A 288,358-nucleotide genomic window follows, 5' to 3' on the forward strand; every position below is an offset into this window, starting at 1 on the left:
TGTTTGATGCTGTCAGAAAACTAGGTTCCTAAGAGGAGTCTCAAGCTGGCCGTTTCTAAGCTCAGTTTACCCCCTTGTGTTCAAAAAATGCTTGGGGCCAATAGAAATGACTGTGTTACCAAAATACAATAAATAAAAGAACCCAATGACAGTAAGCTTTTTGAACAAGAATAAAATATCCCCTCGAATGTGCACAAGCCAAGTGCTCCAGCCCTGGCCTACGGCAAACATGGGATGAAAATGACTGGCAATGAGCGCAAGATTTTAATGCTCTAGGTACTCTCACAAGAGGGTGTGTTTGTGTGTATGAAACTGATAATTAATACTGGAAGTGCCCTGTGTTGACACAATATATGACTGTGTTCAGAGTCTAGAGGGCCCCACAAAGCTGTTGTTAGGTGTTGTACATGGTTATTTTTGTCTACACTTGAAAAATTTTAGTAGCATAACTGTGTTTTATGTATTTTTTCATCTCAGGTTTATTGGATATATTAGCATCAAAACGTTTTACACCTGAATAGCTTAGCACTGGATCAGGAAAAAGCTATCGCATGCTTAGGACTTTTATTCCAGTGTAAATGCATCTACCTGAAGGGAGATTTTACCATTTTGTGATTGTATTATTAACAGCAGTGAAACCTTCCAAAGGGTGGACACCACCAATTCCAGCCCTCATCAAAAACAGCCTGCAAGCAAGAAACGGAAGTGGTACCTGGTTTTGGTGTCCAAACTTGAAGAAAGTGCAGAAAAGGCAAACTGATTATTAATGTGCTTTTGTCTAAACCTTGTGAACACCCCTGACATGGGAAGGTCGTATCCCCTCTGTATAGAAATACATTGAGCCCAGTTGCTGCTGTAGTCCAGCAAGAAAGGGAGGATGCTTCTCTCCTGCAGCTTCGTTTCTTGTTTGGCAGCAAGAGTATTGCCAGGTCTCACCATTTAATTGGGAGTTTTGAGACAGGCTGACTCCTTTTCCTTAAAGTTCAGCCTATTAGTGAGGGGAGTGTGGAGTGCCGGGGCCAAGCTGTACTGTGCTGGGGGCAGAGCACAAGGATGGGGAGGAACCAGACGGGCAGGGAAACAGACCTGCCTCAGCCACGGGCACAGCCTGGTCTGAGGACTGGGGCCACGCTACCAGGTGCCCCGTGAGGATGCTGTGGTTTTTGGCACACGCTACATCTGCCCTTTCCCTGCGGCTGCCAGTCCTCGTGCTGGGGCTCCTTCCCATTTACCCGTGTGCTGAGAGTGTGGGATGGGTTCTCTGAACTGCAACCAGGCAGGAAATTCCCTCTCGAGCTGCAGAGGATGTAACAGGAAGAGGAAAAACCTCTTAGTCAGCATCGGCTTAATTTCTGATGGATGCATCAATTTCCTCAGCCACAAGAAAACTTTCCACCCAAAGAAGACCCCAAGTGTGGAAAGCTGTTGTATCTCTGGATCCCCCGGGCATACAGCTGCATCCTATCTTTCTTGTCACCTTTGTGAGACTTGGGGCTGGTAGGAAGCGACTTCAGAGCAGAGGGCACTTCCCTACCACGGAGAAGCCAGGCACAGGCTGGCAGGGAGCTGCTCAGTCTTTGCACCAAGGAGGGTGGGTGAGGCTGTGTGGCAAGGTCTGTTTATAGTGCAATTCCCAAGTTAGGCACCTGGAAAGCAAGAGAGATACATTTAGTGGTGACTCCTAAAATTATGCGGGCCATTGTGCCGTTCCTCTGTGCGCCAGTTACTACTGTGCACTATGGGGGTTGAAATCACCCCCAAATCTTCCATAAAAGTGATTGCTACAGTGTTCATTGAGATGCTCTGCAGTTGCAAAGGAAGATGCCTGTCAAATGTGAGCCTTGCTTCAAAAAACTCCCCAAGAGCCAAATTACGCAGTAGCAGGACAGAGCCCTGAGCATGTGCAGCTCTGCATGGGTGAGCTCTCCTGGCTGGGACAGGTGTTCCTCTGCTGTTTGGCTTTAGGCAAGTCCCCTGTGCAAATAACTTCATCTCCTTCTGCCGCAGCTTGTCTGGCAGAACAGGATTTTTGTAAGTAGTTTCAGGACCCGTCTTCTTTAAGTTGTGCAGCCCCCAAATCACAGGATTTCTCATGCATGTAAAAGGCCCCTCCACCTGGCGTGAAGTATTCGTGGTGACGAAAAACACATTCCAGTATCATTGTAACTGTGGTTTTCACACTGAAGCACACAATGAAATAACTGTCAACCTTTCATCGTATGTATATATTAGACCTCATTTTCCATCCCGTTCCCTGACCCCTTAGTTAAAGGCCGGATCTGGACAGGTTGCTCAACTACCTCCTGATTTGGTTTGTACACCTGCAGTGTGGCACAAAAGGACCCTGTGCAATACAATCATCTCCTCAACTCGAATACATTTTCTTTCATTCTGGTACAAGCAAGGTTTTGGGACATAGCTGGCAGAGGGACATTGGATCCATGTGACAGCCTGGAAAAAAGGGGGAATATAATGTCATGCTACAGGGGGGTTCCCCATCAGCAGAGAAAGGACAGGGGGGGGATGGTCTGTGCAGCAGCCATCAGGGTTGGCTTGGACCTGTCCCCGATGGGTGACTGTAAGGGGTTGCTCTTTGTCTTAGGCTTTAGCTACCTTTGCCTGATTGGCCATGCCAGCGGTGCTGTACTGATCTCATTTAAGCGAGGACTGACAGCACCTCCTGCATGAGGGTGTGTGGTGCTGCCCCGAGGGTACCCTGGTGCCCCGGGGCTGCTGCCTTGCAGAGCGCCGGGCAGTGCGCCTGGATGCGTGGCTCGGGGCAGCCCGCGCTGCCTCAGCCAGCAGCCCCTCGCACAAGAGCCAGGTCAAGGGCAAAAAAAAAAGAGGGGGGGAGGTTTCAAAGAGGAAATGCACAATATTTGCATTCCTGTAAATGGAAGTTTCCAGAAGACTCCAGTTTCCTGTGAAACGGTTCTCCTGCTAAGTTGGCAGTGGCCTGCACGTGTACAGCTTGTCCAGGTGAAGGTTTGGGGTCACAAAAGAGGAAGTTGTTTTACTGCAGTGCCCTTACGGTGCAAAAAATAGCTTGCCGGGGTAGCAAGCAAATCTCGAGTCTGTTAGCAGTAATGTGTTAACCCCTGCAAATCCTGTGTCTTGCTCCAAACACTTGTCTTAGTCCTAGATACATCGCAGTTTTTGCTCTTTCCTCACGGAATCTGATAAATGCACTATATACTCAAAATGAGCAAAGCCTCTCTGTATAAGCAAAGCCACTCTGCATCTTCTCTGCCTCTCACATGGACACTGGTGTCCCGAGCGATTCCCCAACCACAGAGTAGGGGAGAAAGCTGCCACCCAGGTCAGCACCTACTGCCCCAATTCTGTTCGCTGGCGTGTCCACCAGCTTTTCCAGAGCAGAGAAGGCTCATATGCCAGGGGTGTTTTGGATCCTGGAGCACGTACATGGTCGCCGCTCCTCCCTGCTGTGAAAGAAGCCCGGGTGAGCCAGGTGGGAAGCAGCTGCCCCAGGGAGCCAGGGCCAGTGGCTTGCCAGGCACATCACTTCCTTGTGTGCATGATAGAAACACCTTTGGGCTCACAGAGTTGGGCTGAAGGGACCTTTGACTTCAAAAGTTGTTGCAACAAGTGCTTAAACTCAGGTCACTGCTCTCTAACTCTCCAGAGCCAGCACAGTCCCCCTTGCTTTCCTGTGGATTACCTGCTCTGAGGGTCCACACCTTCCCCAGCCAAGGGACAAGCTGGCATACCTCGTCAACACCTTCCAAAGGCAGGCCGAGCTGCACTGCACTGTGCTGGCTGCTTTCTGGGTTATGGCACAACCCAAACCCTGTTTTCCTCCTGTGATGCTGCAGGCTGGCCAGTGGCACATGGGCACAGAGGGGTCCCCATCAGGTCTTCCTCCCCTCAGCACACCTGCACCCTCTCCGCCAGTGGTTTTGGGTCGGGTGTCTAAGTCGGCGGGTGCTGGGGCTCATCCAGGAGAGAAGGGTGCCTGGCTCAGGATGGGATGGGCAGCAGAGCAGTGGTGGGCACCTTGGGGCCACACACCGGTGGGGCAGCTGGGCGTGAGTGGAGGAGTGGAGGGGAGAAATGCTGGGGAGCTGGTGAGGGGCAGGAAAAGCAGCAGAGGTGCTTGAGGAGCAGCAGCAACCCTTTGGGAAGGAAGGAAGGAAGGAAGGAAGGAAGGAAGGAAGGAAGGAAGGAAGGAAGGAAGGAAGGAAGGAAGGAAGGAAGGAAGGAAGGAAGGAAGGAAGGAAGGAAGGAAGGAAGGAAGGAAGGAAGGGCAGAGGCTGAGCCGGGTTGGGGAGAGAGGTGCCTTGTTTTTCTGCTGGGACCTTGGTGTCCTGGGCGTGCCAGGGGGCTGCTTCAGTGGTCTTGGCAAAGGGCAAGTCACAGCCAGGGGTGCTCTGCTCCTGGGCTCTGCCAGGGGACGTTGGCCTCCTCCAGGGGTGGGGGACAGAGCCCACTTCTGCTGCGCTGCCTTTATTTCTATGAGTCTTTAATTTATCTTCGTGATGGAGGGCAGCATCTCCTCCTGGTCAGCAGCCCTCAGCTCAGTCTCTCTGTGGGACAGTCCTGATAGGTGCTATGGGGTTACTGTGAGGAGCACTGGGGCACTTTCCCGTCCCAGTTTACCTACCGGCATCCCCCCATTTCATGCCAAACAGTGGGCAGCACCCCTCATCAGAGCCCTGCTGTCGCGGGAGCGACCTTGGTGCCAGCCTTGTCCTCCTCTCACCGCCTCACAGGTAACACCAGAACAGATGGATGGGGAGTTTTAGGGCATCACAGCCACAGGAGCAGAAGACGTGTGAAGGTGTCCGCCTTGAGGAGCTGCGCCTGCTGCCTGGCTCCTGGCCTCCCTGGGGGCTGTGGGCGTGTGCCTGGCAGTGAGCCTGGGCTCTGCCATCCATCCAGCTCACAGCATCCCCCAGAGCTTTGTCCCTGCTCCTGTAGGTCCTTTCACAAAGACCATCCCACAGGAGTGAGTGGCACTGTGTCCAACCTCACATCAGTGTGTGCACATGGTGTCCTGAAAATATGGCGATGGGGCAGGGTAAGGTGAGGGTCACGGCACTGCAGCATAACGCAGCAGGGCTGGGTACACGGCAGCAGGAGCTCTTCCCCTCTGCAAAGCCCTGGCCAAGCACACTGGAAGTGCTACATAGTTTCATGCTCTGCTTTGTCAAGAGGAGACTGGTAAAACTAGATGGGAATCTAGGGGACCGTGACAGAAAAGATCAGAGGGTGTGAGGGAAGGGTCGGGGCGTTTCCCACTGTGAAATCGGGTGAAAAGGTGATGAGGAGGAACTCAGAAGAGTGATGTTGTTGACCTGGGCCTTCCTTTCCACCCTCCAAGGTGTTTGCAGCCCCGCAAAGCTCCAGCCAGGCCTGGGCTTGGCCTGTTTCTCTATCCCCATCATGAGTCTGCCTGGTACAGAACAACGGGTACCCTCCACCGCCACTCGATCTGCTGCCGGGAGGCAGCCAGGCTGGGCAGGATCTGCCGGGCACACACCAACACCGTGTCCTGGGCCAGAGCTGGGGAGCGAGAGTATCCAGAGCATCCCTCAGCCTGTTTGTTTCTTTGCTTTTTATCTCTGGAGAATCCTGGCGGCTGTGAAAGTACTGCTTAAACCTTGCAATTAACAGGGCTGAGTGTCTGGCAACCTCTGCCTCATTTACTTTGTTGCAAATGCTGCATCCTTGTAAATGCTGCAATTGCTTTAGTTTGGAAATGCTCGCTCTCAGTTGAGAGCAATCTGTTTCAGTGGAGTGCAAGAGAAGAGTTAGATGTGACTTGCTAAATACATCACCAGAGTTTAAAGCAGTCTAAACAGAAATTAATGAGATCCTGGGCAATTTGCATTGCTTTCCCCTGAATATATGTGCACACATCAGTAGAACTAAATATTTTTCTTGTGTAGCAATTTAATTAGAACTGATTAGAGTAAACATGTCCTGAAGGTTTGAATATTATAGCGGCATTGCATTATAAATGTCATTTTGATTAAATAATGGCTTCTTTGCTTGAACAGGATAACTATCCACCCGAAACACAGAGGTGAAACTTTAGTTAATAATAAAACTCCTACCAGCTTCAATAGAGCTATATTTCACCTTAATTGTACTCATAATTATGCTTTCACAGTTTGATTACAGAATTGACTGTTTCCCGCTTGGAGGGGGTATACATTGTTGTCCACCTCCTACAAAAAAACTGGGAACCGAGGACTGTTGACATGCGGTACATGAGCCTGGGCTCAGGAATGAGGTGATTTGCCCCGTCCAGTGAAATGATGGAGCTCCCTTGTCCCTGGATGTGACAGGAGCACTGAAAGTTGCCACATGGGCTCTCACTAAAGAAGATACTGTAAGATTACCCTGGAGCACTGGGTGCCAGTTCCTGTGGATCTGGCTGCTCTGGTATTCGGGAGAAGTAGCTGAGGAAAGCAAGCAGACTGTGAGTAGGTTTAAATACGCTGCACGAGACCTAACCTCCACTGGAAAAGTATACAGGGGCTTCCCAGGCTGAAAAATGCTGAAAACAACTGTCCTTGATGAACAGATAGTGTTCCGTAGCCAAGGACCTCTCTGGATAACCCCAGGACATACTTTACAAATAGCATCTGTTTCTGCAAACCTGCTATTTAAAACATCTCTTGCTGAAGCCAAATCAGTGCTCTTTCATTTGTGTACAACCCAGTTCTTGGGTGTGTATTTCCTCTGGACATCCCGGAGGATATCTCTGGCTCCACTGTTTGTGAACTGAAGTGGGTAACGTGACTGTGGACCTTACGCCACGGTCTGCGTACATGACTGTGTGCAGCAGCAGGTGCGTGCTGCTGCTTGGCCCCACATCTGGCACCTCCTTCACACAGTGGAAAGGGCACAGGAGCTCAGATTTGACACCAGCATTGAGGTGCTCTGCCTCCTCAGCACATCAGTTCAGTGCTCTCTGCTTTTCGTCTCCGCACCTGAAAAAAGGAGGTAAAACCATTCTCCTTTGTAAAGCTGCCTGGGCATTAAAGCTGTAAGTCTGTATTAAACCATGTGTTCCTATGAGCAATAAGTGACCATGGCTGTCCAGAGTAACAAAAGCAAGCTCATCATGAAGAGACATTTTTTCCCCTCCAAACTAACCCCAAAGCAGGGCTCTTCTAGGTCTAGATAGGAAACAGCAGTGATATATTCATATCCCCTCTGTTCAGGTCTGATCTAAGCCCACGGGAGAAAATTAAATACTGCCAAGGACTTTCAGGGGTTGGGACTAGGACCTCTGTGACTTTTATCTTAGCAGTACTACTTGTGCTTTTATCTATAAAACTCTGCTTCTCTTTGTATGCTTGTTTACTGTGGGATGAATGGAGACAGTCTGCTGTTTTACTGCACACTTCCCCGCGCTTACTAATTTAAGACTGCTGTTCAGACTGAAATTTCCAGGTTGGCTCATGATGAATCCATAGTCTATATGCAGTGCTTGAGAGATATTTCCGTATCCTGAAATAACAGGAGGCTTGTGATACATCACTTCATGACTCTGCGGTGCTCCGCGACTCACAGGATGGAGGACAGATGTCACCAAACCGTTGTACACCAAAACAGTCACTGCGTAACGATCCTTCATTGAAAGCCAATACGATTGAACTGATACACAGGTTTCCATGCCGGTAAAAATAATGGGCATATGTATTTTTAGTGGATTTGTGTAAGGAGAGCTTTCTTTGGTGCCTTCCACACAGTTCTTGGCAGTGCTCTTAACAAAAAAAGAAGAGAGTAAGAGCAAATACTGACCTCCAGATGACCCAGCTTTGAATCTCTGTGATTTGCAGTCCGACAGCACAATTTGCTTGCTCCCGAGTTAGTTTTAATGTGAAGAAACAGGCAAAGACACAATAAAGTATTGTCCCAAGTTTGCAAACTGAATCAGTCAAGTTCCAGTCTGTCAAAATCAGCAGTAGGTGGGGGCCAGGCTTACCCTTGCCCCAATAACCTGTGCTCGTGCAGGCTGAGAAGGCAGCAGGAAACAAGGGAAGGGCTGCAAAGGGCTGCAGAGCAGATTTCAGGTAAGCTTGGCTGCCAGGGAGGCACTGAGCTAGAGTCTGATTTTTCAGCAAAGGCACCACATCTAACTGTTCCAGGGATATTTAAAGTCATGTTTTCAAAGCACACCATTACAGAGAGCCCTCTGGGAAGAGCTGGCTGCTCATTTTAGTGCCCAAAAATGCAGGCTAAGCTGTTCTGAAGATCTAGCTCTGTTTGTGGCTGCTGAACTGTTTTAAAAGCCAAACCCTTTTTTCATATAAACACCAAACTGCCTGATGTCAAGTCAGGTTTGCAAGATAAGATAAGAGTGCTTCAGTGAGGAATAAATGGAGGAGAGTTTATGGAAACTGAGTTATGGTAAATAGATAGCATCAAGAAGAAGGGGGTTTTATGTGGTGCTGTGCACAGCAGAGGTGGATAGAGAGTGTGTATATATTTTTCAGAGCTGTGGGAGACGAAGACGAGTGGGAGGCCAGGGGTTCCCCATCCCTGTCATTGCAGCAGCCAGGAACCCCATGCCACAGGTCTGAGCAAGGGGATCTGGAAGCCGGTGGGGTGCAGCAGCGTGGGCTCAGTGTTTCAGAGGCAAGCTCAGAGGGCGATGAGAGGAATGGAGGGAATGCGATAAGGCCAGGGGAGGATTCGGTGAGGGAAGGGGAAGGAATGAGCAGCGGAAAGGAGGGGGTGTAGGGAGGCCAGGAGTGCCACTTTCCACTGTCTCCCAGTTTCCCCATACTGGAGGGAGGTTTGGGTCCCTCAGCTGAAACACCAGGGAACTGCTGTACTGAGGGGTGTCCCCGTTCCTCTTATGGATGCCCCTACCTGACAGCAGGCACAGGGGACAGTGTGCTGCCAGCAGCCACTCATCCAGCAACCTCAGAAATAGCAAGCCTTTGTCATCATTGTCGTGTTTGTAAATGACTTGGCCCAAGCAAAGATGAAAGCCAGTGGAAATCCGTAAGTTGTTGTGGATGTTCCTGTGAAGACAGTACAGGCCCGCAGGGTCATACCTTAGAGATTTTTTTTTAATGGAGAGCTCTTGCTTTTTGAAAAGGTGGACCAGTGTAATTCCAGAACACAGAAAAAAGCTCAGGGGATCGCAAGTGGTTACGCCGCCAGCCTCCAGGAAGCTGCTGAGCTGTGCTGTGCTGTGCGGCTGGGGTGCTGCTGGATGCTGAAGGCAGAGCAGCCGCAGTGGTGCACCGCCACTCCCCGTCAGATCTGGTGTAATGTTTCTGGCTCCAGCACTAACCCAAGTGTCTGCACATTCTTATCAGCAAGCCTTGCAGGTAGCGTTACGTGTTTGTCCACTTGAAATAGAAATATTCCTTAACTCTGAACCTCCCTGGCCTCTCTCTTCATATGCTAGTCTCTCTTGGTGGCCAATAGATTGATATATTTATATTTAACCTTTCTGGCTATAGAAATTCATGCCTCCAATGGCTCACAACCATTAGAATTCAGAAAAAAGATAATCAGAGAAAATCGATCATGATGCAAATGTACAAGCGAGTCTGTAACTCACTTGCTATCCCCACACGTGAGCTAATGATCTGGCAGTTTTGAGGTATGGGCATGACCCAAGCCCTATATCTGAACACCTGGACCTTTACACAGATTTAACACAAATTTGGATTGGGTAGCTCACAAACACTTTGAGAAAGCTCTAGGAGATAAGAGGCGATCTTTAAAGCCATGGGTGGAGGAAGACAGTGGGATATAAGACAGACAAAGCTAGACAGGCTAGGCAGCTCTAGTTAGCACTTGACTGTGATTTTTTTTAGGGGATTCTTTGGCATAGATCCTAAACTTTTTGGATCACTGATCAGTTTTAACTCTCAGTTTCTTGCAAGCCATCATACGTTTAGCTGAAAGCACTAGAAGGATGGTGCTTTGCAGATTTCCTGGCCTCCCAGAGCAGACCAGACTTCTCTGCTGGCACAGAAAATACTATGTGGAAAGAATTGTGGTGAGGAAAAGATTTCACAACATCAGCAGTACCCAAAGAGAGGACGAGGTGGAGCTCTCGATGAGTAATGTGAGGTTTGGTACCAGCAGGTCTAAATATCTCAGATAAAAGTTGTGATTTCATCCTGGTATTTTGGTGAAGATCTGGCCTACCAAGTGTGCTGTGGCCACCCTGCTTTCCCCTCACAAAAAAGGAGTAGTCTTCCCCCCGCCTTGCTCTCGGGGTGCTGGCCTCCTGCACGGGAGAGCGTTACATCCCTGTTCTCACTCCATCCCAGCAGCCAGCCAGCAGACAGGCCGCCTGATCTTTCCAGTGTTTCTTCCCAGGTGACTTTCCCTATATTGAGTGGGCACATCTTGGGCAACCTCTACCTCTTCAAAACCGTCCTCCTTTTCCCCAAACCAGACGCTGTTTTCCCACCGTCACACACACTAGCCATGCGCTCTGCTGCAAAACACACTAACAAGGGTTTGAGTCAATGTCAGGTGGGTCCCCCAATGTCACACCTGTCTGAGAGGCAGGCAGCTGAATTCTGTTTGTGCTGCAGCAAAGGGCCATGCAGCTGGATCTCAGTGGGATATTTTGATCTTGTGGTCAGACGATGTGCCCGTGAAAAAGATGTGTGATTGGCGTGCTTTCATTTTGAGTTGGAGGAGAAAATGGCAAGAAGCCTGCATTCATTAGTATTAAACCACGCTTGGCAGACGCTGACTCCTCTGCAAAGTATCTGTTCCTAGAGGGCATGAAAATATACCTGTTGAGTTGGATGGGCGAGGTGCAGAGATAGTACCAGGAAGCAGGGTTTACACCGACACGGTGCAGAAACCAGTGTGATGTTCTTGGGTGAAAAATCACTGGAAAGCAAGTAGCGATGTCCATGAATTACATCTCCCTTTTCACCCTTTTCATTTGAGCACTGAAGTCAGCTGGTATTAAAGAGAAAATGGTTGGCCTCTTCTAGACAGAAAAATGCAACTGTGATTGCTGATGACTGTCTGAGAGCTCTGGGAAAAAATAACCCAGCATATGGAAGTGGCAATGTGTTTCTACTGGTGTTTCACCAGTAGATCTCAATGTGTTTTGCAGCAGAAGTCTCTACAGTTATTTCCACTTTTCTGTGGGGAATACAAAGTTCAGGTACCTGAGGCACAGGGAAGGGAGGGGAGTCAGGCATTGTAGGAAATCTGCATAAACTGTTACCCTCTTTAGGGACACATGATAATTAAAGCAAACATACAGAAAGCCTTTGGCTGGCATGAGGTCTCAATAAACTAAAACCAAGCTACCTGCAATTCATTGCCTCGATTTTGTGACAGTCATTTGAGTGTAAGAGCAAGCTCTGTATGGGAATGGGGATTTTTTTTCCTGTTTACCTCTTTCCAGCAGGTGAAAACTAGAGTTTCCAATAAAGTATGCAAGGTACCAGCATAGCTGGCAATGGCAATAACTCCCTGGGCTCTCAGGTTGGTCTTCATCTGCTAGGAACCTCTGCCTCAGTCAGTCTTGTGGGCATATTCAGTGTTCATATTCATGTTCTCACGGGTTTCGGGGGAAATGAAATGTCACTTCAGCTTCTTTCCCCACAAATCTTTGGTTTTCCCACCACCACCCTAACAAAACCCTCCAGCACTGAACACAATAGATCGTTAAACCTAAATTGACGCTTTCAGTATTACTGGAATACAAGTAAAGAAAATTTCAACACAGCATTAAAAATATGTCACCTTTGCTGTGGCATTGTACGGGAACTGACACAACTTCTTATTTTGTTTGCCCATGGAAGGGAACTGTCATTTTCATTGCTAAAATATTTGTCCATTGGATGGAAATAATTACAAATGGAACAAAACAAAATGTTTTGATTCAATACAGGGCTGGTCTTGTTTTTTCCAGTAAATGTTTGATGTTTTCAATTCTCTTCCCCCTCTCCTGGGGATAATATAATGGACAGTTATAGATCACCTTCCATGTCAGAAGATCCCAGATTGCATAGGGATCGCTTCCTTTGCCACTGAAATGTTGGTACCCATGGGGCAAACACCAGTGAACACTTTATTCCCATGGGGTACTGCAGTGAAGGTGAGTCATCTTCCGCAGAGCAGGGAGACAGACTCCAGTTCATAATTCGTGCCAAACCCAGAGGTTAACACTGAAGTGTCAGATCTGGCTACTCCATGGCTGAGGAATGAAAACCAGCAGCTGTCTGAATTCCAGGGATGGTGCTGGGAATAGCTGCGATGAAACGAAGTCCCACCAACTTTGATCTTGGATCTCCTGCACAGGATTAAAGGGGTAACTGAGTTTGGGCCTGAGGCACAGGCATTTGGGGAAGCAGAAGGGGGAATTTGCTAAGTTTTCATGGGAGTTTACTGAGCATATGATGATAAAGCGAAGATAACTCTCGTTTATCATCGTGATCCATTTCTTTTAACTGTGAGTGCTTCGAGGCCCCTGCAGGATCACAGTGAGGACATCAGCAGACTTGCGGTGCTCCCTGTGTGGTGCTGCTTTGTTCGGGTTGAAGAGGTGACGCTTTGTCCTGGATCAGCCTTGTAAATAAGAATGGAGCAAGAAGAGATTTGTTTGCGCAGATCCAAACACTTACCTCGTTCCTCCTGCTTTCTCCCAAGTTTGATGTGACCGGTTCATATACCTGCCACTTCCCTGGGATACGAGCAGCTGCCAGAACCCCCTCTGGCTGCTGTCAGTCTGGCTCAAGACACCTTTGCAGCAGTGGCTCCAAGAGAAGAGAGTGCTCTCCATACAGATACAGCACTCAATCTCCACTGTTGTCAGAGCGAGGAATCATATTTCCCCCACCCCTGCCCTCTGGGTAAGAAAAGGCAAACATATCATAAAGGTACCGTAATAAGTCTGCTAGAGATGTCTTTGCAGCCTCTTTCTCCTCCCCAAACTGGAATGTGTCTAAGCTCCTTCTGGTCTGCTTATTTCTTTTTTCTGGCAGCCCTTGGGGAAGGCACCTAATACCTTTTTGCAAACATTATTTATGGACTCAGAACGCCAGGAACGTGTCTTTACAAATAGTCTGTACAATATGTCCTGAGCCCTCCTGTCTGGCACCTAATTATGTCAGTCCACAACACTCAGATTTCTTTGGCTTTTTGCTGTAAGCCAGATTTACTGATCCTGGGTTGTTTCCACGTGAGCAGAGTACTGTAATGACCGATGAGCTGCACTCGTATGACTTGCATGACAGCGTCCCAATTGTTCACAGTTCCTGGTGATTTCTGCTTAGGTCCTAGGGCCAATGTTTAGTGTTTCAGGAAAAGAGAAAGGTCAGTGCTAGCCCCACAGTACCTGTGTTACATTGCACAGCACCCTAGGATGCTACAGGCTTGCCCCACAGAGGGTGAGCTCGCTTGATGTATAGTGCACCATCTCTTACCTAGCACCACTCCCTTCTGCAAGGTCTGTATTAATTAGATGCATCTATAGGTCCAAGTGGGAGCTCTACTTATGTACCCAGCACTAAGGTTAAAGAGCGGGTTCATACCAGAGAGGCAGCTGTAGATATGCTTTTTATCAAAACCACCTAAAAACCTTCCTTTGGATGAAAACCACTGGCTTTGTTAGTATTTCTGCCTTTTCAGGATCAAGACCACAGCATAAAATATTCTGAGAGAAGCTTGGTGGGTTTTGCCTCTTCTCTTACCTGAAAGAAAGAGGGAAAGGCTGCGCTTTCATACCTTTATAGCGCTTCCCATTCCCTGTGAATCTGGAATACTTTATAAATGAGGTAGATCTTGGTCTCCATGTAACAGCATTAAAGGAAATGCCTCACTCCCAGTCAAGAGTTTGAGACAAAATGGAAAACTGTGTATCCAGCTGAAACCATAGGGTAGGAACTGATCTGAGAGAGAATTTCGTCTGGGTGCAAACATTAACATCTCTATTATTCAGTGAATACTACATGACCCTTAATGACTGTAGTTGCATGAAAACTCCAGTTTTACATTTAAATACAAGTGCAATATCTTCACCAGCACAGGACCTGTAGCTCATCCTGTGTTGTTTCCACGTGTAGTCTGTAACATAACGCTTTCTGTGACTTGGGGGTTAAAAAAGAGAAGAGCATAACTAGGCTACCGCTTATCATGGCTTGTCTTCTGCTCATCCCTTATGTTGAGTCATTCATTCTTGGGCAGTGCAGTCTGATGGGATCATAGCAGAAGCTTTCATGAACAGCAGACTCTAGAGGTGCAGAAAATCTTGGGTGAAATCCTGGGAATTTTGACAGAAATTTGGCGAGGAGAGGATATGTGCTGACAAGGCAAAATACTCAGTGGGTTCACTGAGGCTGGGATTCCCTCCAGTTACCCCTGGATGTTTTGCTGACCATCTCAGCCCCTCTCCAAGGCCTCACCTACAGCTGCTCCTGAACCACTGCACCCCTTGGTTTGTCTTCAAGGAAGGTTCTGTCTTCTAGACCAGTGTTTTCTGAATGCTGGCAGAAAGGATGGGACTTGCTGACTTCAGACAAGATGCCAAAGCATGCAGAGGGGACTCTACCATAAACAATCTCTTAAAATTCATTTTACAAGGAGAAAGGGATGAGGGGAGGAAAACCAAAATACTCAGAGATGCTGACTTGCCATCTACAGTCATCCTCCCTCACTGGTGATTAATCATCTCCCCCTTTGAGCCCAACAGACCAGCTACACACATTCCTCATTCTCTTTATTGCTGGAAAGAAATTTGATTTTTGGCATGCCTTTTGTAGGATTCAAAATACCTTTGTGCTGTGGTGAGTGTGAGGGAAGGGAGTTTCACTTCTCAGCAGATACGCTAAAAGCATGTATTACGGGCTGGGCTCTCCACCCCACCCAGGTTGCAGGGAGCCATTTGTGGCTGCCTGATCCCACAGCTCTGGCACACGCTGGACTTACCAGGCTGGAGACTCTGGGTCTGTGTATGTTGCTGCCTGTTGCTGGAGATCAATATGCTTTTGCAGGGTGGAAGTCCCTTCTGAGTCATCAAAAAACTGAGTACGGAGGAATCAGAAGGAATGGGATTTCAAATGAGATAGTAACTTCCCTTTACTGTCTGCATGCTGTGAACTAAGTGAATTTTGGGTCCTATATTACAAAACATAAATAAATCACATTAGTAAGTACAATTGCAGGCAAACCATGCACAAAGTAGATTCCCCTGAAGATGATCTAAGCCTAGTAAAGAAGGTGTTGACTAAGCCCTGGGAAAAGGTTCTTAATGGCACTGACAGGTCCCTTTCCACCGTGGCTGTGGTTCAAGAGGCCTTCAAGAAGGCGATGTGAATGGGAATCTGGCCCTCCTTACTGCTGGGGTTAAAACATGGTCTTGCTAATGACCCAGCATTTCCTGATATTTGTAATGACAATTAAATGGGTAAAGAACATTTACCTGGTCATAAAGCTTGTAGCCAGCCCAGTTCTGAAGGAGTTACAAAAAGACTGATCATCTCATGCAAATCAGCTGTCATGCAATGCAGCTGAATCACAGTGATCAAAAGCCACAAAAGAAGGATTTGATTTACTGATTTACTACCCATGGACAGAGTTTCGTGAACATCATGGTGCTTGGACCACTCTCACGTGTCGTCAGTGCTGCGGTTTGCCTGTACATACGTGTCTCCCCGCTCTGTGCTCTCAACCTGTAGTAAGATCTCAACATGCATGTTTGGTACATTGAGCTCGCAGATGTTTGTGTTCCCCCTTTGCCTGCCAGCAAAAATTTCACAAGAGTTTTCCTTTAGTGTGACTGGGAGGTCATTGTCTCATGTGACACTCAAAAATGTAATCATTCCTGGTTGGAGTTGACTCTGACCGTGAGGAGAAGCAGGGAGCTGGCATGTTCAAACGTAGGCAAGGACTCTCTCTGAGCCTGCACCTCTGTGGGTTGCTGTGCAGCGCGCGCAAAGCTGCCCCCTGTGATCAGCTTTTCCAGATCCCTTAGAAACAGCCTGTGAACTCCCAGCGTCCAGCGGGTCACAGGCTGCAGTCAGTCGTGCTGTGACCCCCAGGCTTCACTGGCAGATTGGCAAGAGTGCTGGGCAGGTAGCAAGCTGCAGCACAGCAGGATTTCTGTGCTCTCACCCATAATATTTTCATTTCTTGCAGCCACAAGCAAAGAGGTGGTTTAGGGACCAGGAGCTTTGTCCAATGGGGCTGGATGCCTTCCAGCATTTGGAGCCACCTTGCCCACCTGGGGTGCCTGGAAATGAAGCCATAACCTCTCATCCTCATATGTATCCACGTCAAGTGAGAGCAGCCTGTAGTTCTGGAGCAGAAGGTTATCAGGATGAGTGCTGTTTCTCATCGTGCATGAAGTTGGTGCCTGTGTGAATGCACAGCCACAAATCATTGCAAAGAGCCAAACAGTTACGGGCAGAGAAACTAGGAGAGGATTTTGCTACAGTCACCCAAATGTAAGCCAGGAAACACACTGCTGACAGAACTTACACTTGAAAGATTTGGACCAGGTGATGAGCTGGATAAAACTGTAATTTCTTAGTATGTCGTATTCTCAGTTACAAGCAGAAGTGCTGTAACATCCAGACCTAATCATAGTGAAAAAAGACAAGCAATCTTTTAAGCAATGCATGAATAAAAGCTGTGTATTCAAATGCCAGGCTAAGAGCTCACTGTAACCATCAGATTAATGTGGTGATTTTTTTGTCACTTTTGCAGCAGCTTTTTAAGGAAGGATCCTGGCCCCCAGGAGAACTGCTTACCTGCTGAAGCATAACATCATGCTATCAATCCTTTTCCCTGACAACCCTAATCCTGCTCTGTCTTGTCTGGGCTGCATGCTGCAGCAGGAGCTAGAAAACTGAGAGCTGTATGACGAAAAACCTTGGGACGTTGATGTACAGAATGGTGGGTGGTGTTATTTAGATGTCTTTGTAAACAAACAAATACAGCTGATTAAAGCTGGATGACCATAGAGGTTTCTGCCTCCCTCTGCACACCCCACCCTTTTCTTGGCAGTTACGGGGATTTCAGGTTACTCAAAAGGCCAGGTTGGAAATGGGTGTCTCAGGAGCTGGTTCACATGTGCTTCAGCTCCTGCTGACAGAGACACAGCAAATCTGGAGGAAGGCTGCATCACTGTAGCATGACATTTTCGTTATTTGGTGGGACGTTTCAGTCCAGCCATCAGCAAATGCCATTCCTAGTACCCTGCAGCTCTGACTGCCAGCTCAGAGGAGAACTTGATTGCTTACTAACACAGAGGGGCTGGCACACAAACATGCTCCTACTTCACTAATCAACACATCTTACCTTATATATTTCAGGCCCACAAGCTACATAATTAAACCTGAAGGGAACAGCAGTTTCTTGGAGACTGTGCAGCCATCTAGCGTTATTGTATATACAGCACGCTGGTTGCCTGCTGAGACCCCAGATGGCTTCAGTGCTTTTTTCCTACACATCTCCCAGCAGGATGTTTAACTCTAAGTTACAGCAGATTAAGTTAAGCTTGCCAATCCACTGATCTTGATGATCTCTGAAATTTCTGACCACCTGAAGATTGTGCTTGTGGATGGAGAAGAGGATCCTGCTACAGTATTACTTTTAGCCATAGCAAGTATGGGTTGTTACTATCAAGAAGAGCAACCAGGGCGTCTGTGGCTGCTACTGCTGCGTTTTAGCACTCATTGATTCTGAAGCAAAAAAAAAAGGGAAAAAAGAAAAAACTAAATTTAAATTTGAAGATCAGTGAGCAAACTTCAGGGATGCCACTGCTATCTGCCACAGTGCTTTGGAGACTTTCTCATTTGCTCAGGAATAGGAAAGCCTTGTACATATATTGTGAACGAGTAAGACAAGGGCAAAATAGCCTGAATCTGTATGTCTCACTTTTCTCATCTACAGAAAGGCATCTTATTTCAAAGTCCCAGCTTCCTCTTTGGTCATTCAGCAGACAGGGCAATTAGTACACGGAACTACTTTTACAGTTTGTACTAAATTAGTTAGGCAACCTGTGCAGGCGAGGAGCATGATGAAACGACACGCATTCTTGTGTTGCATACCAGAGTGACAAGTAAATCTCAAAGGTGACAACCCAGGGTTACTGCGACTTAGCAGCAGCCACTTGGCCAACCTGAGAACAGAACCGTCTTTGTTTACAATCTGCATTTTTCTAACTCTTATCTGCTCTCTTGCACTGTAATTTCCCCCAGCCCCCTCTGTGCCACTAGGTTCATCTTTCTCTGCACCTCGCATTATACTGTATAAGTGTCCAGGTGTGTCATGAGGGACTTTCATCTTCTGTAACAAAAGGTGATGGACCGGTGACTTTCTGCACTGCAGTAACAACTTGCCGACTACTGAGGTAAAAGAATCGCTTCTGGATAGAAGTTACATGTTACAACCTCTTTGCTTGGGCTAAGCAGTGAGTGGAGATTTATGCCATGGAGACACATCATTTTCTGGATCCTGCTACACTTATGGAAGGTGCTACACGCTCTGCCCGTTTAACATCCTTTGCTGGTGGAAATAGCCCTATTCCCAACCCCTAAGAATCTACCCCATGAACAATTTACATGAACACTGCTTTATCCCCCTTGTTACCTCAGACCATTAATATCAAATAGTGAAGTCTCGGTCTCGAGAGCAGTTGGAGAGGAGCAGTGACAAGCAGCACTTACTTACTCATTCCACAGCAATAGCTGGATCTGGAGGAGGATGTTTGTCAGCATCACCTTACTCACGTGTGCTAAGCCAGAATAAGTGCCCTTGTCTGCAAGACTGGACGTGAATCTTTCGCACACTCCCCTTCTAAGTGTCTGTCTGTCTGTGGGATGTTAAAAACAGACCATGGTATGTGTCCAACAGGCTCCAGCCACTACTGACTGATCTGGTAGCATTTACCTGGAATATTTTTTTAAAAGGCGTGTTTTACAAAGTCTTTCACTGCATCAAGTTTTGTGGGTATTGGATATCTGACTGTCACCAAAGAGATGGCTAATTAATTACCATTCTGTCATTTATTTCTGATTACTTTTACCAATAAACAGGGAAAATAATATTCCAGCCCTAAATTATGACTAGTTGAACACAGAAACACCCTGCACACAAAGGCAAATACTCCCCTAGAAGCTAACAGAGCCACTCTCCTGTTGCAGGGCATAGCAGGGGGTCCTGGGCCAGAGGTGGATGCAGCCATGGCGGTGGTGGTGGGACGGAGGGTGAGGGTTGCTGCACAACAGCACGGTCTCTCCCTGCAAAAATGAATGGCAACGGTGATGCTGAGCCATCCACAGGGAGCCACAACTCCACTACCCACCAGCAAATCCCTTCCCACCCCAAACAGCTTACAGACAAGGGGTTGGGCAGAGCAGGAAATGGCTGAAACAAAATTGTCTGATTTAAGTGATAATTGGAGGTAAGGTGGTGTATGTCTCACTGTCTCACAATTCTAAAAATGGTTTTAATGATATTACAAAGCAACGTGTATGGATACAGGAGTGAGATGGAACATTTGTATTACGTATTTTACTGAGAGGCTTATTTTCTTTGGACAAGAGATATAAACTGTGCTCCTTACAATTTCTGGGCAGGACAGATCTTATGGTGTTTTTTAAAAGAAGTAGAGGTGTTAACATTTATATCCCAGCCAAAATCCTTGCAATTTCATTTTCCCAAGTGCTCCTGAAGTTCTAGTTACACCTTCATCCCCACTTCCTGCCTGCAACCGGTGTTGGGAGCCACCTAAGCCACCATCATATTCCAGCTTGGATGCATTTCAGTTGTCATCTAGGTGATTATTCTACTCTAACGGTATAGTTTGGAAAGCACTTTAGGTCTCATAGAATGAAAGGTGCCTTAGAAAATAAAGGTTTTCTTTGTTTATTCACTGTGATGTCTTGAGAATAGTTGCAAGTGAAACAGAAGCTTGAAAAAGGCTGCATTCAATTGCCACAATGCCAATAAAATAACTTTATTAAGAGATTAAGAACATTCCTCCCTGCTAACGTTCCCTCACATTGATGCAGAACCATCTTGAGTCAGCCTCCAAACTATGCCTTGCAAAACAGAATCACTTTTCCATAAATCACATTACAACATCCAGAATCAGCCTCCAAGGCTTTGGGAATGAGAAGAATGCCATCCACCTCAGTTATTACTAGACTTGTTTGTTCTTCTGCTGCTTCTTTCCTCCCCTCTCTCCCTTTCCAGGTCTCCTTTTAGAACCAGGAGCTCTGGTCCCCATGCGTGTGGAGCCAGTTTAAAATAGCAATCTATTTGACAGACAGGTGCAAGAAATTACTAGCACAGCTTTTTTTTTATGGATCTGAGGTGATAAGCCCGAAGTTATTTTGACAGCTTGTACTATTTAGGTGAAGCTAAAGTGTTTGTGTTCTGAACACTAGAAATGCTTACTTTAATGTAGACTATGTTTTGGGAAAGAGAGTTTTCCACCGGTTGAGGGACGTACAGCTCTCATTTGGGTTCTAAGCGTTCCTCTGCCCTCTCGTGGCACAAATCAGAAGTGTTCAAGTATTTAGGTCCTTGCACTAACGGAGATAATCAGCCCTTGCCATGTCCATACTCTCTAGGTGGAGACCCTGAGACGCGTACCGGTGCCGCTCCTGCAGGGAGAGGGAAGCAGGACGATGAAGCTCAGGCAGTTTCACTACGCTGTGCCTGGCCAGCGCCCGCTGACGGTACCGGCCTGCGGCGGCTCGTCGAGGCCCGGCTGTACACCACAGGGCCAGAAGCACGGGTTAACTGAAACAACGAGCGTCAGCGCGGCCGAGGCCCCGCAGGCCCAGGGCTCACTGCAGCGTGTAGAGCCCCCACGCTGGGCGGGCAGGCCCAAGAGCGCTTCAGCACTGGGGCCCGACGCGGGGCACCGGCGAGCAGGGGCGGGCCTGAGCAGCTGCCCGGGGTAACGGCGGCGCGGCGGGGAAGGCAGCGGAACGACGCCCGGATGTGTCCGTTGCCTGCCAGGAGTCGACATGGCTTCCGGGCGGGCCCGGGAGGGGGCGGAGCGAGCGGCCTCGCGAGAGCCCCGCCGCCTCTCGCGCGGCTTGGGCAGCGCGCGGTTTTTGGTCTCGCGAGGCGGGCGGGCGGGCGGCGCGCGGTGAGGCAGCGAGCGCGGGAGTTCGGCAGGGCGCGCCGGACGGTGGTGGCTGCGCGTGCCGCAACCGCCTCGCGCCCAACGGCCCCGGCGCGCGGCCATGCCGGCCCAGAACACGGCGAGCAGCGGCGGTGAGAGCCCGGGGCGGCGGGCGGGGGGCGGCGGCGGCGGCAGGCGGGCGGGCAGGCAGGCAGGCCCCCGTGGGTAACCGTGCGCTCGTTGCAGAACCGCTGGGAGCGGAGATGGGGGAGCAGGCGGAGGCGGCGGTGATCACGCCGGCCATGCTGAAGGAGGAGGAGCAGCTGGAGGCGGCGGGGCTGGAGAAGGAGCGGCAGATGCTGGAGAGGGTGAGGGGGCGGCGAGCTGGGGCTGCCCCGCGGAGGCGGCGGGGGCCGGGGGGGGTGGGGGGGCCGGGCGGCGGGGTTTGGCTGGGTCTGGCGGGGTCTGAGCGCCGTGCCCCCGCGCCGTTAGTCCGCTCGGCGGTGGCTTGTGGGCCGGGGCCGCGTGCCGTGCAGCTCCTTTGATTTCAAAACAAACAAACGTGAGAGGCTGTTAAAGTTCCGGGCGGTGGCTGTGATTCACAAGCGCCTTTGATCATCCGCGGAAGGCTTTTTTTTTTTTTTTTTTTTGAAGGCTGACGGTGGAATCTTGCAGTCAGCAAGAAACCTACTGCATTTTATATGTATTTAAGTTTGCAACGAGAAGATGACCTCTTTACTTTTGTCGTTCCGAGCCTAGAAATCTAAGATACCATGCCTTTAAAGTAAGCTGATTTCAGAAAGGGTAATAAGTTCACGTTCTTCTGAATTTCTATCTGAAATATTAAAGGCAAGATTTTTTTGTTTGCCTTTTCTGTATGTGTACATAATGCTGCTTTTCCTCTTTTTGGTCCTTATTTTCTTAAAAAAAAAAAAAGCCCCACCAAACAAACGATCTGATTAGAGCTCTGCAGGACACTTCTATAAATACCATTTATCCTTTCCAGAAATAAGCACGGTTATGCGTTTCTTTTGGTAGCAGGTATAGTTTAGGCAGCTGCTGTCACTGGTAGCTCGTTCTCTTTGCAGTGATGTTTGAAGGCCGCAACTGAACTGCATCAAGGAAGTAGCCTAGCCAAAAAGGATTGGGTTTATGCCAGTGGCTTTCCTGGTCTGCTCTCCTGCTTTTCCTTGCACGCAGTTGTGCAGGCACCCCTCAGTTGAGGGGAACATGAGCTGCTTGAGCTGGCATTGCTGCCAGGAGAAATGTACCTGTAATCATCCTGAGAGTTGATGTTTGGTTTGTATACTTCTGTTTGCTTATGTTGCAGGAGATGTAGACTGCTTCAAGGAAATGATACATCCCTAACACAAATGACATAATCATTACTACATTTCATTTCTCTCTTGCTGTGAATGTTTTCAAGTGTTGATATTAAGCATTGGTTGATATTAACCAATCTGTTTTGGAGAGAGAACATGAAAACATGATGCTTCTAGACCTGTGCTGATACAAATTATCAAGGTATCAGAATGCTATATAAGGTATTGTATTTCAGGCATAAGGAAATATAAGCTTGAAAGAACTCTTCTTTTAAATGCTCTTTTGGGAATTGTATTCTAAAGAACTAATGCTATTGCTCAAAATACTTCAGAAATCAGTGTTTGGGGTTTTTTCCCGTCTTTCAGAGTGCTCTCATTTTCCTATTTCCTGTTAATTACATAGCTTTATATTCAGCCCACAGGAGACTGATGCCTTAAAAATTGAAGCATTATTCTAAGGGCATGAAAAATACAATTTCTAAGACCTGGAACTAATTTTAATTACTCTTTTTCTTTTCACTAAGAAAAGTTGTGATTTATAAAGGTATGTTTTTAGGCTGCAGCATTTTGTGATACTGTAGTTAGAAAATAATACTTTATTCTCCCAGAAATCTCATAATCTTCTTTCTTGCAAACAATAAGTTATGATAGAGCCTGTCTGATCTTCTCTTCAGGTATTCCTTGATCAGACTTGGAACTAAAAATTTGGAGGCAATGCTTTTGGAGGGTAAGGAGGAAACCCCTGTAGAGCGAATTATCTTGTTGCACAGGAAGTATTGAGAAAAGCACTTAGAATTTAATTTCTTTCACAACCAACCACTTCTGTAACAATGCTATAATGTGATAGGGCTGGGTTTTTTGTGTTGTCTCAATTTCTTGAGCATCCACAGAGCTTCCCTCTAGGAAGGATATCACTTCCTTGTTCTGTGTGCTTCTATCATGCTTTCTCTGTGCAATCTGGGGCCAGTCAGACCAAGGGAAATTACTCATGTCATTAAACCCAGGCTTACTGGCATCTTGGGGGCAGCTGATGTTCTTGAAGCTTCTGGGGTTTTTATGCTTGTCACTTCGGCAAACCCCCTGCCAGGTGATTTGTACAGCAGTTCAGCAAAAGTCACTTGTTCTTTCTGTGGGCGGATGGCAAAATACCACTATGCAAATATATAAGAATGTAGAGTGATGAAAGAGTGGCAAATTTTTTACCTTTTCAGTCAAAAAGGGGAAAAAAACCCCACTTTGTTGAGGCTTGAAGATTGAGTCAAAGGACAAAGTGGAGAAATCATAAGAGTTCAATGCTGTTCATCATCTTTGAGTTTTCTTTTTTTCCCCTTGAAATTTTCGCAGTTGGTCAAGGGAACAGTCCTTCAGATTGACCAATTAATGGAAGGATGCTGTGTTCACTCCAATGAAAAGTGAGCAACAGCAATTTGCTGAATGAAGTAGTTTAGTTTTAATTATATTCTCTCTTGACATTGCCATCAAGGATTGATCTTTCTAAGCTCAGGTACTTTTCATTTGATGGAAAAAAACTGGATTGGGGAGAGCAGAAGCAAGTAAAAACTGTATGGAAAATCACGAGAAGGCAATCTCTTCCTCTCATAAAAGAATATGGTGATAGCTACCTGATAAGAATGACATGGAGTACTGTTTGTGGAAAATAAAGGTGTGATTTCTGGGGGAGAGAAACGTGCTCCCCCTTTTCTGTGTCACACAGTTTGTCCCATGATTCAGCTAATATCCTTTTTCCCTCTATTTAGTCTATGTAGTTTCAGAAGATTCCTTTGCATTTCTGTCTTAGCGTGCCCTTCCCCCGGTGTTTCGTCTTAGGGCAATGGCATAGATAAGCATCTTGTAAAGCTCTACATCTTGCCTTTCTGGGGTTTCTCTTGGAGATGCTAATTTATACCTTTTCACTTGTTGACATTGCCTGTTAGATTGAGATATCAGATGAATGCAGAGGGGTGAATGCTTTTTTACTTTTTGGAGGAGTCTTGATCTGAGTTTTAAAGAGTAATTTGCAAACTTCTAAATGCGAAGCCTTGACTAATTCAACAGAAGTTACTTTTAAAAGCATGTGTGGATTTTGTAAGCAAAGCAAGCAGAAGATACTGTTTTCACATTGGGAAATGACCTCTGTAAATTAGGCATGATGGTTTTGTAGCTGTCTGACTATCTTGTTCATAATGAAAAGCTGAACCTTTGTGCAAATGGCACATTAGTTGGGACTCCTCCATACTTGGGAAATTGTGCTGAATTTTGCCACGTAGGGTTTTTTTTTCCTTCCCAAATTTTGCAGGCTGCAAATAAACTTAAATTTCATTTTGCTCTAAATCTATAAATTGGAGTTGAGACACCTTTGAACCCTTGAATGCCTTGTGCTACTGCACTGGAAGCGTGTGTGTTGCAGAGCTCTGTTTACATATGCAAGTGAATGCAACCCTCAGTTACTTTCATCTTGCAGCATAGGTACATGTGAGTCCATACACTTGCAAATCATAGATGTATAATGACTGGAAGGCAAAGATTGTGTGTGTGTGAGACAACTGTAGTTATCGTGTAGAAGAAGCCTTCGTTATATTAAAAGCATTAACTCTGAAGCATCTATAAATACTTGACATCTCTTTGTGTTGGCCAGGCTCGCACTTCTTGGGACAGGGAGTCAAGTGAAATGCGTTATAAGAGGCTTCAACATTTGCTTGAAAAAAGCAACATCTATTCCAAATTCTTGCTAACCAAAATGGAACAGCAGCAACTAGAGGTAGGTGTATTCTTGTCTGCAGTGGTGATTCTTAAAATGGGCTGCCATCTGTTTGGGTTTTTTTTGCCATCCAGCTGTTTGAACTGAAGTAAAAATGCTGTTAAGATTGCAATAACAACGTGAAAATCTACTGGTAGTACTGCCCAGGAATGAAGTGGTGCTTTACATAATATTCAGAATTTGTTCTATAAATTAATAGATAAATCAGACTGGGAAGAGCATGAATTGCAATTTAAGATCACAGTGTGAAGGTAGCACTGATATTTTTACAATTCTTCTGTTGGCCTGAGTGCTAGGAAGAGAAAATAAATATTTAAAATTAGAAACAAAGTTTAAGGGAGCTAGAAAACCTGGAGGGAGGAGAGAAGATGCAAAGAATTGACAAATAGGAAGTTGTGCAGCCTATTTGTGTTAGTTGCTGAAGGCTGAAGATGAGGCATGTCTTCAGGATGCTAATGTAGGCCTCCCTCAAACGAATTTATAAATTACAGTGATCTGAGGCCATGCTGTTCCCAAAAAAGAGCTTCCATAAAATGATTTGATGTGTGGTTTTTAATCCATGGGCTGCTGAGTTCATATCTAGCTTTATCTTGACTTTCTTAACTGTACCTTTATGAACAAGCTTGTAGAAGTTCCTAAGATTCTCTCTCTCTCTCTCTCTCGCGTGAAAAGATTCAGGGCTACAACGTTCTCAGAAAAGTGACACTGATAGACCGCAGGAACCTCCTTTCTGAAATACTTCTCTAGTTTAACTGTCAGCTCGAATTCATGGTTACTGCATTGATAGAATGCATGTTGCAGTACTAAGTCTTGCTCCGTCTGATAAATACCAAGGTCTCTTTATCTCTTTTTCCAGGGTCCTTTTGCTTTCAGCAAGTAGAAATAGTAGATGGAATGAAAATCTTAAATTCTTCAAAACATGAAAGCACTTCTTCCTTAAAGGCATTGTAGGCTACTTACATTGCTTTCTGTTCCACAATGAACACAAGTGGTAATATGTAGAAGTTGAAGGGGAGCTGGATACGTGGAAAACTTACTGCAAGAGATGTGATCTCAAGGAGTTTGCAATTGGGAATATTTTTGTTGGAGTCTTTCTAAATTACTGTATTTAAGTGTTTAAAGTATTCACTGACAAGCAATTCAGAGCAGTTGCACTTTCTTGTCCAAGTTTTGCTTTATCATTTTAAACTATGTCAGAATAGAGCCTTTTAGTGAGACTGCAAAAACAAAGTCTGTAGAGTACACAGAACTCTACATTACCAATGTAATCTATGCCTGTTATCATTTTTATAATGGCTAGTTCTCTTGTGGGTGTTATTGGAAGATGAGAAATGTGTGTGATTTGGTTGGTTTGGTTTGGGTTTTTTTAGGAACAGAGGAGGAAAGAGAAGTTAGAAAAAAAGAGAGAGATGATGTTAAAATCTGCCAAGGTAAGATTAACTAGCTATTCTATGCAACTTTCTGAATAAAAGTCTGACAAATTACGATGTCAATTTTGATCAAGGTAGGTAAACTAAGTGAGTGAGATTAGCCAGTATTTGACTTGCAGGATCTATCTAGTATACCATATTTATTTTAACCATAATAAGACTGTTTAAAAGTGCTTAAAAATTGCATACCATGACAGTCATCTTAAGGAGATGTTTCTGACTAATTTATACTAAAGAAAATGGTTTGAATTTTTCTTGAGGTTTTTTGTTTTAGCAATGATTGTTTATTCAGCCAAGATCCTGAATAAGTAATAAAAAAGATAAGCAGGAACTTTTTTGGCTGTATTTTTAAAAACAGCTTAACAGTAAAAGTGTTTCAAGAAGCTTTCAAAGGCGACAGTTTGAGGCTGATTACATCTTTTTATCTGTGTCATGATAGTTAGAGATGCATAAGATGATGAACTTCTTCCTGTGTTTATTTTTAGGGCCAAAATCCAGTTGATGGCAAAGAGGAGAAATCAGGTAATGTATTAGGCTTTGCCTTTTGTCAGTACTGGTGTTTTTAGTTTCTTTAATGTTCGATAGTTTGTATAAACTCAAATGTTATCTTATAGGTGCAAAAAAGAAGAGGGGGAGAGAAGATGGGACGTACAACATCTCAGAAATTATGTCCAAAGAGGTAGGCCATAACTATAAATAGGCTTGTCTGGATTTTGGTAGCACAAATTTTAACTGGTGAGACAATTGCCATGTGACATCTGTATTTTAGAGCAACACATTCTCGTACATTGCCATCAGAGGTTATCAACCAACAGCCAACAGTAGTCTGTCTGTAATGTATGACTGTCTTCCAACAAAGATCTATGTAACGAGCAGTGTTGTCAGACCTGTAGAATTCAGATGCCTTTTTTTTTTTTTTTTAAGTCTTTGGGGAGGCAAGCTGTGAAGAGACTACATCGCCAGCTGAATTTTCGGTTACCCTTTGTAATTGGAATATATTCTCTGGTGTGTGGCCTTGTTTAGAGTCACTTGTATGATTAACGGTGTTGTATGGAAAGCTTTTTAAAGTATGTCCAGATTTTTCAATTAAAAGATCTCATGAAATACAAATTGTAGTAGCCTTTAAGGTTGAAAAGCGCATAAGCATAGTTTTTTCTTTGTTTCCAGGAAATATTATCAGTGGCAAAAAAAAGTAAAGTGGAAAATCAGGTATGTTGGCACATGTTATTTCAGTTTAAGTGTGTTAAGCCCAAAGGGAGGGAGGGCTTTTTATACTTTATAGCATATCTTTAAACTTTTACTGTAAATAAACATCTCTCTGCTAGATATTGAAGTCCTGAATTAGGAGTTTAAAAAAGTGGTGCAAGTGAATGCACTTAAATACTTATTTTCAGAAATCCAAGGTGAAAACTTCTGATTTATTTTTTTAAAACACTGAATTTGAACGTATTTATACTTTATAGAATGCCTGTAGTTTCAAAAATAAAGGAAATAGGAATTTACTAAGAAATATTTGTGCTGGTGTATAAGACCTTAAGACATAGTCATTTTTAAGCATTCAAGCATGGAGATAACAAGTGTGGTCTCTTTTGCTTCCGCTGTAGTTTAAAAGCTACATGCACAGTATGAATTTCTTTCCAACATTCTCTAGAATCCGCTTACAGAAGGGAAATAGCTGCATTAAATGCCAGCTGCTGTGAGGAAGGTTTTAAGTCTGCTTGCTTTTATGGGTAGAAAATTATAAGCCCCAATAGCTTCAGTAGCTATCACTGCTCTTCAATTCTAAAGGAGTAAAGAATGCATATAAGGCATTGAAATTTTGCATGTTGACATCTACCTACGTAGTAATAATAATCCTAAAAGTAAATTCTACTCTTGAGTTGACAGTTACTCAAAATAAGTCTTTGTGTCAGGGGCTGGCTTACTTCACTGCACATTAAGACTGGTGTAAATTGGGCAAAAGTATGTCTTAGCTGGGCTTTGATGTGCATTCCACTTGTCATGTGTTCCTTGAACTTCCCTCTATAGGATGAAAGCTCTTCTGACAACCTGTGTCCAGAAGACCTGCAGAAAAATGGAGACTCAAATAGCGTCATTAAGGATAGATTGTGTCAAGCTGTACGACACAGTGCCAAGCAATTCCTTGATCCAGTACGGAAATTTAATGGACAACCAGTGCCTTTTCAGCAGCCAAAGATTTTTACTGGCGGTGTAATGAGGTGGTACCAAGTGGAAGGCATGGAGTGGCTAAGGGTATGGAGCGATTGTTGATGAAATTGAATCTGTTGCTGACTGGAAACAGAGAAATGGAGAGGAAGAGACACTAGAAGTCTGTGATCATAGTTGGTACAGGGAAGGTGAAGAAGAGAGAGGCAGTTCTTTATTATTTCTCATGATACAAGAATCTGGTGTTATGAAAAAGTTATCAGGCAGCAGATATAATGTTTCAGCGTGGGGAGGATATTTGTGTTTGTGAATGTTTCTTAGACTTTCTCGTTGTTCTCCATCTTCCTTTTCTCCATCTATTTTTCTTATTCAACTCAACTGTCTCTTCAGTCTCTCCTTACAAATACTTCGTGAAAGCAGAAGGACTGTGCATACTACTAATGGACAGTCTTACTATTTTTCTCTCTCAAGGGCTTGAATACCTAGTCCATAGGTGTTTAAAGACCCCCTACCTTGCAGGCCTGACACGGATGAGTTTTCCATTCTCTGCATCTTGGAATCTAACTAGTAGTATTAACACAGTGTTTTAAAATGTTTTGTCTTTAGCCTTTGAAATAAAAAACTAAAGAGACTTGCCGTAAAAATTGCCCACATACGTATTTAACTTCTACCCATTTTTGCTTGCAAGCCAAATTAGGACAACTTTGCTTTTTAATTATCAGAGCCAGACAGAACTAATTTTCATTCTGCTACTGATCTCGTATTTCCCTTAGGTTTTTTTCTTTCTTTTTTTCTTCCCCACAGGTGTATGTATCCTGTTTTAACAGGCTTTGGCACTAACTTGTGAGATCAGCCTTTAAACTTGCTCACTGTCTTCTGTCACTGGGAAGTGCCTAGGGAAGACAGGCCTCTTCTGGGGGGGAAAACCAGCTTCGTTAGTTGGGCTCTCAGTTATAATAACCTTTTTTATGAATCTTTATGAATAGTAGATAGAGTAGCCGAAGAGCACTTCTGTGTCTTCCTTTCTGTTCTTTTGTGAGAGGTTGCTCTGTCACTTGTCAGAATAGGCAGTGTCTACACAAAGAACTTTGGCTGCAGCAGGTGGCTGTGTTGGTCAGAAATTGCACTTTTTTCCTATGGTGAAGTAGCTATGCCTACAGAAGCTACTTAAATAGCTAAAACTGAAACATCAGCACAATAACCTGGTCTTTTAGAGGGGGGAGCTAAGGGAATTCTTTGGAGCTGAGATGAGTAAGAATTTGGATAGTGTGAGCTGTACTTGCAGTTGAAGTGCCTTTTGATATAACACTAATTTACATCCTTTCCTTTGATACTGTTCTGTTTTTTTATGCCCTAATCAGGCACTTAACTGGCTAGAAACACATACACTTACGTATCAATGTCTGGGGTTTACAAGATGCTTGTATTTATTTTCATCATGGAGAAAATCATCCTCATCTGTAATATAAAATGTGCCTAGTAGAGAGTTTCCACAGGTGTTACATTCCTAAAGATGTCTATTGTTCGTAAGGTGTGTTGGTTATTTTGCATTTACATTTCTCTTTCTGTGTATGCAGATGCTTTGGGAAAATGGTATCAATGGCATTTTAGCTGATGAAATGGGGTTGGGGAAGACAATCCAGTGTATTGCAACAATAGCACTGATGGTGGAGCGAGGAGTCCCTGGTCCATTCTTAGTATGCGGTCCTTTGTCTACTCTTCCAAATTGGATGTCTGAATTCAAGAGATTTACTCCAGAGGTAAAAGAAATGAAAATTTTCCTTTTTCTTCCTTAGGTTTAAAAGAACAAATTATTTAATTCTTATTCTAAATCTTTGCCTTGAAACTTTCTCTATATAGAACATCAGTTTAATTGTAGTTGTTTATGCGGTTACTACACACTGTGCCATGACTTGCTATGTATTTACAGCCTTCTTGTAACAGAGCTAATTATCTCTACTATCTTCTGTTCAGGTTTAAATGAGCTTGGTTCACCTGACTTCTAAACATCTTTTTTTCAGATTCCATTAATGCTCTATCATGGAGCTCAACAGGAACGTCGTAAACTGGTTCGTAAAATTCACGGGCGACAAGGATCACTGCAAATCCATCCTGTGGTCATTACTTCCTTTGAAATAGCAATGCGAGACAGAAATGCCCTGCAGGTATGTAAGTTATCCTGAAAGCCCTAGGACGGGTGGAATGCCTCATCACTAATAGCAATGCTTTTGAATACAGTAAAAAAAAAAAAGCCACATGCTGCCTGTACGACGAGTGTTATACTGTAGCATTTATAATGGCATTCACTTCTGATTCCTTGGTAGCAGTGGCTCTGGAATTTTATGCTTAAGAAGTTCTTCAAACAGAACACTACCCAAAAAGTGAACTAAGCAGATAGTTACAGCATACCTGCTCTTTTTATTACCTCTCTGTAGGTGGTGGTGAGGGAGGCTTGGAGTAAAAGCTATATTTAGTGTATAAATATCATGGTTAACATCAGAATGGTTGTTTCAGTGAGATGAGTTTCTTGTAGAAGTTTTGTTGTAATCACCTAAGCTTTCTAAATGCAGTCACCACGAAGCACAGGTATGGCATTAACTGTTTGGACTCAGCTCTTCTAGTCTGGCAAAGTGAGAAACAACAGTAAATAGTATCTTTGTAATGGGCGGTATCAGACAGTCTTATTAGTGCTGCTTATCTCATCTGGCACATGTTTTGATGGAGTAAAGCTAAGATTTACTGAAATATCCTTTCTTTTTGTAGCACTGCTTCTGGAAATACCTGATAGTAGATGAAGGTCACAGGATTAAAAATATGAACTGCCGCCTTATCAGAGAATTGAAACGATTTAATGCGGACAATAAACTCCTGTTGACTGGTACTCCCCTGCAAAACAACTTGGCAGAGCTTTGGTCATTGCTTAATTTCCTGTTGCCAGATGTGTTTGATGATTTGAAAAGGTAGGTTGCGATCTGATGGTGGAAACTATTCCCCTTTGTTCTGTTTGGGCTCTGTGTTTTGTGACTCTTTAATAATTAAACTTGTATCAGCATGTGAAGAGCTGTTTTATGGTATGGTTGTAATTTGGTATGATTATTTGGTGGTAAAGGCTTTGAAATGTGTCTTGCCTTCACACTTACTTGTTTCAGAAAGGAAGGAAGTAATTGTCAGCTCTATGGATAGTGAAAGCTCAACTCTGAGCTAAGACATGAGCATTTGGGGGGAGAGATGTTTGTCTAATCAGAAGTGCCTGGTGCTGCTTGAGATTCTCTAAGGTACTGGAGAAAGCTGTGTGAGGCTGGCAGACATGGGACCCATGGAGACAGATACTTTTCTGAAGCAGTAGGGGGTGAGGTGGAAGAATGTTGCCAAAACAGTCTTTGCACTAATTAGGAAAAAAGATGTAGACTAGATTGAATATAATAGATCGTAGTGAATATTCCAACTAATACTAGTATTTTTACCAATCACTTAAAACCTCAAGCATCTGAATTGACAGGTATATTTCAGAAATACCTCCTGTTCACCCTCTGTTCGTGATGGATATTAGTGCTTTATTTTTCTTAAATTGCAGGATAAGAGAAGAATAATATACTTAAATAATGAAGAATAATAGCTATGAAGTAAGCTATTCCTTTTTTTCCCCTTTGTTTTTATAGCTTTGAATCCTGGTTTGATATTACCAGCATTACAGAAACTGCCGAAGATATTATTGCTAAAGAAAGGGAGCAAAACATCTTGCATATGCTGCATCAGGTTTTCATTTATTCTTTGTGTTGGTTTTTTTCATGGTTTATTTCTGACATTGACCATTATTATGAAGTGTGTCAAAATCTTGTTTGTGGAGCTGAATTCTGGGCCTGAGGCTTTTCTTGTGGCAGTTCTGGACTTCCTTAGACTTGTGGGTTTTTTCAATCTTTACAGCACTTATAAACGCTGAAAGAAACAATATACCTCTTTGATAATGACTCATTTTTATTCTTGGAACTGAACGGAGTTTAGTCAAACTTAATTGCGGTTGCTTGCTTCTGTTTGCCAAAAGATTTAATTGGTATATTTGTTTTGTTGAAAGATAACTTTGAGGGAATTTATGTAACTTTTAGGTGTTGAACAGTATACCTTTTGACAAACTAGTTGTATAATGTGCCTGTCTTCAAAACCAAACTAACACTCAAAACATTTTTTAAGCAGGGGTGTGGAAGTAAATGCTTACAGAACTATCATTTTCCCATCATAAGCTGATGGGGAGAGATATAAATTGTATCTTCTAGATATAATTGTCGATGACAACTTATTATTTATTTCAGTTAAAGGTTTGGGGCTTTCCTGGAATAACTTGATTTAAGAAATATAACAATCAAAATGAGCTGTTTCATAACAAAATTACTTTCAGTTAATGAAAATTATTTGAAAGGTCTGTAGGTAGTTACTACTGCACCCTTATTAAACACGTCTATTTTTTTCAAATGTCAGTGGATATGTTGTTTGAACACATGTATTGCCAGCATATGTGTACAAGTTTTGAAGTAGGCATCCATATTAAAAAATGAAATATGGAACTCTGCAAATTAGCTCCCTTGCTTTAAATTGTCAAAATAGCATTATATCAGTAGACCCATTTGTGTGTTGTGTTTTTGTTGTGTTTTTTTTTTTTTTTAAACTAGCCATGTTGAGAGCTTTGAGTAATTGTAACATTTCTGCGCAACATTTCAGATTCTGACACCTTTCTTACTGAGAAGACTGAAATCCGATGTTGCTCTTGAGGTTCCTCCTAAACGAGAAGTTGTGGTATATGCACCACTGGCAAAGAAGCAAGAAACTTTCTATACTGCCATTGTAAATCGCACCATTAGGAAACTGCTTGGAAATAATGAGGTATCTACTGATACAGATGTTAGAAATGTGCTTGCTATTAATGGTTTGTAGGCAAAAGCACATTGGTATTGCTTCATTACCATTGTAACTGAACGCACTTTTTGCTTAAATTTTTAGTCTGATCCTTTTGTTATCTATTTCAATGGCAGTTACTGTGACTGGCCTCAGTGAGCATAGAACTAATAGAATATGAGTGTAAATATGTTCTTGATTACTTGTAGCTTGGGGGAAAAAGAAGACAATTTTCATAGAGTTGACAGTTTCTGCTGTAAAATCAGTGAGGTACTAATGCAGCTTTTAAAAATCAAGTAGAAGCTTTCAAAATCTACAATTATAGACCTTTAAAATTTGGGCTGCGTTTTCTACTTAGCAAAACTTACAGCTGCTGAGTCTAAGTAAGTATTGCATGATGCATATCACTGAGACCTCTTTTCAGTATTGAGAATTCTTGGGTCAGCATAGGCCTTTGAATCTGAAGCTACCTGCTGTTGATGGCGACATTGTCATTTCCTACAGGAAGAAGTAGTTGAGTTGAGTCCTACAGGCAGACCAAAACGCCGTAGTCGAAAACTGGTTGATTATTGTGAAGAACATAATGGTTCACCTGATGACTTGGAAAAATTGATCAGCAAAATGCAAGAGGAAGTAGAAAAAGAGAGGTGCCTGCCCTGAAAGATTCTATTTTTTGTTATATTGAATATCTCCCTCTTAGTTTGCTTCCAGAGCTTTGCTTATTGAAATTGATCAAGAAGAATGGTATTTTGTAATTCACTATCCTTGTAGCTTTATGATTTGTTTCTTTGCTTTTACCTAATATTTGCTGGGCCATGATAGCAATGATTAGATTGTACCATCACTCACTGACTCATTATAGTTAACTACAAGACATTTACTTCTACACCTGTGGCCTTTGCAGGATCTAGCAATAAAATTGGTTCTTGAGTCCCTGTTTTCATTAGTCACAATCTTAGATAGGTCCTGTAATGATAGTGCTATTGGTAATCCATAAAAAGCTACAGTGTCCTGGTGTGAAATGTAATTCCTTTGGGCTATTAAAACACTTTGGTAGTGAAGAACTCTGGTTTCACCAAAGCTTCAAGGTCTAAGATGGTGTTGGGTACCAGCCAGGGAAGAACTGCTTCATCTTAGTTATTTGGTAGTTGAAATTTCATTGTAATAGCTTAGGTCCTGGCTACAGCTAGCAATGAGGACAAAGAGCTGAAGAGCTTGGCTTATTGCTAGGTTTTGCAGGCTTTGTAAGGTTCAGGTAAACCTTTTGTCTTCATGTCCAATTATGTTCACAGGTATATCTTTTATTGGCTCAAAGACAGGACAAGGGATAATGCTGGTGTGCTAACTACAGTTAACTCCTAGGTTTTTGCAGAATTACTCAGGAATACTGGAAGCAAAGTTCGGGCTCAAGACTGGAGAAAAGGGAGAAGTAATTTCCTTGCTAAATTTTGTAAAATACGTAGGCTTAAGCAGAGGCCTGGAACCCAAATGGCCAGCACGGTTATTGCTGTTTTGGTGACAGGTATTGATCACTTCCTGGTGATTAAGATCAGAGCTGAGGTTTAGGACTGAGGGAGCTGAGGAATCATGTTCATTCCTGAGTTTGGCAAGGCCTGTTAGTGGCTCTAAATTGGTTGGAAGTCCCTTGGGCATAAGGAAAACCAGGTTAATCTTCAGGGTTGAAATGTGTTTATTTTGCTAGATTTTTATTGTAGTTCAGTGTACTTTGCAAGAACAGACACGTAAATATATGTTTGTATTAGTTTTATGGTATGCATGGATCCCTTGTGTTGGAGACGGTGCTTAGATGTGGAAGAGCTAAATAGCTGTATTCGTTGGGAATCCTGCAATGTGTACGTGTCGTCAAAATGAGATAGGCAGAGAGCTGATTTTGGAATAGCTTATGTATTGTTCTGCAGGAGATCTGACCATTTGTTTTAGAGAGGGCTCGCTTCTGTTCCCCTTTCTGCTGGATGACTTGCACAAGTTGTTTTTTCTGCTCTTGATTGCTACTGACTGCCCTTTTGTATTTTAAACCAATAATGGCAAACCCTTGTGCCTTTGGAGCCAAGTGTGGCATTAAAAGAAGTTTCGTGTGGCAATAGCTTTACTAACTATGAGAGATTTTGAGGACATTTGACGCAGCATGTGAATACATTGCTTGATTTTGGTTTTATTATTATTTTTTTCTCTTCAGTATCTGTAGCATAATAAGGTGACACCTTCTGTACTAATAAGATGACGTATCTTTTCAAGGCCAGTGGTAGAAGTGAGCATTCCCATGGATTCAGAGGTGAACCTTAAACTGCAGAATATTATGATGTTACTGAGGAAATGTTGTAATCACCCCTATCTTATTGAATATCCATTGGACCCTGCTACACAACAATTCAAGGTACATATTTTAAAAGGATTACGAGAAAAATTATTCCAGGCATTAAAAAGCAATAGATGGTGAGCTCACAGCAGTAAAGAATGACCTTTTCAATGTATTTGGCATATGCCTTCCCATCGAATTCCAGCAGTGTACTGAATCGTTATTTGCAGCTTCCTGCAGCAGCAGTTGCAGAGACCAGTTCAGCCTCTGTGCCCATTTAGCCTTTGCATAGTGATGCTGTAGTGTTCTTCATTATGGCAGCACTCATCTGCTGAGAGCAAAGTTGTTGAATTCAAACAGTAGCTGGGTTCCATTGACTCAAGGTGTTTTAGGATCTGCCTGAAGCTCTCCTCACAAAGGTTAATTTTCAAAACAAAAAATTCTGACCTTGGTGAACTGTTCACAACATAAATTGCGCACACTGCAGGAGGTGCGGTGGTAACTTTTAAGTGTGAGGTGTTGAAGGGCTGAACCAAGTACAACAGAGTTGTCTGCTCAGAGAATACAGCATCCTTTCTCCTCCTCAAAAGGGAAAAAATCCAAATTCTATCACAAAGGCTAGCTGGTAGTTTAATCTGCACAAAGCAGTTGGCAATATAGGGAAGTATGAAGTAATTTGAATTGAAAGAATCTTGAACAACTGGAAGTTGCCTGCACATTCTAAATGTAGGTTTGTGGGCATGTGTAGTCATGTTTTCTGTTCAGTGAGTGATAACAGATCCAGCTGCACTCAGGAGCAAGCTGTTGAAGTTTATCAATGTAAAGTCAGTGCATAAAAAAACAGATAGCCCAGTCTGGGTGATGAGACGAGGGGAAATTAGTTAATGTGTAGAAAATGCAGACTGTTTGACAGTTGACACCACTTGCAGGAGCTAGTTCCTGCTCAGCAAAATGGATTAGGAATTATTGAGGTGGCTGCTGTATGGCTCAGACCTGAGAAGTTTCTATATCACTGCTCTTAGCCCATAGCAAGAATTAGATCTAACAAACTCTCTTGAGCAAAAGCAGGGTCTAAGGTAGCAGTGTGAAAACTTGTTCTGTGAACTTTTGTCACTTGGCTGATGTGTAGTAACTTGTTCAGCAGTGCTTCCTTATATCCAGTAGGTGGAAGCCTTGTGCATTAATTGCAAGCTGTGAAAGAAACAACAGCACTTTTCCATGTGGAAAAATTAAAATCGTCAGGGTTTCTCCTTCCAGAAATGGGATGAAAACTAATTAGTTTTTTTTTTTTAAATTATTTGGGCATATGAAATGGCGGGGTTTGGTTTAGTTTCATCATGATTTAACTGATTCAATACGGTTTGCTAAAATTAGTGTTGCTTCTAATCTTACGGCCTTTGGTTAAAAAGATGGTACAAGCTTGTTTCTGCGAGAAGCTTTCACGCAGCTTTTGTTGGTGCTTCTGAGTCAGGGAAACCTTTGGTATCCTTCCCTCTTAATATATGATCCCCTCTCCCCTGTTCCAAGGTTGATGAAGATCTAGTAAAGAATTCAGGCAAGTTTCTACTCTTGGACCGAATGCTTCCAGAACTGAAAAAGAGAGGACATAAGGTAAAGCTAATGATTTTGGGGTGGGGGGGCCATAGTTGTCTCCTTATGACCAAAAAATGGTATTAAGGAATCTTCCTGGTTTTGTAGGTCTTGTTGTTCTCGCAAATGACTATGATGCTTGACATTTTGATGGATTACTGCTATCTGAGAGACTTCAAATTTAGTCGATTGGATGGCTCTATGTCCTACTCGGAGAGAGAAGAAAATGTAAGTAGATCTACATGCCTTTTGAGCCAGTTAGCAAATTCTGCTTGTTCCTATGACACTGGAATATGATTCCGCACAGCATTTAGCCTTTAATAGGCAAAAGACATCTATGTTGAAAACTGACATCCTTGCTGCTGCTTAATATCTGCAGCTCAGAAATACTGAAGCAATGAAATGTGTTACTAACCAATATCTTGGGGTATGCCTAGAATGATGGGTGCTCATGTGCTCTGCCCAAATGTGAAGTATGTAATACATCTAGATTGTGGCAGATGCTAATCCTGGTTTTACCCCTGCACATATTGTTTCCTAGCATCCAGGATGTGATGCCGGCATCTATGGGAGCATACTGCAAGTCTAATGCCAAATAAAGTAGATGTCCAGGAAAAGAGTTTTTGTACCTAGTGGGACGCCTGGTAACTTCAGCCTGAAATTGCACGTGGATTTGTTCTAGCGCAATCCTTTTGTTCTTGCATACTTGTAATGGTTTCAAATAACCACAGAATGCCTTACTACTGAGGCATATATTTATCATGAAGAGCAGCCATGCAGGGTGGTTCTGGAAAACCACCTCTCTGAGGGTTTGCAGGGATGTAAAAGAGCAATGCGTATATGGTGGAAGTACACAGGATGTATCTAGGGGATGTGCTGTAATTGCCATCTGGTCTCCAAAGTATGCGCTAGTGTTTATGAAGATAAGGAAAAACAGTGGCAGATGACAGATCATCTAGCTCAAATTGTGCTTCCCTTTGCCCCATTTTTTTCTGTGCCACAGTGTGGCTGAGGAAAACCAAACCCCTAAACACTTAGGTTGCTACTGTTAGAGCTGGTTCTTAAAGAGGAAAGGCTAACTAGCAATGTGTCAGCAAGCTATAGTGACTTTTATTAAGCTGGTAAAATTTTATACTGCTGGCTTGTGGGGATTTTTAGGAGTTGATTGTGTACCTACCACAGTGTGCTATGGGTGCAGGATGAGAGAAATCTTCTAGGTCACCAGTGTAAGTTCAGCAAGGCTCTTCCCAGCTCCATGATTTGCTGCTGGCGCTGCAGATGCTGATGTCCAGGAGAGCCCAGAGGATATGGGGCTTTTAGAGAGCTTGGGTAGCTGCTTCCACCTGGCAGTGGGGTGATGGTTTCTTTTTCTCTGCTGTGATCAAAGTCCTGAAAATTACTATACATTTCCAGTTTTCTACCAGCATGTGGGTGGTCAGACTAAGTAGACTAGATTTTGACTGGTATTGCAGACCTGGTAGGAGCTGTGCTGACACTTGGAAACATCTTGCTGTGAAAGTAGGCTAGATGCTGAGTAGGAGGCCAGAAAGTTACTCTTAGTTTTGAAGTAAGAGGAGGAGGTATACAGGGTGGCTGGAAGTTACAGTCAAGTTGGCATCAGTATTTTAGATTGTTGCTTGTGTCAAGAAGTAGATAGGTTTTTAGGCTCTGCCAGTTTGGACTGTGCTCACCTTGCTCATCACTGGATGGTAGGTTATGTGGAGGTGAATGTGATTTGGACCATACCTCACTATAGTCATCTCCGCTCTGTGTTAGACAACTCATTGACTGGAATCATCAGATAAGAAAATACAATTGCTTCACTTCTTGGTCTTGTCCTGTCCCAAAAGCATGCAATGTTTTTTAAAGCCTTAGTTTGGCCTCTGTCAGCGTGTGCTGTATTTTATCTATGTTCATCTTTTTAAACACTGGTGTCTCAAAACATTAGCTATGTTGTGTTTGATCCATCTGCTGTTTTTTAATAGATGAATTCTCTTCCAGATGCATCAATTTAATACTGACCCTGAAGTCTTCCTGTTCTTAGTGAGTACAAGAGCTGGAGGCTTGGGCATTAACTTAACTGCGGCAGACACCGTTATCATATACGATAGTGACTGGGTATGTTGACAGACTGTTAACCTAGTGATATGTGTCATAAAATGCTTTCTCTATTGCTGCTTTTGATAATAATTTACTAACCCATTATGGTATAGACCATTTCTGTAACTTTAATGAAATGTTACATGAAGAAAATAGTAAGTAGCGTATGCAAACATGTTATATATGAAATATGCAGCCTTGTTTGAAAAGTCTTAGCTTGTCGAATACAACGTTAGGGTTGGTTTCCAAAACTAGCCTGTTTGCCCCTGAGTTACACCAAAAGCAGGAGGGGTTTTTCTGTTACTGTTGTGGATTCGTTTCCTTCTTTTGATTTATTATTTAAGTTTGAATGTAGCCGGACCTTCTACAGGTTCCCTGTGTCCAACAGCTGCCATGTTAGTACCAGCCCCTTGAATTTCCTGCTGTGACTTGCCATGTGTGTTTTAGCTAGCTAGGATTCTGCTGCTCCTGTGAGTCTGGAGGCTGGGAAGAAGAGAGGTATGGAAGGAAATGACTGAGGACCTCTGCATCTTCACTTTATTTTAATAGACAGCTCTACTGTTTGCATTACTGTTCAGCTTCAGGAGAGCTAAAGCAGCTTCAGAAATGGCTGAAACTTTTAAAATCCCTTTTCTTATCCTCCAACAAAAAACCCCACAAACCTACAACTAACACCCTCACCTAAATTTGTGATACAAAACATGTCCATCTGTTGAAAACTGCAGCACATAGTGCAGAAGCACTCCAAGCTAGTTGGGTTACTCTGGCTGTGCAGCTGCAGCAGCAGAGCTTGTCATGGATGAGTTTGAGTAAAGAGATGTAGAGTTCTATTATACCATGGCTGCCCTGCTTATTGCTTCCACGCTGACTCTGAGCTCACTATTGAAAATGCTGCCAGTGGTAAGTCTCTTAAAAAATGGTTAATGGTGTAGCTAACTTGTTTCTTTATCTGCTCAGAACCCTCAGTCGGACTTGCAGGCCCAAGACAGGTGTCACAGAATTGGCCAGACAAAGCCGGTGGTTGTTTATCGTCTTGTGACAGCAAATACTATTGACCAGAAGATTGTGGAGAGAGCTGCTGCCAAGAGGAAGTTGGAGAAGCTGATTATCCACAAAAGTTAGTATCTTTCTCTTAGGACTTTCTGTAAGCATGTGTTACTTCTTTAAATGTCAAGAGAGAACTCTGCTGTTTTGTGATTGCTTAGTATTTTTTCTTAAATGCAAAAAGCTTCATCCTCCCAAGTATAGTATTACTTTTCAAAATGCTTTTAGACACACTGCAGCAAATTGAAGGAAAGCACTTCTAGTATTTCTGGAATCACAGTGTTATGACTACTCCTTTACTAGTAGGTAAGGAAAAAAAGAGGGGTGATGGGACACTGAGCCTACCTGGAAGAAATATAGGTAAGACCAGGCAATAAGAGAGTAGAGCTCTGGGCTCGTTGGCAGCTTGTCAGCAAGATGATAGTTTGTTTGACCCAAATGTTTTTGGACTTTTAGCATCGAAAATGCTGGTGGTAGATGACAAGTTTGAGTTGATGATCTTTTTAAAATCAAATTAAATGAACCGGAATATAAATGGAAAAACAGACTAAAAAGTTCTTACTGCTTGCAGTTTAATTTATAACAATTCATTTGGAGCAATATGCCTACCTAATGACATCTAGAGCAGTGTTTCATGATGTGAAGTTTAGCAATAGATTTTTCCAGTTGCACTGGCAGAATTGCTTGAGTAGGGAGTATTCCTATTAAAATTGGTAAAATGAGTAGAGACTATAGAAAATTTGGTTTCTGGGGGGTTCCTACGAAACTTGGTTGAGATTGTAAATCCTAGAGCTGTAAAATCACTGTAAAAAAAATTCAGCATCCTGTTTGCATCTGTCCTTCTGAATTTAAGAACAGTATGTTATAACCACAGTAGAGTAGTCCTGTTTGAACAATTAACCAGTGCTGAATAGAACAATAGTCCTTGATTTTATGTGCAGAACAATGGTGATTCTTGTTGTGTATTTGATTATGTAGCTGGTCATACTCGAAAGTCTTTAGAAAGTGATTGGGTTGAAGTGTCTCTTTTGGGGGTAAATTCTTCTTGTTTGGGTCCTATAGGAATCCTGCTTTGCTTCCGTAGCTTATTCTGTTTGTGATATTTGGACAGTAGCTCCCTATAGCATTTTCCAAACACTAAGCTCACTTGAAAAATACAATTCTTGTAACTTGGTATGGGCTTCCGACAATAATTAGCCTTATATTAAACTTTAAAGGAGGTTAAGAACTTCTCATAGTGTATTAAGGGGGCGGGGGGGAGCATTTTCATGAGGGCATAAAGGGGCAGAAAGGCCACAGCTGTCGACTGCACAGTGCACTGCTTGCAAGCGTAAGCTGTGGTTTGCCTCTCGTTTTGGATGATGTTAGGTAATCTTTGTTAGATGCTTCATTTATCCTAGCTTTAGCCTTTTTCTTTGTAATCTGTTTGCCACTGCTGTCTTGGTGTGACTATCAGGACTGCCGTCTGACTCTTTGTAGGCATGTTAATGACAAATTTAAGTAAGAAAAATTTGTTTTTAATAATTTGATTATGGTCCAACCTGAAGTTAAAACCAAAGTGGCAAGATGAGCGCACAAAACAGAATGGGCTCTACTAGTAGATGACTGCCATATACTAAAGTAGCAATGGGAACTGGGACTAGTTGTACTGGAAGGAAGCTAAGTGTCAAGTTGGATCGTGCCTTCAGTTTTGCAATGAGTTGAATATTCATCTTGGTAACTATTGGTGAATCATATCTAAATCTTGCAGTTTAGGTAGGGGTGTCCCCTCCAGGAACCTTTGGATCCACTGTGTAAATGTAAAGGTGATGTAATGGATCCTGTCATTTTGAATATCTAAAAAGTATTGGAACTTTGGAGGAGTGAATGAGGAAAGCTTACTGAAGTCAGGCCTTTCAGTAGTGTCTAACTGTGTAGGGTGTGTACAGTACAAGTACTGCAGCTTAAGAACTGGAATTTGTTGCAAAACAGAATACTTTTTTGGCTTCAGCACCAGATTACTCTTTCCGTCTTGTGCTTCTATTTTATTGAAGAAAGTTGCCTAGGAAACTGTATAAGAACCAGCATGATTTTAGTTAAATTAGATGTCAGACTAAGAGGAAGTGATGGACATAAACTTCTATTTAAAGTGTTAAGTGCTTGATAGGATCTTCTGTATTTTTCTCTGTGTCACTATTATTGCAACTCAAGACATGTACAGCACTAATTCAATGCCATATAATTTGTGAAACTCTGAAAACTAAAAGGGAGAGACTGCATCACTAAATGCATGACAGGACCTGGATCCTGTGTGTCACAGCAGGAGATATTAATGGGGGAGAGAATCCTGTAGCTCACACCCCTCTGGAACTTGCTTCTGATTAGCATTTCACAGAGAAGCAGCCAGTCTTTGGAGGGAAATGGGAAAAGGTGTGGGGAGGACTTCTGAAACCAAGTTATAGGAAAGAACAGCAGTGAGTGTGGTGAAAGGGATCGATGAAGACTCATTAAGAAAATGGGTACATGTGTTGATAAAAACTGAGGAAACTTGGCACAGAACAGTAAGCCTTGCCTGTCTCCTTGAAATGTGCAAGGCTGAGCTTGACTTCATCCATGCTCAGCTTTAGTTAAGTAATAATCCTATATAATTTTTATGGATATTTGAGCTGACATCCAGATTTGTGTGTAGATAGGTGTTAGCATAGTCTCTTCAAGAAACCAGCCTGTGTCAGGTGTATTATTTTGTCATGTCTGTCTAGTCCATTAAACTGAGGGATGTTCTTTCTGCAAACCACGTATCTTTTACGCATTTCCTATGTTGTGGTTAATACTGCTTACTTTGTTTCAACCAGCTTACAATACAAAGGGAAAAAACTTCAGCATCCACCATCTAACTTTATTTACAATGTTTTTGCTGTAAGTAGAACTAATGGCTTTTCTGCTCTGTGTGTGCGTGTGTGCATGTTGAATTGGTGTTTCAATCAGTTCTTCTGCATACTACAGCTAGAAGGTGAAAGGCCTGCATGTAAACTCTTCACGTACCTCTGACTTTTTTCACCATTTAGGCTATTAGCGTAAGGTGTGTTTACCTGAGGGCTAAAACAATGAAACATAGCATTAGTTTTGATGTGCAAGAGTAATTTGTTCGAGATGTGCATCCAGCGTTGATTTAACAATTTACAGAATTTGTTCCTGTCTCTGTACTTTCTTAAAATTTCTCCTTTCTACAGATCAGTTTAAAGGTGGCAAATCTGGTCTAGCACAGTCAAAGAGCTGCCTGGACCCTCAGGAATTAATAGAATTACTGAAATCGAGAGACTATGAGAGGTATGCAGATTTCATATTTTTCTTGTACCCTGAGTTTGTAACTTGCAGCTTGCAAGCAGCTGTCAATAGCTCTCTTGTCTTATGAAGTGGTATGTGGATCTTCATAGTGGAAAGAATGTCCTAGGGATTCTGCTATGTGGGAAAACTGACTTTATGCAATACTAACTGTAACGTGCTTTTAGCTGTATTAAAAGAGATTATTTCTTCTTCAACAGGGAGGTTAAAGGATCTAAAGAAAAAGTAATCAGTGATAAAGATCTAGAGTTACTCTTGGATAGAAGTGATCTTATTGGTAAGTCAGAGTTTTCATCTGGTTTTTTTTCTGTTCAACAGTAAATTCATATTTTGTAAGAGTCTTTATATGTAGAAAGCTGCCATAGCTTCACTTCCCTACAGCCATGTTGTACATCTGAAGAAGGACCCTTTGGCCCTTTTGATGACATTTCCAATAGGATTTGCTGAAGAAGAAATACAGAACTTAAACAAAAGTATTCCAGAAAACCACATTCATGCACAGTGTGCCCCGAGCATACTGTGAATGAAAAGCATAGATTAGGAGGTGTTCTGCAAAGCAACTTTCCATGTAAGTTGCTGTAATTGATCAAAATAGAAATTATTCTCAGAAAAGATTTATTTCAGCAAACCTGTTTAAAAACCTGTTTTGATACTATCATAATTCAAAATATAGTGTAACATTTTGGGGGGGGGGGTGGAAATCGAGCTTTTCAGAGTTACCATGGCTTGTCAGTGGATCAAATATTTAAAAAAAAAAAAAATAAAATTTTTGAGGTTGTCTGCAAATTCTAGTGCTTCATCAGGCCAAGATATTATAAAAAACCTTAACTTTTCTGAGAAAGGAAAAAAATTCTTGTCCAATTTGTCTAAGCAGTAGATTTAGTATGCTTTGTTTCCTTCAGCATCTTTAGGAGAGATAAGCCTCAAAGCATAGATACAGAAAAAATCAGTCATTACATAATTTAGAAGTAAAAATGATAGCTAGCCTTAAATAAGTGATATGTATAGTTTGAGTAAAATAACTTTGCCTTAGGAGAACTGTTGCTATACTTAAATTTTTTTCCTAGATTATCTAAAGAAATTGTTCTATAAAACTTCTTTTTTCAGTTAACTGACTGCTAACATAGAAAATGATTCTTGATGCACTGATAATATGGTCTATCTCTATGTTTACAAGTTCAAGCTGTGAAACAATCTGATTTCTCCTTTCAAGTTGGAGAAGGTGCCATTTATTTTGTGTTATTAGTGTGCATCATATTTATAATGGTTGCTTATTCTTTTTCCTTGGCTATACTAAGCAAAATTAGTATATTAAAATTGTCAAAAAATGTTTATACAAAGATATTAGTCTAGCATTATGTACTGAATATTTACTACAGCTAACTGGAGTTAATGCTTTAGAAACTGAAATGCCACCTCCCACCCCGTAAGCCATAACTATGAAATTTGCTATAAAGACAGTACTTTTTCACTAGCTTTACATTCACTGGAAGGGCAACATAGTGATTGCAAGTGCTAGGAAAACAAGATGTAGGTCTTTTAACTTTAGAAAAGAATATTGCTTAGCAGAGCTGTAACTTTCTGTTTCTCCTCATAACTTCTCTAAATACGTGTACTGCATTCTGTTTTCTTCTGAGGAAAATGAGACTAGTTCAGACAGATTTTAAAACGGCTTATCTCCATTCAGATTTAGCCAGAGGTGTTGGAATTTTTTTTTCTTAAAATACACAACTGAAAAATATTTTCAAGCACAAACTTTTAGTAGCAAACTGTTGATGAAGCAGCAAAATTATTTTATCAACTTGCTTTCCAAATCCAAACAAAAATATATACGACTTTTATGTCTGCAATAGTAAGGTTGCAGACACTTCACCTATTATTGTTGATCTCTGCTTTGTTTTAATCCTAGATCAAATGAAGACCTCTGAAAAAATTAAAAAGGAAAAAATGGGTGTCTTCAAGGTCCTAGAAGAATCATCAGATTCCAATGCAGAATGTGTGTTTTAGTGTGCAAATGTGGCCTGTAGTCTTACAGGACAAACATATGACTGACATCAGATCTTCCAGAATGTCACTTAAGCATACTGATCCTTTATGCTGACTTTCTTTAAGGCCTTGTTCAAATCCCTCATGTTCTTTCAGTGAATTTTAACATGTTCTACAGTATAATGCAGGTGATAGTTTCTTGTTGTAGCTTTGGTAGGCTCTCATAAAGAATTAAGAAAATGAGCATGTTTCACATTTGCAGCTATCTCTTGTGATCAGTGGTAAAAACTGGCAAATTTGTGTTTAAAAAAAAAAATCTTCCTGTGGAAGTCCTAAAACACTTTTTTTTTTTTTTTTAACATGGTGTCAATTATGGTTTTATTTGGAAGGGAGAGAACATGTGCCTTTGTTACAGCCAACTGTGTAGCTTCTGGTTTTAACTTCTGCAAATTATTTTGATTAAATAAATGTCTGGTTTGTCCTAAAGGTGTAGGGTTTTTAGCGTAGCTTCTTAAGCTTTACTTATTTATGTTGTGTCCATTAATTCACTCTTTCGCTACTCATTTAGCACATTAGCCAATCTCTCACATTTAAAAAAAACCAACCCCCAAGACCCCAAAACAAACAAACAAAAACAAAACAAAAAAACCCAAAGTAAAAAACAGGCAGCTTGAATGAGCCCAAAAATCCCTAAATTTTTCCGGTGCAGACATTACTTCTGTATTGACTGGCTTGTCAGCTTGCACAGCTAAGGTGCCCGTTTGAAGCACGTGGAGGGAGCAAAGGGTACTGGAAGGGGAAAGTGCAGAATGTCTCTGCGGGTGTGTGGATGACCAAGGAGTACTTTCTGGGAAGGGAGGGGTTGAGACTACAGTGGGGCAGAAAAGACAGGCGAAGGATATTACTTGCATGTGAAGCCTCTAAGAGCCATCTGTAAGCAATGGTTTTCACCTTGGGCATCAGGTAGCTTTTAAACTTTCAATTCTGGTTTGTGAAAATGTCATCTAGGTGTAATTAGAAGCTGCAGCCATGGAATTGCAGCTGAAGCTGTCACAGTTGCGGTTGTGCTAGCTATGCCAAGGCATAGGTAACATGGAATAAAATAAAATCCTACCTAATCTATCAGACTTTGGAAACTAGTTTCCCATCACTTTATGATCATTCTTACTCTCCATAGAGAGTAATCTGTTAGCCTGATTTAGAGAAAGTTATTTTATATTAGTGAGAGATGTTTACCCTTACCTCTGTAAGGGAACAAATAAATCTGTTAAATGAGTAGGCTGGCTTTGACCTTTGCCTATTTAACGCCATGTCTTGTTTCTAATTGCTACAGACAAAAGTTTCTAAGTTTTCTGTTCAGTTACTTATTAGCCTGAGTAATGCAAAGTACAACATGTGCTGTCTTTACGTGTTACATTTGCTGAGCTACTATGCTAGTCTCCTTTATGCATTGTTTAATGCTAGCGAAGACCTACTACAAGATTTAAGAGTAAATTTAAGTAAATTTAGTACATTTAAGATGTATCTACAATAGTATCTAAATGGAATAATTGTAAAAGTTTTAATAACTGACATAACTGCTTCCACACAGGCTTATCTAACTTTTGAAGTCTGATTTACCCTGGTCAACCTGCACAGCTACCTCAATGTCACTGCAGGGCAATATGGTGGAAAATAAAAATGAACAAGAGTTTCTATCCCATAGCCAGCACAGCTAGGATTTACTAATAATTCCTGCCTTCCTAAAAATGCATAAACTAGTATTAATGCTAGTGGTGGCATTAGTGAAATGTAGTCACTGTTTAGTGATGTGTGGAGCTTGATGTTATTTGGAGAGACTTACTCTGCAGAGCTGTGGCTGCTTTTCTAGCACACCTTCAAAAAGCGAAAGCAATGCATATTTTTTGCTTGCTGCCATAGAGGAACCCATCTCTCCGTCCCCTTTTTTTTTGGCTCCCAAAGTACTGTGAATGTCATTGATCAGAGCAAGCACAGTACCTTCTTGGCATGACCTTCCATTTCTTTTTCCTGCAGTCAAGAGTCATGTTCACACTTGCTATAAAGGGGCAGTCCAGCATTTGTGCACTTAATGCCTACAGGCAAAGTCTGGGGCATGCTATGTGGGGTGCTGGTGTTTCAGAAAGCAGCCTTCCTTTGTATAGATGGGTGGAAATCCACAAGTAAAGGCAGTAATGACAAGGTGAGGATGCTTGGGGTGGGGTGGGGGGGTGACTGGTGCTAACAGTTTTAAATTGTTCTGGGTGAAATAATGTCCCCTTGATTGTCCATTAGAGGGAAAAAATATTTCAGCTGATACAAGACAAATGCACCCAGATATACTCAGCTGTTGTTGCTCCTGTTCAGGGTGTATGCAGATGTTTGAGTTGTTGAGACTGAGTGTATGGACAGAAAGATGGGGTCTAGGCTTGCTTGTGTTGCTACTGTGTGTCTATTTGCAGGTTTGTTTCTTTTTTTTTTTTTTTTTTTTTTTTTTCTTTTTTAAATCTGGTGAGCAGCTCATATTCTTAGCCAGAGAGGGCTGGGGACAGGCTGCTGATGGTTTTTCCAGGTGATGACAAGAAAATGTGTCGTAAACTCGTCTCACATGTTAGAATCTATTTAATGGCATTTTGTCAGCACTTGAATGCACTCTGCACATACCATCATTTGGGTATTTTTACTTACCTGCCTAGCAAAGATGATGTTTGAGCTGCCAAGACCCCACCTTGACAACAATCTGAGCTCACAGGGTTACCATTAGCAAATGAAACTTAAATGTGCAAGCTGGAGCAACTGGCCATGCTGCTCAGTGCTGTTTTGCTGGGGGGAGGGTGGTGCTGATGGTGTGGGGTGTGAGGAGGAGACAATGAGAGGTCTGTCTTGATTATGCTGTTAGGTTTTGGGTTTTTTTAACCCTTTGCTATCTGCTTTAGCTCCTGGGGGCCAGCTCTGTCCAGTCACTGCCAGCAGCAGGGTCTTTTTAACTGTGTAAACAGTTTTAAAAAAAATGTGATTCGTGTTCTGAGCTCAGAAGGCAGCCCTCTTCTCCAGGCTGCTGTGGCCCACAGCTCATGCTGTGCTCGCAGCTTTCCACGCTGCAGCTGAGCTTGGCACCCTGTGCTGTGCGGAGGGGGCTCCCACAAGCAAACCAGGACAGCGCACAACCGCCGTCTGCTGCACAGGGAGAAATGGGAGACGTGGCGGTGGGAGGGAGAGGCCGCAACCAGAAACCCAAGTAATCTGTGTTAAAAATGACAGATTGTGCTTTGTGCTGCGCTGCACACCTGCATGAGCCACTCCCTCTTTGGCAGGATGCTAGCTCACTTATAAACTGCCTGACACGCTTCAGCTAGGAACCTTTTATATATTTCTTACATTATTGTTAACTTCTGCAGCAGGCGGCTCAGTGTGGTTGGAGGCGTGACCCAATTTAACCTATTTTGTTATTGTTGACAAACTCCAGATGCCAACTGTTAAACTCTAGAGAAATTTGGACAGTCAGACTACAGTGAACACTGCAGTTGCCAAATATTTTGTCCTGCATCATAAAAAATAAATGCATTCCTTTTCTCAGTGAGCCACAGCAGAGAGTGATTGAAGTCCTCCCCAAGTAATGAATGTGAATTGCTTCAGCTAGCCTGTTCCCATAGTAATAAATTGGATCAACACTGGTATCTGCATTAGAAACCTACACCTCCAGAGCTACCCCACAAACCTTTTGTAGTTCCCGACTCCTGCGTCAAGCCCCGCACAATCAGTGTTTTCCCAGCAGTGCTGCCAGCCTTCGCTGCAGGAGCTTGGCCGAGGCGATAAAGCACACAGCCCTGGACAAAGCGGGGCTTGTCTGGTTGCAGCACGGGGCTGGGGTGGGGAGGGCAGGGGAAATGCCAGGCAGGGCTCAGGCTCTTCCGTCCTGACCCCCTGATGCAAGAGCAAGCTCGTGAGGTTATCTGGAACAAGCCCCGTTTTGCTGACGGATGTTTGTACAGTATGAAAACATTTGACTTTGCACATGCTGGAGGGCTCAGCCCATGCGCTGGTGTTGGGATACAGCACAGCAGAAGGCCCCAGCGGTCAGCATTTTCCTCCTGCAAGGCAAGCATGCAGCCATGCGTGGCGGGCAGCCAGAAGCCCCAGCCTCCCGAGAAAGTGGGGTAGCAAGGAGTGTGCAGTGCTGGGAGCAGCTGCAGTCCCACGCCACGGCAGGGCCTGAGCACTGATTCTGAGATGCAGTCAGGGCAATTTGTTGCTACAGGTTTACTCCTTCAGCTCTGCAGGTCTGTGCTCTCCACCGCTGCACTGGCTTTTTGTCCAGTCCAGCCTGCCTGCACCTGCCAGCGCTGCAGCATGTGAGCCTTTCCCTGGGGAAATGTGCTGCAGAAGGGAGAGAATTAACCCCCACTAGCAGCAGTGAGGGGGATGTCACCCCAGCAGGCCAAAAAAACCCCCACTCTCACCTTGAAAAATAAAGCTGCTTGTGTTACTATCTGGAGTTTGTGCAGGTATGTGTGCAGGCATGTGCCAGCGGCACGGATAAGCCAGGCTTTTCACAGGGATGAGCTGGACGAGGAGTTTGCTGGTTGAGCTATGCCATCCTCACTTGCTTGCCACTGCCCATAGAAGGAGCCTGAGGGGATGAGCTAAATTTAGCTGGGTTGGTGAATTAGTCCCCTCCTCAACCTGCCAAAAAGCTGTATAGTTGATCTGGACAGTGGGAGGCCTATAATCTTGGTGACAGGTCAGCTTTACCTCAGATGAGGATTGGTTTTTGGGTTGTGTTTTGGTTTTGGTTTGGGGTTTTTTTGCAAGGCAGCTGTGCTGTGGTGTGATTCATCGAGGAGGGAAAACACAGGGCGCAGCAGTAAAGCATTGCTGAAGATGGCCAGGACTTTCCAGGACAGGCACATGACCGCGTCTGGAGCTGTTGCAGATGCACTCACCAACCCCAGGGGTGGAGGCGGCCCTGTGCCTGCCAGAGAGGACCTGTATGCAGCTACAAACCCTTCTGTTTTCAACCTCTGGCAATTTGTTTTGAAGCAAAGATGACGCTACATCTTAGAAACCATTTATTTTTACACCAAAAGAACAGCCAGCATCTCATTCAGAGGTTTGAGCAGAGAAATAACTTCACTGCAGACCACCTCTTTGCTATACACAGGTGGAGGCGCTGCTGCTCGGGCACCATCAGCCCCTCATCCAGTGCACATGGGGCATGTGCCCCCCCCCTCCCCACATCAATCCCAAAGGCACCCTCTAGCAGCCATGCGCATCCGGCGGCAGGGGAGCAGGGCAATGCTTCTGGCAGCCACACGGGGCCTTGCACAGGGGACTGTCCCAAATGTCTGCAGACAGAAACCACCACAGCCATGGGGTCTGCCCTGGGTTGGACAAGGGGGTGTGTGGTGGCGGCGAGACCCACCCTCACCAGCCTGCACCCAGCCCCAAGCCTGCCGGGGTGGGAGGGAGGAGCCAGCATGGAATAGACAGGGACAGACGGAACAGGGACAGGGACTATGGCCACTCAAACCTTCCCCTCTTTGCTCCAGGACTCCCTAGTTTCCAGCAAGCATCAAGTGGACATTTTTTCTGAGAGCTCAGTTTGTGACTGCAGGGAATGGAGGGGCACCTGGGTGATGCGGTAATGGGAAGCATTGATGTGCCTGGTCCCAGCATCATGAAGCGGTGCTGGACGCAGAGGAGACAGCGCTTGGCTGCCTTGCACCAGGGACAGGCCACCAGTGCCAGCTATGGTCTGTGGCTTGGCTGTGCCCACCTGGCCCTTGCTGGGTGCCAGCAGGCAGCTGCTACCAGCAGCTGGGCAGCATGCGAGACCAGTGTGACTCAACTTTGTAATTCCCTCCCGCTGTTCTCCAGGGTAAACACAGCCATGCACTGGGCACCTCTTCTGCTGCCCCAGGAACCCCGGTCCGGTGCAGAGGGGTACCAGGAGAAAGCAGACACATCTGCCTTGTGGATTCACCCCATTTATTGAATGCAAACAGAAGGCAAATAACTGGAACACAGAAGAGTTGTAATCTGACTTTGGCCTCTGATTTTCCTGTGCAATTGCCAGCACAAAGGAGGGGGGGAAAAAAAATTCTGTGTATTAAAAAAAAACCAAACAGTGAAAGAGGAGACAAAAAGAATGTAGTGACATCTCATGTGAACAGATGGAGGATTAATAAAGGCAAGGAAATTCAAAGCCATGCCTAGCATTCCTTATTGCAAACAAGATTCGGCAGGGGGGCAGGGATGATGCTTTCCAAGGAAAAGCAGCAGAGGAGAAACCATCCACACTGGCTTTGTGAACAGCACGGTTTACTTTGGGAAGACGGTGACCACCTCGTAGCCCTCTGGGGGAATCACCCGCTCCCGGGCGTGCTTCTCGCAGTAGATTTGGTCTTCCACGAAGAAGTGTCCTTTCTGCTTGAGGTTGGTGCCGCAGTCGCTGCACACATAGCACTCGGGGTGACGCTGCTTGTCCCGGATCTTCACAAACACCCCTCTGGGAAAGGAACCAGCACTTCTCAGCGCCAGGCACCCACCACTGCCTCCCTCCTTCCCAGCCACCTCCCACCCAGCCCAGACCCACACCAGCGCTGAAGGTGGACAATTTTCTCCTGCTCCCGACAAGTCAAAGTATAGGCCCTACCTCTGGTCAGGCAGATGTTTACAGCATTTTTAGAGCCCAACATATGCCAGCATGGGAGCCCTCCTCTGGAAAGTGTTTCCTAGCCCTGGCCTCCCTAAGTTTCACAGGGACAGTCCTGTCACCTGTGGTGGCAAGAATCACTCTGATGGCATCTTTAGCTGATGGCTGGAGACAGCGCAACAGCCTTCAAATGCCCAGGATCAAATGACAGGCATCAGCTTGACCATCTGGGGGACCAAATCCAGGTCCAAACCAACGGACTGCAGAACAAATCCAGAGATGACTGCCACCACCAGCTGAGGGGGATGAAGGCTGCACAGCCAGCCACTGCCTTTTTGCTAGCGATGAACAAGCCAGGTATGTATGGGAGAAACACAGAGACCAGCTCCTGGCTCTGATCTCAGATGCTGCTGCTTGAGAGTGGCAGTGAACAGATCCAGCCAAACATGGGCCAGCTCTTAGTGGAAAACTTCACAGCTTAACCCAGCAGATGATGAGGAAAACTATATAGCAACTCATTAACTACCACCAGCAGCAACACAACAATTTGCCAGGAGTATAATTTTGTTCCAGCAGCCATCTATATTTTCCGTAATCCATTAGTTTTTAGTGCTATTCATAGCCTTGTGCTTGCTCTCCAGACCTACCCAGCTGGTAGAATAATTGTAGGGTTTGTCTCTGATTCATATTTTACAGACTATGGATTGCCTCTGTAACGACTCTGCCAGTCCTTGGTGCTCCAGGCATGCCAGGACCATGCAATCACAGTGTAGTGGATCTCAGCAACAATCTGATAGCTTGTGGTGGGCAGCATGGGAGAAATTTGAAGTCTTCCATGACGATGCAGGTGGGCTACCAGCACTTGACTGCTGGAGTCAACTGTTAAGCTAAGGGGGCTGTAGGGAAGAATTTGTGATTGAGAAACTGAACAGCGAATTGAAGACATGGGTTGGGTCCCTTGTGCTGTCACACTTATGGTACAGCAGCTCTGTATCAAACCCATGCCCCTGCAGGGCTGGAAGTCAGACATACCCACATGAAGACAACAAAAATTATGTCTGCATAGGCACAGCAGAGGTTCGCGGTCCTACAGCAGAGTGGGGAGCAGACCGTAGCTCTCCTGGTCCACACTGCCTCTGACCACCAAGGCAAGTCACCACGCCATGGCTGGGAGTGCCAAGACATGAAAAGCATTAAATACACAGGCCCTGAATGGAATGGTCATTTTGTTTCTGAGTGCCGTAAACAGATTTCAGGTAGGAAGCAAAACACTGCAGCAACAACTGTCTCAAGGTTTGTCCCATAGGGACTTGCTTTGGTTTCCATTGATACGGATCTGTAGAGGGAAACCTAACTCCTGCCTCACTGCGGGGAACTGCAAAGGTAGTGCTATCAAAGCTGGTGAGAATAAATGTGCCTTGAGCTGGCTCCTAGATGCACTGGATGTGGGTAGGTGAAGTGTTTCAGTTGCAGCGCCTCAGCTTCTTGCACAGGCATGGGATGCTTGGCCTGCAACCCCAGGGACAGGCTTACTTACACAATGCCAGATCCACACTTCTCGCACATGGGCAGCTTCTGGGCATTCCCAATCGATGAGGCCACCTTTGTGGTGGGGGCTTTGACGCTCCTAAATCCAGATGGTTTGGTAGGGTCTCCTGGGGGTGGAAGGAGAGTGCTTCAGAGCATGTGAGATGCGTGGCTCTAGGCTATTCCTCCCAAGCAGATGCTCTGCTAGTGAGGAGTGATGTTCTTTAACCCCAGCTCTGAGGCAGGGATTCATGCATGGAAAGCGGGCAGGGATTTAGGGGTGTGTGGCGAGGAGGGAGAGAAGGGACACAGCCGAACCTGGCCCTGGAAATCTGAGGGCCTGAGATTGTGGACAGTCAGATGAGAGTCTCTTCTCATCTTAAAAGCCCATCAGACTTCAGCTGATGTCTCTCACATGCACAGATGCACAAAGCAAAGCGAAGCCTCAGCCTCAGCCCCAGCCCCAGCCTTGGGCAGCACCAGAGTCTGCCTGCCACGTCCTGGTCACACACACAGGGTCAAGCTGATTGCCAGATTTGGGCTCAGAAAGAGGAGGTGGGTGTCCTGCAGACTAGGGAGGACTGTCAAAATCCTTTTCCAGTCTGCTGTCTGGTGTATGGTGGGGCTGGCTCCCCCAAGACTCCTGGAAGATTTGGTTAACGAACTCCTTGTTCTTGCAGGGCCTTGGGACACTGGGGATAAACTTGTGCTCTCCTGCTGCTGCATAAGCATGCTCCAGGTATCTCCCTAGTGCAGCCTCTCTGGGGCAGGGATGTCCTGCAGGTCCTTTGCAGGAGACGTCTGCTGACCTGGATGCCTGCAATGGCAGTGGATCCTAGATGCAGGATACAAGGCAAGCCTTTAAATATCTGCAGTGAAAAAGGAGCCTCTTACAAAATGACACCATTGATGTGACTAGTCTTATCTATATGACTTTTGCAAGAAGTTCAACACCAGGCAACAAGGGAAGAAGGGCTGCAGAGACTCCCATGGTGTTTCACCAGAAACAGAGGGGGTCAACGGGCACCTCAGACTGGGAGGGACACTGACAAACCCTTCTGACTAGTGTCAAACCAAGAGCACACTGCAATGATTGTTCCTGGTGTAAGGGGAGGAAAAACCCTCCAAAGGCACACCCTGGTGACCAGCAAGGTCAGGGACACGTCACAGCCTAGGGCAGCATCACTGAGAGAAGAGCTGAAGGAAAAAGGGGGGAACTGCCCACCGCACCTCCCTGTCACCATTGCTCACCCATGGGGCAGGTGACTCTGCGCTGCTTTGCCTCTGGGGCAGCCTTCAGCTCAGAGGTTTGCACCCAGCTCCATGCAAAGATGCCGGTCCAGAGGTGCAAGTTCCCTAATGGGGGCTGCAGCCCATGCACCCTCCAAACACAGCAGGAAGCACCTGGCCTCCGACAGTTACTGCAAGTGACCCTTGCTGGGAAGGAAGCAGCCGCAACCACATTTTCAGGCTCTTCCCTATCACCTCTGCTCACTCCCTCTGCCTCAAACAATACTTTGCTCATATCAACAACATTGACAGCATGTTTTTAAATCTCTCTAAAGGAATCAGCTTAATCAAATACCCACAGGAAACATAACTTGTTCCGCCCTGTGAAACACCCTCCACCTACGAGTGCAGGGTCAGCTCTAAACACAGCCCAGCCGTGGTGCTTGCACACACTAGTGCCCACACACAGCCCCCGTGTCCGGGGCCAGGCTCTCAGCTGGTCTAAGTCAGCGCAGACGATACAGTCAGCGATGCCCCGAGGGACTCGTCCCAGCTGGGGAGATAGCTCCCTGCTCACAAGCCATCGCCTGAAGACAGGCTGGAGACAGGCTGGGACAAGCAGCCAACCAGTGTGGTATTTATCACCGCGGACATGATCTGACTCAGCAGCAATGGTGTTTGAGCCTGGCGGAGCGGCACGGCAGGCAGGGGCACTGTCTCCTCGGGGACAGACATTCCTTTGGGGCTGCGTAACCTCCCTCCTGGCCCTGCTCCGCCTGGGTGACTATCAGCTCACAGTGGAGTAATGCCAAAGCCTATCCTGGCCTGTGATCGGGTAGGCAAACCTTATGCCAGAGAATCCCAATAATGCTGCAAATCTTCAAAGAAAGATAAAACAGAGAGGCTTTTCCTTCTTATCTTCTTCAGCACTACTAAGCACAGGGGAAGCTGTGTGAGAAGTCCCGGCTACTCCAGTCCCTTCCATGCAGGAGCTGAACCCTGAGGGCAAGTTGCAAACACTCAATATTTAAAAGATGCTTTCAGGTAGGTATTTTAACAGCATATTAAAGACTCCAAGATCCTGGTTTCTTTCTTCCTATTGTTTTCTTATTTCCTTCATTTTGCTGTTTCCTTACAGATCCCTCAGACCTACCAGCATTTAGCTGATCTGCTTCCCTTTGTGGTGAGTATCTCAGCACCAGGCTTTTGTTGGATGAAATTGAACATACCACTGCCAAGCTAATAACGCAAAAGACAAAGTCTCAACTGGCCTAAGGAAAAACAAGTCATTCTTGGAATTCTTTTCCTATTTATTTGTTTATTTTATTTTATTTAAGGGGAGAAGGGAATACGATTTGGCCCCCACCTAAGTTAATTGGCTTTTTTATCTTAAAGTCTATAGCCCTGAACTGCAGAAGTCCAGATGTCAGATCAAGAATGCCAAGCAGAGAGAAGTTTCAGAGGTTAAAAGCTATGAACTGCTCGCTGTAACCCAGGTTCCATATTTTTACATTCAGCTGCAGAAGTGGATGCTTTTTCTTCTGTAGAGGGATGGAGATCAGAAGCTTTAGGACTCACTGAAGAGCACTATCTTGTGGTACCTTTCAAAGTCTTGAATCTAAGATGGTCTTTAATCAGTGAATATTATCTTAAAGGGGCAAAACTTTAGCAAGTATAGAAGAGTTTTTGCAACTTTTTAAATTCCTTCTTGATAACTAAAGGTTGTAGGCGTTTATTTCTTGAGCACTCACTCAATGAGTAAGCAATGATATGGGCGCATAGACACTGAAAATAATCAACGAGAGAATATTTAGGAGTTAAGTTAGTGAAAGGGTCTGTAGGTTTCTGTCAAAATCACCTACACACACTACCTTGAACAATCAACAGCTAAGAAAGGAAAATAAAGTTTTAGATGTTACTTTTAAACACTGTACACAGCCCAAGGAATGGGAAGAGCACAAAAGGAAAGAGCACACTCAGATTAGGTGTGCAGTAAGTGCTCACCTTTCTCTTCTGACTCCAAAATCTCTTGCAACACGAGGAACGAAGCAGACTGTCTGGGTGGCTCATTTGACTCTTGATTCTCCTGGAGCATCTTGTAAACCTCAGATTCTCTGTCTATGACAATGCCACCTGGGGGCTGGTTATACTGATCTAAACTGAGGAAGGAACAGAGAATACGCTTGTTAAACAGCTGAAAACTAAAGCCAGTCCCTCTAGCAAAATTTTCACAATGCATCATATGACTGAAGAATGAATGCGCACAAAAAATGCATAACAGGACGCCATAAACACGGAGGTGCTGGATGTGCTCGCACAAGACAGCTGCAGTACGCTGGGCTATCCGTGGACACCACTGTAAACAGGTTCTCGCCAACTGCCCCCAGCCAGTCCCCACGTGTTCTCCCTGCTTCGCAATTACTATATACTCCAGAAACTAAAACTTTCTGCCCAGGAAATCGCTGCTCTCTTAAGAGGAAAATAAAGGACTCGTGCTGCAATGGGAATCCCACATGGTAGCTGTGCCATCTATGCATGTTCCTTGCATGCATAAACTACCTTAGACTGCTACCTTACACCACTGTCAATCTCACATTAAATTTATTCCATTAAAAAGAAATCTTTGCAAGTACACTATGAATTGGTCCTAAAGGCCACCTTCACAAGGTAACAGCTGTAGGATCTAACTGAAAGATCCTCTGATTGGCAATAATTTAATTTGGTTTTCAAGTGAGTGTTATTATTTCCATTTTATAGGTGGAGACTCTGAGCCACAGCCCATTTACAGCATTTAACTAAGGTTAATGAGCAGGTCAAGGGCAGAAGAGATTTCTGCCTGCTAAGACTAAGCCCTCCTTTCAGCTGCCTCCTGAGGCACTGCTGCTTCCACTCATGTCACGAGGGACTTGCACCCTCAGCCTAGAGCCCAAGGTGCTTCAGGGGCAGCTTTTCACACTGCAGGGTGGCTGAGAGGGTGGTCATTGTGCCACTGGAAGGGTCTTCAGGTAAAAAAACGAGGCTGGAGGCAGTAGCTAGGATGTTCTCCACATCCAGTGGGTACAGGATAAACTACAGGCTTAAAACTGCAGGAGGATATTCAGAATATCCCTTGGGAAAAGCTTTCCAACAGACACTGAAATACCAGACGAGATTGCCGTCGACAGGTGAGCAACCTCCATACTAAGAGTCTGGACAAATATCCGCTGGGAATTATTTAAATCAATGGTTTAAATTGACCAAATGCTGGATAGGCGATGGACTAAAGGACACAGGCAGTTCCTGCCTGCCTTGTATTCTGTGGCTGGAGTAAAACATCTCTGGAAAAATGAGACAACTGACAAGTCTCCTCTGACGGCTCAATTACATAATGCAGCCTTATAAATGTAAATGCTCTATTAGTTTTCAGTGTTCCTGCACCCTGTGATTGCCTGAAAAGTACATAAACATCCTGAAGTTCAGACTAAATTGCAGAGGGAAATCTTTTTCTTGAGGAGGCAACTGCATACTTTCCATGCCAATGTGCAATTGAGTCATTTGGGAGTTACTCTACGTAATAAACTCTTCAAGCATCAGAGGTAAAATCATCACAAGTGTTATAAAATGCTATTTCCATAAAAAGAATTTCATGAAATGTTTCCATCTTTAGTAATTTTCAGTGGAGTGGGAAGCATATTAGACTTGCAAGCAGCTGAACCCTTGAAGCCTGAATCTCATTTACTGAAGCCTCTCACCCAAAATAAAGTAACGATGTGCCTTCTACTACACAGAAAATTTCCTAGGTTATCCCATATGAATCCATGCTCCACATTACATTCATCTTATGTAAACTCATATACTCCCACCACTCTATCCACCCATAAAAACATCAGGCAAGAAGCCTTCCATTGCAATTTGCATACTAAGAATGTTTCACTAACATGCATTCAAAAAGCAAAGACTAAATCATCTTAAAGAGCACTAGAGTCAAACAAAGCCATCACATTTCAACCATGCATTGTGACAGTGTGCAAAACATACAGATCAGCTCTCCCAGGTATGCACCCTATAGATATACTTGCATATACAAGACTTCCGAAAGACTATAAAACCCCCCAAATCCTAGAATTTGTACCAGCAGAGTGAAATACCTCATCAGGGCAGAAGACTATGCTGCTCAAAGAAAAAAAAAACACCAAAAAGCACATGCATCTTTTGAATGGACAAGGCCACAGGCACAGGAATTGTGCCTGCAGGATAATGAGTCTCCATATGTCGGCTGATTTATGGCACCTCCTGTTACACAGGTAGTTTATCTGCAGCAATCACCAGCAACTGGTATCCTTTTCCATGCGCAGGAGTTCCCTGATGCAGAAACTTTGTAGGGGACAACTCCAACAACCTTTACTGGATTTCAGTCTCACACAACCGTTACTGGATCTCACTGCTTCTACCATGGGCAACGTGCAGCACTGATTGAATAACACTGGATCACTGAGCTTTGAAAATTGGCAAGAAGATGGTAATAAAAACTATAATAAAAACCATAAGGACACAGCCTTGCACAGCGTCTTCAGAAAAGCACGGCTTATTCTTTACTAATGTCATTTTACTATTTTATGCTAGCACATTTTGTAAAGTTTAGAAGGATCTCAAAGCTGGGCTACAGGAAGGCCCAGTACTTGGAGCACTTGCTTTTGCAACAAAACAATTGCTGATGCTTGGGGCTTCTTTGTGAGTGTTATCAGCTGTCCGGACCAGCACAGTCAGCCAGCGGACTGTGACCGCTCCTGGCGTGCACAGTATCGACTACAAGCCAGAGCAGTGAATTACAGAAAGTAATTGGACTGAGTAACAAGGCAGGAGTAAATCCACAGCCTCCCATTATCTCTTGGCTGCTGGCACACGGCAAAGCTTGGCTGTGTGGGTCCATGGGTGAGGACGCCAACTTTTCCTCTTTGAAGCACATGATGCGCAGCCCAGGAGGGGACTGTGAGCAGCCGAGGAGCTATGAGGTCTGTCCCATGGAGGCCATGGGACCGACCACCTTGCCTGTGACCATATGTCACACAGCTGCAAGCTGCTTGGTCACATAGCGGGGTAACTCTGCTGAAGGTTCACATCTCTGAAACAATTCAGCCTTGATTGGAGCCCTCCTGCAAGATGGCTAAACGTGCTTTCTGCCTCACCCGTCTCGATACTGAAGTCCTCCCTGTAAAACCCTGTGGGCTGTCATTTACAGCCATGGGCCAGCGGGTTCCCAACTGCCACAAAGCAAACACCCAGGCCTTGTGATGCTGAGGCTCTCCGCAGGTTCTGCAGAGCTCAGAGCATGTCGAGCAGCCTCCACTCCTATGGGTAGAGGCAGCCCCAAGAGCAGCCAAGTGGGCAGGGGTGGACACACAGACTGGGTCCTCCATGTGCCTGGTGCCTGCCCAGGCTGCTCCAAACTCATGAGTGTTGTCAGCCAAAGATGGAGACCCATGGCGATCTGCTTCAGCATGAAATGAAATATGCCCAGCGCATACCCATGGCCCAGCCCGCAGCCAGCGAAACAAAAGCACAAGGACACGTGCGGCAGCACCTTCCAGTTGCAAACAACAATAGTCATTTCAGTGCAGGAGAGACACCAGCTTTCAGGATAAAGCACCCTCCTGCCCCCAGCAAATCCATCTGCTGCAGGTGGCTCCTTCAGGAAAGCCACCAGCTGCTGTCAAGGCCCTGCTGCGCTGATGCGCAGGGGGCAACAGACACACTGACAGGCTAAAATCATGTTTTCATGCTTCCTGCGGTGTTGGACAGAGACACAATGCAGAGAAAGCTCCTGTGAAGAGTCATGCACTAATTTTGGAAAGGTGGAATGTAAATGCTGTTTTCTTGTGACCGGCCAACGCCGTGAGCCACAGACAGGGACGAGGCACTCATGGACACTGAGATGCAGATGAACGGATGCGCCGAGCCAGCCGCAGAGGCAGCGGGCAGGTTACCTGGGGAAATCGGGGCTAACCGAAGAGATCTGCCCCTGCAGGGAATCCATGATGTTGCTCTGCGAATAGAGCTGCAGGGGAGAATTGAACTGCACGTGCAGCACTTTGAGTCCCGGCACCTCCACTTCCACGGGGCTGTTGGGGCAGACCTGGGCCGCACGCTTCAGCTGCTCGGGCCCAACTCGGACTTGGCTGGGGATGGAGGAGGTGCTGTGCCTCCGCTGCGGCAGCTCCGAGGTCTGCGCCTGCAGAGGGTTATAGACGGAGGCGAAGGGAGCCTGCATCGCACTTGTTGGCAATGGGCGGCTATGGGCCCATGCATTCACACGGGCAGTTTGAGTTGTGTTTGTTTGGGGGTTCGTTTGGGTTTTACATTGTAGAATTGAGGGAAAAATGCAGAGGAGGAAGAAAGGAAAGAAGGAAGAAATTAATGAAGTACTAAACCAAATACCCCAAGCGATACAAGCAGTTGCAGAATACTGTCTGAGGGACATACCACTGAATACATGACTTTAAAGGCTTCTGGCTAATGCTGTGGCTCTGGTCTTGCACTCCAGGTGTGTCCACACAAAAACTAAAATGCAGTCGCTCTACTGATGAACAAATGCAGGGGTTGTAAAAGCAATGAAGACATGGCAGCAGGGGTTTCACTATGAACTAGCTACCTCAGCACACACTCATGGTCCCACTGTCCAGCCAAGGAATACCACCTTCACTGCTGCCCTTCCCAAAGCTAGCCTGGGTGCCCTACTGAGGGGCAATCTCACCTCCGATCCCAAAATAGATGTGCTCAGCAGTGGGGCTTCTCTCTGCCCTCCTGCCTGCTTTGCGACACCAAATCCAGTGGAGATGTTTGCTGGTGTTTCCTGTCTGTACCACAGCCCTGCATTTACATCACACACCCTCTAAGGATGGACCATGGACCAGGTCCCCGTGTCACGTCACCGTGTGATGACAGGATCAGGCTGCCAGGTTCAGATAGGCTGTGTGTCTGCTGGGTGGGGATGCAGATAAATGCCAGGTAAACCCGGAGCAAGGTCAGCCATGTACAAATAACTCAGCAAAACAGATGGGCAGGAATTTAAAGGCAGCTGGAATGCTGTGTGAAGGGAGATCCTGTGCTTGTGCACTGGCGAGACCACAGTGGGTTTTTAATGGCAAGGTGATGCCCCTGGCTCTCACTGAAAACCAGCAGCAATTCATTTGCTTTTGATAACTCTGTAAACAAAAGTGTATTAGCATCGAAGGTCTCATCCACAGTCCCCCCAGCATTCCTTTGCAACTTGCTGTGTTTCAGCAAGGGAAAGATGAAAGAGATGCCATGTACCCCACACGCAGCAGGGCTGGCAACAGACCTTCCTGCTAGGAGCACAGTGAGCCAAGCACTACAGGAAACCCACCTCTTTGCTGATCCCTGCAAGAAAAAGGGATCACCCACAAGTTTCCAGCAAAATATACCTGGCTCCCAGGGAGTGCTCTCACCTCGAGGGGACTCCAGACTAGACCAGAGGTGGTATGTGACTGCCAAATGGTCCCATCAGGTTAACGCAAAGTCTGATTTCCCTTGTCCTTGCTCTGCTTTTGCTCAGCCCCTGAATGAGGCTGCTGAGGTCTACCAGAAGCAAATGAGGAACAAACATCTGTCACCTCGTCTGCCAGCTGTGGCACTGTAACTCTGCCTAGAAGGGCCCATGCTGCAGACGGGGCTGCCAGTGCGAGAAGCTGGCTTCAGTCAGGGGCAAGTTTTCAGGCTTGTGATAAACCACAATCTCAGGTCTTTGTGCCCTGCAAAAGCAGAGGCTGAAGTTACTTTTGTCTCCCCATTCACAAGTCAGGAATTTAGTCGAGTATCACCTAAAGCAGTGGTCTTGCAGCTTTTGTGGTAAAAGTGGTCAAAGTCTTCCAGGCGGTTTGGTACTGCTATACAGAGACTTAGGGCAGCTAAGCAACTTGACCAACACAGCCAGAAAGATTTCAGAAAGCTCCTGGTTTATTGCTTCCAATGAAAAAAGAGGAACTTGGGACTTCTGGGATAAAGTAATGTCTTTGGTGAAGCTCAGACGCAACCACAAAAATCAATCGGCCCTTTTAAGGTTGGGACCCTTTCCAATCCCATATATAAAACCGCTCACACAAGTATGAAAGATCCAAACTTAGGCAGAGCCTGTCTATGAATCCCAGGCCAGCCAGGAACGGGGACGCACGTGCTTCCTGCGCTAGCTGGTACCCTTCCTGCCCAGCATCACCCGCAAAGCCAGCACAAAACACTAACTTTACAAAGTGCTCGTAACAAGCTATCAGGCACCTGTTCAGACCAGCAGGCTGGTATGTCATGCTGAACGCACGCGGAAACTGCGTCGGTCTCTGCTAAACAAAGAAACACAACAGCATTAATTTCATTTCTGCATCTCATGACATGTTCCCCGCTCCTCTGAGCCCTGCCCCTGGGAACCACATCCATGCTTGTGCCTCTGCTCCTTCCCTTGTCCTGAAAGAGAGCTTTTCTGCATTAACAAATTGGTACCCTCGCAGCAAACTCACATCTCCTGGAGCCTTCCCCTGAGGGCCCGGGCAGGGAGGGGAGGTGAGGAAGATACTTACGGCTTGGTAGGCTCCAGGGCCCCAGGTGATGTCTTTGACTCCACCGCACTGTTGAAGGTCTGGATGTTCTCTGAGGAGTAGAGCCCTGCTGGGCTGTTGTACTGAGCAGTGATCACTCTGGGGGCAGAAGCCGTGGCAGCAGTGAAGGGCACCGCGCTCCGGTTGTGTGCACTTCCTATGTGCCTTATTTCCTGCATGCAAAGGAGCAGAGGCAAAAATCAGAGGTGCTCAGGCGTGCAGGTGGGATGTGACGGGGCAGCCCAGAGCCAGGAGCCACTGCAATGGTGGCCTTTGCGTGCGGTGTCGGCTGAGGAGCACACAACCACGACCACGACCACCAAAGCAGGTGAGCGTCCTCCACATGTCACAAGGACCCCTGGCCCCATCCTGGATGGCTTCAGGCTGACCTTCAGGACATTTCAGAGTTGACATGCCAGGAACATAAGTGCTCAGAAACACTGCCAGAGCTATTAGATCGAGGTGCCACACACCTGGGAGCTCCTGCAAGCCTACGGTAAACCACGTGACCTACCTTCTCATGCAAGGCTACAGATTTTAAGCATTCGTTGCAATTCCTGAAAGCAGGGCTGATTTATATGGAAAAGTGAAGATGAGAGGCAGAAAGAGGAGCACTCTTCAATGACATCTGAAAGTTTGGCTTTCCTTAGATAAGGGCAGCCCAAAAAGAAGGGATTTGTCATTACTACAAGTGCTCTGGAGCATGTCTGTTCCTTCAGCTAAGACTGGGGTTCACAGCTGCCTTTCATTAACAACTTTGGACTTTCTGGACAAGAAATTCCCACAATAAAGGTGGGAAGATGACCATTGTTAATACAAAAGACTGTCCACAGGCAGTGACAGCTAACTGCCAGGGACTTCTTCAGTGTCAGAAGTATGAGATATCACCCAGACGTTCTGGGTTTGCTGCGAACTGGAGGCTTCCAGCAATATTAGTGGATACTTAGAAACGCTGGTTACAATTTAATGAGAAAGGGGCCAAATCCAAGTTAAATAAGACATGAGGTAAGACTCTTCTGAATCACAGGCAGCGCTAACAAAAATGGGGAAATTTCTAAGCCCCTTCACCAGTTCAGCAGGCTGGGAATTAGCAGCCTTGGGGCAGAGATAGCAACATCCAGGGCTTATTTATCCCCAGGGAAGACACTTGACCAAAGCAAGGAAAAAGTACCACGGGGCCTCACTGCAGCAGGCATAAGAAAGGACTAACATTCACAGAGGCCGCTGAAATATCCAGGGCTAAAAGATGGCACCAAAATGTGCGTTTTGAAATGTTTCAGCCAGCTGTAGAGATTGGGCACGGCTTCAATACAGGGCTAACGTCTAATGGCACAGGATGAAACGGGGCCCTTCTTAACATGCTGGGCCCATGGTTCCCAGCTCTAATTAACACAACCGGTTCCCCCTCCCACTCCATACAGGCGCTGACTTCTACAGCAACAAGTGAGCCTTCGCCGCCCTTTGAACACCTCACAGCGTTTGTTGATAGAGCTATAGTTACAGGATAAATACTCACTAGAAACAAGTATGACTAAATTCCCCTACAGATTTTTCTTTAAATCACTTTTATGTCCCCAGATTTCCTTAGGCAGCTGGCTAGCATTCCCAGACTGACAGATAGGAGTCATCTCACTTCATGGCACTCAAATGCTATTTATGGCATCAAGCACAGCATAGGATCCCTCAGAGAAGAGCGGCATGGATCCAAATGCACTCATGAGTTACAAGTCATTTGAAATCAGTGGGGTAGCTCAAGATGTTCAGGTGTAGGGTGGCGGGACTGCTCTCCCACGGCTTTCTGGCTGATGCATATGGACGTCAGCCATGAAGCTTTCCCACACACCAAATGAAGAAAGACCCTGGAGTAATTAGCTAATCTCCCTTTGTTGCAATCTCATTCAAAGCACATAATAGCGCTCATAAAAATAGTCTTTCCCATGGCAGAAACTGTGGATTTTAGCAACAAAAAATTACTTCAGCCTGTATATCACACCATGGGGAAAAGTATCAGTGATCTTATATCAGCATTAAATACACATGCTAGCCCACCATTCGGAGGCCACAAGTAGGAGAGGGTTTCAGACATGTACATAAACAGTCGGTTTAATGAAAGACAGAGGCAGAAGTCTTAGGCTAAAGGGGTTATACTCTTAGGTCAAATAGGCTCAAAGTTGAAATCATGTCACAACGTGTATTGCGGAAACGTTTAAGTATTAACCGAGAATTAGAGAAAGGGAAGTAATTTAGAGTATTTTTTTAAAATTCTGGTTTCCTAAGGAAGTAAGGCATCTCAACTACATACTCCACATGCACGTGGGCACGTTCCCACCCCCACCAAGGACCTTTGAATCTGTCAGCCAAGCCCAAATCAGTTTGACAGTGACAGAGGCTTCAAGGATGTTTAAGTTCCTACAAGTGTTGAGAAAATAGACAGCCAGATGGAGGAGAGAGACTGAAATCACATTCGTGCCTTGACTCCAAGAAGAACTGCAACACGCGCTCTGGCACAGAACCCACACAGGAGATTTTGGCCTACTTTTGGCCACCAGGTAGGTTTTCTGCTGTGTAATAACATCCAAGACCATAAAGGAAACTTTCAAAAGTGTCAGAACACCTGTAGTAGTTCTCATGTGGATAAAGTCCACTGACTATAAGGGAGTTTATAACAGGTTAAATAGAGATATCGGTGCAGAAGGCGGGGTCTGAAGATTAGATTAGAAAAATCCTATCTGGAGAACAGCATAGAAGGTGTATAACCCGAGAGTCCATAGACAAGTATTACAAGAGCAGTAACATTATAAAGGGCATTTGGATAATCCAAATTCTCCAGCACTTGTTGTCACGCCGTGCTGCTCTTTCTGCTTGAGCTGTGGAAGGAATTTGCAAAGAACAAGTGCTTTCATGATCCCAAGATCAAAAGATAATGTGTTCTCACTGTCAAATGTATTTACCTAGGGATTTGCCAGAACTGCCAATCCAGGCCCTGTGCTGTGCAGCATTTTTGTTAAAGCCCCAGCTCCTGGAATCATGTGTTTATGTTAGAGTCTCTGACTTAATACTGGAAAAAAAATCAGAAATGTGACACTCCCAAAAATCTGTCCACCAGCAGGCAAGTGAAAAACGTTAGTACAAAAAACCTGCTATACTGTGTACATATGTGGGGGCAGCGCCTGCTTTATGCAGTTGAGATGCCTGAGGTTTGCAGCATCTCTAAGGCTGTGGCGTTCCCAGGACCAACGCAAGGAAAAGGGGGCAAGCAGCATTAAACAGCATCCCTGGCTGGGGCTCGGACTGCAAGAGCAGTAAGCAATGGTCTGTTTGCAAAGGAAGAACTGGCAGTCAGACACAAGGACATGCTCCTACCCAGTCATAGCATGACCGGCTCTTTCTTTGTCAGTAGTACAGAGGAGTGTGACTAATATTAGATCTTTTCGGAGACATCTTCAGTTGGCATCTGCAGGCAGATCTGGAAGCGCTTGCTTCACCCTTCCTGCAAGCCATGGCACTGCCTCAGTCCCCCAACGCCAGCCCTGTCTAGAGCAGGCTGCAGTCAGCAGCGAGCAGGGGTACTGGCAGCAGTTATTTTGGTCTAAAGCCAGGGTATGGACGATCCCAAACCTCCAGGTAGGATATTCAAGAGCAATATTTTACCACTATAAACTGATACCTTGATAGTTAAATCGCTTTGTCTGCACGGATACCAGCCTTGCTCCCCTCCTTCCTTTGCAGAGGTATGTCTCCAGAGGGGCTGGCAGAGCGGCTAGTCCAAGCTAAAATGGATTAGCAACTGCACAAACTTCTTTGTCAGGGTGCTGCTTCTGCACTCAGAGAGGTCTCATCTTGCTTCATTTTCAAAATGAAGCCATTCCTCCAACAGCCCCCTCCCTACCTGAAACTACCTCCTCTACACAAACAAGCTCCAAGCAGCTTTGGAGCACAATCCCATGTGCTCCCAAGTCCTTCAGGCACCAGTGCAAATCCCCCCATCCCAGAGAAAAAGCTATTTCCCAATCCCAAGGACAAACAAGGTTTGTAGGACCCCAGCTTCAGGTCAAATATGCAGGTCTCCTGCCCAATGAGTTTTCTGGGTGCCGGCTGTTAGTGGCAGCACCCCTCTTCAGGGGCAGATGGGGACACTGCTGTGCGTTACGGCACTGCGCCGTGGCCCTTCCAGCTGGGTGCCAAGGGGCTTCCCCCGCCACCGCGGCCCTCCCGGCAGGGAGCCGCCAGCTGCGGTGCCAGGCTGCGGGGAAGGGGAAAACGTCCCTGCGCCGGGGCAGGAAGCAGATCAGCATTTCCTACTGCACCGGCTGCAGGCTGCGTCATGGGGAATTATCTGGGAAAACAATGGCCCCTTCCTCCCTCTTGTCCAGCTCGTGCCAGGCCACGCTCAGCAACACTGAAGCCCAGCCTGTGAAATCCCCACAGCTACGTCAGCCATCACCTCCATGCCCGGGGCCGGCCAGCAGCTCGCAGCGTGCGCGGCTGCTTCCTCCTCTCCATGCACCAAAGGTGGACATGGCTACCACCATGGGACCCGCTTGTCCTGCGAATCAGGGCATGGGACTCCAGGGAAAGTCCCAGCTGTCAGCGAGGCAGATAGATGGACAGACAGCCGAGGATGAGCCACCTCCATCACCTGAGCTGGGGCACATCCCAGGCACCACGGGCATAAAGCTACCTGGACACCTCCATGGCCCCATGTGCCCTCTGGCAGGTTGGCAGCAGCCTGGGGTGAGGGCGGGCTCTTGGGTCCCATCTGCCGCACAGTGACGTGGCCGAGGCCATCCCGGCTGCACTGACCACCAGAAACAGGAAAAACCTGGAGGCTTTTTGTACTCACTAAATAAACTAAACTGAGACGTGAGGGGTTGGGCAGCCTCTCCCCACAGCACGGCCTGAAGGCAGCCAGCAGGGCTGGGGCCTCAGAGGTGCTGGCTACTGCCCCGCTGCCACCGCACCCACAGCACCCCTGCTCCCCTGCCTGCCCCCTGCCCCTTCCCAGGCAACCTCTCCGCAGCCCCCAGAGGAAAGGCAGGTCGAGTACAGAGCGGGGGACTGCCTGAAGCCACCAAAAACTAGTTTCAGATGTGGAGTCATGATTTAGAGACTGGCCAGCATAGTTATTTCCTGAAGCTCCAGCTCTTGGAGTCAGGGGCTTCACTCCAACCTCATATTACAAATTAAAAAAAAATTAGCACCCAGGCTCTGCAGTTGCAGGGAGAAGCAAAAGCCCCCACGGCCCCACAGGCCCCTGAAGTGGCCGAGCAAGCTGGCAAAACCCGCTGCCCCACTGGGCCCCAGAAACATGGGATGTTTTTGCATCCCAAGTCAGAGCCCGGAGGCTCAGTGCAGGCGATCCTGGATTGCACACCTCGAGAGCCACGCCAAGAGGAAACAAGATTAAACATTTCTCAGTATAAATGTTTACTCAGCTATAAGAAAACGGGCCCCTGACCAAACCTCAGCAAATGAGAGCACTCTGGTCCTGCGGGCGGGGAAGGAGAGCGGAGACTGGCAGCCAACCCCCCCGGCCCCATCCTCGCCCTTGCAAAGCCACCCGGAGAGCAAAGGCCATGCTTGTGCCCAGCCAGCACGCCGGGGGGGGAGGATGCTTGCGCCAAACATGCAGCAGCAGCTCAGAAGAGGACGTCTTCGTGGCAAACTCTACCCCATGCTATGTTCCATCAGCTGCAATCACAAGTATTAAGAAGTGCCTTTACTTTCACCTCTCCCTCTGTTATTGTTTGGGGTTTTTCAGCTATGGAAAGATCTTCTGCAATGCTTTGAAATCCGATTAGAAATTAGGAAGGGTTTGGGGTTTTGTTATTGTAGGGGGGTAAAACAACAAGGCTGGCTTCCCACATCCTCTCCCTCCACGTCCCTGACACATTCCACATTCATGCGGTAACGCCTTTTAACCAAAAACAGCAGGTCGCGATATGCCAGCACAATTCCCTCATCTGAAACGCAATGTTGTTACTTTACATACCTATTGCTTCATGCATTGCCCACACATGCATGGCCTTATCAAAGGCCAAGCCAGCCACACACTCACAGTTTCTATAGCCCCTGCCCTCTCTGTATCCAAGGAGATAAAATACACAAGACGGAAACAACAACATCACTCTGCGAGGACAAGGATGACAAGGATGAGGACGGGCCAGGCACTCTCAAGAAGCTTTAGGAAGACAGAAGTGGCTGCCTGTGTCTGTCATCCCACAAATACCCTGATTCACCTCCAGAGCTCCTCCAGCTGCATGTCTGGAGGTTCTCATTTAAAAAAACCCAAAACATCCTCACGTTTGAAAGCCTGTATCTTCTGTGGTTAAGAAGAGCTGATCTATCCATCTCAAACCAAGAGTTTTCACTGACATTCTTGAGGGGTGACGTTAATACTTGTGCCTCGCTGCAAATGGGTTATGTGGCCTTCAGGGAGCTGGACAAGCTTTTTTGGAGACAGTCCTGGTGTTGACTGCCCTCAAAGCTGGTCTCTCTCAGCTCATTCCCTACATGAGCTCACTCAGCTGAAACAGAGACTTAGGCCCCATTGACCTCAGTGTCCTACAAATACAGGGGGGGGGGGGAAAAAAAAAAAAAAAAAAAAAAAAGACAAACCTTATCCCACAGAGCCCAGGTCTGACAAGATACAGCACAGTCCAAGGGATGAAGAGTTTTATTGTTCGTTTTACCAAGGGGCAATACAGCCACACACACCAGCGCATGGGTCTGGAGCTTAATGCCTGGCCCAGGGTCACCAGAGAGCATGGCAGAGTCTGAAAGTTATGCTGGTCTCTGCTCAGTGTCATAAGCATTAAAATTACCTTAGTCACCAAGTAACTTGTTCTCTCTTGCTGTGATCACTTTTCTCAAGAAACGTTAAGCAGAAGGGAGAGGCAGACGTGTTATTTTAATCTTTCCCGCTGTGGTGAGGAAAAGCTCTTGATGGGAAAATGACACTGAGCAATTGCCCTTAGGATGTGGGTGAGAAGTGCAAGTGAAATAATTGAGTAAATACACTAAGACGACTGTCATTTCCTTCCCCTAATGTTGCCATGGTTGCACCCAAAACAAAGCTGGCTCAGCCACTGAGCCATCACAAGCTGCTGCACCTTTTGATGAAATGTGATTTTGTCATCGCTCTTGCCTCAGTTTAAATTAATTTAGAAGGATAAAGATAATGGTAATGAAATAATAATAAGACTGTAGCTCTTTCATGGGCAAAGGTCAGTTTAGACAATGAAGTCAGTCTTGGGATTCAGGACTTCAGGGAATGCATGGGAGGTTGCGGAATGCCTTTTTATTTTCCAAATATCTTGAACTTACATTCCAAGTAAGGGAAAATACTTCCACAGGACGATGCAGCATTTCACCAAGTATCAGCCTCGAAAAGGATTACAGAAGTAAACAAAAAGTCTATTTCAAACGGGGTAAAAAATGTGTAAGCAGTGATCTTAAAATATGTAGCTAGTCATACAGATCTTGAGACAAAGAGAAAGTTAATTTCTCTTGCAAGATCTTTTGCAAAGATCTCATTATTTAACTGCACCAATAAAATGGGAAGAGGAAAAGAAGGTGGACAAGTGTTGTGAGAAATTTCAGTTAAGATATTGAAGGTAGGAGAGACAACATTAAACTACCCCATTTTAAGAAAGGTGGAAACTTATTTGAATAATCGCAGTCCAATTTCTACAGCAAAGGTTTTAAAGCTTTTTTTTTTTTTGAGCCTGAAGTAAGTCTATTCACATGTATGATTATATTTCTGCATTCAAAGGGCTGTGCGCAAAACCAGTGAGAAACATCTTCAGAGGACCCTGGATCAGGACTTCAACGAACCACTTGGACTCAGTATGTCCTGTTTTCTTTGGTAAGTGAATTAATAAGCGTTCTGCACGAGACTGTTGCCAAGGAAAGCAAATATATTGTTTTCACTGGCGCGTGAGTTAAAAGAAACCTGAACAGCTCAGACAGCGCTGCCTTCGAAGACTGGGCTCTACTCACAACTTCTACCAATCCTGTCAGAAAAATAAGATCAGCATCTTTGTGGTAAAATTCATAGCGGTTTGCCATGCTAGTACATATATGCACAGCATCTTCTGCACTCTGCTGATGATGATTTGCAGCAGGCCTGGCTGAAATCTCTAGTGATGCTGCAAAGACACAGCCCCAGAGTGACTCGGCCAATGCTTGCCACAGCTCTGGCAGGAGTCGGCATGCTCCGCTGACATCATGCTCCAAGCAGACAGACCTCGCCACTAACCTCACTTGCTGCAGTCAGCTACTGAAAAAGGAAACGGGTGTGTATTTAAAAAAAAAAAAAACCACCCTTAAAATTTGACGGTGTTCATGACACTTTTCCTTGGCACAGCGGACTAGGATGTTCAGGCACTGTTAAGCAGGAAGGGTAAATGGGAGCTTGTGGTTTGGAAACACGAGACATACATCTTTCCTCACGCTGCTAAATTCCTCTGCTTGAATATGCAGCAGGCAAAGCCCTACGCTCTGAAAAACAGCAAGCACCACTCACATAGACCACTGCAAATGACTTAAGTGGCTTCGTTTTAAGGAAGAAGAGAGGCAAGACTGCTACGAGAGCTCGAATGTCCCTTTTACCCCAGGAAATAAAATTCTAGTATCAGCCATCACAAGGGGTCAAAGCCTAATTTTCAGGCAATAGTTGGTTCCTAGCGCAAGATGAAGACAAGGGTCACTGCTCAGAGATAAAGTTTGTAACAGGAATCTTTCTGCAGTCAGTTTCTCACCAAATTCTCCTGCTGAAGTCAGTTACAGGTTGGTATCAACAAATTCAGTTGTGCCACACTTATGAACTGGCAGCATCGGGGTATCTATATAATGGCCAGAGTTAGAACCAGGATTAGGACTAAGGTTAGGGTTTAGGAGGGGATGCGCTCCACCACCAGGATTATTGCCAAATCCTGCAAAGTCTGACCTTCGTGATGCCCTTTACTTAGATTTTAGAAAGCAGGGCATGACTTGTAAGTTAAAGACTAGAATTAAGGTTAGTCCCTCTCACCCACGTTTCTTACTGAGTTGCAGTAGGCTCCCTGAAACAGTCCCAGCCTGACTCACATACAAACACTCCACCCAGAGGGCAGCTGACTAAAGGAGAGCCATTGATTAGGGTTAAAACTCCCATAGCAAATGAGTTTAAGTAAGAGGTGGCATCAGTTAATTAAAATGTTTAGTACTTGACCAGACACTGGATGTCTATCCAGTGACCCAGGCTAGACTGGGGGAGAAAGTGTGGTGGTGGTGCAGCTAGTGACAGGGGGGCTGCAGCAGCAGGTTTCTTGCTGCAGTTAACTAAGCTTAGTGAGCTATGTTAAACTCCTGCCTGGCATGTGTAGTGCCCTATGTTTAATTCTGGGGCATTTAGCTAAATTCTGGTTAATGGCTGGGTTAGTGACTTGGTCTCCAGGATCGGGTCTCCTGCTGAATTAAACAATAGCACGCTGCAGCCTTGCAGCAAAGCCTCAGTGCAGACTCTGCCCCACTCCTTTGGCAAGAGATAGCCCCCAAGTCTCAAGGTTTGCAGCAGAACATCTCCAGATCTCAGCTCAACAGTGTCACAGGCAGGTGTCACCGCACAGCCCTGGCCCAACCTAAGTCCACATGGCTCAGTCTCATGCTGTGCCTTGGCTGAGTTATGAAATACCTGGAGAATGCCACACCATGCTCTAGAGCCAAGCAACACACAGCAGCTTGGCATGAGAGGGAGCATGGACAGATCCCAGGCCAAGGTCTGGGCACAGTGTTGCTGCACATGTGCTACTTTAGGTTCAGGTCCTTTCCAACCCAAACAGACATATTAGCACTTAATTAATTGCAGAGTCAAGCTAGTTTTATCTCTATTTATTTTGCTAGAAAGACTCACATGGGGTATGTGCTAGGGCCGGAATCCATGTCACTGCCCCAGTGAAAATCCAGATTGCCATTGATTTTAGTGCAGTTATCGTAGCTTTGTGCAGTGTAATCCTCTAAACCTGGCCCAGGCAATGCCCTTGCACAGGTCACTTATTACTACATTTACTTGACAGAGGCAGCAGACCGATGAAGCAAGGCTGCCAAAAGGTTACAAAACAAACCTCCTAGACAGAGGCCGCAAGATCTGCCCCACAGATAAAAATATAAAAGGCTGGCATGTTTCTCTTCCACTTTCTTCACTGCTAGACTGCTAGTAAGAATCTGCTAGTAAGAGGAAAAAACAAAACAACAAAAAAACCCCAACAGAAAACACTAAGAGTGAATCATTTTCCTCCCCTCTCAAGACCTTCCTTATCTATGAAAATGAACAGGCTTAGCAACACTAGCAATGATCTATCGAGCCACACCTCTACAGTGCCTTCTGTGCCCTATGGTAGGTGGGAGCATGCAGATGGCAAGAGACAATGCCTCTGATCCAAGCAGCTTACCCTGGCAAGGTATCCGACCAGCTCTCCACAGCAGCAGGCTTCTGACCACAGGGGAAGGAGTCTGTCTCTGAGGGTTTCCAAGGGCCACGTGATTTCTAGGAGGTATGGGGCATGGCGCTATCCCCAGTGCAACCAACGGAGTGACACATGCTCAGCTCCTTGGAGGATCCGGCCAGAAACTGCTCCAAAGTTGGACAGGAGTAAGTGGGAACAAGAGCATGCAGATACTCCATTACTTACCTGCGGCTGAGAGGCCAGATTCATCTTATAAGGATGCGTCTTTCCCTCCTCATTTACAAGTGGTGACCAGACTTTTGACTCCGTTCTGCAACACACAAATTTTGAATAGTTAATCTGTTTTCATCACTGATCATCATTATTGTTATTAAAAGACTTGAACTTCATCAATTTCCCAAACACTTCCCCAGTCTTTTGTATATAGCACTATCCATATCAGGAGGAATCTAGACAGCCTCATCTTAGGCATGTAACTTGGATGACTTAGTTATGTTGTATGAGGTCCTTGGAGAAAGACAGGATCTCAGCAGTGACTGTCCTGGCTTATCCTTTGGGACTCCACTGGCGACACATCAAGCACGGGCTCCAACCCAGGCAGTAGAGTTGGGGGTCACCCAACAGCAGAAGCTGGAGATATCCCTTAGATGCAGATCCTTTAATTAAGTGGGACAATTCAGATTACTGTGTGTTCCAGCTTTTATGGGCAGCTGGGAAGAGGAACGATTCTTGTCTGTATTGACTACACAGAGAACATTTTGTTCTTGAAGTTGGGCTGCCTTGGATAAGCTAAAAATATTTTTTTGGGGGGTCTCCAGAATTTTCTTCTTATTTATACAGTGGTATCCATACTGAACAGAGGCTTTTGGGAATTATGGGGAAAAAAAAAAAGGGTCCAAGTCTGCAATGGGACTACGAACTGAGATGACATAATGTGTCAGAGAAAGTCTACATAACCTTTACTGGTCTGTGGTCTGACCCAATTACTCACAGCAGCCTGAAACACAAGTCAAGATCTGTGACCAAAACCAACTGCTTTTACCATCATCATTCTGTAGTTTTGCTATGTCCCAAAGAACAACAGACAAACAAGTGGTGAGGAGGAAGTAGAGTGCTTAGATTTGCTTGAGATACTTTGTGGGAAACACATGCTACCAACATTTCTCAGAAGCACAGACAGCAGTTAGCATCTCAGATGGACTAAACAGTGCCACTTCTCGCAAACTTTTCAATAGTAGGGAACGAGTGGCTGCAGTATTGCTGAATGAAAACCGTTGTTCAATGCTAAACATTGCATCATGCAGCAACCAGATGGCTGATAAACTCTTAGGATGAGTTTTGAAAACCATGTCCTGTTTTGACAGGAGCCCTTTGTAGAATCTGCAACTGCAGATAGATGTACTTCCCAGATATTTGTGGGTCCAGGGCCAGCTACAATTTAAGTACTTAGTTAGCAAAACAGCAATGCTTCCACTGAGAATTAACTGGATAACTGGAAAGAGACTTTAAACAGAAAAGGCTTATAAAACTGACAAGGATGGAGAAACAGGGTTTAGAGCTACTCACGATAAATTCAATATGGTCTACACTGTTCCTCTAAAAGCCCTCCAATGTTAGGACATTTTTTAAACAGCCCAAACTTAACTGTGATGCACATACGTATCTCAGACATTTGCTGCATAAATAGTATTTTAATACTTACATCTAGAAGGTAGCTCAGTGGGAGTAGATGGGAGGCAGCATTCTGACTCAGGGAAGAGCAGAAATTTTATTGACCTGCTATTGCATCTACTGCACTCTGGACTTTACACGGAAGAAACCTGAATGAAGTCTGCTGTGCTGTACCTCCTTTCACAGGAAAGTACAGACACAGGTCACACCAGATATCATCCTTTACAAGCATTCGGTACAGCAAACCTTTGACTCCAGTCTATTGCACCCTGCAGGCTCAGCTGCAGTGCTGATACCCGACAACCTACATCCCCCAAATCCTGGTGTCTGGGAAGCTGGGGCACACACAGACTAAGAAATATGAATGTAACAGCTGCATGGGATCAGATCTATTCCAATCTGATCATTATCTTGTCTCAACAGTTGCCATTACTGGATGCACAACATACCCCAGGTTAGTATAAACCAGTCATTCCCTCCTTGGTTCTGGCAACCTGTGCTTTAAGGTGCCTGAGGAACCAGTGATTTTACCCAGATAATGGCTATCGAGCCTGACAAAGTCACAGACATCTCTACGACAGCTATATTTTGCACTTGAAGACTGTGTCTGCAGAGGGGAGCAGCCCGTTGACCAATGCAAAGCCTTATTCCTTCAAAGTGCTTGGAGACCATGTGCGACCAAGTTTCATCTCCTCTGGAACAACAGGGGACACAGCAAAGTATATGGAAATCAAATACCCTGCCAGCCAGGCTGGAAGCAAGTGGACATTGGCTGGAGATGAAAGAGCAGTTCAGAGAGCATTAAACACTTCAGCTGGTTTCTAGCATGAGGCATCCCTGTGCCAGTTCTCACTAGCAGTGATCTAAGTACTTTTGAGGTAGCATTTTATTTTGCAGCAGCTTAATATTATCAGATTTCAGAAGCAAGGCCAAAAGGCCTTATTCAGACTGAAAATTTAAGCTTAGAGCAGGCCAATATACAAATACAGAACAGGAACCTCCCCCCAGGACCCCAGGCACTTGCTTTTGTCCCACCGCCCCTCACTCAGTGCATTTGAGGTGACACAGCACCTTGGTCTCCAGCATAGGGGAGGCAGCTATGGCCAACTACTGCAGCCAATGGGGTTTTTTGACCACATTTTCCTCCCTGATTTATTAGCAAGGCAAAAAGCACAAGTTTGTTTCCCAGCCTGCTGCCATTCTGATCTGTCACTGGATATAAATGGAAGCAGCGAGGTCACTCCAGGCTTTACTTTCAATCCAGTTTAAAAGTTATCCAAACAGAAAGGTTAAATAGCCTGCGCGGTTGTCCCTCTAAGGCTGGGAGGATAAAGCTTCCCTTTGTCTTCACAACAGCTGCAGCAGAGCTCTTCAGCCACTCTCAACAGCCCATTTATGGCCCCAGCAAAGCCGCAAAGAGGAGACAGCTTTGCTCTCGCTGGCTTTGCCTAGTGGGGCTTTCAAGGTGCATGCCCCATCCCACCACACCGCCTGTGGAGCCCACGGTCTGCAGGTCATCAGTGGGACTGCTATGGTCCCAGCTCTCAGCAAGGGTTTCCTGGCTCTGCTCCAGGTGTCACTGCCTGCACTTCTACTGAAGTGTGGCAGGAGAAAGAAAAATAGCACCTAAAAGTTCACCTTATGTCCCACTGCTGGCCCAGGACTTATTTTCTGAAAGGCTGGGAAGTGTGGAAACAAGGCACAGACGGTAGGGTGGGTTGGTTAGACTCATCATGTTTGTATATTATCTATATGGATTCGCATCTTATTTAAATGAAGCGGGGAACAGGCGTCAGAGCAGACAGCTCAAACCCAGCCTCAGCAACGGTGCCTTCAGTTCACAGCAGGCTATTACTGGTAGGACTGTAGTGGCTTTCTGGAGGATTTTCTTCAGATCTGGAGAAGAGGACCCCCAGCCACAAAACCACCTCCACACTCCCCTTGGTGAGGCACTACCCCTGCCACAGACCGTGGCCACTCTAGCAGGGCTGCCAGACCTGCCTCTCCACCGATGGTGGGGCTGGATGTTCAACAGCCTGCTGGGGAAATCACACCCTGTCTTCAGTGAAAGCCAGCAGGCTTCAGCATCCCCAAAGGATCTCACAGATTCCTGCTTAAATTGATGAATAATTATTTTAGAATATGGTTTCTAATGCATATTCTTTCAAATGAGACTCCAGCAGAGAGCAACACTCAAATAGCGCAGAAAGAGAAGACAAACCCATGACACTCAAACAAGCCTGGGAACAAGTGCCAGGCAAATTAATTGCAGGACCGTGGACATACCATCTTCGTCAGATTCGCAGTTTACATTTCCATGCTGTTTCCTTACTACAGGAGAGAGAGCAAGCGAGAGACGGCCAGGGAATGAGCCATGCATTTGCTGTTTCATCCAGGCAGAAACCAAGACCCAAGAAAGAAATTTCTCTGATGCTAGTTTGGATGGGGAGGTACTGGTAGGAAGGGGAGGAAGGAAACTGCATGCAAGTCAAGGCAGGAATCTGGAGAGGTATTTACAAAACACAACATTTTTCAAGAAGCTTGGCTTGAACATGGTGTAATATAAACATTACAAGAGCCTAGATTTTGCTATCAATGCTTTGCGTGCAGAGCTGGGCCATAGCTTGGAGGGAAAATTCAGAGCTGGAAAATGAGGGTCTAGTCCTGTGTGCCAGGAACTGCATAAGTTCCATAAAGAAGAAAGACATATTTACATTCCCATTTCAATCACTGGGATGGAAACAACTAAGATAGCAAAGTAGCAACTAAACCCGTAAAGATAGAGAAGGTCCTTGGGCAACACAAAGTTTGCTAGCTGAAAAATGAGGAAAGATCTAAAGAATTGCTCTTTCAACCCTCCCCAGAGTTTTAGACAGGCCTTTTAATAATGTTTAGAGACTAACTACAAGAGCTTTCAGGCTACCAGGAAGGTACCTTTTAATCAGCTTTTAGCTACAACAGCTGCAAAGTACATGTCCTTGGATTTAAACACGAGCAGTCACTTTTAGCAACCATCCATTAATGGACATACTCACTTTGACAAGCAAAACTGCACTCAGGCTGCATGCAGCCTACTGCCAATTCAAACAGCAATGCTAGTCACAACTTCCTAGAGACAAGAGGCCCCAAATTCATTTCTTCATGCATGGCCCTCTGCTCCTTGCATTTCAGGTGTCTCTTCACACAATCACTAAAAACAAAAGGGCAACTCCGGCTACACAGAAGAAGCAACAGAAGTTTATCACAAGCAGTTTCATTACAGAGTTACGAAGGATAAAATACACCTGACTGCTCAGACTCACACTGTTCTTCCACTAGCCAGCTACAGAGTTAACTACTTTTGCCTCGCCAAAGAGGCTGTAAAAACACAACAATGCCAAGCTTGACTTGCCAAAATGACTTTGAACATGTCAATCATTAGTAAAAGCTGCCAGTATGCACCCAGGAGGGCTGGGAGCACCACACCAGCCATGGAGAGGTTGTGAGCTGCCGTGGAGGGCCAGGCAATCTGCATGCCCTTATATAGCTGCATGCAGAGCATCAGGCTTTTCCCAGGGCCAAAAGAATTATTAGTAAGATGACAGAGCTGGAAAACTCTGCTTGGCAGGGAAGCAAAAAGCAAAACCTAAATGAGTCAACGGATTCCACCAACTTCCTAGAACACAAATTTGAGCCTATTGTGGCTTTGTGCAACTAGTCCCCACAGCTGAGACCTGTGAACATGTGGACCAAGCAAGAGTGCAACTGAACCTACCAAATGAAATGCAGATCACATCGCACACATGCTCTCTTCTTCTTCAAAAGCATCTACACATGATCCTTTCTGACAATGCATTTAACATGTGCTGGTAGCAGATCTGACTTCCCTGATCCTAGGACTTTTCAAAGAACAAATACATAGCTTCATTCCTTGGCATCACTTTTAGCAAAGTAACAGACTGTTTTGCAAACAAAAAAGGTGGATTAATATATTCTATGCTGGCAGCAGAGCTGCAGAAAAGCAGCTTGAAATTTGAAGAAAAGGACAGTAGGAGCAGAACAAGAGATTACATGTTTGCAATCTCTTTTCACAAATATTCTTCTCTTATTACCACCCCCAACCTGCCTCCAGACATAGAGGGAAGGACAGACTCCCTGTAGGAACACTTCTTTTTTGTTGGAAAAAACCCATATAAATACACACTTTACCTTTGAGTTGCTCAGGGCTGCACAGTTCCACGATCCATTTGGTGACTAAAGCCACAGGCAAAGAGCCATTTGCTTTAGAAATAATTTTCACCTGTGCTGCAATGAACAATTGTCTGCTTTTGTACATCTGCAGCTACACAGAGCTGTGTCAAATTCATCATGAGCATTACCACTGACATGGGTGCTGCCTGGATCTTTTGGGTCTCAGGTGAATTTTGTGGTAGGAGAATTTGTTCCTCCTGAGCCTTCCCTTCTTTGAGTGCTCTTTGTCAGAGCAAGCATCTGTCCCAAAATACACTAAGTTTCCAAAGGAAGTTGATAGCTTTCTCCAGTCTGTTGGATATGTCTTGCTGCTTACCCCCGTTAAAGGAAAATCAGAGGTGTGCTTGGAAGGGGCGCAGCCTGGAGGGAAGCTTTGCTCGACCCTAAAATGTCAGTGCAACAATGTACACACCCTAATTGAAAAAAAAAGAGCAGCTCTTCTCAAAGACTCAATATCCAAAACTTCATTTTTCCTATGAATGGGAGAGGCTCAAAAATCTGCCTGTGAAATTTCTCAGTTTAGCAACCAGGTGGTTTTGAGTTGACCGAAGCACACTGTCTGCTGTAGGTCACTCTTTCTGTGTGTACCATACAAAACCATGGTGCTGAGCTTGATTTTACACCACTGAAGACAATAATGGAACCTTTACTTTGGTTTCTTGGGAACTACATTTCTAAAAGCACTCTCTAGCCTGAACCAAAAAGCAAAATGAATGAACAAACACAGGCTCAGAAGAGAGCAGGGAGCTGCTGGACACGCTAAGTTCAGCAGGAACTCGGTGTATGCACCAACATTGTTAAACACCCACTTTTGAGGCAGAAAAATAGACCTTTCCAACTCTGTTCACACGTCAAGCAGCAAAGCACCTGGCAGTGCCACTTAGAAAAGCATATTCAGAGAAAGCAATTTGTGGCTGGATTTTAAATCCAGGGAAATTAACAGATTTGCACCTTTGGGTGAAAAAGCAGACCAGGCATGTTTTCTTCAGCTAGTAATTTGATCCATTTTTAACGGTGACATCTGTTAGACTAGATTTCCTGCCTACAATCTGATCTGAAATATTTTTGGACTGTTACCATCGTTAAGGAAAATACCGAAACAGGAAACATTGGAATGCTGTTGATATTCACAATCAAGTACACAGTGCAAACAGCATTTCCTTTACCAGAAGTGTTTAAGTCCTTTCAATTCTCTACATTTACACTTCTCTTAAATAATCATTAGTACAGCCAAACATGAAGACACCTTAACCGCTTGGCTACCATTAAAAGAGTGTTGCATATTTGCAGAACACACATATAAAATTTGTTTTGGTCCACAGAAGAGCACAAGACGACGACAAGCATAGCGTAATACTTCCCTAAAACACTCCCCCAGCTACTTGCAGCTTATGGGCTTTCTGCAGCAGAGATACTGCCATGGTATATAATACCCTTCATAGATTTGTCTTCCATTAATTCACCCAGTCTCCTCTTGAACCCACGCGCACTTTTAGCATTCACAGCACAGTCACAGATGAAGTCTCCACTGCCACGACAGTGTTGACCCTTTGGTGGAAATTAAACACCTGATATGAGCTCAGACCCATGTCTAAAATCCCTCCTGGCATGACCTTGCTGCCACCCCAAATGCAGGTCAGAGAGCATTTTGCACAGGTAATCATTTAAAATTCATCAGATAGGAAATTAAAAGCACTAAGGATTTATGCTTTCAGAAGACATCTCTATGATGGTGAGTAGAAAAGAAGGACTGGAAGAATTCTCACTCTGGAAAACCGGGCACAGCTGGGCACATCCTCAGCACCAGCTGTGTGTGATGCTCCAGCCCACGGAGCTGCTGCCCTGTCAGACCGGTGGTCCTTGCCAGCACGGCTACTTGGTACAACTGATTCAGATAACGAGCTGCAACTGCAGAGCACAGAGACCAGACCCAAGAGTTGGTGGTGCTGAAGTGCAAATGATATACTTTCCTTTTCATACTCAGCCAACTACTTACAGAGAAAAAACTTCCAGCTCTGATCTGATTGTATTGTCAGCCTTCACTAACTATATGGTGGAGCCTTACTGACAGAGTTTGGCCCACCAAGGTTCAGGAAGCCCAAGCCATACCACTTGGCCAGGTGGCACTCATTTTCCTAAATGCCTTCCACCCTCTCCACCTCCGTAGTGAAGCTCTTTCCCTCTTCACAGAGGAGGGCTGACCACTGACGCATAGTCTGCTTTCCTCACCCATTTCCTCTACCCTAAGTCGAACAGGAAGATGAAGCATGGGCTCCAACTGTTTTAAAATGCCTTCTCTGTCACCCCTCTAGGCCTCCTCTCAAGATCTTCCATTTTAAGTTCTTGGCCTTAGACTGCAAAGTAAAGAAGGGCTCCAGCCTCAGCAACAAAGACTACGTAGCACTCCTGACCACCGAGTCCAGCTGCATTTGGGACAACACAGTTACGGGGGCCCAGAAGGAGACAGCTAGGCGCTAGGGATAAAATTCTCAGAGTACAACCAGGAAAGACCACGTGATGCACACTACTGTCTTTTGGCATTAAAGAAGAGCTTTCTCCTCTGAGAAAGCCTCCCACAGTATCATATTCCCCAATACAAACACATCTCTAGCAGCTATCAAGTCTCCAAATAAGTAAGCAATTCTTCCTTAAGCAGAACTTTACTCCCAAAGAAGGAGGAGGACCAAAGACTTATGTCCCCTAGAATAATCTAAAATGGATTTTACATAGAGCAATGGGTAGTAATATCAAACCCTAAAGTGGATAAGTAGTCAGATCACTGCTTTCACATCCTTATGGTCTTGACACTCTCCTTGGCCATTTTGTCAGCAGTACTCATCAATAAGTACAGCAGCAGAAGCATCCAACACACACTCATGCTACCTCATTGAAAGGGGGTCTTTAAAAGAGTTGGGCTGTGCTAACTCAAAGCCCCTGCACGGTTTTACACAGCTGCACATCCAGCTAGAAATCTCTCCCTGGGCAGCTTCCACACCCAAGGCCGATGAAACATTATTGGGGTAGCTATAAAGTTAACGGCTTTGTAATTAACATTAGCAAACACATTTTACAGACTCAGTGATCTGTAAGAGTGAGCCTGCCCGCAGGCTGAAAGAGCCCTTGCCTCGCCTCCCCTCCCTCCTCTCTCCCAGCCAGAACCACATGGCACTGGTTTGCCAAGTCAAGCAGCTGGACATTTCGGAGAGGAAAAGGAGCACTCCTTTGCAGGAAGATTACAGGCTGCCAAGTTAGAGGCCAGTATGAGAAACTCTGGGGCTAACAGGCTGCTGCAATGCTCACCACCCATTCACACTGCCTGCACTGTGCTCCGTTCTTCCCTCTGAATTCCCTCAATGAATTGTCAGGCTTTTTTTGGCCAAGACCCATCGCTTCAACTGGTAAATGCCTGCTGAACTCTTGGCATTATCCAAGCTATGGTAAAAGACTTCTGTTCATCACAGAAAAGCCCTGAACAACTGAACTACTGTGTCATTTAAGGCATACTTTTGCACTCCTTCTGAAAGCACTTCCCCTGCATCTGCCATGAAGCTGATGGACCATCGCTCTGGGGGAAGGCGGTCACAGGAAAAACTCACTCCAGAGCAACCAGAAACGCCACGCTGCATCTACCATCTGACTTCGAGAAGTGCTGGTACCCACGGCTGCAATTCAAACCAAGAGGAAGGATAAACCCCCAGCACCCTCGAAAAAACAGGCTTCAGTTCTTTTAAGAAGCAATGGGTCGGTGCAAAGCAGACCGCTGCCTTTCCAGTCACCATTTCTCCTCTGTACAAAGATGGCCCAAGAACAAAGCATGACTGGGGAAAGGAATGAAGCTGTCCATTGCTCTGCAGCTCAAGACAGTGGGAAGGCTGAAGCCAGCCCATGCTCTACACTGGCGAGAGAGACCATGGCTCAGCTGTCACCTTCTTTTAGTTTATCAGGACTCAGAGAGACTGATACCTAACAGACACCTTGATGCACCCTGGGTCATCACTGTTTAGCACTGTCAGTGCTGTTTGATCAAGAGGCTCCAAAACAGACAACCTTTCTGAGTCTGTGCATGGTAGAAACTAGGCAATTAATAGCTTGGACAACACACAACCATATATTTTAACTGCTACATTAGTGCAACAGGAAGAAAGGTCATCTCTGGTTGTACCTCCTCCACTACGAGTGAAGTTTTCATGAAACCTGTCTTCGATTTCTTGCTGTCAGGAGCCACAGAATAGGCTGACAGACTTTGCCACAAATTATCAGCCAACTTCTCACTGAGAAAATTGTTTTCATAAGGTCAAAGTGCAGCAAATGCAAGCAGCATTAGGATTAAAAGCTGAAAGGCAGTTCCCTCTTGCTATCCAGAGCCTGGCCAGACAAAGCACTAAGAGCTCAAATTAAACAGACCAGCCAGAGAGGTCTGCTGTCAAACCAAAAACATAGCTCCTGCCCATCCCGCGTCCCTCCCTCTCCCCATCCTCAGTCTCACTCAGCGACATACCTGCTGACTGTCAGAGTTAGTTCATCTGTGCAACCCTTGATTTTGTTCTGCGCCTCAAGGTGCGTCATGTTATCTGTGTTCACTCCATCAATGGCTATGATCTGGTCTCCTATACACAAGTTGGCTATTGCAGCTTTGCTACCTGGAGTCACCTAAGAGAAAACAAAAAGAGTGAATGGACTTTCCAGGGAGGAGCTTTCCATAGTAACATTTCAAAAACAGTTGGAGCACTGAGGGCTTCTCTCACTGGTACCTTGAAGCAAAGAGGTGAAAACTAATGAAAGTAAATTCTCAGCAGAAATCTACCTGGGTCTGGGTCTCTTAGATACTCCTCAGTATTAGTTAGGAGCAGCATTTTGTTTTGGCACCCACAGACAGAAATTTGGTGAGGGGACAACAGGTAAATAACAAAAATTTTATTTTCACTCAAGGCAATCGGCTTTGTCCTAGAGCGCAAGAACATCCAGAAGGCGACTCTGTTCTTTGCTGGACAGAGAAGTGCTCTCCGAAACAGAAGGTGCTGAGGACAGTCAGGAAGTCTGAGCCTCTAAGAACAGAGGGGACAGAAAAAAGCATCAGAGTCATTGCAATACAGTCAATGCCAATCACAAACACCTTCGTCTGCATCACGATCTCATTTGCTTCCTTCCTTTGAAGAAAGGTTTGGGCTCAAGATTTTGGACTGCTTCTTTAGTTGTAATAAACTGGTTTTGCCCAGGAACAGCTGCAACTGACTTCACTGACTTCAGTGAGATCAACCCCAAAGCAGTGCTTGATCTAACAAGCAGACTGGAAGGGACTCAGAAGCTTCATCTTTAAACCACAATCTGACGATACTTTCTGAAAAAGTAGAAGCATCATCCCCAGCCTGCCAGCCTGACCACAGCTCACCTTGATACATTCTGCCATATTACATCTCCGTTTCTTCTCCACATGTGCCGCTTTGCTTCCCAGATACACCACTGCGCCGCTAAAGAGGTGCTGTGCTCTGCCTGAGAGGTGCCAGGGAAGGAGCACGGGGTAATCTCACCGAGATCCCGGACAGACAACACTACGCAGCAATGCCATCGGTATGATACTCCTCATGAAAAATAAGGCCTCAGCTAAAACGTGGCAATTTCAAGCAAACCAACTAAATGGCTCATTCATTTTTCCCTACTTCTGCTAAAGAGGCGTCCTCTTAACAACTAAGACCTCTTTGGGCCAAAATTATTGCCTGGGCCGAGTGTGAAGAACATCATATTTGTTTGTGGCTTTGCAAACACTACTAAGATTTTGTGCAGTTTTAATGACTTTGTGGAAGGAGCATAATGATTACTGTGGGCCTTCATCAATTATTTAATAGGCAGGGGAAATGAGAAGGGTGGACTGCTCCCAGACATGAGTACAGATTAAAACATGCCTTGCAGCTAAGACATACCTCGTTTATGAGTCCATTGCAACTGGTATTCATTCTACACATTCATGCTAGGTTTCAGCATGCTGGAAAGCAGCTGAGCAAACCCAACAGAGCTGTTGGACATAAACAAACATTGTTCACAAGATTTAGAGAGTCCTCCTAATGTGGGATTGGATGGCAAATCATTCCCCCTAGGGAAACATTCACCTCCTAGAGGTGTCACACATCAGCTGCAATCACTGCTTTCCCTGGGCCAAAAACAAGGCTGTTCAGCACATCTCACAGCTGTAGTGTGGTGTTTTCCCTAATCAGAAGGAAGATCACAAGATGCTTTTCTTTTTTCCCCTCTCTACCAGGATAGTATTTCATGGAAAAGGGAAGGACACAGATGTGTATCACAGATGTCCAAGGTTGGCCAAGGTGCTCAACATTAACCCAAAGACCTTCAGATGGGTCAACCAAATAGTGCCTGTCTACCTGCTCACCACTTTTAATGCTGCAAGCAGACTACAAACTGACAGAGGAAGTGCTAATGAAAAGACCAGACAAGCCACCAGATGGATATAGAAAATCTGCTTTAAATGTGAAGATCATTGCCTCCCAAGCTGCAGCCTGCACCTGACTGGTGGCCTACTAGGACCACCGAGTGCAGCCTGCTGTCACTCTACTGGATCCATTGCCTTGAGAGTACCTTCACGTACACCTTGCGACAGGGCCAGCTAGCAGCCATGAAGAAGTCTTGAGCACTGAAAGTCGCCCATAGTCCCACCAGACTTGGGAGCTGTCATTTTAGAAACCATGAGACAGATCCCTAAAGACATCATTACACCAGAGGGAGCCTGCAGGAGACACATTGTGGGTCCTCCCCTGGTTGCTGGGCCTTAACCAAGTCACTTGGTTTCCTGGTGCCTTTATTTCCTCCACTACCAAGGGAGGGAGAGGGGCACATTACTCACCCCTGTGAGGAGCACTGAGCTCAGCACACTGTTACCGTGATTCATTTTCAATCAGACAAGACTGCCAAGAGGTCAAGAATAATGGTGGATTAACACCGCTGCTGGAACACTGCTGGAGGCTTGCCCATACAGCTTGCATTTAAAGACTGATAATCTACACTACATGTGGCAGGCTGCTAGAAATGATCCTGTACCACAAGGAGCAGCTGAGCCGGAGCAGCCAGGGACACTGAAATACTGAAGCCTCCTGAAGAAACCCCAAGAGCCACTGGGATGAGCGAGTGGCTCACAGTAACATCTCAGTGCTTTGCCAGTGCTTGTGGTGTCACGTTCCCCTTCTGTGTCCACTTCAGAGGAATTTGAAATGTGAGTCCTCTTCTTCATCAGATAAGAGCCACTGGTAGCACAAGGGCTATTACATCCACTCAGGTACCATACAAACCTCTCCCCTAAGGGGAAGCTACAACGATGCGCAGTAATGAAAAAGATAAGTGAATTTGCCAAAAGGAAACATGTTTTAAAATCTAGTTTCTTCAGTTCTGGAAATAACTTGCCCTGAAATGCAACCTTCCACAAACTGCTCCCCTGCAACATCCATCTCATACTCCCTGCCAGGATTGCTCATAGCAAACATGTCTGCACAAGGGCATGGTACTGCAGGGAACCCATCCCCCATCCTTTTAGGATGATTAATAGCTACTAATAACGTTCCCTTCCCCCCTCGCAGTACGGTCTGGGCTTATCTCAGTGCTGTCAATGCTGCTTTTGAGATTTGCTCACCTACCAGTTAAGTCAGGAAAGCAAAAAGCGTTTCTGTTATTAAGTGAGGAGCAGAGAGCTGCCACTGGGAAGACCTTTTCCTGCTTTTATTTTTATCACATCCCTCCCTGGTCCATGGGGAGCAGCAGGGGCAGGTGTGTGGCTGGGGGGGGGGGCAGGCAGAGGCGCTCAGAGCACTGACAGCTACCAGCCACCTTACACAACCCAACCAAAAGGACTCCAAAAATGAACAAAAGCTTTCAGGCTCACAGGCATCCAATAAATGTTGCACCACCTGAAACTGCTTTGCTCCTGCTCTCCTGTCAGATGACTTAAAGCTTTGTATCAGCCTCTCTCCCTTCCCTCCCCTCTTGACTGAGCATGGAGCAGACACCTGCAGGAACCGAGGGGACGGCAGGCAACACCTTGCACAGATGGATGACCCAATAATGAGCAGACAGAGCTGCACTTCTGCATGGGAAGGTGAGGAGGGCTGAAAGACACAGCGAGGGACAAAACCTGCAAACACAACTTTGCACAAGTTAAGTCTCATGCAAAGGCATAGCCTCTTGTCTCCTTCAAAAGAGCTCCCTGACTGGCTTGGGCTTCCCCCACTGGGGTCGAGCAGCCTCTGGCAGGGAGGACATGGGCGGCACCACAGGGCCCCAGGAGCCCCCCAGCTCCAGGGACACTATTGTCGGGTGAATAAAGCTCTGCACACCTTCTAACATCATGCCCAAGGGCTTGCTTTGGAAAGGAGCCATGCCCTACCCTGCAGTGATTTCTCCCAGGCGTGTAACACTGTCATTAAGTCATTTCACTGTTGAACAGACAATGCTGAGACGGGCTGAGCAGAACTGCTTCATACTGTATCCAAAATAGGTCCCAGCGCTCACCAGAGTGTGCCTGTGGCGATCTCTGTTTGGCTGGTGTCTGTGTAAGAAATCTGGGCTACTACAGAAATAATCTAGCTACTTATAATGAGACACATCAAACTAGGTTCCTGATACCAGCTCAGACACATTTGCCAGCATATGGAAGAAACAAATAATCGCCATAATCCATGGGCTTGATCATGCACTCTTTACTCATGCAAAGCTCAGTGTAGTAGATAACAGTTTAGACCAGTTATAGGCTTGGACCCCTCTTTTTGAAGAGGTCCCACAGATTCAGGGTTGGTATGGATAGAAGAAAAACATACATTATTTTCTTATACTACAAAGTGAAGCTTTGTGTGCACATGCACGTGTGTGTGCACACACACAGATATATATATATATAAAGCTCTGCAATCATGAAAATGGTAGAAAAATTACCTGCCCCCCTCACCTTCCCTGCACACACACTTTGGGGTCCACCTTGCCAACACCACCGGGACTTTGCAAAAGTTCAGATTTCTGTCTCCCAGGCGGTTTGCCTGCTGTCGTCCCCTTGCTCTGGCAGCCAGGCAGCAAACAAAGGACTCGGCCATGAGATGTCAAGTCTTCAGGTAGTCTTTGGGCAAGTGCGTTTACAACAGAAAAGAAAACATTTCTATTTAGCGGAGGGAATGAGACATATTTGGCTGCTTACTCAGCTCCCGGGCCCTCTTTATAAAAATTCTGTTTGTCCCAGAGCTAGCCAAACAGAACCGTGTTTTACATTCGATGCAATTACCCCCATACACACTACCTAACAAGCTTTGCAGTCCCTGGACAGGGATATATGGTGCCTTTTTTCCTTCTGCAGGCAAGGATCTGTGAGGCAGCAGTGGGTATATTAAGGGAAGCTGCTGCCGACAGCAAATGAGAGGGAGGAAGGGTGGGAAGCATTTCTATGAAAAGCAGCATAATGCAGCTCCGTGTGAGTCAAGATAGATGGGTGGGTCTAAAATTCATTCAATTCTTTCTGGCCTTCTTCCCCCATCCATTCAGGCACACTACTTGCTCACTCCATCAGCCCTTCAGTTTCTCACAGACCCTACAGCCTCCGGCACCACCCATCACTCCACACCTAGACACACATCGCAAGAAGTGATGAAGAGATAAGAAACGAGAAAATTAACATCAGCCAAGAAAAAGATCTGGATAAACAGCACCTATCTGAGCTCGAGGAGAAAACCCAGCTGCATCTTTGCTGGACAGAACAGACATGCAGCAACATACTTCTAAGGCCACTAGTGACAACTAGACATCTCTGACATTCGGTTTAATCCTCCCCACCCACACACACTGCTCTTTTACCATGAGTAATGTCCTCAGCACTGGAGTATTATGCTAAGCAGCCACAGTTTCTCCCAGCAAAAGCATGCAGCTGGGTCAGCAGAGATCAGAGGCTATGAGAAAATTCAGGCAAGCATGTTCCCCACCCCTTCTCTTTAGGGGAGGGGGAACAACAGGCCGGTTCCTTACAACCGGCTCCGGGAGATCTTCCTCCCAAGCTGCTCCCGTTCTCTGCACCATTACGGACCGACACTGCCGCAGCCCAAAGCTCACTGGCTGCTCTGTGCTGGCCCAGACCACACCATCACCAGGACAGAAGAAGGGGAAGGGGGACATGCCCCTGGCTTGAGAAACCCCTGAGCATCAGCCCACCCCAGCGGGGTCTGGGCTTCCACTGCACAAGCCCCTCTGGCAGCCCAGCTTGCCCTCACCCTCCTGCCTGCCTTCAGGTCCTGCCTATTTCTGACAGCCAGATGAGCATTATTAGCACAGAAAAGGGAAGGCATTAGACACAGCACAGAGACGGCTGACCTCAGGAAGGGGAGACATAGGTGAGATGGTTTGTTCAGACAGATGTTCAAGTGGTGGTCAAGGAGTTACTCAGCCCCACAGCTTGTTTTGCAACATGCCCCACATTAAAAAAAAGAAAAAAAAAAAAAGGAGTATAAAGATTTCTTACAAGACCTCAAAAACAATACATAGAGCTGCTCAGCAGATGAGCCTTTCCTGATGGTTTATTTCATCCTCTAAATAAAACAACATGTCCAGTAATCAGCAACCATCTAAGATACTGTGTCACTGTCCAGAACAACATCATTGTTTATGCAGTTAAGGCCTCCTTTAATTTCCCTGTTTATACTGGGGGCAGGGAGAAATCCATTTGCTGATGTTATTTTGATGTTGCACCCTTCAAACCCAAAGCATTTTAGAAGCCAAATGCATCTCTTGATGGACAAAGTGATTTTTGAGGGCGAAAGGTACAAGAAGCTTGCAACCATACGTAACTTGACATCTGGGAACAAGCAGATCAGGGAACAAAAAGGACTCTCTCCCAAGAAGTCCAACATTCACCTTTGTCAACTTAAGTTCTGGGGCTTAAAGCTCTCACGTAAGATTAGGGTTGGTACGTTCCCTCCCGACATGGAGTTCTCTCCTTAGGTTCTTTGGAGAACTCATCAAGAACAAGGTGGGTCAGATGTTGCCAAAAGAAATGATGTTGGACTCAAAGAAGAGGTACAGAGAAAAGGGTACTCCAAAGTTTGGTGACATCAAGCTGCTGCATAACCCATGGCAAATTGGTCTGAAAAGGTGAACTGCAGAAAGTACAATTCTGGCTCCTAGGAGACGCCAGGGTACTGCACCTGCACGTAACTCTGGTAGAAGGCGTTTGATTAGTATCCTAATTCTTTTAAATATTTTTCTAAAGATAAAACTGCCCCCCAGACTCAGGAAACAGGGCTGGAAAAGATCAAGCCTGTCCTGTGCCCCAAAGCTCTCTGTCTTTACTGTGAGAAATTCTGCTGCTTTCCACTTGCTACAATTAAGGACGATTTCTTCTCATCCAAACCCCAGCAGTCAGGGAGATCAGCGGAGTCCTTTCCTCCCCTCAGCAGCCATTTGTATCTTGGAAGCACAGGCTTTTCCAGCCCCAGCAGCTGCCTGGGAAGCTGCCAGGGTTCACACTGACTTCGAAGTCCGTAGGGGATGTGAACCTCTGCTCTCCATTCCCCACGCGTTCAGACAGACCAGACAGGACTCCCTCCAGCACCAAAGGCACAAGGCATCATGCCGTCCTCTAAACATGAACCCAGCTACTTGTGGAGGGCCAGAAGCTCTTGGCAGGTGACCCTAATGACCAGTGTCCCACAGGCGCTGATCGGCTGTCTCGTTATGGAGCAGCTCTGCCAGGCACCCTGGGCGGCACGGCACGGCACGGCACGGCAGGGCCAGTGCTGCCGCAGCCCCCGCCCAGCCCGACAGCCAGGAGCGGCAGCGCAAGAGAAAACATCAGTGCAGGAAACTAAAAGCCACGTTCACCTTCCTATAAACCCCAGCAGCTTTCCCCAGCTGGCTCCCTCTGCCCAGCCAGCCTCAGAACAAGAGCTATGCGTAACACCAGTATTTGCAGTTACGGGCACGAAAGCTGGGCCGAGTGGCAGAGGAACTCCAGGCACAGGCGTGCACAGCAGGGACCAGGAGGAAAGGCAGCCCAATCCTAAATCCTATCACATCCACCACGCCCCATGTTTCCTTTGGCAGAGGGGGAGGCATTCCAGCTCCTCTCTGGGTGCGGAGGCCTCCCCATCCAGCCCCGGCTCTCCCCACGTCTCAGACCATGGCCGCAGGTTATTTTTCTTTCTTTCTGCCTGGGGAAGAGGCTGCAGCCCAGCTCCCGAGGCAGACACTTGTGCCACACAGCTGAGCCCTGGCACACTCCAGAGGGAGGACGGTCTCCACCCACCCGCTGCCATGGTCGTCCCGCTGAGCCCCTCAGCCCCCACAAGAGATGCCCGTTAGCAGGCTGTCCTGTACCACTGGGGCTTTCTCTCACTGGTGGCTCTGGGATGCCTCTGCTCAGCTGCCTCCTAACAGGGTGACCGGCTGAGAGCAGGGGTAAGGACATCAGCCAGTACTAAAGTCAAACCTGATGTCTTTTCACAACATGGGATTCAGTCCCGTGCTTGATTTCAGATCACCAAGTCCAGCTTTATCACTAAAACAAGTTTTAAGTTTATAGAGCTGGTTCAGAGGGCCATGCTTAAAAAAAACCCCAAACACCCAGGAAATACCCAATTCTCTTCCAATTCTGTACTTGCTACAAATCCTGAGCTTTTAAAATACCACCAATAGATAAAACATCAGACTAAACAGGGATGAATTCATGTTACTGTAGTTGAAATCAGCAACAAGCATAATGTTGAGATTTCGTCTTTTTCATATATTTGCAGAACTGGGCTATCTTGAAACCGCTTTTTCATTGGGAAAATGCTCAGTTGCATAACAAAATGTCCAGTTTCGCAGACTCTGACTGACACCCCTCCTTAATGGGTCTGGGAGATTTTTGACATGATAAAACATAGAGCAAAACTCTCCTCTGCCCATATTTTGGGTCAGACGTTCAAGATCAATACATCACTACCACAAACCACAAAAATCTTCTCGAGAACAAGGTTCATCAGACAGTTCCATGTATATATTCAACTGGAAACAGAAATCCCCAATGTTTATCAAAATCAAACGCAACCAAACAGGAAACAGCTCGCGTTACCTGAGGGATGGAGGGGGATGGGGTCTATCAACTGGGCTGCTTTTCAGCCAGCTCCACTTCATCCGCACCTCTCCTCAGGCAACACGTTGCTTGCTTCCTCCACCAGCTCCACCAATCTCACTGGGATTTAACTGGGAACTACCCCATGCATAGGGCGGCTCTACGGACACTGTTATCCTGCAGCGTGTCCATCCACAGCTCAGAAAGAGCTTTTCTCAAATTCTACTCCATTGACTCACTGCATGGTATCATCCAAAGAGTGATAAAGATAATGGTCTTTCCTACTCCTGTAAGGCAATCCAACAGGCTTTGGTCTAGGGTTCATTACACCGATCAACACAAGTTTTCTTCTGAACAAAGACTGTAATAAAGCGTCCACCATAACCCTACAGTTTTAAAAAGAAATGTAAACCAGAAACATCTGTGAAGCATCCCTCCGAAAGAGATGGGAGACTCCACAAGAAAGTCTCATGTGCAGCACTTGTGAAATCCCCACACTCAGCTCTCACCAGGAAGACTGGTCCTACACAACCTAAAAACCAGAAGCGTTTGCACGAGAAGATGCTCGTGATGTATTTGAGCCCGAAGCAGTTTTGAACACATAGTTCAAGTGGAAAGGGGGGTAGGGCAGTGACAAAAGACAAGATAAGAGCAGCTGTGGAAACACCATAATCTTTCGTCTGCTGCTCTCCTAAGGCACAACTGGCCATCGGTGCCATGCAGCCGCTGCCAGCCAGAAGCTCTCGGCCAGGCTGCTCTGCTGGCTCCCATGCTCACGGCACCAGTGCTCCTCACCCTTCTTGGACCTGGGACTGCAGCGCCAAACTCCAATGACTCCCCTTGGGGAACGAGCTGCCTTGGTAACTCAAAGGGTGCTGCCTCCCACCAGCATGACCAGGATAAACCCCCCTACGTCAGAGGGGAGCTTGAGAAGCCAAAAGCCACTAGTAAGGAGCTGAGGCACAATGGTGATGAGGGCCATAAATACCAAGACAAGCTCAAGAGTTCACCATGAGGGTGACACTGCCAGGAGCCAAATCTGAGCTCCTGGCAGGCAATGCAGGCTGAATTTAGGCACCTTGGTTCAGAGAGAGCTGCAAGACACCCAGTTCAGGCCCATGACTGGATGGATGTCTCTCTCCTGGCATCCCACCATACACCTGGAGCAGCAGGGTGACCCCATCAGTGCATCAATGGGATGGGCAGCCCTGGATGAGGCAGAGCCAGGCTCCACTGCCCACACAGGAGGGGACTTGTCCCCCATGTAGCACACCCGAATTGCTACGCTCCCAGCTGGCAGTGGCAGGACGACGCTGCTCCCTGGTGCAATCAAAGATGTATGCCTGGCCTGGGGCGGGCAGCCCAGCCCTGTGCACCGCTGCTAAAAGCGCTCCCATGAGCACATCTGTGCCATGGACCTACAACTGACGTGCTGCAGCACAAAGCAAACACAAAACAGTGCTGTGGAGGGATGGCCGCGTCCTCCCCTGCTCCCAGGGAGATGCTCTCATCACAGCCTACAGCCTCCCCACCCTCTCAGTCCCTTCAGGTAGCCCCCCTATCTCACACCTTGGTGGGGCCAAGGCCCTCATAACCCTTGGCAGATGCCGGTCCTACAGCCAGAGCTCGCTGACAGAGCTTGCCCCATTCTGTGAGGAGAGGAAGGCTCCATGCCCAAAAAGCTCTCTGGTCAGAGCACAGGTACCAAATGCAATAAGCAAGAAGAAAAATGAAGTTATAGCCCCGTAAAGTCATCACACAAGGACAATCAGACTCTTTAAAACAGGGCAAAATGGGACCAGATCTTTTTTTTACACGGTGAAGGGGGGACGTGCCGAGAGCTTTGCTCCTGAGCCAAGGGGACGGGCCCAGGAGCCTTAGGAGCAAACCACAGGAAAGATTAATGGCTTGAAGTCTTGTAGGGGAAATTAAAAATGTCAGAGGGGCCACAAGAGAAAACGTGATAAGAGCTGCCAATTGTCAGCATTTACGTCACCACCACCAGAGAGACTATTTTATTACATTTTAGTTTCCAGGGTCACAATTTCTCATGAGGTGGTTATTTTTGCCGCTTTGCTGATCTATGTCCCTTGGTATGTGCCCATAAGCACTGACAAATGTGACCAAGGAGAAGAGGTTAGAGCAGCGAGGTAGGACTTCAGACATACTTCTGCCTGAGAGCCTTTTGCTGGAAGGAAATGGCAACAATTACCATAACAATGAAGTAAATATCACTTCCCCTACGCTAAAGGTGCTTTCATGTCCAAAAAATGCTTTAGAAGAATGAGGCATTATTACTGTAATTGAAAGAGATTACACAGAAAATTAATAACTTTCCCCCCCTCTGTGGGTTTGACAGCACTTGCCAGCTCTGCTGGTCTCAGAGCCGGCTGCCTCCCCTGTGGCACCTGGGGTCCTTCAGGCAGCAGGACCCTGTGGCAGGAGATATTTAGAAAAATCACAAGTTTCACCATCCTGGTCTTCTTTAAGGGCAGTTCACAGAAGTTCAAGTTCTTGTACGTCCCACTTCCCACGGCCCTTCCTCACCTGGGGCCCACGGGGACTTCAAAGCCGCGCAAAGGTGGCAGCAGAGGCCAGAGCCCAGGGCTGCCAGCAGCTCGTTCGATGCCTCTGGTTTGCAGAGGGATTGCTGGAAATTGGAGCAATGCCTTCTCCCCCCGGGGGAGGCCAGCAGCCCCGACAAGATGCCGAGCAGCGCACCCCACACAAAGCCACGAAGGGACAGGGAGTTTGGGGTTTATTGCCCCCACGCAGGAAGAGATGGGCACGCATGCCCTTGCTTTTTGTCGGTCTGCAGCGAGCAGCTCGGGGCAGGGCCCAGCTCCCTGCTCGGGGCAGGCGGCAGGCAGCAGCGGGGCGTGAGCACCTGCGCGCGGGGACGCTTGGGTGCGGGTGGGTACACGGACAGAAAAGCGAGGTAATCTGAACCAAACCCTGACTTTTTACAGGCAAATGCTGGAGCGGAGGAGGGCAAATTAAGTTACACCACTAAAACTGCTTGGATGTGAAACTTTAACTGTCATTTCCTAACTAATTTTTCTTTAAGTGGGGGTAAGAAGGACTTAGGAACAGGCGGAGGCACTTAACATAGGTTAATATGGCTTCTGTAAACAAAGGCTTTTCTTTTAACTATACATGGCAAGCAAAAGCAGGCGAGCACCACCTCAGTGCGGCTGCTTCCCATAGGATGGGCTGCAAAACCCAGATGACGGGCTGGCGGGAGCAGAGGGGATTCCCTCTGCCTGCGGTAAGGGGTTTGCTACGGACAAACTGAGGAGGGAGGGTCGGCAAGAAGAAGAGCCCCCGGTCAAAGCCAGGTTAAGGGGCTGCGTGGGCCACCACGGATTTCTCCATAAACATTAAAACAAACAAACAAACAAACCAGGGGGAAGAAAAAGAAAAGAACCCCCCGCCACGGCTGTGTCACCAACGCTGCCTTTGTACCAGCAGCAGCCACCTGCCAGCCCCAGCCTCCCCGGGAGCCGGCGCCGCGCCGACCCCGGCCCGGGCGTCCCCGGCCCCCAGCACCGCCCGCCCCCCGAGCCGCCGCCGCGCCCTACCCGGGAGATGGTGAGGGGCTGCTCGAAGTCCCGGCCGCCCACCAGGCGGAAGCCCCAGGGCCCGGGGCCCGACAGCACGATGCGGTGCGTCCCCATGTGCGCGGCTGCACCTCGCCGGACGCCCGGCTACCCCGCCGCCTGCACCGGCCCGGCCCGCCCCGCCCCCGGCCCGCCCCGCCGCCGCCGGCCCCTCCCCGGGGCTCCCGGGCCCCGCCGCCGCCGCCGCCGGGCTGGCTGTCCCGCCCCGGGGGGGGCAGAGTTCCCCGGACACCGCTGGGCGGCTGCCGCCTTCTCGAGTAGAAAGCCGGCCCGCCGGGCTTTAAGGTGAAACCCTCCCGAGGGAGGTTCGCGGGGCCGAGCCGCTGCCGGAGGACGAGAATTTCGGTCTTCGGAAACTCAGAGCGTCTCACGCCCCGTCTTACCCCCTCCCGGCGGGGCTGCGCCTCTCCCGCAGCTGGAGCTGGCCGCGACCAGAAGGCAGGAGGGCTGCAGAGCAAGCCACCGGCGGGCAACCGCAGGCGAGACTGCCCCGGTGCGGCATCTCCCAGGCAAATACGGCTCGGCCTGCTCAGGCCTGGTGTGATGTTAACTCTGAAGCCTAATGGAGGCGATGGAAATAAGCCGCCTTGTGTGCGGTTTCCCAGCTGGGAGCTGATGAGTGAGGGCGGAGCCTGGCAAGGGTATTTTCCCCTAATTTAGCTCCGATTTGTCACTACTTTAGGCAGTTTTGTTTATCCCTAGCCCCTTAGGGGTGGTACCACCAACAAAAGAAGGAATTCTTCTATACGGGTTTTTCAGCCGACCTCCTTAGCTGTGATCCAGGAAAAACAGTTGTTCCAGTGGCATGTTAAGCCCCCGCTGATCTGATGATGGACAGAGGGGAGAGGCTGGTTACAGCAACGCTGCTGGCATTTACAACTTGAGTGCAAGCGTAGCTGCTTATTTAGTAAATGAATACAGCTCATCAGTGAGCAGAACATCAGTGAGGCGCAGCACAAGGCTGCTGCTGAAACTGGGATTCAGCCATGGCTGGGGAGCGTGGAGCAGTCAGCAAGTGGGGATGAGGCAGGTCACTCAGGTGCTGGCCCTGCAAGACGTGCCTACGAATGATCCCATCGCAAGGCGCGCCTACGAATGATCCCATCGCAAGGCACACCCTTGCCTCTGCAATTCCCTTTCTTGGCTTCTTCCTTTTTCCTGCATTAACTTGTCGTTTCATGGGTTATTTCCTTCCGGGGTACATGCATCCGGATCATTAATCTCACCTCTATCAGAGAGCAGTAGTTCTTCCACCGCATCGTTACGCATCTCCCGGCGGTGATGAAAGTGACACGGAGAGCTCCTTTCCCCCCAGGTGTGAGGGATTTCGGGAGGGCTGTGACACACCGCTGGGTCCTCTTCCCCTCTCTGCATGCCCAGCTTCTGCAGTCACAAAAGCACCTCTAGCCTGTTCCTTACCAAGTACATTAGGGTAGAATGTGACATCAGTAAATATCGAGGTTCGGTAGCTATAGATGAGTCTCTCTTTCTCCCCTCCCTGGCCGCAGCACTGTAAAGCAAGGGCTAGCAATGCTAGCGGCTGCAGCAAAGCGGTGGTCAGGCTGCCCTTTTGCTTTTATATAAGGTAACCTGCGAAACAAAAAAATGGGCTTGTGTCGGTGTGCTTTCTAAGGACATATAAAATAGCTTGAGGCTTTTGCTGTCCTGTTAGTTTGGTTTTAGGACTGGCTTGTTTATAGTTTGACTTCCTAAAATCATCGCGAATGCAGCCACGACGTGTATCTGTCTGCCTGGCCATCCGGTCGCATAACCACAGAGTTTGAATCTGTCGCCCAATTTTGGCTCAGGCTGAGGTGGAGGTCTCAAGGAAGTTAAAACTCCTCGCGAAAGACCAGCCTTCGGGGGGGGGGGGCACCGCCCCGCGCAGGCAGCGTGCAGGAGCCAGGCGTGTGGAGGTGCAGGGTGCGCTTTTGTGGTACTTGTGCATGACTGAGCCCCAGTGAGCCCACCCAGGCAGCTCAGCTCTGGCCTTCCCTCGCTCTGCTCCTGCGGGGACTGTTCCTTTACACAAGGCACACCCAAAAAGTCACGGCTCGCTCTCCTGCTGCAGGGCTGTGAGACATGATGTGTTCATCACAGACCTTGCAGAAACCCCTTGAATTAGCACTGCAGCCATACCTGCCTGGTCAGAGCGCAGCTACTGCAGAAGTCAGCGTCTTACAGGTTTTGACCCGAGTCAGGGTTAAAAATGCACATGTAAACACAACACCAACTGACATCCCTTTCCACAGAGGCTGGCATTTGGGGTTTCTTGTCCTACTTAACCTGTGTGGCCGCCTCATCTGAGAGAGAGTGACAAAGACCCTTTGTAAACCAGTGGACTTGTGTGTGCTCCTGAGCTCCCAGGTCTGTGTGCGTGCCACAGCAGCTGCACCCTGACCCCACGTTACAGTGGGATCTGGGTGCAAACCAGCTTTTTCTCTGCTTTTACACCTTGGTTTCTTTGAGAAAAAGTGACAGCCTGCCTGTGGCTGAGGAGGGAGAATCGGTGAGCTCAGGCCAAGTCACAAGCAGGATCCTCAGGTGCAGGACACTCGGGAAGCCCGTGGCAGACACCTACTACTCAGTATGGACACAGCCACAGCCAGCCACGGAGGGGCACTAGTACAAAAGTGCATTGCTACGGGAACAGCGGGAATAGACTTTATTTAATAATTTGTACAGGGAACACAATAGTAATTCAATAGTTCCATTTATTAATTGTCAAATAGTAATCCACTGCAATAAGAAACAAAAAACACAAAAATAAGTTGTGGTTTGTGTGTGTGTGTGTGTAACTTAAAATGGCAAAAGCAAGAACAAAAAATAAACCTTTAAATGAGTATGTTATATACAGTCAGTATCATCATGGTACTTTGCTGGATAGATTAATTTGGTGTTATCCAATCTTAGCAACAGACCTAAATATTGCTGCAAGTAACTGGAGGGCAAACCCAAAGCAGAAAAACAAACCCATAAATAAGATGCAGGATTAAAGGTATCTCCTGCAGAAAAGAAACAGTGGTGCTTTGTGTCATATCTGAAACCCTTTCATAATGGATATTTTGTGCTAAAACTCTTTATGTGAACATACATGGAATTCCATCATTTAAATAAAAGTGGGAAAAAATCCCAACCTTTCACAACTGCCTTTTTTTTCCTCCCTTCACTCAATGTGTTTAAGTTATTTTTCTATACAAGGTAAGTACATTGTCTGTACAAAGTTAAATATACATATTTACAGTCAAACTTCTGAGACACTGAGTCTTCTCTTCCGCTGACCTAGACGGAAGACAAGCCTACTTGATTTCAAACCCAGGAGCATGGCTAGTTTATCAAAACATTGCAAGTCGTGCTAACAGTTAGTTGTAGTTACTCTTAATAAATCTGTATAAAAGCATCAGCATAAAAATAGGCATTTTATATTATTAAATACGGCTTATGACAAAATAGCAATCTAACCCTTTGCTATTTGTATGGTAACTGTAGGAAGCAGAGTCTGATCGAACCAGGTTTATTTATGCATTTTCTTAATTACAAAATGTCTATCAAAAGAGTATTCATAGTGGATTTACAGGCAAGCGTACAGCCAAGCCATTTTTTTTTTCCTCAAGGAAATACGAATCTATGTAACTGGTAATAACTGCTGGGAACAGCTTTCCAAATTGATTAGACTTTTTTGTATGACTAAGAGGCAGCCAAAATGCATGTATTTATTTGAGACCTACCATTGACACTGTAACCAAAAGGAAAAAAAAAGGCACCCTTAGTGATATGTTTGTTGCTCAGATTTATCAGATCCTCTAAGATTTAATGCCAGGAAAGAAGCAAAGTCTTCATCCCAAACAGTATGCTTTGAAAAGTGTGTGATCCTTTAGGGCCAGCAACAGGGCAGGAGGAGCAGAGAAAGTGAACGGCCGTAGGACTCATAAACAGGATTTGCTCTCACGGATGTTCTGTTTATTGGTTCTATTCTTTGTGCAGATAAATGTCAAAGCCAGGCTGATTTCTCTTTAAAAAACAGGACTCAGTTTGTTTTGATGCACACAATACACTCACACACACACACAGCCCCTGCACAAAAGAAAAAAACCCTGCAGAGACAGGTAATGTGTTATTAAAGGGTTTGGGATTTTTGCGTGTTTGCGTTATGCTTTGGCTGACCTCTCTGGATTAAACCACCAGTCCCAAACTCCTTTTCCACACAGAGCTCTGCAGTTTAACCATATCAGCTGTCCTCTGCCTCTGCTGGGTCTTAAGGTGCGTGACACGAAGGAAGGGGTTTCTATGGAAGTGGAAGGCAGAGCAAAGTGAGTCTTCAGCAAGGCAGAAACCGGGCAGAAAGTCCAGCCTCCCTCAACCTCGCCAGTGAAAGGGAGCAGCTGCAAGGCTGCATACTGCCCCAAAGCACTATCCTATCTCAACACACAAACAAAACCTATATCATGTGCTTCCCTGAAGCCTTCTCAGAGGTAAGTACTCCATACAAATTAAGATTATCACCAGAACTCTTGCTGGGGAGGGGAGAAGAATACACAAAGGCAGCACTGTAAACTAGAAACTGTCTCTTCTTCAGCAAACAATTCACACCCTGAATCCGTGGAAGCAGGGCTACACATTCAACTCAATACTGTACCACATAACCACATCCTCCTAACACGTCTCATCTCTTGTCTATTACATTCATAAATTGTCTGTTTCTTCACTGTTTAAAAACATCATCTGGAAAACAATCCCATCACTGTCACAGTGGGATCACTGTTGTTTTACAGGTACAGAAGCTTCACATAGTTGCCTGGGAAGGTGCCAAACTGCCTTGTTCTCCTGGACGTACCTGTCGCAAAATAAAACACAAAGAAGCCAGAGTAAGATGGAGCCATGCAAGGAAGGCTTAGGGGTTTAAAAAGGTAGAGGTGGCAGCCTCTTCTGCCTGCAGGCATTGCTTTCGAAAACTAAATAGGAGTCCTGGTCACAGAGCCTTTTGGTGTAGATGAGATCACAACTAGTTCTGCTACTAATCATCTTTGGTCTTCCCTTTTAACAATTAATAAGGTGCTGGTGAAAGCTCCTGGGCCTATAGGCTAGGAGCCAAACTCCTATCAGTGTAAGCGAGCTAATCTCCCTTAAGAAGATATAACAAGCCTAGACTTGCAGTGTTGAGATGGAGAACACTGTCCAAATTTGCATTCTTTGAAGGTAAAGAGCTAAATTTTGCTAAACACACAGCTACAGATGAGGCTGGATTTTCAGGGACTGCAACTCCCATCCATGTGTTCCCTTCATCCCCTACTTGCCGCTTTCTGTAACTTGCCATGGCTCCCTCAGCTTTGGAAAAGCTACAGAAATCCAGTTTTCCTTGGTTCCCTCTGTTGCTCTGCCATCTGTGTGAGCAAGAAGGATCAGGGGAAAAGGGGAACGGGGAAATTAAGGAAAGAAAAGAGGAAAAAGTAGAGACCTAGCAAGGAAAACAAAGCTCCACCACCCTGCACCCTAATTTTAATGTTCTTGATGGGAAAAGATAAGAAATCGTGAAAAAAGTTGAGTTGATTTTTTTTACCATTTTGACCCCACAAATGAAAGCAACTTCCAGACACTCTGCAAAATTGCTCATCTGCATCTCAAAAAACTCTGCTGACAGGCAAGTGTCACACTCACCCACAAACCAGCCGTCGTCACATTTCTCCATGACATCGACAATGTCACCATCCCTCAGTTCCAGCTCATCATCGTTCTGAGGAGTGTAGCTGTAGAGGGCTTGGTAGCTAACTCTAAAACCAGAAAGATACTGCATGTTAGCCATTGGATTTCCCTGACATCCCTTCAGAAGGAGACATCTCCCTTCCCCTTTCTAATTCCTATTATATTTTGTTCAATGCAGTTTGGACCTCTGTTTTCCATTTGAGAGGAGGAAGCCAACTGCATTAAATTGGCTGTTGTCACAAGGCCATGGCAGCAAAAAGCATCACGCCTGCACTGTGTGGGATATGCAGAGAGCTTCTGTTTCCTTTTTGCCGTGTAGTTATCTCCATAGACTGTAACAACCGGAGTCTTCCTAACGTGTAGCACCTAGAGAGCATACGAGTGCAGACACCCTACTGAATGCAAGGCAAAACCTGGATACACTCATTCCTGGGCTGAGACATCTGTTCCCTCGCCCAGGCACATAGGCAGGGCCGTGAAGGACCAAACGGCAGAGTGAAGGACTTTAGAAAAAGATACTGCCTACTCTACTGCACTAAGGTTGCTGGATGAATCATGGCTGAGGAGGAACGGGGCAAACAAAATCCGAGGTTGAATCCTGCCCTGAGATACCACTTGAACCAGAGGCACTCTGTATTTATCAGAAAGGAACCTTACGGAGTGGAAACAATCTTTGGGCAAATTTGGGGAGGCTTAGATCCCCTGCCTGTGGGGAGTGAAAACAGAGTTGATGTGAGACTTTCCGTTCTGCATAAAGGGGCAGGGGAAAGCAAAGGCTCCTTTCAGGAGCCAGCTGCCAAGGAACTTCAGTCCCCAGCACACAGTGAAGGCTACTTGTCTCAAAATCATCAGTGAAAGGCCCCACCAAGCTTAATGGCAGCTCCAGGTTTGAAACTCTCAGCCTTGGTCTCTCATCATTCAGCCACCAATTCATCTGTGGAACTGGCCAACAATGCACCAAGCGGCATTGGTGTTGCAACTGCTCACTGTACTGTGAGAAGCTAAGAACAGGGGTGAACACATTGACCCATGCCATATGAGCCAGGTGTAGCCAGTGGATATTAATTTGTCTCTGGCTTCAAGATACAAAGACACTGAGATAGTCTCCATAACCAGCATGAATCAAGTGCTCAAAAGAGACCCAGTCCTGGATCATGAGGTCATTGTTTCAGGTGCTATACAGACACAAAGGTCCCAGTTTTAAACTACTCATTATGATGATATGTGGCTATTTTTTTCTTTAAAGAAAAGCTGACACTTTCCCATAATTCTAATTTAACTCCTGAAACGCTGAAGCTTTCACACCTCCCCATCTTCACCACCAGTCAGAGACAAGGCTGCTGGAAGAGATGGGAGCCAAAATGACTTACATGTCTCGTGGTGTTTGACTTCTGTCAGGGCTGGCTCCTTGCTGCTGTGCTTGAGGTTGCTGAGAAATGATGAGAGATGGTTTATGGTCATTAGAGGTCACCTTGTGGCGAGAGTCAAGAGGCTGAGAAATAGCACTGCAGTAATGAACAGACTTTTCTGCAATGTTTATGATCTCATTGCAAACAGCTTCCTGCGTGGTAGGCAGCATTGACATCCAAGAACACCCAAAGGACAGTCAACAGGGGGGAGGAAGGGGAAATATAGACAAGAAGAGATGGGACATTCCAGATGCAGCACATAAGTCCAGTAAAAAAAAAAAAAAAAAAGAAAAAAAAAAAAGAGTTGTAGATCCAGGTAAATATCCAGGTAGTGGAGTGCAGAAGGGATCCAGGTGTAAGCATGGAAAAACAGGTAAGATACAGAAGAATTTGGCATTTAGTTTGAAGATTTGTAACAAATACATATATTTTTAAAAGCAGCAGCATAAGAGGTTGCAATTAGTTATGCAGTGGCACCATTACAAATGCTATGAAGTCAGTTCAAGAATGCAAGGCGGGCCGCTCCATTCATGCATTTTGCTTCATTTAACTTATACCCAGGGACTGGCAGCACAATTAGCCCAACTTCTCATTGGCTATGACAGTTTTTCTAATTGCTAAATTCCCTTTTTCTGTTGCAAACAAAACAATATATGCAAATAGATAAATATGTACCTACTTTGAGCTAAAAATAGCGCTGGCATTTTATCTCTACTGAGGTGTTACTGTCTGGGTGAAGAGAGTCTAGGACTACACATCTGAGTTAAACAGTGGCCTTACCACATAGCTCTTTTCAGACTCTGTGAGATCTGGTCCAGCTCTCAATGAATGGTGGGAAGGCTGTGTGATCACCAAGCAAATGATAAGGAAGACATTTTAGCAGATGTTATATCGGTCAGAATTAAAAAAATTTAAATGGAGCGCAGACAACAAAAGAAAATTAACAACTCTTCCCCTCCCCACCCCAACACCACACTTTTTGGACAACAAGGTCTTTCATTTACACAAGAGACATTAAGGCTACAGTAATGAAACTGCACTGCAGCACACAGAATGCTGCAAAGAGAAAGGTGACAGCAAAACAGAAGCTCAGAGCAGGGAATCAGAGTGGAAGGTTAAGGACACCGCTACAACCAGAAATGGTACATAGTGTCATACTGCATTCCGGGGCGGGGGAAACAAGGACAGAAGCACATACTCGAGAGCATCAAACCTGAAAGGCCAAAAGCATGCTGAGAAGAATCTGCTGCTGTTTTTAGAAAAGTCCTCAATGACTTTGACACAGGAGAGAACAGTAACTCACTTGCTTCTTAAAAAAGACCAGCTCAGGTCCTCAGAAGGCACAATGCTGTGTAGCCCCATGAAAATCACTCTAGCTTGTACCAAGCGAGGATCTGAGCTGCTCCGTTAATTCCCACAACAAGGCAGAACTTCAGGTCAGAGGAGGCCCTGACTGGAAAACTCAGCTCCAACCACCACCTCCTGTGAAGCTTCTGGACTCTGCCCTCTGCCTCTCTCCCCAGTCACAACTCTTCACAGGGACTCGTGTGTCCCAGGGCACAGCAAGGAAAATAGGGTGTTTGGGGTTGGAGTTTTTATGGGGAAGGGGAAGGTCACTGAGAAAGTCGCACAGGTATCCAGAGCCTGGTTTTGCATGCTTTTTGCATATTCAAACACCTACTGAAGGTGCATGCTGTGAGCAAATGGGATGTCTGAACTGTGTAGGGTTATTTGTACTACCTGCAGGACTGCTTCGCAAAGTGGATTGGATAAGATACAGAGCATTGCCATGCTCTGAGATCATTCAACACAATTTTCAACACAATTTTCAACCCAAATTCCAAAGGCCTCAATTTTTATGCTTTCCCTCCTCCTCTTTATTCGCTTCAACAATGCCCTTCAGTAAAAGGCCTCCTTTCTCATGGCATCCCAAGACAGAGCAGAAGCAGAGGATAAAGAGGTTTCTGACACCTTCAGCCCAAGCATGCTCAAAAAGTTTGCAGAAATGCAGGGTGATGAGCTCATCCCTGTCTAATTCCCATTCTCAAAGATCCTCTGAACCACATTGTGGACCTCTGGAGCTGTGCCCATCATTGTATTAAAGCAAACCATCTCTTTTCTCGAGGACTGTGACCCACTCTAGGCCAACCCAACCCCACAGCAACTCCTTTGTAGTCAGCTGTACTGTCTGGGGCTGGAATCTGGGATCACTGCCCTAAGAAACAACGCTCTGTTATCATGTATATTTCTATATAGATACATATTTCTATATTCTTCCATGTAAGTTGGATGGGCTAATTGCAGTGGAATTCGCATTCAAAGCATTTACTGCGGAGCCCAAAATCATCACAGGATTTCTGGAAGTCATTCCTGCCTGTCTATCATCAGCGCTGAAAGGCAAATGGCATAATTAGAAATTTAAAATTAATATTGTGCAGACCAACTGGATATAGTGCATCAAATCTGATGAGATCAGAGCTAACTCAGGTGGTCAAGTAGCTGAGAAAACCAACTTCCAGGCTGAGGTGAGAGGCAGCTGTAAGAATGATTTTTTTTAATTCCAGAAAGTGCTTCTCTGCTCCATACTAATAAATTGACTGCTGGAATTGCTCCATGAACTCCTAAGACAGCGTGGTCCATTTCTCATTGATTAATTATGACCTCCCTGACCAGCTTTTCCTCCAAAGAGCATTAATAACTATGAATTAAATTAGTTATTTGAAAGCTTAAAATCGACACTACCTCTGAACGCTCCATGGTGCAGGCTTGTATGTGTAATACCAGGAGGTGCAGCCTAGCAGCATCAGAAACTTGGCCATGTTCCCTTTCCTGGCAGGATCCTCACGGGGATTTCCATGAGGCAGCTGGGCAGGGGCAGAGGCCAAGCAGTCCCCTGCCCTCCTAGCAGCCCCCAGTTCCCAACAAGACTAGGTGGATCCCCTCTGGCCTCTGCTCCAGAGATCCAGGCAGCTCCTGCCAAAGCAGTGGGTGTCTCTGCACTAACTCCCAGGGCTACAGCAGACCCCTACAGTGAGGTGATGAAACACCCCCAGGTCAGCAACTACGAAGCATTAGCCAAACAGGACAAAAAACTGACCAGATCAGATCCTATAGTTTTAGGCTGTAAACGTACCACCCCACTACTTCAAACAAGTGACCTTGATAGCATGGCCTAGATGGCTTTTTTAAAAAAAAAACAAACAAACCCTACATTATTCTTGCAGGGAGAGAAGAGAATAAATTTAAAAAAAAAAAAAAGAAGGTGGTGTTATAGGTCTAAATGCTCTTCAAACACGGGTTCGGAAAGCCCATGTACTACCTACAGTGGTGACTCCAGAGGTGGCCGAGGAATCAGCAAGTGTGGGGCACAGCTCTGAAGTATAAAACACAGAGGTTCCCCCAAAACACTGAGCCAGCCCTGCTGCTGCTGGAGGTAAACTGGGGGCCCTAAAAGTGACCAAGTATTCACAACCTGTGAGGACAACTCAACTCCCACCCCCTCAGACACACTACATGCTTTGTTAAGACTAAGTGAATAAACTTAAGCAGGTGCTTAAGTGTCTATGTCTCCATGTCTACAGACTACACAAATATGTGGTACAGTCAGTCCTGAAGGACAGCCGGCCACTGTCTCCACCTCATATGGAGTTTGAGGATGGATCTAAAGAGCACTACAAGTTTGTAAGAATACCAGAAAAAGGTTCTACGTTAAGAGCCTAGAAAAGCCCTGAGGCGGGTTTTAACTGTTAGGAATAAAGATGCTGGGACTACTTAATAGTGCTCTCCCCGCTCCTGCGAAGTCAAGTGTCATCAGTGTGTCTATCCATTGCAGCTCTTGTTTACGTGTCGTCTTCCATCCCTTTCTGGTGGGAGTTAAAGGACTACATAAGCAAAGAGAAAGCTAAGCAGAACAGACTAACAGACAGACAAGAAGACAGACAGACAAGTGGTATCCCCTCAGAGAAGGGCACACATCAGCAGTGATGCTTCCACATGTGAATGGAGAACCATGAGCAGGGAGGACTCCCCAGCCCAGCCGAAAGAAAAAAGGAAAACCTCCGCACACACCAAGCCCCAGCTGCGGTGAAAGCGAGGGGAAAGCTGGTCAAAGAGCTCTCACAAAGGACACTGAAAAGGCTGCAGTGTGGAGCAGCCTGACCTAAAGGCTGTCAAAGTCAATGGAAAGACTCCCTGGGCCCTGGATCAGCAGCTGAAGGCTGTGTCTACAGCAGAAAAATGCATCTCCCACGGGGAGCAGGTACCAACGCTTGCTGCAGACTGTGCAGCTCTGGCTTGGACAATAAACGTGCTGGGCTGAAACGCCGCCGTGCTGAACCCATGGAGCAGCAGAAGACCGCTGGGGGGGATAAAAGCTTACGTTGGAGATGGTCTTAAGTAATGACCATGCTAAGTAAGCATAGCTGGTCTGTGCTGGGGAACATGGAGTCTGAGCATCCTCCTCATACGCTCTCCTCTCTACCAGGACAAAGCGGGTGAAATTACTCACCACTCTGCCTGAGTGGTTTTGTACAAGTGGAAAGGAGCAGACAGCCCCCCACCAACATCCCTCACACTGCTGGGCAATACAGGGACCCTTATTCAGCCACTCCTGCCTTCCCCACCCCACAGCCACAGTCCAGCCCCAGGGCCGAAGTTGCTGCACTGCTCACACACGTGCTAGCACCACTGCTGACTGTCACACTGTGCTAACAGGACCTCAGAGTAAAACAGGAATTACACTAGAAAATTCCTGAGGGTCCCCTGAAATAGATTAATTTGATAGATTACATTACTGCTTAGTATCACATTTTACTGGAATATTGAAAGAAATTATCTCTAAGTTATACTTGAAATATCTTTCACATGCTGTGGTGTCATTCTTTTTTCTTTTTAGTTTGGACTGTGAAACTAAACAAAAGGGAATAACTTCAGAACAGCTAAAAGAGCCATTGCACTTTATATTATTACTTAACAGAACAGGCAAGAACACAGTCCTTATACCAGCCCTGTACCAAAGAGGTCTTAAACCTGCAAAAAACCCTGGGTCAGAATTTCATAACCGGGGAGGTTCTCTATAATCATAGAGTCATAGAATGGTTAGGGTTGGAAGGGACCTTAAAGATCATCTAGTTCCAAACCCCCTGCCATGGGCAGGGACACCTTCCACTAGACCAGGTCACTCAAAGCCCCATCCAACCTGGCGTTGAACACTTCCAGGGATGGGGCATCCACAACCTCTCTCTGGGCAACCTCTTCCAGTGTCTCACCACCTTCACAGTGAAGAACTTCTTCCTTACATCTAATCTAAATCTACCCTCTTTCAGTTTAAAACTGTTACCCCTCATTCTATCACTACACTCTCTGATAAAGAGTCCCTCCCCATCTTTTCTGTAGGCCCCCTTTAGGTCCTGGAAAGCTGCTGTAAGGTCTCTCTGGAGCCTTCTCTTCTCCTGGCTGTCTTCACTCCAACTCTCTCAGCCTGTCTTCATAGGAGAGGTGCTCCAGCCCTCTGATCGTCTTCGTGGCCCTCCTCTGGATTCACTCCAACAGGTCCATGTCTGTCTTTTGTTGGGGGCCCCAGAGCTGGACGCAGTACTCCAGGCGGGGTCTCACAAGAGTGGAGTAGAGGGGAAGAATCACCTCCCTCGACCTGCTGGTTACGCTTCTTTTGATGCAGCCCAGGATACGGTTGGCTTTCTGGGCTGCGAGAGCACATTGCTGGCTCATATTCAGTTTTCATCCATTAATACCCCCAAGTCCTTCTCTGCAGGGCTGCTCTCAAGCCACTCATCGCCCAGCCTGTGTTGGTGCTTGGGATTGCCCCGACCCATGTGCAGGACCTTGCACTTGGCCTTGTTGAACTTCATGAGGTTCGCATGGGCCCACCTCTCAAGCCTGTCAAGGTCCCTCTGGATGGCACCCCTTCCCTCCAGCGTGTCGACCGCACCACACAGCTTGGTGTCGTCAGCAAACTTGCTGAGGGTGCACTCAATCCCACTGTCCGTGTTGCCGACAAAGATGTTAAACAGCGCCGGTGCCAATACCGTCCCCTGAGGAACACCACTCATCACTGGTCTCCACTCGGACATCGAGCCGTCGACCACAACTCTTTGAGTGTGATCATCCAGCCAATTCCTTATCCACTGAGCAGTCCATCTGTCAAATCCATGTCTCGCCAATTTAGAGACAAGGATGTTGTGTGGGACAGTGTCAAATGCTTTGAACAAGTCCAGGTAGATGATGTCAGTTGCTCTTCCCTTATCCACCAGTACTGTAACCCCATCGTAGAAGGCCACCAAATTTGTCAGGCACAATTTGCCCTTAGTGAAGCCGCATTGGCTGTCACCAATCACCTCCTTATTTTCCATGTCTCCATAATGAGAAAGAAAACTAAAATTCAAAATGGTAAAATACCTCAAACACCAGGGGTGGACAATAATGGAAACTAAAACCAAATGTAATGTCTTATTTCCGTGTCTACTAAGTGCTTTTCTCATTTGATGAAAATCAATGAAAAGATGACAGGTTTTTGAAAAGGCCTCCAGGGTATTACCTGCAGTTCTGCTGAAGCCATCAGCCTCTGTATGGGTCACGCAGATAATGAGAAGTCATTTGCACATATAAATACTGCTCCTGCTCCCTAAACAACTGTAGACCCAGAGCTGGAAAGGAGGTCAGACTACCGATAATGTCACACACAGTTTTAACTTGACACTGACAATGCTCTGACTGTCAAGGCATATAAAATATAAATTTTGGCTTGACTTTGACTCCAAAGAAAGGCCACAGGGTCCCATTACAACCAGGTGCAACACCCAAAATAGAACTGCGTGCTAGTCAGCACTCAGGAGAAACATCTTTCCCTAAATGTGGCTCTTTGCTCCTCCTCTTTTGAATCACATACATCCAGTGCAAGCATTAGCAGGACCAAGTAGATCAGAGGTCAGGAGAAAGGCCGACACAGAAAACTTCTATGGATTTTTAACATGAAGCAGAATATGTATCCTATTGGACTCAGATATTGAAACTGAAAGGGAAGCAGGAGGTGGTTGTTCAGTAAAAACTTGTGCAAGCTCATGATTGGAGGGAAATGAGGTGAGTAAAGGTAACAGGAAAATTTCAGGGTTAAAGCTGTATCTTGCTCTCATAAACTGATCAAGAAAGAAAGTAAGTAACATTGGCAACTACTTCCCACACTCATCCTGCATGAGCAGCCTGCCTGGTTCACTGATCAAGCCAAAGATTGCTTCCCCAATACCCATCACTACAAACTCAGTCCAGTTTTTGCTAATTGTGAGCTTTCTGTTTCAAATATTGCCATCTTGTGGAAGCTGCCTGGAAGGACTGACAAGACACCAGCAGCTGCGAGCACTGCTCGTTCCCGGGGCCCTGGACATCCCTGCCACAGTGCTGAGGCTGAGTTGGTTATGCTGCACAGACCCTACTGCATCCCTCTTTAAAGATGTTTGTAGCTCTCAGCAATAGAGCTGAGAACCTCTGAATCCTACCTGACAAGGCTGGAACAGGTCCCTGACATTGTGTATGCCTTACCCCCAGCTCTGAGATGTGCAAACCCTGAATCCTGATCTCAGGTGGTTAAACAAAACCTGAACCAAAGTATCTCATGCTACATCACTCCTGCTAACAAGGCCACCAATACTGCCTTATAATGCAATCGAGCTGTAGGAACTCAAGGTCAGAGCTAAATAAGCTCTGGGTTAATCCTTTGGAGGAACAGAAAATCAGATCCTCAGCTGGTACAACCTGGCAGAAACCCAGACTTGAGCTATGTGGATTTGCACCAGCTGAAGATTTTGCCCATACCTGCCCTTCTGCACAGCCTGGAAATAATTTTAAATGATTTTTTTAAAAAATAAAAATTCTGAATTAAATGACAGGAGAAACATCTCACCTGTGGAATCAATGAATGGCTAAACAAGCATATGACAAAACAATGGCATGGCATGGAAACAGCTCTAAGTAATGGAAGAGTAATCAGCAAAGATGATTACCTGTGGCTTACTGACTCTGCGTGTAAGTCTGGGAGGTGGCTGTGTTGTGACAGTAGAGGAAGAGAGGGCAGAGGAAGAGAGAGGAGCAGATGAAGAAAATGCTTTTGATTCTGCAGTCTTTTGAAGAAAAGAAAAGTTGGTCAGCTTGGCACACACTCTCTTATCATCACAATCACTGCTAGTGATAAGAGCATCTACTATTCAGTAAATTTGATGCACACACAGCAAACGTAACTCCATGCAAGGGCAAGTGCAGTTTCCAGTTGGTTTGTCTGAGCTGACCACCTTATTCTGTTTTAAACATGCAGGTTCTGCCTGTAAAAAATGCTACTAAAAATATATCCAGATGGTAAACAGCACAGTCTTTATACAGCTTTCTGGTTATGATTCAAGCAGAAATCAAACAATTTGTCGTAAGATTTCCCAGTGTGAAATGCGTCATCTTAGAAACTGTAGTTCCTCATTATTTAACGTTGACTAGATGGGGTATGTTATGGAGGCTATCGCAGTGCATCCAAGACAGTATTTATAATGCTATGATTTTGAGCTCTCCAAACTTCCACTCTTATACAAGGTAGCATGGGGGTGCTGTAATGCATTTGGGCTGGCTGTAGCCCACAATGGACCCCAAGTCAACTGAGAGCTGCAAAGTAAGGCAGATCTCCTATACCAAGACTGAGGGCGGAAGATAATGTTGTAGAAGCTACTGGAGGGTTCCCCTATGTTCCCTCTCATTGTAACATACAGCTACATATAACTAAAAACTCTTGGGGAAAAGTATCACTAGGTCTAATTCTCATTTGTGGCTAGACCCCTTCACATCATTCTGGAAATGCAAAGGTAATAAATTCCACTCAATGCATAGATAACAACCAAGCCTCCCTGACTTAGTCATGCACATCCCAGACTAAGGTTCGCTAAACCACAGGCTCCAGGATCAACAGGGGACAGCTTTTGTGATTCTAGGAACCAGGCTGACGTTTACAAGGCTTTTCAGTCCATGGCTTTAGGAGGAACAAATAAATCCTATAACCGAAGATGATCCATTGCACACTGGAAAATCTCTGAATAGCAAGGAATTGCCTGTATTCTACACAGTGAGGTATATGGGCATGAGGCCTGTGTGATACTTTCATCTGACACATCTGGTAATAGCCACTATCTGTGACAATCACCTCATTAGACGTGACCAATTGAGTCAGGCCTGTGTTATTATCTATTCTAAAATAATTTTCACTACACTGCTCCTGAGCCCTCTTCTAAAACTTTTTGATCTGCTATCCAGTGAATGCCACTGGTGACCCCTGGAAGAAGGTCTTACAATCATCAAAATGACATGTGGCAGCCACTGGCTCTGCCTGGCCAGCAGAGCAGCACAAACCTCAACACACCAGTTAAAATCAGCCATTCAGACCAGCACACACACATGCAGGAGAAGTACCTTCTTTTCCCCGCTTTGAAACTTTCCCAGATCACCTTTCCTCATGCCTCTTTTCTCTGTTTCACCTCCCTGCACAATAGCCATTAGCTCCTGACACAACTGGTTGTCCTCAGAGGAACCCACACGTCTCTTTTCTGGGCTCGCACGCATGTCTAGTTGGGATGGTTTCAGGCAGCGCTCGACAGAGACCTTGGGAACAGCATGAGCACCCTGCTCGGGGTTGCTGCTGCCCTCTCTAGTCTTTTGGAGCCAGGCTTGGCTGCCAGTGGTGTCACGCTGCTCTGCGAGGACGCTTTTGGGGCTCTCCACTGCCCAGCGAGGGAGCTGGAGTAGCTCACGCTGGGAGAAGGGGAGCCAACAAACTTTTCTTCGCTTTGCGGAGCGGCCTGATAGAAACTGCGAGAGGAGGACTGAGGTCTGGATGAGTAAGAGGGCAATGGGGATTTAATGGACCTGGGAGTCGAGGAGCCAGAGAGATGAGAATGGTGGAGGCTGACCGTGGGGGAAAGGCTGGCTGCAGCAGAAGGCGAGAGATAGTCAGTGTGAGAGAGGGAGGCTTCAGGCGGAGGAGGCAATGGAGGAGTTATGGCAGGAGTGGTGCTAGGAGACACTCCCACAGTCAGAGCAATCCACTCAGATGTGACCGCCTGCACCTCTGGAGACAAGGTGCGGCGTGCGAAAGGCAAAGGCGGAGGAGTTGGTGTATGGAGCAGCTCAGAGCTGGGAGACTTGAAGGAGACAAAAGCAGGAGAGAAAAAGAAAGAAATGAACAAAAAAAAAAAAAAAAGGAAAATACAAAACGACAGAGTAAAAGTAAAAGGAGAGAGAGCAAGTGTGGAGAGGAGCAGATCTGTGACCAAGCATGGTGCACAAGTTTTCCATGGACAGGTGCACCGTGTTGGAGAACGTGCTGTGCACGGCTACTCCAACCACGGAGTCCAGTCTGTATCTGTGCTGCTAATACCCTTCTCCAGCCTTTGCCAGGATCCCAGACACAAAACGTCTTGTGGAAGACTTTAGACTTCATACCGTATGCCCTAAGTCCCTCAGAGGGCAGCTGAAGCCACCATCCATGATAGCAGCATGCAGCATTTGACTGGCCTGGCAGTAATAGCTGGGTCTCCAGCAACTCACACTGTGGACCCAGTCAGAATTCACTACTGCAATGAATTTTGACTTTATCCAACTCTAGCATGAGCAATGCCTGCTCCTCAAGAAACTTGCATTGCTGAAGCTGTGGAGGAGAAAGTGATAAAAAAAGCCAGCTGTGGCTATTTGGTCTTCAGGTGATTAAAGTAGGTCCTATGTTTATAAATGCAGAACACACAACCAAGTTCTGCCCTTAGCTATTACCACCAGCGATGTCAGTGAGATCAGCTACGTTAGCACTGATCAGTGTTTCTCAGTCCTCTGCCAAGTTAGGCAAAAAAGTAAGGGAGAGAATTGATTTACTAGGGAATCAAAAGAAGAGGAATCAAAAGAATAGCAAAGGAAACCAAAAAAGGGTGGCTACGATCCTTTTCATCAAAGGGAGAAGCTTGCAGAGAGCTGGTGGCAGACTGGCCACAGCTATGGAGAGACTGCCAAGCTCAAACAGAAAAGCTCAGCTGAGGTCCACTTTGACAGGGAACCCCAAACAAGCAACAAGTCTTTCCTCTTTACACAGTGGCTAAGAATAAAAACACTCCTTTTAGGGAAGATCCAGACAGACACCAGGCATGAGCCATGGCAGCCTTTCCCATCCATCCTGTACCGTATATCCCTTCCTCCCAGATCCCAATTCTCCACTTTTGTTCCTTGCAGTCTTGACCTCAGAATAACCTTGCTTCAGTCCTGTGGGTGAGAGGGGGATGCACCAGAACCTCATGGCTGCGACCCAGACACGTATGCTGACCTTCAAGCATGAGTATTTGCAGGACAAGAGCAAAACAAAGGGATTTAGAGACTCACTGCCTCCCTGATATGTTTTCCATGGCAAATATTCTGGGATTCCCATACAATTACCTGCTACCATTTTGATTTCTGATTTGAACTGCAGTACGGTTTATAGTGAATCTAATATTCATGGAAGATCCCAGACTGGCCTGCTCTCAAAACCTGAGTTCATTTAGCACCAATTTCAAATAATACAGGCCTGTCCTGACCCTGTCTCCCAAAACCTTGGTCATGAGCTGGAACATTTAGGACTAAGTATACAGCTTGATTCAAGCTGACTGGGATCAACATAATGACTCCTACAGACTATAACAGTCTGTGACACCTTTTTAATAGCCATAATAAAAAATTCACTCATCACAGTGGAGGTCTGTAAAGTGTAAACATGCACTCAGGAGGAGCTGGATCACCAATTCATCCCAACTCTGGCAGTGAAACTTATTCAGATGGCTGTGAAGTGTAGCCCTTTCAACCTGGCCTGAATTCAAGCTACAGATCAGAGATGAAAAGCTGAGTCTCCAAATCCCCAAATGACCATTAACCTTTCTGGTAAATGAAACATCACCTTTTCCTGCAGTTGCAGCATACTGCAGGGAGCACATGGCTTTTACTGCGCAAAACACTAGTCTTAGCTACAGCTTTTTTCAGCTATTGCTTCTTGCACAGCAATGGCAACATCCCTCTGTTCTGCAAGGTGCTGTAAGCAGCTGCATCTAGTCCAAATACCTGTGGTGAAGCTGTCATGCTGCGGTTAGGGGAGCGGGACATTGGTGGGTCAGGATAGTCAATGGCATTCTTGACCACTGGTCGTTTGAGCACCTCCACGTAAGTGACAGGGAAGATGCCTTGGCGATTGGTGCCAGAGATTTTTCCTTCATACCAATTCTCATCCACTCGTCGAATCAACGTGATCCTTTCACCCTATGGGAAGGAATAGTAATGATTTTAATATATTTCATCATTCCAAATCAGATTACATTTTTAATCTCGCTGCAGCTGACTTAAAACAATTGGTGGCTCTCAGCCTCCCCTATTTCCTAGTTATGTGGTCCTAACCCTAACCTCTGGGTGGGAATGATATTTTTCAGTTCAGAGAAGGAGGAAACGCAGATCTTCTGGTGCTGACTCGGGCTGTCTGCAGACACAGTTATACTCACATTTTCAAGACCCTACTTGCTAAAGCCAGTTAAAAAAATGGAAACCAGCAGTTTCAGGCTGACCACAAGACTCTCAGGGGTATGAGGTGTACAGGGAGTATGCACAGGTCTGCAGTTTAAACTAGGTCTCTCTATGCTCTCTCCTGTTTTGCTGACAGATGGAGTGACTTCCAGATCCTTAATATAAACTGCAAGCCCCACCTTCATGTATAATTAAAAGAGAAGACAGACAAGATCTAATCTGAGCATCAAAACAGAAAGCTGGTTGAGATGGAGAAGTGCTGCTACTTAATCTAAATATGGCTGACGTTGCTCTGAACAGCCATTACACATCCCATTCCTATTCCTTCACTCTGCAGTCAGGTCTAGCCAGTCACTTCAATACCACAGAACCTTGCTTGCCTGTGCTCAATGATCTGGCTTGTAGTACGAAGGAAGGTGAACCCAGTTTCCTTCTTTTCTGTATTGCCATTCTTACGTGACTGTGTGCATCTCCACTAGAGAGGATCAGACTGTAGACGTCACCAAATATCGAATTTGCCTTGCAGAGCCAGGCTTCCAGCACTTGTGCTCAAAGTATCTTCTCAGCTAGCCCTAAGGAAGCAATTGGCACTTCTTGATTCAGCTTACCTGCAACACTCTCACTGCAATGCACTACATAATGACTATGGAGTAAAAACATGGGTGATGAGAAGGAATCCTTCCCGAATACGGAGTTCATCTTATTGGAGGTTTCATTTGGAAATTGCAAGTTATTAGTGTTAAAAAACTGCAGCATTTGTCTGGATTCAATTCATCAGCACAACAAAAGTCCTACCTTTCTGAAGGACATTTCCACTTGGGTATCCCCATTGAAGTTGAACTTCGCAATAGCATCTCCATATTCCAATACTTGCAATGGTGATGGCTTTTTGGGCTGAGCTTTCTCAGCTGGTGGGAGGAGCTAGAATGAACAAACAGAATCAAATGAGTCACATACAAAAAGCCCATAAACTGGTCACTGGCAGAAAGGGAGTGGGCAAAGAGAACACCTGCAAGCAGCTACCTCTATGTATGATCGTGGGAAGATGCCAACTCTGCCATGGTGTTCACCTTCATACCAGTTCTGGTCAATCTGCTTGTAAATGTAAACGATATCTCCTTTTTGCAGAGGAAGTTCCCTGTTAACAACACAAGCATTCCATCAGAACTTCACTGGAGAACGGATGTGTTCTTTTTCTGTCCAGCAATCCCTAGGCACCAAGGTCTGCATCAGCCCTGTTGATATAAATCATGCTCCACCCAAAGTGAAAGCTACATATTGAGAATTACCCTGTTCATATTGTGATGTGCAAGGACTCTCTTGCTCTTTGGGCATCCTGTCAAAAAAGCTGGCCTATAAGGGCCCTACTAACCACATACCCTCCAGCAGCAATGGGGTCAAGCTCAAGCAAAAGATGCCACTGGCTGCTTTGCATGTTGGATACGGTGAGCAGTGCTCAATTCCTGTTTTGAAACAGGTCATGTCACAAGTGCCTTTCAAAGAGACACATGATTTTAATGGAAGCAAGTTTGCTGATTAGATAAACCCCCTCACACGCCAATGTTGATCCTGCAACGATTACACTTCTGGTCAGCCGGCGGTTGTGCAACCACTGACCTCACCTGGGCTAACAACTGGGGTTTCAATCTACAGTCTTCAGTGCTAAAATTATGAACGTCTGCAGCTTGAGGAACTCCCACTGTGGGCAGCTTGTACTAGGCTCATAAACCAACTACTTGGGTCCCCACAGGAAAACAAACAACCCAGCCTTTCCTAACATGATTTTCACAAGCTCTCCTTTACTTTTGTCTGGCACTCTGGTATGTTCTGCTCAAGGGACACAACAATTACACCTTACATCTGCCTCAGTTTTATTACAGGTGCTGGGGAGATGCTGTGTAAATCATTACAAAACATCACCTATAGAACATGTAACAAAATATTCCCAGGACATTAGCACCTGAGAAGAAAAACAGCAGGTCCTTCACTGAATTCTGTTCTTCTTTCTTCCCTCCCTAGCAATGTTAAAATGACAGCTTCTCCAGGCTCATACAGAGGGAAAGGCCTTCCAGGCCTTCTTTTCATGGCAGTGTTCCCCAAAAAGAACGAGTAGTGCTCTGTGGTTCACCTGAGGGACCACAACAGGGCTTGAAGGTACAACAATGCCACCAGAAACATCCGCTGGTGTATCCACAGATGCCAGGGGAGCAGTGACCACTCTGTACCCTTACAGGTCCTGAATCAGGAAAATCCTGAGTCAAGGGCCCACCTACATGCTTAAAGCTAGCCATCTGTTTAAGTCCCTTGCTGACCTTGGGTTATGCTCAGCACAGTGAAAAGGATGCTGCCGTTCTGCATATCTATGTTCTTCTGACCATCTGTATGGCAGATTTACACAATGAGCTACTGACTAACACAGCTCTTCCAGCTCCTAAATCAGAGCGCAACCAGGGATGTCACGCAGGGGAATCCCTTCTGTCTCCAGCACAAGGGTAGTGACAGAGCTGCCGGCGAAAGGTCTCACCCAGCTGTCCTGCTTACAAGGTGTGAGGAGGAACATCAGGTAGAGTGCTCTCCCATGGCTCCACCCACCCTCAGAGCAGAGCACTCACTTGTTCCAGTAAAGAATGCAGGTTTGCCCTAAAAATCACATGGAATACAGACGCGCTGATAAAGAAGACATTTTCCTAAAGGTCCTTTAGAGGCTACAACCTGCAAGATTCATATTGCTTTTCCCTGCCTTACTATGGACACCTTTGCTTTGAGCTGCTGGAAAGACACTCCCAAAACATGAATCTAATTGCACGACACTTCATAAATGCTGCATCCTAGGGTAAAAAGCAGAGGAAGAACACTCAAGGCAGTAGTAACAAGCTGTACTCACTTTAGCGTCTGTGCTTTAAAGTCAAACTTGGCTCTAGCAGGTCTCATCTACAGATCAAAAAAATCAACACATTAAAATAATTAGGTTTTCAACCCTCTTCTGAGGAAAAGCACCCAAACTCTTCTATAGCTAACATTAGTCTGAGGAAGAAATTGAATGCAGGTATTCTGCTACAAGCTTGTGTGCAATTGGTACTACAGTCCAAATATACTGGATGGGTCTCTCCCACCAGGGCAAAAAGTGCCAACTTCTGGTATAACAGTAAATAAGAGCTCTACAGGAAATGGATTTAACAGCAGTAAACTTTTAAATGTGACAAACCCTGTTGAATGAAAGCTGCTCCAGTAACTACAGTTACTGGGGCTCCGGGACCACATTTCCCTTGACATGTGAATGGAAAAGCAAAATTTACTAGCTAGTAAAAAAAGAGCAGGATTTTATTTGATGTGGCTCTTATTGATTATTACCCGGCCCTGCTGAACCCTGCAATGTGACCCATGTAGTCTGTATAAATTGGTAGGAAAGAGACAAAGGTGAGGAGGAAATATGAATAAACTAAGCACGTATCTAAAAAAATGTCTTCAGTGGCTATAAAGCCGAAGAGGACGTTGACAGCAAGCCTAGGCTTTAAAGCTTGATTTACTTGGCTGATTTTCGAATAGCCACAAAATATTCAGACAATTTTAAAGTCATTTCGGTAATAGAGCATAAAATAAGAAGTAGTCACATTCATGTGGCACCAGAGCGTTTGAAACTACATGAAGGGCAGACAAGCATACTCCATCCACATGGTGACCACCTCACCCACCACCGCAGTGCAGCGCCTCTGGGGAAACAGAGCCGCTGTCAAGAGCCCCAGAAGCAATCCCTAAGGCAGGAAAAAGCATTTGGCCAGGACACCTGCACTAGCATCCAGCCCTCGGAAAAAGTGCCTTGGGCTCATGGGAAAACCATCTACCTCCTCCTTTGCCTCTTTCAGAAAGACTGACCAGGTCATATGTAGTGAAACATGCTGAGACTTTTTCCAATTGTTTCTAAAGGGCATTAAGCATCTTTCAAGAGGAGAAGAAACAATCTATTTCTAAAAAAACCTATGAGACAGTCACATGGCCAGGATCAACAAGACATGAAGTTTCTAAGCGTCAGGCACAGACAAGAAGACAATGTAGCAATATGATGCAAAAGATGTAGAATGCCTTTGATTCACTAAAAGTAGCTGATATTTAAAGGCATGCATCACAGGTGTGCACCAGCAATTCTCAGCAGGCATGCTTTAACATATGCAGCTTGGTATAGAGATATCAATTAATTTACCAGGCACAAGAGTCAAAGCAGATCTAAATGAAGCCAGAATGGGAAAGGCGAAGGTGGAAAAAAAACAAACGACATTCTCTGAAGAGCTAATGTTGGCCTAAAGCACAACATTGTGAGAGGCAAATATTGCTTTGGGTCAAGCAGCAGACTGAGGTAACTAAAACAGACCTCTGACCCAGATTTCCTCTTTGCTGTATCGTCTACATTTAGGAGGTCCCCAAATCGCTCATTAGTGATAAACTGATGGTGCGTTGGAATAACCCCTGTGTGCCTTCTAGCTGCAATATCAGCTTCTTCTTGCTCACGTTTAAGCCGTCTCTGGTCCTCTAAAAGTTTCTGCCATAAAATTGCATAAAATGGGCAGTAAATCATCTAGTTAAAGGCATTCAAAAGCTGCCATAAATGTGACTTAAATAACATTTCTGAGGTCAAAGCAAATAGTTGGGATTTTACAGTTCAACATAAAATACTGATTCTACTAACTACACAATACCCTTTCATTTTGCAAGCAGAGAAGGTACATCACCATTACCGCATAACTGAAATCCAGCTCATACAGAGGATCTGATCCAAAGCTGATGGAAGTCAACAAGGAGTTTTTCTAAGTTTTGGCCAGGTCCTGGGAGCTTCTAAGAAGACTGTTGTTAATGCAGAGGGTTGACCCAAACCCCCTTCAACCAACAAGGAGTTTCTCTCATTGACTTCCAAGAGACCTGAATCAGCCCCACAGGTCAGTTCTGAGGCACCAAACTCCCTTGAGCTTTGCAAGGAGCTTGGGAGAGTGCCTAACCACCTTCAGGTATCAGGTTCTCCCATACTTTCTTTGGGCTCATGTAATACACTTTGTAAAATAAAGTAAATAAACCCCAAAGAATTATTTTGGACTTCTGAAGTCTCTAGCACACTAATGGAAATGTGCATTCTTGAGTACCTGGGCAGAAGGATTCTTCCACCTTTTGGGGCTGACTGTAGGCTGAAGAGTTCAGCTTTGTGCTAACTCATTTGAAGCCAGCAGGTCTTAGTGAATTCAGAGTTTTGCTCTTACACGAGTTTTCCTGCTGGATTTTGGAAGTGGAGGGATTACTAACTGTTTCACAGGAGAAGACAGCAAAAATGTATTTTTCACATAGGAATTAAGAGCAGGTTTTCCCATATTTCAAAGCACATATTTTACCATATTTCAAAGTGCTGAAAAGTCTGTGTGGCTTTCCTATTATTTCGGCTTGTCCCAGTGTTGCCCAGCCAATTCAAAAAGGACTGCTACATTCTGTTGTCAACAACTTGAGACACTATAAAGAATTCTAGTTTGCACTGGGGGGAAACTTCACACTTTCTGATAGCTTAAAATATCTTACATTTGCTGTTCAAAACCTGAGGACCCCCACAAGAAAAATACTGTTCTCACCAGTTTGATTAATACCGACTCAAGTGGCTTTCTTGGAGAACAATAAAACCTTAACTCACAGAATAACCATTTCATCTTCATCTGTGAGTACTGGGATGTTGTACTACCTCTCACACGCATCTCCAACTTTTTTACATTCTTTAAAGCTCCCATATATCATTTGGTGCAATTAATAAGAACTATCAGGTTCATTTTAAACAAAAGCTAAACTGGACTACACATATACATTAAATCAGTGGCAGAGGTAGTATTAAAATTAAAACATACTAGTTCCAGCTTGTTGCTCTAACTTCCAATACACATAGCTGTGGGCATACAAGCTGTCCTTATATAAGGCTGAATGTTATATTTCTTGTGTGTGGAGCTGCTACAACTGTTATTAGGCCATAAAGGAGGGCATTACCTCTTTATCATCATGCCGTCTGCGGATAATTTCTTCTGGAGTTTCCATGTAATCAACTGATGCAAAATGCCTTGGTGATTCTGAATCTACTTTGAAACAACATAAGGAAGTTAAAATACAGATGGATTTATCTAGCATAACCAGAAAGGAAAAAAATAGATATTTTTAAACAATTTGTTTCCATTATGACAGTAAGGATTCTCAATTGCCATTGACCAAATTGCCAATCAGATGTCGATAATTTATCCATTTTCATTTTTTTCCCTTTTGGGCTGTACTTGTGAACAAAGATCCAAAAACAGGGAGAAAATAACGGCACGGGAAAGTGTAAAGACATAGAAGGACTTTGTGAAGAAAAGATTCGCTGCCATCAAAGTATGATTTGGCATTTTACTCTTGAGAAAAATTTAATACACACACACACACACACACAACTAGACCTTGAGAAACTGCTCCTTAAAGCAAATCATCTGGGTTTGTTTTATATTCCCATGTGTGCAAATTATATAGGACTAGAAATATCTCATGTTGAGATTCTTGCATCCCTGGAGTTGCTTGACAGACAAACTGAACCCGATGTGATTAGAAAGGCAGCGGAAATCGTTTCTCAGAAGTGCAGCTGTTAACAAGTCCTGAACAAAAATGCTCAGCAAGACACGCAAAGGACATTAGACACACCAGGGGAAAAAAAACAGAGAGCCAGGGGATGCAAAGGTGGGGAGTAAAAATGCAAGGGTTGTGGAAGAAAACGGGAGGAGAAAGGAAGCAAGACAACAGATGAAGGGACACTGGTAAAGAACACAAAAAGCCACCTCCTAGGTACGTCCCAAGTTCACTTTGCGGGTTGTTGTTTGTGTCCAGGCTGTGACAGAGGGCATATGGAACAGGGTTCCCATTGTTTAAGGAGTCAGGAGTGTCAGCCTGGCCCATGAAGCTATCTCGGCTAGATCCCATGGTGGGGAAGTAGCTAAGCCTCTCCACAATGTCAAAGGAAGACAGGCGCCTGGGGGCTAGAGGCCTGCTTCTGGAGCACAGTTGGTGCTGGGAGTGGTGACTCTTGTCTCCTACGCTTCCCTGCAGCTGTATGGGGTCGTCTGGGTTCTCAGGGCTGGGCACTGCCGGGCTTCCCGGGCAGTCTGGGGGTGGAGCCCTGCAGGATTTGTTTTGGAAGGGCTTTTTCAATCGGAAGGGGAGTGGGCTCATTAGGTAGACGTTTCTGGGGAGCATGTGTCTGTCCCCATAGACATCCCCTTTGGAATCAGGGTTCCTGGAGGCCTGCTGCTGCTCATGCCTTCGGATGGTAGTGAACCTGGTGTAGGAAGCTGGGCATGCGCCTTTGCATCTGTTGATTTTATGCTTCTGAGGCCCATTGAGGTTGCTGCTGCTGCTGCCGCTGTCATTGGATGCATTTGAGAGGAGATCTATCTCATCCGTGCAAGCTGAAAGTGTGTCCATAGGGATGGCATCACTGACATCTGAAGCCGTGTCCTCCACGTTGCTACAGGAGCGGGAGGATTTATCTGCCAAGCTGGCAGCATCCTTCTCTTCTTGGTGTGCTTTTGGCAAATCCAGAAGAAACTCTGCAGAGTAGGCAGAACTCAGACAAGTTTTAGACTGGAGAGAAGTGGTGAATTTGTTTTGTCCAGTGGAAAAGTCTAGCGAGGGCATTGATCGGGATCTCTGGATCAGCTGCTCAAAGGCACTGATACGGGAGGAAACGGTGTGTTTGGGGATCTGCTCTGAATCCTCTCGACTAAGGCTGTGCTCCATCCTGTCCTTTGCTTCATTCTCAAACTGAGATGCAATATCCCTCACGCTGCAGGAGGAGACTGTGCCCAAATGGATCCTGGACCGGTTGATCTGGTGCATATCTTTATACAGCATTGTAAACTCCATCCCACTCTTCCTGGAGGCAGGGAGCAGGTAGCCTTTCCTAGAGTTGGTGCCATACTCCTGCAGGCTCATGGTACTGCCGGATTTGATGGCATACTCCTGCTTCGACTTCATCAACATGTTTTCTATGCTTTCCCCTATGTCTACCATGAAAGCTTTTTTATTATCAAACAAGGCAATGGAGCTACGAAGGTTTTCGCAGCTTTGAGCTTTCTCATGAGACAGCAAGATACCTTTCTTGTCCTGCACAAGAGCAGCTGGAGCTGCTAGTTTGGGTTTGAATTTAGAAGGGAGGATTTCAGTAATGCAGGCTTTTGCAGCTGATAAGGGCTTCTTATGTTTACATGCGTGACCTAACATACCAGCATGACTAGCGCTAAAGGTTCGGCTATTAACTGAAGAGGGTGCAGTCATATGAGCATTCCCACCTTTACGATCCACTGGTAAGCATGCAGAATAAAATAAATACAACCTGTTAGCTTAAGTGCTAGAAAGCTATTGAGAAAGGAGAAAGAACATGCTTGGATTTCATAAAATGCACTTTAAAGAAACAAAAGTTCCAAAACATAAAGAAAAGCAGGAAGAAACTGCACAACAAGCTGCGCTTAGAGGAGTAGGTGAAGTGCTGCTAACATCTCTAAAATGAGAGGCTTGGCTGGAAGCAGATCTGGAGCACTTTGAAGGTACCCTCCTAAAAAGTGCTAAGCATCAGCAGCTTCCAGGGAAGCTGCGGCACCATGGAAAAGGGCAACTGAACTCTGGGCAGGATCAGGGTGTCAGCAAGAATGCAGAGGCACTAACATTGCAAAAATGGCTTAATACCAAGCCTGTAATCACACCTACTATGGTCTCACCACAGTGCTTGCCAAACAGTTTATTCCTGGGAGGGAGAAGACGATCGGTGGCTGACTGTGCTAGCACAAGCAGGCCACATCAGCTGGCCTTGCCCAAGAGCTGCCTGCTTAGAGATTCCCCATACTAGGAATAAGCTGAGTGTCCTTCAGACAATGTGGTTGGCCATGTCTGCTTTAAAAATCAAGGAGTCGGATCAGGAAATTGTTTTTTTTTAAAGTTAGATCCAGTCTGGGTTCAGCTTAGACTGCAGTTTTTAGGTCTGTTTCTGATTTGAGTTCAAACTCAAATGTCAAAATAACCATTCAGGTTCAACTGCAGTTTGGGAAACAATAACTGTTTGAACAGATTTTTTTGTTCAGATCCAGTTTGACTCCCTGCCCTACAGGCCTGACATAATGCTGAAAAACAGCTGGAAGACAGAGACAGAGAGAGACCTTTTTGGTGTGATGTACTATTTTTAGGGAGAGCAGTTCAGAAACCCAATGCATTGCTTCCCCAGTCCTCTCCCCATCTCAAGCCATTTTTAGGTTGAAGCTGGCTCAGAGATACATTCCCCACTACAACTCCCTGATGGGAGTCAGGCTCTTCCTTGTCCTAATCTTCTAGAGAGTCCATGATGGGGGGAGGAAAGGGGAGGCGATGCAGCAGTCTCTGCTGCCTCGCCATCTCAGAGCCTGCAGGGCGTTGCTGGTTCACAGTGTCCCATGCATTCTCTGCACACCCCTTGCAGGCAGGAGGCTGTGGAGCACACGGCACCAGCTACACCAGCGTAGCCAGGCCAGCAGACATGGTGTGGCCTGCTGAGATACAACAGCAGGAAGAGCAGAAAAGGCAGAGAAAGGCTCTAGCATGGCAAGGCAGTGGGAGCGGATGGATAGCAAGGCCAGCCTGAGCAGCCTCGAGGAAGAACATGAGGGTGTGGGGTGTGGCTGAAGTGCTGGATGGAAGGAGCTGGTCCCTGTTGGGAAGAGGAACCTGGATCAGATAGAGGGGTCATGAAAAATATTGGCCAGTGTGGTCTGAGAGAAAAAAGGAGGGAAAACTGGGGATGGCAAAAGGGAAGGGCAGAGGAAACCTCAACTGGCTTGAACAGAACTCTAAACCCTGCAGCAGTTTGCCCCATATCACCTGGCTTTTGACACTCTGTGCAGAATGGAGAAGAGGTTAGTGCCCTGACCACCACCTACCTTTTGTGGAAGCAGAGCTAGAAGGTCGCTTGAGACCACTCAGTCCCTGGAACGGGATATCTCCACCTTCCAGCACACTCTTGTAAATCTGCCTTTCATTCTCCAAGCCAGCAGGGTCCCCCAGTGCTGGTTCTGACTCCCTCTTCACTGCATGGTAGCTGGGTGAATACGTGGAGCTGGAAAACACAGAAAAGGGGGAGGGACACCAGTGGGTTACTTCTGTTTGCTGAGAGCTTCATGCAAAGTAAGAGAAAATGACACTTGTGAACCCAGAATAGACTGTGTATGAAGAACTGGTGCTGAATGAAGAGGTTATGAATACATTGTGATAATGTTCTAGGTTTGGCACTACGATAGCATTCTCCACCTGAGGGAACTCTCCCAGCTCAGTCCCCCAGAAAACAGGCAGCAGGAAAGCACTCCTCCTTCATTTTACAGATGAGACAACAGAGTCACAGAGCAGATGCATGATTTCTTTGCAGACACAAAGAAATTCATTGGCTAGCTGGAAGTAGCACAAATATCTTCCAGCTCCCAGTCCTCTCTCCTTAAACACTAGCCATGCCTGTCCCCTGCTTACAAAGCACAGCTGCTCAGGAGTTCATCTCAACCAGTTCAGCCTCCCAGTTAACACTATAGTTCAAGACTCCCAGAGCAATTTCTCAAGCCCACCAGTGAGGAACCATGCAGAGAAGCAATAGTACGGGGCTATAGACACTACTGTTTTAAATGCCAAAGAAATTCCCAGATGTGTGCAGTTCTTCTCAGCTTTGCCTCAGGCTTCCACTACGGGGAATGAAAAATCCTGGACTCTAGGTCTACCATGCAGATATATAAACAAAATGCTGTTAAAATGAGTACAATTTTAATTTCTTAGGCTTTTAAAGACTGGACATTTATTATAAATCCCTCTCCTCAGTCATGAATTTAAGCACAAGTATGGCCCCACATCTGATTTCTAGATTTCACCGTTTTCTCTCTAAAAAAAATAACTGACAATGCCATGGTATAAATGGCCTTTCCAGGTACAAAAGGCTTACTGAGCGATCAGGCAGACAATGTTTTCCTAAAAGCTAAGCTCTTCTGATACCAGTTCTTGTGCTCAACCAGGCTCTTCAGAATAAGATGGAGTCTTACACAAAGCTATTCTGGGGCCAAAGCATGACTGCTGGAAAGTTTGAAAAAATAAAAAAATAGGGCATTTTCCAATTCATGGAAACATTTTGAAAGCTAGTTTACATCCTGATGTCTAGGAGTGATTAAAATTTGTGAGTGTGGAAATGCTTGTGGTTACGCCTGCTTGTTGTGGATAAATTTGTACATGCATCTGTTTATTTTGGATAGACACTGTACTTACGGGGTAAAGAGAAAACTTTCAAACACATCAGAGGACTGGCTATGGAGGTGGAATTACACAATGTCTGGATCACAAAGAAGATTTTAGTTTCTGGACAAGGAAACCCCGGTCATATGCAGTCCCATAAATTACTTTCTGAAGTAAAAGCTTGTGAAAAGCACCACGAAAGAGAAAGTGAATACTGTCCCTTTTTCAACCTAGGCAATGCTCAAACAGACCCATAGCTACAGAGCTGTTGTGTCTTATGGGGGTTATCCCAGTGCCTCTCTTCGTCAGGTTCCCAAGGAAGCCCTGCCAGTTGCTGCAGGGAGTAATGACTGCCCTGAGGGTCCTCACCTGGGAGGTAAAAGCATTTCAGCCTAGCTGTTAAAAACCAAAGGGTTAAAATCATCCTCCTTTGGGAATACATGTGGGGGGGAGAGAGGAGGCATTTGGCAGAGTCCCTTTACTGGCTGCTCGCTTATTAGGGCCAGCAAGCAGTACTGTATTAGGGCCAAGGCAGTCTGCAAGATCAGAATCAGGTAAACAGAGGGAAGTGCAACACTGCAAAAAAGACAATAAACTCCAGGTATCTTTTCTCCTTGCTCTCTAAAGGCAGGGGAGGGAAGAATGTGCGACTCCGCTGGGCCTCGCTGTTGTGTCCCATTCCCAGCCTACCCAGGTTGCTTCCCCTCCACTGGCTCAGACGCTGGCACTCCTGCACGCTTCAGGTTGCATCAGAAAGGGCACAGACAGTGCTGCCGTGGGCAGAAACCTTACCAGTCTTTGGCAAATATAAGCTATTTATGCTAATCTCTGAGATTTCCATTTATTTTATTGCTCTCTCCCTACCAAAACAAGTCACAGGAGCAACCAACAAAATGCAACAGTGTGCAAGTTTCCCAGCAGAATGAACACAGACAGAAGGGAATGGAGTTGAAAGAAGTACAGGAGACCTCTAAGGCAGCCCCAGAGGGGCGGTGAACACACGTGATATTAATGGGCATCTGGAGAAGAACATGCCTTTCCTAACAAACCATCCACGCAGAGGGGATCACTGTGCCTACGGACAACGTTAAGCACTCAGTCCAATTACAAGGAGCAGCAGGGTCGCAGTAGGAGCTGGCTCCACGGCTCGAGTGACTTAGCACAGCTCAGCATCTTGCTCTGAATTTTTTTTTCATGTTCTTCTTAAAACAAACCAGTTCCATGTACAACTCATTTAGACAGAGTATACTGTTTATTACATATTCCTCTGGAAAAGCAGTGCCACATTAGATCTTTGAGAAATATCGTTACTACTACCACTGTTCCCTTCCTGGAAGCTGGAAAATTATTGCCTTCCATCAACAACATCATTTTGATCTGGTGCACATAACTGGGAGTATCTAACAGGAGCCAATCTAACATACATGTGTAACAGAAACAAACTTTGTTTATTCCACGCAATAAAGTTACTTGCATGAAGTTACAGTCAATTTACAAACTTCATCAAGATGGAGTTAAAGGTCTGTTTGTTTGGTTGGGGTTGTTGTTTTTTTTTTTTTTAAGTCACTGCCTAGCACAATCAGCAATTCTTATCTAGACAATGCAATCACTAATGTAATCACTTCAAAATGCATTGAAGACCAAAGAGCAGATATTGTACCTGGACTCATCTAAAGCATATGTATAATTCTCATGGTACATGCATTTGTCTATATCCATCACCAAAAAAAAAAGCCAACCCATTTCCAACGCCCAAACCCCTGTCCTACATGCCCTCAGACTGTAAAAGAGGCATCAAAAAGCAATTGGAAAACTTACTAGGAAGAATGGTCTGTGGAAGTTTCCAGAGCAGTAACACCTGCTGTATTCTGCAAAAGTCCAAACAAAGGTGTCATTGGTACACACTTACATGTGAGGAGAAAGAAAAAGACTTGCTTAAAGTAATTTTCCGTCTATTGCTTGAATATTAGCCTTTAGGAGACATTGAGGTTTAAGTCTAAATGCAATTTAAGCTGTCAATGTCTCTGCAGAAAAGCAACAATCTTCCTGAGTTCCTTCAGGGCAGTGACAGGTTTCTAGCACAGCCGATGCCTTTTTGCAGCGCCTGTTCTTTTGTCTGCAAATGAGTCATTGTGAATAAAGCCAAAAGCAAGAAGAGATAACCAGCTGGGCCATGACCAGGAGACACATGCTCATAATTATTTCCCCAAGCTTTTTCCCCAACCGGTCACTGCCCGCCTTTGCTTTAAAGGTATATTACATTTCTGCAGCACAATACATTCCTCAGCATTCAAAAAAATATCAAAGCACTAACAAGAAAAGCAATGTTTCAGTTCAGTTTCCTTACTTAAGAGAAGCAATGCCAGCTGCACAGGTTCAATAGCAAAAGCCAGTTCTTATCCGCTTGCTTTAAATCCATCTAACACTTCCTAGGCACATTATTTAAAAAATTGAAGGCAGTTTTAGAAGAAATGCTCTATTTGGTGTCCCCTCATCTATCTGAGGATTGCTATGTAGGAAGGAAAAGCAAATCTTGGGTTTGAAAAAGCAGCTTTTTCAAGTCCTGGTGAAATGCCGCAGCTTCAAAAAAATCAACAGCAACAGAAAAAAATAGAAAAAATGGCGTGTTACCAAATTAATCTATCATTTCATGGTTCGGGTCCTGCAGACCCTCGAAACAGCAGCAGCAGCTGACCTGCCCTAGAAGGCCATGGAAAGGTGCAGCATAAGGAAAATTGTGTAAAATCTCTTGGGAATATCCAAATCTTGGGTAGGCGTGAGCTCCTAGCAGAGAGCAGGGCTTGTATGAAGGGAGGGTAGATGGCAACACGCTTGAAAGGCACGAGATGATGACGTGACGCCAACCAAGAATTTTAAGCTGATTGCTGCTGCCTATTCATGTGAAAAATACAGAGCGTTTTTTTGCAGACACTGAACTCAAAACCCTAAAGGGGGACGGGGGTGGGGGGGCAGCTGAAAGGGAACAGGGGAGGGAGGAAATCACTGTATCTGAAATGGATTTCAAGCCGGATTCTCAGCATCACGTTGTATTATTTCTGACAGCGACACAGCAAGCCATGCAGTCAGAACGGTCAGAACCATTATTTATCCCAACCTCATTTAATAATCATCCAGCAGTGAACAGATTAGAGCAGAGAGTTTGGAAACAGGGATTGGCAGCATGAAAAGAATAGGAAATACCTTCTGTGGCTTTTTATGTGGCGCTTTATAAAGCTTCTCCATTTTTTCTAAATCTGCCTCTAACTCAGTCTGGTAGAGGTAGAGGTCTTTTTCTAGATCAGTCTGGTTAAAGAAGGAGAAGAAGAATGGGAAAATAATGCTTAGGGTTAGGGGAAACCAAAGGAATGTTAATTTTGAAAAAAAAAAAAAAGGCGAGCCTTTTTAATCGAAAAAAGACAAAGATGGTATGGACAATACACAGAAATTCACTAGTAATTAATCATGTTTCAATCATTACAGAGGAAATAGTTTTAGGCATTTAACATTCAAAATTAAGAGATGCACAGGCCTGCTAGAATCTAATTCTACAAACCATAAAGTTATAAAACCCACCTGTAAAAAAAAAAAAGATACTGTAACAATATGCAATATGCTGTTAGTATAATTATCATTGCAAGTCAAGATAGCAAAACCACCACTCTAAATTATGGCTGATTATGCTTTAAGAATTATTTATTAAATCAATTTACTAGCTACTTAATTGTTAGGCTAATGAGCTCAAGCCCAATTAAAAAAAAATCACTCACAAGCACACAAAACCCAAGCAATGCTACAAAAAAAAAAAAAAAAGAAAAAGAAAATCACATACACACATACATACACGCTAGATGCTGTAGTACAACGTACGTGAGACACAATTACCTTTCTATCCTCTCTAGTAAGGATAGAGCAATCTCCAGGAGTATAATCCCAAATCTTTTTTGGAGGCTGATGGAAAGCAGAGGAAGGAAATGAGGAAATGAAGATAAGGAAAGACATCACAGAGAATATGGAAACTGGATTAGAACAGAGGGGGAATACAATAGGGGATTTGCATCAACACTGAAAAGAAATTAAAAAAAAAAAAAACAACAGAGAAAGAGAGATAGAAAGAGGGATAAATCCGCTATAGCACAAAAATCAAGAGATCATGGGAGGCAAAAGGGAGCATACATGCAGTCTGGGAGGGGCTGTTTTCAGTAGTGTTTGAGGAAACACTTATTTTTGCAAGGTGCTCTAAGGGATTTTGGACTCTCTAGAGGGAGCCCACAGCTGGTGGTTAAAGCATTCTTAACACAAAACCAAAACAAAACGGGGGAAAAAACACACAGTCATAAAAAGCATTTGTTTTGCTCATTCTTCTTTTCAAAAGGAGAGGGTAGAACAAGGGCCTTTGATAAAGAAAAGGGAGAATCCTTCCCACCCCCGCCAGACTATGAATACATACCATGTGAACAAATGGCTGAATTTCCAGTGGTGGCATTGTGGGGCAACGAGAATGCAGAGTTGTTATTTTTTATTTCACTAGTTTGGGGGTTTGTTTGTGGGGGTTTTTGGTGGAGACAGTGGGACACATGGAAGTTTGGGAACTAGTTACTTAAAATTCATCCTATAGGTGAAGGTGCCGATTTCAAAACAGGATTTCTGTGTTTGGATGCACATGTAAATAGCAGGGAGGATTATTCAAAGTGAAAGACCTTTGTCCTAACACTCCTATCCAAATAATGCCACACTAATATCCTCATTTTACCGGATATGCACCTCTCACTGATATGCTCAAAGTGACTTTGTTCTTACTTTGTGAAATCAGAATACATTTGCTCTGTTTTCAAACAAAAATAACCTCTGTTGGCTGGCAAGCTTAGCATCATCCTATGTGTCCATACTGACTTCTGTGACTAGATTATTAAAGTGCCTCCAAGTCACTGACAGGGAATCTCCGAGTGTCAAAGTCCATCAAAGGTGAGACTGAGCTACAACACTTGGGTCTTGGTCCAAATTCCTTTCTAGACTGCCTGGATCTGTAGTTTGAATCTGTTCCACTTTACATTCAGACAGCCACTGTGTGGGTGCATACGCTAAATACCTGTTTCTTATCCATCAGATCAGCAGCTGCAGAGGGGTAGGTGGTGTTGCAAAGATTTAGGTTTGAGATTTGGAGGGAGGAACTGGAAGGAAGGAGGTGAGAAGGCAGGACATGCACTCCTTTTTCCAGCCCCCTGCTTCTCCATTTATAGCAAAGAGCTTACTCAGTGCTGTCTCAGGAACGGCTGGGAGAAAGTGCCCTTGTGTGTGATCCCGCAATCACAGCAGAAGACAACTGAGCTCTAGACTGACCGAACGTCAAGTTTTGTGGCTGGCCTCCATGGAGCTGCAGAGCCACAGGTCAGGAGGAAGGAAGGAAGGAAGGAGCGTGTGGGGATTCAGTCTCAGCAGCACACTGAAAAAGCATCCATGCTGCAGAGACTGATCTACCTGTCTGCAGGGCATGCGCCTGTCCATAGAGCTGCCCGGAAATGCATCTGGGATGCTGGTCCAGCAAAGTGTCACTTCAGCTGGCCTAGGAAGCGCGTGTGCTTTCCTCAATGGGGAAAGCCCCATCCTGGTCATTCTGGTATCTTTGGAGAGCAACACCTACAGGCTCACAAGAATCCTGTGCTCCCTTTTACCAAAGGTGTTTCCTGCCCATGCCATATAGCTGCAAATAAAGTCAGAAAGCCAGGGGAAATCATGCCTGTAGAAGTACCCATTATCTCCAGCACTGGAAAAAAAGCTGAGACAATCAGAGAATCTTTGAAAATCCCAGGCGCTAGCAAACGTCAGTTGAAACTCTCTGGTTAGGCATGAGGCTTAGCCACTAGATGGTCACAAAAATCTGGTCCTCTCATGACCGGAATGAGCAAAGCTACAAAAAGCATGCTCTTTTGGCTGTGGTAATGAAGCTCAGAGGAAGCTTTGCTGAATTTCTGTCAGGTTCCAGAGCAGCTAGCTATAAAAGTCTGAGATGGCATCCTCAGTTCAAGTGCCTGATGCTGAAGCACTATATACAGAGTACCACGTTCAGGGGCTGGCATAGTTGACCAAGGAGCATGGTTGCATGGCTTTGGAGCTAGAGCAGGTTGACATGGGATATCATTTCAAGGCAAGCTTTAAGGAAACAGCCCTTAACAACAGTGCCCTGAGCAAAGTGGGGAACTTGTCACCAGAACAGACGCTCTGCTGAACAAGAGATGGATTGCTGGTGTAGCCTGAGATGCCCTCTTCTGAAGTAAGGCCAAGGCTGCATGACTAAAAGCACAAATGCACACTTCTAAGGAACAGATATACCCTCACTTCTAGAAAGGCCCAAGGGCATAAATGTTCTCCTTTCTCTGACACTTTTTCCATTAACTTAGACTAACTCGAAGGATCAAATGAATGACAAACCTTCATTCATTGCAAGAGTATATGGCTATTAATTACACAGCAGCAAAAAGAAGCTGGTTTCCTCTCACTTTGTGGAAATCTTAAACCATGACAACTTCTGAAGGGTTAAATCCTTATACTGACATCACTTAAAAGCCTCAGTGAGGTGGGATTTATCTGACTTCTACTGCCTAGAATTTAGGGGGTCTCACCTCAAACACTGTTGAAGCTCCTTTAGCTTAGGATGGAAGGTCCATAGCTATAAAACATAGTTTTCTATGACACAATGGACTACCCAACCACTGTACACGTTTGGTTTTCAGCAAAAATTACACTACTTCTATGATGTGATCAGACTGGGCACCCAACCTCAGGCAGCTACATTCTTTGCAGAGGAATTTTGTCACTTCTGTGAGAACAAAGACTAGATTTAAAGAAAACCTGCTCTCTGGTGTCCATGTGCAGTTGCCTTTGAAGCCAGTATTGAACCTTAAAATGTATTTCTGTTTTGTTGTACACGCAGGGAAATCTCAGCAGCACTCAAAAATGGTGTGCATGGGCATTTGACAACTGACCTCAAGGAGAAAGGAGAAAAAACCACTGTACTTGAACAGATGTGAGAGGCTGATACTGACCCTCTGGTGCAGTAGGAGCAGCTTATTAGACAGTATTTAATAGTGAAGTTAATAGTGTTTAATCAGTAAGAATCGGGCCACAAAATGCTTTAAAGTCACATTTTTTCCAGTAGCCATGACCACTGGTGTGTTCCCTCCATCAAAATGTCCTTTGTCCTACTGAATAATTAAGCTTTACTTCATCTTCTTCCGGAGCGAGGAATCAAGGCTTTTTCCCCCCATACACACACACACAGCAACACAGCTCCATTTGAAAAGAAAGCACACTGTTCTCGGACTCCTTTGGTTTCAGGGAATGGCAAGGGCTATTCAGCACAGACTGATGCACCCCATTTAGGCAATGGGCAGCTACATGCATAAGGAAATGAGCAGGAAACAGGGTCATGATCTGTTTATGGATAGCTGGAAATTACTGACCTACATTTTACAAGCCAAGGCCAGGAATAAATGAATGATTCTCCTTGACTTAAAGCTACCTATCAGCCATCCTAGATCTTGTTAGGCACAGGGAGAATAAGGGCTTTGAATAAGGGCTTTCAATAATGAGAACAGGGCATTACTTCTAACATTAACAACAAAAATGCAGTTTGAACTATGGTGTGTGAAAAAATACTGCCTTGTTGATACATATGGCTGGAAGGTGGGGAATGTTTGTAAACGGCTTCAAAATACTTAAAGTGGTCACAGAACAGCTGCTTTACATCAGTACCAGGACAATGTTATGAACAATCACATTTTTAAATGAGTAAGGCAGCTGTTCCAGGTTTAGGGCCTAGCAAAGAGATGTGACAATCATTAAAATAAAAAAAAGGCAGGTTGACTTCATCGGTCATTGCAACTATCAAACTTACCGGTTTCCCAAACTCCAATTCCGAAAAGAATTTATACCAAGGTTCATTCTTTAAATCTATCTCTTCTGGGCTTATATCCCGAGTCTAAAGGAGTTGGTGATAGGGGAATGGAAGAAAGAGAAGGATAACATTATGCAAAGAATACACGGAAAGAGACTGTTAGAGATGCAGATCCCATGGTTTCCACTCTAAAATGTAGATATTTAGCCTTATAATTTGGAATTTCTATAGCACCTTTCTCACAAAGGCCATGAACTGCTTTGCAAACATCAGTTAAGCCTAATGGCATCATTGCGAGCAACGTGAATATGAATGAATTGCATTTTACAGATCAGGAGACCCACACAGAGAGAGATTATGCAGCTTGCCCAGAGTCACAGGGAAACTCAGTAGAAGAGCTGGGAGTCAACTAGTCCCTCAGTCCCACTGTCAGACACTTCCATCGAGTCCAAAGCTGCATGTATTTTAAAAATTTTTTTAATCTTCATTTGGTTAAGAGAGATTCAGTGAGACCTGAATCAAATACTGCATCTTTAACAGCACATGAATATGTGAGAAACCCTGTTCTATACACTGCAGAGTGAAAGGTGGTTTTCTAAATCAAAGGAGACACAAGTCAGAGAGTGCGCATCCCTGAAAGATCTCTGAAGGGATGGACAGAGAGACAATATTACTTGTTTCTTCACAAATAAATGTTAGAGAATCAGACGAAACTACAACGAAGGAAAATCAGACAGGACAGAAAACAGTACAGTTGGAAAGGAAATTCCCTTTTGTTCATACAATCTGTTTTAATGAAACAAAAAAAGTTGAAATAGTTGTAGCTGTTTAAAAACACTACTGGTGAGATAAGAGAATAAAGTCCATTGCTGAGGGTTATGAGGTGCCACTCCCCAAAAGACTAGCTAACTCTTGCATTTCAGTGTACCTAGTCTTAGACATAATGGATCTCAGTGCATTAAAAATATAAATACATTATGTCTGATATGCCAGTGTGATCCCAAGTGCTCCATCACGACAAGCAATGAGCCACACACATGCACAGAGGGCCAACACAAAGTGTCCTGATGCAAATCGTCCTGTGACGGGGTTACTGAGGCGGGGGGAGTTCCCAACAGTGCTGGGCTTTGCTAGATGTCCCAGACTGCCACGGCCATTAGGCATCACAAAAAAAGCTCTAGGACAAGAGCTCAGGATTGATGCTGAAAGAGTGGCAATGCTTCAATCTGAAAGATAAATGGTTACATCATGTTTGATCTCCAATGGCCTAGAGGAAGATTTGGCTATTTCTTAAAGGTACAATAGAAGCAATGCCTCCATTTTTTTCTTTACTGCACTCCAACTAAAAGTACTCATCTTGTTATATAACTGCCTTTACATTAAAAAAAAAGCCCACTGACATCAACAGGAGGCTCTTCATTGCTCTGAAATGGTTTTGGATTGGGATTCTGATAGTCACAACTCTGGGTGTGATTACCAGGAGATATCCATAAATCTCCTGCAGCCTCCTTGAAAGATCCAGTCGCTAACCAACGCATTACTGTTGTATTTCATGAGACTGATGGAGACCATGAAGCCACTATTTCAAGACCTTCCTTCTTCTGTGATCTATGGCTTGAAATTAAAGCTCAAAAAATAACATTGGAAGACAGCTATCACATTCTTCTCATCTTCGATGAGCTCTGTACAATTTTTCTCAATTATGCTGATGATGGTCCTGCTTGCGGCTTTTAGACTCCGATTCAACAGCTCAATTAAGTACCTGAAGTCTGAACATGTAAACAGTGCCACTGGTGATGACAGACCTTTTGCAAAGGCTTAAGTACACAGAAGAAGCAGGCCTTTTGCCACAAGGTTTAATCTTGGCTGTTCACTGTGAGACAAAATTGCCACTTATGTCAGCAGAAATCTTGCTCCAGGATGGACTGCAGGAATGGAGTTGTCACACCATGTTCAAACCACTCCTCACTGGCACTTCTCTAATGGGCTGAGCCAATGCCCAGTAGGATCACAAGAGAGTAATCCATCGCCCATTTCAATAGGCGCTAGGATCATGCTCCTATCAGGAGCGACTTTGTTGAAGTCAACGAAGGGACACGGGTGTGAAAAGAAGTTGGTTGCAGGATCTTCAAAGAGTGACAGACCTTGATTGCACTTGGGAGGAAAAAAGAAAGCCCACCAAAATACTAAGGAGAAACATCAGGTCCCAGATCAGACTTGATTCTTACATTTCTATTGATTTAAATTGCTGTTCACTCTTATGTAAAATCCTTGGCAGGTTTTTCAGGAGCATTCCTTTACCTACTCCATGCATGGATCAATGCCTGAGCTGTTAAGGCACAAAGTCCAGTTCACATTTGGAATCTTGCATGCAATTAGCGCTTCTAATTGAATCCTTCAAATTAATGCCTGTTTAGAACAATTGTATCTTTATGTACCAAACTGGCTATTCACTAGCAACCTCATTCAGTATTTTCTAGCACTTACAGTATCACACTTGTACCATTGAAGGACACCTTAAGCAAGCTGTGGTGATTTATGCAGGACTGGCTGACGAGGTTAGCACCACCTCTCTGCCCTGCCCCTTGCCACGTGTTCTCAGCCAAGCCTGCAGAATAAGACTTTAGTATGTCCCCTAGCTGTCACAATTCACAGCATTACTTACTAATTCAAACTGAAATTGGTAACAACTCACTTAATACTCCAGGTTACACACCGCCGTAGCTGGGGAGCCAGCTCACATTCAGTTCTGCCACCCCTGCCACAGAAGTGGCGAGATCCAGCTGAGGAAGAAAGCAGCCCAGGGGAGATGGCCATGTCCTAATGCACCTCAGAGGCATCCCCTGAGGCACATTACAGGCACTCTAAAAATTAGTCGTTCAGTGTTTAAAGCATCAGAGGAACATAGAAACTGAACCAGCCTGCTTTGTTGCATAATGCCTTCAACCCTCCTACACCAACTAATGCTGTGCCCTAGAAAAAGTACAGCTGGCAAAACAGCTGCTGAACAGGTCACAGTGTCAAACATGGATTAAAAACTAGGGTTAGTGATCCATACTTAACACAGAAAACAACACGTCCAAAAGGAAAGAAGCCTCTCAATTCCCCTGGATCTTGCTTTATAGAGAACAAAAATGTTAGGAAGTTATGCAAAACAGTTTTCGAAACAAAATATACGGGAAATGCATCACACGAGTACTGCAATGTAAGCATAAGGAAACCTGTCAGAATGGAACTGAACAAGCACTTGGGGAGTATTTTACAATCACAGGATAAAGCCACAAACTAGGATAAAACAAACATTACCATCTTTTCATTGTTCAGAACCGAGGACTTTCCTGGCTGATAGTCATAAATGCTCCTGGGCTCTGCACGGTATTTTCTGGTGTCCACCTTCTTGTCTGGAGGCTCCCAGTCAGTCCTGAGGAAAGAAAGATCAATTAACCCAAAACACTGTGGTTTCCGTGGAGACAAGCACTTCCTTTTGATACGCGCCTTTCCCTGTTAACCGTGGTTTAATCAGGGCACTTTTTTTAATCTAGGAAAGGAGCCTGCTGCAAGAGGAACAGTTCAGACAGGGCTCCGGGCATATATTTGTTTATCTATAGCAGGCAGAGTCTGATACAGCTCAGCTGCTGAAACCATTGGAGCAGAGGGGGTTTCTTCCAAGTACTTTCAGTAAACTTCCAGACTTCCGTATCTTTCCTGATTGGAAATAGCTTAGTGATGGGCTTCAACTAAGCTCACAAATATGAACATGTCCAAACTTTGAGCAGAACTCAGATTAAATCTCTCTTGCTAAACGTCTTCATTTTAGCCACATCACTGATTACCTGACTACTACTGCTCTGGATTCTGGGGGCACTCTGGGGTCCAAGAGGGGATCTCTTCTAGAGACATGAACGAATTATCTCAGACTAATATATATAAAGATGGCTAAGAGTCCATTGACTATCCAAACCACTATAATTTTGTGCAGTGTTCACATTGGCACAGTTCAGACACTAGTAGTCACAAAGCACTCAGGGTCCATATCCTACAACGTCCAGCTCTCTGAAAAGTAATATATTCAAACACCTCATGCACAATAACCAATGCCCCCCAAAAGCCCAGAAATCAGGCCATTTAAGCTGGTAAACTAATTCTGATCTTGCTCTTGATATGTTCCTGTTGATGGGCAATGTTGTATGTGGTTTCATCTCACCTAGCATTCGCCAAACAAAAGTGAGGCATCTAACCAAAACTGCTGCTCCAGGTTTCCTCCCACTTACGCTACTGACCTGATTTAGGATTGGAACAACCCACTGAGTTGCCCAAACTCTCTCCACTGGCTTGAGAGAGACAGAGACAACCAATTTTTTTTTTTTTTTTTTTTTTAAAGTACAGCAAGATGACAGCCAAAATGACTGATCTACAAACAGCGTACAAATTTCAACAAGGTTAATCTTTGCTGTCTAGAATAAACTTGATTGCTTAAGATTCCAACCCCAGAGAAACTTCTCCCTGGTGAAACACTGTTTTGTCACTAGATAACAGGAAGCACTAATCATTGTAATCCTTTCACTTGCAAGAGTTTTCTCAGAGGGCCAATGTACTATGCCTTCAATTCCTGCGTAAGGAAGACATGTTTTATCAGCAAACTTTGTCTCCTGATCCGGTGGCCTGAGATGCTCACTGAATTAGCAATCTCAAATTATGGCATTGCTCATTTGAGGCAGCAAGTGAAAAACATTAAGAGCATGTGGAAGTTGGTGAGGGAGGGAGGAGCAGTTCAAGAGCTGGGAGAATTCAGCAGGACATAAAATATTCATTGCTCATTCTGCTTTCCCTTCATTTGGTAAACGCATTCATTACTGTTACAAATAGGTTTAAAATAAATGGTAATAAACAAAGCAAAAAACCAGGAGGGAAGTCATCTCGAAAGATCAGAAATGATACCACTAACTAGAACCTACTTCCAGTAAAGTTCATATGAGTGGGACTCCTCAGAGATGGAAAACGTAGCAAAACTTTTACCAAGGCTCAACATAAATCCAAATTTTGCTTCTCCACAATTATTGCTACTTGCTTGTATCCTGAGGTGCCTTTACAGTGTCACACTGAGCCAAGAGTTTTCACTGTGCCTCTGTGGTAGGCACTGTATAGGCATGACACCCAGGGAAACACTCCTCACCCAGCCAAGAAACCGTGCCACAGACTGTGTGATGCCTGGTAGAAAAAGACAGACAAAATGGGGGACTGGGCCGTGACAATGAAGGAGTTCACTGCTGCCTAGTAGAAGAGTCATAGTCAAAACTACATCTCCACTTCCCCAAAAAAGTTTAACTGGAGTTGTGGACCTAAAGCTTCCACCTTTGTTCCCTTCCCATCCACAGCTTTCAGAGATTCTTCCAGTACTGATCCAAATATATCTTAGTTCAGGTCACCTTTCTGGGCTTGATTTCAGCGATGAAGTACGGTTTGGCAGTGGCAAAGTGGCAGACCTCTTAACAACCTTCTCTGAATCAATATTGTCTGTCTCGCTCTTGGAGCGGGGAACTGAAAGCTGGGTTCTACCTGTAGGATAAGTCAAATATAGGAATATTGGTGAACTGGATAGGAGGCAAATAAATACATGCTTTACGTGCCCTGTTTGACAGATTACACAAGAAATGTGAATTACTTACTGTCCTCAGAATAGGAATAACGAGGAGAGTATGAATCAGAGTCTTCATCTGAAAGACAAAAGCATTTTGCAAGTGAGCTGAAAAAGCCCCAAAGAAAAAGCACCAGAGACCCTTTTAATTTTTTCTACTAATACATTGGCCATAATTTCAGTGATATGCCTAATACTTACCACAGGGAGAGGATCCTAGAAAAGAAAATCCCAATGAGGTTTCAATTGTATTTAAATATAATTCCTAGAGTACATATAAATATTAATGTACTACTTACACTAATACCTTTCTCCAGGCTCTCAAAGCACTTTAGAAAACAATCACTTTTTATCACAAAACTCCTCTACAGCAAGGGTTATTAGATCCTTTTTATCAAAAGCTGAAAGAAAAATAGAGGATCTAAAAGCCGTAGTATATGGCTAAAATAACTCATTAGGTGCTAGACACAGTAATAGAGCTGAGGAGTCCTGCTCCCAATCACATATGATAATTGCTGGGACATCTTCCTTGTGTTAACTCGCACACCAAGTTGAAGTATGTTCATCGACTCAGATTATCTTTTAAGCGCAGATAACATTCCTGGCACAAGACACACATGTATACTTGCACCAAGAGACTGTCCTTGTTCTGAAGAGCTTACTTTTTAAATAGGAAAGGCATGCCTATAGAATGCAATAGAGATATTCAAGCAGCTTTAAAAGAGCTAGCAATGACATCAGTGTAACTGAGTGGTGTGGTCTGGCCCCCAAGCTGAACAACCTTCTCTCTTTGACAGTGAAAGTGTTACACTGCATCAACACAGCAATGTCGTTCCCAGGACACAACTGCTGCCTAGGGCCGTGGAATCACATACTTATTCAAAGATAACATGGTAGTGTGTTGCACAAGGCAGATGTGCCCAAAAAGGTGGGAGGATGGCAGCATTACCACCCCCGACTCTACAGGTGATGACCAGAGAGACTTTGACTTGATCAAAAACCTAGCGGTATCTTTCCACCATCTTCAACAGGCTTTGGAATGAATCCTCAAAGAATTGCAGGTAGTAGCAGGGGGAGTTGGGATCAGACGTGGAAACTAGACCCAGAGGCCCATCACCTTTCTCTGCTGATGAGGGTTCAAACTTGCAGGGATATGTATATGAGACATCTACAGGAATTCCAAGGCAAAATGCAGAAAAGTACAATGCAATGACTGCAGAGAGAACTGTGAGCAAAGGTATTACTAATACCTCTGTGAAGAAACCACTGGAAGTGACAGAGATAGAAGGACAGAAAAACAAAATAGATGAAGCTAGAATAAGCTAGATAAGAAAAGAACATACTAAAAAAGCGTTATGTGAATTTAGTGATGCCCATCAACAGATTGAAACAATCTCCAGATCTCCTCTGAAGGAGGACATCAATCAGCTGCTACAGCCAATCTCATCTGCCGGGGAAAACCAATCTGGCTAACACAGCTGACCTGAAATTGCACTCAAGCCTTAATCAAGCCTTTCAGGAAGGCTCAAAGAAGTCTTAACTTTTAGCCTCTCTGCTGACTTCTCTTGGTCAATGAATTAGAAGGTTTAAGTTCCAAACAGATGGTGATTGACTGGTGTGCTTATCATAAGCTTCAGGTTAAAAAATAGCGAAGGTCAATTTTCAGGCCAATTCCCATACTTTAAACCTAAATGACAGAAAACAAATATTTATTTATTTAATGGTATTACACGGAATTGTTGACAAAATTGACTGGTATTCCTATATAAAAGTTGGGCTTATTCAGAAAGCAAAATACTTGGTAAATCACAAAACTCACAGTCCCTACAAATACAGATGAACAAACGTCTAAAACTATCTTCACAGACATTCACCTCTCATAGTCTTATTTAGTGCTGGCGATCAATGAAAAAATTGATTCACTTACTTGAAGAGAAATACCAATATTCATCATAGCTCATCATTCAGACAGGAAAACCATACAATAAACAATTCACTTCAGATAAGTGCTATTTTCCAATTGCTAATATTCTAATAGCTACAATAATAAGGAAAACAGGTATGTTTTGTCTCTTCAAGTATCTTATGAAGAAGAGTATCTACATTTCTTCCCTTTTTACAGTGAGGAATACTGAAATACAGAAATCTGGAATGACTTGATAAAGATTAAAGAGTAAATCAGAGATGAGCATTAGAACAAGATCTGGCTCTCAGAGCTGCATTCTGTCTGTGGGACCCTCCTTAATGGAGCAGGGTATCACCAGTTTGTAATTTCAAAATCTGATTCCTTTAGCAAGAAGAGGCTGTTCCCCTATAGTTCCTAGAGAATCTGCAGGGTTGGTTGTTTTTTTTTTTTCATGGGTTGGCCATATTCTCTACATTTCTAGAGACTCTGAAGGTATTCTAGAGGGGAACCCAGATCTTGATGTTTCTAGGAGATCCTATGCATCAATCCAAAGCAAAAAACTTTGACACTGATTGTATGAAATTGAGGCTTCAACCCATCTCTGTATAAACACTTTGCCATTGAGTATATAACTTTGAAATGTTTCCTAAACATGAAACTTGCACTCCCACCATTTACATCATCAGATATTCTGGATCCCTCATCAAGGAAAGAATCCAAGCAAATATTAGAGAAACATTTCCCAACATGTTGAGAATAAAAAGCAAGTGTTTGGTCCAATAAAATTTCAACTACCTAAACCAGCAAATTACTTTCATATGCACATTTGTAAGTGCATAGGGGACATTTATGGGAAAACAGACTCTTAATATATTATCATCATTGGTTTTGCAAACTATGTTAGCTCAAACAAGAGCAAAACGGATTTTCAAACTTCATTACGAACAAGAAAATTGAATCTCTATAAAACTCCTTTATCAATTGGTTACTGAGACTCTTTGTTTCTCTCATCCATACCCACATACTATTCTGCCAATAGAAAATAATTTACACTGCATTATGACTTGCAAGACAGGACTCTTCACCTACAGGTTTCACCAAGAAATGAGCAAGTACCTTAGATACCTGTATGACACTAGCCCACATTCATTTTAACAGTGAAACACACCTTACATCTCCTAGTCTTCTTTGAGCATCTCAGCTAGAACCCATATTGTATGCTTTCTTCTTACACAGTACCCACCAGACGTTTAATATAAACATTGAATGAAATGGTTAATTAATAGTCTCACCAGGGTTGGCTTGAGGCACAGGCTAAGTAGGCAAGTTCCTAAATTGCAGGATCTAAAGTGACACCAAAGCACCAAGTCAACAAGGCTGTCACCAACAACAATTTCCCAATCAGGAAATGTCTGTATATCCAATGTGTGCAGCAGATTCCAGTGTTTCTCACATATAAGTGTTTTCATGCATATGCATTACATGATTATCACTGCAATAGATGCTATTTCACCATCCCTGAAACATGACTGCAAAGGATTCTCGTTTGTACATGAAGTTTAAAGGAATCTGCTGAGCACGTGAAGAGGATAAGGTAAAGACAGTGTTATTTCAAGTTGCAAGATGTGCTGATAAGACTGTCAAACTCTGTCCTTGCCTAGATATGCCTGCCAAGTGCACCTAAGGCCAGCCCTGAACCTATGTTACCAAGTTATATTTATTTTGAAAGACTACGTCAAGGGACTGATCCAAAACCCACTGAAGCAAGCAGCCTTTTTACCAATAGACTTCAGTGGCATTTTGGGTCTGGCCCTAATACTGTGTTAATATTCAAAACCAGAAGTAAATAATTAAAGAAATGTATTGATCCAAAAGGGGAGTGGGAGAAATCTCAGTTAAACCACATCTTTACATGTAAGTCAGCATTCTAGGCATGTTAAATAAATCACTGCACACACATGGCTAAATACAACTGATAAGCGCATAAAACCAAGCAAACCCCAAGTCTGTAGCGTTAGTCAAATACTAGTTACAAAGCCAGAGGAGCACTGCAAAGCCAAAAAGGCATCATACAGTCAAGGCAATGCTTAGAGTGCAGCAAATCATTATGAGGCAGCATAATGCTCAGCAGCTAGAAAAAACTCCAGGAAGAAAACAAATAGATAAGGCAGCATTTGTGCAGAAAAATATATATGGTCCTTTATTATTACCTTCAGAGATAGGACTAGGAGTAGACGCAGGAAACTGGTATGTAGGAGAATAAGGATTGTCTTCTGCAGCAGAGAAAAGCAGTGGATTTTGAGACTATCCACAGTGAAGTGGAGGTTCTGCTTCATCCCCCAATTTCCTATCACCGTATGATTTTATTGCCTACTTTAATAATACTACAGTAAATGGCGTCATACTTTAAAAAAAGATTAACGGATTAGCAAAGATTTAGTTATTTTATGCATCACACAAGAAGGTATACTGGGCATAACTGAATTTCCAGCCAGTGTAACACATGGGTAACGGAAATCTAGAACCTGAATCTAGTTACTATTAGCGTGCTATAGTACAGTTAACTCAAAGCACAAGACAACAGATACTCTGACTAAACTTCTGATACCTTCAGTTTTTTGCTGGATTTCAGGAAGTTCAGGAAATATGTAGGTAGGGCAATAAGGGTTTTCTTCAGGAGTGTCTAAGGAGAGGAATATGATTTGCAAAAAAGAACAGAGAGGACAGATTTAAAGGGGAAGAAGGGCGAGACAAGAATCCATACAAGCTGACTGCAGAACAGTCCCTCTTGTGCTGACGTTCCAGCATGACACAATGTAGATGCCTCTTTGCTCATTGCTGCCTTGCATGTCTGGGCCCTGCGAGAGATCCTGGAAGCTGAGAGGACTGAACTCATTCTCCTCCTTCTGAAGCATGGGCTCTGGCCAAGCTGAAGAACCTCTGTTAGGAGCACTGGGATTAGGAAACAGCTCAACTCTTTCTCATTCCATCCAATACAACACAGCATCTATCTATGCATAAAGCTCATCATGACAGCACCTGCAGTGGCAAATACAGCTCCAGTTTTGCATGCTCTATGTTTTATTATATAAGCGCAGTTCTGAATTGCATTTGCCTGCACGTCAGGCTGTTCAGAGGGTTCAGTTTGCAAATGCTACTGCAGCCATTTCTCACACAGAAGAAAGAACATGAATGTATCAGCAGCCAGGCACAGACATGCCCCAAAGTAGGGGATCCCCTGAAAGTGCACCACTACAAAGTTTGCAAGTGCTCACCACAATTTTAGGTTTTGAAAGGAGAAAAATTGAGGTTTTGAAAAAGCAGAGTTCAGATTCTGAACTCACCAAAAATCAACGGAAACCTTTCCGTTGGTTCCAGTGAGCTTCAAATCAAGCTTTGTTATGCACATCCTAAAGCTTTACAGTGTAAAAAGTTTTGTCTTATGCATAGAGCCATTTCAGTAAAAATATACTGTCCTTTAGAAGTCGGGGGGTGGGGGGGTGGGGTTAGCTGCTAAAACTCGAGTTCAGGGATCTATTTTCTCTAAGTATGGAATTATTAGCAGCTTTCTGATCTCAAATAGTACTCTTGATTTCATGAGGGCACTGCAGTTCACCTTTCAGAACAACTCAGACCTTTCTTTGGACTCCACTGTTCTCACCTTTGACTTCAGAGATTTCAAATACATTGGTTGAGTTCTGTGGTACAGAGCAAACACTAGTTAACATAAAACACTTTTATATAAGCAGCAGTACAATTCTTCACAGGAATGAAAGAAATCTTATCAAGATGGTCTTTTAAAGTAAATAAACATCTGTGTTACAGTACCTCTATTTAGCTTGTGGATCTGTTTGAACATCGTCTTGTACCAGTCCTTCGATCTGTCTGTATTCTATTGGAAAAATAAATATACGTATAAATAATCACAACCATGAATTCTACCAGCCTTTCAAAGTTCTTACAAATCTTCCGGCAACAAAAAAGGTTTACACTCTGCTATATGAAGGCTACATGAAATTAATACTTTGAAATGAGTGATTTCATTCAGATATATAATCTCATATGTAATGAAGCTACAGGCTTCACTCAAGTTACTAATAATGTACAAGCTTTGCAGGGGTAGGTTGTAACTTATGTAGAACTGTCGATTGTGTGGAAGGTTTTGCATATTAATCTGATTTGACATCTAAAAGTAGACACCTTGCCTATTTTAGTCATACGCACTGATTTCCTAAGTGTTCAATGGACAGTTAGAAACATTTAGTGTTCAAGTCACTCCAGACAGTAGTTTTAAGAACAGGTTAATAATTCTTTTCACGATAATTTCCCCTGAACACTGAACTTAAACATGTTGTATAAAAGAGATATCTGCCTTTACGATAGCTAAAATGAGACAAAACTCTCCCTTAGTTGCTAGCTGTGAAGGAAACAGAAGAGCAGAAAACAGTATTCTCAAATATGATGAAAAGAGATATTAATTTTTAATTTTTTTCCCCAAGGCAGCTGAAACAGGTCATTGATAGCAAATGGAAGTGTTCATAATAAAACACATTGGAACTAGAATTCTATCTTCCCTTAAATCTCTACAGTCTCTGGAGCTTTAGTGAATTCCCCGAGTCCTAAGGTAGGCAGAATCTGGCCCAGGTTTTGTGCGTTGACCACATGCTCAGTGTTGTCTTACCCTCAGCGGAATGCCAATATCATCGACGGAGGTATCAGTCATATGCTGAGCGCTCTTGACAATGCTTCTCTTCTCCTCCATTACCCTCTTCTCACTTGGCACTGTCTCCTGAACCGGCTTGTCCCGTATGAGTGCTGAATCAACTTTATCAGAAACTAGTCTGTCTGGCACTGAATCTGGAAATGACAATGGGGGATTCTTATCTCATCCCAGCATTTCATTGCATTACCATATTCCACTCTTTTAAGGCAAAAATCCTAGCAAGTAGTTGATGAGACAGACTGTGTCACTGCTAGCTGTGGTTAACATCTGGACTGAAGGAAATCTACCAAGAAAACGGTGCCAGCAAAAGCAGGCTAGCATCTCTCAGGTAGCTACCTTCACACATCTCACGACAGTCTCAGCGGTCATGTAAGACAATGGAAAATTTTGGTTTCAAGGACTGTCTGGGGGTTGGTTTTTTGTGTCTTTTTGACTAACCAATGGCTCTGCAATCTCATTCTTCATCAAAAAGCATCAGTGATAGTCTCCTAGACATCTTTTTCTGCTGGTGATTTCAATCTAATGGAGCATCCTACGTGGTAGTGGGGCACTATTTTTTAACAGCTTGCACTCACCTGCCTGACAATCCCATTTGTTACAGTCAGTATACAATGCTTCCAATTCATCTCTGTGCCCTAACCAGAGTTTGTAAACAACAAATTCCACTGTTGTTTAAGCATATGTATGATTCCTCTTACACATGAGTCTGCATAGAGATGGGGGGAAACCTAATTGTTCCAGATCGCCTTGCTTCCACCTGAAATTCCTTGATGCTGCCCAACTTAACACCCACACGTAGCAGCAGGCACCATCACCACCACTGGCCAAGGAACCAAGGGAGCTCAGGTTGCTCTGAAGCTCTACTATGCTCTGGAGAGCTGCAGCACAGCAACCCTTAGGCTCTGCTGAGGACTTTTTCTATGTGGATTTTTTGGAGAGGAAACATCTGTGATTTTACAGTCTGCCTCATCAAGACTTTGCCAAGTCCTACCCTTTTTATATCACTGCATGCACTGAAAAGAGAGAGAGAGAAAGAGAGATATGTTTATTCACATGCATGTCACCATACTGCCTAAAGCCATTAAATGTGCAGAAATCTGAAAGGGGCAGTTAGCAGAGGAAAGGCTCGTGCATAACAAAGCATTGGTCTGTTGGTACCTTGAGCAAACACAGTTCTGCCCTGTGAAACTCAGTACATGAAGGATTTGTGTTTGAGTGGTCAGTTTGAAATTACCATCAAACTTCAAGTCTTCCTCCTCTTTAAGAAAAAATGAAATAATGTTTATAAATGTTCAAAATGGGGCAAAGCATCTATTAAATCCTTGTTTAGCATTTTCATCCTATTTCCCCTCCCTGTGAATGTGTGTGCATTGTCTTTTGGTCCTTTTGTGTCCCTGGTGTACATGGCTCTCCATTTTGTAGGAAGTATTTGGTCCATTTCCATTACTAAACTCCTTACTAAGCCTCTAGGAACAGAGCATGGAAAGAGCAATTGAAACTAGACCATTCTTCCATGACCTTGAAGACCAAAAGGAAGCAGGTTTTTGGATGTAGATGAGGATGTAGAGAGGATGCAAACTTTAGGAAAGGTCACAGCTTTCCTCCATTACTTATCATTGTCACTGTTGCTGTTACAAGTCCTGAGCTTCTGGTCTAGAAAAGTCATTATTTTCTGTAGGCTAAAAAATTCAATGCCAGAGAAGATCACAAAGTCCTTCTCTAACAGGACTGGTAAATATATACTATTTCTCTTTGATTCCCTAGCTCCCTACACTGGAAAAGTGGTTGGCTGTTTGCCAGGTAGACCCCATCTGAAACTGTGATGATAATATTCAAAATACCTAATATAGATGTAAACAACAGGGTAAATGTATCACAATCTCATTTCCCAGTGCCACAACCATGATCTAAGCAAAATCTTTATTTTGATGATGTAGCAAAGATAAAACCCACCATCTGGCCTGTGCCAGCCATCTCCCAACCATGAATTCACATCTTTAATATTATAATATGAAGGTTTGGGAGCTAGCAAGGTTGAAAGTGCTGGACTGACAACCCTGGAGACAGGAAAGGCCTGTCTGACAGCACAAGCTGTATTAGGGCAAGTGCTCCCTGTGCACCCTGCCAGGTAAGTCCTTCCTAGGTCCATATGACTCAACCAAGAGGACCAGCTTAGCTGCTGGTCCAGTTTAGCTGCTCAGCTGATACTGCAGAGACACCTGCTGCACAGGTGTCTTTGCAGAGGGAGGAACTAAAGCAGACATTTCTTTCACCACAGATTTCCTACAATACCCTACAACTCGGAGAATAACGGCTAAACTTCACACTGACTTATTTGCCATGCAGCTCCAATGATTTCAGAAGAGATGATGGAGATATATACCAGGCTTTGAGGTATTTAAAAATCAGAGAGACAAATCTGGTGCCTAATCATCCAAATAACCAGATTGCACCAGTCAGCACACTCCATGGCACCTGAGCCATCCTTTTGCAAGAGCAGCAGCAATATATGGGGTTGCACAGCAAGAGAGTTTTACTGCTGTGACCAATAGGACATAAAAAGCAGGAGGAGAGGTGGCAGCCAGCAGCTTTGTATGGTTGTTTTGGTACACTGAGAGCAGGTGCAGACCCAGCTGTGCCACAACACACTTCACTCTTCCAGACCAAGGATCATTTGGGCTATACAAACTGCTCCTTGGCTATCTCTAGTTCAGAAAACAAAGAAGTTCCTGATAATGAAGGGAAACACCTTGTGAAAGGGAAAACCAACAGGAAACCTCTGTCCAGACTTGCAGGCAAGTGTTAAACTTGCAGCTGAGCGGTGTCTGATGAGACAGCACCTACACTAAGGGAAGGAGCCAAGAGAAACCTGTGTAAGCTGTTATGCAGCCTGTCACCTCAGCAGGGTGGCAGCAGAGAGGAGGGACAGGCTGGTGTCACAGCCGAAGGTACCTGGTGGATGAAGTTGGACCAGGTCAGCAGCTGCCTCATGGGCAGATGCTGTCCTCATGGGAAACGCTACACTAGCCCAGGGCCCACGCAGCAGAGCAAGAGCACACAGTATTGGCTTCCCTGTGTTTCTATTTGTGATATTTAAAGTGCTTAGGCACTCTCTGTGACTCTCTTCTCTCCCACCTCTCCATTTACCCCGCCATGGTCATAACCAAAGATTAATAATATGGGTAAGCACTGCATAATGCGCTGTTCCTATAATGCCCACTGCAGACTGAGCTACTTCTATTTGGGGTATGGGGAGGGAAAGATGACCAGGAAAACAACTTGCTCTTCTTTCAAGGAGAGACTGTCACATCCGTTGCAAGAGCAGAGAGCTGCCTGGGGAGAGAAGGGTGGCAGCACATGTGCATACTTGCACACTACAATTTTATCATCTATTTCTTGACATGTGGCACAAATACTTCTGCTCTTGGAGTCATGTAAATACTGATTTTTATTTTTCTTCCTTTCCCCTCACCACAAGGAAGACTAATTCTAATGGCTGTGTAGAGAAACTTGAGAATATGCCCCAAGGGAATAAACCTAAAGGCTCAAAAGGCAGCCCCAACAGTCAACTAGAACAATCAAACTGTATGTAAATCTTATGACAGGAGGAACAGATGAGTAATTTAGGATTTCAGTATATTAACAAGTGGCCACACAGGTAGCATTTGGAGAAAAGACTGAAATCAAACATTCAGTGACCTGGACTAAGCCAGGACAAATATTTATACTAATTCCTTTGCAGTTCCTGGGAAGTGTGTTTGCTAAAGGTACTCCACAAGCTAACAAAGCAGCAGCTTTGCTCCAGCAGAGGCAGCAGTTGAGGGTAGCAGACCTTTCACATCATACCTGCCAGGCTACTAAGCCTTTTTTGCTGTTCTGTGGTAAAGGAAGAAACAAAACAAAAAGAAATACAGAACAAATGGGTGAGACATAAACAGCAAGTGCTCTGGTGCTGCATTTCTGACAGGCAAGAAATATGCTGTAGACAGAACGGCAGCAGCTGCTGGAGAGAATCTGTTTTCAAATACCCTGTGCCAAAGTGACAGCCCACAATCCCTTCTCCACACAGCAGCCTTGTGGAATAATACAAATCTCATGATGCAGTGACCAATACATTTGCAAAGAGCATTTTTTTTTCCCCCCCCTTAACATCAGAAAATGAAAAAAGTTGGACAGGAGACAATTTGAAAAACAGTAAAGACTCACAGAGTCAAACAACTTGACAACTAATTCTGTTACCATTAGTATGAAGTACATTTTGAAACAATAATGCTGTAGCATTTCGAAGGGATATAGGAAAGGATCGAGTCATTGTTCGTGCTTGCTGAGTCTCATCACATACTACTGAGCCACAGATTCAGTGATTTGCACACAGACACAGCTTGGTTAAGGCTTTGATTCTCAGAATGGTCCCCTTGGTTTAGGGCCTTTCATTACTGAGTTCCCAGACTGGGACATTTGTGGTATCTTCCAGCATGTTTGACCACCCTAAAGTTGATGCTCACAGCTGCCTTCTAAAGGGATGCCCAAATGACTTGCCCAAGTCATAGCTGGGAATAAACAAGAATTCTTAGCTCTCTGTTCTCTGCTCTTTCTACTCCCTAGCAATTAATCCTTTCATTTAAAGCATGAAAGCCATTTGAAAAGAATAAACTATTTTACTGACATGCAAAATACAAACACTCTTGAAGGCTCATATTGTTAATGCAAAGATTTCAAAACTTTAATATATTAATCACACCTGTTACATATTCATAACAAACCATGCCATGCAATGCCTTCCTAGGAAATAACTTCTTTGGGGTGGCGTGGGACACTTACCAAGCAAGTCTGCAGTAGGTAACAATCCTCCAGGTGTATGCTGTTTGCTAGCAGAACCCACCTTCACTAGATACTTGTACTAAGTGGATCATCTCAGCAAGGGAGACCAATATTTCTCCTCTCTAAGTGCAGCTCCCTCACCAAAACCTATGAACTTTGTTCTTTAATACCAGCACTTCTGCTCTGCTAACCACCAATGGCAAGCTGCTCATGTGCATTATGTTCACATGATAGCTGCCAACATGTGAAACAAGCCCTTACGAGCAATGGGTAAAAGGAAGTGTTAGCAACCTGAACCTGAAAAGTAGATGGGAACCACCTGCTGCAGGGTTCACTCTTCTAAGCAGGCCATCAGGAGTAGGCTGCTGTATTATGAGAAAGGAGAAAAGATGCGAGTGAGGATGGTCTCAGCTTCAGCCATCACCTTCACTGAGGAGAATTGCATTCAATCACTAAGGTCTCCTGACAAAACATGTGGTTTAAAGAGTCGATGCTTGAGAGCTCTTTCCTATCTCTTCTTCCACAGGGGAGAGAATATCATGGATTAATAGACTTTTCGGGGGGGGGGGGGAAGTACTTTTTACATGAAGAGGAGGTTTCCTTTTCACTTATGTCTCTGAGTAGGAAAGAGAGCTGCTGATGGATAGAAGCGGAAGGAGCAGGTAGTGTCTGCTATTTCACTCTCCTGCCTGACCAGAGCCAGCTTGCAGCCCCAGGCACACACCAGCTAACTGAGGCTTTCACCCTTGATCTTGTGTTCTAGGACTGTAAGTAAAGGCCAAAAACTTGTAGGCTTCTCAGAGAAAGGGTTGAGCAGAGGAATATAACTGCTGGCAACAGTGAAGGAGATTGTACATGCCTTCAGAGTTCCCAGAGGAGAGAGCACTGGAGGAGACTAAGACTTGAAACCGTAACAAAAGAGGAAGAGGAAACGAGTATTGGAGTACGTTTAGTGCAAAATAAAGGTGTCAAAAAGAAAATTAATCAAGACACCAACAGTTATGAAGGGAAGAAATTTGTACCTTGGTGCTAGGAATGAACAAGAGGATCTGAAATGACTTGTTTATAAGCATAAATCTTATTCAGTTGGTATTACTGAAATCCAGTAGAAAAAATTCTGAGATCTCTCATCACAATTTACTAAGATCAAGCAGACAAAAAAAAAAAAAAAAGGATATAGTGCAGTTTCTGTGCTTCAAATGCCATTACCAGTTTCTAAGTCTCTGACAGCTCCAAATCAAAGGGCCTTACATGCTTACAGATTAATGAACTAGCAGATAAAGCATAAAATAGGACAGTAGGTGATGTCTGCTACAACAGTCACTCCAGAGAATAAGATAACCAGCTCCTTAAAAAGCAATCAATAATCCACTGAGGAGAAAGCAAGCCACATTATCCATCTGAAAGACTAACTAACCTAGTAGAGATCTCAGGCTGCCAGCATTAAAATGACCTTGAAATTTCTTATTCAGAGGGTGTATTTCATAGCACCCAAGAGGAATTTATATTAAACCCCATCTTGACACGAAGGAATTGATTTCAGCACAAAACATAATTAACCATTCAGGGGAAGCTGGATCATAACCTGGTCACAATTTGTTATATGCCATGAGACCAAACCAGTTTTGAATAGATAAGGTCCATAAAGATGAAACCAAATATGAATCATGTCAGCCAGGACAGAAATGTAATAGATAACTAAGATCTGAGAACCATTTAAAAACATTAAGTTAGCAAAAAGAAATCTTAATGCTATGCTGCGATAACACCTGGATAGGAACAGAAGCATAAGGAACTGTAAGAAACCCTCAACACACAAAAAGATGGAAAACTAAGAAAATGTATACCTATGAGTAGGTAACATATGCCAGGAAGTGAAAAAAAGTGACAGTGGAAGTAAAAGAAGTAACAGAATGTCTCAGATGCTCAAAAATAGGTTTTGAGGTACATGAAGAATAAACAGAAACCTAGCAATGATCATGTTCTTTTACCAAATAGGCACAGTGGAACTGTTAATAAGAGGGCAGAAAAGATGACACATCAGATTACTATTTCCATTCTGCATTTGGGGCGGGGCGGGGCGGGTGGGGGGGTGGAGAAAAAAGTCTGACGTCCTACTGCCTGATGGAGAAATACTTTCCACTTCAACAGTAACTAAGGACTATACTGAATGACAACTGAAGTCAGATGCTTGAAAATTAGCACATTCATGTAAACTGTACTGAAGAGTTTTAGAGCAGTTTTCTGCTCTACAGAGAGCAGTTATGGAGAGAGCAGCTCATTAGACCATTAACATATGTCTTGGAATACAAAGGAAACTCCACAGGACAAGGAAGAAAGCAAATGTTGTGACAACCTTCAAAAAGCATTAGTGTGATGGCTGGGACATCTGTCTGTCAAGTCGACAATAATGCCAGAAAAAAAATATTGTAATGCCGTATATGGGATTTTACTAATAAATACATAGTATGACACATGCAATGTCAGTCAATACAGATTTTTGACTAAGATGCCTTGTCAAACCAGTTCAATATGATTCTTGCAAATTACAAGTTTGACTAATAAAGACTGAAAAACACATTAGAATGAGATACTTCACAGACTCGATCAAGTTGCTTTTCAGGCCATGATCTATATCAGACTCAACAAAAATGTGATGAGAGAAGGCTCTTCAATCTATCAGGATACAGTATCATGAGTACTAATGGTCAGAGGCAAGACATATTCAGACAGGACAAATTGTTAACTGTGAAAGTAATTAGTAAACAGAACAATTTGACATCAGTTATCTCAGAGCCAGTGTGTGTGGATCATCATATTATACAGATTTGTCTCTCATACTCTTAAAATCCACAGGAGAGAAAATATCCTTGTGTGGTACACACTGAAATGCTCCAGATTTAATGCAAAAACCAACCAAAAGTGTATCCCCCTTCAAGAAAGTCAACAAAAGGCTTTGAGAAAAAAAGGCTGCCTCAAATAGTATTTTCTCCTCTTTAAGCAGTTGAGGAATCCAGACACCCTCATTCAGAAGCACATAAGCAAAGCTGCTTCAGATGCTGGCAAAAAGGAAGAGATAACCCACTCGTTACCCCTATAATCAGCTGGGTTACAGTGACAACACTATCTTCGGGATCAAAGACTGAAGTCTGTTTTAAAAAGGCACTGAAGAAAAAAAAAAAACAACATGAGGGGCTGCAAAGGAGCATATCAATGCACGCCTGTAATTAGAATGACTACAATATGAGGAGCGCAGGCCTTGCCCCTATTTTCTGATTTTGTTTTTTTTTTCCTTTGCAAAAGGTCAGTCGTAGCGTTGTAGATTGGAATCTGCCTGCCCTGGAGTTTCCTAAGTTCACTGGAAACTAAGGCAAATTGCACTGCATCTGTGTGGCCCTTTATAAGCTACAGTCTTTAGTGATGCACAATGAACTGGGAGGCTGGGGTAACGCCAGCCATCAGGAGAACTAAAAAGGAGAAGCAAAGTTTCCCTCTAATGCCAGAGGTAGAAATGCAACTATCCATTCAGAGGGAGCTGCTGTGAGGCAGAGAAAGGCTGAGATTAGTAAACATGGGAGTGCTCAAACAGGGTTGTTTTGTTCATATGCAAACCCAGAGCTCAAGGACTACTGCAGTATGAGTCTGAATTAATCCAGTTATGGATAGAGGAACAAATTGCCAAGTTCAAACTTATGGGCAAATGGATTATTTACTATTGGGTAAATTCTGCTGAGAATTTAGAGGTCAAATCTCTCCCACAGTAACTGAAAATATGGCTGCTTTCACACTGCAGTAGCTGAGAAGTAACATATGCCCTTTTCCAGTGAAGGAGAACCTACCTCAAGCTACCTTGCTTCTACTGACAGATATATGCGAGCATACACCCTTTTCCACCATGACAGGACGCCTGTTGGGGGATAAGCTGTTACCCTGCAATAACTTATTCCTATGTCCATAGCCCAGTTATAAGCCTCTCCCCCAACCTCAGAGTGGCTTCTGATCCACAGGTTTTTAACTAGAAAAAGTAGGCATTGTCCCACACCTTTAACCTCTTACTTGCCTGTTGCATGCTCCAATCACTACAACTTTCTGGAGGCAGCTTTGTTAGCTTTTAGTAGTCTGGACTTAATTGTCCACAGCACACACATTCTCCAGTTCCTTGTAGCATAACAGGTTGCTCAGTTTGAGCCACAAATACCTATATGCAAGTCTCCTTACCTCGATTGTGCTGCAAGAGGACAATAGTGGGATTGACGATTGTGGTAGAGGGATAGGCAGAGCAAGACTTGTTGATTGAAGTGAAGGAGGTTGGATAGTCAGTGCCAGTGCCAGGCTGGGGCACTTCATTTAGCACAGGACCTGGGTCCTGAAAAGGAGAACAACACATCATTAGCAGCATGCAGAAGGCTGCTACACTGGGAAAATCTGGAAAAAAAAAAAAAAGAAAAACATTTGAAGCTGAATGAGAAGCATAATCACAGCAAATTTTAGTAAAAAAGGCATAAGCATGAGCGTTACCCTGCTCCTTGTATGTACCCTGCTCATTGTTAATGCAGTTAGTTTGCTAAGGCAGTACTATAATTATTTGGTGTTGGGTTTCACAACTCCAACCCCAAAAGGAGGCACTAAATTCATCCAGCAGACTCTCTGGAGCAAACACAGGGTGCCAGAAATGAGCAAATCTGGTTGGGGGGGGAAGACACAGACATCCTACCCCCGATACATACACACACAAACATTTGTTTTAAAAGTATTCCTTTCATAGCAAGAAGTCAGACGTGCAAAACTCATGCAATTCTGGAGTGAAACATTATTACTACAGCTGGTTTGGTAAGGAAGGTCCGAGGAATAAGGTTAGCACCATCACTCAGGAGACAGTGTGACACCTACCTGGTTAAAATAATGAAATAAAGAAAAAAGCAAAACTGATAGAGGGTAAGAAGTAGGACTCTAGCAAGGAAGATACTCAACGTGCTTTGCCACTGGAGCTGCTGCTCTTGCTGTCCTAAAGCATCCAGCTCCATTATTGGCTTATTTCAAACCCACCTCTGGTATCACCACAGCTCTGGTTGTTCTGTAGAAATACAGGCTGTGTCAGCAGGGAGACTTCAAAAACTAGTTCATCTTTGAAAAAAATCTCAGTCCAGGGATACTGGGCTTTTGTTGGTAGTAAGGGGAAAAGATAAAGAAGGGACGATGACTAAGACTGCGTGTGCCAGTTTAGGCTGAGATTTTTCAAAGCTTCTTAAGGAATTTGGACACACAATTACCATTAATGGGGAATGAGCATCCAAACAAAGAGAGTGTGGAACAGCGTACCAGATTTCTGCACTCCTGCTACTCCACTGTCAGACTGAAATGCTGCAGGCCACTGATCTGTAAAATGGAGCTGAATATTCAGGGGATTTTTGTCACTATTAAAAAAAACCCTGAATATGCACAGATTATTGCTCCAGAAGAATTCCTACTCCTGGCTTTTCTGGCCAAGTGCAACTCAGTGCCCTTCATACCCACCAGCGTCAGGGGAAAGGACTTACAGGATCAGGCAGAGGGCTGAACAGGGGCCAGAGTGAGGCCTGGCACCAGAGCTCAGAGATAAATCATAGTGAGAATTGGCCGTAATCAGAACAAGCATCTACAGTCTCTCCAGCCTAGAGGGGAAATAGGGAAGAACAATCCTGTTCTGCTGGATGGAGGTGATCTTGCTCCAAGCAGCATCTGATCAGGCCACAGACATTTCATGAGGACAGAAAAGAATCAAGGGTGTTCAGAAATAGATGTCCCTAAGAGAGAGACCCAGCCCCATTTTGCAGGCTGCACTAATATTCCAAACAATGCAATTTGGGAAAAGGAGTGGGAGTCAGGGAGAAGTATGAGAGAGTTGGGTTTGAGCTTCACTTTGATAACTAAAATGTAAAGAACCCCTCAAAGAAGAGGGATGTCAGGTCAGGATAGGCTCAGCAGCCACAGCTAAGTCACCAAAGTGGGTGAACAAAGACCATTTAAATCATTGTGGAAAACAGCTCTGTGACTACATGCCTGAAGTGAGCATGCCCAAAAATGTTTCAAAACTCTCACCTCATGAAAATCAGGTACAACAAAATTTCCACTACTCCTCTATGACTTGGATGCCCGCTGAATTTTTCTGGAGCCTGCAGATAGGCTCCATTAAAAACAAACAAACAAACAGAAACCCCGAACTTTCATTGCTCTCTGCAGTAAAAACCCACCGATTTCAACAGAAGCAGAAAGGCCAATGCTAAGAACTTTTGAAAATATCATCCTTGGTTGTTTTTTTCTTTTTTCCCTCCACATGCCTGTTTGCTAGGTCCCTATACAGCCAGAGGGCAGAGGAAGCATCATCATGAGGAGGGGGTTTCTGCTGAACTTCTTCCTTGTCCTTGCAAGCAATCTTATTAAAAAAAAAAAATGGTGGTTGTAAGACTTCCAGTACAAGGAGGGTCAGGTACTTTTTGCTTCCTCTGCAACCTTAACTGAGAGCTACTTTTCCTCCTTGTCCCTGAGGACTTTTTAAAACAGGTGATGAGCTTAAAGAGAAACAAAACCTAATCCAAGAAGAACACAGTAAATTCCAAGTTAAAACTGTTGTGGATTGAATTCTTCAAAATTTTCAAAGACAAGCAATTCCAAACTGAAGAGACACTCTTCCCCTAATCTATCTCATAGCACCTACATGCTTGGAAGACTCTTAGCTCAGTAACTGATATTATTGCTTGTAGGTCATTGGATACTGGCAGCAATCTTACACTGATTTCAGCAGGGATTTGTGTGGAGACCATACGGTCTTGTGGCTCCAAGTGGAACAGAAAGCCATCCCTAACCTTTAAGTGGTCTGCTGTTGCTGCTTTAAATGTTATTCAAACACAATTAAGGATGCTATTAAAAGTGCCTGAAGAGACCAGTTAGTTGCAGCTATTCTGTTTATACAGAATTCATTATTCTGAGCAAATCCTGTGCAGACTCTTAAGGTGTACATCACCTAGCAGAATGGGCACAAAGGGAGACAGTCAAATGTTGTTGCGAGAAGTCAATAGAAAGTTCAAAGCTGCACAAGGCAGGCAACACGCATGCACTAGCACAGGATGTAAACAAGGTTTCAGTTGTCATGCTGCTGGCAGGGAGTGAGTCATCACTCCTCTCTCAAGTTTAGTATTGCAAGGAGAAAGTAATTTTAATCTGGGAATACAAATTTAGGAAAAGGGCGAGGATGGTACTTGGCAAGCTTACTGTACGTGAGATGACTCCAGTGATTTCAGGCTTCAAGCCCCTGTGCAAAGCCCCCGTGACTGGAGGGACAAGTGAAGGTGGTGATGAGAAGAATGGCAGTTTCGGGTAAACAGAGGGTAATGTGCCAGATGCGGAGGGTGCTTGGTTATGGTGGGAACCCCTCTGGAGATGTGGGGGAATGAAATCGTCTAGAGTTGGAAAAGTCAAGGGTGAGCCAGGAGAAACAGTCTCAGGGAATACGGAGCCTTGCCCAAAAGGAACCAGAGGCGGTGGTGGAGTGCTGGAGCTGCCTTCTTGCTGTCTGTCTGGATTAACCTGGAGGAGGGGGACTACTATAACCCCAGGCTGAGCTGTGGTGGTGGCAGTGGCATCCTGTAGGAAACAAGGTGTTGTTATGCAACGGGGGAGATTGGTACTTTAGTCTAACGCAGCCATATAGTGTCATGCAAGGATGCACCCAAAATGATACAAAGCCCCAACAGGCTTTCTTTCCGTAGGGAGACATACTTCTTCAGTCTTGCAGCCCTGGCCTCTATGAACACGCATGGTTTTTTTCACAAAAATCTTCCTTCCCCTCACCACCCCTCTTCTCCAGTTCTGTGCAGTGAGGCTAAATCAAACCACAGAACAGCTCTGTGTTCACCATCACTTGAGAAGCACTAACCATCACATTACAGAGTTTGCTTCTTTTACACCTCCCTAAAATAGAAAGATCCTCACCAGCCCAACCCAACCCCCTACAAACACCACACACACACAAACACACAGATCAATGTTGGGTGGGCACACATGGGGTGTTAAGTATTATCGAGTAGAAGACCACAAGACTCAGGTGGCACAACAAGTGCTCAGAAATTAGGTAGGAGGGGAATAAAGCATTAAGGGAACATTGTAATGAAACAAAGAACCGTTCACACAGCTGAAAGAAAACAAGGTTATGGAGAAAACATGTACCATGCTGCGTCCCATTGCCTTGTATGGTGGCTGTCGCTGCTGAGTAAGGTAAGGCTCTTTTCTCATCCTGTCCTCTGTGGCAGCTGTGCTCTGGGGCTCTAGCACTCTGTCCCTCACAGCTTGCGGAGCTGACGACTGAGTCCAGGAGGGTTGGCCCGCACCATAACTAACTGCGTCTTTACTGAGGACAATGTAAAAGTACGGCCTGGGAGGAATAGGAGGAGGAGGAGCAGGAAGAGACTTTCCAGTATCTGTTACAGAGGAAACAATGTTGGTGGCTGGTGCCTGAGTGAGCTCAGCGCCCAAACTGGTGCTGGCTGCTGGGTCATGTGCGGTGCCAGTGGAATTTTCAGATGTGGCTGAGCAAGTGCTGTTAGATAAACAAGCTACATATAGTTTGGTGACCTTTTTATCCGCCTTCGTCTCATGACTGGAATTCATTCCAGCCTTACTACTGGGATCTGCCCTGTCAGGGTTGTGCTGTATGGATGATGCATCCAACAAAGAGCGACTTTCCAAGAGTGGCTGCCCAGCATGCACCTCATCTTTGGGGCCTGAAGAGGGAGAATGCCCTGCTGGCAAGCCTTGCTTCCCACTGGGGACAGCCCCATAGGGGGTAGGTGATGAGAAATAACACCGTGCACTGGCATTTGGTGATGCACGCTGCGTATAAGGCTTGGGTGCATTCAGGTACACGCAGTCCATGATGGGCACTGGCAACAGGTTGGTCACTTTAGTGTCAGTGCGAGGACGCCATGCAAAGCTTTCCTCTTTGGGAAGAGGAGGACGGGGAGGAGCAAGGGCCTGCCCAAGCAGAGTCAAGAAGGAAGAGAGGGAGAGAGGAAGCAGCACCAAATGAAAGGAAAAAGGAAGGCAAAAATAAATTCGAAGAATGAATTTGGTCATTAGACTTGGGTTAAGGAGGTTTTAATACAGCAAGAACAAAAAGCAAATACAGTATCTGGAAGGCCAGTGCAGAACTCACTCACATCATCTCACACATTCTCTCTTAGCACTGCTCACTGCATCACACAAACTCTACCCAGCTCTCAAGTCCCTGCCTACACTTTTCTCTCTCTGGGCTAAATAAACCTCAGTGCTGTATTGTTTTGAGAGGCCTGCACAGCAACACCCACCATGCTCCTGGGAAAGCCTGAGTCAAGATTTAACATCCTGGCTAACTAAACCTAGGCTCATGCCTGTGTAACTAAATACTTCCCAGCACTGGGGACATTTGAATTGCAAAGCCAAATTCAGAGCTCTAGGCCAGCTCTGCATGTTAAGTGCACTGCTGAAAAATGAACGTTGTGAAGTTTCACCAGTGCTAATGAAAGCAGACATCATGTGAATGCTATAGCCTGCCACAGCTGGCTAAGTAAAAAAGTCAGCATTTCTTCCTTCTAAAAGCTAGCTCTTGAATTCTCTTCAGGATTTTTCAGTCTTGAAAATGCTTTCAGGAAGACTAGAACAATTGAAGTTTCTTGAGGAATTGAGTTCATAAGAATTTGCCTCCAGAATCAAGATCACCAACAGAGAAATCCTGCTTCCAGTAAATAATAAAAAAAGCTTTACTGTTTTTGGTACTTTGCAACATATAGGTTGCTAACTCCACAACTGCCTGCCAACTGCAACTCCAACTCCAATTACAGTGAATTTTTTCTGAAAGCCAAACTGTTTTGAAGTAAAATAACTTAGCAATAGAGAGGTTTCGTTTTATTTATTGCTTTGTTGCCAGTAGCTGCAAACTATAAATTACTGAAAAGGAAGAGAATTAAAACACCCACCTAGTGAACAGTAGCTCCCTGCATTCTTGCAAATTAACCCTCTGGAGACTACGAAAGTAGGTTTTACACACACTCTGTTGTCATATCTTTATGGGCAAAGGCTGGCTAAACCACTGCTAAAATGACCAAAACCAGAGAGTGAAGATGCCTTAACAGCTTGCAACATTCAAATCTGAAAAAAATACCTCCTTTAAAATTCATCCACATATGACAGGTTGTGGCCAGCACCTATTCTTGTTACATGGATATAGACCTAGAATAGCTTCATAAAATTACAGCTGCTGTCCCGAAATCTACTGTCCTCATGCTGCCCCTCTTTCCCCCACTTCCCTGATGTGTAAGGGAGTGGAGAAGTGGGTTGGTAAGTGCTCCTTCTGAAGGGCTTCTGCTTCTGGAACAGGCTCATTCCTTTTGATTCCTTAAGGACAGTAGTTTCAGTCTGGAGACTTCAGAGTGCCACAATATTTCCCTATGTTAGGTGAAGCCTCACTTTACCACTACATAGTATTATCAGGAAATACTAATTTACCACCTGCAATGGCTGTTTTCCATTTTCTTCCATTTCAGCTTAGTTTGGACAGCAGTCCTTGAGACTTCTATAAGAAATACTACGTGCATTAGCATTCTCTCTGTTCATCAACAAGATCTATAAGGGACTACAGGACAGCTGTAAGTATCAGGCAGTAAACAGATCTCTCCTTTAGGGTGTCGCTTCTTGCCATGCCTTTATCTGAGTTCTGCCTCTTCCACTTTCACTTATAATTTCAGGAACGGTGTCTGTTCTATGGCATTGCTATAGGTCCCTGATGATGGGAGCAGTCATCCTGATAGGGGACAAGGCTTTAAAGGGACTCTGTTTCACACAAGAAAGTGGTTTCTAACAAAGGGTTTCCTTATCAGCTTTCAGACTGCTTCTGTGCAGACCAACCACCCAAAAGAAAAAGGATGAAGCTACACTTCTCTTCACAGATTGACTTCAACAATTTACCTTCAGGTACAAATAACCTTTCCCTTGTTTTGGCTTGTATCAGTTAGTGCTAAAAGGGATTACCCCAGTATCTTGTTTTTAATGTAGGGTGTAACTCTGTTTTCAGCCTGTAGCAACCTCTAGGAAACAGACCAACATAAAAGACAAAACAGTAATAGATGACTACTTCACCTTTTTTCTTGCAAACAAATAACGTTGTCCTCCTCCTTCATCCACCAAGGAAACACTGTGGCGTGCCTGAACACACGAGCTCCACAGCACTCTGCTGACATCAGTATTGCCCCCATTTTAAAGGTAGGAAAAGCTGAGGGACAGCAACTTACCCAAGTCTGCAGCAAAGTCTGGAGTTCAACCCAGGACTCCTGACCATGAATCCAGTGCTTGCACCCAGAAGATCACCCTCAGGGTCACAGAAGAAAGGCTTACCTGTGGCTTGCTGTCTGAGGAAAGGTTTGGACGCACACTCCTATAACCCTTGGCAGCCAGAGAAGATGGTTGGGCATCCCCATTGGCATCAGTGTTAGATGACGACCTCCAATCATCTATGAGGGGAAGGAAAACTCAGATCACTCCAGCCACAGGATGAGCGAAAGGAGGGGACTCTTTTCTTCCTTTTTTTTTTTTTTTTTTTTTCCAGGCAACAAGAAATACTTCAAAGAAAGCAACAGAAGCAGCCAATGTTTGTACCTGTTTCTGGGTTTTCTGGCTCCAGACCTAAGCGTTTCACAGAAAGGAGGGATGGAAGAGGTGGGGGTGGAGGATAGGCATAGAGGAAAAGAAAGGGGAAAAAAATAAACCGTTACATTTACAGAAAACATGTACCAATTGAAGTTAAGAGTCGAGCTACTTCATTTCACACATAAAATGCTTTCTGACAGGGCTGCCTAATTACCATAGAGACCAGCCCTAAACATGATGCCCTCCTTGTTTCTGACCTTTGTAAACACAAGGCAATTCATTCAGAGCAATGAAGAAACAATTGTTCATTGACATTTTTATTTCAGAGGCAAAAAGGCAGCCCAGCTAGCTACTTTCTAAAGCTGCAGCTTGACATCCAGACACCACAAATTACTGGAAATGTAGGGACCCCGTATTCAGCCACGATATGGGCTACGAAGACATATCTGTCCTTACCAACACCACTATGTAAGATTAACTGAGATAAAGGACTGCCAACAAATAGATCAGGTTTTGCAGACTAAGTGTGTGTGCATGAAGGGAGTTGTAAAATATGATGTCACTTTACAACCCAGTCCCTGCAGCTAGATGCATTGGTCTCATCACCTATTTACCCACCTCCCACTGGGCTCCTCCCCACCCCTCTACCCATTTTGCTGTTTAAGTTACATGCAAAAAACTCTTCCAGCTCCAAAGTACATTTCATAAAGCGATTGAGAGAGTAAGCAAAGGAAGTATTAATGAGCTGATTTCCATAGTAATGGGCTCATTGCCATTCAAGCTGCTGGAAATTTATGAAGCCATCAACAGAAAGGAGAGAGGCAATAGTGGGGGGTAGGAGTGAAGAAACAGAGAATGGCAAGCATGAAAAGAGGGTAGGTCACGGGTGGAGCAGAATGGGAGGAGAAGACAGAGCAGAAAGCAGCACATTGGGGCTGGAATTAATGGAATTGCCCTTCCTCCAACAATACAGTCAGAAACGAGGTATGCTTTGCTTTCAAGAGCAAGTTTGACCCCCTCCCCCCTTAACGGCATCTTGCCTTTGGGAGTTCATCCTCTCTGCCAGACCCATGACACTGGCCAGGTTTGTTATGCTTTGCCTGTCTCCTACAATTAAGTAATTACACATCTGCTACTGAAAGAAGGCAGAGCTCTGTGGCGACACTGTCTGTCTGGGACGCTATCCCCCCTCCCTTGACAACCCAAGTGAATGCTATGGTGGCAGTAGCACCACTTGGCCTCTTTCTGTTCCACCTCATGCCTGGGATAAAAGGAGGTGACACGGGCCTGCCAGGAAAAAAAGAAAAATATTTGAGAGTTTTTGGTGCTCCTGACAGCAAAAGGGAGCTGTAAACAAACTTAAGCCAATGAGTGAGTGGTCATGAAACCTGCACTAGGAGAGAACGAGAGTCAGTCTCCCTTCAATGGTCTGGTTCTTGCGAGAAGTTTCCGACTATGCTATGGGATTTGGGGCTTTAAATCGTAGCTAAAAAAAGTCACCCCAAGACCCTGGACTGATCTCTCTTGAGGTTGTTGTGAGTAACATATTGCAGTTAACCTTCCACCCACTTACTTTCAGGTTGCTCAACATCCTGAGGACATGGCAAAGTGATATTCTGATTCTCTTCATAGGCTGGAGATGCCCGGAGGGTCACAGCTCCTTTTCCGCTGCAGACTTTAGTGGGATCCGTTTCTACAGGAAATGCACATGCACAGAGGAGACACATCAAAACAGATGATACAAAGCTATTAGGAGCCATTAGAGCTCTATGGAGTAATTTTAGCAAGGCTGCCTCTGGGTGAATCAATCTAGTAACGTTTATGCAGATGAAGATTAGCTCTGGATTCAAAGCATTGAGAAATCAAAGCAGTTTCATATATATGTAACTGATGAATGTAGAAGTAAGTTCTGAGTCAGTGTAACAGAGCTAAGAAAGGCCGGGGGGGAAAGGATGAGTGTTTGAACCAAATTTCACAGGTCCATTTGCTTTATTTGGTCTGCTTTGTGTGGAGATATACTAGCAAGGACATTCTACCATTACACCTGTGGCTCTTCTATAGAGATGTCCCAGTGGTATAAAGCAATACGATTTGTGTGCTGAAGCCTTAAAAATGCCTTTTGTGCAGGACTGAAAGAGGAAAAAAAAAAAAAGTCTTATGACCACTGGCGGATAAAATCTTGTAACTATGCTGAATATGATCTAAAGGCAGGGCACTGCAAGCCACCTCCTTGCCATCTCCCCCTGTTTAATGGCAGTGTTTCACCTTCTGACATAGGAACCCAAATCCCAAAAACTAGAAGGACGTTTTACATATACCTGTTCAGATCACCTTGTGAGCCAGACACCAGATCATGCCAGTGTCCTTGCTGAGGCCCAATTCAGCACAGCTTCTGTGCAGGCTTACCTTTGTGCATTTCAGTCCATGGATTTGGGCTTTTTCCTTCTGTCATCCTATTAAGTAATAACAAACCAGTACTTCAAGGCTATCTTCCTCCCCTTACTTAAAATCCTTCTGGAGAGTTGTTTCCTCTAAGACACCTATAGAAACAATAAGCCTAAAGAGTCTCTCACTTATCTAAGCTACTTCCATAGGAAAAAACATCACCTCCCTCTCTCATGCACTATTACTGACCCTGCAGCTGCCATCAGACTTCACTTTGACTTACCTAAACAGAGGTGCTAGTCCTACCATGACACCGCACAGGGAGCCTGAAGAGGTACTGAGCATGTGCTGTGTTACACAAATGACAACATGATGATTTTTATTTTTATGGGGTGGGGATCATGCTATCTCTGCACGGGGAGGGATGCAGTTCCTCTCTAGGAACTGTTATTATAATGAAAGTTATGCCTTCAGACTGGACAGAGAGGGCAAAGGCTGCTGCTTACCACCCAGACAACAGTCCCTGTTTGTGCAGATCAATATTCCCTGGCTGATTTCAGTAAGATAATGCCCCATTAAATCCATACCAGTACAGTGCCTATACACCACGACAATGCCTCAGCTAAGGTTGCAAAACACACAAACCACAGCCAAGGTGGCCACAATATAGGGAAACATCAATAGTGCCAGATGGACAACAGTAGTAAGGGGAAAGACTCAACGAATGTCAAACACCTGGCTCACATCGAAAGCCCTCTACGCTGGAATCACTGCAGTCCAAGCTTTTACGTGGGCTTCCAATGCTTTAGAGATTTCACAAAAAGCATAGCTTCAGATCCACACTTAGGACTGGAGAAAGGATGGAACAAGTAAGGAATCAGAGGATACTTTCCTACAGTTCAGCCTTTAGTTAATTTAGGCAGCACTGAGGCAGCCTCTGTGAGGGGAAAGACTATCCACACAGACATATCAAATGCTGCTTAATCCTTAAATATACCACTTTTGCACTCACACCACACAACTGATCGTGCCTTAAGGTCACCCACATGCCTGGTGAAATAGAAGTTGGCTTCTCTGACTGATTTTCGCATGATCCAGATAGGGTCAGGATTCCTTTTGCCCAGGAGTCCAGTTCTGGCTATCGTTCCCTCCTACACAGCACAACACGCAGCCCAAGGACTCTACGGACCCACTTTCAAACCAGAGGACAAAGGCTTAAGTTGTGGGACTCCAGTGTCAAGAGTGCTGTAACTCTGAGCCATGGACACACTGTTGGGAGTCACCAGACCTGATTTAGACATCCACAAAGAGTGCAGGGTAGCTGTTCTATGCTCCTACACCTAGATTCCCTTCACAGGCACTGGAGAGAAATGGAAACACTTAGAGTTCAACATGCCATAAGTGTCTCCATCATATTGGAGGAGAATCAAATTTGGGAATCAAAGCACTTTTTTTATTTTCATACAACATATTAAACCTGTATACTGAATCAAAAGAATAAGAATCAGAAAAAAATGTTCTGAACTCAAAAAAATTAAAATGTTTGAAAAGGTTTGAAAATAAAATATTGTCAGACTATTTCAATTTGGGAGAGGAAGACAAATACCTAAGATGTTGAATTCCCTCACAATTTAGGTGAAATGACAGAAAACAAAAATCTGAATCTCTCAGGATAGAAATCCAGCAGATGGGAATAAACATGACATTAGCACCGTACTAGTCCAACAGAGCACGTGTGAGACAGATTAGGAGAGACAAGCAGTATCAGCTAGACTAGTCTGACTGTCCAAATCCAGCAAAGTACAAAAATAATCTTGTACTTTTAGTGGGAAAACATGTGCTTGGGGAGGGGGTGACAGCCTAACATCCTTATTTATCCATATAAAGATTCTGTAAAGTCAGTGTATGTACAGAAAAACAAAATCATCCCACCAATGTTGAACTATGCTTGAACCTGTAAAAAGATACACAGGAAACATTCTTTGGTTCATCAGGAGTTTGGTTCAAAATGAGGCTGTAATAACAACATTATTCATAATCAAGCATTAGTAGAAGAGCTTACAATGATCCCAGATTCGAGTAGGCACAATTATGTCTGCAGAGGAGCAGCATAATTAAGAACAGTGTATTGTGCCATCAAGAGCTAACTTTATTACCTACTGATGAAATCTACAGCTCTGGAAACAGTGAGAAGAGGATGAAGCTGAAAACTAGCCAAAGCGTGTGGGTGAAGCAGAGAGATAGAGAAAGAGAGAGAGAGAGAGAGAAGAGAGGGAATGATGGCCAACTAATGCACGGCAGGGGGAGGAAGGAAGAAGATACCTGTAGGCAGCACTAGGTGAGGAGAACTTTTCACTTTCTTCACAGGGATTATTTTAACGGCAGAAATAGAGCGTGTACATAAAGGGACGTCAACAGCTGCAAACACAAAAGTGTAAATGGCACATCCAAAAAGGGAAGAACAGAGTTTGGGAAGCAGGCCACGAAATTTTCTAATGTACTTGGAGACACAATAGCAGGAAATTTCAAATACAAAAGCAGTCCAGAGAGCAGTGATGCAACCGTTAAAAATATCCCTTCGTTCACCCTAATTCAGGACATGTCTGTTTTATGCAGCATACAGAACTGCTTACTGAATTGACTAACTGCTGAATGCCACTATGCTGCAGGCAAAAAGAATCTGGAAGCATTAGTTTTTAGAAGCCATCAAAAAATTTTAGTGTAATCATTTAGCTGAGATACACTACATGCAAAAATAAAAATGTTAAGTTAACATTAACGTGGCTCAGTTAAAACAAAATAAAGTGAAAAAACAAGGACTGAAAGGTTGAGAGAGGAACATTAAACTAGCCACATTACAGGAATTCTGGATTTTATGGCACATATTTTACAAGTTCAGCAACAGAAGGAAGTGAAATGTGAAATAATCTTAAAAATAGTCCCATGCCAAAGGGTAGCATCAAAATATCCGTTTCAGAAAAAATCCATCCATTTAAACAGTAAATTGAAGAGATTTCTACTGGACTCCATCAGCTAGCACACAAATTATACTAGATGTAGTAACATAGGGGAAAACCATACATAGCCCTGTGCAAAATTCTAGCAATTGTTACAAAACTGTCCAAACCAGCTGGTACTTCCTCTCTCCAACTCTGTATTGCAGCTAACGTGGAACTCTTTAAAAAAAAAAAAAAAAAAAAAAAAAAAAAAAAAAAAAAGGTGGGGGGTGGGTGTAAAAAAAGGCAAAGGCAAAACTACTCAGAGGTGAAGCTGAACAGGATCTGCCAAGATAAACATCTTGTAAATAATGGCTCTACCAGAATAACTTGAGTTGTGCTCTTCATATCTGCAGAGCCAGGATTTTCTCCTTTAAAACCTATTAGCTTTCTGCACGTATTAACTGGAAAACGCTAGATGCCTCCTCACTTTCCATGCCATCTCTCTCAGATCTGCAAAATCAGGGGTAAGAGAAACCACATTTCTAATACTTTACACACCAATACCGAGCACTGGGCCAGCTTGAGGGAGGCATTGACATCAGGTTGGTGTGTACACCCCCTCTTGTGGCAGATCGTTCTGGTCCCCGGCAAAACTGGAAAGCACAGACTTCACCAACCTAGAAAAGGGCTCTCAAGCAAAAGGATGGGGGAAGAGCTTGATAGAATTTTTTAAAACCTCATAAAATCATTAGTTTTTAATTTGATGGGATTGTTTTAAATTCTTTTTTTATAAAAGAGGAACACAAATCAAACCCTGTTCTCCATGCTTCTCCCTGGGCACTGGAGAACCTGCAAATACAATAGATCCCAAATCCAAACAGCCTGTGGTTTAGGAAAAAACCCTAATTCTGTTCTGCTTTGTAACTGACTGAATTCATCCATCCACAATGCAGTCAAAATACTAACCACTATAGAAAGGCATCAAAGGAAAAGAAAGGAAATGAAACCAGCAGAAAACCAACCCATACAACCACATACTTTCACCCTGCCAAAACACACACCATCACTATACAAAATTGAATGCTATAAAGCACACTGCAAACCTGCTGATGTTAACATGAAGACTGATTTGTTTAGAGAAGTTTGGGTTTTAAATCGTTGTTGCTAATGACGGGGGGGGTGGGGGGGTAGGGGGTGGTGTTATTACTTAAATGGTTAGTTCCTGCCCTTTAATCCTGGGCTCAAACCTTCACCTCCCACTGAAGTTAACAGGATTCACACATAGGCACCCACAAACACATGCTGTCTAAACACACTAAGATATTGATTCACAGGTGCTCACAAGTACCACAAATAGTGCACAGCTTTCCTCAAGACAGCACTAAAAATATACAAAGAGGCAAATCCAGTCTGCCACCTTTAAGAGACAAAGAACACTTGTTAAGAAATGCTGCTGCTGCTGGCATGGTGCAGCACAAGGGTTTTCTTGTATCCATCGCCAAGTAAACTAAATTTGGAAACCCCTGCTGTAGTGAATGTCTGGGGAAATCAATCACATCACGCAGCTGACATGCAGGGGGAGCTGCAGAGATGTCTCTGAAGCTCTTAACCCACCTTTTTCTTGTCCATTGCTGCTCAGTCCATTGACAACAGTTTTTGCAACATCAATTTCTTCGTGTTCTGTAAGACAAATGAAGCAGCAGATTACTTCTGGGTTAAAACCTCTGCAACTGAATTTAAATGTCTGACTGAGGGGATGCCATGGGTCAGCATTATTCCATTCATGAACAAGGAAGTATTCCTACTATCTCAGGAGATGTTGCTTGGAGACACAAATCTCCCTTGGATGACACCCGTTTCTCCTTTCCCTTTGCCTACCTGGATCGCAGCCTCTTTTAAACAGGGACTGTCTCTGTATGTGCATATGGCATCCAGCTCAGTGATGAGATTTTCAAGAGAGATTTTTCAAGTCTGCAACATCCTCAGCTGACATGAATAAAACCAGCTCTTGTGAATTCAGAGAAACACAGAAGATAGTGCTAGAAAGGACCTCGAAGGGTCATCTAAAGCCATATTCCTGACCCATGGCAGAAACAAATCTACCTCTGTCACTGCTGACAAATGTTTGCCTAATGAGTTCTTACAAACTTCCAGCATCACCCTAAAGCAACCTGTTCCAGTGCTTCACAACCTGGAAGCTTATCAATGCTTAAGCCAAATTCCCAGCTCATGTTTTTCAGACCCCAATTAGTCTCCTAGCTTTCCTCTGGACTCTCTCCAAAAGGTTCACATTTTTCTCAAAATGTGGTGCTAAAACCTGGACACAATATTCCAGCTGAGACTTGATAAGGTGCTAAAATCAAGTGGGAATATTATTCCACAGGTCCTACATATGGCACTTCAGTATGGTGTCTGCTTTGTTTTTCACTCTGATTTAGCCTGTTACCCAGACAAGCCCAGAAGTTTTCCTCTTCCCAACCAGCCCCCATTTCCTAGTCCCTCATTTTTCTTTGAGCAGCTGATTTTTCCTATCCAGATGTCAAACTTTGCATTCACCCCTGCTAAAACATATCAAATTATTTCAGATATTTTTTCCAGGTAATCAATAATTTTGAATTCTTGTATTCCAAAGTGAAAGAAGCTAAAGTGACCTACTCCAGCTCAAGACATTTCTAGTAATTTTTTGAACATTATGGGCCAAATTGAAACAATAAAAACACGAAGCCAGGGCGCTTTTTACTATGAAGCCGTTCAGCTGTTGCCTTAGTAGTCAGATTCCCTGAGCTTTCAAGGGCTTTGACTCTTTTCTGGGAGGCAGAAGAGTCAAAAAAAGAGTAATTGCAGAAAAAGACAGGAATATTTCTAGTAATAAAAAGGAATGCCAATGAGGACAAGTGGAAAACAACACAGACTTACCAGAGCTCATTGTGGTGGAGGGACTTGCCTTTTTCACTTCTGGATTTTGTTTATGTCTGTTTAAAGCAAAAGGCAGAATGGTTATGTTATGTTTCATGTCTGCCCAGACAGCACTGGACGGGATGCTGAACATTCATCACAAAAGTCAAGGTAATAGTCACAGTTTCTTCAAAAAATTTAGTTTCAAAACCCAAATGGATTTATGTCAACCACCAGTTACATTTTTTTGCTGATAATTATCAGAAATTAAAGAGTATTTCCACCCAATATAGGTACTACTTTCAGACTTTAAGACTTATCCTCAACATTAAATCGTAAGATACTGATTAAAGCCTAAGAGTCTATATATGGCAAAGTGCAAATCTGGCTAGCTTCTAATATATATAATGTGCATCACCTTTAAGAAAAAATAATAATAAAAAAAATCTCAGTGAGACTAAAAGCCTTAAGCTAAAACCCTCAACTTAGACCATTGCCAGATTTCAAGGCAATCTGTTGCTCACATCAAAGTCAGTCTCTCCTTTGAAAGATGTTACAATACAGAAGAGATATACTTGTTGAAATGCATATTAACTTCTACACCAATCATTTCCAGTGCTGCAGATATTTTCAGAATCAGACTCCAACAAGGGAAACTTTAAAATTAGAAGCTTTAATCCTCCTGGGAGCAAAGGCAGTGAAACTACCAACCCAAGAGAAAAACTACCAGATGGGGACCAGAGGAGAAAAAAGTCAATTTTCATGGTCATGACATTCTACAGAGGGCAACTGTGGGGCCTATTCATACCCAGTGCCCACTCCTGTGGGGACCTGATATCTGCAGCAAACGAACATGTTTCAATGTCACATCACAGATGTAGGTTTGAATAGTCAAAGAGCAGCATTTCTACAAAACAAGTCCATGTTTGCCAAGATCCCTCAACTCTCTAAAGGTCCCAGGTTGAATTACAAACCCTTTAATTTTGTGTTCCAATCTTCCCCCCGCCCCCTCAAAAGTTAGTGCTAAACAGAGTGAGATCAAGTGTAACTCCACCCAATTAATGGCTTCCATGACACAAAATAGAAATAAGTATCTGAAGCTGCAAAATCATGCATAAACAAAGACCCTAATCTGTGAAGTATAGGGAAAAATTGCTCAGAGAAACAAGAAACTAAACAAGAGAGTTGGAGATACTTGTTTTCCTGTTACATGAACTGGAGGCAGCAGTGGGACATTTTAAGAGGTGGAAATTGCCTTCAGGGAATTGAATTTGCTCTCTTGCCTCAAGCGTCCCCATTCTTAACTAGCATTTGTTTCATACCAGCCAGAACATAATGAGCACGTTCAACAGATACTCAAAAGAAAAGAAAATTCAACAAGCAAGTATAGTAACAGATCAGTCTGTAAAACCAGCCAATATCTGGGCTCTCCAGCATGCCACCCTAGCAACAGCTGCCAACACTTATTTAAATATTTTCTTCATTAAAATATCCACATAAGATATACATCGTGGGCTGGTGAAGGCTCAGCAGGATGTAGCCTAACTCCAAGCTGATCCCAGTAAAACACAGTGTGAAGTGGAGGGCGCAGTCTAGAACCAGTCAACAACAAAAGCTGAGCCCAACTTAAAGGTCTGCTGCCTGACTTTGCCTGCCTGTACAGTATCTGCTTTTTGTTTCTACCATTTCATATCAGCAGTAAGGACCCTAAAATAGTAACAGTTGACACAGCCTGAAAATTTAGACAAATGTACTTAATAATAATGGTCTTTCTGATCTCCGTACATTTCAGTTACGGAAAGATGCCTTAGTTCAAGCAAAGCAGAAAGAAACAGACTAAAATGATAGGCTATCCAGGCTAAGGAGGTTTGTAGCAATATCACGCTCTTCTACGTATGGAAAACTGTTACGAGTTAAACTCACTGGATAAATACAAGTCCCTCCATAGGACAGGGAGAAAACTACAAGAAGGAGCAGTACTGCAGTAAGTCTCAACTCAGCTTTAGGATTAAAGCCAGTCTGAAACTGAGGAGGTTGCTCATACCCTGAAGTTTTGACTCAGCACTGGCCCTCTCCATGGGCTTCATGCAAGTCAACAGAAAGTTTCTTCCACTCCAAGCATCCCCAAAAAGTTGCATGATTTCCTCTGGTATACAAGATAAAAAAGGCGGGGGGGGGGGGGGCAGGGAATCTAGTGTACTACCTTTCCAGGAGAGGAAAGAGGAAATACTAGCTCATGTGCCTGGGCAAAGGCAGTGTCCACTGCTGTTGCAATCCCAGAGCAACACAGGTCCCCTGCCCCAATGGCAGTATCCAAGCAATTAAACTTGTGACCCATGCTTTATACTTTTTAAACTGTCTCGCCTCTGTTTAGAAACAGTGGCATCACAACTGCCATAAAACTCTGATTTCAGTGATGTCTTTTTGATTCAAGAGTCTTGACATTGCTTACAGTGTGAAGCACTGGCCTTCACTACATTAAGAAAAGCATTAAGGAAAGAATTTACACCAAAAAGCACACAATTATTTGGCCTTAAAAGAACAGATTACTTTTCACAAGAAGTGATTTGAGGTTAAAAATAAAATGATAATTAAAGAAGCAAGGTTGCTAAAATGAAATGGAGGTGGTGTACAAACTCATTAGAACTATATCTAGAAAGATTACTTTTCCGCATATGCCTACACTTACTGGCAATTATGGAATTCAATTAAAATAACAAGCATTCAGTGTTCACTTACTGTGAAACTAATCAGCATTATTCAAGCACTCAAACGAAGACACACTTAATGCAAGTTCCCATACACAAAATGGATTTAGTGTGTTTGGGGTGAGCGTAACCAATCCTGAGCGCCTGGGTTGGTGAAACTCCATTTAAAAGTTAATTTTGATCAGTTGAGGATCTGCATACAGATTTGCTGCGTGCAGGTAGAAATAACTGCTGTTTAGATTGAGGAAATGATGGTGCATGTTTGGAGTTGAGAACATGCTTCAGTGCCTTTTTGCATCAGGGCTACAGAGTTATTCTACCTGTCTCCCACATGCTTAACCCAAACCACATACTGAAGTCCTATTAGGCCTATCTTAGCCCTAAGGCTGCTCTTGGGACCAGATACATGGTCCAGCCAGACAGCACATCTGGCTCCATGACCCCAGTATAGCAAAGTGTCACCCTCTGTAACACTTGGGAAGGTACATGCTGTAAGTCAGTGTGCCGTGAGTGTTTGGATGGTACATCCTTAGACAGAGCTGTCCCTGCCAGGTTGGCCAGACAGGCTGTCCGTGGGCTGCGGGAGCAGGTGGATCTGGAAACATTTGCTGCTCCCAGTTCCCCTCGAGAACTTCTTACAGACACAGCCAAGCCGTTCCTGTAGACACACATGCAAGTATGCACAGCAGCACTTCAGAAAGGAGCCTTTCAAAGGGAACCAAAAATGAGATCCCTCGGGTCAATATTAAAAACAGAGAAACCAGTACTGCCAGATCAAGCAAAACAAAACAAATTAAAAAAATAATAATAATAATAAAAAAACACTCCAGAATCCCCAAGTGTCTCCTTCCAGCTCCCTGCTCTAACCAGCTAGCCAGTGTCTCCTTGCCAGACTGGAATTTGTGCCTTTCCTGAAATGTGACAGACATAGCAACAAAGGCTTCAAAGCTGCGGACATTCAAAACACAATGAAAGGTAATGAATTCCTCAGGGCATAAGCCAGCAGCTGTAACCCTGAACATGCCAATGTGCATACATAACATCCACCAACTCCTTGCCAGTTCGGTCATACCTCTAGACAGACGTTTAACGCTTCTTTCCTCCCTTTCACCCCCAGTACATTTCTTCCAAGGCTGCAGCTCCTTCCCTACTTGGTGTGGAAAAGAGAGCAGTGCATTTAGAAGCCTATTTAGGAGGAATGCAGATAAGCGGCAACTACTTCTGCACAGCACATCTCTGGATTATCTCACGTGCTCTAAATATTCGAGTACTCCCCCTACAATGGCAGGGGGTAACAAACAGCTCATTAATAGTTCCAAGCAAGGACACACGCTCCTAAGTCACTGCTATCTCAGCTAAGAGTTGCAGGCGGTGGTTATTTTTGGTCATCTCGTGCGCGTGTCGGGAAAAGTAATTTCCTTTCGTTTCTTCTCTTGTTATTATTGACAGCTGTGATGACTTGCACAGGATTTTAAAACAATTGCTAAACATGAGGTGAGCATTCAAAGCTTATTGGGCAGGTCCCTTATATTCCTGAGATTTGGACTCCTGCTTTATCTTCTCAGTTCTGAGTTTTTTACATTTTCAAAGTTGCCTTTCCACATACAAGAGCTTTAAGTGTTTTGTGGCTGCACTTACATGAAAAATCAAATTCTTAGTTATATTAGTATAATCTAGGAGTTGAGGCTTTTAGAAGAATGGTAAGCTTTCAGACTTAAGGGATGATCAGCAGTCACAAAACTTACTTTTCACCTGGTCAGGTCTCACACATCACAGACAGCACTCATTTGTTTAGCCCCGGCTCAGACCCTTTCTCACATTGCCACCAGTGTCCCTGACCCAGATGCTCTGCTCAACCAGCCATGCCAGCAATGTGGAGTCCCAAATCCAAGAAGTGGGCAAAGAGCTGCACTGCAGCCAGAGCCTCCTACCAGGAGGTTCCTCTGCTTAAAGGAACTTGCTCAAAAGCACGTCTCCTCTGTACTTCTCATTTTGTATCACATAAAATGTGGCAAGAAAAAATAACTAGAATACAGGAGGCAGCTCCAGGTTAACCCAGGCAATCAGTGCTCTGTCCAAGTATCATTATTCTCTTATCCTGAAATACTGAGAGAAATATGTTGCCTGTCATTTTTATTTTAAGGGTTAAAGAACATCCTGTTATTCCTTCAGAAGATATTATGCTCCTAAGAATAAATGTCATGAAAAGACTATGAATAAGCAAGCAGTGCAGATAGAAGAATCATACCAATTCTGTACAAGACAACAGCCTCCCCACGCTCTTCAGCGAGTGTTAAGAGAGCAGAGAAGGAGCAGTGAAAGCTCACTAAATGAAACAAATGGCAGCATAGAACACGAGCTTGGATAAGGTGTTCTTATAAATAATTGAACTTACAGCTGTTAGAATAAATGAACATAGCGCATGTGCCAGTTTTTGTGCAATTTAAGAGGAATGTGCTGCTCTTAATAATAAGAGTCAAATAGGAAATGTAAACTAGGAGATGTGGCTTTAAGAGCTCAGAGATGCTTTTGAACTAAGTCACCTTACAGTCATCAACTTCAGAGTAAACAAAGTTTAGCTGCAACCTGAGTTAACTCAGTTCAAGGTCACCACTTTTGGAGCAGGGGGCAGAATAGGATCTCCTGGGTCATCAGGCCTACTCCCATGCTATTGCGGGCAACTGTGTCATACAATCCTGCGCAAGAACATTCCCCGTTCCAGCTTAAAACTGGTAAGGTTTCCTGCCTCCACTGCTCCTCCTGGAAGCCTGCTCCAGAACTCATTCCACTTATGGCTTGAATGCTGGTTCTGATTTGCAACCTAAATTTAATTCATGAACAGCTACAGCTAAATTGTTTTGCACCAACACAATTTTTTCTGTTTAAGCAGCTCTTCCTCCTTGCGCTCACCCCCATCCATGCATTTTTAGAAAGCAATTGCACCTCTGGGTCTTCATTTTGCAAGTCTGTAAACAAGCATTTCCAAAGCAATTGGTCTGCATGTTGCCACCCATCTCATTAAAATCTGGCAAATAGCAGAAGATCGTAAAAGGCTGGTAGTCCAAAGTCTAAACTCTGCTTAATGTCACAGAACCAAAGAGCAAAGCCTACAGTTGACATGCCCAACAGCTGAAAAGCAAGGTTTAAAAGGTAAATCAGCTTTTTTAGTCCATTCTAATTCTGGGTTGTCTACTAAAAACAATTCTATGGTCAGTGCTAGTTCAGGTAGTGATTTGATGTCTACAGGGACCTCCCCGCAAAGAAATAGACTGGAATAATTTCACATCAGCCACTGAACCTTCATGAAGTGACAGTGACTTATACCTGCCGGGCTGTGGGGATGAGAGGTGGCTCCTGCTTGAGCCACCAACCTCCTGCTCTGCTACAGACACAGGGCTTGGAAAACAGCTGTCCAGAGGGTTGTTTGGCACAGAGCAGACAGAAGAGTAACTTGACATGCAGTGCATCACCGGTTCCCTCTAGAGAAGTTAACTGCTCTTATCAGTAGCCTTACAGTCAAAAACATTTCTTCTCATGACAATAGATTTTAAATACACTGTAACTGGGCTTTGAATTCCTCCCAAGTCTGTCACGACTGCCCTCTGGTTTTTGTATTTGATGGCTGAGATCACTGTGACAGTAACTCTGGCCCATGTATCATTCGTGTCTGCTAAAGAAACAAATGCCTTTGTGCCACACCCATACGCCCAAGCAGCTCACATGAACATTTTAAAACTTAAGAAAAATAAAAATTTCTAGGATATTTTAAATAAAATCTCATATTCATCTTAGCAGGACACACAAGGCACAGCATTTGAGAGCAGCAGAAGCAGAGATTTCTGCTCAGATTTATCTGTGATATGTATGCTAACATCTCGTAGATGGAAGCACTTTACAAACAAGCTGATGTACATCCTATACAAGGGAGATCACTGGGCACAGCTCTCAGGCCACCAACTCCAGAGGAAAAGCTGTAAATGATTTAACAGCATACTGCAACCCAGGACCGTTCAGGACACTTAACTCAACTGAGACTCATAGAAGAATTTGGGCAGGGAGCCCGTAACTACTGAAACTGGGATTTATTTACAGTTAAGGGGTAATTAATTCAATGACACTAGATTTACCTTTTTGCAAAATGGAAATCTTTCAGACAATCTGTAATGACTGCACCTAGCCAAGAGGATGCTGGTTTTATACTTCAGCTGGAAGAAATAGAAGATTCATTGAGTTCAAGCTGTTTTGAGACTACTTGTAAGAGCTGTGCAGCTGGGGTCCTCTGTGTACTGCACTTAACTCTGTATACCTCTAATATGGGGCCACTTGTGCCTCTGCAGAACAATTGCTGTAAATAAACAGACCCAAATTCCAGAAGCCCTAATTATGTATAACAATGGATCCATTCAGCTGACTGCAGGATTGAGGGACACAAACACTACATTGCATTTACTACAGTGAATGGCATTCTATAAATACGATCAGTTAGATCATCTAAACAACATCCAGCAGCTTCTCTTGCATGATCTTGTATAACAAAGACTAAAAAGGCTGTCTTCACCTCTGTCACACACTCTCAAACAGTGAAGTAGTAAATAAGAGGAAGCTGCATTAAGTAGAAATACTAATTAGAGATTGACTAGTATCACAAAGTTCAAATCCAGTTTACAAACATTTCACAAAAATGAGGGTAGAGAGAAGATTCTGATGCACCTCTGACATATAAACCAGATACTTTAATGCTACAGACCACCTTATACCAGCCCAGACACATCCAGAGATTCCTAGTTGTGTAAGGCAGAGGAATTGCACAGACATTAACGAGTGCTCACTGTGGCAACCACACCAAACATTAATTTTTAATTATGACCTCTGCTAGCACTAGCTGTGTTGAAGCTCTGCACAAATGCTCACTAAGCAACAGCTAACACTTTTCAAGGTATATAGGTGATATTCCTATTTTACACAGAGATGGAAGATTCGGGCCTCTATTCTATGCAACATTTGAAATCAGCTGAGCTGGCACAGTGTAACAAGGTGCATGTATCAGTCTTACAGGTTGCTTTTTAGTTTCACAATAAGCAAAACCAGTTTGAGAGTTGGTCTCATTTCCACACAACTGCAACGACCTCCAGGGAACCACATAAAGCTAAGTCTAGCCAACGCATATGGGGAGCCAGGCATACAATACTTCCAACACACCTTTGACAAGCCTAAGGATGCAAGCTGAAATTAGACAGGGTCATTCTCCTTAGCCTTTTCCAACCTGGAGGCATTGCTACACTAGAAAAGTTGCCAGGGAACTGATTCTTCTACCTGAATATCAGGCACAAAAAGGTCCCAGCAAAACTCTGAAGGCTGGTCACCGTCACGCATCCAAGGCCAGGCAGCAATCCCATGCCTGCCAGGGAATTCAGGCTGGAGTGCTGGCTTGCTAGCCTTGTTGGACTGTGCTGCCTCTAAAGTCACCTACACACTGGAATGAAGAACACAGTGACTGCTCCTCTACTCAGCATGGAAAATGCTCTGAGAAAACCAAACTGCTGGGTTAAGCAACAGTCTGACATTCAAAGTGTCTCCAGACATAGCAGAAAGTTACATTCCAGAAGCTAGTCCTCATCTTCACTTCCCTCTGACTCCTCCAGCCTCAGGTGACCAAATTCACATATTGCTGAGAACTCCACATCCATTCTCATCACTTTCATTTTAGCAGCTGCCTCAGAATCAGCATTCAGGAATTGCTTTCAATCCCTCCTTCCCATAAAAAGAGTCAGGAGAAAGATCCAGTCACGAGGGTAAGGACACAAGGACCTGCCCATTTCCCTTAATGAGAACACAAACCCATGTAATGACTACCTTGATATCTCCTGTCTTTTCAAGCAGCAACTGGAAATACCTATCCAAATGAAAGAAGCAATCTGAAAAATCAGTGTGTACTGCCTCAATAGACCTACCCACTCAGTGCCCATTAGCATACACCAGTGCCATGTAAAGTCCTGGGAGTTCAGCTGACAGCAGCTCTAGCGGGGCTAGCTTTGACTAACTGTGACTAAAAACCATACCGGTGTCCTTACCTTGATTCAGGCTTTTCAGTCAATGGTGCCATTTTCTTAGTCCCTTGATTTCACTCCATAAGAGGCACGAAAGAGTTAAGGAAACCTTTCACTATGTTGCCCAGTCACTTGGCTGCTGAGGTGTGAGAAGAAATTTGTGGAGGCATCTCTCTCTCTCTCTCTCTCTCTGTGGCACCCTTAAATACTTTGCTCCTCCTACTGCTGTGCTTTAATTAGCCAGCTGGTTCTTAGTCACCCCATCCTGTCACTAGGCTTGCTCACCATCAGCCACCCCCACCCAGCCTGACTGTCACTCCCCTGCCACTGTCATCATGAAAGACACTGACTCTTCCTGCCGCTCTGGAGCTGGGGAAAGGAAAGAGAGAAAGTTTGGAGGTGACACTCCATGGTAGTACAGGTATGGGATGCACTTCAAAAGAGAAGTGACAGGCAGACCTTGAAGAAATATTAAAGTACAGGGAAAGTACGTGAAAAAGCACTTTTTTTTTTTTTTTTTTTCCCCTTAAACCAGGCAGCATCTGCTTGTCAAGGAAGGAATATTTTCATTAGCAGTGGACATGGCAGATCCTATTTCAATGGGCAGGAGCTGAAGGGGCAGCTAAAGTTTCTGCACTTGGCAGCTGAGATTTGTAGCATAAATACCTGACATGACACAAAGGGAAACTAACCACTTGCACGGCTATTACATATTATATGCCCACTCCATGGGCATCGTAACAGGCATCAAAGGAGCTTTTAAGCCACAAGCTGTACTAGGGTGTCCCTAGAGTGGAGTGTCCCCACCACAGTGCAGCCTGGCTCCCCTTTAGACAGCCTAAGACTCACACTGGAGTGGAGGTGGCACCAGCGTTTAGGAGGGTGAGGGTATACTCACATGTTCCCAGGCCTGGGCAGCCTGTTGGTAAGGAAGGTGAGTAGCAGCACAGGATCACCCTTCCTTCCATGGTGAAAGTCTACAGAAGAAACGACTGGGACCAAGACTTCCTGAAATCAGACCTTGGAGGTTGGTTCATGCAAGACCAAGTGGTAGCTTAACAGTGGAAATAATTTGAAGGAGACCCTCAAGTCTCTTGATACTGCCCTTTGTCACCAGACCACAGCAACCAGTGCACCAAGTGCTGGCTTTCGTGACTGACGCTCCAGAGCGTTTCTGTCTGCAGCCTGTCTCTGGATTTTGATTCCTCAAATATGCATGTACAGGCATTGACCTGCTGCCAAACTCACAGATTGAAAAAATGTACTGAAAATTATTGCAAGGTGAGCATCTCAGCATTCAAACAAGACCTAGAAAGCAACACAGACGGCAAGAGTTGCTGATTGCAGAAAGGCGTAGAGCAAAGGTTACTGTGTGGGTCAACGCTTACTCCAAGTTCAGATTCTTTCAGTAAAATGTTAGTGAAGGACACAAAACAAAGGTCTCCAAATACCTACACACGTAAACCCATACTGATGCACAGTGAAATGCTGATGGAGATTCTGCCAGCAACACAAGCTCTCCTTTTTCCTCCCCAATACACCTTTTAGCATCCCAATACTCACCTCCCACCAAATGAAGCATTTAATTGTTAGTCAATATAGGTACAATTCTGACTTGGTATATTGGCTAAGAGGCCAGAAGAGGTTAAAAAATGCTGCTCTATCTTATTTCATTTAAGACCAATCCTACACCTCAGTGTGAACATGCCACTGGTAGTTCTAAGTAGAGTAAACAAAGGGCCCCCCAAGCCCACATTTACTACCACATGCCAAAGACTAATGCTGGGGAGCTTGTACCTGGGGTTTTGGTTTCATTTACCCCAGCAGATATCAGAGGCTATTTGCAAAATTCAGGTCTGGATCCAGGTTTAGACTCCAGCTCCTTTAAGAGTCAGGTGTATTTGGTTTGGGTGGAGGAGGAAGAGGGTTATTTCAGACATATCAACAGTCAGAATAAAGGGTGATGGAAAACAATATGTTTTGAATGGTCAGACCCTACTGTCCTCCCTGGAAAAAAAAAAAGCCACAACCGTACAAAAACCCCCATGTTGTTCTCAAAAACAAACCAGGAAAGCCAACAAAAAAGCCCACGACATTGTCCAAAGTAAGCTGTGCAGTCATCACCAGCTCCAATTACTTGAAACATACTTGTTTATACAACAGTACGCAACAGGAGACCTCCCTCACCACCCAAAGATAACCTCCTTGACCTCCTTCAAGTCTGTTGTGGAGCCTGGACCACATAAGAGTGTGTCAGTTGGAAGCCCTGCTTGCTGTGTAGCAGGGGTTTATAAACAAGCCTCTGATAGTTTGTCTTCAGGTAATAAAAATGACTGTGATTAAAATGTTGAGAGAGTAGAAACCATACTGTAAAAATAACAGCTAGTGAACAAAAGAATGGCACCTAGGGAGAGGCAAAGTAGGGAAGGATCCAGGGGCTGGCTCAGGTCCAAACTTAGATAGGAAAGTTCAGGTCAAGGATTGGATCTGAAACAGTTCTGGTCTTTGCAGGAACCAGCTCAGACAACCTTCAAACAGCTTGGCAAGGAGGGAGGAGTTTCTGCTACAGACAACCACTTGGATGGAAAACTGAATTTTCACAGAATCTGTTATTCCACTTGGGTGAAGGGAGAACTGGGCAGCAGGCTTTGCACGGCTGCACGGCCACATAGCTTGGTTGTTTCTAAAGTCAACCTTGAGTGCAGGATAAAAAGCTTTATGAAGTGTTGCTGTTTTACCATCAACTCACAGTAATAGTGTACTATGCATTGCAATTTTCCTAGCACCTACTGCTGCACAATCACTGCTGTATTTTTCCCATATAATACCCATGTCTTTGCGAAAGACATCACCCACCGTAACAGCTGAAGGAAATAGCAAAAGGGACAAAACAATTTGCACAACAAAGGAAGTCTTTGGTATAACAGGGGCAGATGCCAGTTCTAGGATGTTCTGGACCACTGCTCTAGTAGCCACTGGACAAGCCTACCCTCATCATGTCTGTTTTGCTACCAAAGTCATAAACAAATCCTTTCACTGGAGGGAGTGGGTTGTTCCACTTATAAGCTACCCTGGAAAGTTTTCTGCACAATCCATACAGCTTTTGTGTTTTGATTAATGTCATGCAGCCATACTAGTTCTTTTATACCACCCCAATATGCCATGGGGGTAGGCTTTCCAGCCACCAGAAGCCGTCAAAGAGGTGCTGTGACATGCAGTTTAGAAAAGGAGGTACTTTTGATAGATCCAGGAGATACTAAGCAAAAGTGATTGAGCTTACTTGGTTCTGCAGATGGAGGAGGAAGGCAGGCACACTTACATCATGCTCGTGCTCTTAGTTCAGTTTCCTCTGAGTTCTGGGGTTTGAATTGCAAAACAAAACTCAGACAAAACAACATGCTGCTGCTAGAGTTCCACCCAGTACCATGAATGAGCACAAACTCATTCACCCAGCATCCTCGCCCTGCTGGGCTGGAGCTTCTGCTTTGTTACAAAACAGCCACCCAGGTTCTGGTTAGGATAGTTCTACAGCACCCTCCCTGCTATCAGAGATGAGCCCTAGCTTGCCCCAAAGCTCCAAACATCCAGATCCCCTTGGATGCCTCAGACCTGAGCCTGAACTCTGCAGCTCAGTCCTTCCGAGCTGAAAGCTACAGGAACCAGTGTCACCACAGAATGAAATACTGCTGCCAGCAGCCCCTACAACCTGCCAAGCAGCTTAGTGCAACTGCACAAGGACTCAGAAAGCACTTACAGCTGAACCTGCATGGCATGAAGGGGTTCAGACTGTCACCAGAGACTGAGCAAAACTCCTTGTGAAGATGTATACGGGCCTTTTAAGAGCTCTAGATAGGAACTTTATCTGCCAGTAGGAGCAAGTCTGCAGGGCGGAAGTAGTTAAGGGCTAGCAAGAGGCCCTTGTAACAATAATGTGTTTATTAATCCAGTGAAAGCACGTAACCTGCTAAGCGTACAGCGAGAACAGCATGGGCTACAAGACAAACTGCTAGAAAATTTTCTCAAACAGCTGAGAAAAGCAAATGCATAATTTGGCTTCCCTGCTGAAGACTGAAGAACTGTTCTAGTGTCCCTTCTGGCTGTTGGAGATAAGGGATATGCTGTAGGCTGGTGATCCCTCATTTAAAACAGAAAAAAATACTACCTGGTAGGATCACAGTTTACCAGGATTTGGGATCTAAAGCATCTTAAGGGAGACTTGTGTGGGAGGCTTGGCTCCCGCTGCTGTCTTCTACTGACTGAAGAACTCAGCAGGAGCTGGAAAGCACTGCCTCACACCAACACAAGCTGGGAGTGATCAGCTGTTTAGCAGTCACCTGAGTAGCAGTTTCTCCCAGTTCCCACTGATCTGCTGACGTATTTAAACTCTCATGCATAAAAGAAAGTATAACCTTGCCCATCTACCTTGAATAGTTGCTGACGCTGGTCCAAGCAATTCTGTGGAATTCAGGACCTGCTAAATACAACACTGCAGGGGAAAAACTTAGGGCTCAGCTATGCTTACCCAAGTCCTAAGGAAATTAATGGCAGCTACAGCACACAGTCAACAAAACATGCATCCTCACCTGCACATAAGCATCTCCAGCCCTTTGTACCTTGTACTGCCACTTACACTCAGGCAAAATGGAAGCAAAACTTGCATGCTGTGACTTGTGGCATATGTGCCAAACTGGGGCATGGGACACAAGGATTATGCTCAGTGATCACTGGATCATGTGTGGCAGGAGAACCCAGGCTCTGTTCCTCTACTACAGAAGACCATCAATGGCACTTCATATAACAAGTTTAGTTTAGGCCAGAGCCATCCTTACTAATCCAACCAGCACCTCATTCAATGAAAGGCACTGTGGGCTGTGAAGGTAACAGAATACAGCCCAATCAATATTAAAAGCTTTTGTAATGGTACTAGCTGTTTACCAGTGCTCTTAACCTTTGTGCTGTAGAGCTTAAGTTAACCTTAAGGTACAGTCAGGACAAAAATCATCTCCTATATGACACGCAATAAAGCTGATTTTTGTAAAATTCTCTCATTTTTCTTCAGACTCAAAATACTCAGATATTTAGCATAATATCAGGGCCAGCACCCGAGCTTACTGCCTCTTCCAATGACAGTGATTTGGTAGGTTGTCGAGAGTAAAAAAGGAGAGGTAGGAGTGCAGTAAAGAAGGGAACTAGCAGAAGCAGCAAAGAAAATTCAGACTGTGCTCTCTCTCCATCTCAGTATTTTCCTGCAATGCTTTTCCCTGCACCCTAATTGCTAAAGACAAGTGAATATCAAATCACGCTACCCACAGCTGATCCTCTGTTCTCCAGGAACAGAACTACAGAGCCAAAAGAAGCAACATGTCTTCCAGTAGACAAGCCTGGGCTTTCATGGAAATTAAGTGCCAGCAGTTCTGCCCAAGGTACTTGCTGTGTGTGTCATTAATAAGTAGAGATTCAGCGCAAAACACCAGGCAGAGGAGAAATTTGGATTTTCCTCTAACTTGGCCAGCTGGCTGGAACTATTAACCAGTTACATTTGTAACTATGAAAGCTAATGAGAGTGTAATTGTATCTCACAGTTCACAGCCGAAAGGCATTGCCTTTGGAAGTTAATGAGGGTTTAAGTTCCCCATTCTCGTTGATTCCTCTCCCTCAAACTGTGGCTGCCACAGAGTTTTGAAGGCCTCACTGACTTTAAATCTGTCCTCTGAGGGCAACACTTGGGTATAGGTGTATTGAGAGGAAACATGCTTGAACTTCTTCAAGGAGACGAAGACAAAAGCTGATCATCCCCCATGCCCTCCCACCACACCAACATTTCTTGTCAGAGCAAAGAAACAGCAACTGAATGACTAAGTAATGATAATGACTGCTGCTCAGTACACTGCTGGGCTCTGATTAGATTCTTCTTGGCTTCTAACCAGATTAAAAAAAAAAAAACTGGCCATTTAGAGAGGCAGGACTGGCCTATTAGCATCAGTACAGGGCTCAGTCAAGATGCTCCTGGGTCACTGTCTCTGTTCAGAAAGTCCAGACCCTTCACTGTGGTGACTTGGAATGAAGTAAACAAAGACATTGCCCATCAGGCCATGAGCTGCTCCCACGACCCTTTGTGTCAGAAGTTCCTTAGCCCAAAAAACACAGCTCAACAGGCCTTGGAGAAGATCCACCTCTGGAGGCCCAGGAGCGTTAAAGTTTTCACATCCTATACTAACTGTCCTGTACTGAACAGGCAGGAGCTATGAAACTGCAAGCAGATTGGGAAGACATTAAGGAAAACATTTGAAACACACTGTCCCTTCCAGCATCTCTGCCTCATCGACTATCCATCTGTTCCCAAAAGTTCAATGGAAAAAATGAAAACTCCATCTTCCTGCTTTCTATAAACTCACTCTCACTGTTACTGCTCTGGTTTCTGGCACAGTGCTGCACCATTTAAACATCTTTTATAGTCTAAGATGGGCAGAGCCGGTGCGGAGCTGCTGTGACCAGCTGGTCGGAGCCAAAATGACATTCTGGGCAACGCCTTCCTCTAGAAGACATCCTGCTCTGTCCCCAGGGGAAGTAGCGAAAGGAGGACTCGTTGCACCTTACAGCAGCCTGTCTGAGTAACCTTCAGCATTCACGTGAAGCAATGAATTTGGGAACTGAATAAGGCAGCAGCTATTGACCAGCGAGCCCTGGGAAACCTGGCCATCAGTGAGACCAGTAACTCTTTAGCAACCTCTGCAACAGTTCTCTGCATGCACTAAGGGCAGTTTTTCTCCTTTGCGGGAGAAACAATTAGAGAGCCTTGGACCCACTTGGTAGCGTTTTCCACACTTTGCCTCCCCCACCTATGACAGCAAAAGATATAGTCAAGATTTCCCCATTGTGTTTTCATAGACTTACTTTGTTTCCTGGTGCACTGGCTAGATATCTTTTTTCCCCCCTCTTTGCCTTTGGTCCAGCTTGTCAGGCCTGGAACTGTTTTGTCTCCACTAAGTGCCAGATGCCTGGACTAAAGGTCTGAAGTGAATAGTTGATCTGCAGCATGCATTGCAGGTCACATTAAAAACCAACACAATGCCTTAATTAGATCTTAAAAAAACAACAAATGCAAAATAGCATGCTACACAAGCACTTCCCTGCATTCCCATGAGCCTCCAACTAAAGGAAAAGAGTCATCAGACTACAGAAAAGCAAATATTTTCTCTCATATAAAAAGGTAATGTAAAAAGAGCCATTTAGAGCTCCACCTAACCTGGAATGGGGGCTAAAGAGTAAGCCATTCTCCTCCAAACTCCTATATGAGCTATCCAGGCCCTGGTACTCAATGTTATGCACTCCCTGAAGCACAGATGTGCCATGCCTTCATGTCACTTGGCAGCCAGTAGGATTGAGCAGGCATTAGGGATAAGGGAAGAAGGAAATGAGATATCATCACTTGGTTGATGACATAGGTCAGCCACAGCACAAACATGAAGCACTGCGACTCCCAGGCATGTCTCTGAGAATCAAGGCTTCTTGGAGATGCTCTTTTTCCAGATCAATGCCTGACTGTGACTTTCTGGCTGGAGGAGAACCAAGTACCACGTTCCCTTCCCTCTAAAGCAGCCAAACTGAGGGGAGGGAGCTTCCCTCCCTTTTGCAGCCAAAGCACAGGATCCTATTCAGGACTGGTGTAAAACGGCCCATCTCTAGAAGAGACCAAGTAATTGTGCCAGTTCAACAGCAGGGTCCATGTGACTTTGCTTATAAGGCAGCAGGAGGAGAATGACATAAAACTTGGCTTGATACATCCCAAAAGCTTCTCCAGCTTCCTCTCCAACAGCGTGGACTTTCATTCCTCAGAGAGGACTAGTTCATAAAAGACACAGCGCAGTCAGGCTGACAAGAGCCTCTGCATGTTCAGCATGCAAGAGGCTCATACAGTCTCGATGCATACCGGAAGGACTGTGTATCACCAAAGGAGAGAGATATAAGCAACCCTCAAGAATCACGATGTCAGTATGGATGTGACTCTGGCATTAGAGACAAACATCAGGTACAGCATTATATGGGAAAGGAGTTGAGATGATCATATGGAGCTGAAATTTGAGACCACTAGAGCATCCATGCAGACGAAAGGGATGGGGAGAAACAGGGGAGACTGCTCTCCTGATGCTTTCAGCCTTTTTAGAAACAAAGAAAGAAGTAGCCCAAAAAAGTTGTATTTGGCATTTCTGGGATGCCAGAGATTCAGTCTTCTGTAACTGCTGCTTTGACCTTTGCCTTCCTGATCACAAACAGGCTCCATATCAGAGTCATCCTAAGGTGAAAAAATGGTCTCAAGAGCTTGACATGTGAGCCTCAGCCTTGACTCTGTCTAAGACTTCTGCTTCAATGCAGAGTTGTCAAAGGCTGAGGTGCTTTTGCCTCAGGCAAGTAAGAATATCAAACCTTATCTCAGAACTGTCAAGTCTCTTTCAGTCCAGGACTTAATCTGACCAGAATCAACCAGACCAAACGGTACCTACAAAGACCCCATACCATCACCTCTAAAGAAAACAAATCAGCTTCACCAGTATTTGTAGCGGTCGTGTCTGCAGCTACCCTAAAGCTAGCCCAGTAGCCCCTTGGGGATCTGACCTTATCTTATGTCATCAACTCCATAATTCCCCCCAAACCCTGATCCCAGTCCAACAGCTCCTGTCTGCTCTAAATCCATACCAAGTCAAGTCACACATCCTGACACCCACTCAGACCTAACCCAATGGCCTCTTACAGATAACGCAATGAATCCAGCTCACTACTGCTGTGCAGGCAAGCACCAGTGCTAAACCTGGATCTGTAGCCTATTCAAGGCCAACTGCCAAACTTTGGTCCTAATCCTAAAACCTAACCCTCACTCCAATTCCACAATCCCACTACCTCCATATGTTTCTGACCTAGACTGCGGCAGAAAATATTTACTGGCACCAGCATAAACATAAACAGCAAAGAATGTCACAAATGCAGATAATAAACAAGGAACACATCTGATGGTGGCTGTGTTGGGTTTGTGTAGTGGGGGAGGAGCTACAGAGGTGGCTCCTGTGAGAAGCTGCTAGAAGCTTCCCCGGCGGCAAGTTGGACTTGCTGCTGGCCAAGGCCAAGCCCATCAGCGACAGTGGTAGCGCCTCTGTGATAGCATATTTAAGAAGGGGAAAGACTGCTGAAAAAAGGAAGAGCTGCAGCAGAGAGGAGTGGGATGTGAGAGAAACAACCATGCAGACACAGAGGTCAGTGAAGAAGGAGAGGGAGGAGGTGCGCCGGAGCAGAGATTCCCCTGCAGCCCGTAGTGAGACGGCAGGCTGTCCCCCTGCAGCCCATGGAGGTTAATGGTGGAGCAGAGATTCCCCTGCAGCCCGTGGAGGACCCCACACTGGAGCAGGTGGCTGGGCCTGGAGGAGGCCATGACTCCATGGGAAAGCCCACGCTGGAGCAGTTCGTGGAGGACTGCAGCCTGTGGAAAGGACTCGCGTTGGAGAAGCTCATGGAGTGCTGATGCCCAGGAGAGGGACCCCACACTGAAGCAGGAGAAGAGTGTGAGGAGTCCTCCTCCCGGGGAGGAAGGAGCGGCAGAAACAGCGTGTGATGAACTGACTGCAACCCCCATTCCCATCCCCCTGCGCCGCTGCGGGGGGAAGGAGGTAGAGGAATCGGGAGCAAAGCTGAGCCTAGGAAGAAGGGAGGGGTGGGGGGAAGGTGTGTTTTTAAGATACGGTTCTATTTCTCATTATCCTACTCTGATTTGATTGGTATCAAATTAAATTGATTTATTTTTCCCCAAATCAAGTCTGTTTTGCCTGTGACCCTAATTGATGAGTGATTCCCTCCCTGTCCTTGTCTCGACTCATGAGCCTTTTCGTTTATTTTCTCCTCCCCATCCCGCTGGGGGGGAGGAGCGAGCAAGTGGCTGCGTGGTGCTTTGTTGCCGGCTGGGCCTAAACCACGATTGTGGCAAAGGTGAATTTAATCCTTGCTGGGACTACTATGTTTTATCTAATGCATCCATGATACACCACAAAAATAGCACTTGGAGCTTGATCCTCTTTCAAGAACTGGAACTTTTGGTTGCTCACCTACTATAACCCCCCATATAATACAGTGGTGCTCTCACCAACATGTAGCTTTCTGCTGCACAACCCAGGTAGGCTGCTACTAGGAAGAAAAACTCCTTCACTGCAAGTGATAGAGATAGATGCGATTTTGGTGCCCCAAGTCAGGATGAGGTCTCCCACTGACGTGCTCCTTCCCCTCCCCTTCAGGCTACTCACGCCAGGCTGAAACTCTTCAGACCCAGCTTAGGAGGACAGGATCCTCTGACAGCGACTTCCACTCCGTCTCCTTTTCAGATGCAACTGCTATGTAACAGCACATACCTACAAAAGTCAAAGAGGAAGAAAATGCTATTAGTGCCACTAGTCCTGCTGTCCAACACAATTACTGAGAGGGCTGTACCAAAGCAATCAGCCATTCACAGAAATAATGTTACTTTATATGAAGCAATTCCATCTGCTTACCATGCAGGAAGCACAGTTAGTATAAACAGCAGTCTGACCAGATCTGTATCCTAACATCCCCTATGTGAGAACTGACATTTACGGTTGTCTCCAGGGAAGGCTGAAACCACATCCGTTTTCCTCCCTTTCTGCTAGAGATTCCCCCCCAAGCAACAAGGACAGCTGAATAGCACAAATACTCACGCCTCCCTACAACCTACAGTCTGTTTACTAATGTAAATCACTGCTGATTTCAGCTTAATTTAGTATACTGGTTTGCAAAATGCAGAAAGAGAAGTGAATACACATCGTATGCAGCTATCCCTGATGCATAAATAGGCTTGTCCGATACAGAGCCTGGGCTGGGAGCTAGGGGTAACAACAGCCACAAAATGTAACTCCCTGCTGCCAGGAATAAAAATCCTCAGAAGGAAGGGCATGTAGTAGACACATACTAAGAAATATACATCAGGTTGTCTTCAGACAAATTCCTTGGTTAGGGTACACAGCTCTACAGAGAGCCACAGAGCCAGAATTCACAGATGACAATTTTTTTGTGTGTGTGTGTGCATTGACGGTTACTAAATGTGACTATTTAACTCCAGTCTAATATTAAGTCGAAATGGTTAGATTTGACATTGATTTGATAGATAGCTGTGCAGCTTTATTGGTTCACTCAACAACATTAAGAGCAGCCTGGCTTTAGTGAGACGTCTTTGCAGTTTGATTTATAAGGTAAGTATTGACACCCCTCAACTTTAATCATGTCATTTATCAGGCTGAACTAGTCAGCCAGTCACGCTAAGCTTCTTCCGTACTGAGTGGAGAGAGGGGTTCTTCCAGAGGGCAACCCAGCCTCTCTCTACACTGCCTTCTTCATAATACTCTGTATTCAACAACTTCAAAAAGAACTTGAGGAAACCAACTAGCAAAGTTTCATGCCTACGCTGGGTGACTGAACAAATCCTTGTGTGTGTTTTATTCAGGCTCTGAGGCGAGTGGAGTCACGTTTCTTTCAACAAGCAATGCAAGACCAGAACCTCCAAAGGCCTGGTACAACCAGCCTGTCAGCCAGTAAGCCTCACCAGTTAGATGTCCTCAGGACAGTGCAGGTGGGGCATAAACATGACATGGAGAAAACAGAAGGTGATGCTCAGAGGTCAAAACTCTCACAGAGTATGAGGAGCCTGGGAGCCATCTCAGAATATGCTCACAGAGCTCCAATAATATGATGTTTTTACAAGCCTCAAGACTTCTTTCAAGACCCGCTAATATCCCAAACAACGAGCCTAGAAGAACCAGGCTCATTTTTCAATAAAACTAGAACAGTCCTAGGAAAACACAAGTTGAAACAAATTAGAGTATTCTGTCCAGGACAGTCTAGTAGTTTCTCCATCTCCAACAAGTAGAAAGGGATTGGTGAAAGGACACGTTTGAAAGGCTTATTGCTAGTACTGGGAAGAAAATCTCCTATAAAGTTGTCCGACTATGCACCAAGAGAGAGTTAATATTCCAGTGGCAAGGTCAAGCCCTGGTTTTGCTGCAACAGAAGAAGCTGCCCTGCTGGCATTAACAACAGTTTGTTTGCTTTCCCAACCTGCCCTGTCCTTGCGAGTTGGCAAAAGGCTGAAGCTGGCCAGAGTCCCAGCTACCAAAAGCTGCCCAAAGCAGAGAACTCACTACTCATCACAAGGACTAAGAGCTAGGTTGAGAGGGGGAGGAGGGAGTAAATGGCATGAAAAGCAACCGATAGAAACTCCTCTGGTGCTGGGAGTTGTTACAACTAAGGCTCTAACCTGGCACATAGCCAGGGAGCACAGCAAGACAGAGGAACAGAGATGCAGGCTATAGCTGGTCTGTGCCCCAATCTAGAAGAGATAGCTAAACATTTGAGCTTTCCCCTTGGAAATATGCCCTGCATTAGCTCCCAGAGGACCATAAGAAGCTATTTTTGGTGAAAAATCAATGCAAGATTCACAGAAGGATTCAGTTTGGACAAACTTTATGCCCACTGCTGTTAGTGACAGAACTTCCCTTCCAGTCAGTGGCAGCAAAATTGGAGCAGCTGACAGTGTCAGAGACAAAGGACATTGCCAAAAAGTTTTCAACATTTTTTTAATTTTAATTTTGTTAAGTCTTCAGCTGTGTTCTGGCTTTATCTGCTGTTAAGAGTTTGATTTCCACTGTAACAGAAAAGTCTGCTGAAAAAGTTTCCACTGAATAATGCAAAAGGTACTTGGACTCTTCCTGCACAAGCAGCCGGCACACTGGGCCCCTGACAGTGACTGAACGGCTCAGCGAGCTACAAAAAGCAGCATACAACCACATCAGTGCTCCCACTCGGAAACTTTGAATGAATGCAGCAACATAAGAGGTGAGTGCTGAAATCAAGCAAACTGAGGAGAAAGCAAAAAACCACCACAAAACAAAAAAAAAACTCACTACACTGCTGGTAAAGAGGTTTCCTGCAGGGTTGTTTGGTTTTTGGTTTGGTTTGTTTTTTTTTTTTTTAAAGTAGGGGTTTCTCTAACTCTAACCACTCCTTGAGTTTAGAGTGTTCAGATCCGCAGTCAAATAAATCACCGTGGCTTAGGGAAAAGTGCAGTTTGTGTAGTTCTGATGCATCAAGCTACAGCCTCAGTCTGTCCTGGTACCCAAACCTGCCATAATGGGCTTTTCAGAGTCACATGGGAAGGGAATAGCAGGAACAAGATAGGGACGAGCCTAAAGTACAAAAGTACCAAGGTCCATATTTTTACGGGTGTTTCTGGAGGCTGCTCTATTCATGCTGAGAGCTGATACAGTGGCTGATGATACTATGGTAGTGCAGAATCAAGCTATCTAGCTGCTCCTCCCTTTCTCAGATCAACAGCCAGTAACCTGGCACTTCTTAAAAGAGCTGGACACAGGCCACACTCAAACCACATCCCCATGGAGAAAGGAATGCTGCCAAAAGCAAAAAGGAGAGGTGAGAAACAGAAGAAAATTCCTTGTTGCAGACAGCGGCCAGGCATGATCCAGCAAGACAAGTCTATGTGTACACTTGTGAGCCCTGGTAATGGCACCTAGTCACAACTAACCCACTGTAGACACGGACATCAGCTCAGCACGCTGCTATTCTTGCATTAATTTTCCACACTTCACAGCCTGGTCTCACACACAACCAAGCAGACAGCACAGCTTCCAGTACCCCCATAGGCAGCAATGGAAACACTGTCCAAGTGATCTCACACCTGAACACGACAGGAGGGCAGCAGACACACACACACAGCCTTGAGCTCAAGAACTGGAGGTGCCAAGCAAAAGAAACATAGGAGTTTCACATTGTTTTCAAGGTAAAAAGAGAAATGGGCTGTCCCTGCTTGACTTCATCATGTTGTTTGTACAGCACCCTGTGCTTTGGGCACTGAGCTGCAAAATCAAAGCAAGTACAACGGCAATGAAAACATAATCAAACACATCAGTGTGGGGCCAGCTTTGCAATGGAAAAGCAAAGGGTTGGAAAGAAAAAAAAAAAAAAACAAAAAACCAAAAAACCAACCAACAGTACTCAGATCTAAAGGCCATTTAGAAAACAACAACTTTAAGCAGTTCTGTAAGATTAGCAGGATAAAAATATTATTATTTTGCCCTTGTCCACATAAGAACAGGCAGCCCCTTTTCCAAGGAGTTTAAATGGACGAGACAGATGAAGGGGAAACAGATGCATGGATGAGAAGTGATTTGACCTGATCACTTAACACCAGGATCAGTGCCAGGAACAAACTGTAGCTCCTGCTTTCCTAGCACAATGCTCTTTTCACCGGTCTATACTGCCTCTAAGGCTGGAAATCGACACCCATCTTTTGAAGGTGTTTCCATTGAAAACTGCTTGTCACCATCCCACCTGCTGGAGGTTACCATTCCCCACAGTGCTGATAGCAGAGGCGTCCATGTGAGCACTCCATAATCTGCAGAAGGCAGAATCCACCAAGTTAAACTGAAAAAACAGTGAAGATAAATTAAGCTCATCTATTTTCTTGATGCTGATCAGACAGTGCTCACATGCACTCTTCAGCTGGCAAAACTATGAGTGAAGTCAACCATCAGTACTGGCACAGCAACAAGCAGCAGTGTGGAAGGGAGGACAAGAGTCCCTGTCTTCAACCTGAGCCACTGTTTGCTAAGTTGATGCTTGTCCTTGGTCTCAGATATGGTTATGTTCTCCCACTCTGGAAGTCGTAAGACTTGTGGTTCAGATAAGAAGAGTGATCAGTGGATCTTTTAAAAATTTCTTATCTGAGCCACTCCATCTTGTGAGTTCTAGCTTTGTAAGTATCAAATACAACAAAAATGCCATCCTCAGCTAGTGCAGCAAAGATCAGATTATGGTAACATTTTTGCTAATTACAATCAATAATAATACTGAGAATCAGCCTGTTATTGATAAGCCATCTCTAATGTTGTAGGCTTTTGGATAATTTATTAGATTTTACCAAACAAACTGTTTGTATGCGATCTATATGGACTGCTTAGGGACAGATGGCCAGAGTTCAGCCTGTGTCTATGGACTGGAATGACTCACAGAATATTGCTTTGGGCCAACAGGAAGAGTGAAGACAACAGTGATGCTGTTACTAATCTACATGCCAGGCCAAATCCTGCAAAAGCATGTAATTCCCAGTGAAGTCAACAAAAGAGGCACAAGTACATTACAGGGTAGATCTTGATCTCTAAAAACTGTTTTAGATTTTTTCCAATATAAAAAAGAACTCTTCTAACTGACAGACCTTTCATCTTAGCGAGCTTATGTAAACCAGTGGCCTTCCTCACCCACTGCTCAACAAACATGACCCATATAGTATGTGATCTCCAAATGCAAATTCCTCACATGGACTACTTGGGTTCAACTCTGTTGAGAAAACACTGTCAGCACATAACAGATTAGCTCAAGGTGCCTTCTCGGAAGAAGCAACTCTTGGCTGCTGCTGAAATTCCTCTTTCAGGTTTATTCAGCCCATGCCTGAAAGTCTGCTTTTACCTGCCCAAATGAGTCAGCAAAATCCATTTCACCTCTTCTCCAATGCAGTGCAGGCAACATACCGCTTCCCAGCACAGGCAGCACACCCTGTCTGGCAGCAGTGCAAAGCACCCCTCTTTGCTCAGGTGTGGCTGTCTTTCTGGTTGGGCATACCAGCAGGCAGCATACCAGCAGCACTTTGCAGAGAAAAACTGCTCAGAAGCAGCTAATATATACCAGTAAGGAATACAATAATGCAGCCTTCCCCCCCCCCCCGCCCCAAAAATACCCACGTAGGCATGCAGGAAGCTGCAGAGAATGGTCGGTGGCAGCTCTCAGTCTAACACAGAGTTTAAGAACACATCTGCACACAAAGGGAGAAGAGAAGGGGATTTCTGCAGAGGAGGTATCCCAGTTTCTCAGTTCTTCTGCATCTCCAGCTCAAAGCTGAGGACAGGAATAAACAGAACACAAACACTGCAAAATAAAGGAACAAAGTCATAGTACATCCTCACGACAATCACGGAGAACCAAGCTTGTAGATCAACACTGATCCACTCTCAGATTTAGTCCTTAAGATGTAATTTCAGTGACGTGCAGTTGCTTTCCCCTACAATCCATTGGTTACCTCTTGAAAGGAGGGGAAAGAAAAAAAAAAAAAAAAAAGGTGTCACCAACATGTAGAGGGTGAACAGGAAGAACAACACTGCAGCGATGCCAGAACTTAGGGCACATTCTCACTTTGTCGCCATTTTCCATTAGCTAATATTGTCAGCTCTGCAAAGGTGAGATATGACTTACTCCAGAGTAATACCATCCAGATACAGAGGTTACTCTTGACTAACCCCAACCTAAGTGAGATTAGAGTCAACCCCTCCCCTTCCCACCTCTTTCATCACCTCTATATTTAACCACAGATTAACTTATTTCCTCTTTCCACATGTGAGATTAAAGTGCACCAAGTGCTGTCAGCTCAAGCAGAGCCTCAATGCATTCTCATGTAAATCACCACTCAGTACATGTATTAAAGCATGTCAAGGAGGAGAATGAGTCACACGCTTCATATTCACAAAACTAAACACTTGCTTCTCAAGAAGTAAAACCGGCAGGCAGCCCAGGCCCCAAAATAGTAAGATACACCTCCAATTCTAATCTTCCCCCATCTGTTACATAAATCTTAAAGACATAAGAAGTGCCACTATTTACCAACGTGCTTGAATGAAATGTGGGTCAGTGACCAAGGCAAAGGGTCAAACACATAGTGACTTGGCCTCCGGGCACTGTGTTGATCACACTTTTCTAGGAGGAAACAATAGCCCTTCATTCCAGGGAGAGGGGGAAAATAATGCATCAAAACCTTACTGAGGTCACACTCACCACGTTTGGTTCAAGGCTGAGAACTATATAACTGCCTAGAAAAAGGAAACCACAGCAGGGAAGGGGGAGAGAAAGAGAAGGCAGTGAATGATTTCCCCACCCTGTGCAAGATCACTCACAAACGGCTTTGTACCAAGGATGAAAATGCTGCAGTCAGAGAGAGAGAGAGGTACTCCACACGGGGAGGGGGGCAGCAGCTGCAGCTCCGGGGGATGCAGTGATCCTACCCTTGCTGAGCACTGCCGTGCTCTGACCCTGGCCATAGCCAGCACCCAGTACTCCTGTGGAAGGCAGGTGCCTTTACCTCTCGCATCCTCCCTTTGCTTCCCAAGAACACTGTGGAAGGGAGACAGTATTTTATTTCTACCTGACCTCTCTGCAAATCACTTGGAGCCCTAACGTATAAGATCTTTATCACAGCTTGAGGCAAACATTAAGTGGCTGTAAATAAAACTGGGACTTTAAATCCAGCCACATGAGTTAACTCCACGGTGAATACAATTTTTCACAGCTAACAACTATGGTAATGAATTTTACCTCAATGAACACGGAAAGGGTGAAGCATGCAAAATTCAGAACAGGAGTAAGTTTCTTGCCGTAGATTTTATATCAATAATCCTTTAAAGTACAAGCACTTATTTTCCTCATCTCCCTAATGCTAAAATCTCTCTTGTTCTAACACTTCAAGGGACGAGGCCCCCTTAATTTTCAGTGGCTGCAATAACGGGCCTCAGTATTTCTGCCAAGAATAATAGAAAATCAATGCGGACAGCGAGCAGGGAAACACGCAGAAGAGCCACTGGCATTTGCTTCAGCAGAACAGCTGGAATAAGTTGTCAATTCCCCTTACTGTATCCTCCAACTGCACTGCCTGGCAAAGGGGGCTATTAAAGGAAAGAAAATGCTTACGACAAGCTTATGACACATCTCAAAAGCAATCACTGTGTCTCCATTATTCGAGAAACTCCAGAATGACAAACAGATGGAAATGAGAAAAGGAACAGTGGAATGACATAAAGAGGGTTCGGCTGTAGATTGCAGGAGCAATGGGGCATGTCAGGCAGATGTACCGTTGCCAGAGCAGAATCTGTCTGATCTAACACAGAGACTGCATTGCCTGCAAATGAAATCACAACATGCTGGACAGACACAACTGTTACAATTTGGTGCTGCCATGCATATACCAAAAGAGAGATGATCATACACTGAAATATAGAGAACAAAGGGTAAAGTGGCTGAATTGTCTCATGAAAAGAAAGATCTACTCTGCAGAGATCAATAACCACTAAGGTGGTGGTGATTCTCTTTCAGCTCAGGCATTCCCAGAGGGTTATAAATAGGTTGCAATGATTTGCAAACATCTTCCATTTATTTAAGGGTAGATGTTGGGCTGAAGGTGTCCTGAAATCTTTTTTTTTCTGGCAGTATGAGGTCACTGTATAAAATTTACGGCAAACTTAGGACACATCTAAAAATCAATAGCAGGCTTCCAGTGATTTGAGAACCTCTGAAGTGCTGAACAGATGGAAATGAGAAAAGGAACGGTGCACTGCATGGGGTCACTATCAGCTCACAGAAAAGCTGACACAGGCATACTGTCCATGAGCTGTGTAACTGATGTGAAACGCCCCTCTGCTTTCTCTGTACATTAGCTCCATGTTGTGATGAAACTGCAAGCGTCTCATGGAAGCAAGTTGCATTGCTTGCTTCCATCCCTGTCTGCGCACGTGCTTACACCCCCTCGTGTTTGCATATGTGCCTATTTTATTTTTTCCACTGAGACTTTATAAATGGAGTTGTTTTTCTCCTTGTTGCTCTTCTAATTCAGAAATTAGTCTCAGACCCTGAAAAACACGATCTGTTCTTGGCAAAACAAAGGGCAAATGCTAAGGCTCTCGATCAGGACTACAGGAAAAGAAAAATGCTTCCTGTTCTAAAGAACAAATTCATGTTTCATATTTCTTTAAACCTCATGTTGTTTTGATGTCTTTATATGTAACAGAATAAAAGAAAATTGATTGTAATCACTATGAGAAAAATTCTCATGAGATTCCCTGCCAACTCTGTATCTTGTGCTTGAACACTGCAAGCAACAAAGTAGCTGGCAAAGTTACATCAGGTATGAATGCAACCTTCAAATGGGTGAAAACATCTCACTAAGAAACATCTCCTGCTCAGACAGCATTTCTAGGAGTCTAAAACCAATTAAACAGCAGCTCTCAGAGGATCAGTGTTTGGGCCAGAGCACGCCAAGTTACAGCTCCTACACACTGCAAGGTACTGCTACTGGATGCTGAAGAGTGGAACACAGGACACAGTTTCAAGGCTGCTATGGTTGCTGCTGGACTATAGCACCCTGCCTATGGTGATAGGGCCCCACAAACATGATTTAAGACAATTCCTGCTTGTCTCAAGCACAGGAAGGGAGTAATGGAAGGAGCAGCTCTGGACCAGGTACATGGAAGTCCTGGGGACCACAGAGTTACCTGGGCTGGGACTGATAATGCTCCAGGCAACAGCCACAGAAGAATCAGGCAGACTCTTGGAGCAGCCGCCCAGAAAATCTGACTCACTAAGCAATGTATAATTAAATAATACCAAGGAACCTTGAAAGATTGGACAACTGAATCAAATCAATGCTTAAGAGACTAAAAATGACAAACATACATTGAGGTTACATGGAAAGATTAGAGGAATATTTAGCTGGAAAAGATAGAAGGAAAGAAGAAAAGCTGATTGATTTCAGGCTGCAAGTGAAGTAATGAATGAATAATTGTGAAGCAAGATTGGGATGTGCCGATTTATTTTGATCCATGCTATAAAAAGGCAGTATATGTAATAGATACTCTTTTATAAAAATAATTTTTAAAAGGTGGCATAAAATCAGCCTGAGGAATTTATTACCACAGGGCAAGGAGGGAATACTGTAGGGAAATAGGTTTACTGGCTTTCAAAAAGGATTAGACAATTATATTAACATAAATAGTACTTACAGCTGGGAGAGCTACATGAAGAGTTACAAGGATAATCAGCCCAAAGGCTTCGCTCTCTTCCATTTGCAGCCCTGTACTTGTGCCTTCAGGCAGGGTCTGCCCTTTCTGAGTCATTGTTGGAATTAAAAAGGCTGTAAAATTCTTATTTGGCCCTTACATGGTCTTGTGTGTGACTGGCGCCCAAACCGTGGGGGAGCACTGGTTCAAGTTCTCCTCAGAAGTTTTGGGTTGTGCCAATGCCAGTGAGCAAGCTTACAGTTTTGTCTGGCTATTCCTCCAGCATGCTGGAAAGCTAACGAGCACAGCAGCAAGTTGCTTACTTTTGCTCAAGAGTCCTTCTCCCCCTAAAGTCTGCCCCAGCTGTGACTCAGTCTGCTCCTATGAATGAAGATAAGCACCAAAAAACTCCATCTTTGGTCTTCATACTCAGACCACCACAAAATGCACAAACTTTGACAGAGATTCATTTCTCGTAAAGCGACTTTAAAAGCCACCCTGTCTTCAACAAAGCCCTGGTGCTAAAATACCAGCCCAGATTTTTAACATCCACTCTTTCAGTAACTGAAATAGTTCCAAAATGTCACTGCAAAAATACTGAAGTCTTCTCGCATAGCTCTAGTCAAGTAATAACATTCAGTCTTTAACCGAAAATCTCCTGGGGGATTCTCAAAGCTTGAACCCATCCAGAATTGCCCACAATCACTTATGGAGCTGCTTTAAACCATATAAAATCTCCCAGTCAGTTAAGAATGGGTACAGCACAAAGTGCCACCTCCCCATTTGATACACCCTTGGGCACTGCACATCTAGTATGGTGCTGTCAGCTCTTATAATGTGTGATGTTTTCATAAAGCCTCACCTGATGGAAACAGAAGATTGCATGAGAATCTCAGCTTTCATCTAAAATAAATAAAAAAACAACCCCCAAAATAAAATGAGGGAGTTACTGACACTCACGGTGAAGAGAAAAACGTGAAGAGCCAGAAAGGATCAGAACCAGAAGGCAAACAAAAGTAATTCTAACATATATTCTTACATGACAAACAAAACCCCCTCATAATTCTTTAAGTAAAATCACTTAATCTGAGGTAGGGGGGAGCCACATGCTGGTTCAAGAACATTTGAAGTGGCAATAGCAAGAACATACAACACATGACTTCACACCATCCTCCAGGCATTCTCTCTTGAGAAACACAGATCCTATTTTAATGCAAAATCCTACAATATCAAAGGACAAGGGAGGGGAGAGTCATAAAATAAGAAGCTGAAATGCTGCCAAGCAGAATGATTTTCTAAATACTTGGTGACATTTCTCAGGAGCCACTGCCTCCCTTTGATCATCGCATGAGTGCTCTGGGTGCTGCTGGCAGGACAATGCTGTGCTTGGTTGAGGATCCCCCAGCACAGCTCGGTCACTTCCACCTGTGCACAGAGACCCAGAGCAGCAAACACCTCAGACTGCTGCTACATCCTGCCAGGTGTCAGGTGTAGCTAGAAAGAGCCAAACCTGAATAAAATCAGAGGTTTTCTTCAGTCTCTTGGCATTGAAGCCTAATGTGTCCAGTAATCCCAAAAGCTCAACAGAGGGGAGAGTTGAATCTCAAAGAGAACACTGCTTTCCCATCTGTCTTCCATGAACATACTTGACGGGAAGTTCTGTCCTCCTCTCCTGATGCAGGAGGACGCGCCTCAGTCAGCCAGGACTTGAGAAATGTGAGAATGGGGTGTCAAGCTCAGCGAAAAGAAGGCATAAGAGTCAAAGCAGTAGCTCTCCTTGGGTCCAGCTCCTTTCACAGTTTATTCTGCAGCAGGCACGAAACAGAATTTGATCCTGCCTCCCAGGAGGATTTCCCTCCCTGTGAATCAGGGGACACTAACCAGTTGCAAGTCAAATGTGGACTGAATGCAGAAGACCCAGCCATGCCAACTCTTGTGCTTGGACTGCGATTCCCACAATAGCTGGGTTTTTCTGTGAAGTCTGAGCTGCTGTAGCTCATGCAGTAACCAGGAATCTTGGGTTTCAACTAAAAAAAAAAAAGTTTTGGGAATGCCTATTTTGCACAACGCAGGGCTATACAGAACTACGTGAACGAGCCCTGAGCTAGCTGCTACGTAGCTATGTCAGCACTGTGCTCCGGGCACAAGGCAGGCTGCTCCAGGTTCCCAGGTGAGATCAATTAAGTGTTCATGTGGGTATTTCTACTGCGAAGGTACACGAGGCCTAGGCACTGTTTACTTCTCACATTCCTAAAGACTGACTTCCCTTTAGAGGCCCTGTTTATTGCCTCTGAAGGCCCAGGCTGTCAGCATCATCCTCTAGAGCCACTACCTGCACTTTCTGCAAAAGTGAGCACTATATTTCCACTGCAGAAGAGCTGTAATGGCTCCATCATCTTGCAGAGTAGGTATGGCCATCCTTAAAGGGCTATTTCCTTTTTCTTTTGTTTGCTTCTTTTGTTTTGTTGGGTTTTTTTTAAATATTCATATGGTTCTTTAATTAAAGAACCTCAGCCTTCTTTGTGGCTACAGAAAATAAGTTTGAAAAACATTATCAAAGGCTCAGAAGAAAACAAAAATTAAAATGGCATAGAAAGATCCTGGCACTATTTAAAAATCCAAGTACCTCGTAACAGATTAACCACAACAATCATGTTATTGCATTGAAAGTTCTAGTCATTGGGATTCTATCAAAATGCAGAGGCAGATACACTTCATAGCTAAATATCCCATAGGATGTGAGATATAATGGTAATCCAGTTAAGAATGGAGCACACCTGCTCAGGTTGTGCAGAACATCTCTCAGAATTTCTCTGTCTACAGGAACAGCACTAACAACATCATCAATGTTTCCTCATCCTGCACTGGTACGTTGGCCCCTCACATTTTAGAAGTGTCACTCAGGATGGTGAAAGGGTAGTACAACAGCATGACCGACCTATCTTCGTACCTACTCCAAGAGGTCACTCGCCAGAATAGATGATATCCATGAACCTGAATAACTGGCCTGTTCTTGTATTTCCTGTGAGACATTATTAAAATATTCATATCTGTGAACTAGCCAAGCTTTGATTACTCTCCTCTTGTTTACAGCTTTGCATAAAATGCAAGCCGTCAAGTCATTTTTCAAATTCTGTAAGCGTACTAAACTTTCAGAACTAATCCTATAAACTAGATTCTCTGGGCTTTCAGAGCTTCCCTAATATGGTCATTAAATATCTCAGAGATGAGGACACCTCACAAATACTCAAATGAACTATAAACTCTTCAGACTTATCATTAAAAAAAAAAAGGTCAGAGACAAAAGATATGGCAGATTACAAATTGGCGCCAAGAGACAACTAAGCCATGCGCTTGACAAGAGCAGCAAAGATGTCTAGGACAGCGCAGACAGAACAGTCAAATATGGTTGCAGAATTTCAAAAGGGAGGAAGGATACTGTTGTAAGGCTAAGACAAAATTATCCAGTACTCTTGTGATTTGTAAATGGTTCTGAGGTGACATTGCTCCATTTTTCCATTTTTAAAAACAAGTATTAAAATCTGAGAAGCACATGAGTAATTTATCTGGTATTAGACATCCAGATCAAACTCAGCTTGTTTCTTATTCAGTGTTGCATAAAATTCTAGCAACTCTTACTGATGTCTTTGCAAATGTTTATACATTTAATCCAAGTCAAAACTTTCAACCTGAGACAGTGCTGCCATTTATGAGACCACATCTTGGTTAGATGAATTCTCTATTAACTCTGTGCCAGATCTTGTGCAGAATGTCTTCCCCTTCAGACCTAAGGACTGAAATTTATACCTAAAGACTCCTTTGACTTCATGGAACTTCACAGGCTAGACCAAATCAGTGCTGTGGAGAAACAAGCATACTAACAGAAAGAGGATAAACTCTCTTCTCATTCCTTTCACCCATCCATCATCTATCACACCTGCACTTTTTTAACAAAGGTGGGGAATTTAGGAGACACTCCCCATGTAAGCAGCTCACTTGTCCTAGCCAAGGGGCTGCTGAGCAGAGCCTGGCCATGCATTCAGAAGTGGAGAATGGTTTGGCTCAAGCAGACACTTTCCTCTGGATGGTAAGGGCTAGAAAGACCTTTGGAACATGACTTCATAGTAAAAGTGAACCATGTTTCAGAAGACCAGTAACTCAGCTGCTTTGTATTTGGCTATAATACGATAAGACATATTTTTTCCCATCCATCCATTCAGATAATAAAGGGCTTGGCTTTATTGTAACACAGCTGGGCTAGCTATAACAATGCTGAGCCAAAACATTTTCAACAAGTTGTTCAAACATTATTAGTTTTGTCCTAAAAAGAGCAAGGTACTCGCTTGTCTTGGGGTTTACTAACTAAACAGATGTTCAAACATTAACAAAGACATGCAATGTCCATTAGCTAAGCTGCCAGGATCTTGGGAACTTCCATTGCATTGTACTCCTGTTCTCAGCAAGCGTAAGCCAGCATTGTTCCACCACATTTCCCTGTAATCGGAGCAAACAGAGCTGCTCCCGGCATGACAGGACTGGAATGAGTTAGGAAGATATCCCCATTCCAACGACCAATATCAAGAGGCACGCACCATTACAGACTCAGTTCTTTGTTTCTTGACTGCTAAAATCTGTGAGGCCTGTACGCAGTGAAGGTGACTGCGCTTAACTGTTATACAGTCATTTGTAATGCATACTCATGGCCAACATATTTTACTCCTGAAACATGTTCAAGCCTTAGAAGGAGAACTATTTCATTCTAAACTCTCCATAGCTCACATATGGTATAGAAGCTCCCAGCTGTTACGTGCCAAGAGAAGCTGAATAAACTTTCACAATAATTATTAAAAATTTTCTCCTCATTTCCCACATTTTATTGAGCCAGACGCTTCTTGCATTTTTTAAAGTAGAGCTCAACAGAATAGTCTAAGGAGGCTCTCGAACAGTTAGAAGTATGCACTACTTAGACTGTCAAGGCATATCCATGCCATGGAGGTAACTACATGAACAGTCTCTGTCTATTGAGCCTTAGCTTCACCCCAAAGTCACCTCCACATTGGAAGAATTTCTTAGCCAGGCCCACAGCTTTCCAGAGCCCCTTTAGCCAGAAATTATCACACCTTTTTGTCTTGTTGATGATGTAGTGATGATAAACCTTTTATGTTCAGGAGATGAACCTGGCATATTCTATGGCAAAACATCCATTGATTTCAAGGCATTTTTATGTAAGTCAATTCTTGAGCCCCATGTTAAAAGCAATAAAGCAGTAGCTTTTTTTTCAACAGGAATAAGACCAGGACCCTTGAAAAAGGAGGGAGCTGATGAAGGGAAAGCAGATCTGCTGAGGTACTGATATGAAGTATGATCCACGACTAACTTTACCAAGGTTGTGTCAGTGCAGTTATATCCATGCACTGGGATCCTGCTGTTTCTTTTTAGAGAATGAGGGAGGTGGAGTGATCTCTGTCCAGAAGGTGCAGGTTTTCCATAACTTACATTCACAGTATGCACATATTTCTGTCACAGTGTACCAGTGATACATTCTTCACGTGGACCTCACCTGACTTCTTGTACAAATTAACCCTCTCTTGCTTTGCTATCAGAAAATTGTCATATAGTAACAAGGAAAGAGGAATGCTGCATGTGCTCTGTGAAGAGGTGGGTGACGAAGCATATTTTAATGTACTTTAGATTACATATCTGAGAGTGAGTTATCTCAGTTGTACAGCATGAGATCTTCCATAGAAGACTGACTGATTCGCTGAGGTCACCGGTACCTGTGTTTCCTGGAAGGACACAGAATTCTGCAACACAAAGAAATTCTACTCTAGTAACTTCTGTGAACCAAATTTGGATGTATGCTGGCCCGTTTTATTCTCCTCGTCATTTGCATAATTCATGGGAAAGTATTCAGGAAGCCTAACCCCAGATAAGTAAAAGGACAAATTCTAACTTACAGCTTTCAGAAGTCAAAAGTCCATATATAGAAGATGATACAACAGATTTGATACTGGTAACTAAACAGTATCTGCAGTTAATTAGCTTGCAGTGTTTGAGATGTTTCCTATGATAGCTTTAAGGAAACAAACAAGGCCGGAACAGTTGACATATTATCTTCATGCATAACTAAATTGTATCACAAATCAGAGACCTCCCTATCAGCAGAAAAGCAGCACTGGCCCTAACCACATCAGGAAGTTCCAATAGCACTCTGTGTTCCACAAAACACTGCAGGAGCTCTTCTGAAACAGGAGCGTAAACTCACTTTCACCTTCTGTCAAATCTCATCATTCCACTGTATCACACAGAGAACTGTCCCAGAGGTTCAGTCCAGAGGTAGGTCTATCACCACCACAGGCTGGCCTCAAGCAGGTGGGAGACAAGGCATCTCCTTGGGGGTTCACAGCTTTTCCACTCTCCATTTGCCATTCAAAGCTCTGCGCTTTCCTAGCCCCAGGGTTCTCCTTAGCCCAGACTGAGTAGGCTGTATTTCACATCTTTGCTGAAGTAAATCACACAAATGCTTTGCATATTTGGCAAGCAATATCCTTCCCCAACCTCTTCTATAACTAGATGCCAAGTCATGCTGTTTTACTGACTCAACTGCTAAAAATCAGAACAGCACTTTCCACAAAGCCCACATAGCTCTAAGACCTTAGTTTGAGGGGTTGGAGATTGTGTCTTTTATTCTGAGAGGATGACTTAAAGTCAAACTGCCTCACCATGAGGCACTTTTGGGGGTATCAGTGCCCTTAAAGCAGTATTTTGTCACACACCCCGCTCCGAGCCATCCCTCATTCTTGGCTCCTGTGCACAGAAAACAAAGGATGTCTTCTGTGGGCCAGAGGTAGCTATGTCTTGCAGCAAGTTGGCTTCCACCAGCACTCTTCAGGAAGCAGAAGGCAAAAGTCAGCACAATGCTGCTGTTTACTGATCATGGTACCTTATAACACATCTTGTAACACACATGGTAATTGCCCAGAGTTGCAGAGGCAGTATTTGATTATGAATTGTTTGTGACAGGTGACAACGCTGTTGGCAATTAGTCCGAACTGCCATGCAAATTGCCAGCGGCAGCCTATTACCAGATATAGGCCTGTGAGGAGACTCACTGTGAAAACAGACTGAGTGCACTGTTACCTTCAGGGCTGGCTGCCAGTTCCAAATGTCAGGGCTGTGCTACTGCAGGTCTCAGAATCCTGTCCACCATATGAGCCACTTGACATCTTAATAGGCTTGCCAAAACAAGGAGGGTTAGCTATTCAAACCCCTATCTCTCTCTTGCATCAACAAGTCACTTGTATTTTAAACACTGCTAACAGTACTTACTGACTATGCAGAAGGGTGATCAACACTCAGGAAAGCAGCCTTGCTTCTGTCAATGCCAGCACGATAAGTAAGGTGAAGAGGAAACAGAATGAAAATATTTAAGCCTTATTTAGTCTCAGCAAAACCTTGGGTAGTTCAACCTGATCTACTGCCAACCCGCTACATCTGGACTTGGTTTCTGATGAAAGCATCTACAGAAACAAATAAAGTGATATAATCCAGTCCTAAATAATAAGCAAAGCTTAGAAATAGTCTGTCATGACAAATGGAAACTATGCTGTTACAAATAGCAAGAACTTGCCCGCTGATGCAGTAAGAGAACTGCTATCAGTGCTAAAGTCCTGGCACTCTCTTCTTAAAGAGCACTGCAATGGGAACGGTAACGCTGCATTTCAGTTGGAACAAAATGATACATTTCTACAACATATGTCATCTCAACAACTTCATAGCAACTCTAAGCCGAGAAGTCCCTATTACTATGACTATGTAAGAGTTGTCCCTGCTCTGTCGATGGACAAACTGAAGCACAGGCAGGATGTTTTGTCTAAAGTCCCAAAGGAAGCCACAAGCGGCCTGATAAACTGAGTCTACAGTGCAGTCAATTGCCAGTAGACTCCTGAAACAACAAAGAGCATCCTTAATGATACAGCAAGCCCTCTCCAGGCTCTGCTTCTCTAAACATCCAAAGTGATTTGGGGCTTCACATCTACAATCAAGATATTAAAAGTTAATTAATATGCTTATACAGTGAAGTGTTGACACCCTTCAACAGACACACGCCACAAACGTGCCTAGAGAAGCGCGTAAACAACATAATGAAGAAATTGGATGACTCAGAAGAGAACTGCTCTCTATGTAGTAACTGCTCCACAACAACAGGATCTTGAAAGCAGTCCAGGAGTGAACAGAAGTCACCTCCATATCATAACTTTGTTGGACTGTGTGAAACAAGTTAGCTGCCCAGTGCCTTACAAAAAGGAACTCGCCACACATGCATGGAAGCGCCTTCCATCCAAACTGGCCCTACCAGGAAACAGCTCAGGTAGCATCAGCGAAGCAGCTCAGCAGATGGCAGAGTGGAATCTGACATTGCAACTACCTGTAGTACACCAGGCCCCTGACTCAAGGAATTCAGTATGCCTAGCAATCAAACCAGGTTTTCTTTCCTCACCAATGCAAAAACGGAAGACAAGGACACAGTATCTTACTACTACTCCTTCCTCCCACCCTTGACAAAATGAATACAAACAGAATGCAAGCCCTCCTGCTGGAATGATAAACTGGGTCTCCCCACCTACTGTTTGTTAAGGAACACCCAGTACAGCTTGGACGCCAGCAGGTCCAGGTTTCAAAAAAATACAAAACCAGGATTTATCCCTGCAACTATTTAACTCTGTGCACATGATCACTTTCACTAAACAGAATTAGGTATTACCATAACTTTAGGGATGTAAACAGCTGCAATTGCAGATGGCTTCTGACGCAGCACATCACTTATGCAAGTGCCATCGGACTTTACTAAACAGATTTAACTTTGCCCTAACTTCCTCTGGATACTTACATTCTTTGCAAATTCATAACAATAAGTTTTCACAACAATTATGTTGTGTGTTCAAAGCAGAACTGTCCATTCCTAATTAACAACTTTACATACGCAAAAAGGTGCAACATCATTCAGCTCCAATTAACCACCAAAGATACCATGCACCTGAAGCATTTGTAGCACAAAACTCTAATCTTTTTAATTTTTCAGAAATTTTAAATCTTGCAGAGAGCTGCAGTTTTAATTATCTCTTTATGACCCTCTACTTTCTATTTCCCAACAAGACCAGCTACCCAGTGCTTTCCAGCAGCAAGAATCTTCCCCCCCCCAAAAAAAAATGTTGCCAAAGTGTGGCTTGCAAACCAGCCTACACATACAGGAACTTTGTAAAACATAATCCTCACTCAAGATAGCAATTAGTGATGTCATTGATTCTAAACATGGACATTTCCTAATGTGCAAACATGACGGATAAATAGTAATGACAAGATCCACTTCACCTAACTAGAGTTAACCAAATGTCAGGCATCTAGACAGTTACCTCTGCAGTCAATGGCGAGCAACAAGGGCTTTGAGAGGACAAGTCATCCTGTCCTAAGGCACGTAAGCTGGAATGAGTCACCACATGGCAGTGCTTTTCTTTCTCTACTCACTATACAAAGAACCTGGAAACCTAGTCTTTACACAAAGGAGTGAGATTTACCTCCCCCTAGCAAACACAGCAATAAACCCTCTGTCATAGCTGAGATGGTGGCAACTAGCTAGATGTAGATCATAGCACACAGGCAGTAGCCCCTATTTGCAGGGCTGCTCTCATTCCCTGCTACATGGAGGGAATCCTTTACAAAAGGAAAGGGAATGACTAGCACTGAACAGCCATGCAGATTTCTTTTCCCACCAGAACAGTATATATGTAGTTAGGTACTGTCAGCTTGTAGTAGACTTAAAGCTGTGCATTTTAAAGTTGTGGTTTGTGTTTTGGCAGAGAGGTTGTTTGGACCCAACCACATTTGGTGCAAATACCACAGCTGAAGGTGTCAATTTCAGACTGGAAATGTGGTTGTACTTAAAATATAGACCAGGCTACGCTGGAATATTTGGGATCCCATGGCATTAAGATAACTAATCAAATGCCAGATGGCACAGTTCCTTGGTAAAAGTGGTAGGTCTGGAACACTAAAACAGCACTTTCATAACATGGTCACCCTTTCACCTTCCCAAAGGTCCCATGGAGGCTGTGTGGCTGAGTGTTCAAATGAGGCTAAAATCCTGGCACCCTGCTCTGATACAAATGAGGCCAGAGCCCTTTTCTTAAAAGCTGGGTTTGGGTCTAGATTCCTCAGGGGAAATCTGCACCCTGGCTGCAGCCATAGTCCTAAGGATGGTTATTCAACACTGGTGGTCTCTGGATACAACCTCTTTGGAGTACTGGGGGATCTGGACAACTGTATGAACTATAAAATACCGTAGCCAATAAAGTGCAATGCATTTAAACATAAACTGCTTAACATATGCTGCACTGGACATCTGAGATGGTAAGGAGTCCTCTCAGCTAGCTACACGGTTATTGGAAAAGTGCTGATTCACTCATTTCCAACCTGCTTTACTGCTTCTGTGTTAACAAACTCCAGTTTTCTAATTGTAAACCAGGTTGCATTCCAGAAACAGTCAATATTATTAGCTGTATTTAATAATCTGTTCTGGCAGATTCTGTTTATTCCAATGTTGACAGACAAAAATACAACATCAAGAGAAGGAAATACAGATTAAGTCCATGAAAGATTTATGTACATTATTGGTCATGTAAATCCAGAGACTGCACTAAGGAATGGAAATGGAATGAGATGTTTCCTGAAGTAACATTTTAGATCATGATCATTTTTGCACTATACTCATTTATTTAAAAGAGACAGCAAAAGCCGTATGCCTCAAGATAACCCCCCACTTTCACAGAATAACCATGCTGCATTCTTTATTTAGGATCTGATTTTGCAATTTCATACACAAACAGCCTTTTCATGAGCAAGTCCACTGACAGCAAGGCAGTTGCTCATGTAGGCAGGGATTTCTCTTGCAAGCAAAAGTTTGCAGGCATCTCTTAGTATGTGTTTGTATGTTCCTATTAAATTGACGCTTACTATCATGGTCTCTTAACTTATCTAACAATCATTTCAGCTCATGTAACAAGAACATCCTTAAAATACATTTTTATTTTTACTTCTGTTAGCACTTCAATACAAATTGAGCGATGTCATCATGAGCTACAGGGTGTGGTATTAATTTGAGCTCTAGAACGTCAACAGGAGAAGAAAAGGCAGTTCATCGTGGTAACAAAACGCTCCATTATCAGTCTGAAAAATACACGTGGCATTTAGAAGACAGCGATCCTCATATCCTTGTGAACTTTCGCAAGGATCTGTTACAAAATGCCATGAGCAACTGATAGATTGTTGTAGTGTTGGGAGAGAAAGAAATTGGCTCACATCAACAGTCTTGTGACCTACAGCATGGTTAACACGGGACTGAACACCCTCCCACAAAGATGCAGCCCTGCACATCAGAAGTCCACACCACACTTGGGGCACAAATTCACGATCAATACATTGTTTGTCTTAATAAAACCAAATTACTTGGATTTGGGGATGTTTCTCAGAGAGATATAAAATACCATAAAAATTTTTCACTGATCAGCAGACAAATTAATTCAAGTTAATGATGCGAATTGACACTTATGCAGCACTGGACATCTTCAAACGGCTGTGCAAACATTAAATTAGCTTTGCTGCATTTGTATGAAGTAGGTACGTGTTATGAGGCTTATTTTTACACTGGAGAAACAAAGAAGCACAAATTGAAATTTTTAAAAAGCTGCTGTTTGTTTAATTTTGCTTCCACCAAAACCAATGGAAAAATTGTCAGTGCCAGATTTGCATTTGCATGGGGTCCCTTTATACCCCTCTGACAGGGCAAAAAGCCTCATTTTAAGGATCTTGACCTTGCCAGGTAGTGTAATGAAGCCTTAGTGGAAATAAGAATTAGGCCTCCATCAGCTTGAATGGGAATGGATTCACATAAGCACTGAGTGCTTTTGAAAATCCTGCCCACAATAGCTAGATGATTTGACCAATATGACACAACAGGCTTGTGACAGAGACAGAATGACAACTCAGTTTGTCCAACACTAGTGAGCACTAGACGAAATCAGCTGCTCTGAATATGTTTCTAGCTTGGAAGACGGCTCAGTCACACAGAAAACTTTAAATTATTTTAGAGGATATTTTAAAAATAGAAATGGGTGCAAAACATTTGATCTGATAGTTCTGCTGACCATCCATTACTAACCTGCTCAAAAGTAAGTGCTGTCTGTGCTAAGCTACTTTAATGGGAGAACGAGATAGATCTGCAATGGGTGTCCACTGTTAAAAGAAGGTGACATTAACCAAGTTATTTCATTAATGCGTGTGTAAAAGATGGGCAAAGGCAGAAAGGCTGAAGGAATCTTATAGAAATAAGACCCCAGAAAAGGATCCTGGCTAAGAAGATGGGCCCAGATGGAGGATTGCGGCTAGCGACCCTTGCTGGATGCAAACGCACTGCATTCACTGTATATGGACACTTATTTCCACTAGCTTCCAGCATGATTAAGGCTGAGAGGTGCCCTGTGTGTGAATATATACGTATGACTTAGGACTGAAATGCTGTTTCAAGAAAACCACCCAAGTTTGTTTAAAACTCTATCAGTTCAGTAAGTTGTTCCCTCCATCCTCCCCCTCCACCCCCAACCAGTGGTTACACTTTAACCATGTATGGAAGAGATTTCAAGGTCTGAGTCATTAAAACCTACAGAGAATAAAAGAACTTGGCAAATATGAAAGAAAAGCATTTTAAATGGCTCCGAGACAGCCTGCTCCCTCTTGCTACTGAAGATGTGATAGATGAGTTGCCATTTATGTGTAGGAGCTGACAATTTGAGGTTTTGGACAAGTCTATAAACTTAATTACATGCAACGTGCCCCAAAAATGGTTCAAAATACAAATTATCATGTCAAAAACTGTGGGAAACCTTTTGATCTTACTAAAAAGAAAAAAAGAAACCAACATTTAAAGTAGTAGTCTTGCGTGTTATCTGCAGACAAACTTCCTGCCAAAAATGATGGTATTTTTGGATAGTTTCTTATTTACAACCCTTCAGTGTGCATGAAACAGTGATGTTTTGCCATTTTTAAGAGTGGCTGATCACATGAAAAGCTCTAACAATTTAAAGTTACAATCTCCTCTCACAGCACATGACTTATTGGGGAGAACATTACAGCAGTCTTCCTCTTCCCTATAAGAAACAGACATTTCAGGAAGGAAAAAAAAAAACCAACAAAAAACACCACAACACTTTAAGGAAAGACCCAGGATACAGGAAATGTTATGTGGAAGCTTACACAATGATAAGACATTACCCGTAAGCATGTGGAATTTATCAGGGACTACATCCTGCTCCTGGTAATACTGTAAGATGCAAATGAAATTAATGGATATGGGTTTTTTTTCCCCTCCGTATTTTTAGAAGACATTTATGCACACATCTACCAGATTTGCCTTTATGAAAAACAGATTTTCTGATGACACTGAACTTTCAAACCTTTTAGGATGTTGCCATTCAGAGTGTTACTAAGTAATCACAATTCAGTGTGACGTTTCCTCCCTGAAGATAACTCAGCAGGACTCAGATTCTCAAAGAGCTCATGGAGGAACTGGGATTCAGGAAATCTGAGCTTTATTCCCAGCCTTCTGCAATCCCTGCACTACAGAGCAGTGTCTCATTTTCTCAATTAAAAAACAGAACTAAACCCACCAGTCTCCTTTTCAAGCACTTAAAAAATTGATCAATACTCTATAAAAGCTTTACACTTTTATGACCATGTTAAGTACTCAGTCCCTCCATCTCCAAAAAAACCCAGATTTTGACATTTATTTGCTGTGTTCTCCTGGAATATTCCAGCTAACATTTACACCAATTCAACCACAGCAGCATTTCCCAAGAGCAGAGACTTCACTTACTCCTGTGTCAATCCAGAATAACTGATTTCAAACTCAGTTACTCCAGGTCTCAGTTCCATTGCTGTAAATCCAAGTTATGGTCCTCATCATGGAATCTGATCCATGTCAGTACTTGCAGCCGTACAGATCCCAACCAGAAAGAGTGCCTTCATCTGCCCAATCACAGAAATATCTGGGATGAATAACGCAGAGAAAGACAGGTCCAAAGTGATTCCTAGTGCCATTTGATTTCTGATGGCATCATTAATAATTCCTTTACTTCCACGAATCCCACCTTCCCTCCTACCCCAGCCATTCCCTGATTCATAACATGAATAAATTGGGAAGAATGAGAATACTGAGTACATTGAAAGAAAAATGCACCTATACCTTTTAATTACTTCATGGATGACAGTCTGTCTATGCATACTATCCACAAGAAAGTATATTATTAAGATAATTAGTACTTTATTCTTCATAAAATACATTCATTTCATATAATCTTTAAAGAATCACTCACACATCACACAGAAAATCATATACTTAAACAATACTCCCTACCAATCTTTTCACATTTTACCTATTCTCCCCTACTCATTAATGAGGACCCAGATCTGCTCTTTACCCATTTTTCTTCAACTTTTTTTTATTCCAACATCAGAATCAGCAGAGCTGAAACTTATTTTGTCACACAGAAGGTATCAGGACACTGAATAAGGATGAAGACTCTGAAGAGCTATCTGAGAGTGAGCTGCAAAACAGGTTAGCAAAGATTTGAGTGCCAAAAGCTTCTCATAACCTTGCAAAATTATGAGAGGCAGACAAAAGAGATAGGCTTCATAGTTTATTCTCTGTGAAAATTAAGTGGGTCTTACGAGTCTTGGGAGCTCAGAACATACAACTGTGGGAATTCAGAAACTAATCAAGTCAGGGGCTGGATGGGGTTTCTTGTATGACAGGACACCCCTGAGTTATGTGTTCTTGGCCCTGGAGAATCTACCACATACAGAGCCAGCAGATTTTAATGGAATCTAAAAATAATTTATAAAGTTACATTAAAACATATTCATGTGCTAAACATTACTGCAGCTTGCCTAGTAGGGGACATCAACACATAAATCTCTGCTTCCCTCCATTCAGATATTACCAGAACTTACAATCAAAAATAAGAGACAAATATCTCACTTCTGTGGATTAATTGGAGTAAAGTGAAGTAAAACAGACACGCCCTATGTGACAGATGTGACTCTTTCCTAATAAAGCTTTCAGCAGATCTTTAATTCAGCATATGCCTTCTGTATGGATAAATACAGATGATGCAGCTACCTGAGATAATCTGTTTTCATATTTCAGTATTTTTATTACAGCATTATCTAAAGGTCCAGTCAAATCCTATCCCTAATGTGCTAGGTGTGTACAAGATTACAGTCCTTATCAGACTAGTTCATAGCCAATACAGACAAATGAAGCATTATTACATTCACAGGTGGGGAAACTTAATGCAGACAGATCAAATAACATACTAAAGATCACACAGAGCGTGTGCCACAGAGTTAGGTATTAAACTTATTCCTCCTAGTGAGCCCCAGTTCACTGCCAAAGCTCATTTTCATCTGCCACAGGACAGGCTGGACAAGGCTGCTCTGTCCACTTATGCTTGCATCTAGTTATTTCTCTCTCTCTTGTTGGCCATGGACTATAGGTGTGCAACACAGTAAACTACCATGTGATGGTCGTATAGAGAGGATATTTTGCATAAGGGGAGACCATTCAGTCACCTCAGAGGAGTCTCACAGAAAAATCTCTCCTGTAGAACAGGCACGACGCGCTCTACGAGGTGCTTTAAAAGCTATTAACCACACTCTGGGTTCTGGCTCTAGAACAGTTCAATAGACTGCCTATATTGAACTATTTGCCTCAGGAAGTTGTGGAATAACAAACTTTGTCATTTAGACTTCAAGAAAATCATCTGGACAAGCTTAACAGGAAACTGAGGCACAGTGTTCAGTATTGTTCAGCCCCGTGAGCTCAGACCATTAACAGTCATCTCCAGTCACTGATGGGAGAACTGGGAAGGCACTCATAGCTGCTTGAGAAGGCCCTGCAGAGTGGGACTCCTCTTCACTTGGGAGCAGCGGCAGGTAGCCCTTTATTTGCAACAATATATAATATAGTTCCAGCCTTTCAGAAAAACCATAAGTTACTAAGCAAGAAGATGAATACCTAAAGGAAACATTAAAGTTGAAGTCCATCATGAGAAAGAGACAGGGTTACTATCTTCAGCTATCACCCAAACCTACTTAAATCAAAAAGTGTTTTTTAAATGATCCTGGAGTTACCGTAACCTCTATCTGCTTAATTTAAGCCTGGTTTTCCCAACCAGAACAGACAGGCTCATAGCCTGGAACTATATCAGAATGAAACACAGATTAGCTGCAGTTTTGATTTCTCAAACCAAAGCCTATAAAAGAACTCTGGTACCCAAGAGCAGTTGTTGGGCTCCTCTATACAACACAGGCTACCTGTGGCCATAGGAACACCCAGAGTACCCATACCCCATTTTGGGAAGCACAGGCTATTTGCTGCCATGCAAATCTCAGGTGAGGTGAATATTGCAAGGACAGAGGCAGGTGATTACTGGAGTAGAATAAAATTGGAAAATGAGAGCAAAGATCCTGCCCAGATATCAACCACAATGCTTGTCTTAAAGTCCAAGTGTCTGCATGCTCACAGAGACTGGAACTTTTAAAATGAAAGGAATTCTCCCATATTTATGCCAGCATAACCAAGAAAGACCTAGCCTTAGGTCTCACTTAAAATGTTTTAACTGTGTAACTAATTATTAAGTCAAATCATCAAGTTTGAGTCTGGCCCTAAATGGTTCCAGCTGCCGCAGCAGAGAAATCTAGAACCAAATGCAAACTTTAAGTTTCTAAGGCTTAATGTCAGCCTCAATTTTCTGTTAAATTAAGACAATAATTTCAGCCCCAAATTAATTAAGTTATTAAGAAGGCCTGAAGTTGAGCCCATCTTACTCCCAGTTTTAGTAAAAAATTTCTCAACTTGAATTTGCAGTTAGACACATGGCATCTCTTTTACTTTTGTTTCAGGATGTTCATTTGGGGAAATTTAACAGGCAAGAGATGCCTATCTGAGAATGGAATCAATCAGGAATGCAGTTACAACAGAAAGAATTTCAGCAGACCATAAAAGAGAAAGAGAGGAAAAAAGAAAACCCTGCTACAAGAATAGTCCAGCAAAATGCAACTGTAGTGAGTTTGGGCTGCTTCCCAGTACTCCAGAGGGAATTCTGCTATTTGCTGAGTTTAGTGAATGTAATCTAGTGCCGAAGGAAAACCAGCAAAAAAAAAAAGTGCCGCTTTCACCATTTTCTCAGTTCTGCTTCGTATGAGAAAGCTTACAAAAGACAGAGAAATTATTGTATTACTGTGAAAGCAGACAGAAACTTGCAAAGCAGATGTTCTCAGCACACATAAGATGGACTGATTAGACACTGAATAAAACTATACAACCAGGATAAAAAAAAGTCACTCAGCAGGCAGAGATAAATCAAGAAATAAGGGACTCAAAAAGTAGTTTGGAAACAACATCTGTAGTGATAAGTAAGTCTCATTTTGTTATACAGTAAAAGGGAATCAATGCTTTCCACTACACATCATACACACCACCATTTGAGTTACCTTCCTCCAAGAATCTCAGTATGCAACTTTAGGGAATTTATAAACCATTCATAAGAGATATAAACAGTTAACAGGAAATGTAAAATGAAGTAATTCAAACAGAATCTACCTCCAAAACCAATAGATACTCCACAAGTTATTTATAGCAGAAAATTTAGAAGAGATTGGAAAGGTCTTAAATCTTCTGAGGTTTTAAATACTTACTTCTTACAGCCAAAATCACATCAGTTGAACATCCAGGAAAATTTTAAAAAGCTTGCATTAAGGAGCTTAACTAGCTGAGAACATGATGTAGCCTTTCCTTTGGACTGTTCAGCCATAGGCATTTACTCATTCAACAGAAGCACAGAGCGTAATACTGTAGTGCAGCCTTTTACGTAGGGATGCCAAGGAGGGGGGGAGAGAGGGGAAAGCCCTTCCCCAAAGGTTTTAGTTCAGCCCACTCATTAAAATACAGAGTGGAAACAGCTGCCATAGAAAGGAAGAGGATGTCCAGGCAGTTTTTTATTAAGTTTCTTAGGTGTAAAACGGTTTCATTCTGGAATCTCAGTAAGAAAAATATTTTTTCTTCTGAATTTCATTCTTCCTCTGCATTGCTTTTAAAGAAACTGGCTTTAACTCAGCTCAGAAATAAGTATAACATAGTGGATAGTCAGCTTTCCGTTTTCAAAATCATTACATCTCACTAGGGGAAAAAAGATCCCTAAAAGATCCTCCCTCTCCTCCCTGCAAGGACTGGTATAAGTACATGTGTGATTTATAACACTTAAATCTTCATGTAATGTAATACTCAATTCATCTCAAATGACTGCCCACCAAGAAGTCCCAAGCAAATAAATTGTCTATTAAATCGTGAAAGGCATCAACAATGCTAATCTGGGAACAGCAGCTCATTCCTTCTGATAACACAAGAACTAAGGGCCACTGAAAGAAATCTTTAGGCAGAAGTTTTAAAACAAACAAAAGGAAGTACTTTTTCACACCATACATAATTGGATTGCAGAGTTCATTGCCCCAGGATCTTGTGGAGGTCCACTGCGTGAGCAAGCTCAAAAAATGAAACTCAAAAAAATGAAAGAACAATCCTAAGCTAAAACTCTTAGCTTGGGAAGTTATTAACCAAAAGTTACTAGAAGGTGCGGATATCTCGGGTGAAGTAGCAATTTGCATTTGCCCTCTACATTAACCCTTCCCCTAGACCTGTGACATTGACAACTGCCAGAGCAGCAGACTGCATTAGAAGCACCTTCGAGCCACAACTGCGCCCGTTCTTATACTCCCATTTACCTAATTTTCACAAAAGTCCTTAATGAGAAATTGTCTGTATTATTAGGTCCATTTCACAGATGGGGAATTAACTATGTACATTAAGGCCCAAAGCAACACAGCTCTTTGGAAATTTTGACTAATAACCACAATTCGACAGTTATGTACTACCCTTAAAAGTCATTCTGAAGTGACTTTGTACTTCTCAAGGGCAGCACCTGAGGTGGCCTGCCTTTCAAATCCCTGCACTTGTGACTCTTCCCTGTTCACTCCAGTATAACTACTTTCATGAGCAGTTATTCACTAACAGGAGTTTTTCCATAACGATTTCAGCAGCTATTACTCCTATTTTCTACTCTCTCTGCCTACAGTTACAAAAACTAATGCATTCTGATAGTGAAATCCTATTGTAGCAAGCTATTTTAATACATACATGCTTTTTATATATTGTCAAATAGCATTTTTCAATGTAAGGCAAGCAGACAATCACTTGGGTAATGGCTGTTCTTACAGCAGCAACTAGCAAATAGTTTGTGCAATCAAGGTTGGGTGGGGTTTTTTTTTTTTTATTAAGAGACATACTTTACAAATACCCTTGTAGTGGTCAAGTATTCGCTGTGTGGTAAAAGGCGTAACTGCCCACTGGCCCTGCTGGTTCAACAGCTGGTCTTAATTAATATTGAGAAACAAGATATTCTTATGCAAAATAAGCAAATTGACTTGAGATCCTTTTCAGATCAGGACTGAGAAAAGCAGCCACAAACTCTGCTTCCCTTCTCTGCTCCTAATTTTAAACAGGGGTTTCGTAGCTGTTTGTCTTTCTTTGTGTGTTTAATGTTTCCTGGAGGCCTGCAAAGGCATGCAAAATATTTTAGTTCAGGGCCTCTATACGGTTGTAATAGGAAGTAGATGTCTCCCTTAAAGAGATGGGTTAGTATAGAAATAGAGATTATCTGAATGACAGCAGAGTCTTAAGTGTTTATTTCAAAGGGAAGGAAAGGACAGATAAATATTTACTGCTTTCCATCCACATCATAGAATACAGATGCTGCCTATTTTTGGTTACGTCTTGTCTAAGTAAGCCAGGTTAAGGTCTGGTACTGTTCTCTTTGTCAGAATTTTTCTTCATGTTAAAAAGAAAGTTCTGATGCCATCTTTGCCAGATAGGTCCTTTAAGCTGCAGAAGAGCCTCATAAAGAGAAAGCTGGTTCCTAAATCCTGGGCTGGTTGAGACTTCATGCTTGTACAAGATGTGTGGTCACCACAAACTAGCAAATCGCAGATTTTTTTGGTCTACCTGAGAAAATGCATGCTACCTGTGCAAGGCTTCACACCTACATTGAAATAGCCTTTTGGGAAAATTCTTGAGTGTTTCAATGCTAACAGGTTGAAAAATAGTGAAGACACAAATGTAAACAAGGCTTTGTTTCTTACTCCTATCCCCTCTCTCACTTCACCCAACCTGACAAGTACATGCCATCCCCTCCCCAGCAGGGCAGGGGATGATAGAGCAAGAACAGATGTTCTCTTTCCTCCCGCACAAGCCCTTATCAATAATCTTCACGTCTTGATCTTTGACCCATTCATGGCAGCAAACTGTAATCCTGAGTCTCCTTCACCACTGTTTCCTCACAGGTCCATCCTTTCTCTCTTTCACTTTACCATGTACCCACTGCTAGAGAACCAGCAGAATTAAAAATAACTCTAGGACAATTTGCCTTTCCTAGATGCAGTCTTACCTTCCCTTCTTCAAGGCTTGACTAAAACTGATGAGATCTCTCTTCCCCACCCCTTCTTTCCCTCTTTTAATTAAAAGTTACATGGTAAATCAAGAGGAATCAAGAAGGGCTTAGAGGAAATCTCATTATCTTCGTTTAGTTGCAACTACACCTCTTATGTCAGAAGACATTAAGGAAATTACTGATGGAGTAACCCATGTAGGTGCAACACGGTGGAATGCTGGTTATCGAAACAACAGCCAAGGTGCAATCAGATACTCTGTTCAGTAGATGAATGAGAGATCAATACACTGATGGGACATGTTCTGGGGTGCTTCTGTGTCCACAGGCATTCCTCTTTGTACAGCAACTCCATCAAAATCTCCTAAAACAAGCAGACTTGTGACAATTCAATACCTGGATAGGAAGTCCCTTAGGTGTTACGGAGGGAGATGGTGGTTCAATAAATGATGTTTTCCTCTGAACAAGTGCCATAGCACAAAGCCTTCAAACACAAGTGTTTTTACAGATCAGGAAAGTCGCTATAGTGTTTGAAGGTGCAACTGCATAGCCTTCAGCATGCCCAGTTGATGAGAGTTACATCTGCACTATGAGCTGCAACAGCGTAACAATTCATTGCAGCAATTGCAATCCAACAAGATTTTCTGTGCAGTTCCTCAGAGTTTTCATCTTGTCTCACATAAAAAAACCCCATTTTTTATAGTAATAAATCAGGTTTGGGATATCAGTGAGTTTCTCACAATTCTGTTTCCTCCTTACCCTCTTTTCAATTGGATGGAGCAAAGAGATGAAAAGGAAAGGAGAGCAAAGGTATTTAGGTTAGGGAAGGAGAAACAGAAAGGATAGGAGAACAGTTTTTCAAGGAAAGGAAGGGATTTCAAAGCTGGAAAGTGAAAAACTTTTGGTTCCATTCTGAAAACATAATGCAGTTAATCCTGCCATTAAAACTCAAGATCTTCTTTTGCCACATTTTGTTTTACTGTTTTCATCAGCAATTGTTTCTTTCTGGAAACATTGAGATGGAGAGGGGAGTTGCAATATAAATGGACTGGATGGCTACATGTATCAAAACAATGACCTTTCAGCTTTTGGTTCTGGAATGGCATGCACTGTATTACTAGTGATGCTATTATCTTTGGAAAATTCGCAGTGATTTTATTAATACCCAGATTATTAACTTTGGCTTTAGACTATTGTTTCTATGACATAATCAGGGGGTTCACGGGAACTTTCCCAAATTCTGCCACATTTAACTTTTTCAGGCCATTTCTACAGTCTACCTTGAAAAACAGCCTTGTGTTTTCAGAGACAAAGATGCCGGTGGACAACACCTATCCTGACTGATCTCTCATCACAAAACCCTAAAAGGCAATAAAGGGCTACTGCTCCTTAACTAGCATCTGCAAGCAAGTTAGTGGGCCTCAGAAATCAGACACAACCCTAGATTTTAAGTGCAGTACTTATGGATAAGCTCTCAATTCCCACTTTCAGCCTAACACGTACTAATAAATTCTTCAGCAGTGCTATCTTTCAAAAAAATAAGCACTTTCTCAACAGAGACGAGCAAGTTGCCCATGCCCAGCATTTTTCATGACCATGGAAGATAAGGTTCATTTTGACTGAGGTCATCACAAACTGCCATGCTTACGCTGAAGTTCCCTGGGATATTTTAACACCCATCCTGAGCACAGAAGGCTAAAATTTGTCAGGATCCATTAAGAAAAATGCATACGCTTTATGGAACCAAACTGAGATTGACCTAACTTGGAAATCTGGCAGACTGAGGCAACGTGATCAAGCATCAGAGCTGCTGAGCAGAACCTCAACAGTCTCAATCTGTTCTTTGGATCATGAAACCTCTCCCTTCCAGCTAACTTCCCCACCCAACCTGAAAGCACTCTGCTTTGGGAGTGGCTTTTCTCACCAGGGAAGCGAAACTTTCTTTTAATGTGGTTCATGGAAAGTTTTGTTGGTTTTCTTTCTCCAGCCCACCTAGGCTGGAAAAAAAATCTTAGTCCCAACCAAAATGCAGTACAATAACTGTCCATCTGTGGACAGTTGTTTTCAACTTGCAAGGAAGCAATCCCACAACTGCAATTTCTTGTGGCTCATTATGGGAATGGTGGTGTAGCACAACCACAGAAAGAGTTGTACTGGAATGGTTTGAGCATAGTTATTGCAGAGCACTTTGAGATGCTTTCATCCAAAAAAAGGTTTTATGAAAACAGGGATTAGATCAGTTCTAGGGCAATTGTGGTCTCTAAGTATAGGAAGGACTTCCCATAAATTCAAAGGGTAATAGAGACAATTGGATACATAGGATGAATTTTATTCCAACTTGTCTTTAATGATACACCATGGGATACAGAAACTGAGCTGTGGAGTATAAACAGTACAACCCCCAGGCATAATAAATGAATTTATTTCTGATCCAAAGTCTGCTATCAGTAACATGAATCCTGTTATTGCTTTCAATGGGCTTTGGATCAGTCTCCCATGACCGACATGAAAAGGATATGAAGTCAGACAACTACAGAAACAAGGACAGTGTAATTTCAGCAATGTAGGGGAATAAAATTTACTTTCCAGAAAAAAGGACCTGGGAGATGCCACAGTTGATCAAATCACTGATTTACATAATCCAAAAGCCTTTATCAGTACCAGAAGCCTCAGGGTCACATACGAGAAACCAATCAGCAATTCTGTGAAAGCTGCAGCTGGGCATCCCTCCTGTTTGAGAAGACACAAAGCAGCTTCCCCAGGTCAGTGAGGCACCATTTTGTCTTTGCTGGGTAAGTTTTTAGCTGGATTCATTCTCAGTTTACCTGACCATGTCCCATCAATGCTAGGGCTAACACAAGGTAAGGGTGAAGTTGGGTAGGGGTAGAGTGGGGCATATTCTTTCAGTGGCAGCCAGGACTTGGATCAGTTTACACCAGTCATGAAACCACAGTTCCATAGAAGAACTTGAAGTTCTTTTACAGTTTAGTGCTACAAATTAAAAGCCAAGAGAACAAATCAGGTTCAGGTAAACCAGGTATCTGGGAACAAGTATGATTGTCTGTACTTCCAGAGCAATGCACCTGGCACTTCTGAAGACCTAGAACCAAACATCTGTATTTACTCTTAAGTGCTCTGCTCAATGTCACCTAAAGAACCTGTGGCACAGTAAGAAGCAGATTCTGGAAGCCCTAACCGAGCACCTTCCCTCTTTGGCTGGCTTAGTGTTCTCCAGACAGCTCACTTCCATCCTGATTACAAGGGTGATATCTCCCCCTCCATGAAGGACACACCATTTCTGATAAATCATTCTGTATATTTACACCTACCCTGCTTTCAGCACAAGTCCAAAGCACCCTGTTCCCTTCCCTGAGCTGGGTCTAGGTTAAAGGCAGTGTACTATCCACAGACACTCCAAATTTTCACCTTCAGTCTAGACTAGAGAAGTGTCTCGGCCACAAAGTTGCAGTCTGGGTCCTCCCTCTGCCTCTTTCTTGGATTTGGCTGAAGCCTTATCACTAGCTCTGCCTCCTCTTTGGATTTGGCTGAAGCCTTATCCTAGCTCTGCCTCCTCTTTGGATTTGGCTGAAGCCTTATCCTAGCTCTGCCTCCTCTTCTCTCCTGTTTCTCACTGCAGCCCTGGTGGTCCCCTGCATGCAGCACAGCTGCTTCTCCTTCCCTCTTGCTGAAGCTTATTTCTAAAATGCCTCCTTGCAGCAGATGTTTCCCATGTGTTTCACCCTTTATTTTCTTCCCCACCCCCACTTGTTCCAAAGCAAGTAACAATTTATGTCCTTGATCTTTCAGATCCAATCCTAAAATAGTGCAAGCATCCCTTAATCAACCTGCTCAGCTTGGTTCTGGGGCAGGCAAAAACCAGCAGTATCTGCCTTTTCCCCTATGATAATACATGGGGGAGGAGAAAAAAAGAAGGTTTAACCTTGGCACAGCCTTTGGTTCCCATTTCACCTTCAGACTATCACCTTTGGCTTTGGTATTTTTTGGTTTTCTTCCAGGGATGAAATTTTATTTATTGGAAATATTTTGTTAAGCAGGATTAAGATCTGCATCATTTGCCACTTTCCCTTCTACCTCATCCCCCTGTTTTCCAGCTGCCACTGAAGTCTTATTTACAGATATAAATCTTAAGTTTATAGATAATTCACAGGTCCCATCCCCCTTCTCTGTGACACTTCCCTCTCTCCAGCTGTCCTTCCTTGGCACCAGTGCCTGCAGTGGCAGTAGACTTTTATACAAATTACCTTTGCTCCGCTTCATGTTTCCAAAATTGCTTTCAGTATCAGGCCAATTCAAGCAAGCCAGTTTCACAAGCTTATGTTAACTGTAGATCAAACCCAAAAGGAACACACTCCAGCTGGACTGGTACTGTAACCCCAGTTTCAGGGTACTGCAACTTCCACTCACTCGTATGTAGAGAGAGGTTTTGTGGGGAGAGGGACGGGTGCAGCACTTCCACCCCCTCCCGTGCAATACTATGTTTCTCTGAGCAGGCCTGCTCACTTTAGGCCAAGTCCTGAACACTGTCATAGGTCTACAAGAGGAGCACGTAACCGCACCCTGCAGGCTGGTCAGCCAGCCCTGCCCCAAGGAGCGGGCGAGCATCAGACTATGAAGTGCTAGCGGCCGCCAATAGATCAGATCAGCAGAAGAACCCAAGCACCCAGAAACCTGAAACTAGAAACTGAAGTCATGCAGATTTTGTCCAAACCAGGGTCAAAGCCCTCTGGATGGAGGCTTACACAGAGACAGTCCACAAAGTACTCGTCAACAGGGATTTCATTCTTTAAAGTCCTGACTCTGGCCTCAGTCCTGAGCAGGGAGTACCCGGTAGATGTGCTGTTTCTCTGTGTCCCACAGCCGTGGCACTTGTCACGCTGCAGAACTGCTCACAAATGGACTTGAGCTGGCAGAGTCAACAGGCAGGACGGACAGCGTGACGGCCCCCTTGCTTCGCTGGCAACTGTGTCAGAGAACAAAAGCTGGTGACAGGACGTCCCTTTCCTGACAGTATAACTCCTGAATTTGCTGTCTCTGTGCAAGTAGCTCTCCAGCATGTGATTTCCCACATTCCACGAGTGCTCTGATAAAAATTGCTGCATTCAGCCAAATGTTTAGTAACTCCTCTGATACCAGTATATTAAAAATGACTGTGGGGGTGAGGGAAAGCAGAGAAGTGTAATGGTCTGAGAACGTTAAGTGCAGTGCTGGGCAAAGAAAAATTTTGCTTTCCAAATGCCACATGCAGATTTGTTGCAGGGACAAAACGGGCGGGTAGGCACTGAAAAGCCCTAGGCAAAGACCTTTGTTTCATTTCCAGCCTTACCCAGAGTCTCTCTCCAGGACTTGAGCTGAGTCACTTCATCTTCTGGTGTTTCATAAACAGGCAAAAGTTTACATTAATGCTACATATATCAAGGTTGTATACCCAGAGTCTTTCACTATACTTACACTATGCCCAGATCTCAGATGAAACCTCAAGGCACCACAAAACAAAATTGGCAGAAACCCGCATAATTTTGTAGCACTGCCACGAAATTATTTTTACGAACTACTAAGAACTTGCACTCATTAGTTTTAATAGGTGAAAAGCTTCCCAGCAGTATGGGCAAGACTGAATGCATTTGAATGATGAATCTGGCTGTGTCAAAATTGCTGTGGAGCCCTGCTACTCCCAATGCTGCCAACAGACAGTAAGGAGGAAAAGTAGCAACTGATGCCACTTCTTTCCCAACACCAACTATCTCACTGTTTCACGTACTCTTTCTCTTTGACAGTTTTGGTTTTCCAGACCAGAGAGGACCTCACTTTTTTTTTTTATTTTTTTAAAAGGACTATCTAGTGCCCTAGACAGCTTTGCTCAGAGCCAGCCCCAGATAATAATATCACTATTTCTCTCTTCCTATACAGTCCACTAGACCTATAGATTTACTGAGATTCCATTTGGCTGGAAGCTTGTTATGCAGTGTTTCCTGTAGCTCCCATATAGGACACATTCCAGGCAACAGATAAAAACATCTGTACCACCCTTTGTTTTCCAATTCCTTGATATTGCTGTAAAAAAAGAAAAGGGAAAACTGCGAGAAGCCTTAAGAATTCAGTATTAACCTAGAGAAAAGAAATTCAGTTCTGAAAGCACCAAATCAATAAAAGAAGCTTCCCAGGTGGAGCATAGAGGGGAAAAAAAAAAGAGTGCAGAGCTCCAAAGAGCAATAGGTAATGAAGGAACACTTGCATTTTGATCAGGGCAGACCAAAGAAACTATACTTACTGCTTTTCAAGACAGAGACTTTCGCAGACTTTATTCCATTCTGCTGGTATGCAGAGAATGTTGGTAGAAAGCCACCCAAAGTGTCCCATCCTCAACATCTGCAAGATGCTTTCAATCAGATCTGGATACTGAAGCCATCTCTGCTTGAATGTTAAAAAGTGGCAAAAGAGAATTCTCCTATCCATTCCTGGCCATTTCATATTCAAGCTTATCTCATAGCTAACAACTTCTTTTCCATTCTTTACTACCTCCTAAACTTGTTATACTGCTTCAATTCCTATTTTCACTCTTTTTACACCTTCTGATTTGTTAGTTCCTAGAACTGCAAATCCCCTTCTCCAGTCACCATCTTCTCAGAAATCACTTTTCCTTCAAAGATTTCTCACCCTTCCTCCTATAAGCAGCTGTGCTGTATGTCATCATCTAGGCATGATTTAGACTGGAGGCTCCACAGTGCAAAGAACAGGTCTTATTTATGTTTGTGAATCCTTGTCTAACTTTATGCTGCTGTATAAATGTTTAATAGGTACTAATGCTTTTGCTGGAACAAGCTGTGCGCTAATACCCAGTGAGACTGTTTGGATACAATCCTTGCTGTCAGAAGCTTCTGGAATGAAAAAAAAAAATGCAGTTGTTTGGTGACACTGCAGTTTCAAAGCTAAAGGATGCAACAGTTGAAGTGGTCTAATGAAACATCATAGCACTGGAAATGGCCCTATCTACTCTTTCCATGTTTGAATCAGGATAGAGTTTGGGAGCTCAGCACTACGGACATGGGGCTGCGCTCAGCTACAACCACTGCGCCCTATCTCCTTTATGTTATCTACCTCCAGACCCCCATGTTAAAGTTCTAAACAAATATTTCAAATCTTAGCTTTCTCTTTAATGTTGCCTGAAGAGTCTAGAATGGTCCTGTCCATTTTGCACACTGCTCTGGGCATGATTTTTCTCTGGGTTTGAGTGTATCATGTCCTGTGTAGAATTAATTGTGAAATAGAAACCCCAGTGGCAGATCGGATGCGTAGTTTTTATTTCAGGGACCAAATAAGAGCTGAGTGATTCATCACTCACACCACACAGGCAGTGAATGCTCAAGCAAACAGGGAACGTATGATGTCTTGGCCTCAGGGCCAAGGAATAAAATATGGTGATGCTAATGGAGAAAATCCAACAGCGCAGCAGGAGTGTCAGGCCTTCATGTCATCTAGCCTCAGGTTAACACTCATGGAGACAAACAAACCACATCAGAAATTTCCACAATCTGTATAAACAGAAATCTTTGGGGTTTGTTCTCTCTGTATCAGGTTGCTCCTAATGGTGAAGCGGGTGATGACAAGTCCTATCCCATAATCTCAACAGCTTGTGCACTGTTGACATGAAATCCAGGGATATAAAGAATCACTGTTGTGGCATGTTTGTAGGGGCTCTGAAACAAGGAGTACCGGATGGTGCCCATCCAGCCATCTACCTCCAACACTGCATCGTAGGGTCAGGATCTCTCTCCTATTAATTTTAATACAGTTTCACTAACAGCACTCTTGATATTTTAACCTTGAAAGAGATTTGACTAAGTGATAAATTAGGAAGGTTTTCACAATTGTCAGTGTGCATTAGAAAAGAAAAGGAGCTATATCCGATGGAAGTAAGTCTAAAATTAAGCAAAAGACAATTCTATTAGGAAAAATTCCTGTGACAGTGAAATCTGTTGGACTTTATACAGTTTCTTCAGTGGCATAAAAAATACTCCACCACTTCAGTCATTTAAAAGTAGATTGGACCAAGCAGTACAAAAATATATTGCAGGGAACACAGCTGTATCAGCACGGCAGTAAAACAGATGAGCCAACAACTCTCTTTTCCCTTATTTTCAGGATTGTGCATGACAAGATTTGAGTACTAGGCAAAATTTATTTACCAACACAATTTTCAGAGTTCAGATTTGGTGTAAACTAGTACCTCTCTGGGAGGAAAGGTGTGCACCATTTATCAAGTGAGAAGTATTACAGTTCCGAAGGAGGGGTAGGGAGGAGCAAGGCTACTTAGTGCAAACGAGTTAGGGACAAAGACTTTCAGAAAGATCACAACAGAAACACTTTAGAAAATCTGCCCCCATATGACTGGAAGCTGAACCCTTTACAGAAATTCCCACTCAGTTGCAAGTGTTCAGCTCTTGAGAAAAAAAAACCACCAAAACCTGGCCACAGCTCTCTACCCATTGTAACTGGTGTCAGGAACACTTCCCCGAAGATATAATCATTTTCATGAACTTGTCAGCTCATCAAATATCAGAGCTCACATGTGAGAGGATTTTCACATGAAAGCTGTGTTCCACAAGACCAAACTACTTAGTAGAATCAAACTAAAATGGAGAGGGGACCTTTAAACAAGCTAAGTTAAAACCACACTCTTCTACCTGATCAGAGACCAGCAAAAAAAACCCAAACCACTTTTAAGCAGAAGAATGTAAACCTCTTGGTGAAGTCCTCATTGTTTGAGCAACATTATTTTCAAATTAAAATAACTGTTGTATCATCAGGTGGACAAGCAGTACAATGCCTTCATGCGTAATGCAAACTAACTTGAAGCAAAGAAGAGAACATGGAGATCTGTTCATTGTTTTATTTTGCCTCTAAAAAACCACAGATTCAAGTACCAAAAAAAATAATCAAAAGAACAGTTAGCTGAGCAACTAATCTTACATGATCAATTCAGAGCTAACAGCTTGTAGGAACTCCAAACCTGTTGCTGAGAGTATGCCCCCCCCCCCATGCATTGGTTTTGTCAAGGAATCCAGACCTAATTCACAAAAATATATCTCTGTAGAAACCATAAAACTTCTTTCATATCCATTTTGCTTCATCTCTAGTTCCTTTAAAATGTAACAAGCTCTGACTCAGATATAATTAGAATAATTTGCATTCATTCTAGTACTGAACAGATCTATGATACCTTGTATATTCACAAAAGAGTCACGTCTTCAAAAGTTTTCAAGGATGAACTGCTAAGCCTCGGGGACTAAAGTGCCCTTTAAGATTGAGGACAAGCTAGGCCTTTAGATTAAAAAATAATAAATAAATCCATTTGGAGACAAAGGCCTATTGTATATCACTCTTCCAGGAAAACCCATGGGTGGCTGAGAATTACTTGGGAAAACTTTGCGTAAATTAATTCTGAATCATTCTCAGTTCTTTCTTCCACACTGAAAAGAGGGGTCTATGGAGGCAGAAAAGCATTGGGGAGTTCACACAGGGTCAGGGAATATCTGGCTTTCCAAACGCAGAGCTAGAAAATGTTCATGGTTCTTGGGACGCTGAAAGACAGAACCAGCACCTTCCCTGCCCATGGCTCATTGAGAACCTGGGACACCATCAGCTCCAGCTACAAGGGGGTGGTGGTACATTTAGAAGGTATGGCAGGGAGCACAAATTGCAGTAGTCAAAGCTTATGTGCTGTGATAGTTCAAACGAACCACTTCCCACCCTCCGCTCAAAAGGAAGAAAACAAACAAACAAACAAACAAAAAAATGAGTCCCATTGTTCCTCATCATACCTTGCTTTCTCTGCTACCAGGCAGACACTGTCAAGCTGACATGTAGAGTTCATTAGAAATTAGAATTTTACTCAGGAATTTTGCATTATTTTATATATATAGAAATTAATCACTAGGCTACATAGTTCTCTGCATTAGTTCAGAAAAACCATAGAAATGTCATGCTATATTATGGGCTTTTACAGTAACACTTATAGAAAAACACTATTCTTTATTCTTAACTCTGCAATCATATGTTACCAATTATCACCACAAAAGCTATTTCAGTGCTTCCAAGTTATACAACAAACTAGACAGCAAGGACAGCTTTGAACCTTTGAACATCAGGTTCTTATTTACTATGTTATCCTATTTTTAGGTCAAAATTTTACACATCTGCTGAAAGCACTTTCTTTACATCAGGCAATTCTCCTGGTAAAACTGCTTCAGGTACCAAGTTGCTGAGGAGGAGCAGTACAACCTTGATTCAGTACTGAATTAGAAAACAAGACCTTCTTAGAGAGACCTAGGAAGACTCACAGACTCGGCAAGGGAAGGACACAGTGCTTAAATTATGCCACGTTATTTGCCCAGGCGTGATAACTGAGTTAGGGTGTAACCTTGGGGAATCATGTTAATTAACAGACACTGACCATGATTTTGAAGTCAGTATAGACCCGCTATTAAATAGCTCTGTTCTTGTTCTGGCACGTCTGGAACCAAGTGTTTATCCGTTACCAGGCAGCCCAGTCTTGAACATCACTTGCAACAGTCAGTACAAGCAGGATGGCCACTGTTGTACGCATTAACCTGAATTCGAGCTTAGTTCTGATTCAGTGCAACTTTCTGGGGAAGACCTTTGTATTGTGTTTAAAATAAAGCATTCAAAAATCAAGGAAGTAGTTGTCTTCTGCCAATAGCTTTGAAACTCACTTTTCTGAAAGTTTCCATACTGCATTTGAGATGAATACTGCGGAGAGTAACAGTGCGTAAAGTACATACCTTTGGCAGAGCTTGGAGAAAGAGAAGCCACAGCTCTACAGGTATGTTCTGGACTCCTCCTGGAAAAGAAAAAAACAGTAAGTATTATAGAATACAATAATCTAATGCAGCTGTTAGAAAAATGAACTATAAAATGTTCTCTCAGTCTAAAATAAAAGAAACCACCATCCTGGGGTCTGCTAGAAAATCTGACAATTATTTCTAGCCCATCTACTTCAACTAGCATTGTTATCTTTTAAAGCTAAGAGTCACCATTTGCCTATGAATCAGCTTTTATGAGGCAAGAGCCTCCATGTCTATATGAAACCCAAGGCAACATCATCTGTGTTTCTTATTCTGTAAAGAGAAACAGTGCCAAACTTCCTGCAACACCCACTTTAGCTGCTGAAATCCAGAGAACTGAATGTGCTGCTGTTAGCATTTGGAGACAGGAATATGTTTTGATCTAATACATCAGACACAGGCTCGCTTGGCGACAAGAAAGTACTAGTTCCCATAATACAGCCAAATACGAAAACACTGTATGCAGCTCATACAGAGTAACTTCTACTCATTGTCTTTGAATTTTTTCAAGAGTGTTCTAAACATCCTAAAAATACCATGGAAGTTGGTAAATAGTTAAATTCTCCTAGCTTGTCACATAAATGACAGCTTGATTGATGTATACAATGTTCTAACACTACTCTTACTATGTTGTGTTTAATATAAAGTTACGTGTGAGTCAGGACTAGGACAAAAGTTCTCATGTACAGAGAAGTCTGCTTTACAACTTTGGCCATCACTATTTAGTCAGGTGTCTTCCTACTTGCCAAGGACACAGCATATGGATACCTATATGTAGGGATACAGTGGGTGTGCCACAGAGCCAGTTCCTTCCTGTGGACATTATGCTGGTGCTTCTCCATCTTGCAGTCTCTCAGGAAAGTGCCTCCTCCTGCCTGAAGAGGTTGGCCTTTGCCTCTCTCTTCCTCCAGGTCTCCCTAAGAATCAATTGGGAGCAGAGCTGCCCAGAAAGACAGATCTGCAAAAGCTATTTAGAGTATTTCAATGAGATCTAAGCCCTGTAGAAGATCTGGTTTCAGGATCTCTGCTAAAGGTTAAATCTAGGTTTTTCTCACCTCATTAAAGCCATATAATGGGAACTCACCTGCCAATCTCCCCACCTGCAACAGGCACTTCTCTATATGTTTTCAAGAGCAGGTGATAGCAGCTGGGAAATTCATTCTCTGCTGCTGCCACCAAGGACAAATGATTAGAAACACCAGCAAGCGGCAGAATTCAACTCGTACTCTCTGAGTCCAGTGTGAATAATACAAGCAGGGCCCATGCTCCAAGCTGTCTTTCACCCTGTGCTACAGAGCCTCAGGACAGGTAGAGCTCACAGTTTTGCATCATCGTTGTATTTGGATCCTGATAAGGGAACATTTATGCCTTCTGTATACTCCCAGTGAAAAGCTGTCTGTTCTTAATACAGAAGAAGGTGCTTCTTTCTTTGCTTCTCAAATGGTACATCAGTAGGTACCTCTGGATGGGGAAAAGACACCAGCTTCTCCCCAGTGGGAAGGGCACTATAGGATGAAAAGTATTCATTCAGCTGGATACATCATGTCCAAACTTCCCTTTCTCATTCTGGAAGTTTTATGTGTGAGTCAGGACAGCTGTAGTCCTGAAGCAGGAGGGGAAAAAACCAACATCTCTCCAACACATCTTCTGTCACCGGCAAGGGCTCCTGCCTACACTGGCAGGTAGCCCCTCACATCAAATATTAGTCCATCGTCCTGTGCAGTAGAAGCCCTTCTGGGGAGCTGCTCTACACTAGATGCACAGCACAGCACACCACCGCTTTTCTATCCTACTGTTCCTTTCTCAGTTAAATTCCTCAAGATTTATGCACATGTTGATATGTTCTTGTGGGTACTCCAGTCAGTGAGGAATTTTTCCCTCCCCACAATGTTGCTCTAGGGAGTAAGTACAATTCCCATCAACTTTCCTACCTCTTCCTCCCTCTCGGAAAGCAACCCGCCTCACCAGCTACCTGAACCCAGAAGTAAGGACTAGGGCTCCAGGAACACCTCATCTCTCTTCACCCCATCTCCTCAGGTTCTGAGCCTCGTTTTCCTCAAGAGTCAATAGGTCAAGCCCACCACACTGGACAGTGCAACCCATAACTATGACATAACACTGTTGGGTATACCAATCAGATACCATGTGGTACCACTGATACCCTAAAGACCCTTTCACAAGCAGAGACATTTTGCCTGCATGCCTAGTCCGGCTGTCTATCTTCCTGTGGCATTCAGCTCTTAATTTCTCACTTACTAGCTGTAAAGCAGGAAGAGTAACACTATTCTACTCAATTTGGGTGCTACGATGTGCTAACATCCCTACAGAGGAACTCTAATAAAGAAAAAAAGAGAGGCACACTAGCAATGGCACAGCTGTATCTTCCCTTTCTATCCTATACTTACTCTGGATCAAATCCCCTATCCAACGCCTATCTCATGCTCTAAGGCCGACGCTGTTATGGAAAACACAGAGGTCAATTTTTTTTTTTCCCCCTGTATTAATTTATGAGGGGCAAATGCTAGCTACAGGATTGTGTTTACCCACACAAAAGCTTTTGGACTCAAATTGTGCCCTACTCTCAGCCACACTGGACAAATAAATGCCTCTGAAAATAGAAACAACGCAAAAAAAAAAAAAAAAAAAGAAGTCCTGGATGTTTTTGGCTAGAATGTAGAGTAAAAGGCTGAGAATAGTAAGTGATACATATACCCTGATTCCAGCAACATTGCTCCAGGAAAATCATGGACTTTCCATACACCACAAGACAGCAAAATGCCTGAGTATACTGGAGCAAACATTATTATGAATAGCAGTAATAGTACGTGTTGCCATTAGATACGTAACTCTGACATGAATCGTTCTTATCTAACGTTAATTCAGAGCACCAAAGGACTGCTGTTTCCATTGGTCTGCAACGGAGGAGAAATTCTTTGAGAGTCCAATTAAGTTCAATCACTAACACATGCTTCCTATGGATATCCCTGAGGATCAGACACACATTGCAACTACATTCCTAACAGCTAGAAAGGCAGTAACAGCAAAATGAAATTCTGCTTTTAAACTGCTGATTTACAGCTTGAAGAAGCAGTATCCAGGATGCCACTCGCTCCCTGCAAAATGGTCTGGTGAGGGCAAACTATGCACAGATTTCCTTTCTGGCAAGCGCAATGGTCTTAACTTTTGGTTAGGTGGCAGCCATGCAGCTTCCAAACAGCTTGAGCAAGATGAGAGTACAGTATCTGAATTATTAACTTTTAAATTAAGTAGTATGCAAAATGTACAGAACATATGTTCTGACTGAGGCACTATTTTAGGGCTCAAGTAAACTTTCTAAATTACTTACAAGTGTGAAATGTTTGGATATCCAGGTAGGAGCAGCAAAAGTACATATCCTAGATACCATCAATAAAGATGCTGCGATACTGGAAGTTGCTGGAGGTAGAAGGAGATATTCTGAGCAACCTTCCCTGCATCTCGTGCAGAAATCTCATTCATAACTATTCCACTTCATTGCCTCCTCCCAAACCACCCTTTGCAGTACTTCTTAATCACTGTTCACCATGACCTTTTTGCTTTTCACTCACGCTCTATTCAACCTCCCAGCCGATACTTCTGCCACACCTCTTAAGCATTTAAGCAGAAACAAGTTAGAAGACCTGGCAGAGAGAACGTATCTGAGAAATCTGGACAGTCTCCTGCAGGCAAATGCCAGGAGGACGCTTAAACAGAGATGTTTGGTACCCTAATATGAGCTATTCTGTGACAGAAAGGGTAAGAACATTTCCCTGTTCTTCTTTCATTTTGATGAATATTGTCCTGAATTTACTGCATCGAGTATCAACTGCTGAATGTCTGCCCCTCTCTAACCACATTGTATCTTCAGGTGGATGACATGTCTTCTTGCCCCTGGTCCTTTCCTTCCCCAGAGCACATGGCTCAGCGATACAGAGGCAGGACTTCAGCAGTGCCCGCTCTCACAGGGTGCCGAAGGCAACGTGGGGATCAGCCAGGCTGGTGGGATGCAGAGATTGGTGCCAGGCTGTTCAAAACTTCACTCTTCATCATAGCTGCATGCCAGGCCTTTTGATCAAGATGGATCATTCAACTGTAGCATTATTATTAAACAGCTCACTCCTGAATATCTCAGGCAAAGCGTCAAGACCCATGGGAACACAGGTTCTTCCAAAATGAGCTCCTGCCTTGTGAAAAAGGTCCAGTGGGCTCCAGAGAACTTGGTACTATCCTGTACTATTTTGAGCACTGTGAAGGTGTTTCAAACTTCAGGTTTTACGTAGATTCTGGAATGACTGCACTTTTTAACCCTTTCAGGGAAAGGCTATGGTGAGATCCCTGGAATAAGCACTAAAGCTTTCTGGAGCTGAACTCTGTAGCTCAAGCATGCTGACAAACAGGATCCATGTTTTAAAAAAATAAATAAATAAATAAATAAATAAATATCAGTGATCACACTATACAAAAGCACATGTTTATTAGAAAACAAAGAGCACATATATCCATCCCTCTACCCACAAGAGTCTAACTCAGTGTCAATTCTTGCCTGCAAAAATTAGTCTGGCACATCAAAGGATGGCTGCTGTGCCACTTGAAATAATGTGAAGGCTGTCATTTTCCACGCACCTCCTGTGAAGGAGAAACATGCCCAGTTCTGCAGTGTACGTGATGCATCACATAGTCAGCATCCACGTCTGTAAAACCTGAGTGCGGGGGAGAAGGGAGGAAGGAGAGGGAACAGAACAGAGAGTCACTGCCTCTGCCATTTTGGAGCGCTTGTCCCTTTTCATCACAAGTGAAAATAGTCCCTGTGCAAGATACCGAAGGTTAACTCAGTGTGAAATTATTTTCCCCAACTTAGTCACTGACTTTCCATGCCTTTTTAAACAAAAAGCCAGGAAGAGCATCAAGGAGCACAGCAGCAGCAGCAGCAGCGTTGCTGTCAAAAGGTCTTAAAATAAACATGCCTTTGGAAAAAATGACATAACTAATGCAAAGAAGAACAGAAGATGGCAAAAGGAAGCTGATGATGAAGGGACGCTTCCCCCAGCACCCCCCCCAGCCTTAGGAGGACTGTAATCCTAGCAACCGGAGCTGTTCAAAAGCATGTGTAGGAGGATAGGGGGAAGAAAGAGTAGCATTGTTTACAGTACATAGACATAGGGACTGCAGCAGGAGCCAAACGAGGAGAAAAACTTCTGTGCAAGAACGGAAGAGTGAGAGGAAATGGGTAGGTAAGGACAATTGTAGGATTTGTACAGTACAGAAGAGAATTCCTTCCATGTAGGATGCAATTTCTTCCACAGAAAAGATGTTTCATCTATGGAGCTGGATGACATAACTCCTCTGGAAGAGTAACCTTTCAATGTTTGTTATCTGTGGTTCTGTTACTAGATGGGCTGCGGTTCTTATAATTAGCACTTTATCAGCTAAAAAGTCAAAACATTCCTTGCATCAGTCTATTTAGTTTTAGGTCACCTTTATGAGATGGGTATCAACTAAGACTGAAAGGAGTGTCCGGTGTGAATCATAAATACTTTACAGGGTTCTCAAAGTATGAATACTCAACACTTTTTGAAAATAAACTTCCTGGAATAAGCTTCTGGGTCACTTGACATCAGTAAGCCTTTCTGATATCCTGGCCATTTCCCCTCTTTTATAGCTAACAAAATGGAGGTGCACAGAGGCACCAGACAGCTTCTTTCAAGAAATCTTATTTAAAAACCTAAAAGGCGGCAGTTGTTTTTTCACCAGTTGTCAAGCACTTCAGATCTCGCTAGGAAAATTACATCCCACCTGCAGAATGCTATGGAACAGTTTGAAAACCTATTAAAAGGCATCTAATAAATGCCACAGGATTTAAAACAAATGCCTACAAAAACCCCACTGCATTCATCTAGAGCCCACACAAGCTTCTCTATGGACAGATTAAGGAAAGTGGTCTGCTTGTTGACCTGCTTAAGTATGACATTAATTACTCAGGCAAGTATTTTCACACTTGTGCACTAACTGAATTGCAGCAGGACAAGAAATACACGCAGAGCCCATATTTTTTGACTAATGGCATTCTTTTACCACAGTTACTTCTATGTGGACTCCTTCTTTATGGCACCAGGTGAGTTCAACCAGGCTGCCACTTATGCATGGTTTTCTGTGGACGGCTTCAAGGATGCCCATGAAGAAAAGCAAGTCTGCTTTCAATAGGCTTAAGTCAGGTAGGCAGGGATCTGCAGCTAACAAAAAGTCCTAAAGGGTCCACACACAGGAAAGTGTTGAGAAACAATTATTTACACAGACAGTATATTAATTATTGCCCTGAAAGTAATTTCATTAAGCCTCTTTACACAATCTAGATATTCACATCATTAGTTGGTGCTATCAGAAAAACACCTAAATCATCCGGAAATGCAAGCTGCAGCAAGGCAAAAATACACCAAAATAAAGTGAAAAAGGATCCCCAGGATTTGATGGAGCTGTGACAAGCACCTAAAAGAAACACATTTCACCATTAAACTTCTTCATGTTATTTCCAACTGATTTTTGACACTGGAACTGGCTTTTAATAGATGCAAAGGAGATAAATGTCTCATTACCAAAAATAAATTCGTCTGTTAAGGATGACAGAGAGAAGCAGAAGCACTGCACTGCCTATTATGGTACTGAGCAACAGATTTCACTCCCTCTGCTATATGCCCATTAATTAAAAATCTGACAAGCTTTTCCAAAGAATTTCTGAGCTTCTTTGGTCCTCTCTCTAATTCCTCCATAATTCTTTGTATATATAAACATGTCAGGCCTGGAAAGAAGTGGGGCATGCACATAATTTAGCACAGAGCTCTTTTTCTATTCAAATACAAATACTGGTAAGGAAACAATAACAGACAAAAGGGGAATAATGCAAGAAATTAATGCAATGAAACAAATGTGCCTGCAATTCCCTGTCCAGTCACCAGATGAAGCTGCTTAAAATACCAGCACTAACATGTTTTTCTGTCTTTTTGACCACAGACACCTCCTATGTCCGTGCCAGAACTAGATGCATCAGCTCCCAGTGAGCTAAATCACTTTGCGTTACAGGCTGTTTCATGAACGTGAGACACTACTTTAATAGGAAATGGTAGCTTGCTTTAGCGTTAACAGTGTGTCACACAGCCATTACGCAGTGAGGCCTTTGTTCTCTTTGCAATGTGTTGCCTTTGTAAAATTCCCTCCCTACGGTCAGGCAGAGTAGCCATTTTATTCTCACAATTGATATAACATGGACAGACCTCTCGCTCTGTCAAACACACACACACGCGCTTTCATAGCCATACTCACAGATTTTTGCCTTTTCTTCTTGTTCTCCTTTGATGAGATAAAAATCACCCCACAAAGCAAAACTGCACATCTGTGCAATCAGAACAGTTTCTGTTCAGACCGTTGTTACACTTTAAATAAAACAGCCTGGAAAAAATGTCTCTGGGATATTGCTGCTTACGAGGTTCAAAGCTAGATGCACATGTAAAAACTGAAGCATAGAAGGTCTTCCACCGTATCATACAGAAAATGTGATCCTGTGTTTTACTCAGCTATTCATCTGTCCTCTAAAGCAAATCCAGTTGAAGCAATTCTTCACTGGCATGCGGGAGGGCTAGATAGCCTAATAGGTCTCTTCCACCTCTAAGCAATTCATGCCTTGCATGGCTTGTTTTTATTGACTTATCTTACTGGCTGTTTGTGGGCAGAAGCACATGCCTCATGCAAATGCCAAGACCTCTCTTGCTTTGGGATGCTATTGCGCAAATGCAAGCAATTGGAATTAAAATAAAAACCATCATTTTATTTCTGAAGGATTAAGTCCATATCATCATACATAGTTTTTACATATACAGAGAGAAGCTTCAGCAATACCACCCCACAAACATTACATTAACCAATCCAGCCCTTCCAGTTCAGGGTCATAGGCTTTACTGCGCCTGCTTCACCACAGCTGATATCTGAGCTGCTCTGCAAAGATTAGAGCTTTAACAGCTTGAGCAGGGATTCCTGGTGGACTGAGGCAGAAGTCTCGACACCTGAGACAACCAGCAAGACAGAATAAATACATGTTCTGAATACATCAAACTGTTAAGAGTGAAAGACTCCTCTTCATCAAAACCATTTCCTTTGTGCACCTTTTTATCTCAGCAGAGACTGGTGGTGACATTTCAAGTCAGCACAAGCAAATGCCGCATTTGCGGCCTTAGCTGATTAGGTCCTCAGCTAAAACAAGTGGGGGCAGCTATGTGTCTTCATAACCCAAGAGGAACCCCAATTCTGAGTATGCCTTAAGGAGTTACTGTAGCATCAATATCAAATCACAACATTTATTAACATTGCCCTTCTGACTAAAAGAGCAAGCAATGAAACTTCCATTTCCAAGCCAAAGTAGAGAGGGAAGTGGCGGGGGGGGAGGGAAATCAACCTCTTACCTTGAAAAAAACTTATTAGACTTTTCAGCACTAAGTCACCACGTGAGATTCTTCCCCTAAGTCTATCACCTGGAAAGGAGAAGCAGCCTGGGTGAGAGCACTTAAGAAACAGAGGACTCCCAATTTCTAACTTTTAACCATGTTAAAATGACCAAGCAAGCTGTAGTTTTAAAAGCTAAGCAGCAAAACTTAACTACAGGAAAGGAAAGTCTGCTTTCACTGCTTGGAAATGTTCCTGATTTTTCCAGTGGGAACATTCAGTAGTACATGTTAATATTTAACTCTGTGTTTTTCCAGTATTACACCAGTCTTCCTCCAGGGATGCAGACGAAGGCAGTGGCATAGCTGAACTGTTACTATCCTTTAAAAGAAAGAGAAGTGACCACCACAGAAAAGAGAAAACAGCAACAGACAATACAAGAAAAAAGAGAAAAGTTTCTGAAAAGAAACTTTCTGTATCACACATCACAAGAACATCTTAATGACTCAGCAATTCACATAGACAGTAAGTGATGAAAAAGACGTTAATGAAAATCATCAACTGTCCTCCTTACAGCTGTTTGGAGAGCAACAGTACTGCTTTACTTGGTCACTTAGCCTTTCAGAAAAGTGCAACAGGTCAATCTCAAGAAAACCTTCAAATGTTGGCCAGTGAACACCTGCTCTTATCTATATGGCATTGCTGCTCCAGCTGCCAGGGCAAACATAACAAGCTCAGTCAGGGATGTCCCAGCCACCCTACTGCAAGGCGTTCTTACCGTCTAGTTTTCTCTAATCTTGTTATGAGACACTCATCCTTCTGCCTGCCCATTTTTTTCCCCAAATGTTTTCCAAGTCCATTTCCTTGTTTTCTGAGTTAGCTAGAAACAAGACTTTCAAATTAAATGCTGAAAGGAATCTGCCCACACTCACAGTGAGACATAAGGAGGAAACAACTGGCTGTTCAGAGATGGTAGCACTTGTCCTCTGGTGCTACGTGCCCCACATACTCCCTTGTGCCAGAGCACAGGGGCATAGGATAGTCGCAGCCCCGTTCTTCAAACACACTGGGCAAGAGGACGCTGGTCCTGACATTTCTAATGGAAATCAGTGGTATCTAAGAGTGATCATCACCTTTGAAAGGAGAGACATGCTGTTTTGGTGCTTCAAAGACTCTGGATGGAAAAAGCCTTTAAAGTTAGAAAACACAATGAGCGAATAAAAGTTGGCATGTATTTCCAGATGCCAGCCTTATTGTAATGAGATGCAGAAGGAAAGTCAATACTCCTACAGACAGTAAAAACCTCATCCTATCAGTGCCTTCTATCCCCCACCATTCTATTCAGCATCTTTAAGTGGGAGGTATTCTGCAGCCTTTCACACTTGACCTCTTAACTAAAGCATGGTAAAATTAACATCTCAGACACGATAGATCCTTTACTCACCTACATCAGTAACTAAACTAATTCTCAAGGGAGTAAGAACATTTGTTATGTGTAATGTAACTTTAGCTGGGGTATTCCAAAGAAGGAAAAAGAGCTGATGTAATAAATGCAGTCATTTATATTTTAAGGGAGCTATTGTAAATGAAAGAACACCACCTGTGACAGCTTGAGGCAGCCCCAGCCAAATGAAATCTTTTGTGTCACCCAGGGACAGTACATTGCATATGGCCTCCCCATCTCCAGCTGCAATATTGAATAACTAAGTGGTGAAGCAGACACACTTTATGCTTTCTCTGACTTTCAGATGCTAGCACTATAATCCGCTTTCAAAACTGATGGAACTGTACCTTATAGTAATTTCGTATTAGTCCTACATGAAAAGCAGGATAGGTCAAAGTAGGTCTAAGGTCTTTCTTATGGGCAATACAGTCTCTTTGTTTTGCATTTATGAAAATCCTAGGAGACCTTGACTCATGACTGAGACAAGTCTAGATTCTTATCACAATACAAACAATTTATTATTTGTAATAAATTGTAATTTATAATTATTTGTAATTATTTGTAATTTATAATTAATTATTTAATCATATAGAAAGAGTTTATGTAATTAAAGATGAAAATGACACCCCATTAGAGTGGCAGAATTTAATATTCTCTTCATGCTGATGTATAAAGGACCAAGCAATAAGAAAAAGGTCCAAGAAAGTAACTAAAAATGTATATGGAACCAAGGAGGTATAGAGGATACTTGAAGAGCTACAACAGCAAAGAACACAAACCCCATTCATTTAGGAAATAAGACTGCTTGCTGACATCTTCTCAGATGCAAGTTTGAGGGCCTGAGTTTGTGCTTGAGTCTGAAAGCACAAAAAACACTATTTCAGTTGTCAAATCTGGTACTTGTTCAAACAGCCTATTTACTCAGCCGAGGCATAACTGTTGAGAAACACGGCCTGGCAAAGGTCTGTTCCCCTACACAGTGACTAGGTAACCTTTTCTAAGGATTTGTCTTAAGCTGCATATGGGCAATCCAGGCCTCACTGAGCTTCAGAGAGTCCTCCCAGACGTCTCCTCCACTCAGGGTTTAAATGCATAGTGTTCAGATTATAAGCAGCCAGGATGCATGTGACATGCTGTGTCTCCCCAAAATACAGTCACATCCACACCAGGTAAGGTCAAAATTTCCCCAGTCCTTCCTTGCCATATTACTAAGCAATTAAACAAACTGTATAAACTACAGTCTAAACCCTCGTCCTCAAGTTCAGTTGATCCCATGATTCATGCACTCAGAGCTACTCAGTTAAGACTGACCGATTGCCTGTCAGAAAAAAACAAAACAAAAACAAAACATACCACTCCTTTACTTCAGAGAGAAAGAGAGCAGAAACCATTCCCAACTCTCACGCCTATGGTGGAATTAGTAAATCATCTGCAAGAGTGAATCATGACTTATTAAGAGGCATCCCACAGCAGTGTCTATACCTGTTTCTCTGAAGGAAGGAAAGAGAGACCATATAATGTCCTTTTGATATAAGCAATAAGGCTGGCAGGGGAGGTTGCTTTGGGTTGTCTTTGGTTTTGTTTTGTTGGTTTTTTTAACACAGGCAATAATGTGTTGGTATTGACGCCACTCCTTGATTTTTAATATAAAAATCAGGCTACAAAATGTTTCTCATAAAATTGGTAATATGACAATCAAAACAGTTAAAAACCAAACTCCAATGGCAAAGATTTTTAAGAATACATTTGTACTTAAGAGTACGTGAAAACAAAACACTTCCCCAGATGCTTTAAAGTCTTCCCTCTCTCCCCCATGCTGCTAAACTGAAAAAAACAGGAGCTCCTTCTCACATGCAGACCCCAACAGCAATCTCCCTGACATGAAGGAGGCTGTTGCTTTAGCTGCTTGGAAGTCTATGCTACAGTGACTCGTTGGCTTCTGTCTGGGGTTTATCAAATGAGTGGCCACCCCTCCAGCCCCCAAGGGAAACATACCCACTTCTGCCACTGGTATTAAGCATTTGACTGCTTACTGCAGTCTCATCAAAGACCGAGAAATGGGCTCAGCAAATTTAGCTTTGCATATTTGAGAATTGCTCTATCACTGCTCATCCAAATTTCAGGCACACAAACAAGTCATTGTGGTTGTTGTGAATTCTGCACCAAGTTATCAAAATATTGAGTCCAAGCAAAACACTATGAAGAAAAATACTTAATTTCTGATCTATTTCAACTATCTTTTTTTTGGCTTACACCACTCTCTATGATTAATCTTTAAAATGTTGCTAAGGAAATGAGACAGCTAAATGGTCATTGTCTTAAGTATACACTGAACATCTTACAGCACAGCCAGTTTATTCCAGTTCTATTATGCAAAGCATCAAATACTGAGCACATGACAGCTAAAATAATCAGAGGCATTCAGTTGTGAATAAACAAGGCCAAAGCAGAACATGAATATAGGAAGAGAGGATTTTAAACCTTTTATAAACAGACTGTTATCAGCCCATGGGAAGGCAAAATTGACTGGGCAAGTTCCCATCATATCCGGGGTACCATCTGGAAAATGAAGAGAACATTTTTAGAAGTAATTAAGATAACTTATTGTGATATTAACATCATTAATTGGAGTATATATAGTCTCAAAAGACCAGATCCTCAACAAGTGCAGTGAGAGTACCTTCTGAAGTCAATGGTGTTACACCAGTTTACAGTGTAATACCATAATACCAATACTAACACATAATTTTACTTCTCCTCTTTCTGCTTTTATTTGCCAACACCAGAATTTCAAATCCTCAGATACCTGAGTTTCTCCTAGCTATAGATCTTACACAAGCTTCTGATCTTCATTACACTAGATCCAACACCTTCCCTCTAAATAGCATTACTCTAAACTTACAGTAGTGTAATTAAGAATGAGATGCAATATTATTAATACCTGAGGCGTTGTAACTCGTCTAATTCCTTAAATTGTTTCGGGTAAAACAATCTTCAGTACAAACGTACAATAGGAGTACTGGACAGCCCACGTGATCCAGATGTTAAATTTGCAGATTTGACTCTTCACCCCACGCAATGGAAATGCACCAATGCCAAGAACTGACACCTTTCTTTGTCCACCTCAGTGCAAAGTCAATTATTTGTCACTTCAACAAATCTTATGAATTATATGCCAGGATAATGTGGAGTCCTTATATTCACAACACCAGGATATTCAGCTGAGAAAGCTTATATTTGTATGAGCAAGAGATTTGGGAAGAAAAGACCACAATAATGTAAGGAAATAAGCCAAATATTTTTTTCACTACAGAAGAATTTTTGAAAGTTTCAGATGTGAAATGACACAGTGAAACTTGTTCCTAAACCTTCTGACATATAACAGTAGCCACAGACTATGAGACAGTTTAATAAATAAAAGAACTTCAGTGGTCTGATTAAGACAATACAGATAAAGGTTCATAATTAGCCAGAAGATGACATGCTTTCCATTTCTGTACACACAGGAAACTGCTTCAACTTTACGGGGGTACCATGGCATGAAGAGCAAAATTCATCTCTCCAGTGTGTCTGGAGGGACTAGTTTCCAGCAGATGCTTCTAAGGTCATGATTTCTGCTAGAAGCATCCCCGAAAATGTTGGAAATGAAAAGGAGAATAATGCTCCAAAACTACATTGCCAAAAATGTCTCTGTCTCCATCCAGAGACACTGGAGTGCATTAGTTTTGAGGTCACTAGAATATTTCTGCTCTGTTGGAGAAGGAACAGGGCAAAAGACAGTAAATCATTCACTTGAGAAACTCTCCCAGAAATTCTCTTGGGACCAAGGGGACCTAGGCTGTCCATTGTCACCATGTGGCATGTGACCCCCCTGAAAATTTGGTCTGAAGGACTGAACTGCACAGAGCATTTGAAAAATGTATGAGATAAAGCAATCACTGTGTACAACGCATAATGTAAGACCTGTAAAGATTCCCTGGAAAAGTCTCCTTAGGACTTTATACCATCCTCCACTGAAACAAACCTCCACAACTTATGTTCTACCTGACAGCAACTCTCCTAAGCTGGCTGCTCTGGCTCTATCAGCCTGTCGTCCACACAGCCCATTTCCAGAGAGCCCTGACTACCCTCCTGGTTCACCAGCAACTAGTTCTTCCCCTCATCTTCCCTTACTCTCTTCTGTAATGAAGCCAAATGCCAGGGCTCTCCTAAGAGACAACTGCAAACTGTCTGTTATCTACTATCAAGCAGACCATTACAGCTTGTGTTAGTTTCCCCATACACAAACCCCGCTGTCATGAGAACAGCATAGTAGGAAGACACACCATGTTCAGGTCCCTGGAGAGGGCTGGGGATCCTGCACCAGAGACAAGCTACAGAATGAAGATGATTTTGCTAGTCTTTCGGCATCACAGATACTTACACTTTTGGTGGGGTTGGGTTTGGAGGACAGATGGACCTTTGTTGTTTTACAATAGTGCTAAACTAAGTCAGGTCAAGGGCACTACGTTCAGCTCAACCCTATTATGGAAAGGACAAATCATGTCCCACACAAAGGGATAGGGCACTCAGGAGGGGCTACAACTCCATCAGTATAGAGGTACGACATTCCTGCAGATTACATTTCTGAAGATCAAAGAAGAGGGAGTTGTAGGTACATACACCCTTCAGTCATTACTGCAACTGTCAAGCGTAGGACACCGTTAACTTTGCTAGCTTGGGTATGGATAGCAGGGTAGCCACAACTGCAGACAGCTCAAAGAAAGCCAGCAGTCCAGGCTGAAAAGTAGAGTAAAAGCTCAAGAAGTTAGTCCATTAGGAGTGCCTAGTACCTGACCCAGTATCTGACCTAACTCCACATGGGACGGGGTGTAGTGGGAACTCAGAGGCAACACACATACTTTGTTTCATCTCTTGCTGCTTGTTTTCTGAATCTCCTTCATCTCTTCTCAAATAAAAACTTCGGGGAAAAAAAAAGTAAGTTTCTTACTAAACCTCATCCTTGGAATGACACTTTGATGACATTACATTGAATGCTTGTGATTATATGCTAATATCACGATTAGATCCCAGCTAATCATCACGTCAAGACAGCAAAATTGTCCACCTTTCCTGTCAGAGACAACAGCTTAGGGACTCTCCGCAATTTATAGTTTCCTTGTTACTCTGAGGCTGCCAGAAAATGAAAATTATGGTTGCAAAATAGCAGTATTTTTCATTAAAATCCCAAGGAGTTAATTACATAAATACTGTTATACACTGCACTTCACAGTCTCTCCCCAGGAAACTCGTTAGGCCCTTTCAATAATGCACAAGCATCATCTTATTCCCATGGAATGGAGGAAATCATGTTCATTCAGCATAGTCACAGATGTCACTGTGAGCTGTTCCTGCACAAAGGTAACAGGGATCAACTTCTACACATATCCAGTGGCAGAAACTGGCCTTTATTACAGTTGCATGTCCAATGATATCAGAAAGGATAAAGTATTTCATGAGGACAAGGGCAACGGTGCTCTGTTCAAGGGCTTGTCATCACTTCCGATTAGAAGCTCATGAACACAAAGCCTGTTTTCACTCTAGAGATGCAGGCAAAATAGCACCAGCTTCAGCGATGCAAGTGAGAAAGAAAACAAAAATTAAGGAGAAAAGGAGAAAAAAATCTCCAAATTTTAAAAAGCAAGGCTGCCATGTAATCACACTTCCACAGTGAGAAAGAAAACACTTCTAGCCGCCTTTAGGGGCTAAGTGTACAGCCTCCAAGGAATGGAGAATGTTTTTTCATTTCTTTTCCCGGCTTTGTTTTTCATCCAGGTTACGTTTCATTAAGATATAAGAAGGAGCTAAAGAACAGAGAAGCAGAAACAAGTACATTTTCTCCTCTGCAGCCTAATAACTCCTGCCTGGTTTCAATCTTCTGTAACTACCGGGTATTACTACATATTCCCTCAGGAAGTTAGGACAGCCCTAATTAGCCTATGATAATGAAAGATACCTTTTAACTGCTATATCCTTTCTACCACATACTGGAGGCCATCGGAAATTTTCACAAACTAAAGCATGCAGGGATTTGACCCAGCCCAGCTGTGCCTGCATTCCTGTTAACCCTAGTGGCCCATGGCCACCAGCTGGGACTACCAAATAATCCAGGCATGCTGACAGTGAGAGGACACTAGGCACCAATTAAAATACCAGTAGCTATCATCGCTCTGAGCACTAGTGCAGCTCAGGGAAGGGAAACGCTACTGTAGATAAGGCTGGCAACTTCTATGGATGTTTCCTGGGTTTGCCATGCTATGTTAAAGCTAAATAAGAAATACAACGATAAAGAAAAAGGTGATTTAACTTACCATTTTTTAGTTTAAAAGCTAAGAAAATGAAAGTCTTTCCCAACTGCACCCACATGCTCCTCTTGAGCATTCTGTGCCTGAACCAAGGCATATAACAAGATCCATATTTTTATAGCTGAAGAACACAGGAACAGAGCTTCTAATTTAGTCACAGTTCATACCATCACCCAAAACCATATGATCACACCCACACGGGCACCTGGAGCCAGCCTTCCAGTGCAGAGAAGGTGGTTCCATTTTGCAACATGATTGACTCCATTACAACTGAAGAGACCGTCAAAACCACAGAGACTACTGGCAGCAAGACAGTGGAAGGTTGCAGTGCAAAGATCATACTGGTTTTGTTTCACAAAGGAAAGCCGAGTGACCCTGTGGTGAAGGCTGAAGAGTTGTGTTCAGCTGCCTTGGAAGGAAGTAATTTAATTTCCTAGCACCACCCCCCATCTAAAATTTTAGGCTAGCATTAATCTTCTACCTTGCAGCAATATAATACCTGATTCCACAAAGTGACAGCGACTTATATCTAAATCAACAGAACAACTTAAGTTGTCCATCTACTTGCCAACATGATGCACACTCTAGAACAGTGCACAAAAAGGCAATTCTTAAGTGTGGGGAATTTTCCCATCTTGGATTATTTTTCCCTCTTCCTTAGAATGGAGTATCAAATCTTTGTCCATTCTGTGCAAAAGGGTGCAGAGTACTTGTCCAGGGCAAGCTGTGGATCCTGGGAGCCTGGAACCTGCAGCCCAGAGGCAGTTCACTCAGCATCTCCCCAAGGTAGTGACTCCAGGACAAGGTATCCCAGCAAACGGACAACCAAGGAACCAGACAGGCACCCAGACAGGAAATGTGTTTGGCAGTTAGGATCCTGTCAGCATTTTGTCAAAGTTGAGCTATCTCTGAAGCACATTTCACTTTCAGAGAATTTGTGACTTGCTAAAAATATTGCACTGGAATTCTTCCAACACCTTGTAGTCATTGCAACCAAACTGTAATGTGCTTTAATGTGCATCAACATTATCTAAGTTTCAGACAGTATTTATAGGTTTAACATGAAGAGCTCTGATGATCAGAATATTTCTTGGTTTCATGCACTGGCTGAGAATGTTCACTCTGATTAGCGATATTTGGGGTTTACCTAAACTGCGGTAAAATGTGGGTAATTTGGTTTTTTTGTTTTTTTAAGCTGCTATTTTATGTCTTGCTTGGCAGGAGTCCATCAGAGTTAGAATCTTCCTATGTTTTGCTTTGGGACGATATGAATAAAAGAGGCAGTTACTGTTCAATATTTCAAATAAAAAGGCTTCAGCCCTTTCACAGGATGTAAACCACAACTGACTCAGCTATGCCATTAAAAGAAAGAAAACAACAACACAAAAAAACCCAAACAAGCTTCTTCAATGTTAGAAGGACAACATATTCCCTACGGAAACATGTTTAGCATTTTGCTAGATAGATATAACCAAATTTTAATGATGATGAAGAAGCTACTGTAACAGCACAACAAAACACAACATGAAGCAGTATTTATATGCTTTTCCTGACCCCTTAGGACATTACAATTCTGCCATTCTGACAAAATATTTTTCCTCTTTATTTAAATCATCGCAGAGGTTTGGTGATTTGCCAAGAAACCCGCTGAAGTCAATGTGGTTTGCTGCGTGAATTTGATATATAAAAAATACCTCCCCTGTTTATCTCCTCACAATATTTGTTTCAGTGTATACTGTTGCACCAAGTACCTGGAATGTTACAGTTGCTCAGAAAGTTCTCAGAGCCCTGATGTCTGAAGTCATTTTGTTTTACTTAAGTATGTTTTGTGGTATGTATAAGTCAAACAGATCTGATGCATGACTGGAATTAAATGTTCTTCCCATAATGAGACACTGAAAAATGCCGTGCAAAATTGATTCTAATAGCACAACTATATTTCAACTCATAATTTTATCTGTCCTGTGGCCCTGCACACACTGTAACATGTATGCTCAAAATACACTGCAAATTGAACCAAGATAACAAGATGAGGAAAGACTTCTGAATTAAGTTGTTGTTTGAGGGTTTTTTGGGTTGGGTTTTTTTCTTTTTTTTCTTTTCAAACCCACAATACAGCCAGCTTCCATTGCTGAGTTAGTACTGCTGAACTGATACAATGTTTTACTTTAAGAACAATTTTGTTGATGGTTGACAGGTAGATAGACTTAGATTCAGCATGCAGATGTCAAATAAAGTGAGAATAAATGAATTGGAAGAGGTCTGAGCCAAAAGCAGATAAACTGAGGTTCAGTAGCAGCCATGACTACAGTTTAAGAGTACAAGAAACCGCTCAATAATGTCATAAGGAAGAATTACACAGTATTGTTTTAGGCTAAATGAAAATTGCTTTCCACTTCTTCTCAAGCTTACACTTCATTATACAATTCTTCAGCTAGGCAGATAAACAAAGATACTTCCATTTGACCACAGATAAAATGTGTTTGCACTACAACGTCTGGTTGAACTGTAAGCTTTTTGGGGCAAGAACTAAATTTATTTTTGTTTAGAGCCTGAGAAATGGAGGCTGTGGTCCTAACTGTGTCCTATCAGCACTACTGTAATACAAATAATAAAATATTGTCTCCTGTTCAATTGCAATTGAGTCACAGTTGCCTACATACTAAAACCTCTTAGGCTACACACTAAAATTTATTCACTGCCTGAAAGTCACAACATAACACACTACTCATTTACAGTTACTGATCAAAACTTGAAGGAGTGGTTCCAGAGAAACTAGAAGAACGATGCATAAAAGACGACCAACTAAAGTACGAACCAGCTTGATGAATCTATACCTACACTGAAGAAGGAGAAACCTGTATTTTCATAGGAACTTCCTCAACCAGAGCACTAGGTAGATTTACTCTAGCTGAGATGCCAGCCCAGTGTCTTTAGCGCTCATTTAGCTTATTTACACTTAATTTGTAGAAAGAATCCTTATAGACATATTCAGCCCAGTGTACAATGGAAGCAACCTTGCTACAGACTGCCGAGATGCAACATGATGGAGTGCTGAGGGCAGAAATGTACCAATATACTGATGCTCTGACTAGTTCATTAGATACAGTTCCTGACATTCCATAGAGAAGAAATTCTGGCAATGTTAACTTTGGCTGAGACTCAAATTAACGACGGGAACCTGAAATGCATCTAGGTAGTGCTCTTTACAAGGAGACAGGATGACAGAACACTTTGCCTAATTAAACTTGCCTGCCTCTTCAGATCCATGGAATCAGATCCAAGAACTTGGAGGTCACTTGCAGGAACAGCTCTACCAGGAGATCTGAATTTTAACCTTATAATCTTTCAGCATGCCATGTAAAAATCCATCTAAATTATGCAGACCTAGCAAAAAGGCTGACAGACAGACAGACCAGTGATGCAAACAGGTCTTCATTCTTTGTTTGGTACAGTAGTTAAAACATAGCTTCAGTTTTTCTTCCTAACTATCAGGTGCTACATCCATCAAATGTAGGTATATGGAAATAGGAGATACAACATCCTTTCATCCTTACCACCCTTTGCAGACATCCCAGCTGCAGTAAAAGACAGTTTATCATTCTGCTTTTAGTAGTCAAAGAGCAGTTAAATTAAATGACCTGGGGAAAACAGGTCTTGGAGAAATCTGTAAGCTACTGAGAAAATTAGCCTCTTTTCCTTTGACTCTGTCTTTACAGAGAAGAGATCATGGACTTTAAACTCTAAGATAACAAATAAAGTTAAACACCACTTCCTGAGTCTGGATCTTGTTCTTGGCGCTACACAAAGAATAATATCCACAGATCTTCACAACAATAGGGCTTTTTTTTGTTGGTGGTGGGTTTTTTTAAAAGCTGTTTTTTCCATGATATGCACATTTCCCACAGCTCACACTGAGGTATCTGATCAGGCTTTAGACTCTTATCTTACAGTCCCTGTCTCTTGTCAGTGAGTTCATCTCTCTGGGAATAGTGCTACAAAAAGCACTGAAAAGAGAAAGACATTGCAAAGGAACTTCTGTGAAAAGCAATTTTGGTTTAAGTGTTTTAAATCTAAATGGCTTTTCATTCTGATTCCCCAACAAATCATTTTAGTTCATGTTTAATGGGAAAAAAAAAAAAACCAAACCTGTTCAAGGTAGATTTTTATAGATGAATTGCTACTGTCAATGAACTATTTGAGCTCTCAATAGGAAAGCATAATGCCTGCCAAACAAATAAACATCATATTTAGGACACTTGAAGCATGCTATCAAATGGACAGATTGTTACACTGTACAGATCACCTCACCCAGCAGAGACACACAGGAGTTACTCTGTTCTCAAACTGCAATGTCATTTACCAAAATACTTTGTTTGTCTGAGCATTGAATATCCTATTTGCGAGGACTTTGGACTAATTCAAGATCCCTACCCACAGGCAACCTGATGCCTGTTAAGCAGTGAACCAGTCTAGTTAGACCACAGCACAACCTTTTGTTGCATACAGAAGAGAAAGACCATCTTGAAGGACACATTCATTTGAGGATTTAGGCATTAAAGATGCACATGCATATTTCTAATGGTTTGAGTTTGTTTACCCTTCATCCACCTGTACTTGCTTCAGATACTGCACAATCTTAATTTCTGCTCATGTTTATTTCTAAGCCTTTAACACTTGGTTTCTCTCCTGCTTCCACATGTCTCTAGACAGTAATGAAAGCTGGAATGAGTTAGGCATTGTTTGTGTTATCATAGCACCTAAAAACACTGTGCAAATACACAACATGTACTGTCTCGAAGACTTGCAGCCTAGGAATCAGACATCACAACCCTTTCTATTATATCTGATCCTTCCCCATTTAGCATGCTCAATAATCTAGCATCACTTTGCCCCACAACAGTCAATAAAAACCCAGTAAACATGGAGCTTCCACACCAAGCCATTTCAAAGATAACTTAAACTAGAATAAACTAGCAAACTGCCCAAAAGTGGACTTACAATAAATATTCAGACTTCCACTTCTACTGTGAGGATGGATCTGAGGCTTTTCTTGTACAATATATTTTCCTATGTAACAAGAGTCTCTGCATTAATGGCAATTAAATATTCATTAACTAACTGTACTTGGTATGCAAGCCAGCGCAAACCAAAACTGCCTATTGTAGCAAAAAAGGAGGCAGACGCATTCAAGAACCTGCAGTGGAAAACTTTAAAAGATATATTAATGGACTTCCATTTAACAGCTTACTACAGAGTTTCAGCATTTTCAAATGACAGCAGTATGCCGTTATAACTATGAATACAGTAATATTGTCCCAGCTGTATTTACAGCCTTTTACAGTGTTTTGTCCTCTCCATATGGAACATTCTCAGAAGAGTGTTACTGACTTTTTCTACTCAGGATATTCAGAGAGGCCCAAGGTATTTGGGAACCCAACTGTTACTAAGAATCTCATGCCTTTCAGCATCTGTGAAATTCCCAGTAAAAGAAATAAGGGAATTTGTCTTGACTTTTCAAAGTTAGTTTTTGAGACAAAATAGCTCTTTGGAATTTGGGGCTTAAATTTTATGACATGGTATGCTTCTTTCAACATCACTGTGCCTAACCACCAACTTTTTGTTGGTATTTTGCTACTGATTATCCTCCTTTGTCCCAATACAAGAATGTGCTGGGAACATCATCCACATAGAAACCAAAGCTGGAACACTTTAACTTAGAAGTATGAACCTCTGCTGCTTCAGATTAAAAGACTTTGTCCATCAGCTCAGAGGAAGCAGCAAATACACAAAGCTCTACAATGTGGTCCAGCTCTGGGGTATATAGAGCCACTCTTTATTACTGAGAGCTACCCTAGCATGATATTGTTGTATGTTAGTAAAGGTTTCACTGTCTTCTCTACCTTTATCCTTTTTAATGATAACAGTGTTCTTCAGTATCCAGTAAATTCCAGGTGTATTTGACAATGAAATAATTTCCAAGGGTTACAGAGGAAAACCAAATATTTGACATTTAAAAGTAAATAAAGAAAAATACCTCTCAACAGTGTTTCTGAGGAATAGTTTTGCATTCATCTTCGAAGAAGCCTTAACAGAGAATGAAATAACATGGCCACGGTGTGATGCTAGAAGATGTAAGACCTAGACAGACCACTCAAAACTTTCCCCTTGGAATTCACTGCTCACCTTAAACAACGTTGTTGAATGGTCACACACAAATCTGAGTTAGATCTGTCTCTCTCAAACTTGTTCAGCAGCCTTGAGACAAATGGCATTATTCAGACTGCCCATCACATGTGCCCAACTTTGGTGTTGTGACTACTATGCCATTTTAGTTCAAGACTGCAATAAGCACTTTAGACTACCTAAAATTCAAGAAAAGCCTGACTCCTTACACCACCAATGGATGAGAGTAAACATAATGTCTATGTTGCATACCTAGCACTGGCATTTGAATACAGCCCACAGTGATATCCCAGGTAGGTCATAAGATTCTCAACCCACATAATCTGTATGAGTTTTAACTCTGATATAAGTGGGCATAACACCAAAGTCAAGGACAGATGAGCTGGATCAACTTACAGTTCAGCTGAATTTAGCCGCATGCTTGAAAAGAAACTTCTCTCTTGTGCAAGAACCTTCTCGATTGTTAAGAACTTAGTAACAATTCTCTGAGACATACAAAATCGATGATGATTATATTAACTCCAAATATCTAAAAATCAGACTGCTGCACAACTGAATTTTTGAAGACCTATTCAGGATTTACAGGGCCCAGTCCTGCAACTTCTGAAGTTTTTGCATGTTGTCTCATTTCTCTGCTAGGAGAAAGATCAAGGTAAGTACTGAGTTTAAAGGATAAGTTTAAAACATTTTCAAGAAATTTCTTTGGAAACAAACAGAATTTCATAAGGGACTGCCTAGTGAACATGTGCCTGAAAGACAAACTTACTTTTGCAAGAACTCAAGGCTGAATGAAAGCAATCCCAGGAATGGCAATATTCTGAGGAGACAGAGGTTCAAGCCTCAGATGAGATATCTACTGTGGATTTCTCTGACAGTTGCTAACGTCTCTTGTAAGTCTTTATTCATATCAACAGAAGAAGCATGAAATGGCTCCAGACTGTAGTCCAGCTGGTGCTAGAAGTGGCATAGGCTATATATGCATCCTATCAGCCCCACATCCTCTCCAGCCCAGCCCTACAATATGGGCTCATTCAAGCTGGTGACTCATAGCGCTTTGAAAGACAAAGATCAATAACAAATTTAGAGCTTTTCACCTCTTCTTCAGTAATCTGAATACTACTAATTTCAAAAAAATCTATCAAAAACTATTGTGTTCTGACTACTGTTTTGTTGCCTTGAGGGATGCTTTCAGACTAGTTCCTAGTATCCAGCAGGCAGCTATACAAAGGTATTTAGGCACCTAGAGACACATGAAGCCTCCTAATCAGATCTACAGTGTGAATTAGGAGTCTAATTTACTTAGGCGATTCTGAAATCCCATTTAGAGTCTAATGGCTCTTAAGCAAATAAATACCTTTGAAAATGTGGCTGCAGGTCACTTAAAGTATAAAGATTATAACAATGGATGTCAGCAGTTAGTAGTCTCAACACAAAGGCTGCATGCCTTGTCAGAGGTGCAATGTGCCCTTTAATTCCAGAGATAAATCCCCTGGAAGACGAATAAAGGACTTTCTAGAATATATATGGAGGAAATGGGCAGCCATATTAGAATGACTGTTTGCTACTTACAGCAGGAGAAGGTTACTTACATACAGGTTCTGCACTTCCAAAGGAGTATTCAATGGCATAAAAGACTACTACTTCTAATTATATCTAGTATTATATGTATACACACCACTTTTATAACATTTCCTCCAAGTTAAAAGATCACATCATATCAAATTATTTCCAGGGAGTATTCTGAACAAGCACCAAATGGTGTCTCAAACATAAAAAGACTCCAAATTATTTCTTTAGCATGGCATAATGCCAAATTAAAAATACAGTCAAACAAATATACTTTCCTTACCACCATTTGGGGATCCACCCTAAGAGAAGCTGTCCTGCGAGCAAATACCCAGCTGCCATTCCCAGAGCAGCATGGTTCTATACCATATCCTTACATCAGGCTTCTGCAGAACTGCCATGACGTAGTCCCAAGGATAAAAGCTTAAATAAAGACTTTCGATTCCACTGCTGAACCAGTGGATCTTCTTCACCCACCTATCACTGTGTTCTAACAAGAGAAATTAATGAGTTTCTGAAGGCTGAGATGTGAAAGCTGGAATCAGCGCCTGCAATGGTTTAAAAATGGCTTGGTTCTGTTAAAGGCAATGTTGATTAACACCAACAGGGAATGTCTTTTTTTTAACGGAGCCTCTTCTAGGCACAGAAGGGTTTCATTCTTCAGTAGCTAAACTGGGAATACAGTGATTTCAAGATGCGGTTTTAAATAAAGCATTTAAAAAAACACAACCCCAGCCTGCACCTGAAAATTCCTGTCTTTTCCCTGAAACAATGCAGAGCAGAATTGCAGAACAGCATAGCTCCCTCATTAAACTGGCCAATACACATAAACACAAATGAAATTATGGCTCACTAAAAAATATTTTCTAGCTACTCACTAAAATAGCTTTGGGAGACCAGGTCCATACATGGAATAAAATGGCTTTCACTGCAGTCCTAAGCCAAACTCTCCTCTGGAATGACATTTTAGGTAATATAAACAGTTTAAAGGCAAATGTAGAGCAGAGCAGCCTAGTTTTATACAATCAGTGCAACAAAACTGAGATTTATTCTGTGCTGAATTAAGCTCTTTATATTGTTTCTACTTAAAAAGGAAAAGTATTGAATGCAACAATTCCTACAAATTTATCTTTCACTACAAACACTTTCATAATCTATTTTTTATTTCACCAAACAATAGCAGGCCCAAGCAAAGTGGGCAGAATTTTGGCCCTACTCATTTGAAAACAGTGCAAGCTTTGCCCTTTCTACCGTTCAAGCAACTTAACTGGCAGTAGAATTCCTCCCACTGCTTTTCCAATAAACTTTGTAACAATAGTCACATAAAGCTTTTGGAGTGCATGACTTAGATGCAAATGGATGCTTTTCAAAATACCTGCTTGCATCCTTCAGCTTAGATCAGAAATGCAGAACCTGTATTTAGAGATAAAAACCCTTTCAAGAACTCTGTAATGTTCAGAGCACCGTGGGATGATTCATTAACCCTCACGACTTCCTGGTGCACTATGTCCAGCAATTCTCATTTTATCTGGGAGCAGAGGGGAGAAACAAGAGAAAAGTTTGATCAGCAGCACGCAGCATAATGACAGATTGTAAATAATGCTTTCATCTTTTAGTTCTACTTCACAAGCTTTTCTGAATGTCTGAAAATAAAGTCTAACGAAACTGCTAGAAGAACTGCGTGGATTTACACAGAAACTGAAGGACCAAAATTAACAAATGGAAAGTGTTGTAAAGCCACCTGAAACACAGCCCTCAGTAGCGCCTGTTCCCTACACCTGACTCCCTTCTCCAGGACCCAGACACATCTCTGTCCTTGTGGTGTCCTGGCGCAGCATCTCGTAGCTGAAGACTCTGCAGCACACCACAAACATTTATCAAAGCATGTTTCAACTCATGTTACACGTGCGGGGGTTGATTTGGTGGGATAAATAGCATTCCTCCCCATTTCACATGTGAATTAACAAAGGTGTAAAGCAGTGGGCGGACATCAATAGGAACATGGGTTAGCAAGGGGTGCCAGGCAGCCCGGGCAAGCTGGGGAGACACTATTCAGGCAGAACAAAGGTATGCAACCGCAGTGCTTCACTGTGACTGTCACTGCCTGCATCACCTGCCTGTCACAGCAGTTCTTCTTCATGAGCCATGAGGTAGAGGAATGAAGGAATTTGCCCAACGTGGCAGTCAGACTCTGACAGAGCTGGTATCTGAACCAGACACTGATTCAGAGCTCCTTTCTCTAAACATTAGACCACATGCTTTCTCTATTACCACCTATGAAATACACATGACAGTACACCGTACAATGCATATCATAGTGCACCAGAACATCTCTGATAGGAAGCATGGAGACATTTCATGCCAAAGCCCAGTACCTGCGTGCATGTAAATGGTTAGCAGGATCTGTTCATCAATAACCTGCATCTCAGATGCATCAGAATAATGGCTAAGAGACTGAAAAGCCTATCTGAAAAAGAAATCAGAACAAGAGTGACAAAAGAGAAAAATAAGCAGATGGTTATATGCTAAACCAGGATAGACAAGCATTTAGAGAAAATGGAATGCCTACGTTTAACCAAGACAATAGCAAAAAACAGCAAGAAATCATTGCTAAATATTACTTCAGATAGAATTTCAGAATAGCAGCAAACACACACAAGAACCCTCCCACCAGCAAAGAATTACAGAAGCAGGGAATTTTGATTGTGGATGAGAAAACACAACTGTAATAGTTTAAAGGACAGATTTCATGCAGAACATTTGGAGACAGAAATTGCAACCACAGGTCCTGGCCAGCATGGGTCTGACACACATTTTATCACTACTGAAGAACCTACATGGATGATTTTTGCACCTCATAACAGCCATTCAGAGCACTACTTGCTGTTAGGACTTGCACTATAGCTCATTAAAGTTAAAAGAGTTACAACAATGAGCTCTGAATTAAGATTTTTGTGGCATGAGCGGTTCTGAGCTTCAAATTGCAGATTTTGGCTCTCTTAGAAGATGACCACCTTGAAACCAGCGCTACAGCTAAACATTCAGAAATCAGGAGAGCTGGTGCTCTCAAGTCAAGAATTTTCTTTTAATCATAAGATTTTGCTTTGTTTTTCAGATAACCTCATACATGATAAATTTTGAATCTTTATTATATTTCATTTTTTCTTCTTTGGTTCAGAGCTTTTAGAAATCACATTTTGATGCTTTCCTCTGAAAACTTCTTCTGTTGCTTTCCAGAGAAACAATAATCCTGCACTAGGACACCTCAGTACTGTCATGAAAATAATTCTTCTTTTTTCCAAGCAGGTTAAGAGGGAGGTTGGAAAGGAGAAAAAGACCATATTTAATCATCTGAAGTACTTAATAAATCATTTTAAATGCCTGAAAAACATCAATAACTAATAAACTAATTTAAATCTGACCATCTGAGCCTGAGCCATCCAATTTTTACCTCAGCTTTAAAATACCACATATATACAATCTTAAAGGATGCTCAGATGAGGATGAAAGAAGAGGAAGACAAAAAGGAATTCTGGGAGCACCCACATTGCTCAGATACTGTTTGGGAGGGGGGATCAGGTGTAGAGATACCCACATATGAAAGTCACAGAATTTTTGTAGATGCTTTACTCATTCATTCAACAATCTCTTACTGCCACTGAGCTCTTCACTGCTTACCATCATGCTGCTCAGGAGGGGAAATAAAAAGACCAGTGTCTAATGTTCCAAACAGAAACCAGGACAATATATAAACAAAATGCTGAATTTAAATTCTAGTACAGACTGATTAGATTGAAAGACAAGTTAGAGTGAAATGATGTCAGGTTCAGTGAACCAAGTGTAAAGGTCTTTATGATTACATTGGCATTTTTGCCTCAGTTGCAGGCGTCAGTGGCTATATTGGATTACATCACCTGAGAATTTAAATACAATCATACATTTCTAATGAAAAAACGGCACATGTGAGTAATACAGCTCCATATTACTTTAATTACATATTGCAATTACAATTACAGCAGCACTGCTACTGGGATGAAATTATTGCAACTGAGCCTCTCCATACTCCATGCAGGCCTTTCACGGGAGCCTCATGCAGCCTCACCTGAACTTGCACTAGAAAATCACTGACAAAGACCAGAATGTGAACTCTGACCAGGTATAAGAACAGGGCTTTCATTGCCCTGAGTTGGCTCAGAAAAAGAAAGAACAAAATTTAATTTCTGTGTAGAATAGTGAGGTTCCTTGAAGCAGGAGCTAAAAATAAGTGAAGGCATTTTCCCTCAGAGAAAATAGACAGCCACTGTACTGTATGGAAAATACACATTAGTGATCATTCCAAACTCAGGATGACGATATCCCTAAGGGCCAAGAAGGACCAACTGAACTAAACCCACACTACTCTTCCGCTGTTCTATGCTTCTTGACAAGAGGGAGCTGGAATTCCTGCCTATCTTGGAGTACCTAGAAAGACAGCGTGGCATAAGCAAGGACAGAGTTTCTAGTTACCAGCCTTGATAGCATCCCAGCAACATGGTACACACCGCTTTCCTTTTCAAATAATTTCCTTTCCTCTTAGCAATAGAGATTTCACAGATAGGCATGCTGGTATGATGAATTTCACACAGAAAAGGCATCGCTGTCCTTTTACATTAACTTTGCAAGGTTTTCTTACCCAATTTAGTGTCAGTGTCCATCAGAACCACAGACCTGAAAGGTTGCACTGGAGTAATCAAATGCAGCTCTAGTGACAGCCGTTTGCTCAAATCCAGATCAAAACTCTATTTCTAATCTTGCCTGGAACTTAAGCCTGAATTAAAGTAAACCAGTACAGAAAAAAAGTATCACCACCTCATCTATTTTCTAAAAGAAAGCAGCAACAATGTGGGGAAGAGCTGAGGCTGTAAAGACTCGGGATTCTCCTCTTGCATTCTCCTCAATGTCTTCTCATGGTTGCCATCTCTCTCATAGAGAAGTACTGAGAGACACATTCCCCATGGTATTTATAAACCAACAGCTTGTGCAAAGAAGGAGCACCTTACTGCACTAAGGCTGTGCAACCTTCTCAACTATGGAAACAACATGTGAGTTACCTGTGGCTTCACTGATGACACAGTACTTGTGTTATCTGCAGTTCCTCAGCGAGGACAGCAAGCACGTGTTCTTGCTCCAAAAGCACAAATCCCTAGGCAGGGAGATAATGCTTTTCAATACCCTCCAATAGCTACTCCAAAGGCCGCAGAGGACTTACACAGTTGAAACAGTTACCATTTATCCTGCAGAGCACTGAGTATGTAGACATACAAATCAAGCATAAAACCAGCCCATCACAAAGCACTAGTAGAATACTTCATAATCCCAAACAATGTCTAATGGGAAATGTTTTCAGATATATAACCTAGTTTAAGAAAAAAAGATCTGATTTTTTATACCTCTCTTAAGCTTCTCAGGGAATCAAATCAATTAAATTGGCTAGCTATGTTCAGGCAATTGAAAAACATTTCCCAGAAGACATACATACATCATAGTATTAACAAGATACATAGAGTTAAGTAAGAGAGAAGAAGGAGTCTAGTTTGTTTTCTGTCTGGAACTGAAGGACAGGGTGTGACTTTATGACTTATCTTGTTTCCTAGGAAGGGAGAACAACGCTGGTCTGTATTGCCAGACAGATTCTGCCTAGCAGCCTTCCCGGCCCTTCCTTCCACCTCGGCCCTGTGCATCTCCCTCACACCCAGTCACACACTCATATAAATGCTGACCCTTTATCAAAGTCAGCTTTTATAAAGCAAGACACAGTGGCATGATTAGGACCTGATAAAATGAAAAACAAAACCCTCCTGCACAAAGAAATGGAATGATTCCCTGAAGCCAGAGTAATTACTAATCATCAACAGCAGCAAAAAAGGATGTTTTCTAAACTCCTTCATGTTCAGTGGCACAAAAATGGCAAAGCTATCTGTACAACTGGTGAGGGAAAAAAAGTTGCAACTCAGAGATTTTTCACTTATAGCAAACAGTGGCAGCCTGGCTAATTTCATACAAAAAGATCTGTTCAACATATTTAGTTAATATTTACTACCATGAATAATATATTGCTTATCAGTCTAATTTATATAACATTGACTTCCATGGTAAAATACATAAAAGATGACCTTTCTAGTTCTGTGCCCTCTTTTTTTTTAATTCCTAAAGGCCTGAAAACTGTTTAAAATGAGACAGAGAGGTGTTTGGGACTTTTTTTGCCACTTGTTCTTTTAATTTAAAATACCACTTGTCTTATTTTGTGGTTTCCTTAGATGTCTTAGACGCAGACTTGAAGCTCCTTCAGCCATCTATCTGAGCAAGCTGTTACATTCTGGCAAACAACAACTTTTCTCCCAAATATTTATTCAGGTGTTCAAAAGCTTGGGGTTTTTGATTGTTTGTTTTAAACTTTTAAGCCATCAAAATAAAAATACCTCCTCCCTGGACAGTTAGTCAGCTTTCATTCTCATAATATCCCTGAGATAATTCTAACAGATCATCAATTATGCATACATTCTGGAAGACATTATTTAAAAAAAAGAAAACAAAAGGAAACAAGACATGCTTTTCTCATATAGAAGAAAACCAAAGGTAGAAAACAGAGGGACCCTTTGGGGCTTTTTTATATAGAACAGGAAAAAAAAAAACCAATAGATCACAAGTGTACTTTTTATCTTTTAGAGATTACTTAATGATAGCTTGCAAAAGTCCCTAGAAGGACATTAAGTATTTCATTCATTTAGTTCATCCACTAAATATGGAGGGGTTACAGAAATTAACAACCCTCTGCTTGAGGACAACCATCTAGCAGGCAGTTAGTGGCTCTGCAATCATATCATAAACATAATTTTTAGATTCAAAGTTATATTTTCTTATGAAATACTAAAGTGGCAGGAAAGGAAATTATCATAAGATTTGCATAAACTAAATTTCTGTGGATTAAAAATATTTTAAAATCTGGAAAGGTTTTTTTAGATTAAGGAAGGAAAACAGTTGCTGCTGACAGAAGTATGTGTGCTGAATCTCTTGTTCCTTTGGCTGACTGTATTTGTTTTCTGTTTCCTCGTGCTCCTTTGCTTTTGTGGTTCCAGCTTTCCTAATTTGGGCATCCAAAAGTTAACCGAGGACTAGTCGTGTAGATGCCTTCTATAGTAAATGGAGTTAGGATAACTCATTGTTCAGGGTAACCAGAGAAGGCTACAGCGAATTAAGAAGAAACCCACACATTCTATCATTCTGCTGTTCATTGGCCATGGCCTGTTCTTAAGATTGTCCTCTTATTCTGGTTGGGACAGCACAGAGCACAAGAGTCTCCTGCTCCATACCGGGACTCCCAGGCACAAGAGCCCAACTCCCAGCAGGGAGACTGCCCATCTTATTTTAATAGTTGCAGCGAACTTTGTGTACAGCCCTTCTCTCAACATAAGCCCACATCTGTGATACATGCTATGCCAGCAGCTGCCACAACAAAAAAATAGTTAATTCTGCCACATCCACATCCCTGCTTGATTCTGAGTTGGCCCTTAAAAGAAAAATGCCAGATGCAAACTGATAGACCCAAATACCCTTTAATTCACAGGCTGGTCATCCTTAATGATGCTAATAAAAATGGAGTAAACTTACATGGGTGCTTTAGAAGGGCTCAAGCATGTAATTCACACCCAAGGATGTGAATGCTGTGGCATACTGAGTGAACTCAGCATCACCCAGTCTGAAATTCAGGAAACAGTGGCTCTTCTACAGGAACCATTAGGGACCTTGGGAAGATCTATGGCACTTGTTAACTTTATATGACACATAAGGTGAGTGTCTGGGGTATAAAATGGCTTGGGGAAAGTGACAGTCTTATTTTAGTTCTTTTAATGTCCAGGGTATCCAGTGAATTGAATTATGTGTGATTACTGAATTATTAGTGATTGAATAGCTGCTCCTCTATTACACTGTGTATCTGCCTCAGAGTCCCCCTGTGCTATCATTGTTCTGGGAGCGTAAACAACAGTCTTCTACCCTTGACCATGTCAGGACACTTTTTGCATGTGTTCTCTGTTGCATACAACTAAAGAAGAAATTTTTCTCACTCAGACTCAGATCTGGCCTCAGGTTAGGCTCCAAATACTTCAGCTATGCTTTGGGTTCAGGTCTCAGCATCAGGCATAAGCACTGTACCCGCTGGGGTTACAATGCAGCTCTTCAAAGTCAGTGGGTATTATAGCATGTAGCACACATCCAGAATAGCTTAATGGAAACAGAAGCCCTCAGTGGGAAATTATAGCTTTTACAGGAACATATGGTCCACAACCACTCAGTGGCTATAAAAGTGTTTATCTCAACATTTCGTGGAGGGGAAAGCAAAATAGAATTGAAAGGTAACATACATTGCTTCTGAAAATCTTGTGACTAGCACACTTGCACAAAACACTGACCAAACAAAAGAAAATGTAGGAAGCTCCAGTATTTAGAGTGGAAGCTTATGGTAGTGAACATGATTAAGTCAACTCCAGCAATGATTTTTTTTTTCCACAAAGATAGCATCTCATACATCTGTTGTACTTTCCACTCATAACGACTCAAAGTCACTCCCATAAACCACATGCGGTGAAAGTTCCTGTACTCACTACAGGGAACACAGACACTTCTGGGGTAGGTTACAACAGATGCTTGGAACTGTGCCTCTATGGCATATCCAAAATGAGGGGATATCGCCAGAGTTAATGTCTCTGTACACTTGCAAAGTGCCAGGCAGAGATGGTCAGACCTCTTGGTCACATTTTCTCTTACAAGTCCACTAACTACTTGCCGTGGATGGTATCACAATCAGCACACACCTAGCAGGACCACCTTGCACTGAGCCATCAACGTTGCTTCCTGCATCATTTAGGTTTTCATGTAAATTCAAATATTAGATGTGCACAGAACATTCCTCTCCTGCCCAAAAATCACCTTGAGCACTAGCACAAATAAACCAAGGTTCTTATTGTACAGTAGGAGGCAACCCTGACTGGCCAGCAAAAATCCTCCAGCCACATCATAGATGGGAGAGTGGAAGCATTAAAGAACATTGTGTAATTTACCCGTCACCCTGCTCTGTATCAGTAACAGAGCTGGAAATAGAAGTCTCCCCTATTAGACACCACATCAAGAGGTGGTGATGAGCATGACAGGTGCTTCACAGAGCCCTGTTCCAAAGCATGTGTCAACTAGAATGTGGGCATAACGTCACAGGGAGGCAAGGACGGGTGCTGAGACAGGCTCAGTTAAGCTTGCTGGTGAATGCTTTCCCCTGCATCTACCCTGTATGCAGTCACCAGCTTGCAGGAGATGAATTTTTATCGTTCTGTCTGCACCTATGTGATGACAAGAGGAGGTAACATAACAGTGACTCGCTTCTAGTAGAGCCTTAATAATGAAAGGCAGTGATCCCAAGGCTCCTTATTTAAGCAAAACAGTCTTCATTTCAGTAGAAGCCTTCCCAAATACAAAATTAATTGCATTCTCAGACTTGGCCTTAGTTTACTAAGCCATTAGAAACAGAATTAATTAATTAATTCTGAATTAATACAAGGACAGATCATGGTTTGGCAAGATGCCAAGTAAAGTAGACTTTTCACAGGATTAAGCTTTGTCCGAGAAGCTAACTGTCAACTAGAGGCTAGTTCAGCATCAAGGAGTCACCTAAGATAAGGAGCTCTGTGACATCCAGCAGCTCAAGCAGCAAGGATTTCTTGTCACTCATTGCTACGAGGCGAACTGAGGCTCTGGGGCGTCCTTGTACTCAGGACTCACAAAGGTCTTCTGTTGCCAGGTGACTGAATTCTTGTCTTAGCTGATGGGCCAGAGAAGCAGCATGATATTTTTGAAGGTCATGAGTCTATATAAAATTATTATGGTTGATTTTTTTTTTTTTTAATTCAACACTAAGTTTTCACTTGAAAAAACTTCACTGAATTGACTTATATGAGTATATAACCTGGAAGGGATCCAATTGCTGAGCAGTGAGCCGCTATCCACTAACAGTGATTTTGCTTTAGTTCATGTAGCAGGGAACGTACTAGAGCACGTGGGTCTTAATTAAAGCCTGTAATCAGCCTGAAATTCCTACAGATTTCTCCCATCTTCATCACAAAGGTGGGAGACCTGGTGGCCTAGTACTGCCACAGTACTGCAAAATACTAGTAGAGGGATAAAACCTATGATAGACAGGCATGAAATAATTTATCATAAAATTTTAGTCTTCCTGTAAATGAAAAGAAACTATCTATGTAGAAACATCCATCATATCTCTCGGCCAAGGGCTTATAAGCCTTTACAATAGAACAAGGGCATATCATGAATTAGTCACAGGATTTCACACAGCTGAACTACAAGCCTTTATGAATACCAGGCTCTGTAAATTAGATTATATTGTTTTTAAAAAAAAATCACAACACAGTACTTCACCTAGGAAGGCAGCAGGACAACGTTTAACAAAAAAGAGGAGAAATGTCACATTTAATAAAAAAAGAAAACCCACCCAGTTCCAGTGACAACCAAAAAGTAAATTAAAATGATCATGTAAACACGTTAAGATGGGGGAAATTTCCAACAGCTCTGCTTTGGGAGGGAGAGGTGGAGATGCCCACATTGTCTTCTCTTACTGGACTGTGAGCTGGTAATATCCTCAGCCCTCTCCAGAGCTCCTCTATCAACTCTCTTTGAGGAATCTGTACAAGCCCTAGACCACCAGGAAACCAAACCGCTCACGACTGGATCTTCCCTGTGGGCTGGCCTCTGGAAGTTGCCAACATCATCTCTTCACAGCAGGGAATCTCTGCAGCGGTGGGGAGAATCACAGGGCAAACAGTGTGGTGTTCAACAGGAGTTTTTGGCATCTGCTGTGAATCATGCCAACTGCAGTACGGCAGTAACGGGCTATTCCATCCATTGAGCCTAAAGCGTTGCTCAGAAGTAACAACGAACTACAATGCCATTGCAGTATTTCCACGTTCTCTCTCACTCTCTATTAAATCCAGGCCAACTTATTTAAATTTAAAAACCAAAAGGGAGAAATTATTTAACATCCTGTCCTGACAACTCAGCCCAAAACCTTTCTGGATAAATCTAGTTCACTGAAGCCAATGAGATTGTTTTCCATCAACTCCAATAAGTTTGGATCAGATCTCGGGTCTCTTGCGCTGGCAAGGGCTGGAACACAGCTAACAGTTACAGTCTCATGAAGCATGAGTCACAAAATACCACAGCTCACACTGTGTCTGAGCTCTAGCGATTGCAGTATCAGCAGCAGAACATTTGTTTGGGTCAACACAATGAGCGCATGCCTGACACTGGTTTTCAGTGGGCACAAATACGCACATCTGAGTGCGCTCATAACTTGTTTGTTCTAGTAAAACAAAGCAAAGCAGCAAGAAAGAACAAAAGTGAAGGCTGTGAGATGGCAAAGGGTTGTTGTCCTCTCTTTAATGAGGCCTCACAACATAGCAGGTGATTCTCTGGAGGCCATCTCCCAACCTCATGAATGGACACATTAGGACATTAATACTATAACCCCCTCTCCAAGGGAGGAGATAGAGGTGGCGAGGGGAGATGTTGAGGTGCTTCTACTCCTGCCAGCAATCTGATTGCAAAAAAAGACTTGAGTTCTTTTTAATCAAAGTTCCACCCAAAGAGAAACAGTGATACAAAATACGTAGACTGAGGAAAAAGACTTACTGGCAGGAGTGCCACGAGTTAAAGCCAGCTGCAGGGAGAAGGAACACCTCTGCCTCATTCATTTCCTGCACTGAACAGAATGACTTTATGTGGAACACCTGACTGCTAAGTCTATTCCACTTTTCACCCTTCAGAGCTAAATAACAGAATTCCCTTCTGTCCCTCCATGGCTTCTAACCCGAGAATCTCCAGCTAATTCATTTGCTTGATAAACCTTTTTTCTTAGAGTTCTTACTGTTTGGTTTTAGCACCAAGATACAGACTAGTGTTTTTATAGAAGATCACAACCATCATGTAAAGATACATGCATCACATTTCTCAACTAATTAGAAATAAAACATGAGCAACATGATTTAAGTCTAATAATCACTCATTCAGTATCATAAGCACAAAGACTGATGGCCAGTCATTTGCCCCATTCATATCCATTTGTTATACAATAGGGCGCACTGACCCAGGAACTGTAATAGGAAACAGTCTTTGGGGGCTTTGTTTCGTTTTTCTAACTATAAATAATTTTTAAGAAAACAAGCACAGCCTTGTGATTAAAATATTGATACTGTTTTTAGAACAGTGTTCCAGAGACCACCTAGCAAACCAGAGCAATGAATGATATATATTTTAAGAACACTTTTATTAAAAATTTACTGTTAATAAGTATACTCAGGCTTGAAGATCTGTTTTATCACGACTATCAGTCTTACAGTCAGTAAGATAGCCATCTCTCTGTGAAGATGTTAAGTTTCTTTTCTTTTCAAGTACTTTCAGGCATTTTTTTCTATCGATAATATATCTCATGATTGAATTAGCAGTGTATTTATGAAAGTCTTCACAGAGGAAGTCTCACAAAACTATGCAGACTGCTATGAAAGAGAGGTTAGAAAGTCTGGGTTTTCTACTGCTAGCTTTGTCTCATACATATCTGAGGCAGGAGAAGACTCACTACCAAATATGGAAACTGTCCAATGATGCCAGATCACAGACCAAAGCCAAGCTACAAAGCCAAGGAAAGGAAAAGTGGCAGCCCACCAGGCCCCATCTCATTCCTCACTCCAGAGTCCATGTCAACAGCACTACGCCCCATTGCCTCTCCGTCCTCTTCCTAGTCCTCCCACTCCCAGTCTTCTCACTTAGCCCAACAGTGTGCTGGGTCAATGCTGCCTCTGGTATATTTGCACAAGGCCTATTGTTATGAGGACTTTGATCTTAGTTGGTGCCAGTGCTGTTTGAATCCAAGCAATAAAATAGAACCTGCTCCAAAAAAAGGTCAGGAACGGTAATACATTGTTTGTATTACAGCACTGCCATATGTGTAACTAAGCACCACTTTTAGGAGAATCACAACACAACTTGTGCAGGTCTTTGAAATATCTAGATGTTAGAATAGCAAGCAAAGACCATATAAGTATTTTGTTGACGTGCTCAAGATGCTAAATTGATATCCAAGTGTCTTCAGTGTCTGAGGAAACGTGATTTCCAGGTTTGGAGTCTCTGATTCTATGATTTTTTGTACATTTGTATAGTTGGCTGTAAAGACGCCTAACTCAAAGATATACTAAGAGATGATGCCTAATAATATGACGAGGTAGGACACAAATCATGTATTCTTCATGAATGTGTGTCTACTCCAGTCTTACAGCACCATGCTACCCTTGCTTGGCACATCTCACCTTCTAGAAAGCAAACTTTCTGCCACATGAATTTGCATTTATTCTACATTCATATAACATCTTGCATAAGGGGAGCACAAATTTGCTGGACATATAATTGTACAACAAATCTAAAAAAAAAATTATTTGGTTACTGACCCAACAAAACAGATTCAGAGAGGTACTGCAGAGAAAGCAAGAAGAAACTGAAGCAAAGATAGAGTGAGAAAACAAATATTTACACAATCTTTGTTCTTTTTTAATCTTTTATAGGAAGCCATATAAGTTCTTAGCATATATTGTGATTAGTTTTTCCTCTGCTGTTGTAAACTCTTAGAAGAAGAAAAGTATCAATAGATAAGATAAAAAGATAAAAAATAAAAAGGTGTAAAATATTTAGTGGGTTCTTTTAATAATTAATCAGCCTAAGAGCTTTCAGTCTAGCTGTACTGACAGCACAGCCAGACCTTTCAAGAAAAGAAACAAAACTAAGTATCTAGTCACCTATTAAAATGTGTTATCAGAGTTATTTCTAGCCCTTCAAATGTCACAGTGCATCAGGAGAAACTGCGATACCTAATCATTTTTTCCTGAAGCTATAACTCTGGGGCATATATAGCTTTTAACTGTCACCCAACATGTTTGTGTATATGATATATTCTTTCCCAATTTTTCAGACTTGTGCCCAACAGGTTTCTGAGAAGATTTCTTCTTGAGACACGTTATACTGGTACAGGGTGCTAAGCAGTAATTGATCGCAATTTTCTTTGCGACACAAGACTTGACTGGTAACTAAAACGATACACAGAATACTATGTGCAGTATCTCTCACACTACATGATGGAGGGGACTCCACTGTAATTAACACAAAGATCTTCTCTAAGGCTTCTGGAGACAGAGGTTGTATATCCTGATAGTTGTCTAGAGCAGTGAATCCACTTCCTGGAAGGAACCTCAGGATGGGCGTTCAGTGACCCTGCGGGTATTCCCAGAGAAAAGCTTAGACACAGCCAGCACTGTAAGAACACCCTACACGGTACAGCCTCTAGTCATGCCATCTACCCTTGCAGTGATGATTTCAGGAGGGGAAGATGAGGTGGGAATCATTTGAAAATACCCCACAGTCTCACACTACCTGATGCAAGGACTTGTAGCATTTTTAGGCAGCCTGAACTCACACTCAATTCAGACTCTTTGCTAGGGACAGTATGATGTTAGACCCCAGGTGCCAGTGCGTTCCCCAGCACCTAGGACCTGGGTCATCCTCCAAGGCACAATGTAGACACTGACAGATCACATTAGTCTTCCTGGCTTTTCCCCCCCCACCAAGCACTGGCTCAGCTGCCTCCTATCATGACCATACAAATCTCAACTCAGACTTAAGCAAAAGACTGCCAACCACACTTCAATATCTGTGGAGCTCAGTGCTGCATCACCGGCTACTCTCTCAGTACAGCTTACGTTTTGTGACTGGCTTACCCCCAAAACACAAGAATGGCTTTCCATGAGGATTAGAGGTACTTCATGTGCAAATAAATTTCACCCAAGTTTTCAGAAAAATAACCATTTGTAAAACCAACACTTTATTCCATAAATTTCTACAAAATTAGCCAACAAAAGGGAGTTACAAGTACCACCACTGCAAAGACAGGTCTTATTTGAACAGCCGCTTGCAAATTGTTTTCCACAGTATTTAGAGAGCTCAAACAGAGCACACCACAACAAAGAACATGGAGAGTAGGAAACAGACCTAGTACAATCTAGTACTATCCCTTGCTTAAATAACACCAATGACAAATGGATAAATACCTATAAATTCACCTAGAGTGGGACAGTTTTGTAAATATATCATTATCTACCACAAATGCTGTACAAACTCTCAGATGAATTGATCTGAATATTTTTGAGATAATGACAGCTATAATTCCACATTATATCTAATAAGATTCTGTTTCAACACAAGGCTCATTGCTTTTTCTTAGCTCTTCTAAACTATGGGCTTGAGCTAAGTGAGGGCTAACACTACCTTACATGTCATTACTGCTATTGACGTAGCTGGGCAAAATTCCAAGTGCATAGTCCCTAAATCTGGCCTTTCTCTCTTAGGGCCTCACATGACTAACTGGCCCTGCTTGACTCGGAAGAACCATGCCTATGATTATAAAAGCCATTTGACTGTGAGGACCATTAGGCTTGGCCTTCCTGCAAGGGCACCACTGGTGTCTCTTGGAACGGCAACGCTGCAGGCACTGGAAAGTAGGCTGAAACTCACAAAACTCATAATAATAACTGAACAACCGCTACTTTTGACCTTTAAATGCTAGGATCAATACAGGCATAGAAACAAAGAAAAATGGACTCATATTCTGTTATCAGCCTCCCTTTCCACACAGTCATCTTCATCCTAATTATGTTCATTCTGCTTTAGAAAAAAATATAACTTCTGCTCCTTATGTGAATGAGTGTTGCAGTGTTTATTCAAAACCAGAATAGCCTTCTGGTCTTGGGGTCTATTTCATTCATATTATGTAAATTATTCTTTGAAAGACCAGAATAGCTATAAATCAAACCTGTAGGCAAAATACGTTTTCATGCATGCTGCTGTTTCCTGTTTTCCCATTTTGATGGAGGCATTGAAAACCCCCAGCCGTTACAGTACTGAATAATCTTCTCCTGGTTCTCAGGATAAGAGGAAGTGGAATTATTTCAGAAGTCTTCCTAACAAAGAATAATTTTAGCAACAGTTTGCTTTCTACGATAAGGCCACTCACTTCAAAGTTTTTATTGTTTATAAAGAGGGCAAACATCAATAAACTGTTACAAGATTGGCTATGGATATAAAAGATAATTTCTTGTAGAAATTGCTTTACCTCTCCACATCTCATTTCCTTCAGCTGTAAAGTGATGGCAGAGTTGCCTGCCTATGCTGGCATCTGCAGATAAGAAACAGATGGAGTGCTACACTATAATTCTGCTGCTGGAGAGACTTCACGCAGGATATGGAACAAACTTGCCTAAAAATCAGTCCAGATCATCTCCTCTTACCGTGAACGGGAAGGAAACCCAAACACCCAGGTTTACATTGTACACATTAGACAGGTGTAAAAGTAAAGGAAGAGAGAAAGAATAAAATACCAACTGACATACAGGCATTCACACACTCAAATTCAGATATGAAGTGTCTGATCTGAGAAGCCACATCACAAACCAGTGTTTCTACCTAATTATTCTCATCTAATACTATTTGTTTTTCTAAACACATTCCAACGAACAGCATCTATGATGCAAGAATCCAAAATTACTTAATCATGCCTTATGATATCTTAGTGAGACCACGAGAAGGCATATATAAAGGTATTATTCCTTCTAGCATTTAAATAGCATTTCTCTCTGGGATAGCATGTAGTATCTGTTTTAGCAACACTCAGGAACCACACACAACAAGGAGAATGAGGCATAACTGTATCTAGTTAGCAGAGTTATTACAGAGTGGCCAACGATCACTATCCGAGTTGCAGTTTGGCAGGGATAAATTTTCATGCAAAAACAACTGCGGAGTACTGAAGAACCTGAGCATGCATGGCATCAGTATGACACCTTCTTTGAAAGGCACCTTCAGTAGCGCATTTGCCTTTACTGCCATGCTTGGATAAACACTGTCTTAGCTGAGTGTGAAGACACATCATCACTTCCCAGACCCTCTCCTCTAACTGATCCAAATACCAAGTCAGTCCAAAACCTGCTTATATTGTGGCATGTAGAAGGGTCACAGTATAGTCTGCACAGGAACAGAGGCTGAAATCATACTGAAGTCAAAGGTCACGTTCATAAATCCCTATTTAGATATACAGACTAAGTGCCAATCACCCAAGGAAAAGGAAAAAGTGAAGGGAAGCATTTGGGTACCCAGCACTGTTGAAAACCCAGGCTTTTGTTAGGCTCCTACTTCAGAAATCTTGAGCAGCAAGTAAAAGCCCTAGCATATTCTTTTACACAATAAGGGCAAAGAATAAAACAACCTATCCATGACTGAGAACTTCAAAGGCCTGAATTAAAAACAATTTTCAAAGAACACTGAACATTATCCATGCTGCCAGTGCATTTCCCAATGCTGAATAAATTCAAAGCAAAAATCTCACCAAAAAAACCCCAAACCTTCTCTGCTGAAAACTTCTTGTCCACTTTTATATGTGCAAGCAGTTTCCATAATCCTACAGGTAGCCTCTGCTCTGATATCAATTACGCTAAGCAATGAAAGTGCTGACCCTGTCTTACACTTGCACCACAAACAACACACATTATATAACCTAATTCTGTAATGCTTATTCACATATATAGCTCCACAGAAGTTAATGGGATTATGGAAGGGATTGAAGACTTCAGGATCAGACCAACAGAACCTCTCTGGCTCATTGCAAAGGACTCAGCAAAGACAGAAAACACAATGATTGTTCATCCATCTTAGGAGATATATACTATAGTCTTCACTCAAAACAAAACAAACAAAAACATCAACAGCACTGCTTTGGTATCCCCATCTGCCCTGTTCAATAACAGACCAAATAGGCTTTTAGTGAAGTTAAGGACCTAAACTGAAAAAACACCAAAGAAACAGCGGAACAGATAATTAACCAGTGCAGCGCTCTGCTGCAGGATACTATTGAGACAAAGCATTCTGTAGTAGTTTCATCAACTAATTAGCACATTGTATACAGTAACACATCAGAATAAATAAATTCTGTGACCAACATGTGTTGCCATCTCTTAATAGTGACCCGAGTGTCTGCGCACGCATGCATGCACCCAAGTACACATACACATACCACATTCTTAACAATAGGACATGTAATTTGCACGAAGGTTTAACATTCCTGTTTTTTCCCCAGATTCAACCTTTGCAAAAACAGTAAACTCGTAATTCAACATTTGCAGAGTGCTTCGAAGTTTCTCCGAGCTCTCCTTTTCCCCCCCACTCCAAATATTTTCCCTCCCCTATAAACAGAAATCACAAGAAGAGACCTGTTTATCACATGACCTTCCTTTGGAGGAATCCTTACATTTGTACTCTCTGAATCACTTATGTGTTGAAGAAAAAGGAAGTTGGAAATACTATTCACATGGAGCATACAATTCTTACTTTCCTGACTTTTAGGTTAGCCTTCTGGGCATGTGAAATTTATTAGGCACTGTTTCTTTCTTCTTGTAGACAGCTTAGGCATGAGCTTGTGTGTATGTGTGTGTTTCTGTTTATGTTTACAAAAAATCTGATGTATTCCAAAAAAGGCACACTTGCTGTGTTTTGACTGCCTAAATATCACTACTTATATCTTTTTATGGTATTATAAATCAATATTGGCTTTATAGAACAGGATTATCTTTAAAAATAACTACTCCTATTTAAAGATAGTAAGTATACTTACTGAACAAGAAAAGGGGAGTGTAAAAGAAATGGGAATCATTAGGGACACTAATGTGACACATACATATTTTCTGTATGTGTATACATGCAGCAGAACCAACATGGTCCAGCCTTTAGAAGTCAAGAGATACTAACTCCGCTAGTAACCTCCCCTTGCCTTCCCCTACCTTCTAGGTAGAAAAGCTGTCTGGGACAGATACTGTTTCTTTTTATGACATGACAGCAACAAATACAAGAGAGAACAATCTTTCAGTAGCATAATCCATAAAAATGAAATACTAATGTACCCAATACTGCCCCAGAACAGCAGCAGTAACAGCAGTACCAGGCAGAATAAAGAAGCAGCAACTACAAGTAAGCAAACACTGGGTAGAAGAGTGAAGAGCACATTCTGCTTAGAACAAATCCCACTAACAATCATCTGGGCTCCACTTTGATCCCCTTGATTTGGGACTACGATGAACACCCATACGTGGACGTGTAGCAACCATGGCACTGACACGAGCACAGGGCATTTACTGATTAAAAATCAAACATGGGTAACAGCAGGAGCACAGGCAGTTTTGCTGAAATGAGATCTGCACAGCAGGGCAGGCATGGCTTTTCTTCATTACCCTAATAGCCTAATAAATAAATAAGGGATAGATGTGTCCATGGTAATCACGCTGGTGATTTTTTTTTTTTCCTTCATTTCCAAGACACCTTAGGGGGGAGGTAGCCATACCAGGGCTGCAGAATCTGATCTGTAAATAAAAAACTGAGACCTAAATGAAGCCCTTTCTGTGACAGGATTTAATTAAAACGACTGTGAATTCTCAGGCATCTAAACCATCTACCATTCATCAGGCACTGGTGATACCTGAAGCTGCTGCCAATTATTTTTCACTCTTGAATTTCTTATGAACAGATTGCAAAAGATATTTACACCTCTCCATAGAAGCACACAAAATACAAATCCTCAGAAACGATAGAGTGAGACTAACCAGTAGCCTCTTCTCCACTTAAAGACACAACGGTTTCATACCCTGCCATTCCCAGCTTCTGTTTTATCCAAACTACAGCAAGTGTTGGCTTCCTAAAGTACGGTATTCTCAGCGTGTCACACGCAGGGCAGCATCCACGCGCCGCTGACTTGGTAATTGCATTATCTGCAGCCACTGATGAATGAACAACCGTAATGCACACATCCTGGGTTTAGCTCTCTCGGGACAAGATACAGACTCCCCCATACCAGATTCACTCCGTTTGCTGAGTCTGAAGGCACACAGAAAATGCCCGTGTGCACTTCCTCTCATTTTAAAAGCAATGTTGTATTCTGCTCCCCCTTCCCACTGACAGAAAAATAACATTTCTATTTACAAGCACGAGAAACTCATTCCCAAATCTACTTCTCTGCACCTGCAATCTATTTTACCTGCAAATAACAAGGCTGGAATACAGGCTTGCAAAAACTGTGGTGTAACACCGACCGCATCTCCAGATATTAGAAAAAAACAGAGAGAGAGGCGCTAGTACCCCACAGCATAATGGCCCTTTAAAGAACACCTAGTCCTTATGGGTATAAATAATCTCAAGAATAAAATGGAGCCAAGGCGATTTTCATTGCAGAGAGGGGGGGGACTGACCAGCTGCCACAGCTGCGAAAGCCCCGGCTGCTCCGAAAAGTTAAACGCGCCGACGAGCTTACCTTGGAGCGGCAGCGGCAGCCTCCGTGCCCGCCAAGACGGGACGCCGCAGCCCCGCAGCCCCGCTCGCCCGAGCCGTGCAGCCGCGGCTCCCCCGGCAGGCGGCGGCCGCCGATGGGCGCCGCCCCCCGCCCGCCCGGCACCGGCGCGGGAACCACCCGCTCGGCGCCGGCACGGAGCGAGCCCTTTTCACCAGCGCGACAGAAAACTGGAGAAAAAAGGGCCTGCGCTTCCCAATCGGGGAAAATAAACCAAACCCAACCCTGAGGAAGGCGTGAGCGGAGCGGCCGGCTGGCAGCCCCGGAGCCGGCGGATGCGGCAGCCCCTCGCCCGACCTGTTGCGTGTGTCGGTCGCTGTTGGCTCCCGGGGTGGTGAAATTTGCTGAGGATTGAGGGCTGGGAAAGCCATTCATCGGTGCGGATAGGTACAGGGCTTAGAAAGCGGTAAATCAAGGGATTTTCAGTGCAGCCATCGTTGTATTGATCGTATGTAATACAAATCGCAGAAAAATAAGGAGGAAGAGATGAAGGAAGGGGGAAGAGACGACTTTGACTGGTAAATCACCGCATGCTTCATCTGGGAAAAAAGATCAAATAGAGGAGAGGGGAAATCCCTAACAAATCCCTGTCTCATTCAGCCTGCATTGCATGGGATTAATATTACCATTTCGGTTTCATTAATGCTTAGGGCACTACTCCTGGATCAGCTGAGGTGCTCTGCAAAAGTGAGGGAACGCCAGTCCATACTCAAGAGCGTATGCACAAAACACATCAAGGTACCAACCCACATAAGGCCTGACTGTGCTGCCTTTGTGTAAGGAGGAAACAGAGTGGACACAGAGGGAATTTCATCCTTCTCAGGCTGTCGTGACATCTCGTGTTCTTTTTTCGTCTTCAGCGGCTACAGTTCTATTTTCTTTCTTTTTCACCTTCAAAGTTCTTTTTGTCTTTAAAACACTGACAGCCATAGGAATCTAGTTTATTTGTCTTTACTTGAATACTGCCCACGAACCAAAAATATCACCAATTCGTTCAAACCAATTGCCAAAAGAAATTAATTAGATCTCAGTCTGTAAATTAGTTTCAGAAAAGATCAAACATATTTTGGCTCCAATTACCAGAAGACACAAAGGAGGTTTAGCACCAAACTTTGCTCCCTCTAAAAGCACACTAACCTCTCAAGGGCAGCTGGAAAAAACTCCTTCATTTCAGAGAGATGAATACATACAAAAGGCAGCCTAGCTGCCTTCCAGATGGGGACCGGAAGTTTGCGGCAATGATCCCGAGCAGCCCTTCGCTTCTTGCAATCCCCAGGAGAGAGGAACGTGACCATCATCTCAGAGCAGAATGGACAGACGGGAAATCTCATATCTGAAATCCAGCTTGGGCAGAAAATAAATGTCCGTTTCTCTCTCATCTGACGGAGAGAAGGGTGATAAAATTTGTGGCATCCTGCCAAAACCATTGAACCCACTTAGGCACAAAACCTCATATTATCCAGGCTGAATAGCATCAAGGAGACAAAAAAGGTTGAGATTTTATTCACTGATATTCCCACCCCTCCAAAAAAAAAAAAAAAAAAAGACTCCCTGCATCATAAGAATAGCAGTCTGTGAGAATAACTCAAAGCAAGGCCTGGGGTTGACCTAATAGCTGAAACGCTCATTTTCAATTTAGAGACTTACTGAAGTGCAAAATGTGTGCGAGTGTGCGTGTGTACATACATCTCCCTGCAAAAGAGGCAGAGCCCAGGATGCAATGTAGGTAGACAGCCAGTTAATCACTGTAGCCTTGATCTCTCCTGACCTGTTCAGGGTCTGTAAGGGTTGTTTGCCTGTCTCTGCTCTTGAAACAGTGCTTCTAAGGACTAGCTCAAGTCCCTTTAATTTAAGTAGACGGAGGATTTGCTAGTGTGTACCTGGACCCAGGAATGTCAATCCACCAATCTAGACCAGCTGTTCTGTTCCAGGCTTTTGTGTGGGGAAGGCAGACACGTGCTTAGCAGGATAGGTTCATCCATCAGGCAGATCCACCAGCGGCACAAAGCAAAGCTGGCTGTGCCCTTCTACCGCATTAGCACCTCTCAGTGCAAGAAGTCCTAGACCATATTTTTATCTGCACTGTTAAAAAGTACTACTCCTGCTATCCATAGAAAGATTATACAGTTGCTTATGGACCCTGTGCAGCACTACAAATGAACTGATGGGATCACAGGGAATACACAAATGAAGGTCTTTTCTGCTTGCAACACGAGTCAGGTCTGTTATGATACAAGCTTAGCATTGACATGGCCACCAAACTAGTCCCACCCACAGCAGCAGGCAACTGCAAGTCAAACCGTGGAGAAACTATGACTTTAAGTGAAAGCATACTTAAATACATGACCCAGTTTTCAAAACCTGTTGAGCTTTTCTGAACATCCACCTAAATAAGAGCAGATATCTTTCAAAAAATGCTCAAAACACAAGCCTGCACCATTTAGCTTATACAGATAAAAAACCCATCAAACCATCCTCGGCCTATCTGTGAGAAGCCAGCATTTCCTCTGTAACAGGAGTGGGCTTTGTACCTTACTGCTGTCAGTAGGTGACTTTACAGATGCTCATCTGCTAAGCGCTTTGTATATAGCAAACATTTGTCTCCTGAAATGCCCCATCTTCCTGCTCCGCGCAAAAGCAGGAAGCCTGCCTTCCTGCTTGTGCCCCTGCTGTATTAAAAAAAGGCATGTAATTGACTGTTTTGTTACTAGCAGCCAAGCTAGTAACATAACAGTCTAAGATGACACATGAACATGAGAGCATGAACACAAGTATGCAGCAGGGCCAATCATTTCGTTAGGAAGTGAACTCAGCCCTTCCGGCGAGGAGCTGTTACCAGAGGGAGCAAATCTTTCATCACAAAGTTACTGGTTTGAATTCAATGCAGAGACAGCTCAGGCTGAATGAATGAATATTCCCCACAGTGATTGCATCTTCAGCAAACTGCCCTAGAGAGCAAGGACTTAAGTCTAGTTTTCTGTTGAACGGTGTCTCTCGAGGACAAGTACAAAGAGGAAGCTAACACTGCCGATACTGCAGGTAGAGGCCTATAAGAAGAACTGTCTAATAGCCTTCACAGTAATATCAATTAACAGGCATCCCTCTCTTTAAAGGGTTTGTCCTGTGTGCAAATACAAAGACTGCACCACACTTACAACCCTGAGACATTACCCAGGTGCTTTGGAATTTTAATGCTAATCTAAATACCCTCACTGAAACAAGATAAATGTAATGGCTAAATAACTGGCATGAGAAAACAGAGATAAACAGATTATGGGGCAACACAGACAAAAAGCACTCAAAAATATATCAGAATCCTTCTTACTAGGAAGACTTTGGCTACACTGCATATTTGCTTTCCCTCCCGCTTTCCACTGAAATGTTGAACTGTGAGTTTCAAAGAAAAAAAGTGACCCTTCACTAGACAGCTAGCATTGGAGTCCACACGCTGGTTCCAGGAGCTGATACCTCCCTTGAAATTTTTCTGTGCTCCCACTAACCACGTAGCTTGGTAGATTCTTAATGACAAATGTTCATATGTAATAAATATATAGGCACAAATACTCCTAACTTACTGAAGTTTGTGGGACTTCGGTGATCATCTTTTATGATGACGAGAGTTTATCACATTGACCATGAAATTCCCAGACTGTGCCTCTAGATTATGTTGGAGGAGGCACACATTAGGTCTTTGCACAAACAGGCCCACTGCTGCCATTTAGTGCTGGAATGGGGATCCCCTGCATGAGATGGCACAGGAACTGTATGGGACAGAGCTTGCTAGCAGCATGCTGGGAGTGATGTGAGAAGAAGAAAAATCCCTGCTTGATTCAAACCATGATAAACTTTTCACCACACTAAAGCAACACCGTCTTTTTATTTGTAAAATAAAGACATTTTTGAAATAAAACCTGTGACACCACTGATCCCAAACCCTGCCGTTTCCATAGTCATAGTCTGAGCAAAAGTGCACTTCAAGGGTGAACTACCCCACTTCATAAGACAGCAGCTTAGGCAAGCAAATCAAGTGTTGCAACTCAGGTCAGTCTCTCAGTGTCACAGCCTCAATGCAGGTATACGGACTCCAGGCCTCTCTTCTGGGCTCCCACCGTTCACCATCACACTATTTAAACCAGACACAAAGTCATGCTGATTCTGTGAAGGCATCCAGACAGAACCGCAACATTTTCCAAAGGCAAAATCATAGAGCGTACTGAAAGGGAAATTGTATTGACTTTTTGCATTGCTAACAAGGGATTTGCAAGCACACAGGCTATGTTTGATCAACCAGAGTTGAAAAGAAAACCAGAATCATATGAAACATCCCTCTAATCCATGAACCCAGTGAACAGGATGGCCCCAGCTATTGTGTCAGTACATACAGCTTGGGGTCCTTAATCCTTCAAATTATTGGCATGGTGCACTTGTTCTGTGACAGCTCTTTCAGATCTTTTCCCATCTCTATTGTTTTGTTTTCTGCTTGAGTAAATAGTAGGGCAAAAGTGAGACACATTTGTTTCTGCTGTCAGGATGAATGGCCTGGGTCTTCACCGCCCTGCTTTTTCTGTTGACGTTGTATCTTGGCTAATGCACATGGGCTACCATCAAGGAAGGAGTCCTCTCCCATTTAGTCTTGCATGAAAAGTGCAGAGTGGAAATGATGGCATGAAGTACAAAGCTGTTGAGGATGAGGGCCAAAAATACAGAAAAAAAATTAAAAGCCAGAATCCACCTTATTTACATCACAGACCACCATTCGTATCCATGGTGAGCAAATGCAAAGTCAACAAATTGCCTATGGAGAAACTGAGGCAGAGAATGGCAATATGACCGTGGTCACCCCACAAACCAGTGGCAGATCAGAGTAGAGATCTGAGGCTTTCTTAGTCCTAATTTCATCATGTATGAACACTGCCTTGTTTTTGCATCAGAATCATTACAAATTATTAAACCAGGATTATGGTGATTTATACCACCTTTGCACAGACAAACAAGGGAAGCAGAGAAACTACACTGTGGAAAGGTTCAGCTATGAGGTGATCTTGAACAGCTCAGGGATTTTATGTCATGGTTTTCAGCCTTGGCTGTGGTAAATGCTGCAGGCTCCCAGCTGATATGGGAGGTGTCAAGACAGCATTGTCTTCTGGATATCCTTTAGAAAAAATGATTTGCACTCATTCAATGAGCAGCCTTTATTTGTCCTCAAAAAACTCTGAGTTACTTTTAAACCATTTTAGAGTCTCTAGAGAGTCCCACTACCTTTATTCTTCATAATATAAACGGAATCACTGTAAAGAACTATGATTCTTGTTGGTATTGATAGTAAAAAGGGAAGAAAGCAGCATTCTGTTTGTGCTTGCTCTAAAGCCTCACTGGAGAGACAGGACAAAGATAACCTTGGCATCTGTTGTTATATTCTGAATCCCAGGAGGAATGAGGGCTCTGAATGCTGGTTTAACACTTCTCTTGCTGGGAACTATGTAAAGGGAACAAGCAGGCTCTGCAAACCAAGGCAGTTTTCTTCTGAGCAGAGATAAAGTTTGACTTTTCCTTCTCTGTCTTCCACCATCACAGCCTATTCCTTCTCTCTGTCTGGTAGACAGGGTGGTATGGAGGAGGATGTATAGACGTAATCATTCAGAGACCTGGCTCTGTTTCCAGCTTTGCCACTACTGCATGCAGCCCTGTACAAAACACTTGTCCACTCTATCACATTGTCTGTATTTCGAGCCCCTTCAATTCAAGTAGGGGCTGCCGCACATACCAGTGTCCACACACGTGTTCCCTGTCCCTAATGCAGAAAGTCAGAAAAGTTTTTATTTGTCTGAGTCTACTGCAGACCATATGTGCAAGAAATCCATGCTTCCTCAAAGGGAAGCTGTGCAGTTGTGACAGGGTGTGTGGGCTTATGTATCTGCCTGGCCTGATTAATCATTAAATCATTTCAACAACTGATTCTTCTTTGGCAGGCTATGCAGGGTCATTCATAACTATTAATATATACACACACATATACACATGTACACACAGAGAACATAAAGCCATCTTTGTTAGTTAAACACAGCTCATCATTTTAACAGGTAATGTTGTATTCCCTGATAAGATATAGATAATGCTTAGAATAAGGTTTTCCATACAAATAGTAGTAATTTATGAACCTGAAATGCTTTCCATAAATGCATTATAATGGCTACTTCAACTTTTTGTTGTGAAGAATAGTTCTGACAGCAGACTAGAATGTTTACGAGCAAATAATAATAATAATAAAAATAATAATAAAAGGGGGTATGAAAAGAGTCCAAGTGCATTTCAGGTTTTGGTTTGAGCAATTCTAAACATATTTTTTCTTTCACTGATATGTTCTCATCTCTAATCAGGATCCATAGGGACATCCCATCCTAAAGAGGGATCAGATCTGACCTAGGGAACAACAAGCTTCATCAGTAGGGAGACTTTTCCCGACTGTCTCTGCAGGTAGCAAAATACCTTTATCTAGCTGGAAACTTAAGTGGGTGCAATGCATACAGTGTGCCAGATCTCAAAAGTAAATAGTGAGGAAAATGCTAAGCAATCAATAAAACTATGCAATGTCCATGACTAGCTGTAAAAATATCTTCCTCAGATTGGCTGCCTTTCCTGTGATCCCGCTTTCCAAGATTTGAGATTATTCCTACCTTAAAAGAGCAGAAATAGTCTGTGGCTCAGGACAATTTCTTCCCTTCCACTCACGGAAGAATTGAGAGGGCTCTTCTGCTCATTCTTGCCCCATCCACCCTGGGAAAGGAGAGTGAAGAAATGAAAAAACTTCAAAAACCTGTAGGAGAAGGTGAGCTGTGTTGTTGGGGGCAGATTTTAAAAGTTAAATTGCTGAAAGAATGTAGGTTTAGAGACAGATTTAACTGTGTACATGGACAAATGGAAAAGCAAAAGTATAGGTGATGATAGATCTTTTTTCCTTCATTCAGAACTATTTAAGGCTAATTGCTTTGGATGAAATACCAATCCAGCTTCTGTAGCCTAATTTTTAATTTTAAATGCAAATGGAACTGAATAGATCTGGAAAAGTTCTGATATTTCTTTTAGGATTTCTGCCTTCTTTACATTTTATACCCGTTTTTAATTAAAAGATAGGTAAAGAAACAGCCTGAGAGATGTGCTGAATCTAAACATCTTTGGAAATTAATAAAGCAAGAGAACCTAAGCTTGTAACACTTTAGACCAAGGCCCATCACCAAATCTCTGACCTGTGGATTCTTACTCATAACCAGTGGCAGCCAGGTTTATTTCTCAGTATTTTCACTTGTAAAACTGAAGTCTTGAAAGCAATTTGGGAGAGTAACAAAGCACTTATTCTCTGCTGGGATTTAATTTGCTTTCTGTCTGTATTTCTGTTAACCACAAAGGAATCTATATCTATCACCAGTAAGCCTAAAACGTTTGCTGTGTGAAGGAATGAGCACAGCAACATTAAACAGAAACAAAGAAACAGAAACAAAACCAGAAACAAAGCTAAGGTTGAGAAAAAAGTAGCATTAGAAAAATCAGATTCCTTCATCTCTCCTTCGTCATGGAGATTTAAGCTTATACAGAACATTAGATCTAAGTTCAGATCTATCTTGCATAAAGAATGATAATAAATAGTGGTAAACTTAACACTCAGATTTTGAAATAATAATAATAGTCGTCATCGTCATCATAATCTTGCTTTCCATTAAAGGCTCTAAAGGCATTTTGGGAGCATCACTGAACTAATTTTCACAGTCCAGCTATTGCACAGACAAACTTTTTTTCAAATTTCTTTTTCATCAAAGAATAAAGTAATACGGTGTGAGTACTCCCCCTCTCTGCCTTCAAATTTAAGCTAAACTGAGCTGGAAAGCTTCACTCAAAAGCCCAACTCAAAACATCCTCCAGGGGACTTCTTTAGAGCTGCAGGGTCCTTCTCCATTCCCAAGCTCCCAAAATACTCCATTTTCCACCAGGGCATCCTCTTATCCTAATGGGTGGATGGACATTTAACATGAAACCTGTATAATGCCAGGGACAGAGTAAAGTAGTAACTCCAGGTATTTGTCCTTTGACCAATCTACTTGAAGTTGGGAACGTTAACTCCTGCTGAGTCCCAGCCTGTCATAGGTAGCCTGCTTTCAGTACGCAGTTTAGTTCTAGGCCTTCGTGTTCTTCGTGGCAGATTTAAGTGTAATGCCTTGTTGACTCATCCCCTTTCTCCTTCAATTCCCAAAACTATCAATGTAATCCGCACTCTGAAAATCAGGATTTTCTAGTCTTCTAAGTAGCCACCATCCCACTGATGTAAATTAAGTGCTGTCCACAAACCTTAGACATGGACTTGCTTCCCAACAGCTGATCTACCAAGTGGCTTAAGCAAAGATACCAGTATTAAAGTCCTAGGACAGAGCACACATCCTGCTCTGCTGCCCCTTTGACAGGATGTTTAATTCCAATTAAGGGGCAAAAAGGAAAACTGGGGGCAGTACTGTTTTACAAGTTATTACTAGTCAACCAAAACTCTTGAGTCCTCACATTTGTGTTCTGCTACATAGTCTGTCTGTCTCAGTCTGAGGCATAAAACTGGTGAGTGAGAAGTAAGCTGTGTATAAGGAATCCCTAATGTTCTGAAATGTTTAGATAATATCAAGTCATTGTGCTAACATTTGTTTGAAATAAACATATACAAATTACAAAGAATTACCGAAAGACATACCCTGAGTCACTGGGCTTTCACTGTTATTTGTTTACTGAATAAACCACTCCACTCTGGGAGTGTCAGTGCTTTATATTGTAAACACAAAGGATCAAAGAGCCACATCTTTATGATGTATACCTTATAAGCATATAGAAATACTTCTGCTATTTAATTTGGGATACCCTTAATGACCAAGCTGGGTGTCAACTTTCCTCTGTAGCTTTCAAAGCAGTTTCAGATGTAAAGCAAAGCTCATTATTTCTTAGACTCAGAAAATTAAATGACTGGCACACAGTCTAACACCAAGCCATGAATCTGGGACAGAAATCCTGCTGTTCTGACTCCCAGTCTGAGGTCCTGTGCACCAAATGCTCCATCACCGGACACTGACTGCAAGGTGTAATCATTTCTCGTAACACAAATGAAGACATTTTTTGTATTCCAGAATAGAAATCTGTCCTTTCATACCTATGAATTACCCTGAAAACTCCCTTCATTATCTCCAAGCCATTAAAATAACCACAGTTTTATTTTGCAATCCCAGCACTTCCATTAGTGCTTTCCTTTGAGATTGCACAGTATTTTAGGAGACCTATCTGTACAAAAGCCTTTCTCTGAGAAAGTTTATCAATAGAAACCATATCTATGACAAATAAATCAATAAACGTTTAAAACGGGTAATATGGCACAGCTGAAGGAGGGAAATACAGAGCTTTCCCCTAAGGATTATGAATATGAAACCCCATTGGGTTAAATAGTGACAGAGGTTGCTACTACTGGGGTATTTCAGTAGTGTGTTTGGAATATTGTCTTCGTGCTCAGACTGTTTCAAGACCATTCCTAACAAATAAGCAGCTTCCTTATTTAGCTGGCACCTTGCTTGACTCACCCTGATGGGATGGACAAAGGAAAAGAGACTGAGTATCATTTAGCGCACACGCTCCAGAAGTGGTGAGAGGATAACAACATTGGGGACTACTGGGGAAAGCCTGGGTGTACTGATTTAGATGCTGGACTACAATGATGAATCTCCTGTGCCAAGTCAGTCTGATTGCCATTATTACCCAGAAGACTGGGGACAGATTTTTGTCCTCTGCATATTAACTAAGGGAATACACGCAAATGTTAACAAGCATTAAAACCATCAGTCATACCGCTTGACTTAATAAATGTATTCAGATATGGCATCAGTACCACTCCTGCTTTACTAGCTGTGGCAACCATTTTAAGAAGTTTGCCACATGCCATTTTATCGCACTGTGTACAAGGAGTGTACTCTGTTTTTTTCTTCAACAAGAACTTTACTGTGATTGATATAAGGATACATTCACTAGCAATTTTGATAGTCAGACACAGTCACAGCCCAAGGTATGGACAAATATAAGCCTGCCAGGTACATTCTTGTTCAAAAACCCACGTATGTATGTATATATGTACATATGTATATTCTTGTTCCCATGCCACGCAACGCATTATGTGAAAATCGTTACGCTTTGTGAACATCATCCTCTGGCGACACTTGAATCTACACAGATTAAAGAAATTGCTCTGCCTTCCACTAAGCATTTAATTTGCCTGAATGTTAGCTGCTATGATAAACAGATGGTAATGAATGTGGTCTTGGAAAATTTAATCCATTTCTCTGTTATTTTATTGCAGCTTGAGTCTGTAAAAGGTGCTCGGTGGCTATGGAAAATTAACTGCATATAGTAGAGAAAGACTATCACTAGCTTCCTAGTGCTTCAAAAAACTAGAGAGATGCACATCCCTTCATGAGTTGGGTACATCAACAGAGTCATCCCATGCGTTCACTGACTAGGCAAATATAGTCTTTGGCAGGAGGACAACAGTGCAATAGAGACTACTGCAGCAGAATCAGAAAGAGGTCATATTGTATATGGTTTGCAGAAAATGTCAGATGTTAACTTAATTTGAATGCACTTTTCATGTAAATAGAAATTACTAGACTAGATGGTAATGGTCTAGAGAAAGGCATTTTAAAAGGACTATTGTCAATGACACAAACACTGCTACACTGGGTTTTATGAGATTAACCTTCAAAGGTTCATAGAAGAAAATGCAACGCAAAAGGATCACCTTGGCAAAAGGAATGGTGATCTGATGGCTACTCTGGTGAGCAACTTTCAACCTCAAGGTACAATTCCTGCCATTGATGCCAGCATTTTTGATGGAGCAATATTTGTGAACATGTT

The 288,358-nt window shown here is 43.5% G+C and overlaps 3 protein-coding genes across 5 annotated transcripts; 1 reads left to right on the forward strand and 2 right to left on the reverse strand.

Moving 5' to 3' along the window:
- The first annotated feature begins 21,161 nt into the window (after nt 1–21,161).
- Nucleotides 21,162–46,468, forward strand: HELLS (helicase, lymphoid specific). Of its 3 annotated transcripts, XM_050898666.1 has the most exons (22): nt 21,162–21,213; nt 21,308–21,429; nt 25,019–25,141; nt 26,512–26,571; nt 27,057–27,093; nt 27,186–27,250; nt 27,739–27,780; nt 28,600–28,824; nt 30,315–30,497; nt 30,759–30,902; nt 31,501–31,697; nt 32,397–32,493; nt 33,451–33,612; nt 34,129–34,271; nt 35,881–36,019; nt 37,469–37,552; nt 37,640–37,759; nt 39,533–39,649; nt 40,589–40,748; nt 43,885–43,981; nt 44,197–44,273; nt 45,906–46,468. In XM_050898666.1, exons 1-22 carry the CDS (start codon nt 21,183–21,185, stop codon nt 46,001–46,003), a joined length of 2,523 nt encoding a protein of 840 aa, XP_050754623.1. In that variant the 5' UTR covers nt 21,162–21,182; the 3' UTR covers nt 46,004–46,468. The 3 variants fall into 3 exon arrangements, with proteins under 3 accessions (XP_050754623.1, XP_050754625.1, XP_050754624.1); XM_050898668.1 differs by lacking the exons at nt 21,162–21,213; nt 21,308–21,429 and adding an exon at nt 21,824–21,845; XM_050898667.1 differs by lacking the exons at nt 21,162–21,213; nt 21,308–21,429 and adding an exon at nt 22,524–22,585.
- A 5,481-nt stretch (nt 46,469–51,949) lies between these two features.
- Nucleotides 51,950–97,105, reverse strand: PDLIM1 (PDZ and LIM domain 1). The gene is made up of 7 exons (XM_050899175.1): nt 96,985–97,105; nt 84,821–84,972; nt 74,647–74,731; nt 63,956–64,146; nt 57,396–57,550; nt 54,172–54,289; nt 51,950–52,487 (listed from the first exon to the last, which is right to left on the reverse strand). Exons 1-7 carry the CDS (start codon nt 97,078–97,080, stop codon nt 52,301–52,303), a joined length of 984 nt encoding a protein of 327 aa, XP_050755132.1. The 5' UTR covers nt 97,081–97,105; the 3' UTR covers nt 51,950–52,300.
- A 2,560-nt stretch (nt 97,106–99,665) lies between these two features.
- SORBS1 (sorbin and SH3 domain containing 1) lies at nt 99,666–219,371 on the reverse strand. The gene is made up of 29 exons (XM_050899426.1): nt 219,249–219,371; nt 191,850–191,954; nt 172,833–172,888; nt 171,531–171,596; nt 166,151–166,285; nt 164,602–164,628; nt 164,341–164,456; nt 157,159–157,306; nt 151,966–151,995; nt 148,078–148,253; nt 147,225–147,288; nt 141,518–141,569; nt 141,282–141,407; nt 139,162–139,276; nt 135,856–135,939; nt 131,847–131,912; nt 131,166–131,267; nt 129,783–129,832; nt 126,641–126,816; nt 123,518–125,038; nt 122,706–122,791; nt 121,066–121,233; nt 119,584–119,630; nt 117,723–117,837; nt 117,495–117,620; nt 116,247–116,441; nt 104,094–104,152; nt 102,679–102,791; nt 99,666–101,857 (listed from the first exon to the last, which is right to left on the reverse strand). The coding sequence occupies exons 3-29, from the start codon at nt 172,840–172,842 to the stop codon at nt 101,790–101,792; spliced, it is 4,041 nt and encodes a 1,346-aa protein (XP_050755383.1). The 5' UTR covers nt 172,843–172,888; nt 191,850–191,954; nt 219,249–219,371; the 3' UTR covers nt 99,666–101,789.
- Nucleotides 219,372–288,358: the final 68,987 nt, after the last annotated feature.

This window comes from Gymnogyps californianus, chromosome 6 (assembly GCF_018139145.2).
Source record: "Gymnogyps californianus isolate 813 chromosome 6, ASM1813914v2, whole genome shotgun sequence".
Taxonomy (NCBI): domain Eukaryota; kingdom Metazoa; phylum Chordata; class Aves; order Accipitriformes; family Cathartidae; genus Gymnogyps; species Gymnogyps californianus.

Bases quoted from the DNA above. Each gene is read 5' to 3' on its own strand.
- HELLS (XM_050898666.1), top strand. From the start codon at position 21,183: ATGCCGGCCCAGAACACGGCGAGCAGCGGCG. The intron at 21,430-25,018 runs GTGAGGGGGCGG...TGTGTTGGCCAG, and splicing joins AGCGGCAGATGCTGGAGAGG to GCTCGCACTTCTTGGGACAG. The intron at 39,650-40,588 runs GTATGTTGACAG...TTATCTGCTCAG, and splicing joins TCATATACGATAGTGACTGG to AACCCTCAGTCGGACTTGCA.
- PDLIM1 (XM_050899175.1), bottom strand. From the start codon at position 97,080: ATGGGGACGCACCGCATCGTGCTGTCGGGCCCCGGGCCCTGGGGCTTC. The intron at 74,732-84,820 runs GTATGTCGCTGA...TGTGTGTTGCAG, and splicing joins CTAACTCTGACAGTCAGCAG to AACGGAGTCAAAAGTCTGGT. The intron at 64,147-74,646 runs GTAAGTAATGGA...CTTTGCATGCAG, and splicing joins ATCTGGCCTCTCAGCCGCAG to GAAATAAGGCACATAGGAAG.
- SORBS1 (XM_050899426.1), bottom strand. The intron at 164,629-166,150 runs GTTAACTGCAAT...TGAAACGCTTAG, and splicing joins TGAAAGTAAGTGGGTGGAAG to GTCTGGAGCCAGAAAACCCA. The intron at 141,570-147,224 runs GTACTGTAACAC...TTTGTCTTTCAG, and splicing joins GATCCACAAGCTAAATAGAG to ATGAAGACTCTGATTCATAC.